At 48.5% G+C, this 211943-nt stretch overlaps 3 protein-coding genes, 2 long non-coding RNA genes and 1 pseudogene across 28 annotated transcripts, besides 32 other annotated features; 3 read left to right on the top strand and 3 right to left on the bottom strand.

Moving 5' to 3' along the window:
• Nucleotides 13453–14401: an enhancer, noted in NCBI's record as "H3K27ac-H3K4me1 hESC enhancer chr1:110473698-110474646 (GRCh37/hg19 assembly coordinates)". NCBI's record gives its function as "activates a minimal SCP1, AML or CMV promoter by ChIP-STARR-seq in primed H9 embryonic stem cells {active_cell/tissue: H9 hESC(primed)}" and the evidence as "EXISTENCE:reporter gene assay evidence [ECO:0000049][PMID:30033119]".
• Nucleotides 14115–14329: a silencer, noted in NCBI's record as "fragment chr1:110473770-110473984 (GRCh37/hg19 assembly coordinates)". NCBI's record gives its function as "represses an EF-1alpha promoter that drives an FKBP-Casp9 reporter gene in an ReSE screen in phorbol 12-myristate 13-acetate-treated (for megakaryocytic differentiation) K562 erythroleukemia cells {active_cell/tissue: K562(+PMA)}" and the evidence as "EXISTENCE:reporter gene assay evidence [ECO:0000049][PMID:32094911]".
• On the bottom strand, nucleotides 14485–34971 carry CSF1 (colony stimulating factor 1). Of its 6 annotated transcripts, none has more exons than XM_017000369.1 (9): nucleotides 34845–34971; nucleotides 31096–31218; nucleotides 29781–29843; nucleotides 28014–28184; nucleotides 23483–23630; nucleotides 21287–22311; nucleotides 20649–20701; nucleotides 20275–20330; nucleotides 14485–16625 (listed from the first exon to the last, which is right to left on the bottom strand). In XM_017000369.1, exons 2-8 carry the CDS (start codon nucleotides 31132–31134, stop codon nucleotides 20288–20290), a joined length of 1542 nt encoding a protein of 513 aa, XP_016855858.1. In that variant the 5' UTR covers nucleotides 31135–31218; nucleotides 34845–34971; the 3' UTR covers nucleotides 14485–16625; nucleotides 20275–20287. The 6 variants fall into 6 exon arrangements, with proteins under 6 accessions (XP_016855858.1, NP_000748.4, NP_757350.2 ...); NM_000757.6 differs by lacking the exon at nucleotides 34845–34971 and adding an exon at nucleotides 34415–34628; NM_172211.4 differs by lacking the exon at nucleotides 34845–34971 and adding an exon at nucleotides 34415–34628 and having other exon boundaries at nucleotides 21287–21417.
• Nucleotides 33242–33341: an enhancer, noted in NCBI's record as "active region_1457". NCBI's record gives its function as "activates an Ori minimal core promoter by ATAC-STARR-seq in GM12878 lymphoblastoid cells {active_cell/tissue: GM12878}" and the evidence as "EXISTENCE:reporter gene assay evidence [ECO:0000049][PMID:35858748]".
• Nucleotides 33418–33918: an enhancer, noted in NCBI's record as "H3K4me1 hESC enhancer chr1:110454181-110454681 (GRCh37/hg19 assembly coordinates)". NCBI's record gives its function as "activates a minimal SCP1, AML or CMV promoter by ChIP-STARR-seq in primed H9 embryonic stem cells {active_cell/tissue: H9 hESC(primed)}" and the evidence as "EXISTENCE:reporter gene assay evidence [ECO:0000049][PMID:30033119]".
• Nucleotides 33919–34419: an enhancer, noted in NCBI's record as "H3K4me1 hESC enhancer chr1:110453680-110454180 (GRCh37/hg19 assembly coordinates)". NCBI's record gives its function as "activates a minimal SCP1, AML or CMV promoter by ChIP-STARR-seq in primed H9 embryonic stem cells {active_cell/tissue: H9 hESC(primed)}" and the evidence as "EXISTENCE:reporter gene assay evidence [ECO:0000049][PMID:30033119]".
• Nucleotides 33919–34534: a biological region, named in NCBI's record as "H3K4me1 hESC enhancer GRCh37_chr1:110453680-110454180".
• Nucleotides 34205–34314: a silencer, noted in NCBI's record as "silent region_1162". NCBI's record gives its function as "represses an Ori minimal core promoter by ATAC-STARR-seq in GM12878 lymphoblastoid cells {active_cell/tissue: GM12878}" and the evidence as "EXISTENCE:reporter gene assay evidence [ECO:0000049][PMID:35858748]".
• Nucleotides 34365–34534: a silencer, noted in NCBI's record as "silent region_1161". NCBI's record gives its function as "represses an Ori minimal core promoter by ATAC-STARR-seq in GM12878 lymphoblastoid cells {active_cell/tissue: GM12878}" and the evidence as "EXISTENCE:reporter gene assay evidence [ECO:0000049][PMID:35858748]".
• Nucleotides 38817–39036: an enhancer, noted in NCBI's record as "active region_1456". NCBI's record gives its function as "activates an Ori minimal core promoter by ATAC-STARR-seq in GM12878 lymphoblastoid cells {active_cell/tissue: GM12878}" and the evidence as "EXISTENCE:reporter gene assay evidence [ECO:0000049][PMID:35858748]".
• Nucleotides 39227–39296: an enhancer, noted in NCBI's record as "active region_1455". NCBI's record gives its function as "activates an Ori minimal core promoter by ATAC-STARR-seq in GM12878 lymphoblastoid cells {active_cell/tissue: GM12878}" and the evidence as "EXISTENCE:reporter gene assay evidence [ECO:0000049][PMID:35858748]".
• Nucleotides 39584–117423, bottom strand: LINC01768 (long intergenic non-protein coding RNA 1768). The gene is made up of 5 exons (XR_001738180.3): nucleotides 117026–117423; nucleotides 116347–116540; nucleotides 112290–112411; nucleotides 112062–112177; nucleotides 39584–39770 (listed from the first exon to the last, which is right to left on the bottom strand). It is a non-coding gene; the product is annotated as a long intergenic non-protein coding RNA 1768 (long non-coding RNA).
• Nucleotides 54936–55230: an enhancer, noted in NCBI's record as "tiled region #12342; K562 Activating DNase matched - State 5:Enh". NCBI's record gives its function as "activates a minimal TATA promoter and a strong SV40 promoter by Sharpr-MPRA in K562 cells {active_cell/tissue: K562}" and the evidence as "EXISTENCE:reporter gene assay evidence [ECO:0000049][PMID:27701403]".
• Nucleotides 55916–56340: a transcriptional cis regulatory region, noted in NCBI's record as "candidate enhancer chr1.7635 targeted for multiplex CRISPR interference". NCBI's record gives its function as "positively regulates SARS1 gene expression in K562 cells {active_cell/tissue: K562}" and the evidence as "EXISTENCE:mutant phenotype evidence [ECO:0000015][PMID:30612741]".
• Nucleotides 62946–63785: an enhancer, noted in NCBI's record as "H3K4me1 hESC enhancer chr1:110424314-110425153 (GRCh37/hg19 assembly coordinates)". NCBI's record gives its function as "activates a minimal SCP1, AML or CMV promoter by ChIP-STARR-seq in naive H9 embryonic stem cells {active_cell/tissue: H9 hESC(naive)}" and the evidence as "EXISTENCE:reporter gene assay evidence [ECO:0000049][PMID:30033119]".
• Nucleotides 63786–64626: an enhancer, noted in NCBI's record as "H3K4me1 hESC enhancer chr1:110423473-110424313 (GRCh37/hg19 assembly coordinates)". NCBI's record gives its function as "activates a minimal SCP1, AML or CMV promoter by ChIP-STARR-seq in naive H9 embryonic stem cells {active_cell/tissue: H9 hESC(naive)}" and the evidence as "EXISTENCE:reporter gene assay evidence [ECO:0000049][PMID:30033119]".
• Nucleotides 64730–65230: an enhancer, noted in NCBI's record as "H3K4me1 hESC enhancer chr1:110422869-110423369 (GRCh37/hg19 assembly coordinates)". NCBI's record gives its function as "activates a minimal SCP1, AML or CMV promoter by ChIP-STARR-seq in primed H9 embryonic stem cells {active_cell/tissue: H9 hESC(primed)}" and the evidence as "EXISTENCE:reporter gene assay evidence [ECO:0000049][PMID:30033119]".
• Nucleotides 67798–67986: a silencer, noted in NCBI's record as "fragment chr1:110420113-110420301 (GRCh37/hg19 assembly coordinates)". NCBI's record gives its function as "represses an EF-1alpha promoter that drives an FKBP-Casp9 reporter gene in an ReSE screen in K562 erythroleukemia cells {active_cell/tissue: K562}" and the evidence as "EXISTENCE:reporter gene assay evidence [ECO:0000049][PMID:32094911]".
• Nucleotides 80059–80604: an enhancer, noted in NCBI's record as "OCT4-NANOG hESC enhancer chr1:110407495-110408040 (GRCh37/hg19 assembly coordinates)". NCBI's record gives its function as "activates a minimal SCP1, AML or CMV promoter by ChIP-STARR-seq in primed H9 embryonic stem cells {active_cell/tissue: H9 hESC(primed)}" and the evidence as "EXISTENCE:reporter gene assay evidence [ECO:0000049][PMID:30033119]".
• Nucleotides 122086–122135: a silencer, noted in NCBI's record as "silent region_1160". NCBI's record gives its function as "represses an Ori minimal core promoter by ATAC-STARR-seq in GM12878 lymphoblastoid cells {active_cell/tissue: GM12878}" and the evidence as "EXISTENCE:reporter gene assay evidence [ECO:0000049][PMID:35858748]".
• Nucleotides 128681–128760: a silencer, noted in NCBI's record as "silent region_1159". NCBI's record gives its function as "represses an Ori minimal core promoter by ATAC-STARR-seq in GM12878 lymphoblastoid cells {active_cell/tissue: GM12878}" and the evidence as "EXISTENCE:reporter gene assay evidence [ECO:0000049][PMID:35858748]".
• Nucleotides 128931–128980: an enhancer, noted in NCBI's record as "active region_1454". NCBI's record gives its function as "activates an Ori minimal core promoter by ATAC-STARR-seq in GM12878 lymphoblastoid cells {active_cell/tissue: GM12878}" and the evidence as "EXISTENCE:reporter gene assay evidence [ECO:0000049][PMID:35858748]".
• Nucleotides 129131–129250: an enhancer, noted in NCBI's record as "active region_1453". NCBI's record gives its function as "activates an Ori minimal core promoter by ATAC-STARR-seq in GM12878 lymphoblastoid cells {active_cell/tissue: GM12878}" and the evidence as "EXISTENCE:reporter gene assay evidence [ECO:0000049][PMID:35858748]".
• NDUFA5P10 (NADH:ubiquinone oxidoreductase subunit A5 pseudogene 10) lies at nucleotides 134463–136016 on the top strand (annotated as a pseudogene).
• Nucleotides 136362–137004: an enhancer, noted in NCBI's record as "H3K27ac-H3K4me1 hESC enhancer chr1:110351095-110351737 (GRCh37/hg19 assembly coordinates)". NCBI's record gives its function as "activates a minimal SCP1, AML or CMV promoter by ChIP-STARR-seq in naive H9 embryonic stem cells {active_cell/tissue: H9 hESC(naive)}" and the evidence as "EXISTENCE:reporter gene assay evidence [ECO:0000049][PMID:30033119]".
• Nucleotides 137005–137648: an enhancer, noted in NCBI's record as "H3K27ac-H3K4me1 hESC enhancer chr1:110350451-110351094 (GRCh37/hg19 assembly coordinates)". NCBI's record gives its function as "activates a minimal SCP1, AML or CMV promoter by ChIP-STARR-seq in naive H9 embryonic stem cells {active_cell/tissue: H9 hESC(naive)}" and the evidence as "EXISTENCE:reporter gene assay evidence [ECO:0000049][PMID:30033119]".
• Nucleotides 154258–154317: an enhancer, noted in NCBI's record as "active region_1452". NCBI's record gives its function as "activates an Ori minimal core promoter by ATAC-STARR-seq in GM12878 lymphoblastoid cells {active_cell/tissue: GM12878}" and the evidence as "EXISTENCE:reporter gene assay evidence [ECO:0000049][PMID:35858748]".
• Nucleotides 156863–157746: an enhancer, noted in NCBI's record as "H3K27ac-H3K4me1 hESC enhancer chr1:110330353-110331236 (GRCh37/hg19 assembly coordinates)". NCBI's record gives its function as "activates a minimal SCP1, AML or CMV promoter by ChIP-STARR-seq in naive H9 embryonic stem cells {active_cell/tissue: H9 hESC(naive)}" and the evidence as "EXISTENCE:reporter gene assay evidence [ECO:0000049][PMID:30033119]".
• Nucleotides 157747–158630: an enhancer, noted in NCBI's record as "H3K4me1 hESC enhancer chr1:110329469-110330352 (GRCh37/hg19 assembly coordinates)". NCBI's record gives its function as "activates a minimal SCP1, AML or CMV promoter by ChIP-STARR-seq in naive H9 embryonic stem cells {active_cell/tissue: H9 hESC(naive)}" and the evidence as "EXISTENCE:reporter gene assay evidence [ECO:0000049][PMID:30033119]".
• Nucleotides 168276–168570: an enhancer, noted in NCBI's record as "tiled region #9477; HepG2 Activating DNase unmatched - State 12:CtcfO, and K562 Activating DNase unmatched - State 12:CtcfO". NCBI's record gives its function as "activates a minimal TATA promoter and a strong SV40 promoter by Sharpr-MPRA in HepG2 and K562 cells {active_cell/tissue: HepG2 | K562}" and the evidence as "EXISTENCE:reporter gene assay evidence [ECO:0000049][PMID:27701403]".
• On the bottom strand, nucleotides 170049–185612 carry LOC124904258 (uncharacterized). Its single transcript, XR_007066303.1, has 2 exons — nucleotides 185527–185612; nucleotides 170049–170405 (listed from the first exon to the last, which is right to left on the bottom strand). It is a non-coding gene; the product is annotated as an uncharacterized LOC124904258 (long non-coding RNA).
• Nucleotides 173076–173370: an enhancer, noted in NCBI's record as "tiled region #10752; HepG2 Activating DNase matched - State 7:EnhWF". NCBI's record gives its function as "activates a minimal TATA promoter and a strong SV40 promoter by Sharpr-MPRA in HepG2 cells {active_cell/tissue: HepG2}" and the evidence as "EXISTENCE:reporter gene assay evidence [ECO:0000049][PMID:27701403]".
• Nucleotides 174943–175898: an enhancer, noted in NCBI's record as "H3K4me1 hESC enhancer chr1:110312201-110313156 (GRCh37/hg19 assembly coordinates)". NCBI's record gives its function as "activates a minimal SCP1, AML or CMV promoter by ChIP-STARR-seq in naive H9 embryonic stem cells {active_cell/tissue: H9 hESC(naive)}" and the evidence as "EXISTENCE:reporter gene assay evidence [ECO:0000049][PMID:30033119]".
• On the top strand, nucleotides 181554–195397 carry EPS8L3 (EPS8 signaling adaptor L3). 18 transcript variants are annotated; one of them, XR_007063682.1, is made up of 19 exons: nucleotides 181554–181655; nucleotides 183704–183758; nucleotides 183918–183982; nucleotides 185641–185799; nucleotides 186090–186239; nucleotides 186360–186415; nucleotides 186811–186953; nucleotides 187022–187161; nucleotides 187419–187533; nucleotides 187614–187675; nucleotides 187922–187996; nucleotides 188312–188460; nucleotides 192279–192360; nucleotides 192757–192791; nucleotides 193284–193482; nucleotides 193695–193823; nucleotides 193948–194017; nucleotides 194126–194199; nucleotides 194685–194774. XR_007063682.1 is itself a non-coding variant. In NM_024526.4 (19 exons), the coding sequence occupies exons 2-19, from the start codon at nucleotides 183728–183730 to the stop codon at nucleotides 195084–195086; spliced, it is 1692 nt and encodes a 563-aa protein (NP_078802.2). In that variant the 5' UTR covers nucleotides 181554–181655; nucleotides 183704–183727; the 3' UTR covers nucleotides 195087–195397. The 18 variants fall into 18 exon arrangements, 16 of the variants coding, with proteins under 16 accessions (NP_078802.2, NP_573444.2, XP_011540435.1 ...); NM_024526.4 differs by lacking the exon at nucleotides 193948–194017 and adding an exon at nucleotides 195075–195397 and having other exon boundaries at nucleotides 186814–186953; nucleotides 187046–187161; nucleotides 193374–193482; nucleotides 194685–194817; NM_133181.4 differs by lacking the exon at nucleotides 193948–194017 and adding an exon at nucleotides 195075–195397 and having other exon boundaries at nucleotides 186814–186953; nucleotides 187046–187161; nucleotides 194685–194817.
• Nucleotides 184182–184911: an enhancer, noted in NCBI's record as "H3K4me1 hESC enhancer chr1:110303188-110303917 (GRCh37/hg19 assembly coordinates)". NCBI's record gives its function as "activates a minimal SCP1, AML or CMV promoter by ChIP-STARR-seq in naive H9 embryonic stem cells {active_cell/tissue: H9 hESC(naive)}" and the evidence as "EXISTENCE:reporter gene assay evidence [ECO:0000049][PMID:30033119]".
• Nucleotides 193865–195064: an enhancer, noted in NCBI's record as "BRD4-independent group 4 enhancer chr1:110293035-110294234 (GRCh37/hg19 assembly coordinates)". NCBI's record gives its function as "activates an origin of replication core promoter dependent on BRD2, P300/CBP, MED14 and CDK7 cofactors, and independent of BRD4, by STARR-seq in HCT116 cells {active_cell/tissue: HCT116}" and the evidence as "EXISTENCE:reporter gene assay evidence [ECO:0000049][PMID:35650434]".
• A 9041-nt stretch (nucleotides 195398–204438) lies between the features above and the next one.
• GSTM3 (glutathione S-transferase mu 3) lies at nucleotides 204439–211540 on the top strand. Of its 2 annotated transcripts, NM_000849.5 has the most exons (9): nucleotides 204439–204524; nucleotides 204966–205237; nucleotides 205569–205644; nucleotides 205984–206048; nucleotides 207111–207192; nucleotides 207286–207386; nucleotides 207726–207821; nucleotides 207910–208020; nucleotides 208308–211540. In NM_000849.5, the coding sequence occupies exons 2-9, from the start codon at nucleotides 205190–205192 to the stop codon at nucleotides 208404–208406; spliced, it is 678 nt and encodes a 225-aa protein (NP_000840.2). In that variant the 5' UTR covers nucleotides 204439–204524; nucleotides 204966–205189; the 3' UTR covers nucleotides 208407–211540. The 2 variants fall into 2 exon arrangements, 1 of the variants encoding a protein (NP_000840.2); NR_024537.2 differs by lacking the exon at nucleotides 205569–205644.
• Nucleotides 205000–205229: a silencer, noted in NCBI's record as "silent region_1158". NCBI's record gives its function as "represses an Ori minimal core promoter by ATAC-STARR-seq in GM12878 lymphoblastoid cells {active_cell/tissue: GM12878}" and the evidence as "EXISTENCE:reporter gene assay evidence [ECO:0000049][PMID:35858748]".
• Nucleotides 211541–211943: the final 403 nt, after the last annotated feature.

The raw sequence follows: 211943 nt of genomic DNA, 5'->3' as shown, positions 1-211943 counted from the left end.
GTGATTCACCCACCTTGACCTCCCAAAGTGCTGGGACTACAGGTGTGAGCCACCACACCCGGCCAAATTTGTGTTGTTTTAAGTGACTAAGTTTGCAGCAATTAGTTATATCGGCAATAGGAAACTAATACATTAGTGTTTAGTGAAAGAAGAGGCACAGAATGGAATGGACATCCTGACAATTGCCCTGCAGATATGCAGCTCATCCAGGTGTCAGAAGGGAATACAGAGAAGTGGTGCTATTGACTCTTGCCATAAAGGAATCTGGGAAGGACGTAAAGAACATCTTTACCTAGCACTGTGAGGTGTGGAGAGGTGAAGGGATTGGCCAGGGTCATACATATTCATTTACTGAGCATCTGCTCTGAACCAGCTCCTGTGTTGGTTTTGATGGGATATGAAAATAATTAAGGCAGGGTTCTTGCCCTCAAGGAACTTCCAGTCCAGCAGGGGAGAGCTAGCATAAAAGCTCTGGGTTATCATGACTTTGGACCAGTTATTTAACCTCTTTGGGTTTAGGTCCTTCTATGTAAACGATAGAAAGAGCTGCTTCACCAGATGTGAGGACCAAGTGATAAAATATATGCCAACTTGCTTTGTAATCTGTAAAGCATTATAGAAATAAAAGGTGTTATTGTAATTAGGTATAAGAAAAACAAGACACTCACTTAAGTAGCTTGAAGGCATATGAGGAAGACATAAAAAAACCACAAGACACTCACTTAAGTAGCTTGAAGGCATATGAGAAAGACATAAAAGACATACTGGAGATTCAGATGGAGTGACCGAAGAGATGAACTCAGCTAGCAGGATCAACACAGCTTTCTAGAGGAAGGACATTTTAGCAGGTTGTGGTGGGACAGGAAGTAGATGTGAGAAGGGGAAGGGGAGCGAGAGCCCAAGGAAGGGCAAGGAGGAAGAACATTTACTAGATGTGAATGTGAATGTGAGTGGCTGGAGATGAGGTTAAACGGTTAAATGATAGATTGGGCCCTGATTGTGAAGGGATAACCTGCGTCCTTTGTAGGTGACTTGAACCTCTAGATGATGAGGAATTTCAGTGGTGGGGAAGTTGGCACCTTCATAGGGCTAAATCTTAACTTTTCCATAAGCCCTTCTTAATCTTGCTTCCACCACCTCATCCCAGCTCCTCATTAAGGTGTCCAGAGCAGAACCCAGGTTGTGTGGCTCCAATCGCTGCTCCTTTCTCCATCAGTTCTATTTCAACACAAGGCAGAGTTAGGAGCTGAAACTTGTTCGTGTTTTTTTTCCCTTTAAAAAATACTGTTGGAGTTTTTTTGTTTTGTTTTTGTTTTTTGTTTTAGAAAATTACTCATTGTTGGCCAGCGCGGCGGCTCATGCCTGCAATCCCAGCACTTTGGGAGGCCGAGGCGGATGGATCACCTGAGTTCAGGAGTCTGAGACCAGCCTGGCCAACAAGGTGAAACCCTGTCTCTACTAAAAATACAAAAATTAGCCAGGTGTGGTGGTGGGTGCCTGTAATCCCTGCTACTCTGGAGGCTGAGGCAGGAGAATCGCTTGAACCAGGGAGGTGAAGGTCGCAGTAAGCTGAGACTGCGCCATTGCACTCCAGCATGGGCAACAAGAGCGAAACTCCGTCTCAAAAAAAAAAAAAAAGGAAAACAAAAAGAAAATTGCTAATTGTTAAATCATGCAAAGGATGAAGACAATAGTTTCTGGGACAGATGAGCATTCACTGTGAGCCAAAAAGCCAAATGCTGTTTAAAGTACATTCTACTTGGACCTCTGCTGATATTCTCATATCGAATAACATTGTGCTGAAAAATTGGTGGAGAATACTTGCACTAGAACAAAAATTCTGGTTCAGGGTTTGGTTCTTGGTTAAAAAATAAACTATGGGAGGCCCAGGCGGGCGAATCACGAGGTCAGGAGATCGGGACCACCCTGGTTAACATGGTGAAACTCCATAAAAAATTAGCCAGGCATGGTGGCGGGGGCTTGTAGTCCCATCTACTTAGGAGGCTGAGGCAGGAGAATGGTGTGAACCTGGGAGGTGGAGCTTGCAGTGAGCTGAGATTGCGCCACTGCACTCCAGCCTGGGCGACACAGCAAGACTCCATCTCAAAAAATAAATAAATAAAATAAAATAAAAATAAAAAATAAAAAAGGGGAATAATTGTTCTGGAAGTTGTATTCGTCTTCTCTTTCCATTTTGCTCTTATCAGCTCTACAGACGTTAACTGAGCGCCTTCTCTCTGCTGGTCTGTGTGGTGGGTGGTAGGCAGGCCCTGTGAATGGAGTTCCAGTCTGGTGATGAGGGAGTGTCAGATGACGTTCATCTACCTCAGTATTTGAGCTTTTAACTCAAAGAGTTATGACTTTTAAGGAAGATTCTAAAGCCCACTTAAATTGTCTCCTCCTCTATGTATTCTTCCCTGATAATTTGCTAGAAGGACTCTCTCTTTCTCTTTTTCTGTCCCTCGGCCTCACTCCCTTCTCCATACCCTTTCCTCTAGGTAGGAGTAATCTTTTATTCTACATCTCCCAAGACAGTTAAGATTTCAAATATTTTACCCCACAATCCCTACATTACAGTGACATGCAAATGTTTTGACAACCGAGCAACAGCTTCTGAAATACCTGTGTCTCCCAAATGATAAAAACTACAACTTGGATGGTGCCATTTTCCAGGACAGTTTAGAAGTAAAAACTGTGCTATTATCACCCTCAATTTACAGATGAGGAAACTGAGTCACAGAGAGATTAAATTATTTACCCAAGGTCACTTCGGTCAGATCTTGTGGCTCAATTTTTGGCTCAGAATATTTGGTTCCCAGAACTGCTTATCATCTCTCTCCCAGTCCTGAGACACATGAACTCTCTTTCCTCCCTGGCCTTGTCTGAAAGCTTTGAATTCACAAAACATAGAAGGTAAAAGAGTAAAAAGCTGTCTACAAAGAATCGTAATGACATGGAAAAATGTTCATGATTATGACATTATGTGAAAAATCAATACTGTACATTCATTATGATATCAACTATGTAAAGATATAAACATACTATTAAAATACTAGAAGGAAATACAACAGAATGTTGACAGTAGTTATTCCTGAACGGTGGGGTTAAGAGTGATTTTTTTTTTTTTTTTGAGACGGAGTCTCACTCTGTCACCCAGGCTGGAGTTCAGTGGCACAATCTCAGCTCACTGCAACCTCCGCCTCCCAGGTTCAAGTAATTCTTGTGCCTCAGCCTCCCAAGTAGCTGGGATTATAGGCATGTACCAGCACACCCGGTTGATTTTTGTATTTTTAGTAGAGATGGGGTTTCACCATGTTGGCCAGGCTGGTCTCCAACTCCTGACCTCAGGTGATCCACCCACCTTGGCCTCCCAAAGTGCTGGGATTACAGGCGTGAGCCACCGCGCCCAACCAAGAGTGATTTTTATATTCCTATTTATAGTTTTCTGTATTTTCCTATTTATCTATTATCAGCTCATGCTAACTTTATAAAAAGAAAAAAAGTTTTAAAATAAATCATCCACTTAAAGGAAGACATGAACACCATAGAAGAGACTGGTTGATTGAATGGTCGTCCTAGTGATCTGTGGTCTCCCAAGGGTGGAGCGGCATGATGAGTAGATTTGTGTATGTGACACATTGCTGCAATTAGATGGTCTATATGTGGGGATATAGATTTAAATTAGTACTTATGAATGAGGAAACAAAAAATGTCTCTTCTTAGAGTTTAAATGGTTTATAGAATTTGGAGGAAACCAGTCCAGAAAAGATTAGAGTGTCAGAGCTGGAAAGGGGCTTCAGAGATCCTAAAATCTAATCCTCTTTTCTTACAGATCAGTATCTGATGCCTCCTTTGTTCAGGGTATTGATGTAAGTTAACATCGACCAGGAAGGAGAAGAAGTTTGAAATCAGAAATGGAAATCTCACATCTTCCTCTGTCCTGGTCAAATTTCAAGTCTGGCCTTGCTGTCCTGGTGGCAGGACCCTTGGGCATGCCTCCCATAGCTGCTACACTAGTCTAGCCCTGCTGGAGATCTTTGCTGCTAGAGGGATCGCGCCTCTGTGGCTGTGTGAGTGATTTGGTCTCATGGTGAACGATTTGACAGAGGGCACAGGGCAGTGAGACTGGGCTTTCTGAAGACTCAAGTCTACCGGCCAGACCAGCTGAACCAAAGGATCTTCTCTCTTGGCCTTCCTAATGAACCCTTCTCCACTCTTGCCAGGCTCCCGTGACCAGCAGACTAATTTCTGTGACCAAAATAACCACTCAGAGTCATCAAACAACCAGTGACCAACCAGCAACGGACTAGCAATTTGTTCTATGACCACACTGTTTAGTATGTTTAGATCTTGCCTCAAGGTAGCATTTTGCCATTCTGTGGATCAGCAGTCCCCAGCCTTTTTGGCACCAGGGACTGGTTTCGTGGAAGACAATTTTTCCACGAACCAGGGAGCGGGGTATGGTTTCGGGATGATTCAAGTGCATTACATTTATTGTGCATTTTATTTCTATTATTATTAAATTGTAATATATAATAAAATAATTATACAACTCACCGTAATGTAGAGGGAGTGGGAGCCCTGAGCTTGTTTTCCTGTAACTAGACAGTTCTATCTGGGGGTATGGGAGACAATGACAGATCATCAGTCATTAGATTCTCATAAGGAGTGTGCAATCTAGATCCCTCACATGTGCAGTTCACAATAGGGTTCGTGCTCCTATGAGAATTTAATGCCGCTGCTGATCTGACAGGAGGCCGAGCTCAAGTGGTAATGCCAGCAATGGGGAACGGTTGTAAATACAGATGAAGCTTTGCTCACTGGCCCACTGCTCACCTCCTGCTGTGCGGCCTGGTTCCTAACAGTCTATGGACTGGTACCAGTTCCTGGCCCTGCTGTGGATGACTTCAGAAAAATCACAACTTCATTACAAAAATACAAGTTTTATAAAATATTTTTTCAGATTACAAAAGTAATATAAATGTATTATTAAAAATTGGAAAATGTAGAAGGAATAAAGAAAGAAATTAAATCACCCATAATTCTAACTCTTAGTAATAGCCTCCATTAACACAGTCATTTTTCCTTGCAATTAATGGTTCCTTCTAATCTTTTCTCTATGCACAGATATATGAATTACCTTATTTATTTATTTATTTTTTGAAACAGAGTCTTGCCCTGTCGCTGAGGCTGGAGTGCAGTGGTGTGATCTTGGTTCACTGCAAACTTCACCTTCCAGGTTCAAGTGACTCTTGTGCCTCAGCCTCCTGAGTAGCTGGGATTACAGATGTGCATCACTATGCCTAGCTAATTTTTGTATTTTTAGTAGAGATAGGGTTTCATCATCTTGGCCAAGCTGGTCTCGAACTCCTGGTCTCTAGTAATCTGCCCACCTTGGCCTCCCAAAGTGCTGGAATTACAGGCATGAGCCACTGCGCCCAGCCCCATGTGTATTTTCTATTCTCATTTATTCCTTAACATTATATGATTAGCATTTCCTATATCACTCAGTATTCTTTAAAAACTATGACCGGTAATGATTGCATAAAATTCCACTGTAAATGATGAACTATTATTATATAACTATTCTCCTAGTATCAGACATTTAAGGTGTTTTCAAGGAGAAACTGGTTTTATATAACCTTCTGATCAAAGTATACAACAGCACCTATGAAGTGTTCTTACAAAAAAAACTGATCCAGAACCTGATTAAATCTATAGATTGAATTTCCAAATTTGTAGAAAATATAAGTGACAGAGGAACATGTTAGTGACACTTTGAGGCTGCAACCAAAAAAATTCAGATTCTGGGAAACTCTATGGGACAAATAAACAAGTTTTTCATCAGATAAACTGCTGAGGGAAAGAGATGAGGGGAAGGGGACCTATAGATGAAAAGTGTTAAGAAACATATTGACTAATTGCAATGTATGAATATTGGATCCATATTCAAACAAACTTAAAAAAATTTGAGACAAATTATTGGATGACATTAAGAGATCATTAATTTTTAGAAGTGATGAGTATTGTAGTTATGTTTTTAAAAACCAATCTTTATCTTTTAAAGATTCATACTGAAATCATTATGTTTGAATGGGTATATGTGGGATTTGTTTCAAAATAATGAGGTAGCGGTAGGGAATAGTGTGTGGTAACATAGATGGATGAATATTGGCTTAATTGTTCAAGCTGAGTGATGAGTACATGGGATTTCATTTTACTATCTGTTTATTTTGGTACTTTTTTTTTTTTGAGACAGGATCTTGCTCTGTTGCCCAAGCAGAAGTGCAGTGGCATGATCTCAGCTCACTGTAAGATCACATGATCTTGCAGCTCACTGCAAGAGCCTCCTGGGCTCAAATGATCCTCCTGCCTCAGCCTCCTGAGCAGCTGGGACTACAGGCATGCATCACCACACCCAGCTAATTTTTGTATATTTTGTAGAGGGAGGTTTCATCATATCACCCAGGGCTGGTCTCAAACTCCTGGACTCAAGCAATCTACCTGCCTAAGCCTCCCAAAGTGCTGGTATTACAGGTGTGAGCCACTGTGCCCAGCCGGTACATGTTTTATATTTGCCACAATTAAAACTTAGAAAAGAAACAAAGGAAAAGCCAGCATTTCTGATAGCCATGTGCTGAGCTGAGCTGTGGAAGAAAGAGTCCTGAGTAAGATAGACCTCACTCTAATCCCAACTCTCACATTAACTGGCTGTGTGTCTTTGAGCTGTTTACCTAACCTCTCTGAGCCTCAGAGCCCTCACTTCTAAAACTGATATTATAAAGCCTGCCTCACAAGGTTGTTGTGAGGAGAAAACATATTTTCTGGGAAAGGGCATGCAAAGCTAAGGAATGCTGGATATTTTATGTTAAGGTATGAGTAAAGCGTAGGGCTGAGGAACAAAGAGGATATGCATACCTCCCCTCCTCAGGGAGTTCAGGCTCCCCATTTTTTGCTGGTTCCTCGAGAGTGAGGTTTTCATAGAAAAATACTCTGGTGCACCATTTTAATTTTCTTGTCATTTCTTTTATTATATATTTTTGAGTTGTTTTTCTAGTGGTTTCCCTGAAGATTACCATTAGCAACTTAGTTTATAACAATCTAGTTCAAATTAATACCAATTTAATTCCGATAGTACACAAAACTTTGCTCCTATTTGGCTCTGTACCTCTCTCTCCTTTATGCTGCTATTAACACAAATTATATCTTTATACATTTTTCCCATTGACATAGATTTATCGTTAATGCTTTATGAATTTTTTTAATCAAATAAGAAAAAATACGTTTATACTGTCTTTTATGTTTACCTACGTAGTTACGTTTACTGGTGGTTTTATTTCTTCATGTGGATTCAAGTTACTATCTAGTGTATTTTCAATTTAGCCTGAAGGACCTCCTTGGTATTTCTTTTAGGTTGGATCTGCTTAGTGACAAATTCTCTCAGTTTTTGTTTATCTAGAAATGTCTTAATTCCTCCAACATTTTTGAAGACCAGTTTTGCTGGATATAGAATTCTTGGTTGACACTTTTTTCCCTTCAGCGCTTTGACTATGCCATCTCACTGTCTTCTAGCCTCTCTGGTTTCTGATGAAAAATCAGCTGTGAGCCTTATTGAGCATTCTTTGTATTGAATGAGTTACTTTTATCTTGTTGCTTTCAAGAATCCCTCTTTGATGATGGTCACCAGAGGCTGTGAACAGTAGTCAGGGCAGGGGTGAACAGGGATGGGTAATGGGTACAAAAATGTAGTTAGATAGAATCAATAAGATCTAGTATTTGACAGCACAGCAGGATGACTACAGTCAACAATAATTTATAGTACATTAAAAAATAACAAAAAGTATAATTGGAATGTTTGTAGCAAAAAAACATGATAAATGCTTGAGGTGATGGATATCCCATTTACCCTGATGTGATCATTATGCATTGTATGCCTGTATCAAAATATCTCATGTATCCCAAAAATATATACACCTACTATGTACCCACAAAAATTAAAAATTAAAAAAATATTCCCTCTTTGTCTTTTGAAAGTTTGATTGTGATGTGTCTGTGTCTCTCTTTGAGTTGATCCTACTGAGAGTACATGGAGCTTCTTGGATGTGTAGATTAATGTCTTTCAGTAAATTTGGAAAGTTTTCAAGCATTATTTCTTCAAACATTCTTTTTTTTTTTTTTTTTGAGATGGAGTTTTGCTCTTTCACCCAGGCTGGAGTGCAGTGGTGCAATCTCAGATCACTGCAACCTCTGCCTCCCAGGTTCAAGTGATTCTCCTGCCTCAGCCTCCCGAGTAGCTGGGATTATAGGTGCCTGCCATCATGCCTGGCTAATTTTTGTATTTTTAGTAGAGGCAGGGTTTTGCCATGTTGGCCAGGCTGGTCTCAAACTCCTGACCTCAGGTGATCCACCCACCTCAGCCTCTCATAGTGCTAGGATTACAGGAGTGAGCCACCACACCTGGCCGAAATCTTCTTTTTATTCCTTTCTGTCTCTCCTCTCATTCTTGGACTCCCATTATGTACATGTTGGTATGCTTGAAGATGTTCCACAGGCCTCTGTGGCTCTGTTTATTTTTTCTGATCTTCATTGTTTCTTTGTTATTTCTCTTCCTCAGACTGGGTAATCTCAGTTGAGATTAACTTCAAGTTCATAGATTCTTTCTTTTGGCTGTTCAAATCTACTATTAAGCCCCTCTGGTGAAATGCTCATTTCAGTTATTGTACATTTGGCTCCTTTTTTTTTTTAGACAGAGTCTCACTCTGTTGTCCAGGCTGGAGTGCAGTGGCACAGTCTTGGCTCACTGCAACCTCTGCCTCCCAGGTTCAAGCAATTCTCCTGCCTCAGCCTCCTGAGTAGCTGGGACTACAGGCATGCACCACCACGCCTAGTTAATTTTTGTATTTTTAGTAGAGACAGGGTTTCACCATGTTGGCCAGGATGGTCTTGATCTCTTGACCTCATGATCCACCTGCCTTAGCCTCCCAAATTGCTAGGATTATAGGCGTTCCTTGTCTATATGTTCTTATCTTTATTGATATTTTCTATTTGGTGAGACATTCTTATATCTTCTTTTAGTTCTTTATACATGTTTTCTTTTAGTCTTTGAACACTTTGGAATACCTCATTTAAAATATTTGTCTAGTAAATCTAATGTTGGGGCTTCCTCAGAAGCAGTTTCTATTGATTGTTTTTTCCCCCCTGTGTATAGGGAATACTCTCTGTATCTTTACATGCCTCACGTTTGTTGTTGTTGTTGGAAGCTAGACATTTAAAATAATATAATGCATCACCTCTGAAAGTCACATTTTTACCCCCTTCCCCAGGATTTGTTGTTGTTGTTGTTGTTAATACAGAGAAATACTCTGAACATAGCAGAGGACTTGGGCCCAAATACCCAAAGAGCTTCAAACTTGAAACTCTTCTTCAGGAGAGTAGACAGAGACAGTTTCCTGCATGTGGGCATGGAGCTCTTTTCAGGAAAACCAACATGGAAAGCGTACCAATAGTGCCCTCTGATAGTCACACCTCTTGGAAGATCCCCCAAATATCACAGGCCAGGTGAGGGCCCTGCTCCTACCCGTGAGATTCCTCAGCCCCTAGTCTTTGGCCTGTCTCCCCAGAATCACTAGAGCATATTGAGCCTGCAGATGTCACACTTGGTGGTCCTGATCCAGCCTTGCCCATGCAACCCCAGCCCAGGCCTGGACAACCTCCCCTGGAGATCTGGCTGGGTGTGGGAGAACAAATTTCTAGCCCTTTCTTCCGGGAAATCGTAATCAGGCAAAATAAGAATGATGACAAAGCTGCTGCCAGCTGGAGTGATCAACGGCCAGGTGTCACCTGGCTCAATAATTAACCAGGTGGTTGGGATAGGTCCAAAGGGTGGGCAGGAAGGAAACACATGGGTCACAAAGGACTCAAGCCAAGAGAAGCCAGAAGGAGGGACTGACAGTCAAGAGAGGCCTTTTTCAGAGGCCCAGGCAGTGGACACACCACCCAGGAGAGGTCCCTCTTCTTTCCTGGTGGATTTAGGGATAGCAGCAAGACTGAGAAAACAGGAGTCTGTCATAAGCACCTTTTGCCCAGTTTCAGACTACACAATCCTTTTGAGGGGAGGAAGAAGGAGAATTCTAAGGCCCTGGGGACCCTCAAAGCCCACCAAGCTGGCACGAGCTGTCCATTTTGTGCAAGAAGCATTTGTTAAATGTCTGCTAGAGTGTGATGTTATGATGCTGTATTTGAAAACAGCCAGATCTGGCTTCAAATCCAGGCATTGCTACTTGCCAGCTGCTGTGACCTTGGCTGAGTTAAGTTTCTCTAAGCCTTAGTTTCTACATCTACAGATGAGGATATTAGCACCTTGCTTACAGGGCTATTGTAGAATAGAATGTGATTGCATTTTTACAGAGTGCCCCATACATACCAGTAAATAGTAAATAGCCTTCCATTTGATCTTGTTGACAGTCTTGGACAAGGAAGAGGAACAGACCATGCCTCACTGCCTGTAACCCTTATGTGGCTTCCTTTGTCTTAATCTTCCTGAAGGCCTGCAGAGTCCAGCATCCCTGGTCAGGTTCCCTGTTAGGTATCTTCCTAATTCTATTCATACTTTATGACTAGATATTTACTTGTGTGATTGTTTTACTAATACCTGTCTCCTTCACTGACTCTTATTTACCATTTTGTCCTCAGTGTGTGGCAATCAATGGGGAAGTAAATGAATAAATAAGGATGAGGCTCTTGCCTTCACAGACCTCACTAGATGCACACACATGAAGAGGACAAAATAGCAGAGTGGCTGGGGGAAGGTGTCCAAGACTTCAGAGCAGGGATGGGGCCTGTGGACCAGAGAGGCTAAAGTCCAACTTAGGGTTCTCCCCTAGCCCTCCTCCAGGAATTCACTCGACAACTGCCTGACCCAGCCTTCTCCACTGCCCCGATCCATAGCCTCTTCTGACTCAGCCACCCAGTAGTGGAGCTGAGTCAGTATGGACTCTAGATGGTGCCATGGGGGTCAACCTGTGGGCTTTCCTGTGGTCCAGCCGCTTCACCATGGGGCTTTCCAAGCTAGTGTGGTCCACTTGCTCCCTCAGCAGTCCCAGCATTCAGGAGCAGAGCCTGGTCACTCCCCTAATCCTAGAGCCTGAAGAGGGAAACCAGCAAACAAAAGTGCTGCTCTGGCAGAGGAGGCTTTCACTGGGGCAGGGGACATGTGCTCACTGGGAAATGTGGCTTTTTTTCTTCAGGGCTCCCTGGCCACTGCCTTCACCAAATGACTTTAGTGCCTTATTCAAGGGGTCTTTGGACACCCACCCAGGCCCTGCATCTAGTCCTGTCACCAACTCCTTTCTTGCCACGGCCCACAGTCTGCACGAGGTTAACCTCAGGCTTCTTCCTCGTCTCCTCTGATTCACTTTCCTGCCTCTGGCCGGATAGTGGTTTGGGGTTTGGCCGTGGCCTCTGCTTATATAGTCCAAGCCAGAGTTCCTGACCCTGCCTGCTCACCGGCACCCGTAGCAACCCAAGGCCACTTTCCACTCCAGTCTCCTACCTGGCTCTTCTTGTCAGCCAGAAATACCTGAGCAACAAGATCTCTAACTACTCATCCCTGTGGGAAGCACCCAGCTCTGCCACCTTCCTCTGAGAACAGCCAGGCCCTGGTAGCATGCTGGTGCCCAGGGCTTGCCCAGAGGGGAGCTCTCTGTTTGGCTTGGGCACTGTTGGACCAGCTGGCAGGCACAGTATCAATACACACTTGATTCAGGGGCAGCCCTTTGGAGCCCACAAAGTGCTTTTGGGTTTGTCATTTTATTTGAACTGCAGTCCAGGTATACCTGGTTTGCACTCTTCCTTTTTTTTTTTGAGACGGAGTCTTGCTCTGTTGCCCAGGCTGGAGTGCAGTGGCACGATCTCGGCTCACTGCAACTTCTGCCTCCCGGGTTCAAGTGATTCTCCTGCCTCAGCCTCCCAAGCAGCTGAGGTTACAGGCGTGCACCACTATGCCCGGCTAATTTTTGTATTTTTAGTAGAGATGGGGTTCCACCATGTTGGTCAGGCTGGTCTTGAACTCCTGACCTCAAGTAATCAGCCCGCCTTGGCCTCCCAAAGTGCTGGGATTACAGGTGTGAGCCACTGCACCCAGCCACCTGGTTTGTACTCTTAAACTAGTTCTACAGATGAGGAGAAACCTGAGGCTCAGAGAGGTTAAATACTTACTCAAGGTCAAACAGTAAGAGCCAGTGAGAGATTCAAGCCAAGAACCCAATTTCTGTTGTTTTTTGGGTTTTGGTGTTTTTGAGACAGGGTCTTGCTTCATTTCCCAGGCTGAGGTACAGTGGTATGATCTGGGTTGACTGCAGCCTCAACCTTCTGGCTCAAGCTATCCTCCCATCTCAGTCTCCCATGTAGCTGGGACTACTGGTGTGTGCCACCGCATCTGGCTAGTTTTTGTTTGTAGAAATGGAGTCTCATTATGTTGCCCAGGCTGATCTCAAACTCCTGGGCTCAAGTGATCCTCTCACCTCAGCCTCCCTAAAGCGCTGGGGTTACAGGTATAAGCCACCACGCTCAGCCAGTTCTCTGGTTCTCAATTCAAAGCGAATATTGCTCTATAGGTATGATGCTTCCCAAGCAGCCCCTGCAGCACATGAAGCCCAGGAAAGGCCTGCCGAGATTCTCAGGTCTTTCTGGGGGTTCCAGAGAGGCAGCTAAGGGGAAGGGGTCTTTGCTGTCCTCATCACCAATCCTTGCTTAGAGGCTTTGAAGTGTACATTCCATCCACCACAGCCCAGTGATCAGGAAGGGCTCTAACTAGCCCCATTTCTGTCAGAAGCCAGGAAGACTCCTCTGCTGAAAATCCTTCTGCTTGGCCATTGAACAGTAGTTATTAGATACTAATCTCATTTGCTAATACCAATAAGGCCTCTAGAAAAGGCCACCCCTTACGTCTGGTCAGAATTTGCATTATGATGCCTCTGTTCATGCTTTAAGTATTAACCTTTGGCACACAGTTACTGAGCACCTACTGTGTGCCAGATACTCTTAGGCGCTAAGGCACTAGGCGCATGTCCCCCTTTAATAAAAGGAGGGATGTAGCAGTGTCTGCCACTGACCATGGCCTGGTGGGACAGACAGACAAACAGATTCCAAATTCCAAATCTGTAGAAGCACAGGGGAGGAAGGAATTGAACCTGGGTGGGCCTCAGGAGCTTGAGTCAGGCTGGGAAGGCTTCTCAGAGGGGCCTTGAAGGATAAAATGTAAGTTTCTTCAAAAATCTTTTCTGTAGCTCTTTTGATAGAAAGGGAAGAGCCATCTTAAGGGAAATGACAAGGGACAGGGTGGCAGGGGTGAGGGCACAGAAAGGGGTGACTGAGACACCTGAACACCTAGCCCCTGGTCAAATGTGCTTGATGCCAATCTTGGCCCTGTATCCTTGGTCCCTAAGTCCAAGGACCTAATCTTTGGGGTAGCACTGTCCAGTAGAATTTCTGGAATGATGCAAATGTTGTATTTCTGTGCTGTCCAACATGGTAGCCACATGTAGTTACTGAGCCCTTGACATGTGGATAGTACAGGTAAGGAACTGAATGTTTACTTTTATTTCATTCTAATTAATTTAAACTTAAATAGCCACCCTACCTGACAGTGCAGCTCTAGATACTTCTTATCCTGGATCACATTGGAATCACCTGAGATGTCTTTTAAAAGTTCTGACATCTGGTGCCTGAGCCTCACCCCTAAGATTCGATTTTGTTGATCTAGGGTGGGGCTCGGGGATCAGTATTTTTTTTAAACAATCCAGGTGATTCTCCCGGAAGCCAGTGTTGGGAACCACTAATCCAAAGCTGTCTACCACTCCCTCAGGGATGGGGAGGCCCCTCTTGTCATAGCTTTGCCCAGGGTGTATGTTTGGGCCTTCAACTCCTCTGGCCCTGCCTAACACCCCTCTCCCCATGGAAAGCCACACCCTCAGTCTCCTCTCCAGCTCCAGTAGGAAGGTCGAGCCCGAACGAGGGCCCTTACACGGACTCCTGGCTCTCCCCTGCTAACCACACTCACTTCCCAGCCTGGAAACAGAATTCATTCACCTCAGAGTCTGCAAGGACCTAGCCAGCAACCTCTGCCCTGGTCAGCAGGGCTCAGCAGTCAAGGAGCCTTATCCTTGCAGGCCGCCGGGGCCCTTGGACAGAGCCCAACCAGCCATTTTCCCAGGCTGGGCTAGGCTGGGCAGGAGCAGGGGCCAGTGACCAGGCCTGATGTTTGGCCACTTTCTGCCCAATACGAGCAGATATGCAGATGAATGTGTTTGGGACAGCAATAATACAGGAGGTTTTGGTACCAAGACTGAAACTTGGAGAGAACCTTCCTCCCCTGTGTTTTGTGGAAAAAGGTTCTCTGAGCTGGGGTTCATCCGGCAACTGCTGCCCACCCACCCTGATGTTTGCCACCCACACCCCAAAAGCAACTTTCCCACGACTCACATGGCAGCTTGTGCACTTCTTTTATTATTAAATATATAAGCAGCTTCCTATCTTTTAAATAGATATTTAAATGACTTTATATAAAATAATTCACCACTTCCAAGTATAAAAACAAAATCTCACAGTGCGTGAGCCAATGTCCTCTCTTGACTTCTCAGAGAACAGAAGGGGTTCCTGAGCAGGTAGCCTGGGGGGACACCAGAGGTGGCTCTGGGGCTCCTCCTGCTCTGATGCCACCAAGTGCTCAAAAAGAGCTTCTGCAGTGGGTTGGATTGCTTTTTTGACCTTTAAAATATTATATGTTTAAGGTAGGGGGATGAAGGGGGAATGCCTTTTTATTTTTCTTCCATTTAAAAATATGTGTTTTCTAGCATCAAATATAGAGGCTGTGACTAGAAGGCTAAGCCCCATATGCAAGTTCACTGCCCTTCCCTAAGCTGTCGGCATCAGGACAGGGAAGGTGGGGCCAGCCGACCCTCACTTTCCTGGGCAGGAAGGGAAAGTCACGGGGCCCAGCGGCCAGGTAGGGCAGGGTCTCTTAGCGGAGGACAAAGGGCGGCAGGAGAGGAGGCACACAGCAGCACAAAGGAACCCAGGGGCAACTGGCAGCCCTGTCGCTCGTTGCCTAGGCCTCAGAGCCACCACCACAGGCTGGCCACAAAGTGGAGGCCCTCCAGGCATTGGAAGCTGAGGCCTGGCTCTCCTGATTGCTCTCCCACCCTGGCTTGCCTGGTTAGAGGTGATGGTAGAGGGGGTGGGTGAGAGTTGGAGGTCATCACTGCTGACCAAGGTCAGGAGGAAAGAAGGGTGAGAAGTGGATGGGAGCTGGATACCATGCAGGTGGGGCTGAGATGCAGCCCAGTCCAGGGCTCCTGACAGGGATAACCTGTTCAGCCCCAGGTTCCTGTCGGCAGCAGGGAAAGGACACTGCGCTGGGGTTTGGGAGTGCAGACCCTCCCCCAACCTCAGGTGCATACCTATATTTCAAAGGCCCATCTTCAGTCAGAGCTCGCCCTGTAGCCTCTCTGTCTGTGCCCTCCCCTCCCTTGCTCTCTCCCACTAGTCCCTTCCCTCTTGGGAATGTCAAAGTGCAAGATGCAGAAACCTGGGCGAACAACACAGCCTAAAGACCGGCTCTGGCTGGCGGCCCAGGAGGTTCTCCCACCCCACTCCACTCCGGGGAGTCAAAGGCCAGGTCAGGAGAAGGTCAGGGCTGAGGGGCTCCCTCAGTCGACTGGTGAGGCCAGCTCAGTGCAGGAGGCTGGGGAGAGGCTGGAGAGTGGAGGACGGACGGATGCTGGCTCATGGATGGACGGGGGCAGGCTGTTCAGCAGGCAGGTACAGTGTTCACAGTGCAATGGCTTCCTTCATGAGGGGAGCCTCTGCTTGGCCTCCTGGAGAAGCTCTGGCAGGTGCTGGAAGGAGGAGGGGCAGAGGCCAGTGCTTGATCCCCCTCTTGGCATCACTGGCAGGTCAGGCAGGTCCTGAGGGCAGGGCTGGCCTCCCCTCTGCGCCTGGCAACCAGCACAGGGCACTTAGGTGAGCCGAGGGTGTAGACCCTTCAGGCTGTCAGTGCAGACCAGCAGGTCCAGAGGCCTCCTCTTCCCGTCTCTCAGGCTGCACACCTTTACGGGAAATCAGGCCGACGCTGTCCCGCCCCACGAACTTCAGGCTCCTCTCTCTGGAGACAGGTCCATGCCTGTCCAGGCTGGGATACCTTGGCACCAGGCAGGCCCTCTGGGTGCAGGGTTCTTTCACTCCTCAGCGTCCACCCTGCTTTCCCACAAACCACAGGCCGGTGGGTCCCTGGCCTGGGTTCCGGCATGGAAGGGAGTGAGAGGAGGGTGCAGCCCCTGAGGGAAGAGGGTCCTGAGCCGGGCTCACCAGCCTTCCTCAAGCACATGGGAGCCTCCAGGGCTCACAATAAATAGTGGCAGCATGGGGAGCATCCTCTGGCCTCTCTCATTCAGTCAAGGGTCTGCGGGTTGAGACAGAGGGGCCCCAGCCTGGCTGCTCTGGTCCAGTCCTGGCAGGCAGGAGCTCTGGTGGAGGGCAGACCACATTCCAGGAGGATGGCCAGGGAGGGGTGGTGGTGGACGCCCCATAATGTCTCCTCCCACGGAGAGACTGTTCTGTGCGTCCAGCTGTGGGAGAGAAGGAAAGGCTAGTCAGCAGAGTGGGAATGCGGGGAGGGTCGTTGAGGACATGGATTGGGAGGTGTGGCATTCCTGTGGGCTGCTGGCGGTGCTGCAGGCAGGACTTCCTTTCCTCCCTTCCCTGGCCTTTCCAGACACCACAGAGAGACCAGGCAGCTTTCTCTGGCACCAGCCCAGGCCTCTGGCCCAACTGGCCTCACCTCCTACCTCCTCCTGGGGAATCAGGGCCTCAGTGGAAGATAACGGGGCCCGGGAGAGGTCTGGGCAGGGCTGGGAAGAGGGGTTACTGCTCAAGCAGAGGGCTCTGACAAGGAGCGAAGCGGGCACTTGAATGTCTTTGGACCCCTCCTCAGGCGAGGTCATCTCATTGGCCTTGGTCCAGTGAACAAAGGGTGATTCCTGCTAACACTAGCAAAGAAGAATCTTTCATTTCATCAGAGGGGCATCACATATGATGTTCAAGACAGTAGGGCAGAGCTAGCTGAAGAGGAACAACTTGGGCCAGAGAGGAAAAGTCTAGAGGCAGTGCCAGGACAAGGAAATTCCCACACTGTCATTTGGCACGCGACCCCTAAGCAACCCAGCCCCTCCTGGATGGGCCGAGGGCCTTGCCTCCCGCATCATCCATGGGAGTCAGGGCCTTGTCCTCTCGCCTTCCACCCCCATCCTTGTCCTCTTGCCCAGCATCCTCAGGACGCTTTGTTCCCAGAGCAGAAATCCCCTGGACCCCATCCAACAGTTTGACTTTGGACCTTGTGTGGAGCCTCCCTCCCTAACATCCATAGGCCCTACTGGGTAAGGAGGGAAGATGGAACCACAGCCTCTGGCTCCCTGCCCATTCCCATGCTCTAGAGGGAAAGAAGGGGAACCATAAACTGGACATGAGCCATGCTGGGTACAGCCAGGCCACAGGCCCAGCTAGGGCCCAGGAGGGGAGAAGGACCCAGTGAGCGAGTTCCAGCCTGCTGCCCCATCTTCTAGCTGCTTAGGGCTGAGGTGCTGGTGTCTGCATTTTCTGTGGCTCTGAGTCCCTATCTCAGTCTCTGCCTCTATGTTTCTCTCTCTCACTTCTCAAATCACAGCAGCAGTCACTCTAGGGGCTGGCACTCAATCTCTCCAAGGCCACTGGTGCCTGGCCTGGAGACCACCTTAGGGCTGGACCTGCCGGGCCAAGTGGGATCTGGATGTAGCCCCTGCCCTGGATTCCCTCTCCAAGTGAAATCTTGAGGGGGAAGAGGAAAGCTTGGGACGGGCCTGAGAATAAGCAAGTGGGGAAAGGAGGGTGGGCGTGTAGAGGGGTGGGACAGAGGGCCAAGACCACGGCGAGGGGTTTGGGGACAGACGACCCGTGGGAAGGGTGTTGTGGCACTGAGCCACCAGCAACCAGTTCTGAGGAGGCCTGGGTCATTTCACAGTCTTGCCAGTGCCCCAGCTGACCCACTCACCCATCTTAGCCCACCCCACTGACAAGGTAGACCCCAGGATTCCAGATATGTTGTTACTGCTGGTTCTTGTCTAAATAGGTTCCCCTGGTTTTGAGCATTTGCCAAATTCCCTATCTCTCTAGAAGGGGCCCAGACCTGTCACTCCACACATGGGAGAGCCCTGCGGCACTGGCTTGCACTTGGTAAAGGATGTGACTGGAAACTTGACTGGGTCACCCCAGCTAGTCAGCCAACCAGCCAATTAGTCAGGCAATCAGCTAGTCAGTTGCTCAATGGGCTCCCCAAGCAACAGCTGGTCAGTTAGGCAGTTACCAAGATAGTTGGTTGGTTAGTCATTCACCCAGCCAGCTGGTCAGCCAGTCAGTCAGAGTCAGTCAGTTAGCTGGTTAACTGGTCAGCTAGAGGCTGGTCAGTTAGAGACAGCTGGCCAGGGTCAGTCCGTGAGTCAGCCCTGAAGCCAGTCAGTCAACATTTATTGCATGTTTGGCAAATGTGGAGAGGCCCTCTCTTAGTAGAACCCAGGATGGAAAAAGAAACACAAAAAAAAGTGGAAGACAGTCCCTGCCCTCAAGGGGCTTACAATCTTAGGGATGTGGAATGTACAATACATATAAAATAAGATTTTAAAAAATATGAAAACAACATCCAAATAAGTGCAAATTGATATACTATTAGCCAAATACAAAAGAGCAGGAGGAGCATGACTGAAAAGAGCAGTCAGAAGGTTGTGGAGAAGCCAGGAAGGCTTCCTGATGGGCTGGCTGTGGGCTTGGGTGGGAGGGGGAAGAGGTGGGCCAGCTGGGGTTGGCGGGGGGCAGGGGTGAGGAACAATAGGGTCACAGCTACATCAACAACATGGGCAAAGACAACAGCAGGCACTCATCAATGTGCAGGAGGCACAACTGGGAGGGCTACGGAGATGACAGAATTAGGATTTCACACAACTTCAGTAGGTTCAGGTGATGGGCAGAAACCAACAAGGTGGCTTTAACAAAGGTGAACATAAACTGCACTTTGGTTAAAAAAGTTAAGTTGTCCAAGTACAGGGTAGAGATGGTCTGGCTTGACAGAAGTTTATGGGAAATGGAACTAGGGGTTTTAATAGACCACAGGCTCAACATATGACAACAGTATGATGCAGTTGTTAAGAAAAAAACTAATGCAATCTTAATCTGCACAAATAGAAGAATACTGTCCATATCAAGGAAGGTAACAGTCCCACTGTACTCTCTCTGAGCTGGTCAGACAACATCTGGAGTACTGTGTCCGGGGCTGGGCGTCACATTTTCAGAGGGACATTGACAAACGAGTGTGTCCAGGATGGTGAGGGGTCTGAAAACCATATCATATAAGGAACGTTTGAGGGACTTGGCCATACTTAGCTTAGAGAATTCTCAAAGGGGACATGGATACCTGACTTGAAATATCTGAGGGTTTTCATGAGAACAGGAGGGAGGAGCAGTATGGAGGGGGCAGGGAAGCCAGTTTTGCCTCGCATGAGGAAGACGTTTCTCCCAGTCTGACTGGAAGATGGCATGGGCTGTGGCTAGGCAGGGAGCTGGGCTGGATCTGGGAGTGTGTGACAGCCAGCTGGCTGGCTCCCTGTTGGGGACATGGAGAGGGGCAGTCCCTTTGGGGTGGGAACCAGGGCCAAATGACCCCTGAGAGCCCTTCCAAGACTCAGGTTCTATGTCAACATGATCCTAAAAGCAAGGAAGCAGAACTGACCTCAGCTGGGGAGGAGGGTTAACTGGTGCGGGGGTGGCGATCTGGCAAGCAGCTGCTGTCGAAGGGGCTTGGCAGCCAAGCCAAGAATATAGGGCTTGCAGTGGCTGCCACACAGAGCTACTGAAGATTCTCCAGGAGGGTAAAGACCTTATAAAGGCCACATTTGAAAAAGGGGGGTTTAGTTGCTCTGAGGTCACAGGTGGCAGCAACACTAGAAGCCCAATGCAGAGGTAATAGTCCCTGGCCTCAGCGGGGGTGGATGGAATGGAGGGGCAGGGGGATAGCTGAGGACCTGGAAAGGAGAGGGTGGCTGGACCTGGCTGGCGATGTATGGAAAGGGAACTGGAGAGAGGCATGGGAGTCAGTGTGGGGGCCTCAGGGGAATTGGTGTCACCAACAGGTGAACGTGACTGGAAAAGGGTATAGGTAAGTTTTAGGAGTGGAGATCAAAGTCAGAATCTTACCTTAGAATTCCCTCTACACTGGCAGTTCCACCTGTCTGTCATCCTGAGTCAGGGGGCTGCAGGCAGAGCACAGGGCTGGTATTAGACATCAGCAGGAGCAGGGGAATAAGGGGACTCCGTAAGTTTACCCCTAAGCCCCAGACATGCTCTAGGCCCTCTCAGATTGAAAAGACCCAGAACTGTCTAACTCTACGGAGAAATCAGGAAAAAGCCCAGATATCTGGGAAAGGACAGAGGCCCTTCTTCTCTCCCCCATCCTGTTCTGCAGCTCCATTTCCTCAGAGCAAGCAGGAGAGCCCCACCACCACGAAGAGGGGAAACAGATCCCAAGCCAGGCCCCCAGTGCCTCCCAGAGCCCCACCTCAAGCTCTCACCTGCCCTCTGGTTGCTCCAAGGGAGAATCCGCTCTCTGAGGCTCTTGATGGCTCTGAGGACAGGAAAGAGCATCTCACTGAGGAGCTGGGGGAGTGTGGGGGGGCGGTGGCCCATCCCCAGTAAGGGCTGCCCCAGGTATTTATGAGAGAGTTGCAAGAGTCCTCCCAACTTCCCAAAAGTGGGGATCAGCCAGAGGCCCAAGGGAGATTTGTGAGGTCTCTCTGCTGATGGTGTCCCCTCTCCTCTCCCCACACCCTTGCAGGCTGTTCCCTATGGGTCCTCCTGCCCCAGGCTCTGCAGAGCTTCCAGTGTACGCCTGCCCTGACACGCTCACACAGCATTGCTCTCCTCCTCCAGCTCCCTGCCCGTCTGGATATCATCCTGCTGTCAGCCCATGAATATTCTCTCCCGCTCCCTTCTGCTCCAGTCCCTTCCCATTGACCTTATAGCTTGAACCTTCCCAATTCTCGAAGTAATCCTCCATTTCCACCTCTCATCCTCTGTGCTGAGCCAGCCCCTATCTCTCTGTGTCTGAAGAACTCAGGCCGCACCCAAGCTGTCCCCCCACCTGCACCCCCGCCAGGCTCTGCCCCTGCCCTAAGGGACGTGCTCTTCTTCCTCATGGGGATCTACTCACCCGCCGCCTCCACCTGTAGAACAAGAGGCCTCCGACGGCCAGCAAGACCAGGATGACACTGGGCACCAGCAGGTGGAAGACAGACTCCTGGAGCTGCGGGCTGAAGGATCCCTCGGACTGCCTCTCATGGCCTGTGTCAGTCAAAGGAACGGAGTTAAAACGGGGCAGGGGCCTGGCTGCCCCTTCACTTGCTGGTCCTCCTTCTGGCTCTGCGGGGCTCCTCCGATCCCTGGTGCTCCTCCTGCCCTCCAGCTCCCCAAGGGGCAGCACGCTGCCCGAGGAGTGGCTTCTGGAAAGCTGTGGCTGAGCAGAGAGGGTGGAGGGGTTGCTGAGGCCCTGGGGGCGCAGTGATGAGATCCTGGGAGAGCCTGGCTCCGGGGGGTCTCTGAGCAGGGCAGATGGATGGTCTGTCTTCTGGGGGGTGTGATTCCAGTCCTGGCCAGTGGGCCTCACGGGGCCCACCCTGGGCAAGGCGGTACCAGTTACATCTGCCGGCTGTTGGCCCTTTGCTGATGCAGGGAGTGGAGAAGATGCTGAGAGGAAGTTGCTGGGTCTGGCGGGCTCTGTCTGCATGCTGCCCCCTCCTGGCCTGGAGGGGGAAAGCTCTGTCCCTTGGGGTACGGGAATCTCACTGGCCTCTCCAGAGGCTTCTTCTGGGACCCAATTAGTGCCCATTGCAGAGTCAAGAATATCCTCCATCCCGGGGTTGAAGGCCCCGACAGAGGGGCGAGGCTGTGGTGAGCCACCGATGGTGCTGTCCTTGACAACTGGGGTCTCTGGCGGCTCAAAGCTCTGGCAGGTGCTCCTGGGTGGCCGCTGCTTGGCACTGCCTGGATCCACTGTGTGCAGGGGCTGCTCACCAGGCAAGAGGGAGCTGCCCTCAGTTCCCTCAGAGTCCTCCCAGGTCAAGCCAGCCACAGGGGCCATGGAGGGGGCGAGGGGCTGATGAGGGGAGACAGAGGCCGGGTCACTGCTAGGGATGGCTTTGGGGTACAGGCAGTTGCAATCAGGCTTGGTCACCACATCTGAAAGAACCACAGAGAGAAGGAGAGAGAAAGATGGGGAGGAGATAGAGTCACTAGCCTCCAGCACAGCTTTCCCAGAGCGGGGCAAGAGGGGAATGTGAGTCTGGGGGGCCCTCATCTCCTAGCTCAGCCCTGGGGCTGAGAAGAGGATGGGACTAGAGTGGGTGCTCATGACACAGGGAAGGTGCCGTATGCAGGGTCTCATGAGCAGTGACAAAGAATAGGGTTGAGATGCACACACTGGGGGTTGGGGAGAAGGAAGATAAGAGAACAGCCCATGCAGGGGTTCCCACTGGCCACAGGCCAAGCTAGGGGTGAGCAGCAGTCAGGTCAGGAGGCTGAACGGTTGCCTTCCAGACCAATACAAGACAACTTCAAGCCCCAGAGACACTGGTTTCATGCATAGCCAGGAGCCACACAGCCACAGCCACAGCCACAGCCACAGGCAGGAACAGGCTGGGGCTAGAATGCAGCCAAGGCTTGAGGACTTGGGATTGAAGCAACGAGACTGGACTTGGCCACTGGCAGGTTGCAGGGCCCTAGACCCTGCCTTGGGAAGCAAGGTTGAATGTAGGAGGGCACGTGTGGCACGAGACGCAGAGACGAGGACACGCAGTGTACACATGTATGCAGCTGAGCCAGCCCTGGGAGTTCCAATGATGCTCAGACTTCAAATCCAGCCTTGTCCCTTGAGGAAACACCCAAGGCATCCTGGGGACTTCTGGAGCCAGGGTATCATGGTGATTCGCAGCAGAGCTCCTGGAGCAAGGGCCCTGACTCCCAGATGGGTGTCAGCTGTCTCCACAGAACCCCCCACACGTTCAGCCAGCCTGCAGAGCCAGTGGGGAAAGCTTCCATACCTACAGGGCTCCCAAGACAGGCTCCCATTTCCACTCCCTAATCTCAAGGCACCAGCATGATCCTTCTTGACGCTGCCACATGCAGACATATGTAGGTGTGCATGCACACACATGTCAGAAAAGACATGTGCCCAGGACCAGAGGTACGTGAAGCCACATATATACACAGAACAAGCACATTCATGCACACGGGAACACGAGTAGCAGCCAGGCTGCCTCCCCAGGGGTCCCCCCAGCTTCACATCTCACCTCCCAATCCCCATTCCATATGCTACCACCCCCACACACTTGCTGGCCCCTGCCATGCTTACCTTGGCTGGAGCATTCAGCAAAGCTGTTGTTGCAGTTCTTGCTGAAAATATTCCAGTCCTTGTCAAGGAGATTCTTTGTTTCATTAAAGACATTCTTGACCTTCTCCAGCAACTGGAGAGGTGTCTCATAGAAAGTTCGGACGCAGGCCTGGAAGGAGATCAGGGCCCCCTTTTGTGAGCATGACCATTGGCCCCATGTCTCCATCTTATTTGTCAAATTCCCTTGGCCTTTCTCACATCTGTCTTCTTTTTCCCTTTTGTTTCCTTGCTCCCCTTTCCCCTGGTTTGCAGCAGAATGAGTCCTGAGGTTATGAGATATGTCATTTATTCACAGACCCATTCAACATATGTTTATGTGCCAGGCATATGGTAATTACCTGGGAATCATGCAACGAACAAGAGAGAGGTGGTTCCTGGCTGAGTTGGACACTGAGTCCAGCAATCCAGCAGGGACTAAACACATTGTTACAAGTGCAATGAGTCCTATGAATAAGTACTGGGCCATCCGATGGTGTGCAACAAGGGGAACTAAACAAGTGTTCAGGGAGAATTTCCCCAAGGAATCAACTAAAAGATGAGCAAGAGAAACCAGGAAAGAGATGGGATCCCAGAGAGCTGTCCAGGCTGCAAGAACAGACCGTGCAAAAGTCCTGAGGCAAGAAAATGCATGAAAAGCCCAAAGACTAAAAGAAGGCTGGTGTGGCTGCAGCACTACCATCTAGGAGGAGCGTGGCAAGAGACGCACATGGAGAGAGGTTAGCAAGGGCCAGGTCTTGAGGGCCTCGTGGGCCAAGACCAGAACTTTTAGTTTTGTCCACAGAGCAAAGGGAAAACATCTGAAGGGGTGTTAGGGGTGGGCAGTGGCATGGTAAGAGTTGAGTTTGAGAAAAATCATTGAGCTGTGGTGTGGAGAAGGGAACGGGGCAGCCGCCAGGCATATGGGTCCTTTGCTGGCATTGGTGTGTCTTAGAGGGAGGGCTGAGGAGGTCCCAGCCCTGTCTTCTGTGCTGCTCAAGGGGCCCCGGCTTCCCACACCCACTGGAGCTCTGAGAAGCTGCATCATCCTGGGTCTTCTCCCACCTTTCAAGCTGCTCTTTCTGTCTCCTTACCAAGCTCCCCTTCTCCTCCTGATATCCAAATGCTGCCATCCCTCAGGGTTCACTCCCGGGCCCACCTCTCCTTTCACACAAGGCCATGCCATGCATGCTCACAGCTTCATCCAGGGCCTAAATGCCACTGAATCACAGATACCAAGTTTTTCCTTAAACTGAGCTTCACAGGGAAGAAACATGGGCTTTTCTAGGCTGTGAAGTCCTTGAAGGCATCGCCGCATCTCCCTGGCCTATGCAGTCAGCCCTTAAGAAATGTTTACCAGATAGGCCGGGTGCGGTGGCTCACACCTGTAATCCCAGCATGTTGGGAGGCCGAGGCAGGCTGATCACGAGGTCAGGAGTTCGAGATCAGCCTGACCAACATGGTGAAACCTTGTCTTTACTAAAAAGACAAAAATTAGCCAGGCATGGTGGCACGTGCCTGTAATCCCAGCTAGAAAGACAAAAATTAGCTGGGCATGGTGGTGCGTGCCTGTAATCCCAGCTACTCGGGAGGCTGAGGCAGGAGAATTGCTTGAACCCGGGAGGCAAAGGTTGCAGTGAGCTGAGATGGCACTACTGCACTCCAGCCTGGGAGAGAGTGAGACTCCGGCAGTTTACTTGGTCACTGCCACCTAGCTGGTAAGTGATGGAGCTGAGCCCAGTCTTCTCATTCGTACGTCTATCTGGTAAACATTTTTTTTTTTTTTGAGATGAAGTCTCACTCTCACTCTCCCTCAGGAGCTCTGAATCCCTCCCACTGTCTTCTCCAGAGACTTGCTGGGAGCTAGCTCCTCCAGCTTCACCCACCCTCTCTCTTGGAGCCTGCCCCTCAGCATTCACACATGTCTACAAGTGAATATCCAAGGGGGTCATAATCATCAGTGCGACAGCTGCTTAAGATGCAGATTCCTGGGTTCAGTCTTTTATTTATTTATTTATTTATTTATTTATTTATTTATTTATTTATTTATTTTGAGATGGAGTTTCGATCTCAGCTCACTGCAACCTCCGCCACCCTGGGTCAAGCGATTCTACTGCCTCAGCCTCCCGAGTAGCTTGGATTACAGGCATGCGCCACCACCAGCTGCTAATTTTTGTATTTTTAGTAAAGATGGGGTTTCGCCCTGTTGGGCAGGCTGGTCTTGAACTCCTGACCTCAGGTGATCCACTGTCTCGGCCTCCCAAAGTGCCAGGATTAGAGGCATGAACCACCGCGCCCGGCCCTGGAGCCACTCTTAAACCCAGTGTATCAGACTCTCTAGGGGTGTGTCCTAGGAATATGCATTTTCAACACATTCCCCAAGTGATTCTTAGGAATCTTAATGTTGGAAAACCGCAGATTTAATACCTCTCTTATTAAAAATGTTTTCCTGGCCAGGCACAGTAACTCACATTTGTAATCCCAGCACTCTGGGAGGCCAAGGCAGACAGATTGCTTGAGCCTGGGAGTTTGAGACCAGCCTGGGCAACATTGCGAAACCCTATCTCTACAAAAAATAGCTGGGCATAGTGGGGTGTGCCTGTTGTCCCAGCTACTCAGGAGACTGAAGTCAGAGGATCAATTGAGCCTGGGAGGTTGGGCTGCAGTGAGTCGTGATTGCGCCGCTGAACTTCAGCTTGGGTGACAGAATGAGACCCTGTCTCAAAACAACGACAACAAAAACAGAACAAAAAGTCCTCCCTCAATTACACACTCCCTCCAGCTACATCTCTTTTCCTGCCCCCATTCGGATCCAAGTTCTTCCACAGTGGTGTCTCTACTTCCTCTCTTTCTGTTCACCCTGATCCAGCATGTGTGACACGTTGCCAAATCCAATGGACAATTTTAGCCCTCACCTTGCTTGATTTCTCAACGCTTTTTTATGAATCTCCATCCCTTATCCATCTTGGAATGCAGTGCCTCGACTCTGCACTCTCCCTCTTTTCCTCCCACCTTCAGGCTGCCCCTTGCCAGGTCCCCCATCCTCTGCTTGCCCTCCAAATGCTGGGTTCCTGGGCCTGCTTCTCTTCTCACAGTGGCAGTGCTGTCCAGTCCCATGGCTTCACAGATAAGCCGAACCCCCATGCCTCATAGATCTGTGCATTGCTGGTCACACTCAAGACCCGCACACCTAGCTGCCTCCTCAACGTCTCCACTCACCATTTCATGAGCACCTCACGTCTGCTGTGCCCCAGACTGAACTGTCTTCCCTCAAACCTGCTCTGCCCATGGATCATCCCCGTTTCAGCATCATTGGAATATCCAGGTGCTCAAGACAAAAACCATCCTTGGCTTTTTCTTTCCCTCAGCTTCTCACATCCACTGCACGTACCAAGTCTTGTTGATTCTGCCCCTAAACCCACGGGAACATGTCCAGTCCACTTGCCTCCACCTTCACTGTCCCACCTTGGTCCAAGCCGCCAATGTGTCTAGCCTGGACTCACACCTTCTGCTGGTCTCCCAGCCTCCATTCCTGCCCCCTGTGGTCTATCCTCCACATAGCAACCAGGTCAGTCTTATAACCTGAGATTAAGCCACATGCCTGTTCACAACAGCTTCCCTCACCCTTAAGACAAAATCCCACATCTCTAAAACCACATGTGATCTGGCTCCTGACTTCTCTCCTCCCCCTCCTTCACTTCCCATGCTCTGGCCATGCTGATAACCCTTTGGGTCCCTGAATGTGCACTTTCCTGTTTGTTTACCTTAGGGCTTTGTGCATAGCTTTTCCTGTTCCAGAATGTTCTTCTAGCCTTACTGCTTTCAATTCTTACTCATCTTTGGAGCTCAAATCAATATTTGCTTACTCAGAAGCCTTTCTTGTCTCTGCTTCCCCAACTCCATGGAAGTCTGAGTTCCCTGTTGCTCTCCTTGAGCCCTTCAGGTTCTTGTTCCCAGCTCACTCCTCCACTTCCTTCGGGTCGTCTCATCCCTGGTTTACTCTTCTCCAGTGCTGTTATTGCCATGCTACATGTTGTATATTTTACTTACATATTTTGTTAACTGTCTCACCACCACTACCGTCACCCCCAAATGTAAGTTCCAGGAATGTGGGGATTTTTGTCTGTTTTCATCACAGCTGTTTCCTGGTGTCTAGAACAGTGTCTGGTACACAACAGACACACAATAACTGCTTGCTGTTGGAATGAACAGTCCTTATAGTTTGTAATTCTATTTACTGGTGTCATGGTTTGTTTAACAGCTGCCAAGCTCACTTGACTATAAGCTGCATGGGGTGGGACCATGTATTTGTTGCTCATGATGACATTGTCAGGGCCCAGCATGATCCCTCCTGCCTCCTGCCTGGTAAAGGTTGGTGGGATGACAAATAAATGAGAGTGAGCAAGCAATGGCGTGAGGCGAGGTGAGCGAATGTACTCTGTGCCTGTGGATAGAGCGGCGCCTCCACAGCCACCCTCTGCCCTCACTCAGTGCTCCAGGCCTCAGGGCTTCCTACCTTGTCATGCTCTTCATAATCCTTGGTGAAGCAGCTCTTCAGCCTCAAAGAGAGTTCCTGCAGCTGCACAATGGCGATGGCATTGGGGGTGTTATCTCTGAAGCGCATGGTGTCCTCCATTATGTCTTGTACCAGGAGAAATGCCTTCTTAAGGTAGCACACTGGATCTTTCTGAAAAACAGGAACCTGGAGCTTATGGCCTGGCCATTGTGGCCTGGGAACCCCCAACCCCAGGCAGATGGAGGGTTGCAGCTTGCTCTCCCCCTTCCCCCAGGGGAGGGACCACACCATGCCAGCAACTAGGAGAATGCCGCCCTCAGCTTGCCTGTCTTTCTCTCTCTTTGGGATCTAGCGCCACTGGAGACTGGGCTAGAGTGAAGGAAATGTGGATTCTGATTAGAGAGTTCTCTGGGTTTCTGGAATATGAGGCTTTAATCACGATGGATGTATATAGGGAAGGTGGGCTCCAGGGAACCTTCCCCTGCCTTTCTTTCTGTCTTCCTCTTGTCTTGCTTTCACAAATATCTTTTACCATATGGCCCCTTCAAATCCTCCAGGACATAGGGGTGCTGAAGACTATCTCATGGTCCAAAGAATAACCTCTGTGTTTTGTCTCCCTAAAGAGATGGTAGTTGCCTTGAAGACCCACTCTGCTTTAGCTCTCTACCCCCAGCATCTAGTCCAGTAGGTTCCTAGCAAATGCTAGTTCAGGCATGAGTGCTAGAGCAAGCGAGTGAGTGCATAAAATACTGAGGCTATTCTTTGGACCATGAGGTGATCTCTAGTCCTAACAGAGGTGCATATGGGTCAGGTGTGTGGAAGCTCAGAAACAGGGGCAACTTCTGGGTATCAAGGCAGTTTTGCATGAGGCATAAAGATGAATAGATGTGGAATAATGATTGGGGGGCAGGTGGAAAGGCATGACAGTCATTGGAAAGAGCTTGTGCAAAGATGGGAGGCAGGAAGAAGCAGGGAATGGGGAGGTGGTATAGAGGCTTGTGTGGTGGAGAATGGCTAGACCTGGTGTAACCCAGACTAGACAACCTTGGCTTTCTTCTGGAGTGATGGGGGCCCTGATGTTTTTGGGAGAAGGAGGTAAAGGCAGCAGGTTGGCGTTTCAGAAAATTTCCCCCAGTGGTAAGATGAGGAGTGAACTAGAAAGCAGGGAGACACCAGTTAGGAGGCTCTTGAAATTGTCCAAGCAACTGATTGAGGGGTGAAGGTGGGGATGGAGGAGACAGAACCCAGAGATGCTGAGAGGCAGAACCAGCAGCACTTGGTGGCTGGTTGGGTGTGGGGCAAGTCCAGGAAGGGCTGGACTGCCTACCTGCCTGCTGGTTGGCCTGGTGAAGAGAAGTGACATCCTTAAGCAAAGCTTGTGACCTGGAAGAAGTATTGATTTGCCTCAAGCCCTACAGCCAACCTTCCTGGATTCAAATCAGGCCTCTAGCACCTACTAGCTATGCTCCTTTCACCTCTCTGTGGATAATAAACTGTATTTGTGTACCACATAGTGGTACTGTCAGAACTACATTAGCAAAGTGCTTGGTACCTAGTGAGCGCTTGTTATGTATCAGGCCAGGAGAAGGGAATGGCAGGGGACTTGAGCCCTGGATCCTGGCACCCCAGAGTTGAGCACCCATGGATCCTCACACTCTCACCCTTTCCAGCAGTAGGCATTCTGCCGCTTTCATGCTCCCCCACACACCCCACCCTGGGAGTTGCATGCAGGCTGGTGCATGGATTTTGTAAAAAGCCATCACTCACCAACTGTTCCTGGTCTACAAACTCAAATGTAATTTGGCACGAGGTCTCCATCTGACTGTCAATCTGTAAGAGAGAGCAGGCCAACGATTGCAGGGTAACCTACAGCTCAACTCAGCCTTCAGCCTTCTTCAAAACGGGGACCTTAGCTTCTGAGTGGATTGGGGTTTGAACTTCATCCCTGCCAACCACACGTGGAAAGACAGAGTCAAGTCTAGGAGAAGATCAGTGCCTTCCAGATGCCCAGGGGAAGGCTGTAGAAGAACAAGAAGTCTCTTCTTTCCTTCTACCACCCCACGAAATCTGACAAATGCCCATTTGTTTTAAGGAAGAGATGTCTATAGAAGAATATAGGATATAATCTTCCCTGGAGGCAGTGAGCACCCTGTCATGGTAGGAATTCAAGCAGAGGCTGGACAAGCTCTGGGGATTGAACACCTGTAGGGGTTGGAGCTGGATGCCCTTAAAGCCCTCTTTAGCCCCAGAGCAGCAGTTCTGGATTTTAAGCCTCAGAGAATGCTGGGGCTCTTGGTCTACCTTGGATTGCTACAGCAACTACATACAGGAGAAGTAGTGCTGGGGCAAGAGAGGCGGAAGGCACAGCCCACAGGCCCCAAGCTCAGGGCCCTGGAGCTGGCGTTAGCCAGTGATGCCCCACCCTGCCTGGCTGGCCAGAGGAATGGTAAATTCCCACTGAGCAGGACAGCAGCCATGACAGCAACCTGATTCTGCCTGGCTGGACCACGTATGGGTCTGATTAGAATGAGATACAGGCTCCTTCATGGCCCAGATGAGCAGGCCATCCCAGCCTCAGGGTATGGGCAAGAGCCAGGGAAGTGAGTGTGGAAGGCTGGGAGTTAGGCAAGCGCTTCCCCTCCAAATCTGGGTGGGGCTCTGATGCCAGACTGGCGCCACATATGAGAGTCCAGGAGCTAGATGCAACATCTGGACACAGCAGGCCGCCTGGGCTAGCTTCCCAGAGGAGGCATCCCACTGAGGGACAGCAGACCTCAGAAGCCTTTTCAGAATCAGTGGTTGATGTTCCTGGGCAATCACTAACCCAGGCAAGCAGCTGGAAGCCCACAGCATCCACTGCCTGCAGGGCAGTCAGAGAGGGCTTCGAGCTGGGGAGACCAGAGGTCCTAACTTTGGGAAGGTTAGTGAAGGGTATCACTGGTGGAGCTAGTGGGAACCACAAGCAATGTCCCGCACTGCCCTATTTTCCTGCCTGCAACTGCTCTCTTTGACCTGCTCCCTGGCTCCTGCCTTCATTTCCCCAGTGGGGAGAAGGTAGAATACAGCATGGCCACACACTCACCAGCCGCTGCAGAGACTGCAGGTGTCCACTCCCAATCATGTGGCTACAGTACTCCGACACCTCCTCGGTGATACTCCTGCTCGCCAGGAGACAGACCAACAACAGCAGGGAGCCCAGCCATGTCTGTGACAGAGAGGGTGTCATTTCTCCCCAGGTCTCACTCTCCCCAGTTATCCCCATGCCCTGCTCAACGCAGAAAAACAAAGGCCTCATATCTACAATGCTACAGGCTCTGCCCCTTACCTCAGGATACAGCATCCCTCAAATCCAGCTTTCCCAGGATTTCTAGCAGCCACAGCACAACCTTGTTCTCCCATGAAAACAACCCAGATGTCACCTTCTACAAGAAGCCTTCCCAGATTAAGCCAGCCAAACCTAACTATACATTGAACTAATACTGACACAGATGGTGTGCCTACCAGCCTAAATTTTAATGACACAGGAAACTCGAGAGCAGGACTTGCATCTACCCATTTTTTTCTGTCTCTGCAACATCAACACTGAGCCAAGCACTTTTTGAACTGCCCTCAAGTTCATGTTCATGCACCGGCTTTCAGATGGCAAGCCAGAGACAGCTCCCCTGGGCCCAGCATTTCCTCCCACCTGGTTCCATGCAGATCTGGCTCTGCCACTGGAAAAACTGTGGGATCAAACTCAGTTTCACTGGAACTCATCCCTTGCCAGAGACATCTTGGAGCCCTGGGTGTGTGTTTCAAAAGGAGCCCAGCTGATTAATCAGAGGCACCAGTGCCAGTAATGGGCCATCCCTTGCCTGGCACCTGCCTATTTGAGCACCATCAGGCTTTGCCTCCAGCCAGCCACCTCTTATCATGGCAGAGAAGTTTTCTGAGACCCCTCTTCTCTCCCAGCACCTACCTGGCCCAGTAGTTGCTCAGCCCCAGAGTGATGGGACTGGCTCCTGATGCCCTGTCTTTCCCCTTCCTTCCTCTCTTCCTTCTCTTCACTGGGGTCTCCTCATCCCTACCCCTGGCCCTAGGTCTCTCCTTCTTCAGCCAAAAGCAGACAGACTCTTGGGCTTTCTTTCTCCAGCTTGAGGTCACCTCCTGAGAGCTCCCAAGCCTCCTGGCGGCTGATGCCCCCAGATTCAGGGAAATGCTGGCAGGGTAGGGTGAAGGTTGACACTATCCTGGACTCTGGGTTTTGCCTCAATAATCCAGATGTTGAGACAAATACTGCAAATAAGTTGCTCACTGGAAAAACACAACGAGGCTATGAAACAGCCCACAACAATGTGCTAATCTACATATCACCAAAAGCCCAAATGCTTGCCAGCTCTTCTGGGGAGGAGAAGGCAGCTCTGGCTGGGTGACCAGGGAGACTGCAGAGAGCAGGGACCTCAGTGAGGCCTTGAAAGATGGGGAGAAGGTGATGGCAGGAGAGGGGTGGGAGCCATGGAAGGAAGAGCCAAAGGATAGTTTCATACCACTCAGCACAGGGACTGTGAGGATCCTGGCTGATCTGAGGGAGGGAAAGTGTGGAAGAGGGGGACGGCAGTCACGGGGGCTGGGGGGACTTCAGGCTCTGTTGGGGAGGTTGCCCTGGGTGGGAATAATGGCCCAGGTACTCAGAAACCTTAGGTTCAGGAATGATTGGAGGAAACTGGGCCACTAGACGGTGTATCTACCCCAGACTGGCTGCCACTCAAGGTCTGGAGTGAATGGTATGGATGAAAGGGACCGCTCAGGAAGACAACCTCCCTGGAGGAGAGCAAGGTGGGAGCAATGCTTAACCCCAAGGGCTGTCTGGCTTTGATGACATTTGAGGCATCAGTGTGGGGAAAGTGCAGCCACTACATGAGAGGCTGACTTCGAAGCTGGCCAAAGGGGATACCCCTGGACCTGGGGCCTCCATTCTGCCTCAGGAGGATCTGGACAGACAGTGGGGGGTTAACACTCTGGCTTGCATCTGGCTGGGCAGGCTCTCCTCTGACTGCCTCTTCCTCCCACCCCTAGCCCTGGCTTCTGCCTGGGGAGCAGCCCTCAGAAGGAATCTCTGCTGCAGGCTCAGAGATGCTAGGACACCTCAGTCCAGCTGTCCAGCCTCCTCTGCCACCTATCCTATTCCATTTCATCTTCCCCCTCAACAAGGCCTCTGGAGAGACCTGGCAGAACCGGGCCCTTGGACTTCCCCTGTCTAAACACAGCCCCCTTGTCTTTCTCTTCTTTCCTCATGGTCTCCCCTTCAGCCCCGAAGCTTTGCTTTCTGCCTATGGCTAACCCTTCTCCCTTCCCCTCTCAACTCTATCTCCTCTCTCTCAGTGAGGCACTTTCTTTCTGTGGACCCACTCTTCCCTTTCTCTCTCACCTCACCTGCAGCCCGCTCTCCTCTACCCCCAAATAATTTTCTGCTCTTTTCCCCCCAGGTTTCCCCTCTCATTTTCTTCCAGGACTCCTCAGAAGCAAATCTATTATGAGCCCACTGACTGGTCATGAACAGTGCCACCCTCACTTTCTATGGCTGCATCTGCTACCGCCACAGTTGGGGCAGGGCGTCCCTTACGCAGTCAGGAGCAGACCCTGCCCCTGGACACAGCTCTGCAACACCAAACCCTCTTTCCATTTTCCTCAAGCACTGCAAACCACCATAAACCACCACAAAGCCCAGAATCTCCCCAACCGATGAAACCAGAATTTGCAAGAAAAAGAGATTCTGAGCTAGCCCCAAGCAGCCCCGGGGGTGGGGGGCTGTTTGCCGGCTGTTGCCGTCCCCCACCCCACCCCCCAAACAGCCACCCAAGTCCTCCGTAGCTCCTGCCTGTGGGCTGGAACAAGCAGTGGCTTGCCCCTCTCCGTCCCTCTGCCAGCAAGTCCCTGGCGTTCTATAAGCTGGTTGACCCCCTGAACTTTCCCTGCCCAGAAGCGCCCACTCCTCAGCAGGGCCTTGGAAGCACGTGTGTGGCCGATGAGGAAGGTGCCCACCGGGGAGGGCACACACTCAGCGCACAGCCACTCCGCCCGTGCCTTGGTGGTGGCGGGTAGGGAGAGAGGCAGGGCACCCTGGCTGAGCGGGGGCTCCTGCCTGCAGGTGGCTCAGTGTTCCCCTCCGTGCAATGGGGTGAGCAGCCCTCCGTTTCCCAGGGAAGCCTGGCAGTCCCGGTGCAGCTGCAGGGCCGCCACCGGCCTCCGCCCTGGCGCCAGGGCCCAGTCCGTGCGCAAAGGCGGTTCGTCCGCGGCGGGAACGCCGGGCCAGTGCAGCCGGCGCGCCCAGGCTGTCGGCTCCGAGGGGCCGCTCCCGGCCGCCTGGCCGCCGAGCCCCCGCCCCAGCCCGTCCCGGGCCCAGCGCCGCGGCCGTCGCTTACCGTGGGAGGGCAGCGCCCGGCGGCGCCCGGCGCGGTCATACGGGCAGCTGGGTCCCGGCCGGGCGCGTCGGCCGCCCTCGCTCGCTCGCTCGCTCGCTGGCTGCTGCGGAGTGGGCGCCCCGGCCGAGGGCCGCACCGCTGTCCTGGGATGCGGAGAGCGGCTCTGGCGCCGAGAGGACCCAGGCAAACTTTCACTTTCCCCGGGCCGAGCCTCACTGGCCAGCCCTCGGCACAGCCTTTTAAGAGAGGACTGGGGGGCATGTGGTTTATGGGAAATCACCCTGGCCAGGCGCCAGACACACACATACACACACACACACACACACTGACACAGACACACACACTCCAGAGGCCCACTCAGCCGCCTTCCCCCGCCTCCCCTCCCCCACCCGCCGGCCGGCCAGCCCCGCTCGCGCGTCTTCCTAGTCACCCTCTGTCTTCTGCGCTGCACTTCCAAGCCTTCAGCAAACGAGCGCGGGCTCCACCGCGTCCCCACCCTGCCTTCCCCGCGCCCTCTGCGGACCGACCCTTTCCTTCCGCGCTCTCCAGGCTGATTCAGTGCTAGCGCTCTATGATCGTCCCAAGGGACTTTCCCTCCAGGCCTGAAAATCCCCAAATCTTAGCAGAAAACGGACCGAGAGCAGGGACAAGCACTGGGAAGGGAGGGAAATCCTTTGAAGACGCCCCCACCCCATTCTCGGAGTGCCGAAAGGAGTCCAGTGTTACTTGCTCCCTCGTGGAGCCTGAGTCAGCAGGTTTGCCGGCAGCCCCCTTCTTCCTCTGCAGCCCCCAAGCAGCCCGGCCAGCTTCAAGTCCCATTCTGGGAGGGAGGCCAGCTACCTGGCCAGGAAGGGAGCAGCTGTGTCCTGTGACAGCAAGCTGGGGGGCTCTTCCCTGGGTGCCAGCAGACACTTCAAGGCACCTGACCCTTAGATGATGAAAATGCTGGCTGGTACCCATGCTCTCTCCTGGAGGCAAAATCCAACTCAGATTGGAAAGGTCCTGCACCTGGACCCTAGATTTCCCTGGATGTTTTTGGAAATTGCACTTACTGAGGTGATTAATCACGTTTTGTTTCTACATGAGAATGAGTCTAAGTGAGGACTAGTAGGATGAGCCTAAGCCTATTAATTATAATGCCAACTTCAGGAGATTTTTCTTTCTTCAATTCATTATGATTCAATTCCTCTGTGAGGTTGCCCGTTTCCACCCCCTGGGAAATAAAGGATATGTGGCCTGCTCTTGAAGAGGAGTCTCTTGTCAGTAGCGCTACATATCCTTCACTCCAATCCTAGGCAATAATTTTACACCCGAATGCCTTTGCTCAGACTGGTCCCTCTGCCTGGAATGCTCCTTTCTCCACATGGCTGAAGACAAACTCCTCATCATTTCAGGCTGAAATTGCATCTCATCCTCCACCAGCAAAGCCTTCTGTGACTCTCCTGGCAGAGCAAAGGGTCCTTTTCCTGTGTTCCCATTGGACTTGGCTCATTCCTCAATGCTGGCTCTGATAAGTCATTTGCCATCCATTCATTCTCCACAGTACTTTTCGAAGTGTTTAAGGTGGTACCGATGGTTACATTCTGTCCCCACCCTAGACCGAGACTTCTTCCAGGTGGCACCCATGCTCAGTCACCTCTGGATCAATGGTACCTAGCACATAATAGGTACCAAGTTAATGATGGCTGAGTTGAATGATGCCATTAGAGAATACTTTGTTCTTTTGACAAATATGTGCTACCAGATGCTAGGCACCGTGCTGGGCCCTGGGGATACAACAATGACATGGTCACTGTACAATAATGATTTCAGATAACATGTTGACACCACAGTTCTTAAGACTGATAAAAGGTTAGAGGAAGTAACCTGAGAAAGATAAACCAACAGACTTGTTGAGAAAGGGGTCCAGTTTTACTTGCTCCTTCCTTCACCAACCCAGCCCTGGCCCAGGTTCACTGAGGCTGGCATTTGGACTTTGCTCAGCTTCTGGAGGAACGTAATCATTCTCCACGTTGGTGCAAGGCCTGAGGTCCTCATTCCCCGCACTGGAGTTCTTTACATACCCTGGTTTGAACCTGACTCCACTACTTACAAGTGATTTGACCTTGGTAGCTCTGCCAAGTCATTTGCTGTGTGACATTGGACAAACTTCTCTCAGTTCCCATGTCTATAAAATAGAGATGTTAATTTCTCTCTCTGACCAAGGTGTTATGAGTATTGAATGAGATAAGGCCTGTGAAGTATTTAGCACAGGGCCTGAAGACAGTAAGTGCTATTGTTATTATTATCTGTTCACTCACATGGGTTCTAAAGCAATGACACCACAATGGTGCAGTGGACTTGGGAGTCCCAAGGCCAGATTTTAGTCCCAGCTCTGCCATTCATTTGCTGTGTAACTTTGCTGTGTAACCCCTTAGCCTTTTGGGCCTCTCTTTCCTCATTTGTACAGTGGCAATTTTAAGACTTTCCCCAAAGGAGTGGTCATGAGGTCAAATGGGCTGACATATGGGAGTCCCTAGGGCCATGCACAACACAGAGTAGGGGTTCAGTTATGAAAGCTCTTTGGACATGTAGACTGTGGGGCTCTGGGAGGCTCTGCCTTCACGGAGTTGCAGAGGGATGAGCAAGGTCCTTGATAACCGTGACTCCACAGTGGGACTTGCAGCTGTCTCTTCTCTGTTACCTTAAAAGGAGGGATTGTGGATCTGCTTGATGTGGACACTTTTTGTCACCAGACACAGGGAAATTGAGGCTGGAAAAGCTGATGGCTAGCCTGAAGTGACTCACCTGAGTCTCCTCCACTTGCTCCTGCCCTGGAGCTGATGTTCTTCTCTCCACCCTCCGCAAGCCCCCCAGCCCCACTGCGTCTGCCTGGCTGGCTGGGAGACTTGTGGCTGGCAGGTTCTGCCTGCAGTCTTAGGGCCAAGCCAGCAGGATGGTGTCCGTCTGCACGTGGTGTCTTAGCTCTTCACATCCATGCAAGCTGTTTGTACCCATCCATCGGCAAGGAGTGCTGGTACCACAGAAATAGATTTTCCATCCCATGTTGCCTCAGATGAAAAAATGGAGACCCAGACAGCATAAGCCTCCTCCTCCAGAGTCACACATGAATGAAGAGTTGAGGGTCAGGACCTCCAGAGTGAGTCCTGGAGTAAGAGGACTCAGCTCTGCATGCTTACCCTGGACAGCTTAGCTGCTAGCCTCCCTGCTACCAGTGAAGTCATGTCCCAGGCCAGGTTCTGGGACAGGTATAGGGGAATTGGAAGCAACTGAGATTTGGGGTTTTGATAATTTCCTAACGTAGCATCATCAAGAAAGCAGTGCTCAGCTGACCCCAGAGGAGAGTAGAAGGGAGCATAGGAGAGATGCTATTTGCCAGAGGAATGAACCACTGGAGGGAGAAGAGAGATTGAACAGAGGGAAATGGAGATGGATGGCAGGAAGTGGGAGGAAACCCTCATTTGCTGGTTGTCCAAATGTCATTTCCTTGAAACTATTTGACAGCCAATTTCCCCTTGAGATCTTTTCTAGGGAATGGCCTTCTATCATAAAGAGCTTGCTTTCTTCCTTTCTCTTTCTTTTCTTTTTTCTTTCTTTCTCCCCTTATTCATGCATTCCTCCCTTCCCCCTCCCTTTCTTCTTTTTTCTTTCCTACTTTCCTTTTCTTTCTTTTGTTCTCCCTTTCATTCTTCATTTCTTTCTCTTTCCTTTTCTTTCTTTTTGCTATTCCTTCTCTCTTCCTTTCTCCCTTCCTTTTCTCCTTCCTTCCCACCTTTCTCTCTTTCTTCCACCTAAGTGGCTCTGTGGCTCTTTAGAAAGTAGACTGGGGGTGGACAGCAGCTGCCTTGGAAGCTGGGGCTGCAGAGAAAATGCTGCTTTCTTGTCCCAGTGCTACAGAAAGGGCCAGAATGTAGGACTCCTGGCTGACCAGGTTTGGGAGCAGGACGTCAGAGCCAGAGCATCCCATCTCCCAGCCACGCACCTATAGTCATTTGCACTGCAGCCTGCCCTTTCAGTCATGTCTTCTCCCACTTTCAAGGTGAGAGACAGCGTGAAGGGTGGTAAAGCAGCCAGCAGGGAAGGATTTTGGACTGAATGCCCTTGTCAATTAAATGGGAATAGCAGCTTCCTGCCAGCTTCCTAGGGCTGCTGTGAAGCCTTTGTGTTTGGCAAACTACCAAGAGCCAATCTTTGGTACTTTGGAACTATTGATATTTGTCGAGACCACCCCATCCTATGGCTGGGGGAAAGTCAGCTGTCCCCCTTGTCCCAGAGCCACAGAAATACATGGTGGCTTCAGGACTTGTGTCACCCCTGAAGGGCAAGCACTGCTGCAATGCAAGACTGTATCAGCAGCCTGTCCACTTTCCTCTCCCGGAGCTTCCCGCCACAGCCAGGCCCGGCACTGTCTCCTGAACCTCAGCAGGACTGATTCTTAGGTTGCTCTCATGAACTCCTCAGAACTGAAAAATCTAACCCAGAAACTGACAAACATTTATCCACAGTGAATTCTGGCTTCCCAAGTGCCCTCTCTACCTCCCTAAAGTCACAATCCCTCAGCTGAGGACCCTTCTAGAATGAAAGTTTCCAACCTTCATCGGAAAAAGAGAATCACGAAAAGGATGATGTGTCAGCTGGTGCACAAGCATCACAGCAAGCCCACTTCCTATCCTGGCCCTGTGTGACTTCAGAGTAAACGAGGCAGAGAATTACCTAGAAACAGGAAGTGAGAACCTACACTGTCTGTAGTCATCTATTAGTACAATAGACATTTTTGGTGCCTGCTGCATGCCTGGCCTGTGCTTGCCCACACTTCGTTGAATTACATGGCCTCCCTCCTCACAGACTGCCAGGGACACACACATCAAGGGGCAGTGAGTAGGACAATGAAGAAATGTTCCAGTGCCCCAAAGGCCCAGAGTGGCTTGGCTTCAGAAGTCACTTGAAGGAAATCAGAAACCTGGAGTAGAGAAGAGATTGGGAATTAGAAGAAATCAGGTCCTAGATACAGCCAGAGAGACAGACTCCTCTATTCCACTTACATGATTTAAGGTTGTGCTTTGTCTTGGTTCTCTATGTTGGTTTGCCCAGTGCCAACTGGGAGGTCCAAGGTGATGCTTGGATGCTCTGTATGGAGGCCAGGATGGGCAGAGATGGGGGAGGCCCAGAGCAGGAGAGTAAGTGGGGAGAGGACACCTTCCTAAGGTTGCCCCATGTGAAGGAAGGAAAGGCATTGGTGACTCCAACTACAACCAGCAATACTCACTCATTTCTGTGGCTGCCGTGAGCCCCAGGCCGGGGTCCTCCAGCCAGCAGGCAAGTCCCCTTTCCATTGGCTGCTGCTGGGCACTTCTCCCTGGGGGAAGGAAGAGTCTCACAGCCCTCACGAGTGCAGTGTGGTGAGTAAGAGCATTAGCTGTGTAACCGAACTGCTTGGGCTAAAATCCCAGCTCTTCCTCCTGATAGCTCCATGACCCTGGGTAGGGTACCTAAACTTTTTGTGCCTCAGTTTTCTCATCTGTAAAATGAAGTTAATAATGGTGCCTTACTCGGCCGGGCACGGTGGCTCATGCCTGAAATTCCAGCACTTTGGGAGGCCGAGGCAGGTGGATCACGAGGTCAGGAGATTGAGACCATCCTGGCTAACATAGTGAAACCCCGTCTCTACTAAAAATACAAAAAATTAGCCGGCCATGGTGGTGGGCGCCTGTAGTCCCAGCTACTCGGGAGGCTGAGGCAGGAGAATGGCGTGAACCCGGGAGGCGGAGCCTGCAGTGAGCTGAGATCGCGCCACTGCACTCCAGCCTGGGCGACAGAGGGAGACTCCGTCTCAAAAATAATAATAATAATAATAATAATAGTGCCTTACTCATAGTGTTGGTATAAGGATCAGTTAGGTGATTATGCATAAAATGCCTAGAGCATTGCTTAGAATATATAGAATATAGAATATAGCTAGAGAAGGGGTAGAGTGGTCATTGTTGAGTGGCTGGTGAAGCAGGGAGGGGACTGCATTTGTTGTTCAGTCAGTGCCACCTCAGATGTCATTAAAGGGGGACTCCAGAGTGACTGTGCTAATGCCTCCTCAGTCAGGGAATTGTGGTGGGGGGTGGGGGACGGGGAGTGGGGTGGCATATGACCAAGGCTGGTTCCACTCAGGAAAGCCCTTTCTGAATCCTGTCATGGGGAGAACCCCTGCTCCAGGGGCCAGGAGGATGTGGGGCAGGGGCTTAATTCTGGAGCCCAGAGGAGTGGGCAGGGCTTGTGCTCCCACCTCTTAGTCCAGAACTCTCTCGGAGTCACTGACAGGAGCAGGAATACAGTGTTCCTCCAGGAGCTCCTCCCTTCCCCTAACCACAATTGGCCACATAACCCACAACCGCCAATTGGTCCATTCACTAGAAAGCCTGTTTGTTGGAGCCCAGGCAGAGCGCTCTGCCCCTCCTGCTCCCTGCCAGCTCCCAGTGCTGGGCTGCGAGTCCCCAGAGCAGCTGGTCACTTGGCCTGGAGCAGCCTCCTCTTCTGTCCTCCATGGGCAGGCTTCTGGGGCAGAGTCCAGGCAGGGCCGTCCATGGCTTGGCACCAGGGTGCTCTCTGGGGCTGTTAGGTGAGAATTCTCCCTGTCAGTGTCCAGCTGTTTGCTAGAAGCGATGATCCAGTCCTTGCCAAGGTGTAGAAGGAATGCAGGATTTGGCTTCAGCTCAGATCTTTTTTGGATATACCATTTACCAACAGGGACCTTTGGCAAGTTGTTTGAATCCTCCAAGCCTCAGTTCTCTTCTCTGTAAAATGGGAATTATCATAATTTTGGCCTCCCATGAGTAGTGACAGAATCAAATTAGAAATTTACTGGAAAATGCTCTGTAATCTTAGAAGACTCATGTGATGTTGGCTATCATTAGTAAAGGACTTTGGGGTTGAAATCAGATCTACATTCAGATCTCAGATCCGCTACTTTCTAGCTTTGTGACCTGGGGCAGTGTGGAAGTTTTATGATCCTCAATTTCCTCATCTACTAAGTGGAAGTCATACTACCTGTCTCAGAGTGTTACAAGAAGTCAACATAGTATATAACCAGGCCCATGTTGCAGAGTGGGTGCCCAGTGACTACTAGCTACAATTATTCATAGAAGTAATAGGAACGATATGACCAGAAGGAGCTCACCATAGAAAGCAAACCAGGTTCACATGCATCTTATTTTCCACAGCTATAGCCCCCCATGCTGTACTCACTCAATAAATATTTGCTGATTGATTGAGGATAATTGATCCTGGACTCCTGTGCCAACATTCCTTGAAAAGCTGGGAACTGCCTGGCCCTGGGCCTTTCCTAACAGAGATGGAACAGCCTGGCATAGAGTCTCTCTCCCCTTCTTTCACCCCTGATTAGGTCAGATATTTGCTTCCCTTAAAGCTCATAAAGTGCTATTTCATTAAATTGTGTCTTCAGTTATGCAAAAACAGGGTCATGCCAAGGCTATTTTACTGCAAAGAAAGCAGAGAACCATAGAAGATATATTTTTAGAACATGACAATAGAAGTCATACTCCAGTTCTGCCTTGAATTAAAAGAAAATCATTGAGCACACGCCTAATTCTTTAAGCCAGCTTAAAAGAAGAATCTTCCTAGAGCTGAGTTTGGAGGAAACCAGACTATGGGTTCATGTCTTCTTGGACACTCCATGCCCCTAAGCAATTTCACCCCTTTTTGCAGGTGGGAGCCAGGACTCAAGAGGAAAATTGAGCGTATGCCTCTGGAATCACTAGCACTTCTCCCTACATTCCTTAATTTGCTTACTTAATGAACATCTATTGAGCACCTACCTAGGCACTAGGGCTAAAGTTATTAACTAGGACCATGTTTTACTCCCAGGAAGCTCACAGTCTCATGGGAGGAGGAGACCCTTGAGCTGCATTGAGAGCAAAAGTGCACGTGGCACAGAAGTAGGGAAGGAGCATTCATTCCAGAGAGAGGGAACAGCATGCACAAACTCAGGAGAGGCGAGGGCAGTGTAGTGGGTTCTGGGTAGTATAATTACTCAGGAATGATTGGAGCTGGGGAGGAAGACTAGAGGAAGTGAGAGACAGGCCAGACCAATCCCATTCATTGGGCATCTGTAGGTCATACACGTGACATTTGACTTTACATTGAGAACCACTGAGGATGCTAGGAGATGACAGGATTGGATCCATCCATTCAATGAATGTTTTCCAAGCATAGGGCACTGTCTGATGGGGTCCGTGAAGAGGCACATCTGGTGCTGCCTGGACTTGTCCTTAGGAAATGCAGCATCTCATTAGGAAGTGAGGGCTTGGGGGAGTGCCAGACACTTATACAGGTTTACCAGCGAAAGGGAAGGAGCCCACAGAGGGAGAAGCTAAGCAGATGGAGAGACAAGGCCACTGAAGGAGCAGGGTCCTGGGGATAGGCAGGGGTGAGATCAAGGATATGAGGAGAGGGTCTGTGGGGTCAGAGAAATGGATATTTTGCCTTTGAGGTCCAAGATGTGGGTTTGGCAGAAGGAACAGAGCTCAGGAGACTAAGTGCTGCAGAGGGAGAAATTTGGGTAATCAGTGGTGGATCCGGTGAAGAGCGAAGGCGGGACCAGGAAACAGTCATTGTCTCATTCAACAAACAAGACAAATGCTCACGGATCACCACATGGGGACCAGGGACAATTAGGAACCAGATTGCCATGGTTCCCACCCCCAGGAGCTCAAGGTCTCCTGCCATCCCTGCTTGCCCCTCCCATGTCTTCTTGTTGGAATCTCCTTGTACTCATCTTTAGGGCCCGTCTGAAATGTCCCCTCCTCGGGAAACATTCCCCCTTACTCTCAACAGGAATGCTTCCTCTCTCCTCTGGCCCCATGGTTCTTGGTCTCTGTGTCTCTCTTGTGTTTATGTACATTTCTTACCCTTCTTCTTACTGAACTATGAGAGTAGAGATAGCTTTTATCTCCCATGGAACCCATATATACTAGGTGCTCAATAAAGCTTTGTTGAATGGATGAATGCATGAGTGAATGAATGGATTTTACGAATCCAGATCATTCTCTCTGCTGGAAGTAACCTTTTCCCTCCCCTATTTCTAAGCTAAGCTCCACCCTTTCATCCCACTGTGGCCTGTCCCAGTGCTGACTGCTGTGTCACATGCTTGTCATGGGCCCTCTGCACTTGGGTGAGGTCATGGGTTCTGGCAGGATGCCATAGCTGCAGGTCAGAACTCACTCTGTCAATTTAACCCAGGTACTAGCAGAACTCGGGGTGCTTGTCTAGGCTCTCCAAAGGCTGCAGAGACCTGCATGCATACAGGATGCTGGGGCACCTGTCAGGCCTTCCTCGCTCTTGGTCTGACCTTGCTCTGCTCTAGCCCTCATGTGGCATAGCAGTCCTACCAGTGGGCATTGTCCTCCCTGCTGTGGCCTCACCTAGTGCTGACAGTGGCTCCACACACCCACAGAGTAAATGCTAGCACCCTTGACTGATGCCAGGGCCTTCTTCGTGTTGGTCCCCACCTTCTGCTTCCATCTTGTTTTCCATTATGCACCCCTACACCTGACAAAAATTCAATAGCCATGCCCTGGATAAATCTTTATTGAATGTTTTCTGTGTGCCTGGCTTAAGGTTACGTGCTGGGATTTCCAAAGTAGAAGACAGTCTACTGTCAGTGAGCTCACAGTCCAGTGGGCTGTAGGGGTGGGGCTGGAAGCAGGCAGTGACAGCACCCCATAGTTAGTGCTATCGGGGAGGAAGCCCAGGTTGCTCTGGGAGCCTTAAGGAGAAAGTCCAGGGTCAGGCTCAGTTTTCAGGGATGATGACAGGTGAGCCAAGACAAGGACAGAAGGGAGGGGCAGGGAAGGGGATCCCAGGCAGAGGGAGCAGCAAAGGCAAAGTGGGGAGGGGAGTCTGGCTTGGTGTGGTGAGTGTGAGTGGCAGAGGGTTGGAGGGGAAGAAGTCTGGCAAGGCTGGCAGAGGCAAAGCCACAGAAGGTGTCACTATGCCTCCATCCCCACCTGTGGAAATAAACCCCCTCAAGGCCCTCTCGGCTGCTCTCTTCACCAACGAGAGTTCTGTTTCCCTGACCCACATGGTCTCATCTTCCTCAGAATCTCAGTGGCACTTTACATCCCTCTCCTAACCCTTTTCCCTGTGCCAGCTTATTTGCAGCTTCCGTCTGTGCCTGCCCTACACACCTGTACCTGCCTAGAGTAGGGACATGGAGTTTCAATACCCTGCACAAATACTGAGTGAGGATCTAGGTCTTGGTACCGGAGCACAGTGGAGAGTGAGACAGGCGAATTGAAATACCTCAGTCCCCACCCAAATGACCCTGTCCCTCTTTCAGGCTCCCCAGTGAATCATCTGGAGATTGCTCCATAAGCAAGGAATCTATTCAAGAGGAGGACCATCATGTCATGCCCCTTATTGTGTGACTTTTGGCAAACTGTAGAACCTCTCTGATGGGGATAGAAGTAACTCCTCCCTCAGGGCCTTGTCATGAGCAAATGTGATGGCAAATGTGAAGTCTTGGTAAACTTTAGAGCAGCCTCCAAAGTCCAGAAGATTAGGAGTAGGGAAGCCTTTCCACTGCTCCTCACCAGCATACACTTTCCAGGACATGCCTCCACGGCGGAGCGTCTCAGACCAGGCCTCTGCACCAGGATGGGGCTGACCTGTTCAGCGCTCACTACACCTTCCAGCAGCTTGTCCCATCCTCCCATCCTCCTCGACACCTGCCCCCTTTTTTTTTTTTCATTTCTTATAAGTAAGAAGAAGCTTCTAGCACTTCTAGGCGGCCTCATGAGTAAAGCTGTGATTTTCAAGGCTGCAATTTTTCTTCTGATTCTAGAGGATTTACTTCTTGTCGTGTGTGTGTGTGTGTGTGTGTGTGTGTGTGTGTGTGTGTTTTAACCTCTGAGTTGGACTGCATCCAAATTTCAACATCAGAAGAATGGGAAGTTCTTGAACATGTTTAAACTGTGAAGCCCATAGAAGCCAGATCATTCTTTTGTGGAACTACAAAAAAAAAATTTCTTTTTTTTGAGATGGAGTTTCGCATGCAGTGGCACGATCTCAGCTCACTGCAACCTCCGCCTCTTGGGTTCAAGCAATTCTCCTGCCTCAGCCTCCTGAATTGCTGGGACTACAGGCTTTAGCCACCACGCCCAGCTAATTTTTGTACCTTTAGTAGAGATGGGGTTTCACAATGTTGGCCAGGCTGGTCTTGAACTCCTGACCTCAGGTGATCCACCTGCCTCGGACTCCCAAAGCGCTGGGTTTACAGGCATGAGCCACCTCACCCGTCATCTTTTTAAATAACAGTGTATTCAACCTTAAATTAACCTAAATTGTGTTAAATCAGAGACTACTGGATCCTTGTTCTTGCTATGGTTTTAACACATCCCCCAAAAGTTCATGTGTTGGAAACTTAATCCCCAATATGACCATGCTGGGAGGTGGGGCCTACTAAAAAGTGATTGGGCCATGATGGGAAGTCCTCATGGATGGATTAATGTTATCATGAAAGTGTGCTGTTATCCATTGAGTCTGGCCCCTGATGCTTCTCTCTCTGTGTCTCACATGCTTGCTTGCCCTTCTACTCTGTTATAACGCAGCAAGAAGGCCCTCACCAGATGCCATGCAGATGCTGGGGCCATGCCCTTGGACTTCCCTGCTTCCAGAACTGGGGAAATAAATTTATTTTCTTTATAAATTACCCAGTCTCGAGTATTCTGTTATAGCAGCAGAAAACAGACTAAGACAATTCTCATGTAGACAACTCATAGCAGGGGTCAAAGTTTAAGGAAAATGTTGAGACCTCAAGTCCTAAGTGGGGAATATTCTACACTCAATCTTCAGATTGGGAAGGTTGGGGGTGTTTATGTATGTTTATGGGTAGGACTCCGGCTCTAGGAAACAGAATTTGAGAGCTCTGGGTCCCAGAATCAGGCCAAGCCTCAAAAACAATAGCCCTGGGTCATCAGGGCTCTGCTGGACTTCCAGCTCTCCTTCCTGCTGTGCTGCTCCCATGATGACGTTGGCCAGCCTATCCCTCCCACCCCACCCACCACCTCCTGATCATTCTTAGAAAGGGAATGAAGCAGGTAACATTCTTAGAAAGGGAATGATTAGTAACATGGGCTGGAGCAAGACTGCCTGGATTCAACTCCAGCCTCTGTACTTACTAGCTATGCAACCTTGGACAAGCCTTCTGTGCCTCTGTGCTTCAGTTGCCTTATCTGTAAAATGGAGATAGTAACAGCACTGACCTTAATTGTACTGATGAGGATTAACTGAGTTACTACAGGGGTCTACAGATCTTTTCTGTAAAGGGCCAGATAGTAAATATTTTTAGAATCTGCCATTATTCATCCCATGTCTGACAAAAATCGGATAGCCATCCACGGGATAAATCTTTTTTTTTTTTAAGACAAAGTCTTGATCTCTTGCTCTGTCACCCAGGCTGGAGCATAGTGGCACGATCTTGGCTCACTGCAACCTCCGCCTCCCAGGTTCAAGTGATTCTCCCACCTCAGCCTCCCAGGTAGCTGGGACTACAGGCGCCCACCATCATGCCCGGCTAATTTTTGTATTTTTAGTAGAGATGGGGTTTCACCATTTTGGCCAGGCTGGTCTTGAACTCCTGACCTCAAGTGATCCACCCAACTCGACCTCCCAAAATGCTGGGATTACAGGTGTGAGCCACTGTGCCCGGCTGATAAATCTTTACTTAATATTTACTATGTGCCTGGCTCAAGGTTAAGTGCTGGGATTTCCAAAGTAGAAGATAGTCTACTGTCAATGAGCTCACAGTCCAGCAGAGCTGGAAGGGGTGAGTGAGCCTGGTAAGCAGCCAGTGATGGCATCCCATAGTTAGTGCTGCGGAGAAAGAAGCCCAGGTTGCTCTGGGAGCCTCCAAGAGAAGGTCCAGGATCAGGTGCAGCTTTCAGGCCGATGACAGGTGAGCCAAGGAAAAGAGAGAAGGGTGGGGCAGGGAAGGGGGTCCCAGGCAGAGGGAGCAGCAAAAGCAAAGTGGAGAGGGGAGACTGGCTCGGTGTGGTAAGTGTGAGTGGCAGAGTGTTGGAGGGGTAAGGAAAAGCTTCTAGCACTTCTAGGAGGCCTCAGGCTCTGTCACAACTACTCCACTCTGCCATTGTATCATGAAAGCGGCCATAGACAATATGTACATGATAGGCATGTGTTCCAATAAAATGTATTTATAAAAACAAGCAGGGAGCTGGATTTGCCCAGAGGCCTATAGCTCACTGGCCCATGAGTTAATATGTGAAATAAGTACTTGTCATGTAGTAACACTCAACCAATGTTAGCAATTATTATTCATCATGAATCAACTAAATATTTGAGCACCTACTCTGTGCCAGGCCCTGTTCTGAGTGCTGGGGATATAGCCATGAACAACACAGACAAGGTTCCTGCTCTCGGGGAGCTTCCATTCTAGATGGCAGAGACAAAAATAAACAAGGAAACGAGAGAAAATACCAGTTCGTGGTAAGTGCTGTCTTAAAACTAAAGCAGGGACTGTGATAGTGATGTCAGGGTGGAATACGTCACTGCGGTGGCCAGCAAAGGCCTCTTGGAGGATGTAACGTTTAAGCCAAGACTAGCATGATGAGAAGGAGCCAGCTCTGTGGCAACTGCAAGAACAGAAATCCAGGCAGGAAAAAGCAGCTCAGGCTCTTGCTTCTGCTTTTGCCCTTAGCCCAGCTGCAAACCAGAGGCAAGGGTCTGCAATGCTGGGAGGGCCAGGAGGGGAGGGGGACAGCAAAGAGAGGACAGAAAGGAACATCTCTTTGGATCTTGCAACTCTGGGTGCTGCAGAGGCTGTGGGAGGGGGTGTTTCTCCTCATCCTCTTGATCCTTAGCCCATCTCCCAGGATACAATCCTTTTCTTAACATCCCGGCCCTCAACCCAACACCCCTCTCTCCTTTCTCCTCCATTCCCCTCACCGATTGGCTGAAAGCCCTCAGCCTAGGCATGGCAACATCTCTGCTTCGCACATCTGTCTCTGAGTCCCAGGCTTGCTTGAGCCAGTTTACCCATTACTTAAAGCCGGTGGTGCCACCCAGCTGGTGAGTAGGACGATCTGTAGCTGCTTCCTCCTGTACAACGGGTGTTTGGAATTCCATACACAGAGAAAGAGGTGGGTTTCACTGGAGCCACTCCCGGACACAGGTTTGCTTCCGTTGTTCTCCAGTTCAATGTTTCCTAAGCTCTTTTCCGATTGAGAAAGCTTCTCTGTGCATGTAGTTTCTGGCCCCTGCAGATGCTGCAAGCCCCCTCTCTTTCCCGCTCTCCACCCACAATGTGCAGCCTTCTCTTATTAGTTGAACATTCTGGCTCACACAGAATTCTAGAGGATGGCCTAGCCTAGGAACCAGACTACACAGGTGATGTTGCTCCTCTACAGAGAACAAATCCTCAACTCCAACAGCTTCTGGAGCTGGAGCCAGCCTGCTGAGGTTCCTACCACGTTGGTTTCTCACTTGCAGCTTCTACACCTGAGGGACATGTTTCCTGACCTGGTCCCAGCCTCTAGTTATGCCCTTCTGGGTAGCGCTCTGTCCCTCCTTCAATTCTCACTTCCTTTAGACACCTTCCCAGACTGTGTCCCCAACTCGGATGCCCCCTGGTTCCAGCATGTCCCTCAGGATGCGAGCCTCAGCCCTGGTTCCAGGATCTCCCTCCGGATGCGAGCCTCAGAACCAGCTCTGACTGGTGTGTCCTTCTCACCCCAACGTGCCAGGCATAGGGGTCTGAAATGGCACCTCCTCTCTCTGTGTCCCTCACATCTCGGCTGGCTGTGAGAGGGTTTCCAGGGCTACCAGACTCACCAGCGACTGGTGCTGTCAGGCTGGCTGTCATGTGGCATGGTGGATCCCACAGGCGGGTGGGCAGCATGGGGTGGGGTCGGTGTGTCCTCCAGCCCATTTGGGAGGCCTCCACCGCCCCAACTCTTTGTTGTGCCGCGTTGCTATTTTGGTACCCAGGAAGCTGGCCGGAAAAGGGAAAGTCTGACCCCTCTTCCTGTCAACAATGACTTTCTGCTTAGAGCTGACCCTTCTGGGGTGAGTCACCAGGAAGGGCAATCTGCCTCTGCCGAGGGGAGGAGGAACACCAGGAGGGGAGGCTCACTGTCCAGGGTCACCGAGGCTTGTGGCTAGACCAGGGTCTTCCTGCTGAAGAAGGGGCTCAGAATAGTCTGCCTGCTGACCCCCAAAAGTGGAGGTGGCCTCCAAATCCCTCCCCTAACTCCTCCCTGTCCTGCAGTTTCACCTGCAGGTCACACCAGATTGATGTCCTTAAACACAGCTGTGACCATGTCACATCTTGATTATAATCTTCAGAGGCTCTTTGTTGCCTCCAGAATGAAGTCCAAATGCCCTCACTTGGCCCCAACCTCCTCTTCGACCTCCTCACCCCCTGCTCCTTCATGCCTTCTGCTCCACCAGGCTGGCCTCTTTTGCTCCTGCATGTGACACAGCACACACAGCCGTCTCCACACTTCTGCCTTCGCCATGCCCTTCTCCATCATCCCCCTCCTTGGAATGCCTTTTCCTTTCCAGATGCACCATTCCCATTTCCAATCCCACATCACCCTTCCATCTATCCAAAAAATATTTAATGAGCACCTTCTGTGTGCCGAGTCCAGTGCTATGAGCTGAAGTTTCCACCTCCAATGAGCTAGACAAGCACTCATGGGCCTGTCAGGCTTGCAGAAGGTACAGAGACATACTCAGGCACTTGCAATGTAGCACCTGGGAGGGACACCTCACCCACCTCGAGATCACAGAAGGTGGCTGGTGGAGGTCACACCCCTGCTGATTTCCTGGGGAGTGAGTAGGAGGTAGGTGGGTAAGGGAATAAGGGCTGGAAGCTGGCAGCAAAAATGTGTGGACCAGAGGAACCAGAAAGTAGGAAGACCTCAGTCAAGAGTCAGTGCATTCTAGGAACTGAAAGCTGGTCATAAAATTTGGAGTAGAAGGTGTGAGGTGGGTGGTGAGAAGAGGCGGGGAGTGGCCCAGTGGTCCCTCACAGTTTGGTCTTTATCGTAAGAGCCAGGAGAAGCCAGTGAATGGTTTATAGCAGAGGTTCACAGTGTGCAAATTTGCATCTTGGAAAGTCCAGAGTGACTGGAGTGGGGACCACAGATTGGAGGAGGGTGAGCTGCAGGTGGGGAGACTTTACATGGGAACGGTTTATACAGTCTGGGCCAAGGTCATGGTGGCGTGAGTCGTGTTCCCCCTTAGCCTCCAGCCACATTCGCCTTCTTTACATCTCATTTCCCACCTGGGGCCATTGCACTTGCTCTTTCCTCTGCCTGAAACACTGTGTCCCCTGACACTCACATGGCTTGTGCATCCAAATAATCCAAGTTTCTGTCTAGAGTGGACCCTGACCGCCATCACTCTCAATGTGCTTCCCTTGCTTTAATTTTCATCTTGGCATTTATCACTCCCCGACTGATATGTTGTAGGTTGTGCATGTGTTTCTCTATCTCCATCACTAGAATGAGACCTCCCTCAGGGGAGGGGTTTAGTCTGCCTGCTTTGCCTTCACTTTGGAGGTACCTGAGGCATGCCCAGTGTGGACATCTAGTAGACACTGGTGATGGGATGCAACCGGGAGCATCTGACTCACCAGGAAGCACCATAGCTGCACTTGTGGCAGGGAACGGGATGGTGGGGGTGACAGCAGAACTTCAGTCAGAGTGGGAAGAGAAGGGGCCTGGAAGAGAACCCGAGGTCTGCAACACCTCTGCCTCAGGTAGAGGAGAGGAACCCTCAGAGGAGGAAAGAAGGGATGGTCAGAGAGTGGACCTTATACAAGTGCTGCGCTTTGTGCCTCAGATGGGTGCTTTAGGTTGTGTGGTGCAGCACCGAGGTACCAGGGAGTGGAGATTCCTGACAGGAGGAGCGGACCAAGAACATTGCAAGCCTCAGAGAGCTGGAGGCTGCCAAAGCCCCCTGGGGTAGGCCACTGCAGCTTCCAGAGTGTGCAGACAGACTCCAGGCACAGTGGGGAGGAAAAGAGGAGTTTGGCTGAGGAGAGATGGAAGACGGGGAGCGCTGTGGTGAATAATGACCACAGCCTCTTTAACTGCTCTGCTGGCCCCGCTTTGCCAGCAAATTCTCCATGCAGAGTAATATTTTAAAAGCATAAATCAGATCATGTCACTCCCTTGTTCAAAACCATTACTTAGAATAAAATGCAAACTCCCTAAAGTGACAAACAAGGCCCTAGGGGACCTGGCCTTACCTTGTCCTCTGACTTCTTCTCCCCGGAACTGTGTCCTGCTCACTCCACTACTACCCCTCGACTCCTTGCTGGTCCCTAAGCAAGCTGCTCCCTGCCTCAGAGCACTGGCTGGTGCTGCTCACTCTTCCTGGAAGGCCCTCCTGGATATTGTCACCTGGCCCTCCCCTTCACCACATTCAAGCCTCTGTTCAAATGTCACCTCCTCAGAGAGGCTCTTGCTGAGCATCCTAAGATAGAACTCTCCACCCTTTGTCACTTTTCCTTATTTTTTGCGTGGAAGGCAATTATATTTATTATGTATTACATGTTTGTGTATTTGCTGGCTTCCTTCTTGTTCATCTTCCCCACTAAAGTGTGAGCTCCAGGAGGACAGGGGTTTTGTCTGCTTTGTTCACTCTACATTCTTAGCCCACAGAACAGCCCACAGAACAGCACATAGCACACACTGAGCACACAATAAATGTGCTGAATGGATGTTCGACTAATGAACAACAATCTCTAAAGCGAATTCGCAAGGAGTCTGACATGCAATGGCTCAGCACAACAGCTTTGCAAAGGGGCATCCCCATTTTACAGAGGAGCAAGCCTGGACTTGGAGTAGCTGAGTAACTTGGCCACAGGCAGAGCCCGAGCTTACTGGATTGTAGGCCGTGACCACAGACCAGCTCTTCTTACCCAACTGGGGGACCCTTTCAGAGAGGAACAATCTAGGCCCTCCCTCCACCTTCTCCTAGTTTCAGTAGGGAGATGAGAAGACAATGTGGGGAATAAAGAAGTCCAGCGAGGAGCGCTGGGAGGAGAGGAGGAGGAGGAGCCCCAAGGAGCCGGCTGCTGGAGGAGAGGGCGTCTGTCTTGGCTCCTTGCCGAGGCCTGAGGAGAGAGGCTGTCCTTTGAGTAAGAATTACATGCCCTACATCCCAAGCTAAAGGGCACCTTGGATCCCAAAGCCCACTTCTACCTTCAGGGGATGAGCAGAGATTTGCCTCAGGATGGGAGGGCCCTTCCTAAGGAAGCCCTGACCCTCTGGAAACTTCTCCCTCTCCACCTCCCCACCACCCACTGCAAGCTGCTGGGAATTCCCCACTTCCTGGTAGGAACTATAGAGCCCCAGGGGGAGTTTCCTCAGCCCTGGAATTCAGGACACTTTCCTGCTTTTATGATACTGTCTTCACCCTCTGCATACCAACCCCTCCCCAATACAAATTGGTGGCAAGTAGGTGGAGGAAGGAGGGTCCACTGGAGAACCCCCCCTTACCACCCAGCCCAGGAGCAAACAATTTCTCCCCAGGGCTCAGAAGCTGCCTGTGAGCTTCTTGTTTGGGGCTCACACTGAGTTCCCCCTGTCCTTTATTTGAGATGAGTGACTCGTGACACCACAACTGCTGAATCTACAGCCTCCAAAACCATGCTGGGGTCCAATCTCTAGCCCGGGCAGGAGGCATTCTGCTGGTGCATCTCAGTGTGCCCCCACGCTGTCCCGGTAAGTCACTCCAGCCTGGTCCCTGGAGTTCTTGGCCCTGTCTCTGCTTGCTGGAAGTGCCCCTTCCCTGTCCGTTTCCTGGCAGCGTGTAGGAAAGAATGATGGACAACAGGCCAAAGCTGGGAGGTCTTGTTCGGTCAGCCAGCCTCAGGGAGCCCAGCTGGGATGAGCATCAGCTTGCTGGCATCTGGGGTCTAGACAGCAGTCACATGAGTTGTGTGCACTTGTCTAGTCTGAGACACATCCCAGGCCAACTGTTTGCTCATGTGTCCCCAGAGCACCTGCTACTTCCGGGAAGCTCTCTTGTAACTCATTTCAGAAAACACCCAATCTGCCAAGGCTTCGCTACAAGGCACTGGAAGAGAGAAGAATAAAAGAATGGAGAAGACAGAGCTCCTGCCTTCCAGGAGTCTAGAGGCCCATCCTAACAATCATCACTGTGGTTTAAGATGTGCCAGCCTCTGGAATGAGGTGTGGGGACTCAGCGATAAGTAAAACATTTCTCTGAACTTCAGAAATTTAGATTGTAGCTGGGGAGAGAGACATATAAACTGGTAATTCTACTACATGGTGGAATTACCTGAAAAGCCAGGCAGCTCCTCCCTCCAGCCTCAGCTGAGATGTCATCTTCCCACAGGAAGTCTTCCCTGACCCTCGTCTGGGTAGACGTCCTTCAAGCATCACAGCATATACCACTAAGCTGTGCCATTGCCTGGCAGCCTAGCAGAAACTCCCATTCCCCCATCACCAAAACATGAACACTCTGAAGGCAGGGACTGGCCTTCTGTCTTTGTGTCCTCAGCGTCTCACACAACTAAACATATTTATAGATAAGTGTTACATGAACGATTTCTAAACAGTTGACTGCAATACAAGGCTGACAATATATGCTAAATAGAGATTTGACAACATGCTGGCTTTGTTGTAGAGAAAGGGCTGATTAATTTTGAACTATGAGGATAAAAAAGGCACCAAAGAGAAGGTGTGATTGCGGCTAAGCCCTATGGGATGCACAGGCTCTTGCCAGCCAGAGAAACAGGAGGAGAGCATGAGTCAGGAAAGTACATGCTTTGTTACAGCTAACATACAAAAGCCCACAGGGACTGGCGCATAGGACATGGAGGGAGGAGATGTAGGTGGTCAGGCGAGGAGGAGTCTTGGTATCGTGCTAAGCAAGGAGTGTCGTCTTTGTTCTGTAGACACAGAGACCCTCTGAGAAGTTTCCATGACAGGAGTCATCTAAACTGACCCGCATTTTGCAGAGGCTCTGCTGACGGCTGTGGGAAGGGTGTATTTTGGAGAGTTTATTTCTAGGAGTGTCCTCTCTTTGTCCTCTCTCCCCTGGAAGGGGGAGCTGGGGAAAGTTGGAGGGAAAGGGTGGAGCAGATAAATCAGTTAAGAAGCAATGTAATGTTAGGAGACTGGTGGCAATAACATGAATCAGAACAGGTACAGTGGGAATAAATAGAAAGAGGCAGAGTTGGTGACATGAGAGTGAGACTGAATTATCTACACAGAGTGGCTGGGAGGACATGAGAGAGGAGCAGGCTCCAGGAGTGGGGGAAGGGGAGGAGGCGTTCCATTCTGGGCTGCCATCAGCATGGGAGTAGAGGACGAATCTTAGATTTTCTCAATCCTGATTCATCTTGATAACAAGCTATGTGAGGACTTTGAGGAACCCATTTTGTTCAAAGCTTACACAAGTGACAAAATCTCTTCCTATTATGGAAACATCTCACAGAGCCCTCCCAGTTTTAACTACCACCATCCCACATACACCCACCACCATAGCAACCCACATGGTTGAGACACAGTGGGGTGTTGCCAGGAGAGGTAAGGTGTGGTGTGTACAGGGAGCCCCTGTCATCATCGGGATGACTTTATGTCCGTGAGAGTGGCAGCCCACACCCTAGCCTCTGAGCTGCTGGCTTTCCCCATCTCTGACAACCTTCTGTCCCACTGTGACTTGGCCACCCACTCCCATCACCACTCCCTAGACTTAGTCACCACCCAGAACTCCCTCACCTCTGAAATCACTAATCTTGATGGCCTTCTCTATACTCTCAGCTTCTCCACTCAATCACTTTGTCTACTCTTGACCTCTGACCCCATCAGGTACCCCGTCCATGGATCCCTCTGTTTTCTTTCAATCCAGCAGCCCCCTTTTTCCTGCATTCTCTTTTCTCACACCTGAGATGCACAGCTCAGAATTTTATTCATTCTCTCCTATAACATAAATTCCCCCTTGTTGCACCGCCTGCCAAAATTCCACCGGTGGATGAAGCAGCTGTCCTTTTCCTCTGAACTGCACTGGCATGACAGGTGATTCTGCAGGAGAAGGCCACAGTAGCAAGCTGGCCAGGTCCTCCAACACTGTGACCACCAAGCTTGGCTGGGTCCTCAGTGCTGCCTGCCATACATATTCTAGTCCTGGAAAAACCACCCTGGTAGACCGTATCCCTGTCCTCAAACTTTCCACATACTTACTTCCATCTGAATTCTCAGCAGATGTTATCTCCTACTCCTTTCAAAGATAAGACAGAAGCCAGCCAGGTGTGGTGGCTCATGCCTGTAATCCCAGCACTTTGGGAGGCTGAGGCAGGTGGATCACCTGAGGTCAAGAGTTCAAGACCAGCCTGACCAATATGGTGAAACCTTGTCTCTACTAAAAATACAAAAAAAAAATTATCTTGGGGTGGCGGCAGACGGCTGTAGTCCCAGCTACTTGGGGAGGCTGAGGCAGGAGAATCACTTGAACCCAGGAGGTGGAGGTTGTAGTCAGCCAAGATCGCGCCACTGCACTCCAGCCTGGGTGACAGAGGGAGACTCCATCTCAAAAAAAAAAAAAAGACAGAAGCCTTGAGGCAGTGAGTCTTCAGCCATCCTGCAGCTTCTCTTATCTACCGGCTGCACAGGTCCTCTCCACTTTGCCTCCTGGTTTAATGGAAGGCATACACTCTTCTATCTAATTTGCCCTCTTAGCTTCTGGATCCCAACCCTTGCTGCCATCTCAGGGACCTTGCCTATCCCCTCTTTTCCTTTATCTTCAGCTTCTCCCTCTTTACTCTCAGCTCCCCATCATTTAAACACATTCAAGTCTCTAATGTGAAATCGGGCCCTCCCTTGATTCTATCTCTTCCTCCAATGATTACCCTCTTCTTCCTAGGAAAACATCTCAAACACTTTCCATTTACGCCTCAACTCACTGTGATAGATTTTTCCTCCCTCACAAAATATAAATAAACTGCACCCAAACTACTAATGACCTTCTCCATACATTCAGTGAACAGTTTTAGCCCTCGCATGTTTGATTTTTCCACTGAGGGTCACTTCTTCTTTCTCCTACCCTTGGCTTCCATTACACTTTCCTGTTTGTCCTCCTCTACCCAAACCCTAAATATTGGACTTACTGTGACTGCCCTAGACCTGTCTCCTCTGTTTATTGCCCCTAAGCCACCCCCTGCACTCCTAATGCTTCAAGTGCTGCTCTAGGCTGGAAACTATGGAGGACACCTCTCTTCTAGACCCCTCCTGATCTTCAGATCCATGGGTTCAATTGCCTGTAGGGTTGACAGATTTAGCGAATAAAAACACAGGATGCCCAGTTAAATTTAATTTCAGATAAACAATGGATGCTTTTTTAGTATGAATATGCCCAATGCAATAGGACAGATTTATACTAAAACATTATTTGTCATTTATCTAAAATTCAGACGTAACTGGGCATCCGTATTTGATCTGGCAACCCTGCGTGACTTGACACCTTTATTCGAGACCCCCCCAACAGCAGCCCCACTCAGTATATCCACAGCTGACTTCCCAGGAAACAAACTCAACCATCCAGTGCGTTGTACAAATGAAAAACGGTAGGTTGACTTTGACTCCTCTGTTCTTCTTTAGCTCCCAAATCCTCTAAAATATCCCTAAAATCTGACCTCTTCTCTCCAGCAACAGCCATCATCCTAGTCAAGGCCACCCCATTTTTTACCTGCCACAGCAAGCTTGCTGGTCTCTAGTACGTGATTGCCACAAACAGCCCAATGGTCTTATTTAAATTCATATTTTATCATGGCTGTCACTGGTTTAAATTCTGAAATCCGAAACCCTTACCAGGGTCCCGACGCCCTGCCTTACCAGGGTCCCGACGCCCTGCCTAACGCGGCCCTTGCTCACCTCTCCCTCCTGTTTCTGGCCCATTCTTCCCCTTTCTCAATGCTCCACAGCCACATCGAGCTTCTTTCAGTTCCTCGAAAGTGCTGCTCTGGCCTTGGGTCTTCCCGCATGCTGGTCCCTCTGCCTGGAACAATCCTCTTCTCCTCTCCCTCTTTTCCTCTTAGCTAATGATAATCCTTTAGGTCTCAGGCCCTGTCCTTTGCTCTCCCTCCATCCTATTTTTCCCTTGTGGATCACTTGTCACCCTCTAATGGCCTGGCCAACGCCTGGTTCTCTGTTAGACTGTGAGCACCACAAAAGCAGGACTTTGTCTTCTCTATTGGATCCTGAGCCCCTGGCATAGTCCCTGGCACAGACAAGGAGCTCAATTAATGCTTCAAGGATAAATAAGGGAGTAGCTTTTCTCCCCATTCACCCTTGGATGTCCCCTCTTACCTTCCTGTGAGCTCTCAGTGCAGAGCATTCATCAAAACTGAACATTTTCAAATAGATTTAGAATTTACACACCACGATGTGCCTAAGTGGGGGTGTCAATCCTCCCGGCCCAACACCAATCACTCAGCCAGGGTTATCTGAATCCTGAACGTCAACAGGAATGAGCAGAAGGCAGAGTGGCCAGAGACAAGAGGGAGGGCTGGCAGCCTCCTGTGGGGAGATGGTGGGGCTGATGCTGGTGAGTGGAAGTGAAGGTACAGAAACCCAGGCAGCTTCATTTCCAGGCCTCGCTACTGAAGTGCGGCCTCCAGCAAGGCTGTCCCAAGTCCCACGGAAGACTCCTGAACAATGGGTGTGTTGAGCTTGGGGATTGTGGAGGGCATTCAGCAGGCTGTTACGAAGGAGGGCCTAGAATTGAAGGACGATCAGGCTGAAGGTGTAGATTTAGGATTCACTAACAAGCAAGTGACCATCAGAGCTGTGTGAGTGGTGAGCATCCCTAGGGAGATCATGGGGATGTCCAAGCAGAAGGTACTATTGATAAAACTTTGGGACACCTGATGTAAGGGGCTTAGGAAGAAGAGTAAACTAAACCAGAAATGGGGAAAGAGGAACTACAGCCCTCGAGGGAGAACCATGAAGGTGCAAAGGCCGGAAGCCAAGGGGGTAACTTTTAAAGAAGTGAAGCTTGAGCAACATGGTCAGCTGCCCCAGAGAGGGTGAACGCTGAGAAGTGGCTCCCAGGGTTGGAAAACAGGACGTCAGACATGATCTTTGAAAAGAAAAATTAGCTCATCTCTCCGGTCCCAGCTCCTTCTACCTTCCCTCTGATAGCCCCTCTGTGGGAAGGGGCAACACTTCCTCTCCCTGCCCATTTCTACAAGTGGAAGAACTGTTTCTGATTTGGGGAATGGTCAGAAAGAGAAACAAAGTAAATTCCATTCAAGCAAGGTCACGGCTTATATGTCCAGTTTCCAGAACCTGGGACTGTGATGAGGAAGGCAGGGGTCTGGTCCCCAACCTTCGCAGGCTTACAGGTTAATGGGGTCTCTAGCCATTGCTGCTGCTCAGTCCTGCCCTTTTCAGACCGGGGTTCTTCCTGGTTGACCCCCTGGGTCCTGAGAGGGCTCCTGCAGGCTACATCCTTCTCTGTGCCTTCTCTTGCCGTCACTCCTCTTCTGCCTGGAGTTTGCCTCCCACCTCTTGCTGCTCTGATCCCCAGATCCTGCCTGCAGAGACGGCCCCCAGTCTCCAATTCATTCCACCTCCCAGGACAAGCCTACAACATCCTTTACTGACATCTCCTTCAGGGAAACAAACAGCAAAACAAGCAGAACATGCCCACCCCAGATGGGGAGTTATGAAGCCTGACACCCATCCAAAGCTCCTGCAGCTAGATGTGGCTCTTGGCTCTGATCCTGACCCCTCCTGGGGGCCTCAATGGATTCTGACCCATGGATTTGTTCCTGAGGGTAAGGCCCCCTTCTTTTCTCCACCATAACGCAAGTGGCCCCCTCACCTCCAGCAGGTGAGGTATTTTCCCATAGGAGGTATTTTCTCCTAAAAGGAAGCAGGACAGATTAATCTTTTATAATAATATTTTGTAAATATCACTTTATTATAACACTTTCATGCTCAAAGCCTGTGGCCTGGAAGCTGGGGGAGGTGGCAGGGGGCTTCTTCACTGGTGCTTCAGTCCCTCAGGGTAGGCTCAGGGGGGAAAGTGCTTTCCTTTGGGAGGAGAGTCCACCTGTTTCTCTGCCTCAGTGCTCCCAGGACACCCTCCTGGGCTCCCAGCACAGGAGCAATGAGAGTTTGGACAGGGAGGAGAGAGTGTCAGGAAGTAAAGAATGAGCTTAGAAGACCTTTCTGTCCTGCTGTGGCTCCTGCGTGGCCAACTCCAGATTGCACAAGATTAGGTATCAACTCAGCAGCTGAGTGCTCAAGGCCCTTCTGAATGTCTGGCCCCAATCCATTGCCCAGGGTTCAGGAGGCTTGAGTTCCAACACTCCTGCCAATAACTTCCATGTACCTCGGGCAAGTTCTTTTTTCTCTAGCGTTAGACTCCTTAAGATTACATGGCCCATTCCCACTTTGTCATCCTACAACTCGATGAGTTTGCCTTTCTCCTTTCCTTCATGGCACAAATGTCCTGCTCCAGCCTGATCCATTTTCCTATGCCTTCTAAACACTCTAGACCACCAGGACAGATAGGCTGATTCTCACTCATCAGTTTTGATTGATTGGTGATGGCTGCAGTAAGTTAGAGGGAAACAGTACATCGACAATGTCTGTCAAGGACAGGAGATAGAAGGGGGCTGGCACGTGTGCCATATATTTGTCCATGTCTTACAGCCCTCCACCCTTGGACTCAGGCAATTTCCCCCGCCTGGAATGCTCTCCCTTCTTCTCCACCTGTCCACATTCTTTCAAGGTTCAGATTCTTCAAGAAGCTGGGGTATCTCCCAGCACTCAGAAGTATCTTTCTCCCCTGAACTTTTTAAAGGTAGTGACTTTTGAGGCACATGTGGTTTGTTTCTAGTTTTTAGAGATTGTGAATAGAACCGCTATAAACAAACAAAGTAAATAATAAACAAAGCAAAACAAAGAAGGCCATGATGCTTCTGCTCATTGGACTTTGACTGCAAGCCACCCGGTGGTGTTAAGCTTGTTCTGGTGAGGGTCTGTGTCACTGTCCCTAACAAGACAGTGAACTTGTAGGCAGCAAGGCCTGGCCTGCCCCCGCTGTCTCTCACTGATGTAGGCTGGAGCTAGGCACGGAGCAGGCACTCAGAAGGGTTCACTGACTAGAAAACTTGTGTATACACAAGAAGGACCCCAGAGTCTGATCCTGGCCCCTAGAGACTAACAGTTGGGCTGCCCAAGCTCAATCAACAGAGCAGGTAAGGTCCAACGGGCTTAGTCAGGCGTGAGACCTAGAGCCGGTTTCCCTAGAAGTTGGTTTCAAAACTGGGGAGGAGCTGTTGGATGAGAGGAGGTGGGGAAGTTCCAGCTGTGGGGAAAGTGTGAAGGCTCAGAAGTGGGAACCAAAGAATCTGCTCTGGGAAAGTCATTAGAGAGGTGTTCTAACGCTTTCCCTTCTTCCTGCAGGAAGAATGCATGTTGCATTTTGCCAAGTTGCTCTCAGCTTTTTCCTGCCTGTATGCCATCTTTCTGCAAACTACCAGCGCTGGCCGCCTCGCACAGCGATAATCAGCCTGTCAGTCAATAAACTGAAGATGTTGGTGGTGTGCTGGGGTTGGTGGCCAGCAGTGAGAGCCCTGAGAGTTATAAATTCAAGATGAGAATTGAGATGTTGCCAAGGCTTCACAGAGTCCCTGATTTACTAGGAAATTGTTCCCTAGCCTTGACTGCTGGCCCTGTTATGCAAGGGACTTTGTGTGGGCTGGGGGGATGGTTGAAGGAAAGACAAAAAATAAAAGACCAGAAGCCAGTGTTTAGGCACAGTGGATAGGACATTCCCTACCCCACTGCATTTGGTCACCTATGGTCTGCTATTTAACCTGTCTTAACCATGTTCTGATTTGCATGTGCTTGCTTACTTTCTCCAACTATTTTACAGACCCCTTGAAGGCAGACACTGGCTCATATTTCTGGTGTCTTCCTCCCCCACCCCATTCTAGGCCTCTAGCACCACGCTGGGCTCATGGGAAAGCCGATTGATTAACTGGCTGAATGTGGAGGAGGAGGGGTTAATTAATCCTAGAAAGAAGGCCTCCCAGAGAAGTCCTCCATGCCTGCTCCCTGAGGACCATGAACCTCCCCTAGTCACCCTCTGCCAGCCCAGGCCCTCCTGAGCCTGGTTCTGACACTGTGGGCTCTAGACTGGGCCTTCCTCCTTCAGCCTCTGGGGACAGGTTGCTGGCCTGCAGTTCTGAATATTTCAGTTGGCTCCATGCGTAGGGCCTGCTCCAAGGCCAATCTGAATGAATTTGGCCACCTCCCTGTTTTACAAGTCCCGTTCCTAAACTGGAGCCTACAAACATCTCCCTGCCTTCCTGCACAACGTGTGGCTCTGTTCCCTCAGAGAGAAAACAGTCTGAACCGTCCTGAGCCCATTTCCTTTCCAGGTTTTGCTAGTCTCTTCTCTCGTTGAGGAAGGATGTGCTGGGCCCCAGCCCTGGGTGTGCATGGGGCAGCAACCTGGGCAGCAGTTAGAGAACAGCAAAGGAGGGTCTCCACTCTCCTGAAGCTCCCAGCCCACTGCGGGGACCAGAACATAAGGATCATTGCGAAACCCGTCGAGGCCATGTTTGCTTGATAAGCACCACATGTGTGGAGAGAGAGCTCATCCCAGCCCAGCTTTGGCTCTCCTGGGTGGGCTGGGGTCTGGGGGGAACCCACAGAAAAAATGGGAAGAGAATGCTTCCAAGAGCATGGAGAGCCAGCTCAGCTACTCACCAGCTGTGTGACTTTGGGCAAATTACCTAACATCTCAGGAGTTAGGTTCTTTATCCACACACCAAGATTCCCTGATATTCTAGGATTCTGATGGGGCATGGCACAGAGCTGCAGCCTTGTTGCTACAAGGCTTTGAGAACTCACTGAGCTTGAGGCAGAGGTCCAGACCAGCAGGGAGGGGCCTGGGGCCTGTGATCCTAAGCACAGCTTCTCATGACTGCTAGGTGAGAGGGGTCACACCTGAGAGACTATGGGGCCAGAACCGAATCCTTGAGTCTGGAGATCAGGTGCCTCAGGCCTGGGCTTCAACGCACCCCTGTCCCTGCTTCCCTGGGTCCATGGCTGCAGTGAGCAAGAAAAAAAGAACCCTAGATGGGGGGCGGGGCAGAAGCCACATCAGCACCAACCAGGGCAAACAAAGATGAACTGTCTTCTAGGCTTGAGGTTGTTCATTTGCAAACAACAGTATTTGAGTTGCCACTGTTCCCCGCCTGCCAGGCCAACAGAGGCTGTCTGTGCGTCCGCCCTGCCCCCGTCTCGGGCTCCGTCTCTGGCCTCCACCGGGGCCTTCTGCACGTGCGAGTCCCTTGGTTCTCTGCAGCGGCTCTCAGACACAGGATCTGAGGAGAGGCAGCATCTAGACAAGGGATCAGTGCTGGTTAGAAGGGAGTTTAGAAGGGGGACATTCTGGTGGTGGGGATACCCAGCAGCATGGTAAGTGGAGAAGGTGTGTGCCTGTCACACCCCAGATAGCTGAACTCTGACCACAGCTCAGTGTCCCCCTCCCACCCCAAACCTCAAGGCCAAGGCACAGAGGTGGCCTTTGTCAGTACCCATCAGTCCTGGAAATCTAGGGCTCCAAGAACCTCTGAATTGGCCTCTTGAGATCCTGAAGCCTTGACCCCAGGACAGGCTGATGTTTTGATAATGTCAGGGGCAGGCTCTATGCAACGCATTCCTCCATGAGGTCGACAACCCCTTTCTAGCAGTTCCTTCCTCTGGGATAAGCACTGTCTTATAGGACCTCATCATGCAGGCAGCTGCATGAGTCCCAACAACCAAACAAGCCAGGAGAAACTGGCTCAAAAGCTGGGTAGGCGTACAGGGCCTGGAGAAAGGGGAGACACTCCAGGGGTAGGGGCTCAGCAGCTGGGCCAATGAAGACATCCAGTCCCCCGCTGGCTGAAAGTGAGCCCTGGGAGACAGGTCCGGAGCTTTGGAGCAGCAGCTGAGGAGTGGGATTAGGAGAGAGTACATCTAAGAATATCAGTGGAGATAGATGTCACCCCATTCAGCCGCAGGACCACCTCCTGAGAAGAGGGATGCCCTTTCTTTGCTCACATGCCTAGTCCTTGTCTGCTGTCTGTTCAAAAGGATGGGGGAGTCAGAAAAATTCCAAAGATATGTCGGCACAACTCCCCCACTTCCCACCCTAAGGCGTCAGCCTTCCCTGCTGGCTTCTGCACATCCCGGGCCTGGCTGGGAGTCTCCAGCGAGGGCGAGACCTCTGGTAAGAAAGCCGGCTTGACCCGGAATTGTTCCTCAGCAGACTCATCGCTCAGACAGGAGGAGGTGCAGAGGAGCCTGAGCTACGGGTGCCAGAGACATCAAAGACCTGGGGCCCTGGGAGCCTTGAAGTCAGATAGCCAAGGGTACAATCAGGTTCCCCCAGCTGTGTGGCCTCTTAACCTCTCTGAACTTAGTTTTGTCCTGACCTCACAGTTATGAGAATTAAAGCAGGCAGTGTGTGTGAGAGCGCCTGGCACAGAGCAAGTGCTTATTCATTTTTAAAGTCTCCTCCCTGTGACTCGGGCAGGTGGCAGGGCTATATCCCCAACTCCTCAGCACGACCTGGATGGCCCAGAAAGCCATCCAGGAACCCCTAGCCTGGGCTCAGTGCTGAGTCAGCTCTTAGCAGCCTGGTGCTAAAACTTTGGCCCAGGACCAGGTCCTGGGTGGGCAGAGGTCAGAGCCCTGAACACCACCGTGCTGTGTTCGTCATGCTGTGCTGTGGATGTCCCCCTCCCCCACCGCCACACACAAGCATTGCCCCAATGTCTGAGCAAATCAGTTTCAAATCCTCGATCCCACGCATTTCTCCTCTAAACTGGGAATATGGCGGTCTAGAAGAGCAAAATAAATCCTGTGGGTGGGAGAGCAGTGCCTCCAGCTTAGGCGTGGGGGTGGTGGGCAGGGTAGCTGACTGTATTTATAAGAATCCCAAATTTTTATTGCTACATCTGCTGAGCCTGCCTGTGTTCCCTCCACCTGTTGCCCCTGACTCACGGCCCACCCATCTGCCCAAGGCCTCTGAGGAAGTCCCCAGACATCCTAGTCCTGGCCACCCCTCTACCTAATTTCAGATATCCAAATAAGGAGTTTTAAAAGTGCCTCTGAGAGAAACCTCAGGATGTATACAACATCAGGCCATGAGAGCTTTGCAGTTTTGAGGCAGCTTGCTGTAGGGTAAAAAGGGAGTGAGGTGCAAGTCCAGGCAAGGTCAGGTGAGGCGAGGGAACTGGTGTCCCAAGTCCCGGGGACAGTTTATACACATTTGCTTGGTGGGGTCAGACCAGCCTGTGGCATCTGAGCCTCACCACTTAACGTGCTAGGTGACCTTGGTCAGCTAGTTACCCTCTCTGAGCTGAAGGGACAAGTTCCTACTTGTGGGGTTGTGAGGATTGAATGGGATCAGGGTGTAAAGTGGTTGACCCAGGCCCTGGCCCAGAGTCTGCAGTCAGAAGCTAGAATAACACAAATTATCTAAGCTAATGGCAACTCCATCTTTCCACCATCTCAAGCCAAAAACCATGGAATCATCCCTGACTCCTCTCTCTCTCACATCCCACACCAAAACCATCAGCAAAAGCTGTCATCTCTCCCAATGGCCAGGACCCCACCTGCTCTCACCGTCTCCTATTGCTCTGCCCGGGTCCACACCACCATTATCCCTCACCTGGGTTATGGCTGTGGTGTCCTGGCGTGCCTCCCAATGACCCCTCGGTCTTTTCTCAGCATAGCAGCCAGAGGGATCAGGCTCTCCATGGCTCTCTATTTCACCCAAGTTCATGCAATGGCCAGGAAGGCAGCTCGTGATCTGCCGCTTGTGCTAACCGCCCTGACCTCTACTCCCACCACTCTCCCCTGGCTCCTCTGCCCCAGCCTCTCTGCCCTCCTGAATCTTAGCACAGAGACATAGGCTCCCCTTGCCAGGGGCGCACGCCCCTGATACCCTGCAACTCAATCACCCCTTTCCTATGAGGCCTACTTTGACCGCTCCCTGGCCCTAGCCCAGATCCCCCTCATTCCTTTACCTACTTCACAGGTCCTTTTTTTTTTTTTTTTTTTTAGATGGAGTTTTGCTCTTGTTGCCCAGGCTGGAGTGCAGTGGAGCAGTCTTGGCTCACTGCAACCTCTGTCTCCCGGGTTCAAGCCATTCTCCTGCCTCAGCCTCCCAAGTAGCTGGGATTACAGGCACCCACCACCATGCCTGGCTAACTTTTTGTATTTTTAAGTAGAGACAGGGTTTCATCATATTGGCCAGGCTGGTCTTGAACTCCTGGCCTCAGGTGATCCACCCGCCTCGGCCTCCCAAGTGTTGGGATTACAGGTGTGAGCCACCATGCCCGGCCTACTTCACAAGTCGTTTTGCCCACAGCACTTAGCACATTCTAGCCTCCCATGTAATCTGCTGATTTAATCTGTGTTTTGTACCCTGATGTATCCTAGACACTTCGAACTCAAAAAATATTTGTGTGTGAGTGATATAATCTCACAACAATCCTATGAGGTGGTTAAGTCAGCCTACTCATTTTAATGACAGAAACCCCAAGTTTTCCATGCTTAAGCTGTGATTCTCTCCGAGTGTCTGGGGTCAGGGTCAGGGTGACATTGAAAACAATGGCCCCCAGGACTGCCCAGCCCCCTCCCCTTTATGATTCCCCCACCCAGCATGCTGGCCACTTGAAACACTCTGGCACATGCTGAGATGCAAACCTATTCCTTTGGCTCCCCTCTGCACAGCTGAGGCCAACTAGAACTTTCCTGAGTTTTTCCTACTTCCCACTAAGGGAGGAAATCAGGGAAATTAACACAGAGAACATAAGAATCATAAAAACTGTCTGGCTTACAAAGTGAAGGCTTCTTACAAAGCAGAGGGGACTGCTTTGTTTCCAGTACCTTCTGAGGTGGCTGTGTTCCTACCTCAGGACCCTGGCATGACTCTCTAGGTGCCTGGCCTGTGTCTTCCACTTCCCAGGACCCAACTCCCACCTGCTACCTGCCTCCCACATTCCCCATCCTGCCCGTGGAGCTAGAAAGCTCACCCTGCCATTTCCTCATCATGACTAGAGAAGCTCACTTCTCTGGGACAGTTCTCTCTTCTGTAAAATGGGAAGGGTAGTGCTGGTGGGAGGTACAGATGAAATAACAGTGTGACGGGCTTTGGGAACTTTCAAACCTTACGCAAAGCTAAGATAAAGTGGAGGTGTGCAGGTGGGGTCAGGACCTGCCCCGGAGCCAGGAATTCTGACACAGTGGGTATCTGCAAAATATCCCGTTGCCGGGGCAGGACCCCTTGCCTGGTCAGGACCCCTTGCCTGCGAACTTGCAATTTGATCACAGACAAAGGAGATTTGCTTTCAGTTGAACAGTGACACTTTGGTCTCCCACTTACCTCGTTGTAGATGAGGCAGAAATTGGAGGACCTGGAACACAGAGGGAAAATGAGGCCAACAGTGGGGCCATGCTTGGAGGTACCCCCAAATCTGGTACAGGATCCCAGAGGAATTTCTGGGTGCAGTGGTGCACCCCTGTAGTTCCAGCTACTCAGGAGGCTGCAGTGGGAGGATCACTTGAGCCAAGAATTCCAAGTCCAGCATGGGCAACATAGTGAGACCTGTCTCTTAAGAAGAGAAAATCCCCAGGAGGTCATGTCCTGGCAAGAGCCCCTTAAGAGGCAGAAGCCTTATACTTTCTTAAGAATCTTTGCTTGGCATAGTGCAATCCATAAAGCACCTACTATATGTCAAGCACTGCAGATGGTATTGGGGATACAGCAGTGAACAAAATGGACTCCTGCCCTCATGGTGCATACCGTCTGTGGTCAAGACAGACATTTAGCACATACACAAATAATTATTATTTTATTATTATTTGTGTATTTGCTTAACAAATAATTATTTTTAATAACAGAGGCAAGGACTTAGATGGAGAGGTATAGGGTGCCATGAGAATGTATAATAGGGGAACTTGACATTGTGGAGGAAGTTTCAAGAAGTATTCCCAGAGGAGGTGCCATTTGAGCTGAGAACTACTTGCAGGGTACTGTTCAATTATCTCTAGCAAGTAAAAACTAGGTTCCTCACACGGCCCCCACGAGACTAGATACAGAATGTGGCCCAAGGCCCTAGGCCAAGGCAGACCCCGGATAGGGAATAAGACCTGGCAGTGATGGGGCAGGGAGGTCCTGAGGGGTTCAGGCTGAGCTTGGGCTCTGACCCCGCCTGTCCTCCAGCACACCCGTGTGCACACCCGAGCCAGCCTGTGAAGGGAAAGATCCTGGCTGCTCAACCACCCATGGACGCAGTGGGGCAGGGCCCCATGACCTCATTGTAATAGTGTCCTACAGCCTGGCCAGCAGGAGGAGAAAACAAACACTGAAAAGTCCCCCAGTGCTCCCTGATGCCGGTTCAGGAAGACTCAGGCGCTGCAGGCTCCAGCCTTTGGGCTGCAGGCAGCGCGCCCTACTCAGGAGGCCTGAACGGAATTCGAAAGTACTTATTTCTCACTGAAAAATTCCAAGGATTGCTCAACATTCCATTAACCCCAGGAGCTGGGGTTTGGCCGGAGACGCTGAGAGACGGCAGGAATGGGAGCCTGTGGGCCTGCCGCATGGCTCAGCACTGTCAGGGAATAGCTCCTCTGCCCTGCTCCCTGGGGGCACAAGGTGGGGGCAGGGGTTGCAGGGGGCTGTCAAGACCCTCCCTCCCCCAACGCAGGGGCTCTGAGTGTGGGGTGATTTTGGTGGAGCTGGAAGGAAGCTGGGGGAAATCTCCTGGCTTCTGTAGATGAGAGATGCTGTTCCTGCCCCTTGAAGAGAGCTGCCATATTCCCAAGAGGGCTGGGGACTGGGGCCCCAGATTCTCTGGCTCTGGTATGAAGGCCTGTTTTCCCAGCTCTCAGGAGCCACAGCGGGAGTTGCTCACTGAGAAGACTTTCTGTGGTTACCAGGGAGATCAGCTCCCTCTTCCCAGCTTTCTGCTTGAGGAGCCTGGCTCAAATGCCTCCTCCTCCAGGCAGCCTGGTCCATACCTGGACTGAAATCCTTCTCCTAACACATTATGTTTTATAGTATGGTTATTGCTATACATGTCTGCTCTCCCACACTAAGGAGAAAAGGGGAAGGCAGTCACCTTTTTGGTTCATGTGTGTATAATTCTGCAGGGTCCAGTTGGCACAGAGATGTGTGTACCAAGGTGTTTACCGAAGCATTGCTTACAGCAAGGGGAAATGGTAAGTTATCTAAATGTTCAAGAATAGGAGTTTGATTAAATCATCTAGAGTGTACCCATATGTCAGAATGCTAAGCGGCCATCAGCAATTCCATTCTCAGCAATATTTACAGGTATGGGAGAATATTAAAATCAACAAACTTCCATCACACAGAAGGAACATTTTAGTGTTTCCTTTACTTATTATTTTTTATGTAGATAGACAAATACAGTAAAACCCAACCAAAACATGATCTGTGTGGGGATAAAAATTGACAAGTGCAGGGTTGTATGATGGTGAAAGCAATAGAAAACAGCATTTGAAGCAAGGGGGAGTCTCTATTGTCCCGAAAAGCACAAGATAAAGATGTTGAAAATTATACTACACTCAGGACTCCGTAGGCTGAACTAAGAAAAGCCCCAAGTGACCGTGAGGCTGTCACTGTCTAATCCTACCCACCTGATCCACAGAAAGGAAGAGCAATTGGCTGGCTAGAGAACAATGACAGGAGAACAGAAGCCTATTGATTATTCCATTTCTGAATAATCATCGAATTGGACATAAATTTTTATTAGACCTGTACTGTATATATGTTTCATATCCTTTCATAGTTAACATTGTATCTTAAGCCACACCTCATTCTATTAAATACTATTTTAAAACATTACGTTATCGTAAACATCCTGTTTTTTTTTTAAGTCTTTGTTCTTATCTTCGATTTCCCCTTCCCCTTATTCATAGGGTACCATTGCTGAGTCAAAAGATATAAATATTTTTAAGATCACCGAAACTTATTTTCAAATTTCCCTGCAGAAAAGCGTTTCCAGTTTCCACTCAGCAGCAAATGAGAGTGTTGCCTGCAGCCCTTCCAGTAGGTAGGTCTATCATTGTTAAAGTCTCAGTGGATGGATTTGAGAGAGATTTTTAAAAGATAGAATTGATGGAATTTGGTGGCTGCTTGTGGGTATGAGAGGTGAAATCAAGAGAAGGAAGAGTTCATGATATTGAGATCCTTGGCTTGGATGTGTAGGACGATAGGGAAGCCTGTAGCTGAGAAAGGCAAAAGAGAAAGAGAATTGGGATCAGGCGAATAGAAATTTTGTTTAGGAGTACTGCACATTTAAAACAAGCAAACAAAAACCATGCAACACTCAGTAGATAAATAAGAAAAAACATTTTCCAAAAGGAAACATGTAAATAATTAAATAATTACAAAATATCAGTCTCACATTTCATTAACTAAGATTCATTTGGCTGAAAAGAATAGAATTTTAATTTTTACAAGTTAAGTTAAAGGAGGGAATTTAGAGGAGATAGCTAGGAAGAGATCCTTACACACTGGCAAGAGTCACTCTATCTCTATCTCTCTTCTTTGTTTGACTGCTCAGAGGAGGTGGGTGCTCTTCTGGGCACGCAAAACAATGAATATCCCCTAGATTCCCCGTATACGTACTTTTCTTCCCATACACATAATGCCTCCAAATGTCCTCTCTTAACGTAATGCAACCATCCCATCTCAGTGTAATGTAACTCAAGTCTTATCCAGCGACTGCATCCAGTTCCAAGTTCAGAATCTACTAAATTAGAAATCTCTTTTTTCCTCTGATAGCTGTTAAGATTTTCTTGTTCTTCTTGATGTTCTGCAGATTTAGAAAAGCCTGTATAGATGTGAATTTACTACCTATTCTACTAAGAACTCAGTGGGCACCTTTTTGTTGTTGTTCTGTTTTGTTTGTTTTTGAGACAGAGTCTCACTCTGTTGCCCAGGCTGGAGTGCAGTGGCACAATCTCCACTCACTGCAAACTCCACCTTCTGGATTCAAACGATTCTCCTACCTCAGCCTACCAAGTAGCTGGGATTACAGGCGCATGCCACCATGCCTGGCTAATTTTTGTATTTTTAGTAGAGATGAAGTTTCACCATGTTGGCCAGGCTGGTCTCAAACTCCTGTCAGGTGATCCGTCCACCTTGGCCTCCCAAATTCCTGGGATTACAGGCGCCTGGCCTCTCTTCTTTTATCTTTTGAGGATTCTAAACCAGCTTAGTTTACAACCATTTTCATCTTGCTCTACTACTTTCTTTCCATCTGGAGGGAGTTTGTTCCCTGCTGACTGCTTTTGTTGGCAGTCTTTCTTCATATTAGTTTTCCTGTTTCTTACCCATGGCAATGTTTAGCTTCTTTTGAAATGTGGCAGCATTGTTTTATTTTCCCCTTTTTCACTGGGGAGGCAGCTTAGAGTGACAGTGAAGAGCTCAGGTTCAGGGGTCATGCTGCCAGGGCTCACATCTCCATGATTTGATAGCTGCACAGCCTTGGGCAGCCTTCTTCAGTTCTCTGAGCTTCCATTTCCTCATCTGTTCACTGGGGGATAATAATAGCACTTACCTAATGGGGTTTTTGGGAGAGTTGAATGAACTAACGCATGTAAAGCACATAGACTATGCCTAGGACATAGTCAGTGTTTAATAAATTTTGGGATTATTTCTACGTATTTGGAGAAAATAAATGAGTTTGGTGTGTATGAAAGTGGCGCTCAAAGCGTTAACTTAGAGGGTCATTTGATGGTGAGTCCAAGTTTAGGATTCTTGGGTGTGTCCTCAAGTCTTCTTGTGGCTCCTCATGATCTTGCCCTCATTGGTGATGTGATTATTACAACCACCAACCACCTCCAACACACTTCATGCACAATGCTGGTGGGAAACAAGGTAACCATTGTAAATGCTACCATTTAAATTGGGTAACAAGGAAGCAACATTCAATGGACACTGGTCCAACATTTAAATCACATCCAGCTGGATAGGGACAGGGAGGTCAGGGCTGTGGCTGAATAATATCACTGTATCCTTGGCAAGGAGTGAGTTCTCTAGTTGGCCAGTCTGTCTCTCCAGGTTTTGCCAGTTGGGAACATTCCCTTTGCCCATATCCACAAGACCCCTAGTGAGCATGGGAGTACAAAGGATCCCCACACTTGAGGCTGTGGTGCCTCACAAATCACTTCCTGTTGGCCTACATACCTGCAGATTACCTCATAGCAGAGTTTCCCCCAACTTGTTGGGTGATAGAAATCTCCTAGGAAATTTGGTGAAAATACAGATCTCCAATCACATCTCAAATTCATGCAGTCTCCAGGGGAGGTGCTTTGAAATCTATGTTCTTAACAATCATCCCAGGGGATTCTTATTGTCAGGAAAGTTTAGAAAATAAACACCTTAGTGATTGTGCAATCACACACTTCCATTTGGCAAACTTGTGCTTTTTTAGCACGTAAACCCTTAAACCTTGCATCATCTTACTGTGAGTTCCACTCTGGGGGTCTCTATGACTAATAACCAACTCCAGCAATGTTGAAGGTATGGGAGGTGTGCTGGCCCTTGCCCATGTGGCTCCAGCCTCTTACCGGCAGCTCTGGAGCCTCTGCCCATCCCCCAGGGCTCAGCAGGAAACTGGGGAGGGAAGGCAGGGCTACTCTGTCCTGCTACGTTACTTCTGCCATGGGGACTTTCACATGGCACTGTGGTGGGGTAGGGAGAGGTTGGTGATTCCTTGTCAGGCAAGGAGGGCACAACACAACATGCTTGGCTGGTTATGGTTCTTTCCAGGTATTGCCATTTCAGTTTTCAGGATTCTACAGCTTCTTAATCAGTGCAGAACCTTTAGTGTGGGAAGAAAATTGGTTTTTTTGCTGTTGGACAAAGGCTATGATGATGAACAAAGGGCATGACTTGGCCATTTGGGACTTCTGGAGACTAACAGAAAGACCTCTCTTAAAGTTGCACCTCTCTGCCCAGGGGTGCCTTGATTGCTTGCTTCTTCTGGGTCTTCTCTTTCTCTCCCTCACAGCACCTTACCAAAGGCTGCAGGAAATCACTAACACATTCTATTATTCTGGTATTTTCATACCAGGTCTCCTAAAGCATAAGCCTGCATAGCACATGGTCTGAGTCCCAAGAAACACTGGAAAGTGGTCTAACCCCTTGATACAATTAGGGAATGCGATTTTTCCCAGCCTAGGATCTGGGGATGCTCTCAGCTACCCGCTTTCACTAACCAACCTTAATTCAGCCATTTGGAGCTTGTCAATTTCCACATCCTAGTTCAAGTTCCATTTTCTGCACTAAGACTCATTAAGTAGTAAGTGACAGAAACACAGCTCAAACTAATTTTGGCCAAAGAAACATTTGTTGGAAGGATCATGTGGCTGGGAGAAGAGCAGAGTGCAACTGGCTCCAGTGACCAAAGGTGATCACAGAGACTCTCTCCACTCCTCATCCTTGTTCTCTCTGCACATCAGTGTCATTCTCTCACAGAGGGTTGGTGCAGATGGCAGGAGAATGCCTCTGGCGGCTGCTGTGACTCACCAACAGAGAAGGATGAGGCTTGTTTTCTCTAATCATAACATTTTAAATCACTAAGACAGACTCTGAATGGCTTAGTTTGGCTCAGTTATTCAGCTCTATTTTGGACCACATGTTTAAAAGGAGGTGAAGGAGCATTTCCCAGAAGAAGGGTATTTTCTAAACAATAAAATGTGACAGAACAGAACAGTAGAATTGTTCTACCCAAAAATTTTAAAAATGCATATTAAAATGACAAATACCATTGGGATGAAATGGCCGGATGCAGTGGCTCATGCCTGTAATCCCAGCACTTTGGGAGGCCGAGGCAGGCAGATCACTTGAGGTCAGGAGTTTGAGACCAGCCTGGCCAACATGGTGAAACCCCATTTCTGCTAAAATACAAAAAAAATTAGCTGGGTGTGGTGGTGTGTGCCTGTAATCCCAGCTACTTGGGAGGAGGCTGAAACAGGAGAATCACTTGAACCTGGGAGGTGGAGGTTGCAGTGAGCCGAGAGTGCACCACTGCACTCTAGCCTGGGCAACAAAGCAAGACTCCATCTCAAAAAAAAAAAAAAAAAAAAACATTGGGATGAAATGGAAATACCTAAAGCTGGTGTATTATTTTCTATTGCTGCAGTAACAAATTACTACAAATTTGGTGACTTAAAACAACACAAATTTATTCTTTTACAGTTCTGTAGTCAAAAGTCCAACAGGGGTCTCACAGGACTAAGATCAAGGGGTTGGCAGGGCTGTGTTCCATTCTGGAGGCTATAAGGGAGAATCCGTTTCCTTGCCTTTTCCAGCTTCTAGAAGCCCCCCACTTTCCTTTGCTTGTGGCCCCTTTCTCCGTCTTCAAAACCAGCAACATAAGGCCGAGTCCTTCTCACATGGGTGTCTCTCTGGTCCTCTTCGGACACCTTCTTCCACTTTTAAGGACCATTGTGATCACATTGGGCCCATAAAGATCATCCAGGATACTCTCCCATCTCAAGGCCAGTAGATTAGCAATCTAAATACCCCTTTTCCATGAAAGACAATCCATTCATAGGTTCTGGAGATTAGGACATAGACATCTTTGGGGAGAAGAACAATTAATTCAACCATAACTGTAAGAGTACAGTGAGTACATCCTCTCAAATTCTTTTGGTAAAGTTGTAAAATTTCATAAAATTTCTGGAAAGCAAATTAGCTGTTTGGTAAAATAGGCCTTAAAATGTTCATATGTACTTAGCCAACAATTCTAATAATCTGTCCTAAAAAAATGCTAAATGCATGGGGGAGGGTGAGTTATGCACCAAAGTGTTCATCACCACTTTACTTATATCACAAAAAATTTGAAACAACCTTAATGTCCAGTGGCAGTAAGGCTAAATTAACCATATTATATTCATATAAGGAAATATTATGTTGACAGTTTAAAAAGTATGTTTATGAGAAGCTTTTGATGAAATGAAAATGTGTATATGCCCTAATGTTAAGTAAAAAGAGGAGTATATCTATACCTACCAATTTGTTGTGAACCTAAAGCAACTCTAAAAAATAAAATGTAATAGTTTCTTTTAAGAAATGAATACAAAATAATCATAGCTACAGTATGACCTCAACTCTACTGAAAAATAGATTTGGCCATGCGTAGTGGCTCACCCCTGTAATCCCAGCACTTTGGGAGGCTGAGGCGGGTGGATCACCTGAGGTCAGGAGTTTGAGACCAGTCTGACCAACATGGTGAAACCCTGTCTCTACTAAAAATAAAAATTAGCCTGGTGTGGTGGTGTGCGCCTGTAGTCCCAGCTACTCAGGAGCCTGAGGCAGGATAATCGCTTGAACCTGGGAGGCAGAGGTTGCAGTGAGCCAGGATCGTGCCACTGCCTTCCAGCCTAGGTGACAGAGAGAGACTCTGTCTCAAAAAAAAAAAAAAAAAAAAAAAAAAGATTTACAAAAATATCTGGAAAGGAAAATGTGGTGGGATTTTTGTAGATAATTTTTTTCTCTATATGTACTTCTTAATTTCATTTTTTGATATACGATCTCACTCTGTCACCCAGGCTGGAATGCAGTGGCCCAATCGTAGCTCACTGCAGCCTTGAGCTCCTGGGCTCAAGCAATCCTCCTGCTTCAGCCTCCTAAGTAGCTAGGACTACAGGTATGTGCCACTTACCCCTGACTAATTAAAACAATTTTTTTTGTAGAGACAGGGTCTCACTATGTTGCCCAGGCTGACTCTTTATTTATTTCTAAATTGGCCCTTAGGTACACAGAATAGTGTTCATTATCATCCTTGTTTCGTTACACACCACTATCATTAGTCCAGGCATGGCTACTTCCATTTATTGATTTGGTTAGTAGTTGGCTAGTTATTTTGATAATGCAATGAGTACCCACAAAGCTAACACTCTGAACAAAAGCATCACTAACCTTACCATCACTCCTATTCCACATCCCTCACATACACAACCCCTCCACACTGTTTCTATTTGAGACAAACATGATCTCAAATCCCATGTTTATCTTTTCTTCGTAAATAGTTTTATTGCATTTACTGTGGAACTGCCAGTCCCTTACAAAGTCTTCTCCTTTCATTTTTTTCCTGACAGTTCTATGAGAAGGAAAGGGACAGGAAAGGGTTTTCATTATTAGATAAAATAAATTCTGGCTAGGCACGGTGGCTCACGCCTGTAATCCCAGCACTTTGGGAGGCCAAGGCGGGCGGATCACGAGGTCAGGAGATTGAGACCATCCTGGCCAACATGGTGAAACCCCGTCTCTACTAAAAATACAAAAAATTAGCTAGGCGTGGTGGCGGGCGTCTGTAGTCCCAGCTACTCAGGAGTCTGAGGCAGGGGAATCACTTGAACCTGGGAAGCAGAGGTTGCAGTGAGCTGAGATTGCGCCACTGTACTCCAGCCTGGTGACAGAGCAAGACTCTGTCTCAAAGATAAATACATACATACATACATACATAAATTCTACACTCAAGCAGCAAGTGTTGACATAATGGTAACCAACAAAATGCCATCTTAACTATTTATTCCTCAAACCATCTAGCTCATTCCAATAATACCCATACTTGGTTCAGAAGTTGCAGTTCAGCCCCTGAATGTGTGTGGTCAAATTCCACACTCCTGGTAAAGGGAAGTTTTGAGGTGCCTGAGTTTCATGTGAGACCCAGGCCTTCCTTAAGGGGAGAGCCACTTTTCCTAGTCACATTCTCTGGTCTGTCTCAAGATGGGGCCAGGCTACTTCTGCCTCATGGAACACAGTTAACCCACCTGGAGTCCAGATAGATAAGTCAAGGCCTCTGGCCCAAGCTTCTTCAAGGTCCTATTAATTCCAGGACCCTCAAGTAGACTTTTGTGTTGGGATTTTATTTTTCTCTCTTATGCACCCGGTAAATACTTCCCCAGGAGATCTCTTACAAGCATCAGCTGGAGACCTTAACCAAGGACCCCTATCAGGATCACCTAAGAAGCTTTTAAGAACTACAGATGCCTAGGATCAACCCCACTCCAAGAGATTCTGTAAGTCTTGTGTCAGGAGTTAAGGCCTCCATTTCCTTGGAGACCTTACATACATACTCCATTAAGAACCACAGCCAAGGTGTGAACCTGCCTTGGTCTTCTTTAAGTTCTTCCAGTCACCTGGCTTTTAGGCCTATGTTTTAGGAGTCAAGTGTCCATCCTGTGTTTTCTCATGCCTCCCAGTAGATTGACATTCACCTTCTGACTGTTAGGAAAATGGCCAACAGTCCTTGAGAGTTGCTGGCATTGGCTGTTTTTTATTTCTTGGCCATCATGGTCTTCTGTGGCTGATTGATTGATTGATTGATTGAGACAGGGTCTCACTCTGTTGTTCAGGCTGGAGTGCGGTGGTGTAATCTCAGCTCACTGTAACCTCCATCTCCTGGGCTCAAGCAATCCTCCCACCTCAGCCCCCTGAGTAGCTGGGACTACAGGGGTACACCACTATGCCTGGCTAACTTTTGTATTTTTATGTTCCTTTTTTAAAGAGACAGGGTTTCACCATGTTGCCCAGGCTGGTCTTGAACTCCTGAGCTCAACTGATCCGCCTGCCTTGGCCTCCCAAAGTGTTGGATTACAGGCGTGAGCCACTGTGCCTGGCCCACAGCCATTTAAAATCTCTTTCTCTTTCTCTCTCTCTTTTTATTTCTCTGTTTTTCTCCATCCTTTCCCATCTCTCATTTTAGATTATCCTGTGGGTCAGGATCAGCTTTGTTCTTTTCCTGTTTTTCCCCATGCAATATGCACCTGCAGATTTCTTTTTTTTTTTTTTCTTTTTTTTTTTTTTTTGAGACAGAGTCTCACTCTGTTGCCAAGCTGGAGTGCAGTGGCGCAATCTTGGCTCACTACAACCTCTGTCTCCCGGGTTCAAGAGATTCTCCTGCCTCAGCCTCCCAAGTAGCCAGGACTACAGATGTACACCACCAGGGCCAGCTAATTTTTTTTAGTAGAGACGGGCTCTCACCATGTTGGCCAGGATGGTCTCGATCTCCTGACCTCATGATCCCGCCTCAGCCTCCCAAAGTGCTGGGATTACAGGAGTGAGCCACCATGCCTGGCCACACCTGCAGATTTCTATCCTCCATTTTTGAGACCCCAGAGGCAAAAAGATTTCTCTCTTCAGAACTGGCTTGAAAAATCCTTCAGAAAGACCATGTTTGAGGGGGTGATTAGAATAATGGCTAAGAGCATGGACTCCAGAGCCAGAGTTCAAATCCTGGCTGTGTGAACATAATGAAGTTATGTAACCCCTTTGTGTCTGTTTCCCCCTAAAATGAGGATGATAATTGTATTACTTCATTGGGTTCTTGGGAGAATTCAATGAGCTAATGATGTGCTCAAAACAGTGCCTGGTACATGGTAAGCTCGTATATAACCGTGGCCATCACTCATCCTGCAGACAACACAAGAATGTTTAATTTGCTTTATGAGCTCAACTATCCAAAAGTAGAAGAAATAAGAAGAACTCCTTTGTTGGATCTAATGTTAAAAACATATGTCAATATTGGTTTATGATGCACAAGTGACTAGAGCTTGGGAGAAAGTAATGGCTTTGTGGAGCTCTTTATGGTGCAGAAGGGACCTGTTCATCTCACTCAAGGAGAGCAGATTTCAACAAGTTGGGAAATTTGCATGAGTCAAAAATATTGAAGGAGAATATGGCTAAAGAGGGACAGAAATTTCTAAGAAGTAATATGTTCATTATGTAGTCACAAATGAACCAAGGAAACATGCTGGGCCCCACCTTCTTCCTTGTTTCCTTTTTCATCCCCCTTTAAATTCTGTCCAGTTTAAATCCTAAGTTTGTCTTGCTGCTTCTTCCCATTCCCGCATCATCCACTCTCCTTCAGACTACCTTTATTTTTCACCTGGGCTCCCAACTGGTCTCCCCATATCAACTCTGGCACCTTTTAGAGTTCAAGGCATTCTCCACCCTCCACACTATACCCACAGTGATTATTTTGAAATATAAATCTGATTGCAATCCCATCATCCCTATCCTACCTCCCACCCTTAGAACCACTCACTGGCTTTCTAGCACCTCCAGGATAAAGAAAAACAGTTTTAACAGCCTACCAGACCCTGCTGAGTCTGGGCATCACCTGTTTCTCTAGCTTCATCAAGCTCCATCTTACTCTCTTTACTCTACCCATAATGGCCTTCCTTTAGTCCCAATCACCAAATTTTCCTGTGCCACAGGGCTTTTGCATGTGCAAGTCTCTTCCTGGAAAGCTCCTTCTCTTCCCCCTGTCTGTACCCCAACCCTTTTTAAAATCAATAGGCTATTTTTTTTTTTACAGTAGTTTCAGGTTTATAGCAAAATTGAGTGGAAAGCACAAAGAGTTCCCATATACCCTGTCCCACCCCCACCCCCATCCCCATACACACACAGCCTCCTCCACCCTCAATATCCCGAAATAGTGTGGGACATTTGCTACAACTGATGAACCAACGTAGATGCATCATTATCACCCAAAGGCCATAGCTTACATTATGATTCATTCTTTGTGTTGTACATTCAATGGGTTTACACAAATGTATAATGATAGATACCCACCCTTACTGTTTCACTACCCTAAAAATCCCTTGATCTTTAATTTCCTAGTGACTATGATGTTGGGCACCTGCTCATATGCTTACTTGCCATCTATCTACTTTGGTGAGGTGCCTGTTCAGATCTTTTGCTCATTTCTAAATTGAGTTGTTTCCTTCCTTTTTGACCTCAGTCAATCCTTCCCACTCATCTTTTAGATCTCAGTGATCCCTTTCTTGCATCTTTAACTAGATTTAAGAAAGAAAAAAGGCTCCTTATAAACTCTTCGCTATGTGCCTCTTCACAGTTATTGAGCTGTAATTTTATATTTATTTATGTAATTATTTGAACAGTGCCCCTTTCTTTGAGTTTGTAAGAGCAAGCACCATATCTGCTTTTGTTCCCTGGTATATCAGTAGTTCCTAGTGCTGTACCCAACATGTAGTAGGGGCTCCACAAACAGACCAAGGAATAATTAATAACCTCATTGAGAAGGAAGGCGAACTGGGCCCAGAGCAGTCATCTAAAGAACCACCTCAAATACACGGTGAGTTCAGAATTTCAAAGAGCAGGTATAGCAGTGGGAAGGGGCAGAGGGCCGAAAACAAATGCCCAAAGCAGCACCAGCCCACAAGACTGGGGTCAGGAATACTAACACGTAAAATGAGCTGAGGCTTAAACAAATGACAGAAACCAGAAACCCTGTTTTAGAAAAGTATCTGAAGCAAGAAAAACAATGGGGAAGATCCAGGCCCCACACTTAGTGGAGGGGACAAATTTTTTCATGCATAATGTTTTTCTCCCTCAAGAAGAGTAATTCTCAAACCGGAAAGTGTAAAGGCAAATTCCAGAAGAACGTGGAGCGCAGCCATGAGGAGGTGGTGGAAGCATCTGGCCACATTCGAGTTCTGGTTTTAGAGGAATCTCCTCGGAACTCGGGGATGTGATTGCAGAACTACTGTCCGTGATTTCTGAGAAATTTGGGAAAGGAGCCAACAGCCAGGGAAGTGTGAAATGTTTGTCAGTTTTCAAAACGGAGGAATGTCTAAATGGGGTAAATTTAACGACCTCTGACTTCCAAACAACATTAATTCATGGTACAAGTGTGAACTAGATTTGTAATGGAGTGCCTAGAAAGTGGAATTTTACATCTTTCTGCCTCAATGAACTGCCACTTAAAAGTTGCCAGCTAGCAAGAGGAGGCAGCCAATCTTCTTAGAGGAAGTCTTTGTTCTTAGAACAATCGTGTGAATGGTCTCCTTCAGTTACGTAAATGTGGGCAGCTAGGCACCCATCATCCTGAGAAGAGGATATAACTGGACATTTTTTCCCTACTGTGTGGCTTGACAAAGGCTGTTCTCTATATTTCTTGGTATGAAGAGCTGGTTGCTGAAGCATTTGGACAAATGTATACAGGAGCACAAGGAGCCTTCTGGGAGAAGACGGATCTGAACCACTCCCTTCTTATTTGAGGCAAAAGGTAACTCTGATGGGCTGAAATGATCGTACCTGAATCCATGGATGGGTTCCACCTGAAATGACCAAGAACCACCGCTCACACCCACTGCACCCACCCAAGTGGAAGAGGAGGTGTGAAACGATGGCTTGATTGTCCTCTGGCATGGTGCATGGCTGAGGCTGACACACCCAGAAAGCCCAGCTGCTTCACCAGAGGGGTGTCTGTGTGTAGCAGCCCACATGTGGTACACTCTTGTCTAAGCATGACACTGCAGGAGGACTCAATGCAGCTCGCGTCAGGAGCTGGACTATTTGTGTGATAGGACTTTGGCAGGACTGGTTTACAAGATACTGGTCACAGAGACCCCTGCTGATAAAATAGGATGTGGTAAAGAAGCCAGCCAAAACCAAGATGGCAACAAAAGTGACCTCTGATGGTCCTCACTGCTCATTATACACTAATTATAATACATTAGCATGCCACAAGACACTCCCATCAGCACCACAACAGTTTACAAATACCATGGCAACCACTGCACTACCGTATATGGTCTAAAAAGAGGAGGAACCTTTGGTTCCGGGAAATCTCCACCCCTTTCCTAGAAAACTCATAAATAATCCACCCCATATTTAGCATGTAATCAAGAAATAACCATAAGTATAGCCAGCCAGCAGCCCATGAGGGCTGCTCTGCCTGTGGAGTAGCCCCCCTTTTATTCTTTTACTTTCTTAATAAACTTGCTTTCACTTTGCTTGCTTGCTCTTGAATTCCCTCTTGTGCAAAGCCAAGAACTCACATGGCCTCCCAGGCTGAACCTTAATTTTGGGGTTCACCCTGTGACATTAGCAGCAGTGCATCAGGAGCTGGGGTGGGAGTGGGGGAATTCTAGTTTCAACAGTGATAGAGATGGCAGCATCAGAGAGAGCCTGGGTTCCTTCAGCCAAACACTGCATAAACTACAACAATGCACAGGCAGCAGGGAGAGAGAGGGTTTTGCTCATGAGGAAAGAAAAGAACTTATAGTTGAGGAATGTGAGTCCTTTTAAATCATCAGTCCCAGAGAGATATTAAAATGAGAAAGCAATCACATTCTACTTCCCCCTTGAGCTATGTATTCATCTCTTAAAACTGCTTGCTATTGCCACAAATAGCACTTGGACACTATATTGCTTAATAATGTATAGCAAATCACTCTTCAATGTTACTTTTGTGTATGTGTGTTTTTTTGTTTTTGTTTCTGTTTTTGTTTTTTTGAGACAGAGTTTCCCTCTTGTTGCCCAGGCTGGAGTGCAATGGCACGATCTCAGCTCACTGCAACCTCCGCCTCCCGGGTTCAAGCAATTCTCCTGCCTCAGCCTCCCAAGTAGCTGGGATTACAGGCGCCCACCACCACATCTGGCTGATTTTTGTATTTTTAGTAGAGATGGGGTTTTCACCATGTTGGCCGGGCTTGTCTCCTGACCTCAGGTGATCCACCCACTTGAGCCTCCCAAAGTGCTGGAATTACAGACGTGAGCCACCATGCTGGCCCAATGTTACTTTCGTAAACCAATGAGAAATCCTGACAAACAACTTTGTATCAGCCTACTCCCTGTCCCCACTTTCTGCCTTTAAAAATCCACTTGTGGCCAGGCGCGGTGTCTCATGCCTGTAATCCCAGCACTTCGGGAAGCTGAGGCAGGCGAATCACGAGATCAGAAGTTCAAGACCAGCCTGACCAATGTGGTAAAACGCCCTCTGTACTAAAAATACAAAAGAAATTAGCTGGGCATAGTGGCGGGCGCCTGTAATCCCAGCTACTCAGGAGGCTGAGTCAGGAGAATGACTTGAACCCAGGAGGCAGAGGTTGCAGTGAGCCGAGATCACACCACTGCACTCCAGCCAGGTGACAGAATGAGATTCGGTCTCAAAAAAAAAGTCTACTTGTAACTGCTGCTGATCAGAGTGTGTGTTCAGGACAACTTGAATCTATGCTGCCTGGTTGCAATTCTCAAGCTTGGCCCAAATAAACTCCTTACATTAATTTTGCCTCAGCTTCTTCCTTTTAGGTTGACACTTACTTGGTGTACTGGGCTGAATAGCAACCCCCACCACCCCAAATTCATATCTACCTGGAACCTGAGAACATGACCTTATTTGGAAGTAGGGTCTTTGTAGATGTAATCAGTTAAGATGAGGGTCTGTTTGTTTTGGGTGGGCCCTAAATGTGATGTGACTGGTATCCATATAAGAAGAGGAGAGGACACAGAGATTCATATGGGAAGTCCAGGTGACCTTGGAGATAGAGATTGGAGTGATGCACCTGCAAGTCAAGGAATGCCAAGGTTTACCAGCCAGAAGGAGCCAACCCTGCCAGCACCTTGATTTCAGACTTACGGCCCCCTGAACTGCAAGACATTAAATTTCTGTTGTTTTCAGCCACCGATTTGTGGTACTTCGTTACAGCAGCCTGGTAACAAATTGATTTGGGCATGTGGGGATTCAGGAGATTAATCTGGAAAATAAGAAATAATGAGAATCTTATTTGAATCCCAGACTGGTAAGGCAAGTTACACTAATTACAGATTATTAAACAGATGTCTTATCTGCTCTGATAAACCAACAAAATGCTGAAATGACATCTTATAATATTTTTGCGGATAAGCTAGGAAAAATGTGGGTTCGATGATGGTACAAGTTGAGGGTTTTCAGCTAGTTTAACACCCGATTGGATTGACCAAATGATGCTGGCCCACAGGAAAATTGCATGACTCTGTCCTTTACAGTAACTTGGATAATACTTTGAATATGTTCTTTTTTTTTAATACTTTAAGTTCTAGGGTACATGTGCACAATGTGCAGGTTTGTTACATAGGTATACATGTGCCATGTTGGTTTGCTGCACCCATTAACTCATCATTTACATTAGGTATTTCTCCTAATGCTACCCCTCCACCTGCACCCCACCCCATGACAGGTCCCCATGTGTGATGTTCCCCGCCCTGTGTCCAAGTGTTCTCATTGTTCAATGCCCACCTATGAGTGAGAACATGTGGTGTTTGGTCTTCTGTTCTTGAGATAGTTTGCCCAGAATGATGGTTTCCAGCTTCATCCATGTCCCTGCAAAGACATGAACTCATCCTTTTTTATGGCTGCATAGTATTTCATGGTGTATATGTGCCACATTTTCTTAATCCAGCCTATCATTGATGGATATTTGGGTTGGTTCCAAGTTTTTGCTATTGTGAACAGTGCTGCAATAAACACACGTGTGTATTTGTCTTTATAGTAGAATGATTTATAATCCTTTGGGTATATATCCAGTAATGGGATTGCTGGGTTGAATGGTATTTCTAGTTCTAAATCCTGGAGGAATCACCACACTGTCTTCCACAATGGTTCAACTAGTTTACACTCCCCAACAGTGTAAAAGTGTCTCTATTTCTCCAGATCCTCTCCAGCATCTGTTGTTTCCTGACTTTTTAATGATTGCCATTCTAACTGGTGTGAGATGGTATCTCATTGTGGTTTTGATTTGCATTTCTCTGATGAGCATTTTTTCATGTGTCTGTTGGCTGCATAAATGTCTTCTTTTGAGAAGTGTCTGTTCATATCCTTTGCCCACTTTTTGATGGGGTTGTTTTTTCCTTGTAAGTTTGTTTAAGTTCTTTGTAGATTCTGGATATTAACCCTTTATCGGATGGGTAGATCGCAAAAATTTTCTCCCATTCTGTAGGTTGCCTGTTCACTCTGATGGTAGTTTCTTTTGCTGTGCAGAAGCTCTTTAGTTTAATTAGATCCCATTTGTCAATTTTGGCTTTTGTTGCCATTGCTTTTGGTGTTTTAGTCATGAAGTCCTTGTCCATGCCTATGTCCTGAATGGTATTGCCTAGGTTTTCTTCTAGGGTTTTTATGGTTTTAGGTCTTATGTTTAAATCTTTAATTCATCTTGAATTAATTTTTGTATAAGGTGTAAGGAAGGGATCCAGTTTCAGCTTTCTACATATCACTAGCCAGTTTTCCCAGCACCATTTATTAAATAGGGAATCCTTTCCCCATTTCTTGTTTTTGTCAGTTTTGTCAAATATCTGATGGTTGCAAATGTGTGGTGTTATTTCTGAGGCCTCTGTTGTGTTCCATTGGTCTATCTCTCTGTTTTGGTACCAGTACCATGCTGTTTTCGTTACTATAGCCTTGTAGTATATTTTGAAGTCAGGTAGTGTGATGCCTCCAGCTTTGTTCATTTTGCTTAGGATTGTCTTGGCAATGCGGGCTCTCTTTTGATTCCACATGAACTTTAAAGTAGTTTTTTCCAATTCTGTGAAGAAAGTCATTGGTTTCTTGATGGGGATGGCATTGAATCTATAAATTACCTTGGGCAGTATGGACATTTTCACGATATTGACTCTTCCTATCCATGAGCATGGAATGTTCTTCCATTTGTTTGTGTCCTCTTTTATTTCATTTAGCAGTGGTTTGTAGTTCTCCTTGAAGAGGTCCTTCACATCCTTTGTAAGTTGGATTCCTGGATATTTTATTCTCTTTGTAGTAATTGTGAATGGGAGTTCACTCATGATTTGGCTCTATGTTTGTCTGTTCTTGGAGTATAGGAATGCTTGTAATTTTTGCACATTGATTTTGTGTGTATTTCTGTGGGATCGGGGATTATATCCCCTTTATCATTTTTTATTGCATCTATTTGATTCTCCTCTCTTTTCTTCTTTATTAGTCTTGCTAGCAGTCTATCAATTTTGTTGATTTTTTCAAAAAAACAGCTCTTGGATTCATTGATTTTTTGAAATTTTTTTTCTGTATCTCTATCTCCTTCAGTTCTGCTCTGATCTTAGTTATTTCTTGCCATCTACTAGCTTTTGAATGTGTTTGCTCTTGCTTCTCTAGTTCTTTTGTGATGTTAGGGTGTCGATTTTAGATCTTTCCTGCTTTCTCTTGTGGGCATTTAGTGCTATAAATTTCCCTCTACACACTGCTTTAAATGTGTCCCAGAGATTCTTGTACATTGTGTCTTTGTTCTTATTGGTTTCAAAGAACATCTTTATTTCTGCCTTTATTTCATTATTTACCCAGTAGTCATTCAGGAGCAGACTGTTCAGTTTCCATGTAGTTGTGTGGTTTTGAGTGAGTTTCTTAATCCTGAGTTCTAATTTGATTGCACTGTGGTCTGAGAGACAGTTTGTTGTGATTTCTGTTCTTTTACATTTGCTGAGGAGTGTTTTACTTCCAGCTATGTGGTCAATTTTGGAGTAGGTGTGGTGTGGTGCTGAGAAGAATGTATATTCTGTTGATTTGGGGTGGAGAGTTCTGTAGATGTCTATTAGGTCTGCTTGGTGCTAAGTTCAAGTCCTGATATCCTTGTTAACCTTCTGTCTCGTTGATCTGTCTAATGTTGACAGTGGGGTGTTAAAGTCTCCCATTATTGTTGTGTGGGAGTCTAAGTCTCTTTGTAGGTCTCTAAGGACTTGCTCTGTGAATCTGGGTGCTCTTGTATTGGGTGCATATATATTTAGGATAGTTAGCTCTTCTTGTTGAACTGATCCCTTTACCATTATGTAATGGCTTCTTCATCTCTTTTGATCTTTGTTGGTTTAAAGTCTGTTTTATCAGAGACTAGGATTGCAACCCCTGCTTTTTTTTTTGTTTTCCATTTGCTTGGTAGATCTTCCTCCATCCCTTTATTTTGAGCCTATGTGTGTCTCTGCACATGAGATGGGTCTCCTGAATACAGCACATTGATGGGTCTTGACTCTGTCCAATTTGCCAGTCTGTGTCTTTTAATTGGGGCACTTAGCCTATTTACATTTAATTTAATATTGTTATGTGTGAATTTGTTCCTGTCATTATGATGTTAGCTGGTTATTTTGCCCATTAGTTGATACAGTTTCTTCCTAGCGTTGATGGTCTTTACAATTTGGCATGTTTTTGCAGTGGCTGGTACCAGTTGTTCCTTTCCATGTTTAGTGCTTCCTTCAGGAGCTCTTATAAGACAGGCCTGGTGGTGAAAAAATCTCTCAGCATTTGTAAAGGATTTTATTTCTCCTTCACTTATGAAGCTTAGTTTGGCTGGATATGAAATTCTGAGTTGAAAATTCTTTTCTTTAAGAACGTTGAATATTGGCCCCCACTCCCTTCTGGCTTGTGGAGTTTCTGCCAAGAAATCCACTGTTAGTCTGATGGGCTTCCCTTTGTGGGTAACCCGATCTTTCTCTCTGGCTGTCCTTAACATTTTTTCCTTCATTTCGACCTTGGTGAATCTGACAATTATGTGTCTTGGGGTTGCTCTTCTCAAGGAGTATCTTTGTGATGTTCTTTGTATCTCCTGAAATTGAATGTTGGCCTGCCTTGCTAGGTTGGGGAAGTTCTCCTGGATAATATCCTGAAGAGTGTTTTCCACCTTGGTTCCATTCTCCCCGTCACTTTCAGGTACACCAATCAGACGTAGATTTGGTCTTTTCACATAGTCCCATATTTCTTGGAGTCTTTGTTCATTTCTTTTTACTCTTTTTTCTCTAAACTTCTCTTCTTGCTTTATTTCATTAATTTGATCTTCAATCACTGATACCCCTTCTTCCACTTGATCGAATCAGCTATTGAAGCTTGTGCATGCGTTATGTAGTTCTTGTGCCATGGTTTTCAGCTCCGTCAGGTCATTTAAGGTCTTCTCTACGCTGTTTATTCTAGTTAGCCATTTGTCTAATCTTAAGGTTTTTAGCTTCCTTGTGATGGGCTCAAACATTCTCCTTTAGCTCGGAGAAGTTTGTTATTACCAACCTTCCGAAGCCCACTTCTGTCAGTGAGAGACAGGACTAGCTGGATTTCCAAGGCCGACTAAGAATCCCTAAGTCTAGCTGGGAAGGTGACTGCATCCACCTTTAAACATGGGGCTTTCAACTTAGCTCACACCCGACCAATCAGGTAGTAAAGAGAGCTCACTAAAATGCTACTAATTAGGCAAAAGCAGGAGGTAAAGAAATAGCCAATCATCAAATGCCTGAGAGCACAGGGGGAGGGACAATGATTGGGATATAAACCCAGGCATTCAAGCAGGCAATGGCAGCCCCGTGTGGGTCCCCTCCCATTGTATGGGAGCTCTGTTTTCACTGTATTACACCAGGATTCCACGGATGGCCCAAATGCATTCAATCTGTAGCAGCAACTGCTTTGTTAACAGAAGAAAGTAGAAAAGTAATTTTTGAGGAAACCTCATTGTGAGCACACCTCACCAGTTTAGAATTATTCTAAGTCAAAAAAGCAAAAAGGTAGCTTACTAACTCAAAAATCTTAAAGTATGGGGCTATTTTGTTAGAAAAAGGTGATTTAACATTAACCACTGAAAATTCCCTTAACCCAGCAGATTTTCTAACAGGGGATTTAAATCTTCATTACCATACAAAGGTCCAACCAGACCTAGTAGGAACTCCCTTCAGAACAGGATGATAGATGGTTCCTCCCGGGTGATTGAGGGAAAAAAAACCACAACGGGTATTCAGTAATTGATAGGGAGACTCTTGTGGAAGCAGAGTTAGGAAAATTGCCTAATAATTGGTCTGCTCAAACAAGAGCTGTTTGCACTCAGCCAAACCTTAAAGTACTTACAGAATCGAAAAGAGTCTATCTCAATCTTGACTCAAAATGTTACCTACACCCTCTCTGAAGTGAATTTGCATAAGAACTATTGTTTATGGGAATGCATCTTGATGGGGCAGCTAGGTTGTTATGAAATACTCAGGAACTCAGCCCAGCTCTAGAACTCACCTCTGAGCGCAAAGGCAATGTTGTGCACACTGGTAAAGGACCACTAGAATCCAGCAGCCCGGACCCCTTTATCTGTGGTCAAGAAAGGTGGGAAAACAGGTGCACGACTGCTACATTGGTGAGCATAACTAATCCGATAAGCAGAGGTCCATGGATGGTTACGCACCCTGGAAAGGAATAAGCATTAGGACCATAGAGGACACTCTATGACTAATGCTCATTGGAAAATGACTAGGGGTGCTGGCATCTCTCTGTCTTTTTCCAGATGGGAAACGTTTCCCTCAAGGCAAAAATGCCCCCTAAGATGTATTCTGGAGAATTCGGCCCAGTCAGAGTGTATGTATCTTTTCCCCTGTCAGACTTGAAGCAAATTAAAATAGACCTAGGTAAATTCTCAGATAACCGTGATGGCTATATTGATGTTTTACAAGGGTTAGGACAATCCTTTGATCTGACATGGAGAGATATAATGTTACTGCTAAATCAGACACTAACCCCAAATAAGAGAAGTGCCACAATAACTGCAGCCCGAGAGTTTGGCGATCTCTGGTATCTCAGTCGGGTCAATGATAGGATGAAAATAGAGGAAAGAGAACAATTCCCCACAGGCCAGCAGGCAGTTCCCAGTGTAGACCCTCACTGGGACGCAGAATCAGAACATGGATATTAGTGCCACAGACATTTACTAACTTGCGTGCCAGAAGGACTAAGGAAAACTAGGGAGCAGCCTATAAATTTTTCAGTGATGTCTACTATAACACAGGGAAAGGAAGAAAATCCTACTGCCTTTCTGGAGAGACTAAGGGAGGCATTGAGGAAGCATACCTCTCTGTCACCTGACTCTATTGAAGGCCAACTAATCTTAAAAGATAAGTTTATCACTCAGCCAGCTGCAGACATCAGAAAAAAAACTTCAAAAGTCTGCTTTAGGCCCGGAGCAAAACTTAGAAACCCTACTGAACTTGGCAACCTCGGTTTTTTATAATAGAGATCAGGAGGAGCAGGCAGAACAGGACAGATGAGATAAGAAAAAGGCCACCGCTTTAGTCATGGCCCTCCAAGCTGACTTTGGAGGCTCTGGAACGTGGAAAGCCTGGGCAAATCGAATGCCTAATAGGGCTTGCTTCCAGTGCAGTCTACAAGGACACTTTAAAGAAGATTGTCGAATAGAAATGAGCTGCCCCCTTGTCCATGCCCCTTATCTCAAGGGAATCATTGGAAGGCCCACTGCCCCAAGGAATGAAGGTCGTTTGAATCAGAAGCCACTAACCTGATGATCCAGCAGCAGGACTGAGGGTGCCCGGGGCAAGTGCCTGCCCATACCATCACCCTCACAGAGCTCCAGGTATGCTTGACCATTGAGGGCCAGGAGGTTAACTGTCTCCTGGACACTGGCATGGCCTTCTCAATCTTACTTTCCTGTCCTATACAACTGTCCTCCAGATCTGTCACTAGCCAAGGGGTCCTAGGACAGCCAGTCACTAGATACTTCTCCCAGCCACTAAGGTGTGACTGGGGAACTTTACTCTTTTCACATGCTTTTCTAATTATGCCTGAAAGCACCACTCTCTTGTTACGGAGAGACATTCTAGCAAAAGCAGGGGCCATTGTACACCTGAACATAGGAGAAGGAACACCCGTTTGTTGTCCCCTGCTTGAGGAAGGAATTAATCCTGAAGTCTGGACAACAGAAGGACAATATGGATGAGTAAAGAATGCCTGTCCTGTTCAAGTTAAACTAAAGGATTCCACCTCCTTTCCCTACCAAAGGCAGTACCCTCTTAGACCCGAGGCCCAACAAGGACTCCAAAAGATTGTTAAGGACCTAAAAGCCCAAGGCCTACTAAAACCGTGCAACAGCCCCTGCAATACTCCAATTTTAGGAGTACAGAAACCCAACAGACAGTGGAGTTTAGTGCAAGATCTCAGGATTATCAGTGAGGCCGTTGTCTCTCTATACCCACTGTACCTAACCCTTATACTCTGCTTTCCCAAATACCAGAGGAAGCAGAGTGGTTTACAGTCTTGGACCTTAAGGATGCCTTTTTCTGCATCCCTGTACATCCTGACTCTCAATTCTTGTTTGCTTTTGAAGATCCTTCGAACCCAACATCTCAACTCACCTGGACTGTTTTACCCCAAGGGTTCAAGGATAGCCCCCATCTATTTGGCCAGGCATTAGCCCAAGACTTGAGCCAGTTTTCATACCTGAACACTCTCATCTTTTGGTACATGGATGATTTACTTTTAGCCACCCGTTCAGAAACCTTGTGCCATCAAGCCACCCAAGCACTCTTAAATTTCCTTGCCACCTGTGGCTACAAGGCTTCCAAACAAAAGGCTCAGCTCTGCTCACAGCAGAAATACTTAGGGCTAAAATTATCCAAAGGCACCAGGGCCCTCAGTGAGGAATGTATCCAGCCTATACTGGCTTATCCTCATCCCAAAACCCTAAAGCAACTAAGAGGGTTCCTTGGCATAACAGCCTTTTGCTGAATATGGATTCCCAGGTACGGCGAAATAGCCAGGCCATTATATGCACTCATTAAGGAAACTCAGAAAGCCAATATCCATTTAGTAAGATGTACACCTGAAGCAGAAGCAGCTTTCCAGGCCCTAAAGAAGGCCCTAACCCAAGCCCCAGTGTTAAGCTTGCCAACAGGGCAAGACTTTTCTTTATATGTCACAGAAAAAAACAGGAATAGCTCTAGGAGTCTTTACACAGGTCCAAGGGAACAGCTTGCAACCTGTGGCATACCTGAGTAAGGAAATTGATTTAGTGGCAAAGGGTTGGCCTCATTGTTTACAGGTAGTGGCAGCAGTAGCAGTCTTAGTATCTGAAGCAGGTAAAATAATACAGGGAAGAGATATGACTGTGTGGACATCTAATGATGTAAACAGCATACTCACTGCTAAAGAAGACTTGTGGCTGTCAGACAACTGTTTGCTTAAATATCAGGCTGTATTACTTGAAGGGCCAGTGCTGAGAACTTCTCTCTTGTGCAACTCTTAACCCAGCCACACTTCTTCCAGACAATGAAGAAAAGATAGAACATAACTGTCAACAGGTGATTGCTCAAACATACGCCACTCAAGGGGACCTTCTAGAGGTTCCCTTGACTGATCCCGACCTCAACTTGTATACTGATGGAAATTCCTTTGTAGAAAAAGGACTTTGAAAAGTGGGGTATGCAGTGGTCAGTGATAATGGAATACTTGAAAGTAATCCCCTCACTCCAGGAACTAGCGCTCGGCTGGCAGAACTAATAGCCCTCACTGGGGCACCAGAATTAGAAGGAAAAAGGGGAAATATGTATACAGACTCTAATATGCTTACCTACTCCTCCATGCCCACACAGCAATATGGAGAGAAAGGGAATTCCTAACTTCTGAGGGAACACCTATCAAACATCAGGAAGCCATTAGGAGATTATTATTCACTGTACAGAAACCTAAAGATGTGGCAGTCTTACACTGCCGGGGTCATCAGAAAGGAAAGTAAAGGGAAATGGAAGAGAACCACCAAGCGGATATTGAAGCCCATCAACAGCCACAAGGCAGGACCCTCCATTAGAAATGCTTATAGAAGGACCCTAGTATGGGGTAATCCCCTCTGGGAAACTAAGCTCCAGTACTCAGCAGGAGAAATAGAATGGGGAACCTCACAAGGACATAGTTTCCTCCCCTCAGGATGGCTAGCCACCGAAGAAGGAATAACACTTTTGCCGGCAGCGAACCAATGGAAATTGCTTAAAACCCTTCACCAGACCTTTCACTTAGGCATTGATAGCACCCACCAGATGGCCAAATTATTATTTACTGGACCAGGCCTTTTCAAAACTATCAAGCAGATAGTCAGGGCCTGTGAAGTGTGCCAAAGAAATAACCCCCTGCACTGCCGGCCATACATTTCAATCCCTGTATCTTTAACCTCCCTGTTAAGTTTGTTTCTTCCAGAATCGAAGCTGTAAAACTACAAATCATTCTTCAAATGGAACCCCAGATGCAGTCCATGACTAAGATCTACTGCGGACCCCTGGACCGGCTTGCTAGCCCATGCTCCAATGTTGATGACATTGAAGGCCCCCCTCCTGAGGAAATCTCAACTGCACGATCCCTACTATGCCCCAATTCAGCAGGAAGCAGAGCAGTCGTCGGCCAACCTCCCCAACAGCACTGGGGTTTTCCTGTTGAGAGGGGGGACTGAGAGACAGGACTAGCTGGATTTCCTAGGCCGACTAAGAATCCCTAAGCCTAGCTGGGAGGGTGCCGCATCCACCTTTAAACACGGGGCCTGCAACTTAGCTCACACCCAACCAATCAGGTAGCAAAGAGCGCTCACTAAAATGCTAATTAGGCAAAACAGGAGGTAAAGAAATAGCCAATCATCTATCACCTGAGAGACAATGATTGGGATATAAACCCAGGCATTTGAGCCAGCAATGGCAACCCCCTTTGGGTCCCCTTCCATTGTGTGGGAGCTCTGTTTTCACTCTATTACATCTTGCAACTGAACATTCTTCTGGTCCGTGTTTGTAACAGCTTGAGCTGAGCTTTCTCTCACTGTCCACCACTGCTGTTTGTCGCCATTGCAGACCCGCCACTGACTTCCGCCCCTCTGGATCCGGCAGGGTGTTGGCTGCACTCCTGATCCAGTGACTCACCCATTGCTGCTCCTGATCGGGCTAAAGGCTTGCCATTGTTCCTGCATGGCTGAGTGCCTGGGTTCTTCCTAATCTAGCTGAACACTAGTCGCTGGGTTCTATGGTTCTCTTTTGTGACCCACAGCTTCTAATAAAGCTATAACACTCTCTGCATGGCCCAAGATTCCATTCCTTGGAATCCATGAGGCCAAGAACCCCAGGTTAGAGAACAAGAGGCTGGCTGCCATCTTGGAAGCGGCCTGCCACCATCTTGGGAGCTCTAAGAACAAGGACCCCCAGGTAACATCAGCTCATCAAAGTCATTCTCCATCCAGCTTTGTTCCATTGCTGGCAAGGAGCTGCAATCCTTTGGAGAAGAAGAGGCACTCTGGTGTTTAGAATTTTCAGCTTCTCTGCTCTGGTTTCTCCCCATCTTTGTGGTTTTATCTACCTTTTTTCTTTGATGCTGGTGACCCACAGATGGGGTTTTGGTGTGGATGTCCTTTTTGATGATGTTGATGCTATTCCTTTCTTCCTTTCTATTTGTTAGTTTTCCTTCTAAGAGTCAGGTCCCTCAGCTGCAGGTCTGTTGGAGTTTGCTGGAGGTCCACTTCAGACCCTGTTTGCTTGGGTATCACCAGCTGAGGCTGCAGAACAGTAAATTCTGCAGAACAGCAAATATTGCTGCCTGATCCTTCCTCTGGAAGCTTCACCCCAGAGGGGCACCCGCCTGTATGAGGTGTCAGTTGGCCCCTACTGGGAGGTGTCTCCCAGTTAGGCAACACAGGGGTCAGGGACCCACTTGAGAGGGCAGTCTTTCCGTTCTCAGAGCTCAAACACCATGCTGGGAGAACCACTGCTCTCTTTAGAGCTGTCAGACTGGGACATTTAAGTCTGCAGAAGTTTCTGCTGCCTTTTTTCAGCTATGCCCCACCCCCAGGGGGGGTGTCTACAGAGGCAGTAGGCCTTGCAGAGCTCTGGTGGGCTTTGCCCAGTTCGAGCTTCCTGGGCCACTTTGTTCACCTACTCAAACCTCAGCAACGGTGGATGCCCCTCCCCCTACCAGGCTGCTGCCTCGCAGGTCAATCTCAGACTGCTGCACTAGCAGTGGGCTAGGCTCCGTGGGCATGGGACCCACTGAGCCAGTCATGGGATATGATCTCCTGGTGTGCCATTTGCTAAGACCATTGGAAAAGTGCAGTCTTTGGGAGGGAGTGTCCCGATTTTCCAGGTACAGTCTGTCACGGCTTCCCTTGGCTAGGAAAGGGAAATCCTCTGACCCCTTGTGCTTCCTGGGTGAGGTGATGCCCTGCCCTGCTTCAGCTCACCCTCCATGAGCTGCACCCACTGTCCAACCAGTCCCAATGAGATGAACCAGCTACCTCAGTTGGAAACGCAGAAATCACCGTCTTCTGTGTTGATCACCCTGGGAGCTGCAGACCAGAGCTGTTCCTATTCAGCCATCTTGGAACAGACCTCCAGAAAATCTGAATACGTTCTTATCAAATGTATGAGTAATGCAAAGTTCGCAAGGATGACTAATATATTAAATGACAGATTCCACATTCAATTTAGTCAGAATAGCTAGAATGATGAACCAAAAGTCCCAAGATGAAATTTTATGGGGAAAAATGTAAAGCTAAACCTTCAGGTTCAAAAAACTACTTGTGAGAATAAACTGAAGGACTTAGATGAGAGCAACTCATGTGGGGAAATTTCTGGAGATTTATAGTTGACACTAGCTTAATAGGAGATAGCATTATGACTTGATTTCTCAAAAAGGTAACCAAATTTTAGACCACATTGATACTGTTCTAATATCAACTAACTCATCAACTGAGTTTCTTCCCAATAGATTAAAATGATTTTAAAATAGGTCGTTGAAATGTTTACTGGGGCAAATGCTCAGCATCTATCAAATACAAAATGAGCAGCCTGAAGATTCCACACTGTTCCTTCTAAATGGTGCCCTTCCTCACACAAGGAGCTAAGTATGTACCAGGCCAAGGGCTCGAAGAAGCAGAAATAGATCAGGCTGGAGCTGTGGGCATAGCCATTGCCCTACAACAAACTGCATGGGCTGCAGCAGCACTTGGTGCCCCGCCCGGGCACTCCCTCACTTCTGCCTTCAGAATTTCACACACAGATCTCTTGCAGCCCACACCAACTCCACACTATACAGAGAAAGGAATTCTGGGAGCTGTAGTTCCAGCTTAGCTAAATTGACACCATGCAAATCCAACACATCTGAAAGATTATTTTTTAACTTAAAAACCTTTCATTTTGAAATAATATTCAATTTCCAAAAAACTGCAAAAATAATTCCCGTATGCCTTTCACTGAGCATTCTTAAATGTTAACATCTTACATAACCATACATTATTACCAAAATCAGGAAATTGACATTGATACTGTTAACTACTTTACAGATCCTATTCAAACTAAGTTAATTGTCCCACTAATCTCCCTTTTCTGGTACAGAAAATCCAATCCAGGCTTCAATGTAGCATTTAGTTGTCGTGTCTCCCTAGTCGCCTCCATTCTGGGACAGTTCCTCAGTCTTCTGAAAAACATTTTAAGAATAAAAAACCAGAAAATGTCCAGAATGGTGAAGGCCTGGAAAGCAACGGCCCCGAGGAAATACTGCTGGAACTGGAGCTATCAGCCTAGAGTGAAGTCTCAGGGGATACATTAGTCATCTTCAAAGTTGTCTTCAACACTAAACGATCTTCCTGCAGAAGATGGAATGGATTTATTCTGTGTTGCCCCAGAGGGTGGAAATAGAATTAGCATATTCTGTGGAGTAGGTAATTCTATAGGTGGAATTACTACTAGGAAGAGTTCAACTTGTCACTATGTAGAACATTCTGTCGGTTAGAACTAACTGTACCCTAGGCCTGGGTGAGAGCAAACAGAGCTGGATGAGAGCAAACAGATAGGCCTGAGTAACAAGAAGCTAGGTGGAGGCAGGTGGGATGGGGAGGGCCTGGCAGGAGCAGGAATAGAAAGGGGCAGCTGGCCAGGGCCCACATGACTTAGGGATATTGCATTCAGGATGGAGAGCAAAATGGACAGAGACTTCATTGGCAGGCCCAAGGGAGAAGGTGGGTGAGGCAGCAGCAGACACAGAGGACACTTCCATCCAAATAGGTTTGCTACCAAATTCTATTAATAAGCAACTTGAGCCATTACCTGCAGCCCTACCTGAGGACAGTTCATCTAGTTTGTCCACTCTTCAAAGGTCTCTTTTAAAAGGACCTGTCATAAGAGAGAGGGTAATCTGGAGGGACAGAAATTGTCTTTGGTCTGGGAGTTCTGTGTTGGGAGCAGAAGCACAGCAGCACCTCTTAGGGGGTACTGAGGCATGCTAGGAGCTGGAAAGGAGTCAAATCCTTGGCATGGCTTAAGTCTGGGCAGTCCTTGTAGCTGAAGGTTTGACCAGGATCCTTCAAAGTGATGATATCCATCTGAAATTCATGTCACCACTGAAAACAAAGCCAACTAAATGGCAGTGAGGGAAAGCAATTAGCCAAAGCATACGTAAAGATCTTAGTTACATTTCTACTTTCAAAGTCAGTCAATAATTGAGATTTCTGGTCCAGCAAATATTTAGTTCAATAAAATCATCATGAGTAAGTAGCTAAGAAGTGTATCACAAGGCAACGTTGTCATTACCATGGTCTTATCCATCTGTCTGCTCACAGATTCACATATCTGTTTGTCCATCTTGCCATTAGTCAGTCCATCATCTGTCCCTCCACCCATCCATTCATACTTTCTCCATCAAGCAAACATTGATTAATTTACTTATGGTCTGCTGCGCCCAGTGGCCACACCTGTAATCCCAGCACTTTGGAAGGCCGAGGCAGGCAGATCATTTGAGGCCAGGAGTTCAAGACCAGCCTGGCCAACATGGCAAAACCCTATCTCTACTAAAAATAAAAAAATTAGCTGGGTGTGGTGGTGCACACCTGTAATCCCAGCTACTCAGGAGGCTGAGGCATGAGAATTGCTTGAACCCAGGGAAGAGGAGGTTGCAGTGAGCCAAGATCATGCCACTGCACTCCAGCATGGGCGACAGAGTGAGACTCTGTCTCAAAAAAAAAAAAAAAATTAGCTATGGTCTAATGGATGGTGGAGGGGTAGAGGTAACAAAACAATGAAGCTGTCAGTGGATGAAACCCAGACTTAAGCCAAGGAAATTTAGATTTCCATTTAAAACTCATCCAACTGAGAAAGAAATTTCTTCTTTTTTTTTTTTTTTTTTGGAGACAGAGTCTTGCTCTCTCACTTAGGTTGGAGTGCAGTGGCACCATCATGGCTCACTGCAGTCTCAACTTCCTGGGTTCAAATGATCCTCCAGCCTCAACCTCCCGAGTAGCTGGGACCTCAGGTACATGCCACCATGCCCAGCTAATTTTTTACTTTTTGTAGAGACTGGGTCTTACTATGTTGCCCAGGCTGATCTCAAACTCCTGGTCTCAAGCAATCCTCCTACTTTGGCCTCCAAAAGTGTTGGGATTACAGGTGTGAGCCATCACACCCAGTCTAGCAATTTCTATACATGATTCAAAGTGATTTATAGGCAATAAGTAAAAGTTATTTGAATTTCCACAGCAGGTTCAGATTTTATGTGACTCATGAAAAATTCTTGGAATTGAAATCAGATTCAACAAAATTCCATCAACTAGGAAGAGAGGGATCAATATCCAATCCCTCCCTCTTTCCAACTCAAGACTATGGGAACCTCTGTGATGAGCTGATGTGGTCCCTGCTGAGGACCACTGGTGGGAAAGGCCACCAAGAACCACCAAGGGAGAAACTTACCAGAGGGGAAGGGGATTGAGAAGAGGTAATTTGACTGTTACCTCCTGACCCAGATGCTCTGACAGGGTGGGCGCGTGTGTGGGAGTCCAAGTGTGGAGCTTTCTTGGCTGAGCATGTCACTGGTGCATGGGAATTTTCTTCCTCAACAAATCACCAAGGCTTGAGCATGGGTCTGAATTGTCAGTGCCATTGGAGCAGCGAGCTGGGTGAGGCTGCCTGTGGTCAATGATCACTGTCATCAAAGGATTTGAGTTCCTGGCACTGCTCTGTCACTCACTGGCCACCTGACTTGGCTCAGATTCCCAGCCATGAATTGGGGACATTATAATTTCCCTCTCACCAGAATCCTTTAGAGGCCTAAAGGCTACAATGAGAGGATACTGCCGGGGGTTGTGGGGGCGGTGTCAGAACCCTGGCATTGTGAAGTGGTAGACTCGCGGGTTGGTAAAAAGAACTTACCAGCAACAGGATATGTTTGAAAAAGGAAAGTTTATTAGAAAAAACACTGCAGAAGGGTGCAGCAGGACACCTCAGGGAGAGGACTGAACTTGCCATGGTAGATTTTTCCTTAGGGGTACTTATGGACCTTCAGGCAGGAGCTTGAGGGTAATTTGAACCATACTAGCCAGCCACATAAGTCATGATACATGATTACATTTGTAGAATTTTGGTGCCTTAGGTTGCACAATGAGTTTTGGCATGGCATTCCAGAGATTTATAAGAATTCTAGTTATGGGCCAGTCTCGGTGGCTCACACCTGCAATCCCAGCACTTTGGGAGGCCGAGGCAGGTGAACCACGAGGTCAGGAGTTCAAGACCAGCCTGGCCAACATGGTGAAACCTCGTCTCTACTAAAAATACAAAAATTAGCTGGGCATAATGGCACGTGCCTGTAGTCCCAGCTGCTCAGGAGGCTGAGGCAGGAGAATCGCTTGAACTGGGACCTGGCAGGCAGGGGCTGCAGTAAGCTGAGATTGCGCCATTGCACTCCAGCCTGGGCCACAGAGCGAGACTCCATCTCAAAAAATAAATAAATAAATAAATAGATAAATAAATAAATTCCAGTTACGTATAAATTTTGTGGGGGAAAGAAATCTGGAACCAGATGTCTGCTCTATATAATAGGAAAGTCTAATTACTTCTAATTTCCCCAGATGAGGAGTTTTGCCTCCGGATGGCCTGTTTGATGGTCACCAGGTGGTCTTTGCTCCCTTCTAAATCCCTCAGATAAGGAGTTTTTGTCTCTGGGGCCTGTTCAATGATCACTGGGTGATTTTTGCTCTCCTCAGATACTTGGGAGTGTGTTTCAGGAACCAGCTCCAGCCAGCTTTTTCCCATCCTTAGATGGGCAATCAAGCATCACCTCCTACTGATTAGCGCTTTGATCTCGGCTGAGAGAAACTGTCAACAAAACCTTAAATCATCAGTCATTTTGCCCTACTTTGAACAGTAGTGTTCTTTGATTTCTTTTTCTCTTTTTACCTAACATTTCTGAGCTTAATTCTGCTATAAGATGGGGGTAACAGAATGTATCTCATTGAGTTACTATAAAAATTAAATGAGGTATTAAGTGTCTACAGAAAGGCAAGGTCTGGTACAGGCTTGGTATGAGAAATCAATTCCTGCTTCATTGTTCCTTGGATCTATAGCTTTAATGAATACGTGAAGAGTAGGTCCTCAGAAATAGTTAATCATAGCTAAAATTTATTGAGCACTCACTTTAGGTCAGCACAGTGTTATATGCCCTTTTTATGTTAACTTGTTTAATCCTTATAACAGACCTATGGGTTGTGTACAAATACAATTTCCATTTTACAGAAAGAAACTAGGAACACAGAGAAGTTAAGTAACTTGCCCAAGATCACACAGCTGGTAAATAGTAGAGCCAGTGCACGAACTCACACATTGCATTCCCAGAGCCCTTGCTCCTAAGTGCTGTACTACACTGCATCGTTACTGAGGCAGAAACACAAAGTCAGTCCCAATTCAGCTTGAAAGTAGCTAATGGTAATGAGATATAGTTTACCTCTAATTTGTGGGAAACTTGGCCAGATGGGGCTTAGTTCCATCTACTTTGCTGTGCCTTTCTAAGTCATGTCAACGATGTGTTTTAGTCTGTTTGTCTCCCTTGATTTCTTTATGCTGCTCACCTCAAGTCGGAGGCAATTTGACCTTTTATGTTTTAATACTGCTAAATGGTCAAGGGCTTGAGGGAAAGGGAGAGAAAGCAACAGGATTAACACAATATTATGTGTCATAAATGGATTGTATCCTGGATCTAGCTAGACATTAAAAAATTAGGTCAGATAGGAACGGGGAAAAAAGGGAGATCCTCTTTTAAGCAACATGATTAGAAACTAATTGCCATCTGTAAGGCACAGTACAAAATAAGGATTTCCCATATCAAAGAAGCTGGGAAATTTTACCCCGTGGCCCCAGATATCAGTAGGAAACAGAAAGAGAAGTCCATCAGTACCAAGGTGGAGGATGCAAGGAATGAGAGACACATAAGCAGCCAGGAAACAGGAGTCACCATGTTAACCCACCATACTGGGTAAAATGGCCCAGAAATACAAGGGAAGGGGAACCCACCCCCCAAGCCAAGGATGTGGGAAGGGCAGGATTCTACTTGGAGGGCTTTTTGCCTAGCTCTTTGTCTAGTGTAGCAGACAGGAAGGATTCCAGTTGTCATAAAAACAGGGGTGAACTATGCTACATTTATGCTCTGAGCACTGACCATGCATCTGACCCCTTGGTGAACGCCAGGATGCACAGATGAACAAAAGATCTTACCTACCTTACTGAAACTCACCATCTCCTGGGGCAGATGGACCAGCAACGGTGTGATTGCCATGCTGTGTAATGGTTGCTTTTATGGACTTGGGGTAAGAGGAGCAAAGAGGAAGTGGGTCCAGGTAGAGATAATATGTCTGAGCTGCAACTTGGAGAATAACAAGGTGTTTTCTAGGTGGATGGCACTGAAGTTTTGTTATTCCTGGCAGAGGAATCATTTGTAAAGACACTGGAATCCCAACTGGTTTGCCATGTTGGGGAAAGTAAGTTGTTGGGTAGGATGGGAGTGGAAGGCCTGTGTGTGAACATGCGATGTAGGAGCAGGAGACTGGGCAGAGTCAGATCAAGGTGTTAGTTTATCCAGAAGGCACCACTCACCTCTGACAGTTGCTGAGGTCACCAAACCTTCCCTGCTGGGGTGCCGTGCCCCCAGGGCAGTACTTTTCAAACTACAAGTCACAACCCATTGGATAATGAAATCAATTTAGTGTCTGAAAACTAGAATTTTTTTATTTTTTATTTTTTAATTAATTAATTTATTTATTTATTATACTTTAAGTTTTAGGGTACATGTGCACAATGTGCAGGTTAGTTACATATGTATACGTGTGCCATGCTGGTGCGCTGCACCCACTAACTCATCATCTAGCATTAGGTATATCTCCCAATGCTATCCCTCCCCCCTCCCCCCACCCCACAACAGTCCCCAGAGTGTGATGTTCCCCTTCCTGTGTCCATGTGTTTTCATTGTTCAATTCCCACCTATGAGTGAGAATATGCGGTGTTTGGTTTTTTGTTCTTGCGACAGTTTACTGAGAATGATGATTTCCAATTTCATCCATGTCCCTACAAAGGACATGAACTCATCATTTTTTATGGCTGCATGGTATTCCAGGGTGTATATGTGCCACATTTTCTTAATCCAGTCTATCATTGTTGGACATTTGGGTTGGTTCCAAGTCTTTCTTATTGTGAATAATGCTGCAATAAACATACGTGTGCATGTGTCTTTATAGCAGCATGATTTATAGTCCTTTGGGTATATACCCAGTAATGGGATGGCTGGGTCAAATGGTATTTCTAGTTCTAGATCCCTGAGGAATCGCCACACTGACTTCCACAATGGTTGAACTAGTTTACAGTCCCACCAACAGTGTAAAAGTGTTCCTATTTCTCCACATCCTCTCCAGCACCTGTTGTTTCCTGACTTTTTAATGATTGCCATTCTAACTGGTGTGAAATGGTATCTCATTGTAGTTTTGATTTGCATTTCTCTGATGGCCAGTGATGGTGAGCATTTTTTCATGTGTTTTTTGGCTGCATAAATGTCTTCTTTTGAGAAGTGTCTGTTCATGTCCTTTGCCCACTTTTTGATGGGGTTGTTTGTTTTTTTCTTGTAAATTTGTTTGAGTTCATTGTAGATTCTGGATATTAGCCCTTTGTCAGATGAGTAGGTTGCGAAAATTTTCTCCCATTTTGTAGGTTGTCTGTTCACTCTGATGGTAGTTTCTTTTGCTGTGCAGAAGCTCTTTAGTTTAATTAGATCCCATTTGTCAATTTTGGCTTTTGTTGCCATTGCTTTTGGTGTTTTAGACATGAAGTCCTTGCCCATGCCTATGTCCTGAATGGTAATGCCTAGGTTTTCTTCTAGGGTTTTTATGGTTTTAGGTCTAATGTTTAAGTCTTTAATCCATCTTGAATTGATTTTTGTATAAGGTGTAAGGAAGGGATCCAGTTTCAGCTTTCTACATATGGTGAGCCAGTTTTCCCAGCACCATTTATTAAATAGGGAATCCTTTCCCCATTGCTTGTTTTTCTCAGGTTTGTCAAAGATCAGATAGTTGTAGATATGCGGTGTTATTTCTGAGGGCTCTGTTCTGTTCCATTGATCTATATCTCTGTTTTGGTACCAGTACCATGCTGTTTTGGTTACTGTAGCCTTGTAGTATAGTTTGAAGTCAGGTAGTGTGATGCCTCCAGCTTTGTTCTTTTGGCTCAGGATTGACTTGGTGATGCGGGCTCTTTTTTGGTTCCATATGAACTTTAAAGTAGTTTTTTCCAATTCTGTGAAGAAAGTCATTGGTAGCTTGATGGGGATGGCACTGAATCTGTAAATTACCTTGGGCAATACGGCCATTTTCACGATATTGATTCTTCCTACCCATGAGCATGGAATGTTCTTCCATTTGTTTGTATCCTCTTTTATTTCCTTGAGCAGTGGTTTGTAGTTCTCCTTGAAGAGGTCCTTCACATCCCTTGTAAGTTGGATTCCTAGGTATTTTATTCTCTTTGAAGCAATTGTGAATGGGAGTTCACTCATGATTTGGCTCTCTGTTTGTCTGTTGTTGGTGTATAAGAATGCTTGTGATTTTTGTACATTGATTTTGTATCCTGAGACTTTGCTGAAGTTGCTTATCAGCTTAAGGAGATTTTGGGCTGAGACAATGGGGTTTTCTAGATATACAATCATGTCGTCTGCAAACAGGGACAATTTGACTTCCTCTTTTCCTAATTGAATACCCTTTATTTCTTTCTCCTGCCTGATTGCCCTGGCCAGAACTTCCAACACTATGTTGAATAGGAGTGGTGAGAGAGGGCATCCCTGTCTTGTGCCATTTTTCAAAGGGAATGCTTTCAGTTTTTGCCCATTCAGTATGATATTGGCTGTGGGTTTGTCATAGATAGCTCTTATTATTTTGAGATACGTCCCATGAATACCTAATTTATTGAGAGTTTTTAGCATGAAGTGTTGTTGAATTTTGTCAAAGGCCTTTTCTGCATCTATTGAGATAATCATGTGTTTTTTGTCTTTGGTTCCGTTTATATGCTGGATTACATTTATTGATTTGCATATATTGAACCAGCCTTGCATCCCAGGGATGAAGCCCACTTGATCATGGTGGATAAGCTTTTTGATGTGCTGCTGGATTCTGTTTGCCAGTATTTTATTGAGGATTTTTGCATCAATGTTCATCAAGGATATTGGTCTAAAATTCTCTTTTTTGGTTGTGTCTCTGCCCGGCTTTGGTATCAGGATGATGCTGGCCTCATAAAATGAGTTAGGGAGGATTCCCTCTTTTTCTATTGATTGGAATAGTTTCAGAAGGAATGGTACCAGTTCCTCCTTGTTAGAATTTTTTTAAAATAGCAAAATAGATTAGAACAATGCCTTTCAAAGGATCAATTATAGAGGATTTACTTTTTTTTTTTTTTTTGAGACAGAGTCTCACTCTGTTGCCCAGGCTGGAATGTAGTGGCATGATCTCTTCTCACTGCAACCTCCGCATCCTGGGTTCAAGTGATTCTCCCACCTCAGCCTCCCAAGTAGCTGGGATTACAGGTGTGTGCCACCACGTCTGGCTAATTTTTGTATTTTTAGTAGAGACAGGGTTTTGCCATGTTGGCCCGGCTGGTTGCGAAGGGATCTGCTTTTTTTTTCAGTTCCAATCTGTCATGAATGGATACTTTTGCAAAATGCAATAAAACAATAAAAATGAATTACTAGGAAAAGGATCATGCTCATAGATATCATACTAATGTCAACTTACTGTAAGTGTCTAAAATGCTCTGTTTTTGTTTTTGTTTTGGTTTTGTTTTTGTTTTTTGAGATGGAGTCTTGCTCTGTCCCCCAGGCTGGAGGGCGGTGGCGCAATCTCGGCTCACTGCAAGCTCTGCCTCCCAGGTTCACTCCATTCTCCTGCCTCAGCCACCTGAGTAGCTGGGACTACAGGCACCCGCCACCAGGCCTGGCTAATTTTTTTGTATTTTTTTAGAAGAGACAGGGTTTCACCATGTTAGCCAGGATGGTCTCGATCTCCTGACCTCATGATCCACCCGCCTTGGCCTCCCAAAGTGCTGGGATTACAGGCGTGAGCCACCGCGCCTGGCCAAATACTCTGTTTTTAACAGCTTTATTGAGATATAATTCACATATAATTCACCCATTTAAAGTGTACAATTCAATGGTGTTTAGTACATTCACAGATCACCACAATCTATCTTAGAACACTTCGATCAATCCTAACAGAAACCTTCTACCCATTAGCAGGTAATACCCATTTCCCTCAGACTCCCATTACCCCAGCCCTAGGCAACCACTAAACTACTTTCTACCTCCATAAATGTGTCTATTCTGGACATTTCAGAAAAATGGAATCATACACCATGTGGTCTTTGGTGACTGGCTTCTTTCTTTAGCATAATGTTTCAAGGTTCATCAGTATGTGTCAGTATTTCATTTCTTTTTATTGCCAAATAATATTCTATTTTGTGGATATACCATATTTTGTTTATCCATCCATCAGTTGATGGACATTTGGGTTGTTTCCACTTTGGGGCTATTATAAATAACGCTGCTATGAGCATTCATGTACAAGCTGTTGGGTATACACCCAGGAATGGAATTGCTGGGTCATACGGAAACTCTATGTTTATCTTGTTGAAGAACTGCCAGACTGTTTTCCACAGCAGCTGCACCACTTCACATTCCCACCAGCAATGCATGAGGTTTCCAATTTCTCCACATCCTCACCAACACTTAAGATTATCTATCTTTTTTATCATAGCCACCCTAATGGGTGTGATGTGGTACTCCATTGTAGTGTTGATTTGCATTTCCCTAATGGCTAATGATGTCGACACTTTTTAATGTGCAAAACACTTTAATTTCTCTGACTTTCTGCACTCATCTCCTCCCTGGCTGGTGATAAGCAAGCAGTTCAGGGACCAAACTTCGAGTAGCACTGGCCTGGAAAATATGAGTGCATCACTTGGAGTGAGGTTAAGTGTTGTTTCTATGGAATTTTTGCTTCACCTAGATACATATGTTTATATATTCAGGACTGCGACATAAAATGTATTTGTATTGCTTACTGTTTGCAAACCCCTAGCCTGAAGATTTCCTGCCATTCATCCTCACCCAAAGTAGAACAGGTCATCCTTGAAGAGGGACATTGTCCTTCTAAACATGCCTATGGCAGAAACCAGTCTATGGCAAAGTGCCACTATCTCAGCCCTGGGAGAATCTGACTGGCAGCTCCAAAATATGAAGTTAATTTAAAAAGCGCTTAAGTCCCAAACCATTTTAATCAATAAAATAGTCTCCTTGTTTTGAACTCGGTAAAACATTTAAAATTTTTTCTTAATATTTTCATTGTGTAACCACCCAAAGTTGCTTTGCCTGCTGCCTAGACAGAGCCGATTCATCAAGACAGGTGAATTGCAATAGAGAAAGAGTAATTCACGCAGAGCCAGCTATGTGGGAGACCAGAGTTTTATTATTACTCAAATCAGTCTCCCTGAGCATTTGGGGAGCAGAGTTTTTAAAGATAACTAAGCCAGTGAGCCAGGAGTGCTGATTGGTCAGAGATGAAATCATAGGGAGTCGGACCTGTCTTCTTGCACTGAGTCAGTTCCTGGGTGGGAGTCACAAGATCAGATGAGCCAGTTTATTGATCTTAGTGGTGCCAGCTGATCCATTAAGTGCAGGGTCTGCAAAATATCTCAAGCTCTGATCTTGGAAGCTATTTAGGGAGGCTCAGAATCTTGTAGCCTCCAGCTGCATGACTCCTAAACCATAATTTCTAATCTTGCAGCTAATGTTAGTCCTACAAAGGCAATCTAGTTCCCATGCAAGAAGGAGGCCTGCTTTGGGAAAGGGCTGTTACCATCTTTGTTTAAACTATAAACTAAGTTTTTTCCCAAAGTTAGTTCAGTCTATGCCCAGCCTACAAGGACAGCTTGGAGGTTAGAAACAAGATGGAGTCAGTATACTTAGATCTCTTTCACTGTCTCAGTCATAATATTGCAAAGGCAGTTTCAATCCTTCCCTTTGGGTTTTATAATGCCCTCGTCTTACGATGTAGGCTATGAAGATGGGAAAAGGTTGTAAATCGCTCTGGCTTCTTCCTGCCAACAGAGGACGTAGTGGAAATGGGAGTGCATCCCAAGGTGAGAAGAGTTGAACTGCTTTGTAACTGTCTGAGTGACTCATGCAGGCCTGGCTGGGCTTTCATGGCAAAAACATTAGTACTCTCAACTATAGTTTTACTACAGTGTTTAAGTGAAACAGCCTATTATAAGGTAAATAATGAGTCCTAGGCTGAGGAGTACAATTCCCAATTTTAAAAACAAAGATTTGAAAGCATTAGTTTGAGGACTTCTAGCCCACAAAGAATTTGGAATTTAGTCTAAACTACAGAAAAAAACCTCAAGAATAGCTAACAACAGTGTACTATAGTTTTTCTTTTGAAGCATAAATTTTCTCTCTCCAGTCTTCATTTTTTTAAAAACAAATCATGATAGAACTGATTCGTTTACAAAATAAACTTTAGTCTTACTGTAATTGGCCTAATTATTTGTAAAAAGTACAGCAAGAATAATTATTTTTCATGTAGACTTTTTTAATTGGCTTTGATAGAACTCTGTTCCATGAAGAATCTCAGATAAGACTTTTTAAAAGCCAAGCCCAGCTGTGGGTTTGTACCGACAAATACCTATGAGTTGGGCAAATTCCTCTCCTCTTGAGGTCCCAAGACAACTTGGGGTTCCTGGGCCTGTTAGAAAGTGAAATTCCTTACTTACCACAGGTCAGGAACCTTGTACGGGGACACTGTGCAGACAAGGTATGAGGTCAGATTCCCCAACAGGCTTTAATTGGCTCTATAAGTCAACTTTGATTCTTTAAAGGAAGCATGCCATTCCATTCAAAACCTTGGTAAAATAATCAGTTTCTCCAACTGTGTTCTGTTACAGAAGAAAATAGCTTCTTATTGCACTTACACAATTAACTATACTGCCATAAATTGAGAATATTCACAAATAATTTCCAAATTCTGGAGAAATCAGGTAGAGAGGAACAAATATGCTCCAAATTTTGTTCTCAGGAGTATATCTTATTCATTTGTTAAAAGTTGCAAATACCTCTAAAGAAATAAGTTCCCTTGACTCTGGAAACAAAATGTTTAGCAATGTTTAACACATTAGCTCTCCATGACAGTCCTAGAAGTTTGGTTTTTTTCTCTATTCCAATAGCACAAATTTTAAAGCCCTATTAAAGCTACAATTGACTAGGAATTTTGATTACTTCTATGGCATACAATTTTACATAACAATATTATTATCAATGTACACTAAATTATATCAACATTGTAGAAGTTTCCCATAATTTTGGAATACATACTAATAATATATTTATACAAATACAGTCCAAAGTGAACCAAACACCCTTCACTCTTCTATTTGAAAGTTTTTCCTCTATTCAAATGTCACAATCTCCAGAGTTATTTATCAGAATCCTGCATTTAAGAGCACCTGTTACATTTTAAAACTGATTATAAAACCATCTTTTAAAGAGGACCAAAACGAGACAGCAATTATCTGTGGATGACAAAAACATTTTAGGGCAGCCACAGTTAAAGACACAATTGACAAGGAAATTTACCTTTGTAGCACACAGTCTGTTAACATAATAATTATAATTATTACAGATAACATAGACTAAGTCATATTAGAATTATAGGAGTTTTACATTACTTCAGAACATATACCAATAACACATTTACACAAATAGAGACCAAAGAAAGCCAAACACCATTTCATATTTGACAATGTCAGGCCTCTGAGCCCAAGCTAAGCCATCATATGCCCTGTGACCTGCACGTATACATCCAGATGGCCTGAAGCAACTGAAGATCCACAAAAGAAGTGAAAATAGCCTTAACTGATGACATTCCACCATTGTGATTTGTTTCTGCCCCACCCTAAGTGATCAACGTACTTTGTAATTTCCCCCACCTTAGGAAGGTTCTTTGTAATTCTCCCCACCCTTGAGAACTTACTTTGTGAGATCCACCCCCTGCCCGAAAAACATTGCTCCTAACTCCACCGCCTATCCCAAAACCTATAAGAACTAACGATAATCCCACCACCCTTCGCTGACTCTCTTTTCAGACTCAGACCGCCTGCGCCCAGGTGAAATAAACAGCCTTGTTGCTCACACAAAGCCTGTTTGGTGGTCTGTTCACATGGACGCATGAGACAGACAATGCTTCCTGTGTGATTTTTGTACCAAATAAGCCAAATGTCATTTTTGGACTTTAAAGAACCTAATATCTAAAATATTAGGTTAGAAAGAGACAGAATTTATAATTTGATATTGGAAAGCTTGTCAAATATCAAAGGTTTAAAACACAGGATATCACAAAATAGATCCCAGATCACCGTAAATCATTCATTTGGCCGAATTGATAACTCCAAAACAATTTTTAAAAAAGAAAAACCTTCACTCTGATAGAGAAGACTTAGCTTTCCAAACAAGACCCAATGAAGATAGCATGAGGCCAACTCAATCTGTCTCTTATCTCTCTCCTCTTTTTTTTCCCTGCCATTTACCCAAAGGAGAAAACAAAACCCTTTCATTATCTTTTAACATTACATAAAAATCATCTTCAAAAGAGAAAACCAAATTTCTTGTTTGCATTAGTGCATCTTTTAACGTTAAAGCTAGTTTTTTAGATAAAATTTTATATCTCTATCCAGTTTTAATTAGTTTCACCATAAGGCAAGATTTTCATAAACTTTTTAGAACCCTTTACAATTTTCCATCAAACAGCAGATCAATTTTCTAAGAAAACCCTGTTATTCGTACACATGGGCCCAGATTCTGGCCCCACATCAGTATGATTTTAATGTTTTAACCTATGGGGAAAAGCTAAATAATTTCTTTTAAATCTTAGCCAACTTGTTTATACCCACAGAAGTTTTACAAGATCAACCCTTTTCAAACCCTTTTCACTTTGCTTAAACCTTCAGTTTTGTTCCATTACTCTTTTAGGTTAAGACAATCTTTAAAACCCTCTGAACTAGACAAAATTACATTCCCTTTAACAAAAGCCATATTCCCATGCCTTCTTATAATCTTTTACCTAAAACACATTCCCTACACACCTTGTATGTAAAACTGTTTCTCCAGCGGTCTCGACTACATGTTGCAATGTTAACTCTTAGCACCTTTTATTTTTAGTGAAAAACCTGACAAGTAAGCGATTTTAATTATGTACTAGGGGTGGAGCCTAGGACATCAGACAGAAATGAAGATAAGGTCTGACTCCTTTTAGCATAGCTAGCGGACATGGCTCTCCCCATGTCCGCAGGAATTATCTATAATCTAATGCTCCAAAGTAGGTAAATCGAACAATTTTCAAAAGTCAAAGAAACAGTTTGAACTTAAAATATTTAGCAAGTCTGATACCTGATCTTAATTTAGACCAAATGTCTACATTTTCAAGACATTTTATTTTACCAATAATCTTTAAAACTGTCTTTATTTCCAAAAGATTACTAAAATGACGAGAAAAAAAGGCATTAAAATTTCTATTTTTCTGACAAAATATTTGATTTAAGCGCTTATTTTTCTAAGCCAATTAATCAGAGCTCTTTTATATCTAAACATACAACACATATAAATATACAGAGAGAAGATTAGGCACTTGTAAGGTTTTTCATTTGCCAGTTTCTTAATTGGATTACTGGCTTCGGGGTGGAGCCCTTGGAGGAACAGGGCCTGGAAAGCATGCATTTCTAAGGCCAAATAAGCAGCAAATAAGCAGCTGAAGGCAGAGACACATCCCCAAAATTAAGGGTGCCATTTTATACTGATCCTGGATCCCAAAAGGAGGGAAATACTACTGGAGAGGACAGTGCAGTGCTTCTACCCTGCATTTCATTGCAAAGCAACCCAAAGCCAATCAGCCCATTTTGCAATCAGCCCATCCCTCATGAGAGTCTCATCTCCCAGTGGGGGGTGGGGATGTCTCCTTATCTTCCAGGTGGCCAAGAGCATGCTTCTCTGATCCAAGTGTGCAAAGAGTCAAGTACCCCTCCCTAACTACTATTAGCCATCCCTTAGAGTATATTTCCTACCTAGTTATTACACACCAAAGCTCTCTCATAATGCAAAGTAATTTCTGATGCCCCCCAAACTCAAAACCGTCAGACAACACAATGCAAAACAGAACAAGCCTTTGATTTTGAGAGGGATCTATCCGCTATTAATTCCTGGGGTTTCATGATGAAAACAGAGTGTTTTGGGTTTTTTTCCCCAAAGCGGGGTCTGCAGCACCTCCTCTGTTTTTCCCAAGGAGTCCCAAGCTACCAGAAGTTATCTTAGGGGCTCTGATGTGTGTATTAAGAGTGGCAAGACAAAAAAATGGAGAAAAATAGTTCAGTCGACTTAGAAGGAAAAACCTTTTTCCAGAAAAACAAGTTCCAAGAAGAGAAAAACAATGGCCTTTTAAATACATCTATAGCTTGTTTATCCACTTTTAATTAACCTAACTTTTAACCATAGTGCTCTTTAAAAAAGAAATCTTTTCAAATCTCTTATTACCTGACTTTAGCCATGCCAAGTGGCCAATACTTCTAGCTTCTGAACTTTACCAAATGTAACCTCCTAGGTGCTTCAAAGACATGGTAAGCAGTTTCTTTTTTTTATAAGATTTAGAATCTCCACAAGGTAGTTCAGAGAAAGGAAAATTCAAGAGAGGAAATCAGAAGCTATCTACGATGGGAAAAAACCTCAATAAATGGCAACGTTACACAAATAACAAACCAGAAATGAATCATTTCAGCAGCCAACAATTGAACCCAGGCCACCAGTGTCAAAAGATAAAGCCTTAGCTACCGAGCTATACAGCATTGAGAAGTTCCTATTGCTTTTCCCAGAAGGAGCCTAGAGAAGCCAATTTCAAGCTTGCAAGGCTTTTAATTGCTCAAGAAAAATTTTTAGGCTGGGCACAGTGGCTCACGCCTGTCTGTAATCCTAGCACTTTGGGAGGCTGAGGCGGGTGGATCACTTGAGGTCAGGAGTTCGATACCGGCCTGGCCAACATGGTGAAACACTGTCTCTACTAAAAATACAAAAATTGTAATCCCAGCTGCTGGGGAGGCTGAGGAAGGAATACCCCCGGGAGGCAGAGGTTGCATTCAGCTGAGATTGCACCACTGCACTCCAGCCCTCGTAATGGGAGCAAGACTCCATCTCAAAAAAAAAAAAAAAAAAAAATTAGGATTATGACATGAACCCCAAAATTCCTGTCGTCTGGGTGGTAGAAACCAAAAGAAAGTATCTCCCATGGTCATAAGGTTAAACTCTTAAGGACACAAAACAAAACAGAGAAATTTCATACCGTATTGGTTTCAGGGACCCATAGCAAAGTTTATAACTGACCAGCCTGCCAAGCTGACTTTAAAAGCAGGCTTAGGGGTCCTAAACCCATGTTCTATCCTGTGATACCCCTCTCTCCATTACAGAACACAGAAAGACAAATTCTTAGCACAAAGCACACCAGATTTTTACAGCTTAAGACTAGTCTCACAAATCCTTTTTTCTGTTAATCAAACCCTTGCAGAGGAGACAAATAGTTTACCGTTTATTCAGACAGAGAAAGCAAGACAGATCAGAAACTTGGCCGGTAAGAATTTTTTACCCTTTTTGCTGTCATACCTGGTTTCTGGGTTCCATTTCCCTGCAGCTTCCAGAAGAATGGAGTGGCTTCTGATGACCCTGCTTGCTTGTGCTATAGCTTTGGGGTTCAAGCCATTTTACAAGAGAAAATCACCCTGTAAGACAAGATTCTTTATTTGCAAGATGCTGCCTGACGGGCTGCATGGGAAACCAAATTAACATTTTCCATCCCAGCAAAATACACATAACAAAACAGACATTAGTCACCTTATTCAGCAGCCAATATCAGCCTGGCAAAGCTCAAACTTTTTCCCCGTTGGCCTCTGTTGTCTTTGATCCACTCCAGGTGGGGACGGACTACCTCCAAATGGTAATTCACAACGGGGTATCTGAGCAATGGGAAGAGCAGATATTCACCCCCTGAGACAGGCCTGTTGAGCCTTCTTTAGAGCTCATCGAATGTGACCAGACAAATAAGGAGGGTTCTCTGAGTTAGGCCTGCTGGACTTCCATCAGCAACCTCTCTGAGATTCCTTCCAAATATACGAACACATGCAAAGACAGAAGGCCTTCTAAATCAGATCCCTAACCAAGAACTCCAAGAGTATCCCTCCCAAACTATTCTCCTAGTCTCCTTCTGAGAAAACTCCTCGAAATCTTCCTGATTGAAGACAAGTCTCCCAAACCAGGACTCTTCCTATTAGACCTTCGGAGCTGTGTGACTAGTTAGAAAGAGCCAACTGAGACCCCCACAGGAGCTGAACAGACACCCTGCAATGGTGCTACAGACACACCACCATAGGGCTACATAACCAGTCAGGAGAAGGAAGAAGCCATTGGCAGTGCCTAGGATACTTACCAATCCAGACAGCCCACAATGGGGCTACAGACATCCCACCATGGGGCTACAGACAGACGCCCTGTGATAGGGCTACAATTAAGTGGTGTCTCCCTAGGACTCTTTCTCCACTGCAATTAAATCCATGCACATCGGGTCGGCAGTGCCCTGCCAGTAGAGAAATACCAGAGTCAGCCCCCAGTCCAAGAGAACCAGGCTGCCGCTTGGGCTGACTTCTGGATTCATCGCTGGGGGAGGAGGCCACTGAACCATGGGCAAGTAGCCACAAGGGCAATCCCAGACGAGCCCCCAAATTTGTAACCGCCCAAGGGGTTCACCTTGCCCGCTGCCTAGACAGAGCTGATTCATTGAGACAGGGGAATTGCAACAGTGAAAGAGTAATTCATGCAGAGCTGCTGTGCTGCAGACGGGAGTTTTATTATTACTCAAATCAGTCTCCCTGAGCATTCAGGGAGCAGAGTTTTTAAGGATAACTTGGTGGGTGAGGGGAAGCCAGTGAGCCAGGAGTGCTGATTGGTCAGAGATGAAATTACAGGCCAGGTGCAGTGGCCCACACCTATAATCCCAGCACTTTGGGAGGCTGAGGCAGGTGGATCACGAGGTCAGGAGTTCAAGACCAGCCTGGCCAACATAGTGAAACCCCATCTTTATTAAAAATAATAAAACTTAGCCGGGCGTGGTGGCAGCCACCTGTAATCCCAGCTACTCGGGAGGCTGAGGCAGGAGAATCGCTTGAATATGGAGGTGGAGGTTGCAGTGAGCCAAGATCGCACCACTGCACTCCAGCCTGGCCAACAGTGTGAGACCCTGTCTCAAAAAAAAAAAAAAGAAAGAAAGAAAGAAATAATAGGGAGTCGGACCTGTCTTCTTGCACTGAGTCAGTTCCTGGGTGGGGGCTACAAGATCAGATGAACCAGTTTACTGATCTGGGTGGTGCCAGCTGATTCATCAAGCGCAGGGTCTACAAAATATCTCAAGCAATGATCTTAGGAGCAGTTTAGGGAGGATCGGAATCTTGAAGTCTCCAGCTGCATGACTCCTAAACCATAATTTCTAATCTTGCAGGTAATGTTAGTCCTACAAAGGCAATCTAGTCCCCAGGCAAGAAGGAGGCCTGCTTTGGGAAAGGGCTGTTACCATCTTTATTTAAACTATAAACTAAGTTTCCCCCCAAATTAGTTCAGCGTACACCCAGCCTACAAGGGCAGCTTTGAGGCTAGAAGCAAGATGGAGTCAGTAAGGTTAGATCTCTTTCACTGTCTCAGTCATAATTTTGCAAAGGCGGTTTCAATTGCATTTAAATGCTCTGTTGATTTGATAAAAGTTTTTAAAACCTGACATTATTTCATGAATATGTGATTGCTTTACAGAGTTACTTTGCTCTGAGGTATACACCAAGGCAGGTTATGCCTGGGTCTACCCTCAGTGGAGGCGTATGTATATACCACACTTGAATATGTGCCCATACTTTTATGCATATGTGTACACACATGCAAATGTCTTTGCTTTAAAAGACAATGCTGCTCACCCTTGTTCACTACAGCATTACTTACAATAGCCAAGAGGGGGAACCAACCCAAATGTCCATCGAAGGAGGAACGGATAAAGAAAAGGTGGTATACACATGCGATGGAATATTATTCCATCTTTAAAAAGAAAGAAATCCTGTCATACGCTACAACATGGGGGACATTAAGCTAAGTAAAATAAACCAGTGTCAAAAAGACAAATACTGTATGATGCCACCTAGATGAAGCATCTAAAGTAATTAAACTCAGTCTGGACACGGTGGCTCATGCCTGTAATCCCAGCACTTTGGGAGGCCAAAGCGGGTTGATTGCTTGAGCCCAGGAGTTTGAGACCAGCCTGGCCAACACGGTGAAATGCCGTCTCTACAAAAAAAAATTACAAAAAATTATCCAGGTGTGGTGGTGCACGCCTGTAGTCCTGGCTACTAGGGAGGCTGAGGTGGGAGGATCACCTATGCCCAGGAAGTTGAGGCTGCAGTGAGCCATGATCGCACCACTGCACTCCAGCCTGGGCAACGAGTGAGACCCTGTATCCAAATAATAATAATAATGAAAGTAGTCAAACTCATAGAAACAGAAGATAGAATGGTGGTTGCCAGAAGCTAAAGGGAGGAAGAATTGGGAAATTGTTATTCAAGGGGTATGGAGTCTCAGTTTTGCAAGACGAAAAAGTTCTAGACAGTTCCAGAGTAGACAGATTTAACAACCTGTACTTAAAAATTGTTGAGTAAATTTTATGCTATGTGTGTTTTTTTTCACCATAATTTAAAATAAAATTGAATTTTTAAAAAGTTGATGCTACTTGGAAGCCACACCATTTAATAGTCAGAAATTGGGTACTGGGCCAGGCATGGTGGCTCACGCCTGTAATCCCAGCACTTTGGGAGGCTGAGGTGGGCAGATCACCCGAAGTCAGGAGTTCGAGACCAGCCTGGTTAACGTGGTGAAACCCTATCTCTATTAAAAATACAAAAATTAGTCGGGGGTGGTGGTGGTCGCCTGTAATCCCAGCTACTCGGGATTCTAAGGCACGAGAATTGCTTGAATGCAGGAGGCAGAGGTTGCAGTGAGCCAAGATTGTGCCACTGCACTCCAGCCTGGCCAACAGAGCAAGACTCTGTCTCGAAAAATAAATAAAAGAAATTGGGTACTGGATCTGACAGAACTGAATATAAATCCCTAATCCACTTCTTCGGAGCTATATAACCTGAGCAAGCAATAACTCCCTTTGAAGGGTGAGTGCCTTTAGCTGTAAAGCAGCTAAGTTCTTAGTGCCATCAGGAAGGTCGTCCGGGAGAAAAGTGCCTGGCAGGAATTCAGGGAAATCCAAAAAGCTGTGTCTTCCAGCTGCAGTATGCAACCCACAGCCCCTTTGCATTGCACTCCCATCTGTGTACCTGTCTTCTGTCTGTCTTCTGGTCTATGGAGCCAGTTTGCAGAGCTGTGGCACTACTGCCTGGCCATGGTCCCTGTGCAATCACAGCGAGCCCCTCTCTGAGGAAACAGCCTCCTTGCCATCTAAAGCTAAGTTGTAACATCTGAAGACAACTTTCTTCTCCTTGAGAAATTCTCTGAAGCTCCATGGCCTCGAGCCTTAGGGTTCCTCTTGAGGGTTTTGTACCAGCTCAGCTTGGCTTCCAGCCTCATAGGGGGCAGCTGGAGACAAGTTGTGGGATTTCAGGTTGTTTCTGGAGAACCAGCGGGGACTTTCTGTGCCCAAAAAAACTTCCCAGCCAGTCAACTCATCCCTTGGCTTGACACTTAGCTCTCTCATAAAATACACACATTCCTGAGATCATACTAATACGCTTACAATTAAATAACTTTACAGTTTCCTAAGAACTTTCACATGCAGAATACCTGCCCAACCTGATCACAGACTGAGGTAGGGATATGATCTCTGCTTTTACAGATAAAAATTTAAATGAGCACCTACCATGCTGGGCACTGTTCTAGGCTTTTTCTCAAGTAATCTTCTCCCATTTAGTTAGTAAGTGGCCCAGGGAGGCCTCAGAGCCTGGTCTTTGGGGCTCTTTCCAGAACTCCTCAGCTGCCTTCTGAATCATTTTCACCTCAGGCCCCTTCCAGAGAGGAGGTTTTTCTCAGGGAAAGCGTGTAGCAGGAGGCTTCCTAAAAGAGACAGGCCTGCCAATCAGGAGCGTGTGCAGTTGGGGTGGCAACGAGGGAGCCACAGGAAGGGGGAGCCCAGGACTGCAATGATCTCAACTCTGGGCCAGCCTTCCCTGCCCGAGTTCCCTGGGCTCTCTCAGTGTCTCTCTTCAACCCCTCCCCACACCCGCCCCATCCCCTGCCCCTCCACAATGTAGTGGACAGGATCGCTGGCTTGGGAGTCAGACAGATCTGGGTCCAGGTGTCTGCTAAGCTCAGCTTCCCTATCAATGCAATGGGGTAATAAGAGTGCCTAACCCTTAAGTGGCTCCGAGGATTCAGAGAAATGGTGTCCATGAAGTGCTCAGCACCATTACTAGCACAAGGTAAGAACTCAGTAGATGCTGCTCTAGTGGCTTAGGCCCCTCCCTCCATGGCCAACTCCATCCTTTCCGTCCTTACCTCCAGTCCCACCACCCATCTCTCTCCGTTCCCTCTTTTCTTACCTAATCCTGCTCCAGCCAAATCTCCACTCTTGAAAAAGCCACAGAAAGTTGCCTAAAAAACAGAGACAGCTGGGACAGTAGAAGAGAGAAGCGGCAACCGAGTCCCTACCATGTCCTGTTCCTCATGGAGGGCAGCCTGACCCCTCAGGCCCAGCCTCAGGGACCAAATCCAAATGCCCTTTTTCCTGTTTACTGTATCAACAGCCCTGGCATTTAACTTGGCCCAAGTGAGAAGAGCTGTGGTTCGGCTCAGTCCTGAGGAGCAGCAAAGGTCCTGGGCTGGGAAAGCCACTGGTCCATGTCCCCATATGCTGTCTCATCCTGCAGACAGGCTCAGGGCAGAGAAGACTTGGAGCCGGCAGGCGGGCAGGCCTTGCTAGGCTCAGACCACCGAAAGAGCATTCTGTACAAGCTCAGTCTGATGGGCACCCTCCTGCGAGTGACATCCCAGAGGCTGTCATCAGTCTTTAGAAGTCCTACCTCTCTCCCTAGCCCCCTACCCCAGAGTCCCACCACCTTGGAATTCTCTCATCCTGTGCAGGAGTGTCCCACCATGGCTGCCTTGCTGTCATTCTTGAGGCACTCACATTCTACCCACGTTAGGCCTTTTCACCAAGTCTATACAGATGAACTATAAGGATTGAAAGACCATGGGTTTTGGATTCAAGCCTGAGCCACACTATGTATGTACTAAGCGTTCCTTACCCACTTGGGACCTCAGTCTCTTCACATCTAAAGTGAGTATAACAGGCTGGCACAGTGGCTCATGCCTATAATCCCAGCACTTTGGGAAGCCAAGGAGGGTGACTCACTCGAGGTCAGGAGTTCAAGACCAGCCTGGCCAGTGTGATGAAACCCTGTCTTTATTAAAAACACAAAAATTAGCCAGGTATGGCTGCATGTGCCTGTAATCCCAGCTACTCAGGAGGCTGAGGTGGGAGGATCACTTGAGCCTGGGAGTGGGATGTTGCAGTGAGCCGAGATCATGCCACTGCATGCCAGCCTGGGTGACAGAGTGAGACCCTGTCTCAAAAAAAAAAAAAAATTAAAATTAAAGTGATTGTAACAACATTTTCTTCGTAAGGTTACAGTGGGGATTAAATAAGATGACCTATGAAAGTACCTACCCACTGTGTACATATAAAGGGTGCTTGATAAATATTGCTTACTCTCGCTTCTTCGGGAGGGAGGGTCCTAGGCTGCAGCTTAGTCAACCAGCCAATTAGTGCCCTGTTCCTTTCAGAGTGCTATTTGGTGCCCTAGAAATGATTAACGGGATAAGAAATATTGCTTCTGCTCTGGAAAAATTTCAAAATGATGAAGAAAACTGTAATTCACGTGCTCCATAGCAAACCAAGATGGCGCCATCCGCATCTTCTTCGGGTTTCACGTGTTGGGCAGCCACCACGGCTGTGCCTGGGGCCCGGCCAGCACAGCTGCAGTGAGTTTCCTTCTGATAAGAAGTGGAAGCTGCAGTACTCATTTGGGGAACTCTGTCCTTTTATTCAGGAAAAACTCCCCAAATGGGCCTTTTAGTTACAGAAATGTAAACCAAAAGTCCTGTCCTGAAATGGAGCTGTGATTTTTAGAAGATTTCTGCTGTATCTGTTAAAGACAGAGTTGCTCCCTGTAAAACAGGCTGCTGTGGACAAAATGTGCTCCTGCAAGGGGAGGGACAAGCCTCATGATGGGGTATTGCCATGTTTCTTTCCATTTGACCCCTAGCCCAAGCCTGGGACCCCTGTTGTTAGTGATATAAGGGCCAGACACTGATGACTACTTTGTGAGAGGCTTCATGGGACTCTGGCCACAATCATAGCTGCTGAGGGACACAGGTGGTAAAGTGAGGTAGTAAGTGAAATGCCAGTACCTCTGAAAGCAGTTATGGCTGCCTCTTTTTCTCCTAGTAGATTCTGTGAGAAGTCATTGCTGGCACACAGGAAAGCTATTGATAGCAGAGTAGCTAAGAAAGCAGACACAGGAGGTGAACTGCCTGGGTCTTGGGCAAGCCACCGAACTTCCCTGTGCCTTGGTTTCCTTGTTTACAAAATGAGGACAATAGTAGTGGAAGGGAACTCAGTGATGCATGTAGAGTGCTTAGGACAGACCCTGGCATGGGTTGTGTTTTGCATAAATGTTGGTTGTTACTTTTAAGCTACCTAAAAAACTCTAGTTATATTTGCCTTCCAGTGAATTCTCTTGGGTTTTCTAGGTATGCAATTATACCATCTGCCAGTTCTTTCCCCCGTAATCCTACTATTTCTATTTCCTGCATTTTCTCATTGGGTATATTGCAGGCCTTTTCTGGGTTCCTTGGAATGGGGAAACCATGTTGTATTTTCAAGCTGCTTTGGAAAGGATGGATGTGAGATGAGAGTGGCCCAAAGCAGAGTGATGGGGAGGAAGCTGTTGTGTGATTTAGGTGTGATGTGAAGACTTGGCTGTGGATAACACCCTAAAGACAGGAAAGAGGAGTTCTATATAAGAGGCACCTTAGAATAGAGTTGACTGGACTTGTCATGATACTGATCATAAAAATAGAATCTAACACCAACCATCAAAATAATTCCATTACAATGTATTCATCTGAAAAGGAAGGAAAGAAGGGGACATTTTCATAATCTCAGTTTATGGTTAGTTTTGAAACACCAGATTCAGGAGAAGTTTGCAAATACTTTCATTATCTCCACAGTGTGACACAATTTGACTATTTCTTAAATACTTTACAATTGGTTCATGTTTGCAAAAATGACTCTAGTTTACAAAGCCACCTGATATATTTGGCCTTATTTAGTTCTCACAAAATCCTCTTGGCAGATATATTCATAATTGAAGTATTGGACGTGAAACACTGTGACATGGCAGTTAAAAGCGTGGTTCTGGAGACAGACTGCCTGGATTTCAAAGCTGGCTCTGACACTTACTAACTGTGTGACTTTTGTCAAATCCCATAACCTCTCTCTGCCTGTTTCTGCATCTGTAAAATTGAGGCAGGCCGGGCACGGTGGTTTATACCTGTAATCCCAGCACTTTGGGAGGCCGAGGTGGGTGGATCACCTGAGGTCAGGAGTTCAAGACCAACCTGGCCAATGTGGTGAAACCCCGTCTCTACTAAAAATACAAAAATCAGCTGGGTGTGGTGGCAGGCGCCTGTAATCCCACTACTTGGGAGGTTGAGGCAGGAGAATTGCTTGAACCCAAGAGGCGGAGATTGCAGTGAGCCAAGATCACACCATTGTCCTCCAGCCTAGGCAACAGGAGCGAAACTCTGTCTCAAAAAAAAAAAAATTGAGGTAATAATAGGCTCCCCATCATGGGGTTGTTTAGCAGTATGTTAAGTAACTGTAAGGGTTAGCTGTTATGAATATCTGGGAACTTTATGGCTTGCAAAGCCCTTACCTGACCTTCTTGGATGCTCCTATGCCCTTGCAATTCACGCTACAGTTACACCAGGGGCTGTCCTGTTACCTGTGTACCTGATGAACCTGTCTCAACCTTGAAACTCTGTTTCAGTCAACACAGTGATGCTCCCCTGGGTGCATGAGGTGGAAGGGAAAGGCACAGACCTGGCTGAGTTGCCCTGCCGAGTCCTGGAGGCACAACACGAGCTTAGTTCCCTAGGCCCTAGGGGTCTGTGGCAGCCCCTCTGAGTAGAGTGGCCATATAGTTTATGGTGCTATTAAATAATTAGAACAAGAGGCAAAAGCCAGACCTGCAACGGGTAACCAGGATGTGTGGTCACCTGACCTATAGCAGACCTGTTTATCCTCATCCTCACACCAAAGTCTGGTCTCCTGCAGTGTATAAGCCTAACCTTCCCTCCCTGCCCTGCCTACAACAGGCGGCTCTTCTTCTGCACGCAAGCACACACAAACAGGTCCCCATGACTGATTCTGCTTCGGGGCCTGTTTTCCTTGGTCACCCCTGCTAAGACATGCATAGAAGAAGGAAAACAATGAGGAAAGAGAAGGCAGAGTCCTGTAAGCACACGCTGGGGGAGGCAGTGGTTCTGAGGAGCAATTTGCAGGGGTGCTTGTGAGGAGGAGTAAGGTGTGGTGGGGAAGAGACGTTACGGTGTGCGTGCGTGTAGGGCAAATGCAGAACCAGGCTAAGCCCTTGGCAGGGCTGGGAGCAACTGTTTGGCTGCAGTGGAAAATCCCAAATGAGAGGCAAGAATTCCATTCAACAAATATTTGTGGCACCTACTCAGTGCAAATAAGAGGGCCAGGCTGAGTCACTGAGCACAGCCCCGTCCTGGCACCACGGTGTTGTGGACAGAGGGACCTCCAAGACCACTGGAGCGGATGAGAGGCTTGGAGAGGGTGCAGGAGCCGGGCCGGGTGCTGAGGACCTCCAGGCCCCGAGCGAAGCCTCAGCCCTGTGGAGACCAGAGTTCAGCAGCCAGCTGGGGCTCCACCCTCTGGCCAAGAACTGCTGAGTCACAGACCACTGGGGACACTGCCCAGGCTGAGCCAGGGTGACCCTGGGGGTCAGAGGGAGTTGGAGTTGCTGCCATGATATGGGGTGGGCAGGCCGGAATGGAGGCGTCCACAGGCCCGTGGAGCTAAAAAGCCCTTCCTTCCTCCGCTTCTGCGCTTGCCTTCTCAGGCAGCCCCAAAGTTGAAGATGCTGAGAACAGGGGGTGTGAGGCAGTGGGGGTGAAGGCAGCAGACTTCCTTGCCGAGATCAGGGACCTCCGTCCACCTCACTCTTCTAGTTTTCACTCAATCCCTTTCTCTGTCCAGCCTCACTCACCTGCTGCCCGAGTGTTCTGTTTTGCCTCAGGGTCCCTGTCCCACTGTGGGTCCACTGCCCCTACCCTCTCGTGCCTCACTGTCCAGCCTCAGGGCTCAATTCAGCCTGTGGACCCCTTGTCTCCAAGCTCACTGCAGCAGGCCCCAAGGCCTTGGGCAGCAGCAGCAGGTCCCAAACAAAATGACCCCATAGAGCCTAGCGAAAAGGTCAGAAAACATCACCCCCTGATGACTGGATGAGAGCAGACTTCTGTGGCCATTCCCCAGGAAATGGTACCCCAAAAAGGTCAAAACAGAAGTAGCTGCTGCTAAAGTGCTACCCTAGTGATGCCTCAAGTTTGCAGAGCTGTTTACAGCTTGCAAAGCAGTGTCACATCTGCTTATAGAAACCTCAGTCACAGTGAATCCCCACTGCACAGATAGGAAATCAAGGCTTAGGGGTATTAAGTGACCAGCTCAAGCTCAGCAGCTGCTAGGCGGTATAACCTGGACTCGAATGCAGGCTTTCATGATTCCAGGCCCCACACTCTTTATGCTAGAGCAAGATCTGCTCTCCTTCTTCACCCAAGAGTGGACTGGCAAACCCTCTAGAGGCTGTGCTGGCCTCCCCATCTAAGCAGCCATGCTGATGATTTGTCACAGCTCCCACCACATTCTGCATGTCCTTTCTCCCTTGCACCTCCTTCAGTTTCCCCGGCCCTGGGATGCTGCCTGACCTTTGTCTGCAATGTCCTTTCCCATTCTCCTCTCACAGCCAGTCACTACTCCTTCTTCAAGAAGTGCCACCTCCCCTGTGAAGCCTTCCCTGTCATGACCCAGCAGAGCCAACCCCTCTCTCTGTGCCCCTACATCTCTCTGTCCTCGGACCTCTGCATGCAATGGCATTGACCCGATAAATGGCAATTAACCATTTGTGTATCAGTGTCCCAGCCCTGGACCCCCAGAGCACTCTCCTGTTTCTCCTGAGTGGTTGTTAAATGAATAAACAAATACAAGTCCAAAGAGTCCTCTCTCGGGTCACTAAGGAGCTTGCATCAGGAGGGCACCCTGTTATCTTGAGAAAATGGAGAAGCGGAGGCCAGGAGCATGACCTCACAGGCCCTTGAGCCACCCAAGGGTCACACATCCTCCTTATTTTTGGCCATTCTCCGTGAGGACATTACTCAGCAAGCCCTCAGCTCCACCCACTCCTCATTGCCTTACCCAAGGAAGGGACAGCTCATGGAGTCATCTTTCCTGCCTGGCTCGGTCCTTTTTTTCCACTGTTCATGGAACCTCCCTAGAAGCACCTGCTCCCTTAGCCCTGGCCCTATCCCCTTGCCCTAGAGAGGCTGCCCTGGGTTCTCCCTCAGACCTCCCACCACCCTCTGATTGGACCGGGGGAGTCGCCAAGTCTGAACCAGTGACTCACCCTCCGATCTTTGAGGCCCTGCATTTGGTGAAGACAGTGGTGCCAGAAGTCTCCTGACCTCCCTCTCTTGAGCCAAGGGCTGACATCCGTGGCCTTCTGCACAGCCACTCCGCCCACCCCCACATGGACCCTCAGCACACAGCTCCAGGAAGCCCTGAGAGAAGGCTACCCCATCTTGGAGTCTGGACCTTCTGAGTGTCGGAGCTGTGGTCTGAGAAGCCTTAACAGCCCCTACCTGCCCAATCATGGTTCCCACCCTGGGCCCTCGGGATGCTTCGCATTCTACCATTGTTCATTCTTTTGATGACGCCCAAGGCTTTAGGGAAAGGCCAGCTAATCTGGGTTGGTTATTTACATCCCTCCGAGGAGCCAGCTGGCAGAGATGGGATCTGCTAGGGAGGGGAGGCCTGGAGAAGAGCACTGGCTTCTGGGCAGGGCATCAGGACCAACAGTGACCCTGGATTCTCAGGCTGGGAGAGCTGGAAGCCAACGATATGATCACCTCAGGGAGGAAGGAAACAAGTTCAACTGCCTCCCAGTCCTGCCTTGGGTCACCCCAGGTGCCAGGGCCCAGAGGAGGAGGGCTGAGGAGGAGGCAGGGCATAAAGGGGTTAACCTGGGCTGCCCAGCCTCAGTGTAGAGAAGAGGCTCCCAAACCGTCTCTGGCTGTAAGTAGTCAGAAACTAATTTGCCCTTCTGAGTGTAAGTAGAGGTAGGAACTAAGGCCAGCCTGGGCTTCTCAACCCACAGCCTCCCCAGGGTATCCCCCTCCTGCTCCCTCACACCCCCGCCCTTCTCTGAATCCTTGCCCCAATCCCAGGAAGCCGGCATTACTGGCATGGGGCACAGGCCACTGACTCATCAGCACGAACAGCAACCTCCTCAACCACACTCACACCAGCCACATGTGCTTCTCTCTGCGCCTGCTCAATTCTCCAGCCAAACAGGTCCTTCTCCAGCTGAGAGGAAGATGACCAAGCTGGCCTCGGCAACAGTTGCACCACTGGTCCCAGTTGCTCTGGGTGCTCATCACAGAGTTCCGCCACAGCGTGTGTGGGTGCTTGCTCCACTGGCACCTCCTAACTGCTCTCCCCACACCTCTCTTGCAGTCAGAGTGGGCTTTTTCAAAAGCAAGTAAGGCCACATTACTGTCCTGCTCAGAGTCCTTCGATGGCTCCCTGCTGCCCTGGCATGAAGGACTTGCCCTGCAAGCTGGTACTGAGATGGTCAGGATGTGACCCTTCCCTCCCACAAACCTACCCTCTCACTTTTCCCCAGCTCCAACCACCCAGGCTACAGTCATCCCTCGGAATCTCTTGGATATTGGTTCCGAACCCTGCTGCAGATACCAAAACCCACGGATGCTCAGGTTCCTGATATAAAATGGTGTGGTATTTGCATATAACTTATAAACATCCTCCCATAAACTTTAAAATATCTCTAGATTACTTATAATATCTAATACAATATAAATGCTATATAAATTGTTGTTATACTCTATTGTTTAGGGAATAATGACAAAAAACAAGTCCCTACATGTTCAGTACAGACACAATTTATCCAGGGTATATGCAGTTGGTTGAATCCACAGGTGTGGAACCCAGAGCCATGGGGGACCTCCTATCAAACAATTTCCCACTAAGGGTCTGCTCTGACACCCCGCCTTTGCCCGTACCATTCCCACAGCTGGGGATACCTTGCCCTTCATTCCTGGTCTGGCTCCTACATCCTTAGAGGATCTGCTCTCTAGGTTTTCCCTGACCTTCCAGCAAAGTAAGATGTTTCCTACCACCCCCTCAAAGGGCAGGGACCACCCTTAGCTTGGCAGGAGCCCTGCAGCCCAGCACAGTTACAGGCCACAGAATGCCCACAGAGCACCAGCCTACTATTGGTGGCCCTAGTATGAGTTGGCAGGGATAAGCCTTAAATGTTGAGTGGCTGCAGGACCTAAATGTCCTGAGGATTCAAATCCTCCAAAAAAAAAATCAGGACGTGTCTGACCACTCTCATTAGCTGTACCCCTGACCAATGCCACTCTCCCCACCCATCCTTGCCTTGGCTGGGGACACCAAGCTGAGGACACTAAGCTACCTGGAGATTCCAGCCTGGGGTGAAGACCTCTCCTGTGCCTACCCCCAAGACTTACCCCAAAGCCTCACCTACTCCTCCCCCTGTTCCTCTTTCAAGGGCAAGAAGGAGGCCCAGGCAGAAGGCAAAGAGGGAAATCCCTAGTTCCCCAAGCATTGCGGCTCCGGGAGGAGCCCTGGGGATTGAGGGTGAGAAAAGCAGCCCAATGACCTCTAGGGCCAAGAAGTAGAAAAGACCACCCAAAATGTCTAGTGGGGGTAAAGGAGAAGGTAGGAGGGAATGAGTGGGGAAGTTGTGCTAAGAACGGAGACTATGAAGTCAAACTACCCTGACTCAACTCCTGACACTGGCTCTGGGTAAGACCTTCTTTCTGAGTCCTGGTCTCCTTGTAGGAGAAGTGGGCTAACGGTGGTGCCTATAAAGTGCTCAGCACAGAGCCTGGCAGACAGAAGTGCTCAACAAAAAGCAGCCGCTGCTGCTGCTACCAGGACTGGGGAAAACGGCCCCAGCCTGGGAGACTCTGGGCAGGTCCCTTTTCATCTCCAGGCTGCAGCCATCCAGGCTGTACAACAAGATGGGCCCACCCGCCTCCTGGGTTTGTGGCAGGAATCAGTGGATTCGTGGGCAGAAGAGGTCCCCACAGTCACACTTAGCCTCTCTGCCCAGGCCACCAGGCCCAGAAAGCATGTGCCTGTTCCCAGCTCCTGATCAGCCACAGAGCCACAGGGAAGATGGGAGACAGGGCCATGTGGCCTGGCCACTGGCTTGTCCCTTTGGAAGCTCTCCCCACTGCCCAGCTGCCCAGGCTCTTACCCTTGACTTTTTCCCTCATGCCTGGCCCTATCCTCCCTCTCCTTTGTATCCCCAGAAGTTGGTCCCTTTCTCTGCTGAGAGTGCTTGCCTGCTTTACTTCCTTCTACTAGTGAGGCTGGTGACTGTGGGGCGTCTTGATATCTCATGGTCTTACTTGCAAAGGCTACAGTGTTCCATGACTATTTGGATTCATCAGAGCCATTGTCTGGGGCTCAGGGAGCAGCTCTTCAGCTATCCTATGCACCTCGTCCACACCCTACTCTGCCTCCCACAAATGGGCCTCACAACACAGGGAGTCAGGATGGACTAGGGGGCCAGCGCAAGGGTGAACACTCAGTAGATTTACGTCGGAGGTGCAGCTCATCCCCTCACAGCTGGGTGGCCTCTGTAGAGCTGGGGTGTCCCTTCCAGGATGGATGTGACTTTGCTTTGCCAACAGCAAAGAGGCATGTGAATGGGAGGCACGTCTGTCACCCTTTGGGGTGGCCGTCTGGAGACCTGAAGAGGAGAAAGGGGTCTCTGTCTTCTCTGTGCCCAGAACCAGCTGAGATGGGGCTGCTGAGCCTGCCTAAAGGGACAGAACAGAGCCAGGAAGCAGGGGAGGCAGTGCCCAGACAGAGGTCACAGGGCAAGGACAACACTGGAAATGCTTGTCCCCAACAGCAGAGTCGAGGAGATGCAATCTTTTCATTACATGCTCAGGCTTCCTGGGCTGCTGGCCAGGGTATACGCAGCCCTCAGCTTCCTCTACAGGCCCAGCAGGGACACTGCCTCCCTCTGCCCTGACCCCCTCTGGGAAAAGAGGAGTTCTGGGACCCCAGATCAGAGGCAAGGAGGCAGCAGACCCAGCTGGCTGAACTTGGAGCTCTCATCTCTGGGGTTGGGGGTGAGAGCAGAGCGATGAGGCCCAGACCAGTTCAGGACTCCCCCACAACACACCCACTTGGGCTCTGCCAAGACCTGGGTGGGGCTGAGGATGGGAGGAGCATCAGTCCTGCCCCCTGGAACATCCAAACCCCCTGGTCCAGGTTTTCTGAAGGCAGGACTCAATGAGCTCATGGGCCTGCCATACCCAGCCCTGTGTAAGATAACAGGGAGGCGTGGGTTCTGTGGGTGAACTAGAGAGTGGAACTTATCCTCTCCCCAGGAAGACACTTAGAATTTTTTTTCTAGTGTGCTATTTTTGCTGGACCAAAAAATGTGTCTGCCTGTCCAGGTCAGAGCTGCCAGTCTGCAATCTCTTCACCTGGTTTCCTTTTACCTCCAGAAGATCCCAGTATCCACACCCCCAGCCCCATCTGAGTCCAGGTGAGCAGGGGCCCCTCTCTGATGGGTCCCATAGGGCAGGGCTCTGCCTTTCCAAGAAGGGCCTTTCCATGCGATGTTCCTTCAAGGCTCACAACTCTGAGATGAGTGTTTTAATCCCTATTTCGCTAGTGAGGGAAGAGAGGCAAGCACAGTGACAAAATGACAGGAGTTGCTGAAAGTGAGCATTGGATCTGGCTGCTTGTGGCTTGCTGTCTCACAGAGAAAACACAGCAAACCAACTTGGATTTGCAGATCAGTTATGGGTTTTAGAGAGGGATTTTTTGTATCAAAGCGCATCCAATCCCTTGGTTTACAGAGGGGAAGTCTGGGACACAGAGAGAGTGATACCTCACCTCAAACTTGGGAGAACGAGGACTAGAAGCCAGGTCTCTTCACTCCAACTTCTAGGCTCTGTTCATGTAAGACATCAGGCCATCCCTGGGCAGGACAGAGAGAATGGGCACCTGTTCATTTCACCCCAGGGCCCTGGGGGAGGCCACTCGTCCTCCTCCTGCCCCTCTCCCACAGGTCCTTCCCATGAGGAGAGGAAAGGAGGCTGCTCCCCTTCTAGTCTCAGCACCCAGGACCATCCTCCGCTCTTGTGGGCTATTTATCCACACACTGCCCAGTAAATGTGAGCAGAATGGAACCAGCTTCACCCCACACCCAGGCCTGAGGACTTTACATTGGTTCCTCCGGGACACCCATCTGAGGTCTGTGCCCAAAATCTGAAGGATAATTCCTCACCCTGCTCATAGTCACAGGCTTTGCAATGACCCCAGCAGGAAGAGAATATGGAAGGCACTAAGGTAGAGTGTGTGCTGCTGGGAGACCTCTCCAGGCAATCACAGCCCTGATCTCAAAAGACCTCAAGGGCCCACCGGGGGCAAGCCCAAATCAGCTGCCCAGGACAGCTCGCTTTGCACAGAGAAAGGCTTCCCCATCCTTCCTCCAGCCAGCCAATACAATGCAGGAGGTAAGAGCTCTGATCCCAGAGCCCTTCAGGCTGGGTTCAAACCCCAGCTCAGCCACTTGGTAGCTATGTGCCCTTGTACATGTTCTTAACCTCCCCATGACTTTGTTTTCTCATCTGTACAAGGAGGATAATACTAATAGCTACCCCACAGGACAGTCATGAGCAGTGTATGGGTTAATAAACATTCCGTGCTTGGGACAATGCCTGACAATTATAAGAGCTATATAAGTAATTGGTTGATTATCATTGTTGTTATTATTTTCTGAACCAAGAGAGACTATGGATATCAATCAAAGCAGACAAAAACCTAACACGCTGCGGGAGGTTCTGTGGAGGAGGGTGCAAGGCCTGTTGGGTAAAGGAGTGTCACCATCCACAGGCAGGTGGCTCACCAAGGGGATTACATCAGGCAGAAATTGCCATTAATAGCAGTTCCCTCTTGGGCCAGACACAAGCCTACAGAGCACGAGGAAGTGAGAAATTTTACTATTGCAAGAATGAGAAATATTACTACTGGGCAGAATTCCATTTTTAGAACCTGGGAAGTTATTTTGAGGGTTGGTGTTTTCATTTTTTTTAATAGCCTCTGCACTCTAACAATACTCAGGGCAAGAACTGCTCTGAGGAGAAACCAGGGCACAGTGGGGAGCCCTGCCAGCCTCTGTGGTTGCTGGGCAACCCCTCACCACCAGCCAGGCTAGTGGAGAGCAAGAGTAGGCTCCACATCCACACACCCCTCCTCACAAGTGCCAGAACTCATTAGATAAGCCCCTCTCAAGGATGTCTAGAGGAAGCAGCCTCATTTTCTTTTCAGCCTGGGCAGCTTGGAGTGAGGAAGGCAGGCCCTCAGGAAAGAGCACGCTGAACAGCTGCAGGCCAGCCTCACTTTTGACAGCTATGTCAGGTTCCTGTGGCTGCTGTCACAGATCGTCATGAATTTGGTGGCTTAAAACAACAGAAATGGATTCTCTCATAGTTCCAGAGGGCAGAGAAGTTCAAAATCAGTATCACTGGGCCAAAATCCAGTTTCAGTCAGGCTGCACGCCCTCTGGAGGTGTCGTGGGAGAATCTGTGCCTGGCCTCTTCCAGCTTCTGGTGGCTGCCAGCATTCCCTGGCTTGTGGCCACATCACTCCAGTCTCTGCCTCTGTAGTCACATGGCCTTCTCCTCTTCTGTTTTGACAAATCTCCCTCTGCCTCTCTCTTAAGGGTATCTGTGATTGCATTTAGGCCCTACTAGGATAGTCCAAAACTATCTGCCCATCTCAAGATCCTTAATCACATCTGCTATGACCTTTTTTTCCATATAAAGTAACATTCACTGATACGAAGGGATTAGGATCCAAAGTCTTTGGGGATTATGATTCAGCCTACTACCCATGCCGACATCTTCCTCTAACAAAGCAGACCAGCAACTCACCACTCCACCCCCTGGCATCCTGGCCCAGTCACTCTTCACCACCTGGCACCAGGTGGTACACCAGGCTCAGGATGACTGGGTACACGGCCCTGCCCCTGAGGCCCTACCCACCCTGGAGTTGTCTCTTACAGACCCAAAAACAGGCCAAGCAAGGCTGGAGTTTCCTGGAGCAGCAGGGGTGTTTAGCTACACACTCAGGATGTGGCAGCTCCCTTGAGGCCTCCAGTTACTGCCACAGAGGGAAATAGGGAGCTACAGACCAGAGGCCAGCACTGTAAAAATTTTCTTTAAAAAAATCTTTTTATTACACTATACAAATTCAATAAAGGAGTAGAAAAAATAGAAAATGCAAAGCCTGCGGAATTCTAGCCCCCAGGGATCATTATAAAATTTGTTGTGCAAGCAACCTTCCTTCTAGACCTTTTTCTATTCAGATAGAACCACAGACTTACAGTTTGAAAAACCACAAATGGCATTATATACTATACATTCTGTTTTTCAACCGGGTTTTTTCAATAAATGGTTTATTCTGGGTGCCTTTCATGGCAGTACATAGAGCATTTCTTCCATCTTTTTAAAGGCTGCGGAGGATCCCCCCACTCTCGGCCATGTGATTGAACCACGATTAAGTTACCCTGCTGATGGGCATTTGAATTGTTCCTAGTTTTGTAGCTGAAACCAATGTAGTGAGATAATTTAGGGAGAGACTAATATCTGACTAGTTTACATTGTTACAGGAGGCTCACACAGACAAGGAGGCATTTTTCTCTCACCTCCATATACCACCTCAACAGTACCTCAAAGCAGTCAAGCCTAGGATGAAGGAAGTGAGGGCTTCCCTTGCTCCCAAGAAGAATTAACAAAATGTTGTTCTCTGAGGCAGAGCCTTACTAGACAAAGAACCAGATGGTCTGCAAGGAGGAGGGACTCTGTCTTTGTGGAGAGGCTTCCACTGCAAGCACACAAACATCTCTTCTCAAACTGAGAGAATGTATTGCCTCCAGCATCAGAAAAGCCCAGAGGCTCAGTGGGATTCAGGTATGATTTGATCTAGAGGTTTACAACATCATCAGGCTTTAGCTCATTTATCTGTAATTCACTTGGCTCAGGCTTGCTCCGTAGATTAGCTTCATCCTCAAGCTCATTTTTATCCTTGCAGAAAAAGAACTAGAGCGGTTCAGATCACATATCTATCTATGACACCTATAGGAAAAGAAGATCTCTGTCCTAATACTTCCAACAGAACTGCATTACAATGAGAACAGCTTAGGCCATGTGCCCGCCACCGAACCAACAGATGTGGTGGGAGGATAAAATATTCCGACAGAGTCTAGGTCACATGCTCCCCTCTGGAGCTGAGGTACAGATGGCTTTCCCAAAGTCAGAGGGATTTATTTTCCAACAAAAAGTGAGCTGTTAGAGGAGGGGAAGTGGGGATTTATGAGAGTTTTTATTTGTTTGTTTGTTTGTTTAGACAAAGTTTTGCTCTTGTTGCAGGCTGGAGTGCAATGGCAGGATCTCAGCTTGTCGCAACCTCCACCTTCCAGAGTGAAGCGATTCCTCTACCTCAGCCTCCTGAGTAGCTGGGATTACAGGCATGCGCCACCATGCCTGGCTAATTTTGTATTTTTAGTGGAGACGGGGTTTCTCCATGTTGGTCAGGCTGGTCTCAAACTCCTGACCTCAGGTGATCCGCCACCCTTGGCCTCCCAAAGTGCTGGGATTACAGGCATGAGCCACTGTGCCTAGCCTATGAGAGCTTTTAAGGGTGTATGGGCTTAGAGAGAAGTAAGTGAGTTTACTGGACTGTATAAACTCCACACCCCAGATGCCTGTAGAATCCCAAGGGGATTAAGACAAAACACTACCCTGTGGAGGAACAAATTCACACTGACTCCCCTAAAATGCACCATGAACTCCCTGATGTGTGGTGTTTATCCTTATTCTATAATAAATTCCTAGCAATGGAATTACTGAGTCAAAGGGCTTGCATATTTCAAACTTTAATAGATATTACAAAATTGCCCTCCAAAAATGTTTCTACCAATTTTTCCTTCCAACTATACAGCCTGTGAAAATGCCCATTAACCCACATCTTGTCAATACTAAATATTATTCATCTTTTAGCTGAACACAGTGGCTCACGCCTGTAATCCCAACAGTTTTTGGGAAGCTGAGGTGGGCAGATCACTCAAGGTCAGGAGTTCTTGACCAGCCTGGCCAATATGATGAAACCCTGTCTCTACAAAAAATACAAAAAATTAGCCAGGTGTGGTGGCACATGCCTGTAATATCAGCTACTCAGGAGGCTGAGCCAGGAGAACCACTTGAACCTGGGAGGCAGAGGTTGCAGTGAGCCGAGATTGTGCCACTGCACTCCAGCCTGGGTGACAGAAGGAGACTCTGTCTCAAAAAGAAAAAGAAGAAGAAGAAGAAGGAGAAGGAGAAGGAGAAGGAGAAGAGGAAGAGGAAGAGGAAGAAGAAGAAGAAGAAGCAGAAGAAGAAGAAGAAGAAGAAAAAGAGGAAGAAGAAAAAAATATATATGTATATATATATTTCATCTTTTTAATGTTTGCCATCCTGATAGATTTAATTTGATTTTTTTTAAACTATGGGGGAGGTTGAACATCTTTTCATACATATAATAGCTAATTATAATACTTTTTCTATGGATTACTTGCTCCTGGCTTTTTTTTCATTTTTCTGTTGGGTTGTTTATCTTTTTCTTGTTGATGTGGAAAAGCTCTTTGTAGCTTGGAGATACAAACCCTTTGTTTTATCTGTTGCAAGTATTTTCCCCAGCTTGTTCTTTGTGCTTTGACTTTGTATATAGAGCTTTTGTTGTCCAGAATGTTACAAATTTCATGTAGTTAAATGTATTAGGCTTTTCTGAGTTTCTTCTTAGAAAGGTCTTCCCCACTCTAAAATAAAAAAAAATAGTCACTCCTGTTTTCTTTCATGTCTTCTGTGGTTTCTTTTTATATTGAAACATTTTATTTCTCTGGAATTTATTTTATTATATTATAGATGTGAGGCAGGGATGCCTTAGCTGTTTTTTGTTGTTTTTTTTTTTTTTTTTAAACAGCCGCTTACGATGTAGGGACTTTTTTTTTTTTCTGAGACAAAGTCTCACTCTTTCAAACAGGCTGGAGTCCACTGCAACCTCCGCTCCCCCGGGTTCAAGTGATTCTCCTGCCTCAGCCTCCTGAGTAGCTGGGATTACAGGCGCCCGCCACCACGTCTGGGTAATTTTTGTATTTTTAGTAGAGATGGGGTTTCACCATGTTGGCCAGGCTGGTCTCAAATCCCTGACGTCAGATGATCCACCGCCTCGGCCTCCCAAAGTGCTAGGATTACAGGTGTGAGCCACGGCGCCGAGCCGGATGTAGGGACTTTTAAGATTCCAGAGCCTCTGCAACTTTCCTGTGGTTCTGATTTTTGTTAACATCTTGTTTCCAGGGAGCGATGAGAAGGAACTAGAAGGAAGGCTGGTGCTTCTCTTCAAGTCCAGGGACAGCCAGGAAAGGAGGACCCAGTGAGAGTGGGACATACTCCTCAGACGATGTTAGAAGAATGAATGCAGGGCCTAGAAGAGGGGAAACAGGCTGAGCCTCTGCAGCAAAGAAGAAGGGAGGCAGGAAGAGTCGCTCTTCTCTTAGGAAGAGTCCAGAGAACAAGAGAGAAAGACCCTAGTAGCGGCTGTCGCACCCCATGGACCCGATACCAGGGAGCATTCTGTTCTTTACTGTCTGCATTCCAATCTTCCAGCCTAACTGGGTGGGCTCATTAGTATGTGTTCCACAAGTTTTTTTTTTTTTTTTTTTGAGACGGAGTTTCACTCTTGATGCCCAGGCTGGAGTTCAATGGCATGATTTTGGCTCACTGCAACCTCTGCCTCCCAGGTTTAAGCAATTCTCCTGCCTCGGCCTCCCAAGTAGCTGGGATTACAGGCACGAGCCCCCATGCCCAGCTAATTTTTGTATTTTTAGTAGAGACGGGGTTTTGCCACATTGGCCAGGCTGGTATTGAATCCCTGACCTCAGGTGATCTACCTGCCTCGACCACCCAAATGGCATCACAGGCATCAGCCACTGCGCCTGGCCGTTCCTCAAGTATTTTTTGTGCCCCTACTCTGAGCCCAAGAAAGCATCACTGCATCCTGGTCTAGTCATAATGGAAGTTGGGACTAATGGCTCTTAGACAAGAAGAATGCTGTGGGGAATCTGCTGTGCTGCAAGAGGCAGGAATTTATCATTTTTTTTGTTTTTTGTTTTTTGTTTTTTTTTTTTTTGAGACAAAGTCTCACTCTGTTGCCCAGGCTGGAGTGCAGCTCACTGCAACCTCTGCCTCCTGGCTTCAAGTGATTCTCCTGCCTCAGCCTCCTGAGTAGCTGGGACTACAGGCACCCACCACCACACATGGCTAATTTTTGTATTTTTAGTAGAGACAGGGTTTCACCATATTGGCCAGGCTGGTCTTGAACTCCTGACCTGGTGATCCACCCGCCTCAGCCTCCCAAAGTGCTGGGATTACAGGCGTGAGCCACCACGCCCGGCAGGAATTCATCATTTTAGAAAGACTTCCTTCAAACATGGCATTTAAAATTTCGTTCTTCAGATCTGAAAAAGTAATCTTCTGGCTCTGTTAGATAAAAGAAAATGGGTGGGCTCATTGGTGCTGTCATGGCAGTGTGCTGAAGAAGAACCCTGGCCTTGTGAGACTGAATGTATGCAAGAGTCCACTGGAGAGGCTGAGAATATCGCATGCAAAGATTCTTGATGTTCTTGAGCAAAACCCTAAAAATGCAACATACAGAAAGCATACAGAACTGTTTACAAATGAGAAGCTGGTTAAAATGGTTAAATGGTTAAAGCAGAACCAGATGTTAAAAAATAAGAAGACTGACTTCAAGGTGGCCAAATAGAAGAGGTGATTCTTCAGGCTAAAAATGAATGAAGTCTGGTGAAAAAAATAATGCAGTGGAAACCATGAGACCTCTTAGCTGACGAGCCTCCTGCCAATCAGTGGAAATGGCCAATATAATCATTAAATGACTTTGGTGGGTTGATGGGAAACTGGTGTAATTAAGTGTTCTGGTATATTAAAAGTACCTCCATATTATTGACATTTTACAATCAAGAAAACCAATACAGAAAATATTTAGTTGTTAAAATTAGTGGTTACAGCAACACAATCTTGTGAATCAATTTTTGATTTGTAAATTATTCCCGCAAATTATTTCAAAGATGATATTTCTTTGAACATAAAGCTTGTGGGAAGATTTGAAAATTAATTAGAAAAATTCCTACAGATCGTCAATGCAGAGGCCAAAATCAACAAAGTGGTTTCTTTAGTAGTATCTTCAATATATCATTTAATTTTTTATTATCCTGACAAAGAAAGGGCCCTTAATTATTATTGTCTAAACAAATTGGTAAGTCACAGTTTGAAGTAAATTAGTAAGAGTGGATATTTTCAAATGTGATAAAATAGCACAAGTGGCTAGTGATAAAATTGGAAGTTACAGTTAACCTGGTTGGCTGTGATCTTACGTATAAAAGGAAAATTTAAGTATATTATGAGATACTGATTACAAAAATCCATAGTAAATGTCATTTTATTTTAGTTTTTATTTGAATTATTGTTCCATTTATTCTGTTTTCATATAGTCTTAATTTTATCACATTTTGTTGTTACTCTATTACTTTTGGAAACCATCAAATTAGAATTCATTGTACAGTTGAAGAAATTGATTTAGTACTTGAAAGAAATATTTCTTGCACATAGGTAGTTGGAAAATTTTTCCTTGGGTTGCCTTTAAGGAAGTTGGCTTTCTGGCCCTTGGCCTTTAATTTTCTTCATCAACCCAACTACATCAGAATAGAATTCTCATAAAAGAAGAGACATTAAGAGTTCTCAAAGTTTATCTGGCATATGGATAGGCTTATATTCAAAACATCTTAGTCATGTGGCTATAAATTCAAAGTAGAATCACGAAGTAGTTTTAAGTTTCTGATATGAGCATAGGTGGGTATGAAAACAAGACAAATGCTGTTCAAGGAAAAAAGTTGGCAAGCTTAAGGTTAAACAAAAGTAAAATTACTTTTCACGTGTTCTCACCTTTTCTTCCAACCTCCCTATCATTTCTAAATACCTGTTTCAATTGAACTTGGTATCTCTTTCCTTCATAGATAGTACTTTTGTGGGTTGTGTGCACGTGTGCATGCACACATTTGCATATATTTGTGTATTTTGCTGTCTTGTGGAGAAACGAAATCTTTCAGAATGAGAAAAAAATGTATTTCTTCTTTTTTCCAGTATATTTCTTCCCTCATAGACCTGTAACATAAATGCTAGCTAAATATTAAAGTGGATTGAGTTACTTCCTTTAAAAAAAAAAGGGGGCTCTATAATTAACTGTCAGGCCCGCTGGTGCCTTTCCTGGGAGGGGCTCAGCACTTCTGGCTGGGTTGCCTGTGGAAGGTCACCATTGTCAGCAGCCATCCCAGCCCCCATAGCAAGGACTGGCCATCCAGAGCTCACAAAGCAGTCAATCCCAGCAGCTTCCACAATAACATGTGTATATCTCTGTCGCTATACGTCCACATTGTTCTGGAATCATCTTTTGGGCCATCTTCCCTACTTGAAGACACTGTCATGCATCTTGGTGTGGTAGGTGCTCCGCAAAGTGCTAAATGAATGAGCGAGTCAGTGACAGTAGAGGGCAGGATGTAGTGCTGGGGATGCAGGGCTGTTCCAGGCTGAGCCTAGCTGGGGACCATGTGGGAGCAGAGGCCCAGGCCAGAGCTCAGCCTGTAGGAGGGCATAGACCCTGACAGCTCTATAGGGAGTTTTCCAAGAGCAGAGGCTTTGGATATAGGGTTGGCTGAGAAATTACCATCGTCACCTGGTCCCATGCCCATAACCCTCTATCCCCTGGGTGGGTGATCTCTAGTGGGCAGCCCCCGATGATGAATGGCAGCCCTCCCACTCTCAGAAGCCCCATCAATTGCAGGCACTGTGGGTCACTCACCTGCCTGGCATTCCCTGAGCCCTTCCCTGCTGACTCACCGTAGTCCTGGCTGGTCCAAGCTTCCCGCCAGCGGCCCAGCCAAGGCCAGAGGAGAGGGAGGTAGGAGGCCAAGGAGACTGCATCAGGACCCAGGAATGCTCTGCTGGGTGGGAGGCAGGGGGAATAACTTCCACCACTCTGAAGGGGTGACCAGGAAGTGGACTGTCTAATGGCTGATGGATGCCTCTGTCCCCTAGTCACAGCCAGGCCCTCACCAACCCCCATTCAGAGAACAAGGTCTCCCCAGGCCCTGACCCCCTGCTGAGTCAAAGCACCATCCATGGCCTGTGATGGCCCATGCTTGCCTGCCACTGTACTGGTCGTGTGTGATTGCCTGTGATATGTGTTATGCGCCGAAGGGTGTGGTTGAATGTGATTGTGGTTGTGTAGAGTGGTACAAGTCTGTGTGTGACTGCATGTGACTCAGAATCCCTGTGTGTAACAATGTCCAGCTGTGATTGAGTGCAGATGGAAGACTGAATGTGATTGCACCTGGTGCCTTATGGTTTTGTGTGATTGTATGTCATGGTGTGTTAGGCATGATCACCTGTGGTTATGTGTGTTCTAGTGCTTGTGTGGTGCTGAGTGTGATGAAGCATGCCTGCAGGTGCATGTGGCTGTGGGTGGCTGGGTGTGGCTGGGTGGGGCTGTGTATGATTCTTCAGGACCATGCACACACATGTCATCCCCCACAGAACATAGGCTGCAGACCCCAATCTTCTTGGCACAGGCACAGGCCCAAGAAGGTCAGGGGTCTGCAACCTATGTCCTGTGGTGGGTGACAGGTGTGTGCGTGCCTGCTGTGCGCATCCTCCTTTGCTAGGTTCTGCCCCTGAGGAGCCCGGACCTGCTCCCATTTATGAAAGGAGGTGGCGCCAGGCTGCACGGTGCTCTTCCCCGCCGTTACCGACCATGTTTAGAGTGTTTTCTTGGAAGCCAGGCTGGGCTTCGGGGGAATGCCAGCCCGTCTGAGCCCTCGCAACAGCTGACTCCCAGGCTAACAAAGTCTCAGCTCCACCCTGACCCAGACCCAGGCTGCCTTCCACCCTGCAGGAGCACAGCCAGCATCTCCCAGCCCTGGCCACCTGCTTCCACCCTCCCCAAACCTCATCTGGGTGCAAAAGGAACACAGGAACCCAGCTCTGCTTCTTTTCCAACCCTGAAGACATGCTTTGTAAGGGCTTTACCACTGACTCCTTGAGGGAAATCAGATGTGATAACAAAAACATCCCTGGAAGAAACTGACAGTTTCAGATGTTTACAGGCTCTTACAGGCCTGGCCCTGGGCTACTGCCTCTGGGCTTCTGTCCACTTTTCTACCTGAGGAGAGAGGGTGAACTTCCAGTCTGGCTGCCCCCAGTCCCAGGCCAGGTGACCCCACCCACGCAGTACCCTAGCTTCTTGCTGCCACCACCCCCTCCCACAGCTGAGGAAGGCCTCTGCCTCTCTGAGGAGACTCCAACTCTCAGGGCCAGGGTCCAGCCCAGAAGTGACAGGAAGGATCCCTCTGGCTTATTTCCTGCAGATCAAAGTTGGGCAACAGCTGCCCAGATGTGTAAGCCTCAAACTGCTTCTGTCCCTGCCGGGAAAGAATACACTCAGGGTCTGGACCATCTGCCCCAGCTGGTTCTGGGCCAGGCTGGGGGTGAGGGATGTGGGACAGAGTTGGTAGGAGGCTGGAGCCAAGTTCTGGAAGGAAGGGTGGCGGGAAGGAAGACACTGTGGGTGGGAGTCAGAGCAGCCTGTATGAAGAACCGGACTAGGGCCAAGGCAGACACGCTCCACTACTGACACCAGGGGGCCCACAGACTTGGGTGGGAGGGAGTGTCACAGAGAGGCAATCCTGGATCAGTGGCTCAGGTCACCGAAACTCTGGTCCTAACTTTGCCGCCTAGCAGCTATGTGACCAGAAAAAACCGCTTTCCCTCTCTGGGCTTTGGTTTATCCACCTTGAAGACTGAAAAATGGTGGAAATGAAGTATGTAAAGTGCAGAGCCCAGTGGCACAAGTAGGTGCTCAATAGACACAACTCACCTGCATCCTAAAGACAGTTGTTCACCCCAAGCCTAAGGCCCTTCCCGGCCCAGAAGCTCTATGTCTGTGAAAGAATCAGGCTTCTATTCCCACATTAGAAGGGACAGGGCCCAGCTGGGCACAGTGGCTCACGCCTGTAATCCCAGCACTTTGGGAGGCCGAGGGGGTGGATCGCAAGGTCAGGAGATCGAGACCATCCTGGCTAACACAGTGAAACCCCGTCTCTACTAAAAATACAAAAAATTAGTGGGGCGTGGTGGCAGGTGCCCGTAGTCCCAGCTACTCGGGAGGCTGAGGCAGGAGAATGGTGTGAACCCGGGAGGTGGAGCTTGCAGTGAGCCGAGATGGCGCCACTGCACTCCACTCTGCTTTGGGGGTAGGGGTGTGAGGGGAGCTGAACAGAAAGAATGGAAGAAAGCCTGGAGCATCCAGGAGTTGGGAGGGTGGGTGGGCGTGGCGGCAGGGCCGAGGCGCTTCCCCTGGCAGGATCTGGACTCGGGGACCTGCCAAGACTCTTACTGCTCCTCCCAGCTGTCACCTATCTTGCCCATCCAACCCATGCCTGCTCCCTTCTCCCCACCAACCATCACTTGTACCCTGAGGCTGTAGCTCTGAACTCAATTACATCATTCTAGGGGGTACAATGGCTCAACACTTACAGAGCAGCCAAGCTAAAGCCAACATCCTAAGCTCAACAAGCTAAGCACCAGAGGCTGAAAACATTGGTAAGATGGGTTCTTATCTTCCAAGAACTTTTAATTAAAATGATAATAACACCTGTTGATCGTTCCAGCTAATACCACTTAGCAAATTCAACTGCCTTCAAGATCCAGCCACGTGATAAAAGTGACCACAGCAGCGTGGTGGAAGCAACAGGGCAGGTGCAGACTGAGGACAAGCTGTGAGCCAACATTTCAAAGTGGGCCAAAGTAAAGACAGCTGCTTCTGCTGCCTTCTGTGACATTTCCTGAGTTCTTACTAAGTGCCAGGCATTCTTTCACTTAATTCTCTCCAGAAATCTAGGAGATAGAGATTAGCATTGTAGGATTCAGACTCTAGCTCCTAGAGCTCTGGAGTGACTCCATGTCCATGCCTTTCTGTGACCCCCAGCCCTCAAATAGGGCAGGACCTGTGAGTAGCTCCTAAACAAGGAAATATAGCAAAGGGAATGGGACGTCATTTCTATGATTATGTTATATTATAAAAAACGTGGGCTCGCAAGGATGACATGCAAATTCATGAAGCATTCCATAAAAGACGGGGGCTTGGCCAGGCATGGTGGCTCACACCTATAATCCCAGCACTTTGGGAGGCCAAGGCGGGCGGATAACCTGAGGTCAGGAGTTCAAGACCAGCCTGGCCAACATGGTGAAACCCCATCTCTACTAAAAATACAAAAATTAGCTGGGCATGGTGGTGCGTACCTGTAATCCCAGCTACTCAGGAGGCTGAGACAGGAGAATCACTTGAACCTGGGAGGCGGAGGTTGCAGTGAGCCGAGATCGTGCCACTGCACTCCAGCCTGGGCAACAAAGAGAAAAACTCCGTCTCAAAAAAGAAAAAAAAAAAAAAAAAGACCTGGGCTTACTAGCAGACTGGTGCTAGACATTTTCTTCCTTGCTGAATTTGAAGAAGTGTGTGCCATGATCTGAAGGGGCATACAGAGAGGCTTTGTGGTAAGGAATTACAGGCAGCCTCTAGGACCTGAGAGCAGCCCCCGACCAACAGTTACCACAAAGATTTTAGTTCTACAACCACAAGGAGATGAATTCTGCTAACAACCTTCATAAGCCTGGAAGTGGATCCATCCCCAGTTGAGCGTCCAGATGAAGAACCCAGCCCTGGCTGACACCTTCACTGCAGCCCTGGAGAGGACCCAGCTAAGCCTAAAAAATGTGCGCTGTTATAAGCCCATAAGTTTGTGATAATTTATTATGAAGCAATAGAAAACTAAGGTAAGTACTATCTCCATCTTACAGATGAGAAACCTAAAGCTCAGAGACTTTGACCACAGGCACACACTTAGCATGAGGCACAGCAGGGACAGAGCCCAGTCTCCAGACTCAGCAGGCTGGTTTTCTCTTTAGGACCCCAGCTGCAGAGCTGGTCATTGTTCTCTCAGTGGCCACCTAGATACAGGAAGAGCAACCTGCATAGTATTGATTGAAATACCTTTTTTTCCATTTTAATTTAACAAACATTTGTTGAGCCCTCTCTGTGTGCCCAGCACTGTGCCAGGTGCAAGGGATTCCAGGTTGTGGCGGGTACAGTGGTGGACGTGGACAACAGACAAGCCATGTCAGTGTGATAAGGGTTACAGCATGAGGAGAGACGGGATGTGCTGGGAGCATGCGATGGGCAGCCAGCCTCCGCCGGGTGCCAGGGAGAGCCTCCCACAGGAAGTGATACACAGATCCCTTGGGGTGGGCCTGGTGGTGAGCCAGCCTCTCTGAATTGCAAGTGAGTGAGTAGGTGAGAGGGTGGGTTTTACTGGCGAAGGGTCCCCAGAGAAGAGGACTCTTCCAGCAATGTGAAATCACCCTGCTTCCGTGCACTGGCTTCCAGGACACCTGTCTCAAGGACCCAGGGCCTCCATGACTGCCCTATGACGCCTAAGAACTCAGATCCCAGTGAGCACCACTTCCCGGATGCATCAGGGTGGCTGGGGTGGAGAAGCAGTTGTTTGGCTGTGACTCTCCTCTTCTAAACATCCCCAGACATCTGGCAGGGGAAGCACTGTAGGTTGGGGTGGGAGGCAAAGCAGGGAAATAGGGGGTACATGGATGAGGGTATGAGCAGAGCCAGAAAAAAGAGCAGGAATTAGAAAGGGGCACCCCCTCCTATAGCCCAGCTGCAGTCTGTAGTGACTTGGCAGACCCAGGAGTCCTTGCTGATCAACTGGCTGGATGGTATGGATAATGCAGGGTCCCAGGAGGAAGCCGTCAACATACTCAAACTGGGGGATTTGAGAAGTATTCAATAAGGAGACTATTGTCAAAGGTCTTGGAAAAGGATTGCAGGAACCTGGACCAAGAGCATCAGGCTTTCCTGATGCTGGACCTGATGGCCCCAGGGGAGGTCACTGGACCTGCAGAGCTCTGGAGCTGAGTAGATAGGGCTGCCTGGCAGCAGCTGTGGCCTCATGGAGGGATGCAGCCAGGCTGTGGCTGCCCCACAGGAGGTTAAGTGCCCTGACCTCACTCTCCTCTCTGCCTCCCATAAGCTATCGGCGCTCCCCAGTGACCAAGGCAGAGGGTAAGGGCACCCATAGACGTAGTTCCCACAGTCCTAGGGGGCAGAGCAAGGTGGAGAAAGTTGGCAGGCAGACTGGAAAAAGGCACCCAATCCTGACTCATTTTCCTTCTCTGTACAAGAGTGTTGATGAGCATGCTTATGTTTTGCTTGTTCCAAATTTGAAAAGCAATCATGTATCTAACGGTCCCAGCCTGGAGTCTGGCAGGCACAGGCTGGTTGCCAGCATTTGGTTTCCAAGAGTCAGCAACAAGAACACAAAATCGGGGCCACTGAGAAGTCAGTCACCAGCCCCAGAAGCCCTGGGCAGCAGAACAATCACTGACAAGAGGTTGGCTCAGGAGGTCTTAGAGTCCTTGCCAGGAATGGAACCCAGAAACCCTTTCTCCACACACTCACTCACACCCCAATCCTGCAGCTGTGGGAGGCTGGAGAGCAGCAGCAGCAGGCCTGTAGGCAGCGCAGCGTCGGCCTTCAGGGTGGCAGAGGGGCAGGCAGCTAGACCAGGAGGCCCAGCTCTGCCTAGAATCGTGGGCCCAGCTGGTAGGAAACTGGGCAGTGCTGAGTTCACTTCCCCCAGTGTGGGGATCCTCCTATGCACCCTAGACAGTAGCATCTAGGTGGGAGGAAGCTCACGGCCCCACTGGGCTCCAGGGCAGCTGGGAAGCCTGATTATCAGCAAGTAGCCGCCTGGCCCTGGATGTCCCCAGCCTAGGGCCCGAACAACCCAAGCCCTCAGAACGTCTCCAGGCCCAGCCCCACCTTCTGCCCACCTGTGATATTTATTCCCCTTCAGCGCCCATAACAAAGGCCCCTGGTAAGACCCGCAGCCCTCTGCCCTTTTCTTTATCACTGGCATCGCAAGTTCACAGGAAGAGGGTTTTCAAAGCAACAGAGTCAAGATTGCACTGCGGTCAACGTTTTTCAAAAGAAAAGAAACCAAAATGGATCAAAGAACTGCAGGTGCAGCAGATTAAGACCCTGCCTGTGACCTGTGCCGGGAAATGGGCCAGGGAAGGGTGCGAATGCCTTGGGGTTGGGGCAGCCCCTTCCACTGATTTACTGCTTTTCCAGCTCTCCAGGGCAAGGGCAGGGGAAGGGTCAGAGAGGTGAAGACCATGGCGTGTGAGAAGACTCAAATGTTTGGGAGCCAAACCATCGGGAGGCATCTTCACTCACCCAAAATGCCCCATGCTATGAAAGGAGGGCCAAGCATACAGGATCAGGGCTCAGTCAGAGGCCCACGGGGAGCACCTGCTTCCCTGGTGGTCAGCTCCTCATCCTTTTCCTTGTTCCAATCCTCTGCCCAGGGAGGCCCTCTGTAATAAATCCGTCCAGCCCCCCTCCCCCCTGGGCTGCCAGAACTCTCTGTGGCTCTCATCTGCACCCAGAGAAACAGGCTCTGAACTGTTCACCCACCTCGGGTTTGCACTGAAATCCAGCCTCCATGCTGGATTGGTAAATTGAGCTTTTCTAAGCAACAATCTGTCTGTTTCTTACAGATTGACTGTAAGCTCCAGGACTAAAGTGCTTCCTAGAGCTTAAAATGAGAAACATGAAGTTCCTATACCTCCTACGAGACAATGATTAAATTTCTCCAGCTGCTTGTAAGAAAGTTATTTGGCCTGGCATGGTGGCTCACACCTGTAATCCCAGCACTTTGGGAAGCTTAGGTGGATAATTTGAGCTCAGGAGTTCGAGGCCAGCCTGGCCAACATGGTGAAACCCCATGTCTACTAAAAATACAAAAATTAGCCAGGTGTGGTGGCACACACCTGTAATCCCAGCTACTTGGGAGGCTGAGGCAGGAGAATCGCTTGAACCTGGGAGGTGGAGGCACCACTGCACTCCAGCCCAGGTGACAGAATGAGAAATAAATAAATAAATAAATAAATAAATAAATAAATAAATAAATAAAAGGTTATCTAATGCATTTAGTATGGGTTATAAAGTTTTTTGTTTTACTGCTCTTATTTTCCTTTTGCTTCATTTTTTTTCTGGTTTCTTTTTAATTTACTTGATCTTGTTATGTTGAATGAATTTTTAAACTCTTTTTCTAAGTTGTGAAGTGCAACAAATATTTGGAAAAGCATAGGGAATTATAGAATGAACATCTTTGTACCCACCAACCAGCTTTACCAATTCTTTTTTTTTTTTTCTTGAGACAGGGTCTTTGTCTGTTGCCCAGGCTGGAGTGCAGTGGCACAATCATAGCTCACTGCAGCCTCAAACTCCTGGGCTCAAGCACTCCCTCTACCTCAGCCTCCTGAGTAAACCACACTTGGCTAATTTTTACATTTTTCGGAAAAGGCAGGTCTCGCCATGTTCCCCAGGCTGGCCTGGATCTCCAGCTCAAGCAATCCTCCCACCTTGGCCTCCCAAAGTGTTGGGACTACAGGTGTGAGCCACTGCACCAGCCCAGCTTTAGCAGTTCTTAACATATTGCCACATTTGCTTCAATTTCTTCTTTATTTTATTGTAGTAAAATATGCTGACATAAAATTGACCATTTTCACCATTTCAATTTCTTTTTGAAACATAATATTGGAAATACAGTTAAAGGGCCCTATAACCTCTGTCCCATTCTCTTCTCTCCTTCCCTTGAGATAATTACTATTCTAAATTTGATTCTTCTATAAAACTGATTACATGTACATTGTAAAATAACCCATTGTACAGTAAAGAAAGGTATAAAGCACAAAGATAAAATTCTCCTGTTACCCCCAGCATGAAACTCACTCCCTCTGAAGAAACCACTGTCAAAGCTTCCTATAAATCTTTCCAGGTATTGTTGTTTTATATTTAGGAATTATATTGACTTGTTTTCTTTCTTAACACAAATGGAATTATGTTATCCATACTGCTCTCCAGCTTGCCTTTTGTTTCCTATTATCAGTGCTCCTTGGACATTTCTCCATGTGAATGCTACTGAATCTATCTTATTCTTTTGAACAGCTGCATGGAATTCTACTTGATTTAATGTTTCCATGGATGGAGATTTAGGTGGTTTCCAGTTACTTTGCTATTTTAAACAAGCGTACACTGAACATTCTTTTTTTTTTTTTTTTTTTTTTTTGAGATGGAGTCTTGCTCTGTCGCCCAGACTGGAGTGAAATGGTGTGATCTTGGCTCACTGCAACCTCCACCTCCCCAGTTCAAGCAATTCTCCTGCCTCAGCCTCCCGAGTAGCTGGGATTACAGGCATGCGCCACCACACCCAACTAATTTTTGTATTTTTAGTAGAGATGGGGTTTCACCATGTTGGCAAGGCTAGTCTCGAACTCCTGACCTAAGGTGATCCACCCGCCTCAGCCTCCCAAAGTTCTGAGATTACAGGCGTGAGCAACCGCACCCGGCCTGAACATTTTTGACAGAGTTTTTGCTCACTTGTGGGAATACTGTGTATCTGTAGAATAAATACCTAGAAGAGGAATTCCTGGATAAAAAGGTACGGAACATTTGACACCTCAAAAGCTATTGCCAAATCTAAAAATGATCAACTTAAACACCTACTGACAATGTCTGAGAGTTCCTGCCTCCCCACATCTTCAAGAACATGTCTTTTCACACCACTGGCCTTTTTTTTTTTTTTTTATCTTCTGTGAACTGTCTGCTCCTATGCCTTTCCTCTAGCCTTTCCTGTGTTTATTTTTCACATGTAACTCTTTGATCCATCTGGAATTAATTTGGGATGCAGCATGAGATAGATGTTCTTTTCAATGAACATTTATTCATGTTTCCCACTCTGTAAATGATTGAATTAAGTGCCAAGACAAAGGGAAATGCAGATCTCTCTCCATTCTTAATAGGCCAGAGGCTACCTCATTTTGCCTCCCCACTTAGAACTAGCCCACCCGAGGCTCAAGGTTAAGAAATGGAACATTGGCTGGGCGTGGTGGCTCACGTCTGTAATCCCAGCACTTTGAGAGGCCAAGGTGGGTGGATCACTTGAGGTTAGGAGTTCAAGACAAGCCTGGTCAATGTGGTGAAACCCCGTCTCTACTAAAAATACAAAAATTAGCTAGGCGTGATGGCAGGTGCCTGTAATCCCAGCTACTTGGGAGGCTGAGGCAGGAGAATTGCTTGAACCCTGGAGGAACAGGTTGCAGTGAGCCGACATCATGCCACTGCACTCCGGCCTGGGTGACAAAGCAAGACTCCATCTCAAAAACAAACAAACAAACAAACAAACAAAAAAGAAAAGAAAAGAAATAAATAAAATATTGTCTCTGCCCACCCCATTTTCATAATGGATGGGCTGGACACAGCTGCTCTGCAATATCCAGTCAGTTAGTTGTTCAACAAATACGCAGCAGCAGATCCCATCACTGGGATTTGGGTTTTTTTCCCCCTAGGAGAAGTGTATTGCATATGTGGGGAGTGAGACACATAGATGTTTGGTGGCCAGAGGAGTGACTCTAGCAGATTGCTAACAGTCTATGAAAATCCATTCTCCTTTCTTCTTCTTCTTCTTCTTTTTTTTCTTTTTTTTTTTTTTTTTTTTTTTTGAGGCAGGGTCTTGCTCTGTCGCCCAGGCTGGAGAGCAGTGGCACTACAGCTCACTACAATCTCAACCACCTGGGCTCAAGTGATCCTTACACCTCAGCCCCCTGAGTCGCTGGGGCCACAAATGCACCAATGCATCTGGCTAATTTTTGAAGAGATGGGGACTCACTATGTTGCTCAGGCTGGTCTTGAACTCCTGGTCTCAAACAATTCTTCCACTTCGGCCTCCCAAAGTGCTGGGATTACAGGCATGAGTCACTGTGCCCAGCCTCTTCTTCCCTTATAATGCAGTTGAAGCTGTCTAAGTAGGGGGACAGCATTTTCCGGCCCTATTGCATTTAGATGACACCATATAACTACACTCTCACAGGCGGAATGTGAGTAAAACTGGCACGTGCCCCTCTGGGCTGTAGTGGTTTATAAATATGGCCACAAATTCTTCCACTCTCTTCCCATCAAGAGGTGGGGGGTCTACAACACCTCCACTTGAACCTGGGCAGTCTTCTATCATAGAGTACCATGGGAAGAAATGTGACTTCTGAGGCTTAGGATATAGAAGGTTATGTAGCTTCACCTTGTTCTCTGGGAACACACACTCTTGAGCCCTGAGCCACTATAAAAGAAACCCAACTCCTTTGAGGCCACCATGTTGGAGAGGCCACATGTTGGTGCTCTGGTACTGGCTCAGCCTAGCCCAGTCTTCCAGCCACGTGCCAGGTAAGCAAAAATGCCTCCAGACGGTTCAGCCCCCAACCATTTGAGTCTTCCCAGCTGAGGCCCAGACATTGCAGGGCAGAGACAAGCCACCCTCTCTGTGTTCTGTCCAAATTCCCCCGGAATCCCTCACAGACTCACAGAATCTGTGAAGATAATGAAATGGTTGGTGTTTTACAGCACTAAATTTGGGGTGGTTTGTTCTTCTGTAATAGACCACCGGAAGGAAGCCAAGACCCAGAAAACCAATTCCCCTTCCTGCTGGCTTCAACCCAGATGTGGCACTGACCCAGCCTCAAGTCCTAGGGATGACAAGCCACTGCATGGAAGGACCTGCATTGCTAAATAACCACATGGAGTGCTGCTGCTTGCTGATGTGAAACACTTTGGAAGGTTACATATAAACATCTTTTTTTTTTGAGACAGAGTCTCACTCTGTCACCCAGGCTGGAGTGCAGTAGCATAATCCCAGCTCACTGCAACCTCCACCTCCTAAATTCAAGTGATTCTCATGTCTCAACCTCCCAAGTAGCTGGGGTTACAGGCTCCTGCCACCACACCCGGCTAATTTTTCTATTTTAATATGTTGGCCAGGCTGGTCTCCAACTCCTGACATCAGGTGATCCACCTGCCTTGGCCTCCCAAAGAGTTGGGATTACAGGCGTGAGCCACTGCACCCGGCACATATAAACATCTTTATTCCTTAGGCCAAAAAAACACAACAAAGATATAGCAGGGACCAAGGCAGACGCAGTCTCTACCCTCTGTGAGCTTATGCCTGGCTGAGGACGAAGGTGGAGGGGAGAGGTTGCTACAACAGATCAAACAGTTCGGTTGTTTAATAACAGTTGTAATCAGTTCTAAGCAGAGATATATAAGGAGCTGTAAAAATCATTCATGGAGGCTCTGACCCAAGCTGGGAGAACACGGAAGGTAACCCTGAGGAAGTAATGCTAGCTTGGAGACCAGAAGGGTGAGTAAAAACTAAGTAGGATCGGAGGAAAGGATAGGGCAAGAATGTTCTGGCATCAGAAAGGGACACAGCATGTACAAAGGCTCTGAGTCAGAAAGGAGATACTGAATTTGAGAAACTGAAACAAAACAAAACTCAGTGTGGACCTTGTGGGCTGGGCTGAGGACTTCAAATACAGTCTCTAAGAAATGAGGATCCATGGGTCCATGCCAACAGGAGATTGTCCGATCAGATAAGCCTTGGGAGGCTGTGAGGGGAAGAAGCTGGGGTCAGGAGGCTACTGGACACTTTCTCTGGGTTGGGGCTATGGAGATAGAAGTGCTAAAATTCAAGAGATATTTGGGAGGTGGCTGATAAAATTTGGAGGGAAAGAGAAACTTGTTAAGAGAAGAGTCAAGGATGAAACGCTAGTGAGCTGATGTCTAGTCTATGAGTAAATTATGATGTCATGGCCAGAGGAAACCGAGATGTGGCCAAATACAAAGGGAGCTCAGAACATAGAAAAGGGATTAGCTTTGCTAGTAGGTGCCTTTGAGCATGTCATCTTCCACGTCTTTGTCTAGAATGTGAAAATAATCATGGCTCTGTCTATGACACAGGACTCTTTTAAGTATAAGGATGATGGCTGCATTCATTCACCTAAAAAAACTTGTTGAGTAGAGCCTACAATCTACAATAAATAAGATTGGCCGGGCGCAGTGGCTCATGCCTGTAATCCCAGCCCTTTGGGAGGCCAAGGTGGATGGATCACTTGAGGTCAGGAGTTCGAAATCAGCCTGGCCAACATGGCAAAACCCTGTCTCTACTAAAAATATAAAAATTAGCCAGGCGTGGTGGTGCATGCTTTTAGTCCCAGCTACTCAGGAGGCTGAGGGATGAGAACCTGGGAGGCAGAGGTTGCAGTGAGCCGAGATCGCGCCACTGCACTCCAACCCAGGTAACAGTGCGAGACGCCGTCTCAAAAAAAAAAAAAAAAAAAAAAAAAATACAATAAATAAGGTTAATACATAAAGTATATAGTGTATTCATGAAAAGTGCCAAGGAGAAAAAATTAAGTGGTGGTGGCTAGAAGGAAGAGTAAATTCTTAGGTACAATGTTCAAGGTATATACTCACTAGCAGGTTGGATCTAGGTTCTGTGGAAACTGAGGTTTATACAATGAGGGGATGCGAGATGCTCCTTTATAAAAAGAAGATAAAAATATCTTACCTTTGCAAATTTTACAAAGATATGTGACCATCTGAATAGATTTCTGGGGCCTTGGAAGAGGCCCCTGTGAGTGCAGGGACCCAAAGCACAAAACTGCATATTTCTCCGGGTGTCCACCTCCGCTCAGGAGTAATGGAGCAGCAGGGCAGGGCAGAGGATGGGCTGTGGGTATCACAATAAGAACCTGTTTCCAGGCCGGGCACTGTGGCTCATGCCTGTAATCCCAGCACTTTGGGAGGCCGAGGTGGGCAGATCACGAGGTCAGGAGATCGAGACAATCCTGGCTAACACGGTGAAACCCCGTCTCTACTAAAAATCCAAAAAAAATTAGCCGGGCGTGGTGGCGGGCGCTTGTAGTCCCAGCTACTCGGGAGGCTGAGGCAGGAGAATGGCGTGAACCCGGGAGGCACAGCTTGCAGTGAGCCGAGATCGCGCCACTGCACTCTAACCTGGGCGACAGAGTGAGACTCCTTCTCAAAAAAAAATAAAAAATAAAAAATAAACCTGTTTTCTGTGACTTAGAGCAAATCATCCAACCACTCTGACCCTCAATTTCCTGATCTGTAAACAGGGACAACAGTATCACATCTTTACAAGGTTTTAAGAAGTAAATAGCAGTGTGTATGTGCTCAGCTCATAGTAAAAAGTGGTAGCTATGTTTAAAACTTTTAATTCCTACTAAATACAGATGGCAAACTACAGTCTCAATCTCTGGGAGGGACCAGAGAGAACTCAAATAAAAAGGGAATTGCAAACTGAGAGCAGGCAGGCAGGCCCCAGGCTGCCTGTGAGTGCTGGGCTCAGTGGCGCCAGATGTATACACTGTTTGCGTGGCCTCTGACATGTTGAATGGGTCTGTGGCAATGACCCTCACATGCTCCACTCTGGAACAGAATCTTATGGAGACCAAACATCCAGGAAAGACCCAGCTGTCCCCATAGGCGTGGGCGTTTGCATGGAAAGAGCAGAAAGAGCAGAGGCTGTGAGCTCGGGAGGACCTGGATCAGAATCCTGCCTCTGCCAGCCTGTGAGCACCTGTGAGCGCAGCCAGTGACTCCCCGGTCTGAGCGGCTGCCTCCTCATCTGCAGCCTGGCAAGACAGTCCTAACACTGCTGCACAGGGGGCTGTGAGGATACAATGAGGTGAAGTGCCAGGCATACACAGAGTGAGGTAAATCCTCCTTCCTTTCTTCCTCTTCCCCATCAGGCACTCCAGGGTCTGCAGCCGAAAGACCAAGCTGTGACGCCTGGGGCACTCGGTGACTCTGGAAGTTCTCCTTGGGCCCTGGGTGTGTGGCTGCCTTGGCAAATGCTCACTGGCAGATAACAAAGCCAGTTTGACCCGCAGTGGGTGCCCATGACGTTCAATGACCTCAAACAATTAAACCCATAATCAGAGAGTGCTTGGACTTGGCTGCTGTGGGTTTGCCTACCCACGAGTCACAATCATCTTGCTGGGCTTATACGTCGGCCGTTAGCCCTCAAAGTCCTGTTGCTAAGAGATTATGAACCAAATGATGTTTCCAAAAAACAACCACTACAGGATGTTCCAGGAGAGAGCCATAATAACAGCCTAAACGGAACGGACCTGCTGTTATTGATAAAACCTTATAGAGTTGAGGATTGGGTAACTGAGGTAGCCTCGCCATACACATCCTATGTAAATTACTGGTTTGCAAAGGTTTTGAATATAATAAAATGGACTCAGCGATACAACTGTAATGGATGTAGTCTAATGTCTTCATAATTCCAAAGGTTCTTTAGTCAACCAAGATGTATTTGTTGGTGGTGCATATTACGACCATCTCAGCTACATTTAGTTGCAGGCAGTGACTAAGTCTAACATAGCTGTAACCACCCCCGTTTGGCAGAGTGCCTGTTTGCAATAATTAAGTGATTTAACATAGCCATTCACACCCACCTCCATTATTGCTTTGTTGCTGAGGCAACAGGAACCAGTCAACTAACAGAAGCCAGGTTAGAGCAGGACAGAAGGAAGTCAGCAAACCGGCACTTGCCAAAAAATGGCTGTTATCTGGCACCTAGAGTCGTTTTGCCCATGGGATTTTCCTGGGAAGATGCAGCCATTCTGTTCTGTGTCTTCACCAAAGGCTGCTGGGTCATCCCCAGATGATCTCTATCAGGCAGATAGATTAGTGCAAAGTAGCTGTTCCATAATCTGTTATGAAAGGAAATCCTGATCTCTGCTGGCCTCTCTCCAGACCTGGGAGCCTAGTAGTGTGATACCAGCCCCCGACACTCCCTTCCTGCCCCCTGTCCCTGATCTCCTCCCCTCTCAACCCTCGCCACCCACCACTGCTTTCCGTCTGCTTAGGCCCCCTGGCTGCAGCGGACTTAGGGTCTACATTTGATCTCCCTGGGGCAGGTCACGGAGAGAAAATTTTTGTATTCTTCTCTCCCATTTTATAGGTGAGGGAACCAAGGTCCAGGGAGACAAAGCTAAGCGTCAAAGTCACACAGCTAGTAAGTCAGGAGACAGGCTCATGTCTTCTAGCCCCAAATCTCAGGATCTTCACTGCTCACCAGACCCAAGCCCCCTATGATAGTTGCGCAGGAAACTGCTGGATGTTGCAACGCCTCCTAGAAAGGGTCAGCGTTTCCATGGGCTGACCCTGGTGACCCTCAGTCACTGCGTGGCACCCAGGGGAGGGGACAGAGCCACAGGAACTCTACCCTTTTTCCTTCCTCCAAGGGGTAGAGGATCAAGCAGAGCATTTAAGATCCCAGCCTTGGAAATGTATTCTGCCACAACCAGAGTGAACTTGGACAAGCTACTTACCTTCCTGCAAGGCAGTTTCCTCTGCAGAAAATGAGGGTAATACTGGTACCTATCCACCTGATAAGGCTGCCCTGGGGAACACCTGGGATTAAACAGGTAACAGCGGTCAGCAGGATGTGTGGGAAACAACGCTAGCAGCTGCACCCCGACTCTCACAAGATCCACATTTTCACCACGACCATCATCATCCACTTCTGCTCAGGACCTGAGGTGCAAGTGGGGCGGGAGCCTGTGTCCTGAGGGGCCTCTGGTGACAAGGAGACAGATTTCCCAGGATTCCTGAGATCTTTAATCCTTGGGAAGCTGGGCTGGAAGAAGCAGCTTTATGGGTTCCGTGCCCATCTAAACACATGTGCTTCCAGTTGGCTCTCCTGGGCTGGAATTCCCCAGGCCCCCGCCCAGGCCAGCTCCCGCCACTGCCCCATGCACCCCTCACTCCATGCTGACTCCCTTGGCAGGCCCGGGGGTCCTCGAAGGCTGGCTGCCTCCCCTCGCCAGTTATCAATTCCAGCCTCGGGGCGCCTCCCAATTCCGTCTGAAAGTTTCTGGAGGGGGCCAGGTCTTGCCACTCTGAGAGTCTTAAAACCCCAGCCCAGAGAACGGCTTCTAAAGGAGGCCTGGGAGAGTGGGAGTGGGGGATGAGGTGTAGGAGGGTGGAGATGAAGCTGAGGTGGAGGGGTCATTAATTCAGCAGCTCTGCCACTTGGTACCAGCCCCCAGGGCAGCGGCTCCAGTTGTCCTGTGGGGCCAGGACGCTGTTTCTGCTGAGTCATCCTTTCTTGCCCAGAGGGATCCTGGCCCCAAGCCACATTCCTAGTGGGGTCTGAGTGCTGCAGAGTAGGAAGCTTCCTTTCTCACCAGCCCCCAGCGCTCCAGCCATGCAAACAGGCTGGTCTCTCAGCAGCCTCTGCCGGCAGCGAACATGCTTCTCCGTTTGTCTGCATTCCCCCAGCCCCCCAGCCCACCTGGATCCCAAGTTCTGGGAGCTAAAAACACTCCCCAGGGAGGTACAGGAGGCGAGGCTGGCCCTAACAGGAGGGGGCCAAAGGGAGATTAAGGAACGATTTTAAATTTCTGCCTTCCTACAAGGGGCCCTCCCGCTGTAGGGGTCCAATAGCCCCACTGAAAAGGGCTGAATCTCAGCCCAAAGGCAGAGGCAGCAACCCCAACCTCTCTGTGTTGTGTGAAATGTCAGCGTCCCCAGACAAGCAAGGTAGCCACACCTGCGGAGCTCATGTATCAGGAACAGGCTAAGAACACCTACTATGTGCTAAGCACTGCTCTGGGCGCTGGCCTTGCAGCAGTGAGCAGGGCAGATGCGGCCCAGTCCCTGGCGTTTCTCCCAACCTTTCCAGTCCCACCACCGCTGCCTCCACTGGTGGTCTCCTCCCAGACTGCCCAGGTCCAAATCTTGGCTCCCCACTTCTAGCGATGGGATCTTGAGCAAGTTACTTTACCCCTCTGTGCCTCCATTGCCTCATCTGTAAAATGGGGTGAAGTAATGCCTACCTCATGGGAACGATGAGAGAGGTAAATGAGTTATTATGTGTAAAATGCTTAGAACAGTTTCTGGCACAGAGCTCAATTCTTTCCTGTGTGTTCTGAACTCTGTGCCTGGGCTCAGCCCTCTCTCCTCCTGGAATGCCCTGCCCCTCTTCTGGAACCCATAAGTCCAGCCTCTTCGCTGAGTTTCCAGGTGAGAAGACCAATTAGGGGCAGGCCCACAGTCAGCCCACAGCCTTACTAGGGCCACCAATACTGGCCGAGTGTTTTCCTGTTGCCAAGGGTTTTAAACAGCCCTGTGAGGTAGATAGGGGAGGGAATTCGGTGAGGGAAAGACACCCGCCTGAGGTTGCAGAACCAGCGAGTGTTGGATCTGAGAGTGGAACTTGGATCTTCTGACTGGAAGTAGCACTGCCTCTGTCCCACCTGGTGGCGTTGGTCCTAAGAAACCTTCAGATATCCTGAGGCTATCACCAGGGCCTCTGAAGCTAACCCAAGGCTCGGCACCCAGAAAATGGGGCCTTCCTAGCCCTTCAGAGGCCCTGGAGTCAGTTGAGCTTGTCTCAGAGCCAGCTGGGGTCCACGAAGGCCTCAAGACAGGGGGCGCTGGCTAGCAGAGCCCTGAGGAGGGCCCTGCAGGAAGAGCTCAGCGGAAACTCTGAGCAATGCTGGCAGCCACAGGCCTCTGGGCTTCCTGCACCCTCCACACAGGCTGCCCTGTCAACATCAATGTCAATGCGTTTGTGAAACCCTGCCGGGCAGGCAGTGGGAACTCAAGGGGCCCCAAGGGTTCATAGGCTGTGGTCACCCTGTTCCTTTGCAGCCCAGGAGAAGGTGGCTTTCTAAAGACTGCTGTCCACAGTGTAATGGGATGCAGCTGCTGCCGAAGACAGTTACCTGAAGGAGGCCCCACGGTCTCCTTAGGCCTTGGGCCTCCAGATCCCATGGCTTCTCCCTGCAGGTCCATATCTTCTGGGGTCCCCACAGATTCAGAGAACCCCCAGACAGAGCAATAGAGTGGACCTTGTGGTCGAAGGACTTTGGAGTGAAAGACATGTGGGTTATAAGCCCAATCCACAGCTTTGCTATCTGTGTGACTTTGGGAAAGTTAGTTAACCTCTCTGTAGAGAGCCTCAGTTTTCTCATCTGTAAAATGGTGACAGAAAGTACCTACCTTGTCCTGAAGATTAAATAAAACAATGTAAATGGGAGACCTGGCATACCATAAGCTTTTGATAAATAGGAACTGATGTTTTTGTGACCACTGAGTGATAGCAGATATTGGAGGTACAAATACTATTGCATTTCTTCGATTTGTATAATTTCAATTAAAACCATCCAGACCTAATTTACTATACTTGAAAGAAAAACATACCTTCCTCTGGAATCTTCCTCTCCTTTCAAATTGCCCAAGAACCTCCAGGTCTCATGTACTCAAAAAGTGGAGGGGGAGGTAGAGGCTCCAACTTCTGCACCTTGGCCAGGAGAACCAGGACGCTGACCCGTTCCCACTGAGGTGGCACCTGTGGATAACTGCTCCCACGTGGTCAGAAGGCTGAGTGTCCTGTGCCAACCAGAGCACCACACAGGCCACATGCATCTTCTGGGGGCTGACTTCAAGGATGGCAGAGGATGGCTGACAGTTTGCTGGGGCTTCAGGTCCACCCCTTGCGGTCAGAGTCTGAGTCCCTTTTCCTTCCCCAGGATCCACACTGGGGTTGGGGCTCCTTCTTTACAGACCCCAAAACACAAATGGCCTCCTTACTCCTGTGTCTGAAAGTCCCCAGAAAGCTGCTCCCCTTCGCCACCCCCAGACCCACCCTCCATAGTAAACCCCAGTGCTGAGTCACCTGAAGACTACCAAGGTAACTCTTGCACAGAACAGAGGGAAAAAATGGTCTATATGGGGCTTCCTGCCGTATTTTTTTTCTTCTCAGTAACTAGGCAGCAGGGAGAAGCCAAAGTGAAGCCAGCATCCAGCGGTGGAGCCTTTGCCTTTTCTCTTTATGCTCCAGGTGCACCAGAGGTGAGCAGGGGACGGGAGGGTTTCATTTCTGTAGCCCCAGGCGTCAGGCTTCAGAGCCTGAGCTCTCAGCCAGGATATCTCTACAGCTCAGTAAATGCTTGCTGACTGACTGAGAGCAAAATGATCTCTCTGAGGGGGTGGGATCAGGCAGAGATGCTGGGATGGGCAGAGAAGAGGAAGTAGACCAGGGAAACGGCCAGGGGTGAGGCAGATAGGTCTGCAGATGGGCTGGGAGCAGCCTTGTAGGAGCAGAGGAAAGAGAGTACTGTTCTAGGGTGGCCTGAGAGTAAGGGGTAGTGAGGGAAGTGGCCACTAGGGTTGCTGCAGGACACCAGAGGCATCTCTGGGAAACCTGTGGAGCCTGCTGAATGCCTCCAGGTGCATGGTGGGGGCCGGGGAGCAGAGGCCTCATGGACGTAGCAGCCCCAAAAGGGCAGGTGCATGGGGGGTGGTTCCCAGGGGTGTTCAAAGGCAAAAATTAAAATGGTAACTCCCTCTGCGAAGAGACCCCTGGGCATGGTCCAAACTGATTCAACAGCAAGCATACTGCCCTTGACAATGTCCAGAGCCCAGGCCACCACCTAGAGGCCGCACCAGCACTCTCTGGGCCCATGTTGCTGCCCTATGCCAAGACGCAGGTCCCTGGAGGCACGAGCAGCCTGGAGCTGACCTGGGCTTCCTCAGGTGCAACAGGCACATGGAGTGTCTGAGAGGCACAGGAGCAACAGCCAGTGCCCCCTGCAGAGGACCACTGGGGTCACAGACTTCAGACCTGATGACCTGGGCTCAGATCCCAGCTCTGCACCTACCAGCCGTGTGACAAGGTGTCCTCTCTGAGCCTCAGTCACACACTGCCTTAACGGTTGGGCCTCATGGAGCTGTTTGTGAAGGTTAAATGGGAAGACATAAAGCACTTAGCCCAGAGCCAAGGACATGCTGAATAGGATAATGGTGGCCTCCTTTGGCGCTGTGCTGGTGCAGGTGTGCCGAGGAACTGGGCAGGGGTGACAGATACCTCTTCTAACCTAGTTCCTTTCCAAGAACCTAATTGGTGTCTCTCCCTCCCCCAGGCAATTGGAAGGAGGAGGCTGGGCCCCAGCCCCAGAATACGGGAGGTTTCTCACCGTGGTAGGGAAATTGCTGGGTTGGGGGTGTGGGCAACCACAGTGATCGTCTCTCTGCAGGACGGATGCGGCTTTGCTGACAGAGAGTCTGCGGCCTGGACATGCCAGCGGTGCAGGTCTGAGGTCAGCACTGGGGAGCCGGGCTGGGCCCCACCAGGGCGAGACATCTGCTTTCAATCAGCTGCCCTTCTGCCCGAGAAGGGGGTGAGGGCTGAGACCTCCCCCAAGCCCAACTTCTCATCACACAGAATGGACACTGAGGGCAAAGGAGGCAGGAGAAGCTCTAGAGACCCAGGTCAAAGAGATAGAGGTTTATTTTTGTTAAGCCACTTAAACTAAATCCTTCAATAGCTCTCTTTTGCAAGGCCATGCCCAGTCCGGCCAGTCAGCCCCCAGCCTCCCCCCGCGCCGCCCCAGCTCATGCTGCCTTGTCGCAAGCCTCTGGCTTGTCCGCCACTCGAGGGCTTTGCACTCACGCCCTGGGGGCCCCTGCCCTGCCCTGTGCAGGCTGACTTGTCATCCTTCAGCTGAAATCCCACTTACTCAGGAAAGGCTGTGGACGCATTTCTCCAACCCTGTTGACAATCTTGTTGAACACAGTTTGCTTTGTACCTATGTGTTCATCTGCATGGCTACTGAATGTCTGCCCCCCACCCCACTCTAGACTGTAAGCCCCATGCGGGCAGGAGCTAAGGCTGTCTTCCTCAGGACAATATCCCTAAAATTCAGAGCAGGGCCTGCCACAGAGTATGCGCTCAATAAATACTTGCCGAATGAATGAATGACTCATGCCTCTAAATATTTATAGCAGTTTCCTTCTGTAATCTTCAATGGTTTGAGTTCCACCAGATCCCTGCAGGATAATCAGTGCTTACGCCCATTTGACAGGCCCAGGTGAGTTAATGACCCTGGCTCCCAATCCATCCTGACTCACAGTATCAGGCTACCTTTGTCTAGGAGGAGGAGGAGGGACAAACTGGGAGAAGAGAGGCACGTGCCACAGAACCGGAGACCAGAGAGAGGGCTGGGTGAGAGACCAGCAAAGGGTGGGGGCACTGCCGGGGAGCCACATGCCAGCAGCCAGGCCCATCACACCCCATGTCAGCCTGTGTGGAATCACTCCCCATCCTGGAGAAAGTCCAGGAAGATGCCCACTGGGGATGTGCCCCAGCGACCACCCCCTATCCCTGCCAGTTCTCACATCCTTCTCCTGAAATGGCCATGCACTAAGCGGGCTTGCAGTCAACCACCCCAGGGTCAAACCAACGTGCTGCCTCTGACAGCTAAGCAATCTCAGACAGTTTAGTCAACTTTCTGAGCTTCAGTCTCCTCAAATGTGAAATAGTACCATAATAGAGCTGGCCTTAATGAGCAGTGGTGAAGCACCCATGAGCCCATGAAAGTTAAGCACACAGCAGGAAGAACTGGGTCTCTATGTTTCCACGGCCGCCATTGGCTCATGGGGACCATCCGTTGGGTATTGAGTGGTCTTGCTCTTGGCGGTAGACAGGGCTTATTCCCCTCCACCTGGGAGTGTCTTGAGGACAAGGACCTTTGTATCCCCCAGGGCTCCCAGGCCAGCCCAGACCCAGGTTGGGCTCTCAGCTAGATGCACGAACACATGAGTGTTTGTTTGGATCCAGAGTAAAAGCTCTGTGAATTTCCTGCTGATGTCAAGAGCAGGAGAGCTGGGGGGAGGAGATCTCTTCTGCCACACCCAGGCACTGAAGGATGGGTGTGCAGAGGGCAGAGCTGGGAGGAGCAATAAACGCCAGAGAAGAAGAGGACAGAGCATGACTGGAGCGGGCGCAAAACCCAGAAAAAAGGCTGTGTTGGAGTTCAGGAGGCCCTGCAGAGAGCAGATTTGGCCTGGGACCAAGAAGTGTAGCCTCAGAGCCTGGGAAGAAAGGACAGGAGGCCTGGGAAGGCATGGCAGAATTAGCCCAGACCTTGATCTGTGGGTTGGAAAGAGGCTGGGTGTCCCTTAATAGCACCTGCTTAGCACAGTGCCTGGCACACAGCACATGCTCAGTAAACATTTGTTAAATGAATGAATGAAGAATGAGGTTTTTCCATAACTTCTGTACTAGTCTCTCCACCTCTGTCCACTCTAGCTGTCTGTACAGGCTTCCTCAGAACGCCACCACAGGAAGCAAACTCTAACCCACCCACTCCCACTTGGAAGCTGTGGGCATATCCCCCACCGTCATAGGCAGCGGCCACACACAGGGGCCTGGGCGCCAAATCAGGAACCCAGACCTTTCCTGATGGGCCTGAGCCATGTGTTTTGTTTCATTATATATTAAACTTGAATTAATTGCTAACATTTAAAAATAAATGTGCCCGTGTAAAAACCCACATTGCCAGCTTCTCTGTAAGAGTTAGTTAGATGATATATTACTCTGGGTCTGCCCCCCAACCTGGGACAATGACTGAACAGAGGGGACAAGGCCTGCCTTCCCCAGGGCAACCTCTTTCTGCACTGGCATCTTCATGCCTCTCCTCCCACTCTGGTCCCTGCAGACAATTGAGTTTAGGACCCCTGCCCACAGGCTAAAATCCAAACTCCTCAGTCAGGCCCCCAAGGCCTCGGTGACGTGAGCCTCAGGATAAGCTTCTTATCTGTCCCCACTGTCCTTGTCCCCAAGGTTCTGGCTACCCCATGCTACATGTGGTTCTCCAATCACCTGTGTTCTTCCATGCCTCTGAGTGTTTGCACTAGCAGCACCATGGCTTGTGGTGCCTGTCCCCACTGTGGGGACTGCACTGGTGCCTACCTGGTCTTTGGTGCAGGCTCAAGTCCTCCTTGGCAGTGGAGCCTCCTGCAGCTCCTCTCTGGGCCACCACAGCCCTCAACCCCACAGCCACCCAGGCATGGGGCTCCCCACACTCTGCATTGTGCCACGGGGCAGTGGGCTCAGGAGAGCATGGAATCACATCTTATTCTTACTTTATCTCTGGTACCCAGCATAGGGCCAGCCTCTGGACGTAGAGTACAGCCTCCTGGGCCCAGCTCAATACATTCCTTGAAAGAATGAATTAAATAGAAGCCCTTGGTTTTGTGGATGGCAGAGGCATAAAATATCCCTAAATAACGCCAGAGAAATTGAGAAGCCTTTGTTTTGTGGCCTTCTCAAGGGCTACATTTTGTCACATCTACCCTCAGCGCGCACACTCACACACACACACACACACACACTCCTGGCAGTCCTAAAACAAACCCTGCTTCAATCCCACCAGCTCTAGAAAAATGAGAAAACAGGACAAATATTATTTTGAGAGACTACCTCTCACTTCATACACACACACACACACACACACACACACACACCAGGTCAACTAACATCAAGCACCTCCCTCTCACTCACTCCCAGCAGGAAGCCCATGCTTCTTCCATGTTCCAAGCCTTTCCTGACCCCTCTCCCACTGAGACAACTGTGTCCTGAGTTCTTGGCACAAGCCTACTCCCTGAACCCAGCCTGCAAAATTATGAAGTTGGACAACCCAGGCCTGAGTCAGTGATCAAACTTCAGAGCTGAAAGGGACTTCAAGACCCAAGTATTTTATGGAGGGGAAAAAAGGTCAGCCAAGTCATATCCAGAGGGGCCTGATGGTCAGGGCTGGCTGGAAGGACCTAGCTCCCAGAGGAGGCGAGAGAAGGGCCTCCAGGAGAGTAAGAGCGTAGGGACTCAGCCGCTCCCGACTGCAGCACCCTGCAGAGCACTCATGCACCTGCTGGGACTTCATCTCCGTGGCAGCCTGAGCAGAGTGGTTCCCACTTACAGATGGGGAACCAGTCCATGAAGTCAGCTCCTGTGTGTGGCCAAGTCTGCCCTTCATCTGCTTGGCTCAGAAGCCACATTCTTCACTACCATGTCCCAAATGTCAGGACTGGTGTCCCCTCAGTCTGGCTGTGATGGTTTTGCTGGGGCCCGGGATAGAGGAAATGGGAGGAATACACCTATTGCATCGCACTGTACATGGGAGGGCCATTCAATTGCATTGTCAAGATAGATTTGTATATTTAGTGAGATAATTTTCCTGCAGACCAAAGCAGAACATTTGGAAGAATGAGCAGCTCTTTCTCGCTCCCTCCTCAGAGACTCCATTTGGGCTCAGGCGGGGCAAATGGAGCCAATGAAATAAGGTTTCATGGAAGTCAGAGCAGGTACAGTCTATGTCATCTCACCAGCCCTGCTTTAAAGAAAAAGTAACGTAGAAATTAAAGTGAAAAGACCTTTACATGGAGAAGGAATTTGCACGCGTAATATAGGGAGGTGTTCCTTAGGTATGTTACAGGATTACTTTAAACCATTTGACTTACGCTCCAAAGTAACTGCAATGTTGGTAGTATAACAAATTCTGATGAATAGCTTTAATTGTGTGTTTAAAGGTCTCATCATATGTTCACATGCTTAAATCTGGGTATCAGAATTTAAGTAATTCTTGAAATGTATTGTCTCCTTAATATACTAATTACAAAGCAAAGAAAAAAAGAAAGAAAGAAAAGAAAAATCTCAGGCATCTCTGGGGAGTCATTTGCCACCGAGGCATATTTCCAGGGGACAGACCCAGGTCTGCCAGCCTCAGCCCTTACCCTTGCTGTGCCCACTCCCAGGCTTGGGTCGCCCCAGTGGGGCAGGAGAGCTGTGACCCGAGGCAAAGAACAGGGCCAACCCTAATGCCCACAGAGCAGCCCAGGAAGGCTGGGGGACATTCATGGGAAGAGAAAGGGGATTTTTCAGAGCCCAAGGTCTCCTTCCCCACCCACCAGGGTCAGCGGGGGTACCAGTCCTCCGACAGGACGCCTGGCCACAGCACTGGGAACCTGGGCTCCCGGGCGTCAACTTGGAGTTCTTGTTGACTTCCTCAGACTCTGCCTCCTGCCAACCCCATTCATCACCTTCACTTGCCAATCCCTTAGGAATGTGGCAGTCTCTTAAAAGTCAGCCCTGGGTTAAAACAACAAACAAACCCGGAAGCCTCTAAGTCAGCCGCAGAGGCTCAGACAGGTCAGGAATCAGGGGCAGGTTTCTGGCCTCTCTTCTTCTCCCACCCCAACACCTGCAAGCTCAGCACTACCACCTTACCCCACACACAATCCCGAACACAGTGAAGCTGCCTTTAGATTGGGGGGTGAGTTTCCAGAAGCCTGAAAGCTACCTCCCCTTCCCAGGACACCCCCTCCCCACCACCCATCTATGCCTCTAACGCCTACTTAGGACACACAGGCCCATATTTGGAGAGTGGTGTCCAGCCTTCCACTCTCCAATCTGGGGCTCTGCAAACCCCCTCCCAACTTGCCCAGAGGCCCACACCTACCCTTAAGGGAATAGGACATGGGTCTGGCAACATTTCTTCAAGAAAGTAGGGAGGCTGAAGGATGGGCAGCGGGGGTGGGGGCCAGCTGGGAGGCTCTAAGGGTGAGCCCCATTCTGTCCGCCCCACACCGCACTCCTCCATCTCCTCCTTAACCCCCAGTAAAGTCCCACTGGGGCTGGCCTAGGGCAGGTTCAGTCCTGCCTCAGGGACCATCTGCTAAAGGGAAAAGGGACTCACATCTATAAGTGCCTATAAACAAAGGGGAAAATATGCAAACACCCGGCCCATTCACCTGAATAGAAGAATCCACAGCTGGCCAGAGGGGTGCACACAGGTGCTGACCAAACTGCTGGCTTGAGTGAGCTGGGCTGGCCCAAGGAAGTGCTAGCTAAAGGGCTAAATCAGAGGCTGTGGCTCCCATCCAGGGCCCCAGGCCTCCAGGGTTCCTTGAACCACTTAAAATATTTCAGAAAACCAATGGATACTCTACATTTAGCCATGGTGAGATTTCTGGGATTAACAAAAATTCCAATGCTTTGCTTTTGGCTGGAATTACATCAACTCAATGCAGAAACATTGGCTATCTGTACAGATAAATATTTGAGGTTAAGTATACATGGGTCAGATGGAGAAAACAGAAAAAGAACTAATAACTTGGCAACTGCTATTTAACAAAACCTTTTAAAACATAGAATTTGTAGTGAAAGAACTAAGAAAATGAATTTTAGAGACATTTCCTTAATACACAAAGAGCTTCTACAAATCAGTGAGAAAAAGAATAGCTGTCTCAAAAAATCCCTCTACACATGGGATTCACAAAAAAGAAAGAAAAAGAAGTTTAAATAGCCAAGATATATTTTTTTAAATGCTCAGCCTTACTTTTAAAGGCATTTAAATTTTCAAAATTTTTAAATTTTTACCATTTTTCATCTGTCAAATTAGCAAAGATTTAAAAGTTTGATAGTATCAGTGTTGGTGCAAATATAAGGAAATGGGCATTTTCATACACTATTAGTGGGACTATAAATTGTTATAGTGTTTTTGAAAGGCAATCTGGGAACACATGTTCACATTTTAAACACACACATTATTAGTCAGCTGGCAATTAATTTACAAACATAGTTGTTCATCTTAGAACTGTTTGCCTTAGCAAAACCTAAGCAGCATAAATCTCCATTAAAAAAGGAACTGGTCAGTCACATCTTTACAATGAACTTTTTATAGTCACTACAAAAAAAATGAGTAGATCTACAGATATCGACATGAAAAAGAGGTCCAAGATCTGACATTAAGTGAAAAAAGCAAGCTGCAAAATAACACGGTTACATTATTGTTATGATATGATCCCATTTGTATATATTTTTTACAAAGCACATATAGTGACTTGTAGCTATACGTGCTTGTCTATATACATAGAAATATCTTAGGGATAAATAAGAAATTGTTAAGAGTGGTTCCTTGGGGAATAAGATGAGGCAAAGGAAAAGGGTGATGGGTAGAACATTTTTAATTTTTACATATCCTTCTCTGCTATTATGGTATTTACTATAATTTTTATTATTTTAAATTGATTTTTTAAAATGATTGCTGGCAAGAAAAAGGTTAGTGTCCCAATTTAAAAGGACTGGATGATTGCTGAGAAGGAGTCAGCTTTGGTGTAAATGTTTGTGTCCTCCTACCCCCAGAACCCATATGTTAAATTCCCAGTGCCCAAGATGATGGCATTAGGTGGTGGGGCCTTGGTGAGGTGATTAGTGACCATATAAAAGAGACCTCAGAGTGCTGTCTTGCCCTTTGACCATGTGAGAACACACCGAGAAGGTACCATCTATGAACAAGAAAGCATTCCCTCACCAGACACCAAATCTGCCAGTGTCTTAATTGTGGACTTCCTAGCCTCCAGGATTGTGAAATAAATTCTGTGGTTTATGAGCTACCTAGTCTATAGCATTTTGTTATAGCAACCTGAATGGACTAAAACAGAAAATTAGTACCAGGAGTGGGATGCTACTGTAACAAATACCTAAAATGTGGAAGTGGCTTTGGAACTAGATAATGGGTAGAGGCTGAAAGAGTTTGGAAGTGCATCCTAGAAAAAGCCTAACCATTGCCATGAATGGACTGTTAAGAGCAGTTCTGGTGTGGAGAGTTGTAGAGAAAGCCTCAATCTTCTTAGAGGTTACCTAAGTGGTCATGAACAGGCTATTGGTAGAAATATGGATGGTAAAAGCCATTCTGGTAAGGTCTCAGAAATGAGGAATGTTTTACTGAAAACTAGAGGAAAAACAATACTTATTAGAAAGTAGTAAAGAACTTGGCTGCATTAAGTTTGTGTCATGGTGTTTTGTGGAAGGTAGAATTTGTAAATGATGTAATGGGATATTTGAATGAGTAAATTTCTAAGCAGTGTTGAAGGTGCAGCTTGGCTTCTCTTGAGTGCTTATAGTAACATTTGAGAAGAGAGAGATGATCTGAAGATAGAATTGCTAATCAAAAGGGAAGCAGAATTTAAAATTTTGGAAAATTCTCAACCTATCCATTTTGAAAAGAATGTGAAAGTGTGTTCATAGAAAACACCAAGAATGTGGCCCCACAGTGATTTGAGAAAGGGATTGGTACGGATAGGCCATCTCAAGGGAAGCCAGGTGCTATTGATGAAGGCAATGGAAGGCTGTCCCCAAAAATATTTTGGAGATTATCAGAATTGCCCCTCCCACCACAGGCCCAGAGTGCAAGGGCTTGGGGGACAGAAAGATTTCAAGGCTCCACTCCCCGCACTTTAGCAGAGTACTCGTTGGCCACCCCACGTATGGCTCTAGTGGGCCTAGGTACAACACAAGCTAAGGTGGCCACCCCTCTGCAGGGCACAGGTGATAAACCTTGGCAGCTCCATGAAGTGCCATTCCTGTCAATGTGCATGAGCTGTGGGGGCATGGCTACCTTCACCTAGATCCTGAAGAATGGAGCCACTAGGAGCCTCAGTTATGTGACCAGACAGAGAGTTATGGCAAGGGTGGGACCTCTACAGAGAGTCCCCAACAGGGCAATACCTAATAGAGCCATGGGGGTGGGCCAACACCAAGATCCCAGACCATAGACCCACCAGCGTGCAATTCCAGCCTGAGAGAGCCACAGGCACCCAACTACAACCTGTGAGAGATGGAACATAGGCAGTGCCCAGCAAAGCTATGGGGGCAGGGCCACCTGGAGCTCTGAGGGCCCAACCCCTACCCCAGTGTCCAGAGGGCAGAGCATCAGCCAGAGAGTATTCTCCAGCCTTGAGATTTCATGTTGTTTGCCCTGTTGGGTTTTGGATTTGGTTGGGACCTGGTATCCCTTCTTTCCTTCCTATTGCTCCCTTTCGGAATGGGAATGTCTATCCTCCACCCATCTCCCCCATTGTATTTTGAGTGCACATAACTTGCTTGATTTCACAGGTTCATAGCTGGAGACAAATACCTTGAGTCTCACTTATATCTGTTTTATTTGATAGTTACATGAGACTTTGGATTTAAACTTTAAAGTTGATGCTAGAATGAGTAAGACATTTGGGACTATTGAAATGAAATCAATATACTTTTCATGTGAGAAGGACATAAATTTTGGTGGGCCAGGGCAGAAGGCTATGGTCTGAATGTTTGTGTCTCCCCAAAATTCATATGTTAAAACCTTAACCCCCCATCCTGGCTAACACGGTGAAACCCCGTCTCTATTAGCCGGGTGTGGTGGCGGGCACCTGTAGTCCCAGCTACTCGGGAGGCTGAGGCAGGAGAATGGCGGGAACCCGTGAGGCGGAGCTTGCAGTGAGCTGAGATCACACCACTGCACTCCAGCCTGGGAGACACAGCAAGACTCCGTCTCAAAAAAAAAAAAAAAAAACCTTAACCCCAAGGCGATGGTATTAGGGATGGGACCTTTGTGAGGTGAGTAAGTGCTCTGATAAAATGGATTAGTGCCCTTATAAAAGAGATGCCAGAGAGCTGTGTTGCCCTTCTACCATGTGAGGACACAGTGAGAAGGTGCCTTCTATGAATTAGACAGTAAGCCCCCACCAGACTCCAGATCTACAGGTACCTTCATTTTGGACCTCCCAGCCTCCAGAACTGTGAGAAACAAATTTCTGTTGTTTGTATACTTCCCAGTCTATGCTATTTCGCTATAGCAGCCTGAACAGACTAACGCAGGGACCACTGGAAGATGTGGGAATGGCTTTACTGAGACCAGGAAGGGAGGTGGTTCAGAGGAGGGGAGCCCTGGAGGAGCAGGCCTCTCTTCCATCTGGAAGAGGTCCGTTCGTGGCAGGAGGTCTGCCCTCTCAGCTACTCCATCCCACCCAGACAGAGGAGACAAATGGAGACTGGGAAAAGAAGCCAAACTTTGTTTTTATTTATGTATTTGTTTTAGAGACAGGGTCTTTTGCTGTCCCCCAGGCTGGAGTGCAGTGGCATGATCACAGCTCACTGCAGCCTCAAACTCCTGGGCTCAAGCAATCCTCCCACCTCACCCTCCTGAGTAGCTGGGACTACAAGCATGCGCCACCATGTCCGGCTAATTTTTTTTCTTTTTGTAGATACAGGGTCTCACTTTGTTGCCCAGGCTGGTCTCAAACTCTTGACCTCAAACAATCCTCCTGCCTCAGCCTCCCAAAATGCTGGGATTATAGGTGTAAGCCATTGCACCTGGCCGGAAGCCAACCTTTAAATACCAGCACAAGGCTTGCAAGGGCAGGTTGATGCCCCCTGGGGATCTGGCCCAGGCCCTCCTCCTTTCACCCTATTTCAGGGCCCCTCCTTCTCTGTCTGCGACCCAGGCCCAGACAAAATCTATGACCCGCAAGAATGAAATTTGCACAAGAACTGCTTCCTAAAAGGAAAAGGAAAAGTGAAAAGGCAAATAGCTGTTTGAGAAAAGGTTTCTGACCAGAAGATCTTACAGTCTGGCCAGAGATGCTGGGGCCAAGGGTAGCGTCCCCTGGGAGAGAAGGACTTTGCTGGTCTTTGTGGCACCATCAGCCCTTCCCATCCACCCCTGCCATGCACACTCCTTAACTTCCATCTTACGGAGGCAGAGTGGAGTCACAGGGACCGGGACTAGCATTTCAGCTCCTATGCTCCTTACCGGGGCTCTCATGCCATTTCTCTGACCCTCAGATGCTTTATCTGTAAAGAGGGGATCATAGCACCTTAAGGGTTGATTTGAAAATTGGAAATAATATAAATATCATAGCACAATGTTTGTCATATAACAAGTGGTCATGGAAAAGCATATAGAACTGTATCCGTTCATTGATATTGTCTAAACACAGCCCCACTCCTGTGCCTTTGCTCATGCTGGTTCCTGAATGGAGATGCCCCTTCTTCTTCCCCATCTGGTAAAATCCTACCCATGTTTCAAGGCCTAGATCCAGTAGCAGCTTCGTCAAAGCTTCTGCAGTCCTCACTGTGCAGGGGTGTTCTCTCCTCTTCGGGGCGTCCACGGCACTGTGTTCATAGCACCTTCCAGCCATTGCCAGCTGAGTCACGGAGTTGTTTACTCTGCGGGCTGGGGACCCTGAGTGTAATGGTGCCTTGGCCTAATGCACTTCTGTCTTCATGTCCCTGTCCTTAGCACAGAAGCTGCTGAATAATGCTAGTCAAACACCCACATGCATACCTTGTCATCAGCCCGAAAACCTTCCCTCATCCTCTCCAGGGAAGGGACTGAGCAGAGGAAAGAGACTCTCTTTAGCCACATTCCTAGATTTGGTTTGATTCTAAAGGAGCTGGGGAGCCGGGAGGCCCAATTCAGACACCTCATGGGAACGAGGGTTCTTCTACTGGGAAGGAGAAGCTGGGGAAAGCAAAGACAAGGGGGCACAGTTGGAAAGCTGTGCTAGTGCCAGGGAGCCTAGGCCCAGGAAGGGTGGATGCTCACCCCAGGGCTGTCCAGGTCGGGTCACCAGACCACGCAGCTTCAATGGCCACAGACTAGCCAGCCTCCCCGGGTCCCCCATCTATGCACAGCTGGCCTGTTTCCTCTGTGCCTGGTGCTCCTCCCCACTCTCCAAGGGACACCCACCCCAGGTCTCTCCCTGGACACTGAGCCCTGACAGGAAGGCCTGGGCTAAGGGAACGTGAGCTTGTTCTGCCCCCTGCTGGCCATTGCAGGGAATGGCTCCTTAACTGGAAAGGCAGGGAAGAAGCAGCCAAGGGCTACCTGGCTGGCCCCATGGGATCCACCCCAGCCTCACAGTTCATCTTTCTGGTTCAAGTTCAAACTCTTTGGCCTAGCAAATTCCTCCAGGACCTGGTTCCAATGACTCTTTCCAAATTTATTTCCTACCACTCCATCCCAAAGCCTCAGGCCCAGGTAATCCAGCTGTTCTTTGTCCCTGTGTGTCCTGACCTCCAGCCTCTACAAAGGCCATCCCTCTTGCCAGCAATGCCCTTGCCTTTCCACTCTGCTTCAAGACTCAGTCCACCTCCTTGCTGACTGTGCAGCCCCGGCATCCTCACCTTTGTCCCCTGGCACTCATTGCCTAGAGCTCAATCTTGCCACCTGTGGCTTGTGCCCACCCTAGTCTCATCTGAAACTAAGCCAAAGGATGGCATCACATTGGAATGTGCACAAGCTCAGAGTTTCAGCACAGGCCCCAGAACACAGATGGTGCATAATCAGTGCTGGGCGGGAAAGGCGATCGCATTCCAGCACTCATGTTTCCATGCCATCCACCAGCCTTTGGGTAGTCTTCTTGCAGAGGCTGGCAGCGTCCCTTGGGAAGGGAAAAGGATGGTCTCTGTGTGGGTCTCTGACCAGCCTCCAGGCCCCTTGCCTTCCCACTACTGGTGTCCAGGAGTCACTAGTCTGCCAGGGAGAGGCAGGAAAGAGCGGAGAGTCCCCCTAATGTGCAGCCAGGTAGGAGAGAAATTTGTGACCAAGGGATGCTGACCCCTCCTCCAGGAGGTTTCCAGGCCACTGTCTCCATTCCCAGCCACTTCTGCCCTCCTAACTTCTGTTTCCTTTCTACCTTCTTCATTCATTTGTTTACTTGTTCACTGACTCAGCAATCACCTATTAGGTGCCAGGCACTGGCCTGACTGTGGGTATCCCACAAAAAAGACATAAAACCTGCTCAAAGTAACATCACTTAGTGGAAGAGAAAATTAAGGTATTCACCAATGTCTTACATTAAGGTTTTGGACAGAGATATAAGAAGAGGTGTGCTATCTCAGATCACAACCGCCAAACCAGCTGAGGGGTGAGGGGAGTCCAGGGAGCCTTCTAGAGGCAGAGATGTTTGAGGTGAGATGGCAGGGAAGATGAGGCTTTGGCCAAGCAAAGAAAGCAGGGAGGCCGACGCAGCAGCAAGGTGTGGAGAGGCAAAGTGCTGCAGGTGCCTTCAGGGAGCTTTGGGTTGTCTTTGTGTCTGGGTTTGCAGCAGAAGGGTGAGACCTGGTAACCAGCAGAGGCAGAGCTCAAATGCCATGTGCAAAGTCAAGGTGTATGATTTTCTTTTAAAGCATGGGAGCAACTGAAGGATTTATAAGCCAGGGAGTGACATGTGCAGATTGGAATTTTAGAAAACTCTGTTGGGCAGAGCTGGAGAGAGCTCAGAAGGGAGTATCCCCTGGAAAGGAGATGGCAGGAAAGGCTCGGGAGGGTGTGGGGGAATAAGGGGTAAAGGATTGTGGGGGGGGGGGTCTGAATTAAAGCAATAATAACAGAGAAGTAAAACTGTCAGCAGATTCTGGAGATTTAAGGAAGAAAAATAGAGGACTCAATGGCTGCATGTGGGAAGTGGATAGTGGGACCAAAGACTGAGATGGGGACACAGGGGAAGCGCGGTATTGTGGAGACAGCAACACCAGTCTGCAGCATGATGCACTTGAAATGTCTCAGGGACATTGGCCAAAGGTGGGCAAGAGATGGTCACGTGGCTGGATTCAAGATGCAGAGACAGGGTGCTGGAGGCATCAAACACAGGCATCTTCGGCTCCCAGACTGTAGCTGAAGCACTCGCTCAGGGGCAGTAGGCAAGGGAGAGAAGGGAGGTCAAGTGAAAGGTCCCATTCTTTTTAGGAGCTCCATGGCTATTCACTGAGGGTACAGAGACAAGAACAGATGAGAGGCAATGCAGTTAGTGAAAAGGCATTCACGTCAGAGGACATGGGCTCATGACAGCTCTTCTAGATACCTGACCATTTCTTTAAATCTCCAAGCCTCAGTTTCCCCATTCATGAAATGGACCTAATAATACCTACGTTGTAGTATTATTGAAAAGAGGCCGGGAACAGTGACTCATGCCTGTCATGCCAGCAGTTTGGGAGGCCAAGGCAGGAGGATCGTTTGAGGCCAGGAGTTCAAGACTAGCCTAGGCAACATAGCAAGATCCTGTCTCTACAAAAAAGTTTAAAATTAGCTGGGTGTGGTGGTACACCCTTCTAGTCCTAACTACTCAGGAAGCTGAGGTGGAAGGATCACTTGAGCCGTGATCACGTCACTGCACTCCAGCCTGGGTGACAGAGCAAGACGCCATCTCAAAAAAGAAAAGAAAAATAATAACCATAAAGCACATCACATAGCTCCTAGCAGAGAGCTAGTACCATGAACAGCAAGCACGGAGAAGCTACAAGTTTCCAGAATCTTCCAAGTCTGCCAGTGTCCCCACTGGAAGTCCCTTTGGACCTCTCTACCCATCAGTCATATTACCAGCTGGATGAGCAAATGCAGCCTGGACCTAGATGTCTGTGCAGCTCCCTTTCGCTTCCCCGAGTGGCACCGGCTGGGAGACCCCAGCTCTGTGGGCTCTGTCCTTCCCAGGCATGGTGTGGGTGGGTGGATGCCACAGCCCAGCCCTCCTGACGCCCCACCCTCCTGACCTCCTGCCTTGCCCTCAGGACCTTCCCTGGAACTGCAGCTTGCTGGGGGAAGGAAGTGCACAGCTGGAGCCCCTGCCCCTGCCCTGTGCCTGCATCCTGGCGGTGTCCTTCCCAACACTCCACCCAGTAGTCCCAGAGGGATGAGGTGGGCTGGAATGGAAAGTGAGGTTCAGAAGTCAGGGAGCCCATTAGAACCAAACTGCCCAGCTCCTCTCTGCAGCACATGGTTGGGGGGCAGGAGAGAGTGCCCCAATCTGGGACCCACACAGGCAAACTTCAAAGAGGTCATCCAGTGAGGCGGCCACCCTTGGCCTCAGTTTCCTCATCTGTAAAACACCATGTTGGGCCAGGTCATCTCTGAGGTCCCTCCCACCCAGAGTGCAGTTCTACGTTGTCCTCTCCCGTCCTGACTGCGACTCACTATTTCCAGCAGAGGGAGCCGGCACCTCTCCGCAGACAGCCAGGAACCAGTGCCACTCGTCTGGCCAAGGATCTGGAAGCCTTAATAAATGTCTATGTGCTAGGCACGTGGCATGCTTAATGCAATGCCTGGCCAGGGCGTGCGTTCCATAAATAGAGGCCATGGTTGTCTCCATTTCATAGATGAGGAAACTGAGGTTCCAAGAGTTTAATTTGAACCCAGGGGCTCTGGCTCTGATGGTCTCTGGGCAGCTCCAGGAGGGCGTGATACCATCTCTAAATATCTGAAGGGCTTGCCGTCAGAGAGGGGCACATTGCAGGGACGCTCCAGGAATGCAGGTCTGAGCTTGGCCTAAGGAAGAATGTTCTAATGGTCAGAGCTGGCCAGTTGAGACAGGGCCTGCCTTGGCTGGCTGTGAGCACCCTGTCTGAGGGATGGCCTCAGGGAGTCGGGAATTGAGGGATGGTGGGTCTCTCTCGGCCCCGTCCAGTCCAGAGGGCCACATTCTGAGAGGACTGAAGGGCCAGACACAGTGGATGCCTGCCTTGAATCACAGAGGTCACCGTCCTCCCCATGGTCTCCCAGCTGCCCTGGGGCTGGAGAGTCCCGGCATTTTCTCTGAGGGCCTCTGGATCTCAGATCACTGGTGGAGGGGCGGTCCCCTACCCACTGTTCCACAGCTGCCTACATCCACTGGGGACAGTTCTGGAATTCTGGGTAGGCCTCTCAGGGCAAGATCTTTGGTGGCCTATGTTCTTCGCAGGGCGGGACCCCTTCAGCCTGATGGGAAGGTCTGCAGAGCCACAGGCCAAGCTCACCAGCTCCTTCTGGGAGCCCTTTGGTCTGTCTGCATAGGTGTCTATATGGACAAATATTCCTGGCACAGAATCCACTGAGGGGCAGAGTTGGGGAGGCCAGGGCTCCTGGCTCCAGCTGCTGCCCACTTTCAGGGAGAGCACTGTAGAGCAAGAGTCTCTGGAGTGGCACTGCCTGGCTGTGGCACAGCACACCCCCGGGGCACCCAGGAGGCTGGGTGGGGAGAGCAGGGGCAGCTGGAGGGATGACTTCTCAGGTTCAAGCTGGTCGGGTGGCAGCCTGGCACTGGTCACTTCTGGGTGACACTTAAGACAGGACATTGCCAACTGGAAGCGGGTAGAGCACGGGCTCCCATTAGAACCACTGGGAGATTATAAATATTTAGATTCTGGGGCTCCTTCCTGGAACTCCTAAATCAGACTCTCCATGGATAGAGTCTAGAACTTTACATTCTTAACCAGGCTTCCCAGGCAGTCCCATGGAGCCAGGCATTTGAGAAACTACTCTAGAGAGATGAAGATGCAGTGAGCCTGGGCAGCCTGCTATCCAGGGTGGCAGAAGAGCTGGGGAAAGCCTGCCTGGGGAAGAGGTGCCTCAGAGGGATCAGATCTATTCTGGGTGGCACAGGGATGGCTAGCAGCAGAGGAAGTCTTTACAGGGAGGTCGACTTTCAGGAGGCTGTTTATGGAGCCCCTCCCCTGCTCCAGACATGTGACCAAGTTGTCTTATATAAACCATGCAGTCATCATCATCCCTTTTGACAAAGGATGAACTCGAAGTTCAGAGAACTCAGGTTCCAAGGCCACATGGCTAAGAGCCAGAGATAGGATTCACACCCAGTGTTCCTGACGCTGAACCACTTCCTCTGTGCGATGGAGAGCCCCCTCCATGGCCCGCATTGCTGGGGAGGTGATGAGCTTCTGGTCCCTAGCAGGGTTCCTCGGCAGCTGAATCCTGGAGGGGAAGTCTTGCTTTGTGCTGACCTGGGAATATGTGTGGGGTGTGGTACCAAGAAACCAAGGAGGGGCTCCCAGACTCCTCCATGCTGGCTCTGTGCACACACCTACACACATAAATGCACACACACACACCCACACGCATGCACACGCAGACACACACCTCCCCGAAGCTCAGGAAGGCTAGGACCACTCAATGCCAACTGGGATGAGGCCTGGCTCTGGCCTGAGACCTAGGAATTCCTCAGGGACATAGCCTAGAGCCTCTGGGACCACAAAGGGGCCACACATCAGACAGAGGGGAGCTGAGCCCTCCTACTGGCCTTCCCAGTCCCAGGGCCACTGTTCTTACCCTTTGACAACCCCTCGGGAGCAAGACAGAGTCCCAGGGCTGCAGAAGGAGTCCCTTTCTGGGACATTTTTGTCTTGTTTTCTTACTTTAAAAATTACCATTTATTTTGTGTGGGGTGACATGGGAATGGAGATGCACTGATTACAAAAATAACATAACATGTTCTTTGGGGAGGAGTTGGAAAACATAGAAAAGCACAAAGAAAGTAAAACCACAAAGAAGTCCCCTCATCCCAACACAGACACACATCTAAAGATAACTAACATTCTTTCTTCTCGTGTCTCTTCTTCAAGACATTTTTTGTTTAGATTTTCATTACAACTTTTCTTAACAAAATTGAATATTACCAACTTGTAAGAAGCTTTTTTCACCATATACTACATCATGAACGTTTCTATGTTTGGGTATTTACATAATTGCCATGTTTCCTGTTTAGATGTCTATGATTACAGGTTTCGTTTAGACTTTTCTGTTTCAAGTTATATGACTTCTATTTACCTATTTGTTTGTGTGTTTGCTTATTTCACAAAACTAAGATCTACATTTTGTAACTTGTCTTTTTCATCTAAGGCTAATGGGGAGCTTTTCCACATCACTGAATATCCCTTCACCACATGGATCTGAATGGCCGCACTGTGTTGGTCTTGGGCAGTGGTTTAAAGTGGGGGCAGGAGCAGAAGTGTCTGAGGGAGCGGGCAGCATTGGTCAGGCCCTCTCCCCTCCATACCCGTGGCTGCTGGCCAGGCCTGGCCCAGGAAGAAGCCTCAGTGCCGCCAGCTCCTGGAAGGGGGCCCAGGGCATGGTCCTGCATGGTGATGGGACCGCCTCTCCCTGTCTCTCCCCACCTGCCGCATAGACTGAGCTGGACCCAACCAAGCCCCTCCCCTGAGATCCCCTAGGGCTTGCCTTTCCCGGAGGCTGCTCTTTCCTCAGCAGCCACCTCCCAGCCTGGCCCTGGATTCCTCTCCTCCTCTCCAGCCCAGCTCTCCTGAGAAGCCTGTTCTTAAGCCCAGTCCAAGGCTGGCCTCTGGAGAAGGGCTTTCCAGATGTCCCTGAGGTCCCTTCCTCCAGGGCTGTCAGGGCAGTGGGGCCAGGGTAATCCAGGCTCCTGGGACTGCCTACCTGGATGGGATGGGATGCAGAAGAGAGGGAAAGAAGGAGGGGGCATGTGTAGGAGTCACCCAGGGGATCCAGGGCTGGGAAGGTGCAGAACCAAGGCCCAGAATCGGGAACTGAGAAACATCTGGACCGACATCAGCTGCCAGGGCAATGAGGAAAAGGCAGGAGAATTCATAGCCCTGAGCACTGGCTTCAGATTTGGGGTTTAAACAAATGGAGGCACCGAGGAGAGCTAGGAAAATGGGGGCGGGTCTGAGATCCCAACCCCAGTCCATCCCCGGACAGAGCAGCTTCTGGAAGCACGTTAGGCCTGGCCTTCTTTCCTGAAAACTTAAGCCACTGGGCCTCTTGTAATTGTGGGGCTACAAATCACCCCCCTGCCTTCAAATCACGCACTCGCCCTTCGTCTGCCTTTATCGAGGAGGGCAGGCAGGTGGAGGGGTGGGCAGCATGGCAGAGTCTAGCCCAGGTGTGACCAGAGGCTCCAGAGACAAGCCCACCTTCTCCCCTGCCCTCCCACAGAAACCGCCCTCCTGCCATGCGCCCAGGATCTCTGTTGTCTCATCTGTCTCTGCAGTAGTGTGTTCCCACTAGCCATTATGCCAAGTCTTCCACCCTGAACACATCTGAACAAGTTTCTGGTATGTCATCCCTGGCCCACCATCCCATCCCCAGCAAAGCCTCCCATGCCCACTGTCTACACTCGGCGACTCACTCACAGCCCACCTCCTCACCCTCACACTCTTCAGCCGTCCCCAGCTGGCTCCAGCCCCCACTGCAAACCCACAGATGGTAGCCTTTCCTCCACCTCCCAGCAGCACCTGGCCCAGGTGTCCACCCCTCCTTCCTGAAACACTCTCTTCCCAGCTCTCCTTGCTGCTCACTGGCAGCCCCTTAGTCTCCCCTCATCCTTCCCAATCTCTTAATGTTGGAGCGCCTGGGTTGAGTCGTGAGCCCCCTTCTCTTTATCTATACACTTTCCCGCATGTGGTCTCGTGAGTCTTAGGTCTCTGAATGTTATTCGTGTATTTACAGCTGCCAAGTATCTACTGTCTTCTACACTGCAAACGTTCCCCGCATCATTGAATCATCTTTCTCCACATGCTTCTGAATGCCTGCATGTGGTCATCCTGCTCTGCTGAGCTTCTGACTCACACCTGCCCCTGCCTTCCTGCTACTTCCACCCAGAGGCCCAAAACACCTCTCAAACTGAGGCCATCCAGAATGGAACAGTAACTCTTCATATCCCCCTGCCTCCCAATCCCTCTTCTCTTCGGTTTCCCCATCTCACCAGATGTCACCATAACCCTCCCAGTTGTCCAAGCCAAAAACCTGAGTCCTAATAGGTCCTTTTTCCCCTCTCAACCCCCATTCTAATCCATAGCATGTCCCATCCGTTCCACCTGCAGCCTAAGTCTCCATCCTCACTGCCCTGCCATGTCCAGGCCTCACCACCCTCTCTGCAGCAGCTGCTTGTGGTCTCCCTGAGTCCGCCCCCACTCCCCCCACAGCCCATTCTCCCCACCCCAGCCAGAGTTGTGACTAGAACATAAATCCAATCATGCCACTCCTCCATTTAAAACCCCTCCGTGTCTTCCAACTGCCCTTGGAATAAAAACCAGGCTCCTGGCCATGGTCTACGGAGCCCTGTGTGCTCTGGCCCCTGTCCACCCCATTTCGGTCACCTCTCCGCCAGCTCGTTCCTTCTCAGCTGCAAGCCCTTCACATTGCTGGCCCCCTCTCCCAGGCTCCTTCCCATCCCTGGCTTAGCTTGAAGCTCCCCTCCTCAGAGAAGCCTTCTCCGACGTCGTGCTTCCAAACACCCTCCCACCCCCATGCCATCATCCACTTCACTCTATTTCTCTCTTGTCACTTGTCAGGACCTTGATTATCTTCAGATACATTTGTTTCTTCTACCTTGGCAGGTTAGTTGCGAGGGAGGGACATCATCTCTCTTGTTTATGTCTCCACCTGGCTCGTAGAAGCCACTTACCCCTGTGCCAGGGCTGGGGAAAGCAGGGGCAGGGATGGGAGCTGTCTCTGTGATTCCCCAGCAGCCCCAGGGCCAGGTGTCAGCCCCTGGACAGGACCACCATGACTCAGGGAATGCAAGGGCTGGCCCTTAAAGGACACACAGGAGTTCAGCCAAGGGGTGAAGTGGGCAGGGAATTGCAGGCAGAGGGATTGCAGTCCTACTGGATGAAGCGGCCTGGGAAGAAGAGTTGTCAATCAGCCCCTGATTGACATTGAGGCTGCCTCATCCATGCAGTCCACCAGCAAGAGGTGCTGGCTGGACCCTGCTCTGGGGTCTGGTTCTAAAGGTGAGGCGGCACCCATTCACCTCTGAATGCCAGGGCCCTGCCCTACCCCCTGCATGGTCATCCATGAACACAGAGCTCTTTTCCTCAGAGCCCTCCAGAGTTTCCCAGCTCTGACCAGGGCCTGCTCTGGAGCTTCCAAGGAACCCACCCTGCTTCTTGGCCCAGGCCAGGGTGGTGGGAGGGGCTCCTTGGCCCCTTAGCCTAAAGCCTGTGCACCTGGGTCTCTTTATATGCTGAGAACCAGCAAGCGGCAGCGTCTTCCACAAGACAGAAGACCCAGTAGCCTTCTTGTTGCATCTCCATGCAAAACCATTCAATGGCTCTACTCACCACCAGGTGATGACGGCACACATATGCTGTCATCTGCCACCACCTCCCCGCCACATACACATACACATGCACACACACGCGTGCACACACACAGTTCACGCCATACCCATCTTCTCCCCAGGCCGCTTCATCCAGTAGGACTGCAATCCCTCTGCCTGCAATTCCCTGCCCACTTCACCTCTTGGCTGAACTCCTGTGTGTCATTGAAGGGCCAGCCCTTGCATTTCCTCATCTGAGAAGTCCTCCCTGACACCCCCAAGCCGAGTAAGGTTCTTTATGCCTGCATACTACAGTGCTTTTGTTTACAAGCCCTTCTCTCCTCTAGACAGTGGCAGAAAACAATCTGGGTCCTCAGGGACCTGAAGGGGGCCTGCCCCTCCACACCTGTGGGTATTTCTCGTCAGGTAGGACGAGAGACTGAGAAAAGAAGACACAGAGACAAAGTATAGAGAAAGAACAGTGGGCCCAGGGGACCAGCACACTCAGTATGCGAAGACCTGCACCGGTGCTGGTCTCTGAGTTTCCTCAGTATGTATTGATTACTATTTTCATTATCTCGGCAAAGGGAGTGTGGCAGGAGAACAGGGTGAACAGGATGATGATGGGGAGAAGGTCAGCAGGAAAACATGTGAGTAAAAGAATCTGTTCATAAATAAGTTCAAGGGAGGGTACTGTGCCCGGATGTGCACGTAGGCTAGATTTATGTTTCTCTTTGCCCAAATATCTCAGCGTAGCAAAGAGTAACAGAGCAGTATTGCTGCCAGCATATCTCGCCTCCAGCCACAGGGCGGTTTTCTCCTATCTCAGAATAGAACGAACAGTCGGCTTTACACCGAGACATTCTGTTCCCAGGGACATGCGGGAAACAGAGGCCTTCCTCATCTCAACTGCAAAGAGGCCTTCCTCTTTTACTAATCCTCCTCAGCACAGACCCTTTACGGGCGTCGGGCTGAGGGATGGTCAGGTCTTTCCCTTCCCATGAGGCCATATCTCAGGCTGTCTCAGTGGGGGGAAGCCTTGGACTATACCCACGCTCTCTTGGGCAGAGGTCCCTGCGGCTTTCCACAGAGCATCGTGTCCCTGGTTAACAGAGAATGGAGAATGGCGATGACTTTTACCAAGCATACTGTCTGCAAACATATTGTTAACAAGGCACATCCTGCACAGCCCTAGATCCCTTAAACCTTGATTCAATATAGCACATGTTTCTGTGAGCACAGGGTTGGGGGCTAAAGTTACAGATTAACAGCATCTCAAAGCAGAACAATTTTTCTTTGTACAGATCAAAATGGAGTTTCTTTTGTCTTCCTTTTCTGCATAGACACAGTAACAGTCTGATCTCTCTTTCTTTTCCCCACAGGGACCCCAGTCATGGGGGTATCCCCCTCAATGTGATACATGCAGTAACAGAGGGACACATGTACAACGTGTCTGGAAGCCACGGGCCAGAGCCCCACCAGCCCTGGGCAGTGGGAAGGCTTCTGAAGGAGGGCTACTGGAGACATAAAGCCATAGCGTGTCCACAGGGCATGCCAGACAGAGAACAGCAGCCAGCCTGGTACCAGGGTGTGACCCTTCAAGGAATTACAAGCCATGCCCCAAGCCGAGTATAAAGTACAAGGGGCAGGGAGTTGGGGGGAAGATAAGGCCAGACTCAGAAGCAGGAGACTTGAGTTCATCAAGGACTTCAACTGCCCTGAGAAGGAGTTTAGGTTTTGTCCCGTGAGCAGCGGGAAGTCACTGAGGGGTTTTAGGCAGAGGAGTGGACAATCAAATCTCCAGCTAAGAAAGCTTCCCTACCAGCAACCAGTAAGGATCAATGAGAACAAGAGTGAAGCGAGGGCGTGGGTGAGGAGACGGCCGCAGGGTCGAAGACAGGAGGTGTAATGGGGTCTGAGGAAGACAGTCGCAGTGGGGTGGAGAGGAAGGGGGCCACTTAGGACTTGCCACAGAGCTGGGACTGCAGGAAGGGTAGTCCATTGGGTGTGAGGATTGAGGGAGGACTCCCCTCCCTGCTGGAACACACGATTGGGAGCTGATGCCTTCCCTGAGATGGGAGCATGAGAGGGGAGATGGTTTGCTGAGAAATAATGAACTCAGCTTGAATTCCAAGGTGTCTGTAAGCCCTCCAGAGGGATCCTAGCACCTCTCACAGTGCCTAGCAGGCAGGAAGCCCTCAATTCTACAGGAAGTTGTGGAATGAATGAACGAATGTGGTCCCACAGCCTTTTAACCCCACAATTTCAAGGACATGCCCTTCGAGTCCTGCTTCCTTCCCCTCCAACCTAAGTCCCAGCTCCTGGTGCCTCAGCCGAACTCCCTTGCAGAAGAGCTGCTGTGGCACCCGGAGCTTTGTGCAGAAGCTTCAGTTATGGCCCCAAGTCCCCAGGTATGGGAAGCTTGGCCTCTCCCTCTTTCCTGATTTCCCTCTTCCCTCAGGGGGCTCCACAGAAGCAGATGTCCCCAATACCTGGCCCCAAGCCCCAGACCCACCAAGGCCACAAAGGCTTTATGTCTGAGGAGACACACACTGCTCCCAGGGGCACCCCTAAAGGGCACTGCAGAGGGCAAGGTGCTGGGAATGCCACTCATTGTTTCTCTGCCCCTGCCCACCTTGCCCCAGAGCCCCCCCAGGAGTCCCTGCTGTGCTCACACTGACTTGGGGAGGGTCCTATGGGAAGGACGGGCCTGGCCTGAGCTGGGCAGAAATGAGGTGTTGCCTGAGCCCCAAGCCAGGGCTGGGGTGAAATATGACTGTGGCCTTCACGGAGTTGGGGGAGGCAACGAGGGGACAGGCTGTGCTATCCCAAAAGAAGCTGAAGGGCCACAAGATGGGGACCCAGGGGAAAGAACCCCAGGACTGCTTCCCATGGGGCTGTGGCTGGGTGCTGGCCTCACAGGCACCTGATCCCTGGGCCCCAGCAGCTGGCTGTCCACTGGACTCTCCCAGGGACACACACAGCCCAGACAGGGAAGGCACCTCCCTAGGATCTGACGCATGGACTCCAGGCCATCCAGGGCAGCGTTGGTTGGGTGGTGATGGGAGAGAAGGCTGAGATATCCTGGGATAGTTCCAGGGAAGCTAAAGATGGGAGTGCTCCAGCCCTCAGACTCCACAGGACACTCCATCACAGGGCCCAGCACCGGGACCCTGCATTCTGCCCACGAGGGTCCGAGGCTCACTGGCACTCCCCCGCCCCCGCCTCCCCTCCTGCCCTGCTCCCTGGTTTCTGTTTATACCTGGCCTTGTTGGTTAGACTGTGAGTTCCCAGAGGGCAGGGGAGCCTGGCCCACTCTGAGTGCCAAGAAAGATTTTTCGATACCATGGAGTGCAGGAAGTGGGTAGGTTTATGACTAGAGATAGATGCAGGCCTCCGTTTTCCATCTTTGCTGAAGCTGGCCAGGCGTCCACCAGGGGTCTGGGCACAAGATGGGGTACAGAAGGAAAGAGAGTGGAAGAGCGAGAAAGGGCTGGTAAGGGGGCTCCTGCTGGAAGGGACAACAGTAGGGACAGAATGAGGGCCCTGCCAGAGGGAATCTCAGCGCTCCATGTAATGCCCCAGGGGCCTCAGTCCCCATCTTCTGTGACAAGATCCATGTCCTGCTCACAGGCACCACCCAGGTACACAGGATCACACACCTATGGGTGCCACCCACGCACAGGCATGGCACACACGCCAGCCCACAGCTTCCCCCAAGCCTGGAGTCCACCTCCAGCCGACCTGTGCCCTCACCACAGAACCCAGACTCTGGGCCATGTGTGCTCTCTTCTTCTGGTCCCAGCCCCGTGCCTGATGCTGACCTGTTCCCCAGAGTAGGCACCTAAAAGGCAGAGGGAAGAGGGGGCCACACCCCAAGGCTAGCAGTGGGGGAAACAGGGAAGCAGGGGCCTCTAGCTAAGCTGGGGACGCCAGTCAGCACAGACACTGCCGCAGGTCCAGGTTGATGTTGAGCGGTTAGTGACCAGGAAGCCTCCCCACCCACCAGAGTCCAAAGAGCACAGGCGTGGCTGCCTCTGTAACCTCATCAAAGGCAGGCTCTGCCTGTGGCCACTAGCAGAGAAGCTGCTGTCCTTCCACCACCAGCACCGGACCACCTGCTCCAAGACCAGCCTCCTGGGGGGACCAGGCACCCGGCCTTCACTGGCACCCAGGTAAGGGCCTGGCCCCCAGGGAAGATCGGGGCCCAGCCCAGTCACAGGGGATCTCAGGGCAGGTGGGGGCAACTCAGTGGCTTCCCAGGCCAGGTCTCCAGCCTGTTCCCAGCTGCAGCCCAGGGGATCAAGCCCAAGGAGGGGCTTGGGACTCAGCAGCTGGCTGGTGGGCTGGAAAGCAGAGCGAGGTCCAGGCTCCGGAAGGGCCTCTGGGATGCTTGCCCCAGGGTCTATGAGGTGATGGCCTTCCCTGCTCCAAACCCCTACATCTAGGGCTTAAAGGGGGGAAATGGGCTGTCACAGCTCCCCTACCCCTAAGGGGCAAGGCAGGCCAAGCCAGCTCCCTCTTCCCTCCCTGGGGTAGGGAATCTTTGGCTGCAGCTGTTTCCCCACCTTGACCTACCTACCTAGAGGGCCCCACAGGGCCCACCCTGGTGTTGAGGGAGTGGGGAGTGGGGCTGACCAGGGGCAGACCTCACTTCCTCTTCTGCATGGAGAGCATGGAGAAGCAGGAAGTGTTACAATGGGGGTTGGGGGAGGCTGGGGAAGGGGAACAGGCTTCTAGCCCCGCCTTACCCCTGGAGAGAAAAGGGGTCCTCCCAAACAAGGAAACCAGAGATCCAGCCGTCCCTTCCACATTCCCTTAATTGTTCACTGGCAGTTTATTTCCTTCCACACTGAGTCATCTTATCAGATCCTACGTCATTTTCACAACAGTCCTAATAAACAAGGGTATGGGTTGCTCTCTCACATGTTACCCGGGGTAGTCCAGTATTTCTGCACAACTGAGGTGTACCATGTAGACATGTGGATACCCACAAACCTCATTTGGATAACACATACCCTTGACCCGCACAGACTAACACCACCCCCACCCGGGACACACACACCACATTTAATTCCACTCCATTTCAACATGTATGTTCTCTAGACTCCCTCTGTGACTGCGCACAGCCCAGCGGCAGAGGCATGTTTATAAACCATTAAAACACGAAGCTTGCAATCGGACAGATCTGGGTTGCTCTCTATTAAACGTTCATTTGTGACCTCAGGCCTGTTACCGTCTTTGAGCCTCAGAGTCCTCATATGGTAAATGGGGACAATACCAGTACCTGCCTTGTGAGGTTGTTTTGAGGATTAGAGTGACTGAAGGTAACGCCGTTAGAACAGTGCTAGGCACGTGGCGCCAAGTAAGTACAAGTGGACGGCAGTGAGGAGAAACTGATAGGATGTTGGTAAGGGGCTCAGCACCAGGCTCACAGCACCGTGGTGGCTATTGTGACTATTGTTGCTGGAGATAAATGTACAAGGTCCAGTGCAGCATTAGGAGGGTACCCTGGGCAGGGTGGGGTTGGATGGTCCAGGAGGGCTTCACCAAGAGGGTGATCTTTGAGCTAGAATTTAAAGGGTTGGGGTCAGGAGGGGACCTGGGCAGAGGATACAGAGTACAAAAAGCAAAGAGCCAGGAGGCCTAGGGAGACACTTGGGGGAGGTCAGCTCACTGGCGAGTCCTGCAGTGCCACCATAAGTACACACACACATGCATGCAGTCTTCCCAGAGGGTCTACAGCTGAAGAGCCAGCATCAGCGTCCTCTCAGTTTGCAGAACTGAAACAGGGTCGAACAAGAGGGCCTCCTCTGGCGGGGTCGGCTACAGAACCCTCTGCTCATCCAGCATCTTTCATACCCAGGCCCAAGATAGGATCTGAACGCAGGTCCCTGTCCATCCAGGTTTCCTGGGCTCCTTGGCATGAGCTTTATCAGCCAAACCATGGGAGGCCTGGAGCCTTCCCTGAGGCCCAGCCATGCTGTGGCCTCCCTGACCCTCCCTTCCCTCAGCCCGGGGCCTCCAGGCCCAGCCAGGATGGAGGGCTCCTCAGTGGAGGACGCTGGCTGCAGATGGCTCCGGAAAGGGCCCCTGGAGCCAGGGGCTTTGGGTCTGGTCCCAGAGGCCCCCAGTCAGAGCAATAGCAACTGTCCTGCCCTGCTGTGCCTGGTACACCTTTCCCCAGCTCTGATGGCTGCCTCTGGTTCACTTTGGGTTCTAGGGAGCCGTCCTCAGCAGCGTCAACATGTCAAGGCCCAGCAGCAGAGCCATTTACTGTAAGCTCCTGGCAGGCCCCTCTCCCGTGCCCTCCCACTGAGCCCCCAGAATGTCCCATCCTCCACTCCCCCTTCCTCACACCAACTGCCCCCAGCAGTTGCCTGAGTCTCACCTCGTTCTTCTGCCCACCTCCCGCCCCTTGCTCTGTGCCCTTGTAGTGCACCGGAAGGAGTACTCCCAGAACCTCACCTCAGAGCCCACCCTCCTGCAGCACAGGGTGGAGGTGAGTACCTCTGCAGCCCCCGGGCAGTGTCCAACTAAACCCAAGTGTTCCCATGTGCCCACCGCCCTGCCAGAACATGGACACTTCACACAAGTCCCTGCCCCAGAAGCCAACAGCCTGTCCCAACCATGTCGCATGGACTCAGATCCAACAAGCCTGCCAGAGCATCTGCTCAGTGTCAGGGACGGGGAGGGGTGGTCAGATTGAACAGAGCAGGCCTGGCTGGAGGTTGAGCGGGTGAGTGTCCTGTCCCCAGACAGGAAGAAGTAGCAGCAGGATGGGATAAGAAGCACCTACAACCACCCACCCACCTACCCTCCCCTGTCTCCCAACCCCCTGCTGCCCGAGTCCCCAGGGCACTGCTCCATTGCCCAAGACCTTGCATGGCTGGAGGCAGGAGTGTGTGGGATCTTTGGGATCTTTGGGCCCTGTGGGGGATTGAGAGGGCCACTGTTGGAGAGGGGAGGCACCTGGGCCCAAGCCTCCAGGGTGACTGTGAGCAGCTCCGAGGCTGCTCCAAGGCTAGAATGGAGTCTCTGGCTCTACCAGGGAGGATGATGCAGGCACTGCAAGATTTAGGTGCCTGAAGGGCTGTCGACACCAAGGTGAAGGCGAAGCACAGGCTACAAGGGCGTGGTGGGGAGAGCAGGCAGAGGGTCAGGCTGGAGCTCTGGGGTAGAAGCCATCCTGTCCTGGCCACCACTTGTTAGTGGCTCCAATGGAGAACAAGCAGGGAGGGAGCTGGGGCGATGGTCTGCAGGTCCCACAGGGCAGCAGGTCCCACAGGGCAGCAGAGGCAGAGCTCCCCTAGCCAGCCGAGGAGAGGCCAGGAGGACTCAGCTTCTCTGTAGGGTGGAGGCTGGGAAGAGGCTTCTTTTAGGCCCAGCAGGCAGAGCAAGAGGAGGATGGAGTTTGCTCATGATGCCAGAGTCCCCTGAATATGCTGGCAGTGCGAACACAGGGAGAAGAGCTGGGCCCTGGGCAGGGGGGTGGGGTCAAAGGGCAGGAGGCAGGCTGCATCTCCCTACCACAAGAAGCCTGGGTGGAAGGGGCCTTGTGAAGGTAATGTTTGGCTGGGAGAAGGGAGGGGGCTCCTAAAGGAGAGTGGATAACAGCAAAAAACTCCTGGATGGTCAGCCTAGCAGTAGGCAAGGACTTGAGCGGAGACTGAGATCACGATGGATATCTCCAGGCATGAACCAGGGAGAAGGAGACAGGAATGCTGGGTGAGTGAGGAGGAAGACTGGGCTGGGACTGAGTTCCCAAAAGGAACAAAGGAAGCCAGGGACAGAATCTGAGGGTCCTGTATCACCTCCAGAGGAGTTATTTGTTGGGTGGCTGGAGCCCACATCCTCCACCACCCAGCTGCCTCACCTGGCCTGGACTAGTAAAGGCCATGCCTGTCCTTCCTCCAGAGTCCTCAAACCCCTCCTGCAGCCCCTCAGACTCAGACTTGGAGGCCCTATCCCTGGCCCCAGTGCTTCGACACCGTCCCTCACATTGGCCCTGGAAAGTTGCTTTATCTGAAGCCTGGAACCTCCTACCTCAAGGGGGCCGAGGACACGTCTTCTTCCTCTTCTGCTTTTCTCTACCCAGCACGCCTGTGGTCCACCTCTCTGAGCTTTCTCCCAGTCCTAGGACTCCCCCTCTCCCTGCAGCACTTGATGACATGCAAGCAGGGGAGTCAGAGAGTCCAGGGGCCCGAGGATGCCTTGCAGAAGCTGTTCGAGATGGATGCACAGGGCCGGGTGTGGAGCCAAGACTTGATCCTGCAGGTCAGGGACGGCTGGCTGCAGCTGCTGGACATTGAGACCAAGGTCAGCCTTCCCAGCAAACCCAGTGATAGCCAGCCTGGGCTGTGGGGAAGCAAGCACTAGCTCTTGAACTCCACCCTCCATGCCCCAAAGGGCAGCCACTCTCCCCACATACAACACACACCCAAGCCTAGGAAGAGACAGGGGACAGAGGCTGGGGACAGAGGCACAAGAGTCAGGTAGATGACACCTCAGCCCTAGGCCACCAAAGGGCTAGGATGAGCTGGTCAGGAGCTCCCAGAAGCCACACCTAGCTCTGGTGGCCTCACAGTTGACCTCTCCACCTGGCCCAGGAGGAGCTGGACTCTTACCGCCTAGACAGCATCCAGGCCATGAATGTGGCGCTCAACACATGTTCCTACAACTCCATCCTGTCCATCACCGTGCAGGAGCCGGGCCTGCCAGGCACTAGCACTCTGCTCTTCCAGTGCCAGGAAGTGGGGGTGAGTGGTCGGGGGTGATTGGTCAGGGGTGGGGTTCATCGACCATCACCCCACCACACACACACACACACACACACACACACACACACACACTTAGCCTGCCTGACTGCTGCTTCCCAGGCAGAGCGACTGAAGACCAGCCTGCAGAAGGCTCTGGAGGAAGAGCTGGAGCAAAGGTAGGCAGCCTCTGCCCAGCCCACCTATGGGGCCTCCCAGCTCAGCCTCGGGGGCCAGACCCTGACCCCATATCTTGGGGCACCCAGGAGGTTGTGGCCCAACCAACCTGGGCCTGGACTGAGGAGGAGCCAGGACAGAGGTGGGCATAGGCAAGGGGCTGGGCCCAGAGGGCACTAGAGACTGTCCTCAGAGACTGAGATGGGACCCAAGAGGGCCCAGAGGGTAGGCAGATGAGGCAGGGTGGAGTCAGGGGTGGGTCCAGAAGGAGACCAGGGAGCAGGGGGTGGGACTCCTGGAGAGAGGTGGTGGTGCCCCTGGGTCCTGGAGCAGAATTGTGGGGAGGGCCTCTCTCCAAAGAACCTTGTCAAAGATGTGGCCCCTACCATGTCCTCAGCAGACCTCGACTTGGAGGCCTTCAGCCAGGCCAGGACAGATGGAGGGGGCCTGCTATGGAAAGGCCGCTCCCTATGGAGCAGGCACGCTATCTGGAGCCGGGGATCCCTCCAGAACAGCCCCACCAGAGGACCCTAGAGCACAGTAAGTTTGGGGCATGGGGGCAGGTGAAGGAGAGGGTTTCGATGAAAAGTCAAAGATCTAAGATCTAGGTCCATGGTCCCCTTACACTGCAGGCCTCCCACCATCCCCAAGGCCCCTGCCACGCCACACCAGTGCCCGAGAACCAAGTGCCTTTACTCTGCCTCCTCCAAGGCGGTCCTCTTCCCCCGAGGACCCAGAGAGGGACGAGGTAACTGCGGATGGTCTTGAGTTTGCTGAGGCTTTCTGGGCCTGGGAAAAGGAAGGACACCAACCCTCCCTCTTTTTCTAGGAGGCCAGGGTCCCAGGATGGCCAGGGCCTGGGCCAGGAGGCCAGAGAGGCTTGTTTATACTCCAGGCTGGGCCTGAGGCTGGGGCTTGTGGTGGGGAGGGGTGCGGGGGGCAGTGTGGGGAGTTCCAGGGTGGGCCCAACTGCCCGTTCAAGGCCATGGGTTGTTTGGGGCCCAGGAAGTGCTGAACCATGTCCTAAGGGACATTGAGCTGTTCATGGGAAAGCTGGAGAAGGCCCAGGCAAAGACCAGCAGGAAGAAGAAATTTGGGAAAAAAAACAAGGACCAGGGAGGTGAGTACTGAGGGCCAGGGAAGAGGAGTAGGGGTGTCTCAGGGTGATCTCTGGCCCACCGTCTTGGCCCCTTCTCCCAGGTCTCACCCAGGCACAGTACATTGACTGCTTCCAGAAGATCAAGCACAGCTTCAACCTCCTGGTAGGTGGCTCCCCACAAGTTCACCAGGCCTCTCCTCTTCCCCTTCCTCCCCAGTAATCCTCTGCTGTCTGGACTCAACCATCCCAAGCCTTTTTCTTCTTCATCTACTCCCCCTAGAACCTCCCCTCCCCTCTTGGGACTTTTGGGAAGTGCCAGCCTTCCAGCCAAGGCATAAAACAATTATGGTGACCTGGTGAAGATGGGGTGGGGTGAAGGGTGGTGACAGGCATTGCTCTGTGTCCCCAGGGAAGGCTGGCCACCTGGCTGAAGGAGACAAGTGCCCCTGAGCTCGTACACATCCTCTTCAAGTCCCTGAACTTCGTGAGTCAAGGGACGACAGGGTGGTGAAGACGGACAGGCTGAAGTCAAGAAGGAGTAGAGAGAGGAAAGGAGCTGGTGGAGGGGGATGGGGGAGCAGGGGCCAGGGTGGAACCAGATGAGCTGGGGTCAGAGCCAAGGACGCCAAGGCTCTAAGGGAGACAGGAAGGAGCAGCAGGCCCAAGGCAGATGGGGCCCCTTGCAGGAGGTAACATCCTACCATTGCAAAAGTGGGAAGCCAGGGACTCTGGGCCTTTCCCACCCTCACTGGGCCCTGTGGGAGCCTAGGCTTCCTGACACCTTCCATCTCTCCCCTAGATCCTGGCCAGGTGCCCTGAGGCTGGCCTAGCAGCCCAAGTGATCTCACCCCTCCTCACCCCTAAAGCTATCAACCTGCTACAGTCCTGTCTAAGCCCACCTGAGAGTAACCTTTGGATGGGGTTGGGCCCAGCCTGGACCACTAGCCGGTGAGTGAAGACAAAGCCTGAACTGAATCGGGGGTGAGGGGCATGGAGGCATCAGGCAGGACATCAGAGGTGGCCAGGCTCTATGTTGTCACAAACCAGAAATATTTCAGAGCTACTTGGGGGACTCTACAGAGAGTTCCCAACTTTTTATTTGTCTAAGTGCCAACAGTTTATTAACAAAAGAAAAGTGCACACTTGCCATCACCCACTACTGAAACATGTTATCTCAGAAAAAAGAACAGTTTTTCCCAAGAAAAGGGAGATGGCAACCTTCTACTAAAATATTTTCTCATTTTTGTCAAGGACAAAGTGAAAACTTTGTCTCAATCCAGCCCCAGATTTAAGAATTACTGACGTAAGAGATGCTGCAAATGTAATATCAGTAAGACTTGGCAACCAATGAGCCTGAGGTTAAGAGAGACAGAGATACTCCCTGCAGGGGTAACTGTGAGATGGGCAGCTGGACAAAAAAACCTAACAGGGCCAGTGCGGTGGCTCATGCCTGTAATCCCAGCACTCTGGGAGGCCAGGTGGGCGGATCACCTGAGGTCAGGAGTTCGAGACCATCCTGGCCAACATGGTGAAAACCCGTCTCTTCTAAATATACAAAATTAGCTGGGTGTAGTGGTGCATGCCTGTAAACCCAGCTACTTGGGAGGCTGAGGCAGGAGAATCACTTGAACCTGGGAGGCGGAGGTTGTAGTGAGCTGAGATCGCCCCACTGCACTCCAGTGTGTGCAACAGGAGCAAAACTCCATCTCAAAAAACAAAACAAAACAAAAAACCAAACGGATGAGAGCCAGGGGAGTGGGAGGAACCAGCTTGGGCACGCTGAGCTGAGGCATCCTTGGAACATTCCACAGAGGCCTGGTGGCCAGGCAGCTGAGAGGGGATGCCCAGATGTGATGGCTAGAGGCACAGCTACTGGGGAGCACTCCAGAGGGAGCCCCTGAACGTACCTTGACAAGCATAGTTTGCTCTATTCCATGAAAGAAGAGGCAAGGGCCTTGGCAAACTTCTACATGGCAAGTGCAAAAAGGGTTAAGAAGACAGAGAATAATTCCAGAGAGTTAAGGAGAACCTGAAGAGCAGAGGGATGAAAACCAAGAGAGAAGGCTTTAGAAAAGCAGAAAAGCCAACAGGGAAATGAGTCTTTTCTTGGAGTTATTTGCCTAATAACCACTTCTGTTTTGTTTGAGACAAGGTCTCGCTCTGTCACTCAGTCTGGAGTGCAGTGGCATGATGATCTCACCTCACTGCAGCCTCCACCTCCTGGCTCCAGCGATCCTCCTACCTCACCTTCTCGAATAGCTGGGACCACAGGTGTGCCACCTGTGTGCCACCACCATGTCTGGCTATTTTTTGTATTTTTTTTGTAGAGATGGGGTTTCACCATGTTGCTCAGGCTGGTCTTGAACTCCTGAGCTCAAGGGATCCGCCCACCTCGGCTTCCCAAAGTGCTGAGATTACAGCCGTGAGCTGCCGCACCCCGCCATGACCAGTTCTTTTCAATTCAGCCCCATTTACAAAATTTTGTGTCCAGTTTGTCTGAAGACATGAATTATAGTTCAAAACTATCTATTTTTTATTATGGTATAATATACATAGCATGAAATTAACCACTTTTATCATTTTAACCGTTTTAAGTGTATAATTCAGTGGCAATACGTTCATTAACAATGTGTGCCACCAACACCATTATCTACAGTATTTCAAGAACTTTTTCATCATCCCAAACAGAAATTCTGTACCCATTAAACAATAATTCCCCATTACCCACTCCTCAACCCTTGGAAACCTCTATTCTACTTTCTGTCTCTATGAGAATATGTTGCCTGTTCTAGGAACCTCATATAAGTGAAATCATACAATATTTGTCCTGTCGTATGTGGCTTGTTCACTTAAAATAATGTCTTCACGATTCATTCATCTATCAGAACTGCCTTCCTTTTTATAGCTGGATAATATCCCATTGTTATGGGTATGACACATTTTATTTATGTATTCATCTGTTGATGGACAGATGGGTTGTTTCCACCCATAACAATCTATTTTTATGCACTGTCTGTGCAGTCACTAAAATGAAATTACTTATCAGTTCTGGACCTCCCATCTCATACCAGAGTTCCCTTGTCCAAAACCCTGGGACTAAGAGTACCTGAATAAGCCAGTCTCACAGTTCCTAGGGCTGTGCTGGGCTCCCACTGTCTGTGGGAATAGCTCTGGTATCTGTCTAGCACTAGCAGGAGAGGAAAACAGAGGTTCTACAATAGACTCAAACAAGAGGGCCTCAAGTTCTTTCATTCAGCCACTTTAACATTGAATAACCAGGTCGAATACACCATTTTGTGTTTCAAAACCCAGCCTTACTTCTACAATTTGAGTCCTTAGAAAAACAGATTAGCACATATTATTTTTTAAATACCCACGAAGATGCAAAACAACTTCAGTATTCATAAAATGATGTACAATTGATAAATACTTTTAAATGTAATATTGTCAGATGTGCCCTTAGATGTTTTTTAGTTTCTTAACATAACCAGAAATAAATGAAAGACAGAAACATAGAAAATAGAATACCTAAAGAAATGTAAAAACCCTCAAAAGAGTTGAATTTCAAGCAAATTATATTTAGATAACTTGATTTTTGGCAAATTGACCCAAAGCTATAAGTAACACTAAATGTTGTGGTCATCCAGAAGGACAGAGACCATACAAGGCCATTGGATTTGGCAATCAGGATTTTAAATGGACTAGCTTCAATAAAGTAATGGCAGAGGTAGAAACCAGGTTGCAGAAATAATGAAAGAAACAGAGACAAGAATATATAGGCAGAGGATATAGGCACATTCTCAAGAAATTTGGTAAGAAGAAAGTAATAGGATGACAGCTTATACGGAGTAGTATTAGGGTCAAGACCCAAGCATGTTTCTAAGGCACAGAAGGAAACAATTAAGAAAATTGAGAAGAGGGAATCATTCCTTTGTTCCCATTGAATAAACACTTAATAGCTCCCTCCTATGTATCAGCCACTGTACTAGGGGTACAGCCCCCAAGGAAATCTATATATAGTAAGAAACAAAGAGCTAAGAATCATGAGCAATGCAGTGTGAGAAGAGCAATACCTAGGGATGTACCAAGTTCAGCAGAATATTTACTTCTGCCCCAGTGAAGCAAGGAGGGGAACGTCTTCAAGGAAATGAATGGGCATTCCCTGGGCAGACAAGTGGAAAATATTCCAAGCAGGGCAAGCCTGAAGGCCACAAACAGCATGGTCCTCCTGGGCCCTGTGTAATGGGCGAGGGGGAGGCTGAGAGGCAAGGACCAGCCCATCCCAGAGTCAGTCAACAGGAGCAGCTCGGCTGCTGTCTACTTCACTGGGTGGAAATCCACAGACAATTTAGCTAGAAAGAAAAGGATCTGCTGCTGGGAAACTAAAAACAGCCTAGAAAAATACTGCACAAGACCCCTGGGGTGTTGGCCAGCCCAAAAGCTCTTGTAGTTCTACTACTTTAATCCAAATGCCCAATCAGGGCAATGAAGTGTCCATCATGTTCTTACGGAGGTGGTGTATCTTTACCTCATGGGCAGAGGTGAGGTTGACCCCCAGACACCTGCACCGTGGGATGTGTCCAGGCTTAACTGCTTGCTCCTTTGTGGGTGTCCTGGGGCCTTTCATCTGTGCACATGGACCATGTCACCTATTAGCCAAAAGATTCCTGAGGCTAGGCCCTGTCGTCCCCTCCCTGTCCGCGTCCCACAGCCTGGCATCAGAGTTCACAGAGTGGATGTGAACTCAGCTTTGTTTCCCTCTTCAGGGCCGACTGGACAGGCGATGAGCCCCTGCCCTACCAACCCACATTCTCAGATGACTGGCAACTTCCAGAGCCCTCCAGCCAAGTAAGGGGAGCTTGGCATAGAGCCCTACCCACAGCCCTAGTCCCTGGCTAGTTTCTGCCCTCCCCATCCAAACCATGGTCACACAACTAGTGTGACCTAACACTGGCAAGCCAGCAAATTCCATGGAAACCCAAAAGTCACCACCAGACTGCAAACAGGAGATATTCTGGGGGACTCTCAGGGCTGGGACATAGGCTCAATTTCTGAGGCCCCATCTCCAAGTAGTGGGTGGGTGGGTGCATGTGGGTACCTGTATCTGTAAACTGGGGGAGGCAGGAAAGGGGATAGGAGGCAGCTGTGTGTGAGCTGCTTATGCCTGTGGTCGGATACCCCAGCTCCCTCCCACCATGCTGGCTGCCTCCTGCTCTTACTCACTCTCTGTTCTGTCCCTTACAGGCACCCTTAGGATACCAGGACCCTGTTTCCCTTCGGTATGCTCTGAGCTTAATAGGGACTGCGTGGTCCTGGGGAGGGAGGGACAGGGCTGTTCCTTTGGATCTCTGGCTCTCTACATCTTAAGAGAGCCAAGAGGGTCTCTTTTAGCCAGAAAAACATGTACAAGGACATCCCTCTCCTACCTTGGGTGAAAAACAGTGTTCTACCCTCCTAGGCTCCCATTGCTTCTTCTCATGATACTACCCACACATGCTTCTGATTTCCCATACTCAAGTATAAAGTGCTTAGGGCAGAACTCAGATGTAGAAAATTCCACTCCCGGAAATGTCTTCAGAAATCAATGACATTTCAGACCCCTCCTGCCTGCAGAAAGCCCCACCTAACACTGACCTGCCAGCAAACTCTAAAGAAACCCAAAAGTCACCATCAGACTGCAGGCCGGAGATACCTGAGGGGAATCTCAGGGCTGGGACATAGGCTTAATTTCTGAGGCCCCATTCTCCAGCCATCCTGACTCTGTTTCTTAGGCGGGGAAGTCATAGGTTAGGGAGCACCTCACACTTTCCTCAGGAGAAGACACACAACCATGACCCTCAGCCTGGGGACCCCAACTCCAGGCCCTCCAGCCCCAAACCTGCCCAGCCAGCCCTGAAAATGCAAGTCTTGTACGAGTTTGAAGCTAGGAACCCACGGGAACTGACTGTGGTCCAGGGAGAGAAGCTGGAGGTGAGGCTTGGGCCATAGGCTAGAAAAGGAGGTGGTGGTTGGTGGGAGCTACAGGCAGCCAAGGGTGGATGGTCCAGGGATGGAGCTGCCAAGGTGGGTGGCCTAGAGAGGGAGAAGGAGGGTAGGAAAGAGCTGGAGGGAGAAAGCCTTGTGTGGGGAGGGAAGGCTGGCTGGAAAGAGGCTCAGGGGACTGAGGTGGTGACTCTTGGCAGGTTCTGGACCACAGCAAGCGGTGGTGGCTGGTGAAGAATGAGGCGGGACGGAGCGGCTACATTCCAAGCAACATCCTGGAGCCCCTACAGCCGGGGACCCCTGGGACCCAGGGCCAGTCACCCTCTCGGGTACTACCCAGCCTGGACTATCCAGAGCCCTAAGTCTTGAGTTGGAGGTCGGGGTGGGGAGGATTCAGTGGCAAGCAGAGGAGATAGTCTTGGTTTGATTCGGACCGTATTATTGCATGCTTAGTGTGCCAACTTTATCATGGGGCCAGAGCAGAGAACAAGACCAGCTCCCTGCCAGACCAGAAAGCCACAGAGTAAGAGAAGTGATTTGATGGGAACCTGGAGAAGGGACCCAGATGTTAGGGGCTGTGGTTGGCTGTGAGATGAGATGGACTCTGATCCCTGGTTCCCCCTGATTCTAGGTTCCAATGCTTCGACTTAGCTCGAGGCCTGAAGAGGTCACAGACTGGCTGCAGGCAGAGAACTTCTCCACTGCGTGAGTGCCTGGCCCTACAGGATATGGAGGGAGAAACTTTGTAAAGGGCTAACCAAGGAAACCCAGAGACCCAGAACATACAACCTGGCCTACATTGTACATGACCCCGATCCAGCACCGTCTCTGCTGAGTTAGAGGACAGAGCAGAGGCGTGTCCAAGCCTAGATTAGAGATTAAGTGGGGAGCTCTGCTGTGGCAAAGGCAGCAAGGATCAGGGGAGTGGACTCGGGAAGAACCCCAGCTGCCAGCTTAGCCGCCCCTCCCCAGCCAGAAGATTCTCTCCCAGAGCACTTCTTTCAAATCTGGAAGTTCTGAAATTGGCTGAAGCCAAATGCTGACTTTACTCCTTCAATCTCAGATAGCCTACTCCATGAATTTTTCTGTAACCCCAACCTCCGAGCCCAAAGAGCCCTGTCTCTGCCCAAACGCTCAGGCCCAGGGTCCTTCCAGCCCACCACGGATGGCTTTTGCTGTTTTGTTCACAGCACGGTGAGGACACTTGGGTCCCTGACGGGGAGCCAGCTACTTCGCATAAGACCTGGGGAGCTACAGATGCTATGTCCACAGGAGGCCCCACGAATCCTGTCCCGGCTGGAGGCTGTCAGAAGGATGCTGGGGGTGAGGACACCCTGGGGTCCTGACAACCATTGGGAGTGTCTGGTGCTCCTGGGTGAGAGAGAGGGCCAGTTGGAAAAGCCTGCAGGCCCAGCCCTGGGGCAGAACTGAGTGTGGCGGGTGCTGGGCACAGGATATTCCCCCAGGGGCTTAGCTTCATGCATTCAGGCTTACCTTGAGGCTCCAAGCTTATTGGTGGCATAAGCTCTGCAGATCCCTCACCTGCCATCAGCCTCATCTGAATCTTTGTCTTTCCTCAGATAAGCCCTTAGGCACCAGCTTAGACACCTCCAAGAACCAGGCCCCGCTGATGCAAGATGGCAGATCTGATACCCATTAGAGCCCCGAGAATTCCTCTTCTGGATCCCAGTTTGCAGCAAACCCCACACCCCAGCTCACACAGCAAAAACAATGGACAGGCCCAGAGGCTGAAGCAAACAGTGTCCCTTCTGGCTGTGTTGGAGCCTCCCCAGTAACCACCTATTTATTTTACCTCTTTCCCAAACCTGGAGCATTTATGCCTAGGCTTGTCAAGAATCTGTTCAGTCCCTCTCCTTCTCAATAAAAGCATCTTCAAGCTTGTCATGTGCCTCCCTCGCAGCTTCTTCTGGGCCTGAGGGAGACCAAAGGCAGGGAGGCAGGAAGGGCTGGGACATTTGGCATGAAAACAGCAGCAAGCCTATATCCATCACTGAGCCAGATTGTTTGAATGTGAGTGGACATTCACACAGCAACCTGGAGCTGGGAATCAGAATTTGAGAATTAAGGTCCAAGCTCTCCTGACTCTCTTTCTAAACAAACTGCAAAATAAAGCTATGCTCACCATCTTTTTTGCACACACATGTCTCTCAGTACATTCCAAGGCACCCAGCACAGCTGCAGGCACACCACTTCACAGTAGCAAAGTGCACTAGGACCGACAGCTGTAGGCTTTGGTCAGTTGCACCAGTTGGCTGGGTGAACTCCAGCAAGTCATTCCACTCTTTGGGTCCCTGTTTTCTCAAGGGTTAAGCAAAGAGTTTGGACTGTCCATAGCTTCTTACATTTTTCAGTAAAAGTAGCTTTCTTTAATCTCAGTGGAGTCCCCTCTCTACATACCAGTAGCTATACTTTTATTGATTTAGTCAACAGATAAGGCCCAATGTACTTATGGATTTGAGGGTTCTTAAGATGTTCCCTTAAATCTCTCTTACCTGAATGTGTCCATGACCCTAACATTGTCTGGGCCCCAGACTGCCCTATTTTTAGACAGCCTATGTCATTCCCTTAAGTTCCTGGCCTCAGAAAATCATCTCTCATAGCTGTTAACAGAATAGGAAAGCAACAATTTTCCCTCACAAAAGAGAGAAAAGGTGAGACCCTTTTTGGGTGTGACTTGTCAAGGGCAAAAGTTACCCAGAAAAGTTAATTTCTTGGGATGGGGGAGGAGGTATTAACCCATCACCCTCTGTTGCCTCCCAGAGCTAAAGGAGCCTAGAAACAGAGAAACCGTCCAGGATCCGAAAAAAGTGTTTTCACCTGGTGTTCCCCAGACTTCCCAAGAAGACTGCCATGTGGCAAGAGGCTGTTCAGATGGCCAAGTGCAGGAAAACCAGCACCAACTGCATTATTAGACAGATCTAGGTTTGAATCCCAGACCATCTGTGGGACCTGAAGCTTAGAGGAGCAACTCCCCTAACTGCTCCAGGCCTGTTTCTTCTTCTAGAAAATGGGCATAACACAGGAGCCAAGATGGCCGAATAGGAAGAGCTCTGGTCTACAGCTCCCATCGTGAGCAACGCAGAAGACGGGTGATTTCTGCATTTCCATCTGAGGTACCAGGTTCATCTCACTAGGGAGTGCCAGACAGTGGGTGCAGGACAGTGGGTGCAGCGCACCGTGCGCAAGCCAAAGCAGGGCGAGGCACTGCCTCACTCGGGAAGCACAAGGGGTCGGGGAGTTCCCTTTCCTAGTCAAAGAAAGGGGTGACAGATGGCACCTGGAAAATCGGGTCACTCCCACCCTAATACTGCGCTTTTCCAACGGGCTTAAAAAACGGCACACCAGGAGATTATATCCCACACCTGGCTCAGAGGGTTCTACGCCCACAGAGTCTCACTGATTGCTAGCACAGCGGTCTGACATCAAACTGCAAGGCGGCAGCCAGGCTTGGGGAGGGGCGCCTGCCATTGCCCAGGCTTGATTAGGTAAACAAAGCAGGCGGGAAGCTCGAACTGGGTAGAGCCCACCACAGCTCAAGGAGGCCTGCCTGCCTCTGTAGGCTCCACCTCTGGGGGCAGGGCACAGACAAACAAAAAGACAGCAGTAACCTCTGCAGACTTAAATGTCCCTGTCTGACAGCTTTGAGGAGAGTAGTGGTTCTCCCAGCACGCAGCTGGAGATCTGAGAACGGGCAGACTGCCTCCTCAAGTGGGTCCCTGACCCCTGAGCAGCCTAACTGGGAGGCACCCCCCAGTAGGGACAGACTGACACCTCACACGGCCGGGTACTCCTCTGAAACAGAACTTCCAGAGGAACGATCAGGCAGCAGCATTTGTGGGTGGCCAAAATCCGCTGTTCTACAGCTACCGCTCTTCTGCAGCCACTGCTGCTGACACCCAGGCAAAGAGGGTCTGGAGTGGACCTCTAGCAAACTCCAACAGACCTGCAGCTGAGGGTCCTGTCTGTTAGAAGGAAAACTAACAAACAGAAAGGACATCCACACCAAAAACCCATCTGTACGTCACCACCATCAAAGACCAAAAGTAGATAAAACCACAAAGATAGGGAAAAAACAGAGCTGAAAAACTGGAAACTCTAAAAAGCAGAGCACCACTCCTCCTCCAAAGGAACGCAGCTCCTCACCAGCAACGGAACAAAGCTGGACGGACAATGACTTTGACGAGTTGAGAGAAGAAGGCTTCAGACGATCAAACTACTCCGAGCTACAGGAGGAAATTCAAACCAATGGCAAAGAAGTTAGAAACTTTGAAAAAAAATTAGATGAATGGATAACTAGAATAACCAATGCAGAGAAGTCCTAAAAGGGGCTGATGGAGCTGAAAGCTAAGGCTCGAGAACTACGTGAAGAATGCAGAAGCCTCAGGAGCCGATGCGATCAACTGGAAGAAAGGGTATCAGCGATGGAAGATGAAATGAATGAAATGAAGCGAGAAGGAAAGTTTAGAGAAAAAAGAATAAAAAGAAACGAACAAAGCCTCCAAGAAATATGGGACTATGTGAAAAGACCAAATCTACGTCTGATTAGTGTACCTGAAAGTGAGGGGGAGAATGGAACCAAGTTGGAAAACACTCTGCAGGATGTTATCCAGGAGAACTTCCCCAATCTAGCAAGGCAGGCCAACATTCAGATTCAGGAAATACAGAGAATGCCACAAAGATACTCCTCGAGAAGAGCAACTCCAAGACACATAATTGTCAGATTCACCAAAGTTGAAATGAAGGAAAAAATGTTAAGGGCAGCCAGAGAGAAAGGTCGGGTTACCCACAAAGGGAAGCCCATCAGACTAACAGCGGATCTCTCCGCAGAAACTCTACAAGCCAGAAGAGAGTGGGGGCCAACATTCAACATTCTTAAAGAAAAGAATTTTCAACCCAGAATTTCATATCCAGCCAAACTAAGCTTCATAAGTGAAGGAGAAATAAAATACTTTACAGACAAGCAAATGCTGAGAGATTTTGTCACCACCAGGCCTGCCCTAAAAGAGCTCCTGAAGGAAGCGCTAAACATGGAAAGGAACAACCGGTTCCAGCCACTGCAAAAACATGCCAAAATGTAAAGACCATCAAGTCTAGGAGGAAACTGCATCAACTAACGAGCAAAATAACCAGCTAACATCATAATGACAGGACCAAATTCACACATAACAATATCAACTTTAAATGTAAATGGGCTAAATGCTCCAATTAAAAGACACAGACTGGCAAATTGGATAAAGAGTCAAGACCCATCAGTGTGCTGTATTCAGGAAACCCATCTTACATGCAGAGACACACATAGGCTCAAAACAAAGGGATGGAGGAAGATCTACCAAGCAAATGGAAAACAAAAAAAGGCAGGGGTTGCAATCCTAGTCTCTGATAAAACAGACTTTAAACCAACAAAGATCAAAAGAGACAAAGAAGGCCATTACATAATGGTAAAGGGATCAATTCAACAAGAAGAGCTAACTATCCTAAATATAAATGCACCCAATACAGGAGCACCCAGATCATAAAGCAAGTCTTGAGTGACCTACAAAGAGACTTAGACTCCCACACAATAATAATGGGAGACTTTAACACCCCACTGTCAACATTAGACAGATCAACGAGACAGAAAGTTAACAAGGATACCCAGGAATTGAACTCAGCTCTGCACCAAGTGGACCTAATAGACATCTACAGAACTCTCCACCCCAAATCAACAGAATATACATTTTTTTCAGCACCACACCACACCTATTCCAAAATTGACCACATAGTTGGAAGTAAAGCACTCCTCAGCAAATGTAAAAGAACAGAAATTATAACAAACTGTCTCTCAGACCACAGTGCAACCAAACTAGAACTCAGGATTAAGAAACTCACTCAAAACCGCTCAACTACATGGAAACTGAACAACCTGCTCCTGAATGACTACTGGGTACATAATGAAATGAAGGCAGAAATAAAGATGTTCTTTGAAACCAACGAGAACAAAGACACGACATACCAGAATCTCTGGGACACATTCAAAGCAGTGTGTAGAGGGAAATTTATAGCACTAAATGCCCACAAGAGAAAGCAGGAAAGATCCAAAATTGACACCCTAACATCACAATTAAAAGAACTAGAAAAGCAAGAGCAAACACATTCAAAAGCTAGCAGAAGGCAAGAAATAACTAAAATCAGAGCAGAACTGAAGGAAATAGAGACACAAAAAACCCTTCAAAAAATTAATGAATCCAGGAGCTGGTTTTTTTTAAAAGATCAACAAAATTGATAGACCGCTAGCAAGACTAATAAAGAAGAAAAGAGAGAAGAATCAAATAGACGCAATAAAAAATGATAAAGGGGATATCACCACTGATCCCACAGAAATACAAACTACCATCAGAGAATACTACAAACACCTCTACGCAAATAAACTAGAAAATCTAGAAGAAATGGATAAATTCCTCGACACATACACCCTCCCAAGACTAAACCAGGAAGAAGTTGAATCTCTGAATAGACCAATGACAGGCTCTGAAATTGTGGCAACGATCAATAGCTTACCAGTCAAAAAAAGTCCAGGACCAGATGCATTCACAGCCGAATTCTACCAGAGGTACAAGGAGGAGCTGGCACCATTCCTTCTGAAACTATTCCAATCAATAGAAAAAGAGGGAATCCTCCCTAACTCATTTTATGAGGCCAGCATCATCCTGATACCAAAGCCGGGCAGAGACACAACCAAAAAAGAGAATTTTAGACCAATATCCTTGATGAACATTGATGCAAAAATCCTCAATAAAATACTGGCAAACAGAATCCAGCAGCACATCAAAAAGCTTATCCACCATGATCAAGTGGGCTTCATCCCTGGGATGCAAGGTTGGTTCAACATTCGCAAATCAATAAATGTAACCCAGCATATAAACAGAACCAAAGACAAAAACCAAATGATTATCTCAATAGATGCAGAAACAGCCTCTAACAAAATTCAACAACACTTCATGCTAAAAACTCTCAATAAATTAGGTATTCATGGGACGTATCTCAAAATAATAAGAGCTATCTATGACAAACCCACAGCCAATATCATACTGAATGGGCAAAAACTGGAAGCATTCCCTTTGAAAACTGGCACAAGACAGGGATGCCCTCTCTCACCGCTCCTATTCAACATAGTGTTGGAAGTTCTGGCCAGGGCAATTAGGCAGGAGAAGGAAATGAAGGGTATTCAATTAGGAAAAGAGGAAGTCAAATTGTCCCTGTTTGCAGATGACATGATTGTATATCTAGAAAACCCCATTGTCTCAGCCCAAAATCTCCTTAAGCTGATAAGCAACTTCAGCAAAGTCTCAGGATACAACATCAATGTACAAAAATCACAAGCATTCTTATACACCAATAACAGACAAACAGAGAGCCAAATCATGAGTGAACTCCCATTCACAATTGCTTCAAAGAGAATAAAATACCTAGGAATCCAACTTACAAGGGATGTGAAGGACCTCTTCAAGGAGAACTACAAACCACTGCTCAAGGAAATAAAAGAGGATACAAACAAATGGAAGAACATTCCATGCTCATGGGTAGGAAGAATCAATATCATGAAAATGGCCATACTGCCCAAGGTAATTTACAGATTCAATGCCATCCCCATCAAGCTACCAATGACTTTCTTCACAGAATTGGAAAAAACTACTTTAAAGTTCATATGGAACCAAAAAAGAGCCCGCATTGCCAAGTCAATCCTAAGCCAAAAGAACAACGCCAGAGGCATCATGCTACCTGACTTCAAACTATACTACAAGGCTACAGTAACCAAAGCAGCATGGTACTGGTACCAAAACAGAGATATAGATCAATGGAACAGAACAGAGCCCTCAGAAATAATGCCACATATGTACAACCATCTGATCTTTGACAAACCTGACAAAAACAAGCAATGGGGAAAGGATTCCCTATTTAATAAATGGTACTGGGAAAACTGGCTAGCCATATGTAGAAAGCTGAAACTGGATCCCTTCCTTACACCTTATACAAAAATTAATTCAAGATGGATTAAAGACTTACATGTTAGACCTAAAACCATAAAAACCCTAGAAGAAAACCTAGGCAATACCATTCTGGACATAGGCATGGGCAAAGACTTCATGTCTAAAACACCAAAAGCAATGGCAACAAAAGCCAAAATTGACAAATGGGATCTAATTAAACTAAAGAGCTTCTCCACAGCAAAAGAAACTACCATCAGAGTGAACACGCAACCTACAAAATGGGAGAAAATTTTCACAACCTACTCATCTGACAAAGGGCTAATATCCAGAATCTACAATGAACTCAAACAAATTTACAAGAAAAAAACAAACAACCCCATCAAAAAGTGGGCAAAGGATATGAACAGACACTTCTCAAAAGAAGACATTTATGCAGCCAAAAAACACATGAAAAAATGCTCACCATCACTGGCCATCAGAGAAATGCAAATCAAAACCACAATGAGTTACCATCTCACACCAGTTAGAATGGCAATCATTAAAAAGTCAGGAAACGAGGTGCTGGAGAGGATGTGGAGAAATAGGAACACTTTTACACTTTTGGTGGGACTGTAAACTAGTTCAACATTGTGGAAGTCAGTGTGGCGATTCCTCAGGGATCTAGAACTAGAAATACCATTTGACCCAGCCATCCCATTACTGGGTATATACCCAAAGGATTATAAATCATGCTGCTATAAAGACACATGCACACGTATGTTTATTGCGGCACTATTCACAATAGCAAAGACTTGGAACCAACCCAAATGTCCAACAACGATAGACTGGATTAAGAAAACATGGCACATATACACCATGGAATACTATCCAGCCATAAAAAATGATGAGTTCATGTCCTTTGTAGGGACATGGATGAAACTGGAAACCATCATTCTCAGCAAACTATCGCAAGGACAAAAAACCAAACACCGCATGTTCTCACTCATAGGTGGGAACTGAACAATGAGAACACATGGACACAGGAAGGGGAACATCACACTCCAGGGACTGTTGTGGGGTGGGGGGAGGGGGGAGGGATAGCATTAGGAGATATACCTAGTGTTAAATGAGGAGTTAATGGGTGCAGCACACCAACATGGCACATGTATACATATGTAACAAACCTGCACATTGTGCACATATACCCTGAAACTTAAAGTGTAATAATAATAAAATTTAAAAAAAAGAAAGTAATGCAAAAACTGCAAAAAAAAAAAAAGAAAAAGAAAAGAAAATGGGCATAACACCTACTTCCTAAAGTTGTTGTGAAGCTTAAATTGGAATAAATTAGCTAACATACGTAAACACTTAGATATTGCCTGGCATATGATAGGTGCTCAATAAATGTTAATCTTATACCTCAGGTGAATTTGTGACTGGCCTTTTGCTTTCTTGGGAGGAGAGACACAGGCATTATAAATTTCACCTGTCCATGTGGTTTGTACTCTTCCTTTCTTCTGTTTAGCAAAATGCCCTTTTAAAAAGTCCCAACCTTGCTTCAGTTGAACTGATGGGCAAATGTGATTTCCCACACCTGAGCTAGGGGATCTAGGCTCTCAGACTGCCCTGAGAGCTGTGCTGCAGAGGCCTGGCCAGAACCCTCAGAGCAGCTCCGGACTCCTTCCTCTGTCACTCCTCCACATTCAACTAGAATCCTATGTCTCCCGAGTTGACCCTGTTGCAAATCTGTGCCCCTTTTCATTTGCATGGGCCCTGCCGAAATTCAGAAGCTTAGTTCTTCCCATGACTATAGGGGCCTCGGGCAGGTCTCTTGCTCTGTCAAGGTCAAAACCCCTACTTTCCTAAATTCAACCATTGATTCTCCATCTTCATCTTACTTGATCAGCCACACTTGACATAGTTGATCACTTCTCCCTTTAAACATCTTCACATGGCTTCTGGGACCTTTTGTTTTCCTCCTACCTCCCTGGCCACTCCTTTTCAGACTCCTTTGCTGGTTTGCTCTCATTTTTCCCTAACCTTTACATGTTGATATGCCAGAGCACCTCAAACCCTTAGACCTCATCTCTGCTACTCGTGCTCCCATGGTGATCTCATCTAGTCTCTGGTTTCAAACACAGAGTGATCACTCCTGTACTTGCTGTTTCCCTTTTCCTGGAGTTCTCTCTGCCTCCTGCAGGTAGGAAGTGATTCGAGATAAGAGAGGGAGAGAACTCTTCTGGCCAGGATAGAGGGTGATTCTGAGAAGGCTTCAAGGAAGAAGTGAGCATTTGAGCACGGCTACTTGAGGAAGGCTAGGCCATGGACATTAGGGTGCAGGCAGGAGCAGAGCAAACATGCTTGTAAAAGGAACAGCAATTATTCTGTTTTATATTTATATCAGCCCATGGTGGCCCCCACAGCAGAGTGGCTTGATCTCTCACCTCCTTCAGGTCTTTGTTTAAAGATTAACTTCTCCATGAGGCCTTCTATGAACATAACCTTTAAAAACATAAATCCCCTTCCTACTGGGACTCCCCCAGTTCCCACCCTGAGACCCCCTATCTCTCTTCTCGATTTTATTTCTCTCCATAGGATGTGTATCACCACCTGACTTACTAGCTATTTACTATATATTAGTTTATTTCTTCCCCATTAGAATGTAAACTTCCTGAGGGCAGGGATTTTGTCTGTTGAGTTCAGTTCTGTATCCCCAGCACCTAAAACAGTGCCTGTCCATAACAGGCATGTTAAACATTGTTGGACAGATGAATGAGTGAATGAAAAATGGTAGTACCTTTCCTCCTCCAGTCCATCCTACACAAAGAGGCAAGATTAATTTCCCTAAATGCGTGAGCATTAGGAAGTGGGAGGGATTGGAGGAGGAAATTATAATAAGGAATCCATAAATTACTTAAGCCCATAAAACAAAGGTAGGAAACATTCAAGATAAGAGACCTCTTCTGGCCAGGATAGAGGTTGGTTCTGAGAAGGCTTCAAGGAATAGGCAGACATTTCAGCAAGGCTGCTGAGGAAGGATAGGCTGTGGAAATTAGGATGCAGGTAGGAGGATCACAGAGCAAACACTCCAAGGTGGGAAATGCAAGTGTGTGTAGAAGGAACAGCAAGTATTGTTGGGTTGGGCTGGCTTATGAAGTTGTGACGGGCTGAGGGAGAGACAGGACTGGAAAAGCACGTTGGGGTCAGGTTGCAGAGGTCCTTGACTGACAGAGAGGGGAGCTTGGTCTGTGGGGAATCTTCTGCTCTGTGTGGTCAGAGGCTGGTCTGACTCTCCGGCCTTGCCCCAGTCTTCCTATCCTTCATCCAGCCCCGGCTGGCTCGGTAAAAACGGCGCGAATCTCGCTCTCCCTGGGTAACTAGGGTCCCCACTGCCTGGCTAGTGGTGCTTTTCGCGTCTTCACTGGCACCATTAATGAATGAAGTCTGGCTCCCACCCGCGGGGAAGGGAGGAGCCTCAACCTCGGGTCCTTTGCTCTCCTGCAGCACTCCTGCCCGGGTCCCGCCTCGGGGTCGCCAGGCCCTGAACCCCAACGCCGGCATTAGTCGCGCCTGCGCACGGCCCTGTGGAGCCGCGGAGGCAAGGGACGGAGAACGGGGCGGAGGCGGAGTCAGGGCGCCCGCGCGTGGGCCCCGCCCCCTTATGTCGGGTATAAAGCCCCTCCCGCTCACAGTTTCCCTAGTCCTCGAAGGCTCGGAAGCCCGTCACCATGTCGTGCGAGTCGTCTATGGTTCTCGGGTACTGGGATATTCGTGGGGTGAGTGCCGTCTCAACGGTAGAGCCGCTCGGTCAAAGAGACTGACGCGGAGAGGGCGGGTCTCTGGGTCCGCGATCTCCAGCAGGAGCAGCTCTACGCGGGAGCCTTTTCGAGCTGCCGAGCCACGGATGTCGACCCCTGCCCAGCCTCTGGGATCGCGGGCCCTGTGGGGAGGGGCGGAGGAGACCACGCCGGAGCCGGGCCTAGGGGCCGCTTAACCACCGCCCCGGCAGGACGCAGGGACTCGGCAGCCCCGGGCCGGGGAACGTTAGCGGGCGGGGGTTGGGAATGGGTGGGAGCTGCGCAGTCGCTGAACCGCTGTCTTCCCCAGCTGGCGCACGCCATCCGCCTGCTCCTGGAGTTCACGGATACCTCTTATGAGGAGAAACGGTACACGTGCGGGGAAGGTAATGCCGCTCCGCGTGCCCGTGCAGCCAAGCTGGCCCTCCACCTGCCCTGGTCTTCTTACGCCCAGAGGGTGGTGGCGTCGCGCCAAGGCCGGGTGGGACGTTTGCCCCAATCTGGGTGAATAGAGACACATCCTTTATCTGGAACTGGGGGTTCTCTTTTTAACATAGCCCAAACCCGTCTTAATGCTTAACCAAATAGGGCTCAGAGGCTCAATGGTTATGCTTTTGGGGCCTGGGAATTTGAGGTATTGGGACCAAGTCATTTCTTTAGATCTTTTGCTCTTGTCAGGTGGGGTATTAAGGAGGTTGGGTCCCACTTAATTCCGTCTCTTACAGCTCCTGACTATGATCGAAGCCAATGGCTGGATGTGAAATTCAAGCTAGACCTGGACTTTCCTAATGTAAGTGGCTTTAGTAGAGGTGGCGGGCAGAAGGGAAAGCCTTCAAGTATATCCATCCTTGCCTCTCTCCTGCCTGGTACAGAAGGATGCAAAATAGGGGATCTTAACCCGGATAGAATAAATAGAATTCAGGGGTCCTTGAACTGGATGGATATGTATTTTCATTCCCATTAACCACTAGCAAAAGTTATTTCCTTTTATTGTGAAGAGAGACAATAAGTGACATTGGTTATTAGCCATGTCTGTCACTTTGTCACTAGTAGAAATCAGGTATTTTCTTTTTTGTGTGTTTCTTGTTCTTTTGTTTTGAGACAGTGTCTCACTCTGTCGCTCAGGCTGGAGTGCAGTGGCGCAATCACAGCTCACTGCAGCCTCAACCTCCCAGGCTCAAGCAGTCCTCCCACCTCAGCCTCCCAAGGAGCTGGGACTACAGGCACACACCACTATGCCCAGCTAATTTTTGTATTTTTGTAAGAGACGGGGTTTTGCCATGTTACCCAGGCTGATCCTGAACTTCTGGGCTCAAACAGTCCTCCCACCTCGGCCTTCCAAAGTGTTGGGATTACAGGCATGAGCCACTGTGCCCAGCCTGAAATCAGGTAGTTTCATATTCTATAACATGCGTTGCAGATATTTTAAGTGATATTTATATACATGTAAGTAAATATATACATATAATGTTATTTACTTTGAGATTATGTTAGTCATTACATCTGCTTGCTATTTAATGCACTAATAGGCACATGTTACTCTTATTTGAATTTTTAAAAATATTTTTTGATTGTGTAAATTATCTATTTTGCTTCATGCATTTAACAACTTTATTCTGAGAAAAGGTCCATGGCATGCACATACACTCACACATACACACACCAATTTAAGAACCCCTGTCTAGAATCTTGTGGACCCAGTTGCTACCTTCTACTTATTTTCTTTTTTCTCCTAACACAGCATCTTCTCACTCTTGTTCACTGCCCTGCAAGTGTTCTTTTCCCCTGGAGAGAGAGGTAGGGAATCAAGAGAGAGGCAGGTTGTTCATTTGTCCTGTCCTTTTCCTTTCAGCTGCCCTACCTCCTGGATGGGAAGAACAAGATCACCCAGAGCAATGCCATCTTGCGCTACATCGCTCGCAAGCACAACATGTGTGAGTGGGGTAGGGCTGGTGAGGGACCCCAGGCTGGTAGTTTGTCTGAGAGTGGATGATGCCAAGGGTGATTTGTTGTCATTTGGCCTACAGGTGGTGAGACTGAAGAAGAAAAGATTCGAGTGGACATCATAGAGAACCAAGTAATGGATTTCCGCACACAACTGATAAGGCTCTGTTACAGCTCTGACCACGTGAGTTTCCTTAGCACACATCTGCTGAATGGAGTATCAGAAAAAGGGGTATTTAGGAACCCAAGGGTTATCTCTGTTCCATTCTGCTGCTGCTACCTTCCCACCAATCCAGATTGTTAGAATAAGAAACAGAACTTATATTTTTTGGTTTGTTTTGTCATGTAATTCTGGTGCTGGTGCCTCTTCTTTCTAAACTCCTCTTTCCCCACCCTGCCATCCTCAAGTGAAGGCAATGAGAACCCACCTAGAGAAGGGGCTACTAAGTGTCCATCACTGGCCTGTGCCCTGATTAACTACAAAGATGATCACCACTATTCTCATTCTGTTTTTTCCTCTCAGGAAAAACTGAAGCCTCAGTACTTGGAAGAGCTACCTGGACAACTGAAACAATTCTCCATGTTTCTGGGGAAATTCTCATGGTTTGCCGGGGAAAAGGTAGGAAGAAGGGAAAAGAAGAGGATACTTCTCTATCTCTGCAGGCTACTACTCCTCAGACCTAAGCATCTTATTGCTTTTCTTCTAGCTCACCTTTGTGGATTTTCTCACCTATGATATCTTGGATCAGAACCGTATATTTGACCCCAAGTGCCTGGATGAGTTCCCAAACCTGAAGGCTTTCATGTGCCGTTTTGAGGTGACGTTTCCTGCACCTTTCTCTTATAAAAACACTCACAGGCTCCCCTGGGACCTGCAGGATCCCATAGTGGAGGATTCTTCCCCGGCTTTTGCCTAATGGGATCAATGGTTGGACACCTCTAGACCTTTAAGTCTTGGGAAGAGCCTAACTTCTATACCTTGGAGGCACTGTCTACAAAAAAATGGAGGAGGTAGACGCAGGCAACACGTGAATGTTGCTGTTCTGGTATGCATCTGTTGGACTGGGTTGGGGTCGTTATAAGATTTGGTGTATTTTCCTTTCAGGCTTTGGAGAAAATCGCTGCCTACTTACAGTCTGATCAGTTCTGCAAGATGCCCATCAACAACAAGATGGCCCAGTGGGGCAACAAGCCTGTATGCTGAGCAGGAGGCAGACTTGCAGAGCTTGTTTTGTTTCATCCTGTCCGTAAGGGGTCAGCGCTCTTGCTTTGCTCTTTTCAATGAATAGCACTTATGTTACTGGTGTCCAGCTGAGTTTCTCTTGGGTATAAAGGCTAAAAGGGAAAAAGGATATGTGGAGAATCATCAAGATATGAATTGAATCGCTGCGATACTGGCATTTCCCTACTCCCCAACTGAGTTCAAGGGCTGTAGGTTCATGCCCAAGCCCTGAGAGTGGGTACTAGAAAAAACGAGATTGCACAGTTGGAGAGAGCAGGTGTGTTAAATGGGACTGGAGTCCCTGTGAAGACTGGGTGAGGATAACACAAGTAAAACTGTGGTACTGATGGACTTAACCGGAGTTCGGAAACCGTCCTGTGTACACATGGGAGTTTAGTGTGATAAAGGCAGTATTTCAGACTGGTGGGCTAGCCAATAGAGTTGGGACAATTGCTTACTCATTAAAAATAATAGAGCCCCACTTGACACTATTCACTAAAATTAATCTGGAATTTAAGGCCCAACATTAAACACAAAGCTGTTGAAATATTGATGAAAATGTAAGAATTTTTGTGACCACGGGGTAGGAGAAGTTTCTTTAAAGACGTAAAAAGAAAAAAACCATAGGCTGCTCTGCCTGTGGAGTAGCCATTCTTTATTCTTTTACTTTTTAAAATAATAACAATCACAAAGGAAAGATTTGCCAATTGAATAGGATCAAATTCTACAACTTTTCCTAAGGCACCCACAAATAAATGACAAGTGAGACAAAAAGCACTAGTATAAAGATTATATAAAGACCTATAAATCATTAAGACAACTGAGTTTTTAAAAATGGACAAAATCCATGAACAATTTATAAAATAGAAATATAGCCAAAAATGTCTAAAAGATGTTTATGATGTAAGGAATTATCAATTACAACAGTGAGAAACCATATTTCCTTCTATCCGATGAGTAAAAAGTTTCTAAAGTGTTGGCAAGGCTTAGGAAAGTGATATGCATTTCCTGCTGGTCAAGTTGTAAATTAGTATAGCTACTTTGGAGGACAATTGTAAAATTTAAATCATATCCTATGACCCAGCAATTCCATGCTATAAAAACTCATCCATGGCCGGGCTTGGTGGCTCACGCCTGTAATCCCAGCACTTTGGGAGGCTGAGGTGGGCAGATCACGAGGTCAAGAGATCGAGACCATCCTGGCCAACATGATGAAACCCCGTTTCTACTAAAAATACAAAAATTAGCTGGGCATGGTGGCATGTGCCTATAGTCCCAGCTACTCAGGAGGCTGAGGCAGGAGAATTGCTTGAACCTGGGAGGCAGAGGTTGCAGTGAGCCGAGATCACGCCACTGCACTCCAGCCTGGCTACAGGGCGAGACTCTGTCTCAAAAAAAAAAAAAAAAAAAAAAAAAAAACATTCAAAGAGACATATACTAAGATGTTCACTGTGGCATTGTCTGTAATGACAAATAAGTGGAAACCGTGTAAATACCTGTCAATACTATGGAGTACCATGTGGCAACGGAAGAATGAGACTGAACTGTGTGAACTAACATGCAAAGATCCCCAAAACAGGCCAGGTGTGGTTGCTCACAGCTGTAATAACAACACCTTCAGAGGCTGAGGTGAGAGGATCAGTTGAGGCCAGGAGTTTAAGACCAGCCTGGGCAACATAGTGAGACCCCTGTCTCCCAAAAATTTTTTTTAATTAGCTGTGCGCAATTGCTCATGCATAGTCCCAGCTACCCAGGAGGCTGAGGTGGGAGGATCACTTGAGCCCAGGAATTTGAAGCTGCAGTGAGCTGTGTTCTTGCCACTGCACTCCAATCTGGGTGACTGAGCAAGACCCTGTCTCTTAAAAAAATAAAAAAGATCTCCAAGCATAGAGAAGAGTCTGGAGGGAAACACCAAACTCATAACAGTCTTACTGCAGGCAAGTGGGATAAAGGCCCAGACTCCATGGTGGAAGTTAAAGGGCATTTCCAAGTTAAGGCTAAGACTTGCTTTTCTAACTAAGAGAATGTGCTCATGCATTGCTTGTGTAGTAGAAACTAGTTTTTAGAAAAGAAAGCAAACTTAAGAAACACTGACTCCTGTGGAGATGACTTGGCACCACTCTCCTTTCACAGAGCAGAGTCTGAATAGTCTTCAGAGATAGGCCTGTGGGCCAGATTGCCATCCCCTATGGACCAGAAGCCAAGGATCTCTCTAGTGATGGTCAGAGGGCCCAAATGGCAGGGATACCCAGTGATGTCAGGAGGAATAGTACAGACAGAAGGTGCTAAGCAGACAATTCAACTGCCATGTTTTGCCACCCCCTGTGAGCAGGGATTAGGTGTTCAGGCCAGTATCTTGGGCATGGGGGAGCCTTTGGCCAGAAGAGGTATAAAGCTCAGAAGTTTTTCAGTCTGATAACTATTGATATAATTTCCATAGTGTGAGGGAGCGGTATGCTCTACCCTTGTGTATTTAAGGCAGGACAGAGAAATTGAGGATGCCCCTGGGGCTAGATCGATGATATGACCAGAAATCAAAAAGGGAATGCATTATTTATTGCTGTGTAACACTGTTAAGAGAGGAGGTAGTTAAGGGATGGATAGGCACATAGAGAGGGAAGGTCTCAGGAGAAGGGATAGAAAGGAACTATGTTCACAAGAACAACGGCAAGACAGTGCCTATACTGCCTCTACAGTTAATAGGAAAAACGGAAGAAGTTACCCTTAAGCTAGGATGTTGCTCAGAAGTGACCATCCCAACTTTGGTGCGGGCACAATAAATCAGCCTAAATGTCCCTAATTTAACCCAGCTCATTATAATGTCATTAAACATGACATTAGCATTGTGGTTTTAGCACCCCCATGGGTTTTGCTTAGGCACTCATGGGTAATAACCAAGATGGAGTCCCTTTGGCAAAACTTAGGCATGCACAGCTGTAGTACCCCAAGAAGAAAATGTTACTTCTCTCATCTGGGCAAAACCCACAGAAGACTTCCCAGCTTCTGCCACATAAAAGACACAGAACACAGACGCCTTACTGGCAACCTGCTTTCAAGACCCCTGTCTTTGCTGAGAGCTTTCCTTTTTCCCAATAAATTCTACTCTGCCCTACTCACTCTCCATGTCCATGTGCCTAATTTTTCGTGGTCATGGGACAATAGCCTGAACCTTGCCATACTCCAGGGGCAAAAGAAGACTTCTACACTATTCCCACAAATTTAGCAGCTAAAACAATACATGTTTATGGTCTCAAAGTTTTGTGGATTAGGAGTCTGGGCACAGCTGAACTGGGTCCTCTGCTCAGGGTTTCATCTGAAAACTGCCATCAGTGTGTCATCCAGAGCTCTGATCTCATCCCCAGGCTCAGTGGGAGAAGGATCTGCCTCCAAGTCTGTGTAATTGTTGATAGCGTCAGTTCTTTGTTCCCTGTGGGACAGAGGCCCTCCATTTCTCATTGGCTGTCGGCTAGAGCCACCTTCAGTTCCTTGCAAAAGGGATCTCCTCAACACGGCCACCCA

The sequence above is a fragment of the Homo sapiens genome, chromosome 1 (genome assembly GCF_000001405.40).
Source record: "Homo sapiens chromosome 1, GRCh38.p14 Primary Assembly".
Classification (NCBI taxonomy): domain Eukaryota; kingdom Metazoa; phylum Chordata; class Mammalia; order Primates; family Hominidae; genus Homo; species Homo sapiens.
The sequence above is the reverse complement of the archived record's forward strand: the minus strand, read 5'-3'. Positions and strand labels throughout refer to the sequence as shown.

Coding starts and splice junctions, on each gene's coding strand:
- GSTM3 (NM_000849.5), top strand. CDS start 205,190: ATGTCGTGCGAGTCGTCTATGGTTCTCGGGTACTGGGATATTCGTGGG. Junction 205,238..205,568: donor GGTACTGGGATATTCGTGGG/GTGAGTGCCGTC, acceptor TGTCTTCCCCAG/CTGGCGCACGCCATCCGCCT. Junction 205,645..205,983: donor ACGGTACACGTGCGGGGAAG/GTAATGCCGCTC, acceptor CGTCTCTTACAG/CTCCTGACTATGATCGAAGC.
- EPS8L3 (XM_011542132.3), top strand. CDS start 183,728: ATGTCAAGGCCCAGCAGCAGAGCCATTTACT. Junction 187,997..188,311: donor TCTTCAAGTCCCTGAACTTC/GTGAGTCAAGGG, acceptor TCTCTCCCCTAG/ATCCTGGCCAGGTGCCCTGA. Junction 192,792..193,283: donor CAGGACCCTGTTTCCCTTCG/GTATGCTCTGAG, acceptor TCTGTTTCTTAG/GCGGGGAAGTCATAGGTTAG.
- CSF1 (NM_000757.6), bottom strand. CDS start 34,453: ATGACCGCGCCGGGCGCCGCCGGGCGCTGCCCTCCCACG. Junction 31,219..34,414: donor CCGGGCGCTGCCCTCCCACG/GTAAGCGACGGC, acceptor TCTCTGTCACAG/ACATGGCTGGGCTCCCTGCT. Junction 28,185..29,780: donor TTGTAGACCAGGAACAGTTG/GTGAGTGATGGC, acceptor CCTGTTTTTCAG/AAAGATCCAGTGTGCTACCT.